The sequence below is a fragment of the Tyto alba genome, unplaced genomic scaffold (assembly GCF_018691265.1).
Source record: "Tyto alba isolate M040663 unplaced genomic scaffold, T.alba_DEE_v4.0 Super-Scaffold_9, whole genome shotgun sequence".
Lineage (NCBI taxonomy): Eukaryota > Metazoa > Chordata > Aves > Strigiformes > Tytonidae > Tyto > Tyto alba.
The window spans coordinates 20,237,032-20,525,389 of record NW_024881330.1 but is presented as its reverse complement, the minus strand read 5'-3'; the positions used below and the strand labels follow the sequence as shown (position 1 = coordinate 20,525,389).

The following is a 288,358-nucleotide window of genomic DNA, read 5'->3' as shown; positions in this document are numbered from 1 at the left end:
TATTTTAAAGTGTTGATGAGTTATTGCTTTGATACAGATGACAGAAAATCCCTTATAGTTTCAGACTAACTTGGAGATACTCTTGAAATCTGCCATTATTATACAGCAGAGTTTGTGAAAATATTTCAGATTGACCAATTCTCCATGAAAATTACAGTGTGTAAATCTGTACTTGTAGCCAAGGGGGAGAATGTTATAAATGAGCTACTACAATGTGACTTGAAAACTGAAATGTCCAGACATGAGTCTGCACATGTTATTTAATCCCTGAGTTTATAACGTTAGTCTTATCTAGTAATAAAAAAGTTGTCTAATATCCTTCTTGACTGATCAAGTCCTCGTGGTAAAGTACACAGATATGAGGTTATGCACAAGAACTTCTCAGAATCTTCATAAATCAAATACCCTGAAATTGGTTGGGAAGTAGGTAACATGAGCTTTTTTACTACCACACTTAATTCTGGTTATGTTTAATTCAGGAGCTCTACATGCCTATAACAGGCTTAATAAAAGATGCTGATCTTTGTGATCATTTGAAAGGAACAATTTTATTTTTATTGTGGATTGACAACCTAACAGGATAAATAGAAAAATAAATGGAAGGACTGACTTTCACAATGAAGCTGTATAATCACATGTAAATAATTTCTTTTAATTCTTTAGCTGGAGTAAATGTAATTCTAAAAGCCAAATGAGCTGTTTGTCAGAACTGGATGAAGTGACATAGTAAACTTAAGTAGTACAGGTTTTATAAAGTTGTTGCTAACAAAACTCTAAAAAATATGAAGTGATGTTTGTTTTTAAATGAAAAATATTTTTTTTATCTATACATTTTCATTTTTTATATTGATTTTTTTAGTGTTAGCAGACATTGAAATATTTTTTTTGCTGTAATCTTGGTACTTACTGCTTTATATTCACAGCCATGGGATATGCCGTTACCCATAGGAAGTTGTTAGCATGAGCTGCCCATATTAGAATTGACAGTGACCCCCCAAAGCCCATTAATCCACTTTCATATCTACTGCTGTTCCAGTTACTCCTATTATATAAAAGTTAAACTTGTTCACATGAGCAAATTAAGCAGGTTTTAATCATCCCATGGAAATTGCTTGGTGTCTCTGACAGAATTATTTCTGTACAGTAAAGTTTTCAGGGTAATGATTTCCGTGTGCCAGAGACTTCCAGTAAAGTCTGAGGAAAAGAGGCCACTGAAGTCAATAAGCCTTGAATTAGGCCTTTGGATTTGGTTCATCTCTTATCCCAAGGGTAAAATAACAGTACTTCAAAATAAATTAGTGGAAGTCATCTTTTAAATTAGAACAAAGGGTCAGGACAAATTATATTTTGTTCTCCTGTAATAAGTATATAAATATGCTCAGAGCTGTAGTGCAGGAATAAAGATCAAGAAACAAAAATTCTGCTTTATTTGTCCTAAGATACAAGCAAATGTGTGTAGCCATTGTGATCTCCTCCATGTCAGCTCTTTTTGTCTTAATCATTCTAAAATTTCCTGGTTTTATGACAGAAATTTTGTGTCTCTGCAGGCAAAAGAGAGAAAGGGGCACCAAAAATTCTGATATCTAGAACTGCCTTGCATTTTCTTATTTCTGCTGCTGTCCAGACAATATTGCTCTGTGCTCAAGAAAATAAATAAGGCCCTAAGGTTGAAGGAAATCAATTTGCCACAGTAAAATAAGAAAAAAAATCTAACCATTTATCTGCATATTAGTCTATCTTCTCTCTTCTGCCATCACATATGACCTATAGCGCGAGTTGGCAAACTGTGATAAGAGAAGCACCCTGCGAGCAGATCCAGCCTGGATGGGTGGGAGAAGGTTCTCCTGCCCTTTCCTCTCAGCACAGGCAGCAGCCTGTCTGCCTGCTCGTGGCGGGGGCTGCCTTCTCCCGTGCCCAACTGCAATAGGTTTTCTTCCTCTCCAGCCTTATCCTGGGGTTGAGAAAGGACTTTTCTTCAGACTTCCCTTCTCCAGCATTTTCCCTCCGCCTCTGGTAGATGAGGAAGCCCCTATGCCCACTTTAACTTGGCATAAGCATTGCCAGAGGATTTAAATTTATTGTGGAGCTGGGATGTGTGTGGAAGGACAAATACCTTGGTCTGGGGAGGTTGGTATACGAGACAGAGATGCACAAAACCAGACAAGGCAGGAGAGATGGTGGGCAGTGGAAATAGTATCTCAAGGGTTGGCACATGGGATTGGAAAGGGGTGCAGATCTGGAGGCTGTGCAGACTCGGGTGATGCTTTGTGGCTCAAAGAGCAAGCTGTGAGCCTGAAAGTTAGTCGCATAGCTGCATATATTGAGGATGCTGGTAGGTCTGGCCCCGGCGGCGGTGGCAGTTTAAATGGCAAACTTCATTTAACAGTGACCTTGTATACACAGAAATAGCTTGAGCTCATTCTCACAACCCACCCATTCTCATGGATTTCCCACTTGGAAATAGTGCTTTTGCCTGCATAGGTCAAGGCCTGACAGAAGTACCTGCCATACTACTAGCAGCCTCAAATGGAAACTTTTAATTTATATGGACATCTTAAAACAATAGAAGGCTTTTAAATTTGATAATTAAATGCAGCTGCATTGACCATGCAGGGAAACAATGAAGATGACTTGTCATCAACATGGATTCTCAGTATATTAGCAGTCTTAACGACAGAAACAGTGACTTCTGTAGCAAGAGGCCAAAAAAGTCGTGAATAACTATTCATACAGAACATTCCTGTAATTAACATGAGAAGTTACTTTTGTTCAGAGAATGCTTAGAAATATAATTTTTAAATATTTCTCCCAGAAAATCCCTATGAAAAGAGTTAATCTTAAATGTTTCCAGTTATCCATCTTGGAACAGTTGGCCTTAATTAACTTATAGAGGCCTTGGGCTTCATACAAGCCAGAAAATGTCTGGTGTTTGTGTGTTTAACCAGTCTTGAGAAACCTTGACTTGAATATTAAGATGGAAGAGAGAAAGGTCTGTGTTTGTTAAGTCATTAATTCTGAATGGCATTTCTATGTCTCTGATACCTTTTCTCCACTATGATGATGACTGAGCTTTGACACAATAGAACTCCCTTGGTGGGTCTTAGATCAAGCACTCTAGAAGGGAAAATAAAAGCCTAAATACATGTATTTTGTCTAATTTGATCTATTCTGTCCATGTCATTTTTTGTGTGAAATATTTATGTCCAGATACAACTTTTTCTCTGCAGGATGAGCATGCTTTTCAGTATTTTTGTGTTATATATACATGTGTAATACATATTATGTACATCTATATGATATTTATATATATGTATATATTTGTGTATCATTACTGATAATCTCTATTTAACAGTCAAATTAAAATGGTTCCCCAATTCTGTTCTGTTATCTGTGCAGCTTTTTGAAGAAATTGGTACCTATCATCTTGCTGCCTACAAATTTACCACGTGATTTTGATTCTTTTCTTGATTTCTTGTTCCCTAGATAGTCCATATTAACTAATGACATGTTTAACTTTAGCAAAATATAATGTACCAGAATAATCTGAATCCAAGCAACTCCAAATAAGTGAGTTCACTCCTCAACCATAAAGCTTCTGAATATCATCATGAAATGTACTATAAATGCTTGCTTTGCGTTTTCAAAGATTTTATTTTCTTCTGCAGCCATACAAAGTAAAGACTTCTCTCTTGAAAATGGAAGATGAACTAATAATGTAAAAGATGTAAGATAAATGTCAGGTGTCTCCATTTTTTTCCTTGTGCTTACCCCAATTTTTGGACAACATGGTTTTACTCCCAGAGAACCAACAAAAATTAAGAGAATATAGTCATATGCTACATCTTGGATTTACTGAGGGAGATTGTGGGAACAGATTGTGGAAGTAGGAGAGAGGCATTTGCTATAAGAAACACTGCTAAAAAATACAGGCAGTTGCAAAAACAGGTTTTGGGGATGGATTGAGAGTGGACTTTTTTCTCCTATCTGGCCATGGTATAGGCATATGAAACAGTAACATATGAAGATCAACCATTACTTTCAGATCAAAACTCTAGATTCTAATACCTACTTTAAATCCAGATCTTGTCCTTCTGGGTGAAGATTACAAAATATTGATAAGCATGACAAAGCTGAATAATACCTACTGCTTCAGTGAATCATTATGATGGGGAAAAAAAAATTAGGACATCTGTTTTTGAAAAAGGTAAAAAAAATTCAGAAACTTATAATTAAATTCAAAATAAAATATTACATTACACTATTGATCCTTTAAAATCCAGAGGCAGACATCAGTATGAACACCGTATGTTTGGCTAGTTATGTCTCGTCTCCCAATATCAATGAAAAAGAGGTTTTTGGAAAGGCTAACACAATTTGTTTTTTAACTACTGACTTCTTCATTTCTGTTTTTTTCTCTCTCCATCTTTTTTTTTTTTTTTTTTTTTTTTTTTTTTTTTTTTTTCCCTATCGTCTTATCAGAAAACATTCCATTTGGTTACAAGTTTTTCCTCAGATGATCATTCTCTTTGGAGGTCAGTTGGGTTCTCAATGGCAAACAAAATGGCTGAACTTGTATTCTGACATATTTTCACCTTTCTATAAAGCAAATATCTTTATCATGACTTTTTGGATGATTCTGCCCCTTTCTGGGTAGTCCAACATAGGTATTTAAGTTCCTGTTCTTCCTCAGCTCCATATATCAAGGAACTCTGGCAATAATTGAGTGCTAGACTCCATACAGATGGAGGATTAATGCTCTTTTTTTTTTTTTTTTTTTTTTTTTTAAATTGAGATGGACTCTACTCATCCATTAACAACACAACTGATTCCTTGTTTCCAGTCACCTGGATGTGACGGAAGTCTCCCAAATGCCACCATCTTCAAACTATGTGAAAGGGCTACAGAAGTGCCTTTCAAGGTCTGAGGTGGACCATTAGTAATCTAACCATAATTTAATTGCCAGTTAGTAGTCAACTAGTTATAATTAACACAACATTAGCGCTGAGCTTCACAATACTCTTTAGAGGCATTTTTTCACAGAAGAGTACCACTTTGAGTCACATGTCTTTCTAAGACTTCTTAGCTCTATTTCTTTAATTCAAAGTTTTGAAGGTAATTGCTTTAGTAAAATTGCACATGAGGTGCTATATCTGGAAATGTAAAAGCTCAAGCAGACTTAATGTTGCAACAATAAGAGTTTTTTTCTTATGCATTAGTGGACACATTTCAAGATGTGGGTATTTTAAAGATGTCAGAATTTCAGAAGCTGAGTGCAGAATCCACAACTTCAAAATGAATTGCATAAATAGTGTTACTATATATTACGGTTATAATTCTAACTCTTGCAAAGCCTAAAGGTACCAAGAAAATATTTTATGAAATGTGGTGGTGATATAAAGATAATTGCCCTTGATTTTGCAATTCTTTGCTTTTGTATTTGATGTTTTTTCAGAAAGCTGTATTACCCAAACTGTTTTGTAAATATGAGGATCTCAGCTTTTTTCTAGCAAAAAGAACAGTTCCATGGTTTTGTCAAATACTATGAAAGAATGACCCAAGTGCTATCCAGAGCTTCAAAACAATTAAAATCAAATTTAAAAGATCTCAATTTGATGGGTATTTTTGTCTATCGAAGTCTGGGGACATTGTTAATTATATTTGAATGCCAGCCTGGGCTGGCACTACTAGAGATGGACTGAGGCAACATGTGGTTTTGAGGCACACTGAGGACTTTGTTGGGCAGAATTCTTACCTGATTTTGTTTCAATGTCAGTGTTTTTCAGATGGCTGAAAATGCCTTAAAAAACATGATATATAAGGTTTACAAAGTGAAAAATAAATAAGATATTCTGCAGATGTGAATGGTACTTTAAAGATTGCTTTTCAGCAATTTAAAAATGAGTTTGTTGGTCAGAGGGTGACAGAAGTTCCATTAGTGGTTGAGAAAATGGTATTATTCTATTTAATATATCAGCATTTTTCCTTCATTTACGATGTAATTATAGGGCACCGAGAGGTCAGAAAATATACATGATAAGAAAAGTATTTATTTTTGCTGATAATGCGTTAATTTGACAGAGCATACATTTTTTTCCTGCTCCTTCATTGCAGTGATTCATTTCCCTGGTGATTAAAAAAATATAACTTTCTATTTTAGTGGTACTGAAGATGATTCTATTCTAATAGACGGAGTGTCAAGAGTAAATAGCTTTGGCTGACGTGGAAAATAGATCACTTGCAAAGAATTCTAAGCAGAGGTGTTGATAAATATGTCACTGTTTGGCCTTCTTTCCAACACCTGTCCAGAGATTAAGTAGAATGTACTTTGTGCTTTGTCACTTACACTACAGATGAGTTTGGCCTTTGTGTGTAACTCAATAACCTTAAAATACACAGTAGATAAACACTAAATACCAGGCTATCAACAATTTTATTCTTAAATGGATTACAAGATGACAGGATGTCAATATGATAATCAAGCCGTCACTAAGACTGGTTATTTTATTTCCAAAGTAACAACTGGATGTAATTAAAAACTGTGATTCTCTCTTCTGTCATGTCTACTCAATTTTTTAGGTCTCAGTTGAGTAATAGCACTTCTCGCACCTCATCTCCTAGGTAGTTATTAGAAATACGCCACTTTCAATTGCCAGATGTTCCTGTCATCAGCCTGACCCTGCAAAAAAAAAATTAAACTGAAAGCTGTCTCTTGTGATTTCTTCATTTTCCTGTACAGTAGAAATGAGAGAGAGTGATGAGTGGTTTATGGGTCAGAACATATGAAGGCTGTCAATATATGACTAACATTTTCATTTGAAATTTGCAGCCTGTCCTGGAGTTGTTTGCTAAGTCTTTATCATTTTGTGAAACTATGCATAGACAAGTCTAAATTCTGCTCCAGCTCAGACTCTGTACAAAGGGCTTATGTTTTAGCACAGAACTCCAGCCCAGGATCCTCCGCTGGCAGCCAGAGCTCCTTACCCTGGCCGCACAGGGCAGTGATACAGAGCACTCAAGACAGCAGCCCAACTTACTGCTCCTATTATGAGTTATTCTGGACCAACTATCTTTTCATTAAAAACTTACATCAGTGAAGATGTGTAGAAGCAGCTGAGGTTAAAATCTAGCCGAATCTTCTGTTTCGCTGAGTGTTACTGAGGTCAGGCAAAAACCAATCAGTGATAACCAGAACGTTCATTTATGTTATCCAGAGGCTCTCACTGTCTCCCCCTCCCTCTTTTTCTTCCTATAGGTAACTCCCATATATATGTATATAAATTTGTATGTGTGTATAAAGGCAAATTTCTGTGTTTCTGCTTTTGCATATGGATTACTGCTTTATATATATCGCTATATATTTTTATGCATGTATAAAGGACTATTTTCATGTTTCTGCTTATGAAGAGTGTGTCTAGGTCCTTTGAAATCATCAGAAAGCCTGTCTTTAACTATGACGTGTCTGATCAGGTCTCACCTACAGTGTTCTCACTGTTCTAAACAAGGGAACATTTCATTTTGAATATCCTGATTCAATAATTTCTAAGAATGCATGCAGCAAACAGACACATTGTGTTGCTTTCTGGAGGGATTTTTTTGATGGTGTTATGAGATTTGCACCTATTTCTTGTCTAGCACTGAATAAATTGGCAGCTTTGGTTCATTAGACCTTCTGGTGGTTCAGTTCTTCTTTTGCCTTAGTCCAGATTGTAGCTCTCAGACATGTTAATATTCCACCTTAATTGGGGATAGTTTCTTCAGTGTAAATTGCAGTCAGTGGAGATCTAGCAGCAAAACATCTGCTCTCAGGTATTTTAGAAAATAGCTGTAAAAAAATAATTGCTTTGAAACATAAAATATGTCTGAAAAAATATTCAGAAAATAAGAGTTTTGAAGGATGACTTATTTTGTGCCATAAATACTGGATTTTGGAGTCTAGTTGTAAGAAGTCAGCTTATCTCATGGAGTAGCATAGACCAGGACTGGACATTGCCCAGAAACTTGGCTAACTTCCATAACTGTCAGAAATCTTGTGATGTTTTTAGAGGAAGCTTCAAGAAAACGGATAATGCCTGCTTTTAGTTACATAGCTTCACTCTTATCTGTGCAGCTTAATGCACACACATACAGACATTTAGATATTGGAAGATTTTAGTGATACAAAATGTACTTCTATTGAATGTATTATAAACCTTTAGGTGTAACATTTAAGCTAAAAAATTTGCAGGCTATAGTAGATACACTGGACTCAGGAACAAAACTTCTGTGTAATATGGATTTAAATATAGAAATTATAATAAAAAGATATATGCAGTGATCAAAATAGTAAAATATACATTATTGTTTATTCTTATTTTCTGATACAACAAACAATAATGAAAATGTTTGTAACTCAGCTTGTGACTTAGGACAAGTCTCTTCAAAAGATAATAAAATTCTCCCAGGTAATGTTTTTTAGTAGCCTCAGGACTTAATATGTAAGTTTCTATATTCTTAATTTTAAAATTAAGTACAAGGTAAAGAGATACTTTGCATCACAATTTTACTACAACATGCAGACACTTGCCTTGTTTAGCCCAACAAGTACAAAGTCACATAAAACTATTCCCTTTCTGGAAGAACAAAGTAATTTTAGGAAAGTGTTTTTAGGTTAAAAATACTGTTGCTTTTTCTTGAAATGAAAATAAGAAGAAAATGTAGTAGGCCTACTGCTGAAATGCTTATAAAGGATGGAGTCCAAAACATTCAGCTAGATCCATCACCGCTTCTCTGTACTCACAATTATGATATATCTGATACTGGTGAAATCTGCATAACAGTTGCAGGTTGCTTTGCATGATATTCCTGTAGCTAGGTATATGAAAAAATACAGACATACAGATATATAGACAAACTCTGAAAGCATTTTCTGCCATTACTGAATTAGAGGTCAGGAAGAATCAACATATATAGAAATCCCTTATAATCTGTATACATAGCTGGTATAGAGATAAAGGGATGTTTTATACCCTGGCACTGCATGTTGTTCCAGTGGTTATGGTTATTTGCATGCGCAAGGTCCTGAATATTTCTTAGACATCTTGAAAAGTGAAGAGCTCCTTTTAAAAGTTTAGAACTGGAACCAACATTGAACATGGACTTTTCAAAAATATTTACATATCAGTGCCAGTGCTTAAGAAATGAACAAATAATTTATCATCTTATTGCAAAAGATTCTGTATTTGTGTGAAAGCATCCTACTTTCCTTCCATAAAAAAAGAGCAAACAAGGATCTCTTGTTTTTTGGAGCAATGGGCAAAGAGTGACTTAATAGGGCAGTGATGGAATTAACATCTCATGGAACACAGTGGACATGAGGGGGGTTGTGGGCTATATAAAAGACAGTGGATATTCTATTGTATGTAGGAATTTATTCTTTTCTTTCCTCACTGTAGTATTTATTTACTGTCTGATCATTGTCTTCAGGGCACCTAGCATATTATGTGCAAACAACAGTACATGGCACTTTTGAAGAAACAGATATAAAAATTGCTCAAGACTATATGTCTCGGAAAGGAGACCTCCATGAAACCTGAAAAGCAGACAGCCATCTTTCCTGGCATCCATAGCCCTTTTCCCAATATAAAGACACTTCTTTTCAACATGTAAATCTTCAGTATAAAACTAGCTTCAAAACTGCTAAATTCCTACCATCAATTAACATATTACTTTCCTTTTTTTAGTGGCTACTGCCCGATCAACAACTTAATTCTTTTTTCTCCTACAGTTGTGCTGTTCTGGCTAGTTTCTGCAGTGATTTTTTTTTTTTTTTCTTTTTGGCATCTGCATACTTATGACTGTCAATCTGGCCTTTTCTTAGGACATACATGATAGGACATATTCTACAGCTGAATAATGCATTAGTATAGATGTAGCTGACAATTACATTATTGCTTTCTTTGTAATTTTAAGTGCAACATTATCTGACTTGGGATTTCTATTCAAAAGATTCAAGACGTGATTGAAATGATCAACAATGAAGTCTTTTGAACATCTCCAGTTCAGGTTATCATCATCTCTCAGGATGATTTTGTACAGATAAAACACAGATGAATTTAGCTGATCATGTGATTTAATGTACATTATTTATATGTTGCCATTACTGCTTTTGTAGCTATTTAATCCTGCCTCTTAATCCTCACTTTATCTGTTTTTTTATTATTACTATTTGATGTTTTCCATGCATAGCCACTTTACAAAAGATTTTCTTAAAAAGAAAATCAAATACTCTCAACATGCGCAAGAATGTTAATACAAGTATTGCTACATCTATGTAAAAAACAGGAAAGTGAAATACCTTTTCATACCCACATTCTTGTTTGCAAAGAAACTTGGTTGTGCCATGTTCTACCAATGTCTATTACCAACTTTTTGCAATTTACACAACATACTAGACATAAATTGGACAGATGAGGAAAAGGAATTAAAATAGATATTATCCTGCCCTCAGTGTTCTGATGCTGATGAGGCTGATGCAGTTGATAGCACTGCTAGTGACTGTTTTCGATGGTGAAGTAACATGATTTTTGGCATTTGTGCTCTCTCTGAGATTAACATTGAGTGCATTTGAGCATGCATGTTCATGTCACTGCAGGAGATCACCAGCCTGTGGCATGTCCTGCTCCTGCGGCACAGGAGGGCAGCTTGTATCTTGCCCTCCTCTCTCCTGCATGTCCTGCACCCCCTCTGCATGAGCAGTGGTCGAGCATTCAGCTGTACATGATAAGGAGGTGCCAGGCTGCATGATGGGGCATGTTATGTTGGTTATACAACTGTGAAGTCCTTCCTCTCATCTCCCTCCCACATCTATGTTTAGTAGGTATTTCTACACTTCTCTTAAGTACCAGTCTCAGAATGGAGTCCTTTTACAGGTGGTTTAAAACCACTAAAAATGACAGAAGACATAATTTCTGTACACTGAAACATAATGATACCTTCCAGACTCACATTTTGAGATAGCACTTTGTGGCAAAATTTCAATCATGTAATATGTCCTTGTTTCTAGCACTACAAGTCACTGGATAACAGATGTTTAAATCCACAATGTCTTCATGGCTATGAAAGTGGTCACTACAGCAGGACAGATTCTCCTAATCCAATGTCTAACACTAAGACAACTTTGAAGAGCAGTTTTCACACCTGAAAGGAAGTGAGGGATATAAATTGTCTCTGGCAAACAGGGAATAGTCAACATATTTTAAAGGTGAGGGCTGTAGCATGACATATAAAAAAAAAACCCTGCATGGGTCTGTCATAGAAACTGTCATTCTCTGTCAGTTACAGTTATTTTCAGGGTTATACAAGTGTTGATCCTGAAAATACATTATGAGAGGTAAAAGTGTCAACAGCTTCTTGTGTTTGGTCCTAGATATCACATGGACTTGCGCTGGCTATTTCTTCACTCCTTCAAGTACTGATGTTTGTATCTATGTGCTCAGCAAGACATGAAGAGAAGTCAGATCCCAAAAGGGAAAGGGTCATGACTGTCAACTTCAGAAATATTCCTGCAGTGAATTCAGCTCTCATGCCTTCTCACCAAAGCATGCTGCATTTCTCTTTGTCATGCTTTAGCTGTTCATAGATGCTAAGCAGCAAAACTTTATAATCTGAAATACAGTGAAGTGATTCAGTGGTTCTTGAGATTACTCATACTGTAACTAGAGGAACTTGTCACATCCTTATTTTTTTTTTTTTTTAATCAGGATTTTTTTGTCATTGTTCTCCTTATTTTTCCAATTATCTAGAATCATCCTAATGTTCAAAGGCTTTGTCATGAATAAGACTATAATGTGATGAATACTGTACAGGCACAGAATAATCTGTGTATCTGACTATTTACATGATCTTAATGCCCCTTCCTGAAGACTGAATTCCTGATCCAGAGCACTTCATTTCTGAAAAGAAATGTTAAAGCCTAAGTAAATGTTAAATCCTAGGTCTTCTAGTGTCAAAGATCTAAATTTCAAGTTCTTGAAATTGTAAAATTTTATTGTGTGTCTTCTTTAGAATACTGGGAGTGCATTTTACATGCTCAAGGTATTTGTATGTTTTCCCTATCTACTTTATTTCCAAAACAAAAAATGTTTATTTTTTCTTTTGTTTTTTTGAACTTTTCAGATTATGTAAAATCTTATTTTTATGTTCTCAACACAACAACTGTTGAGTAAAGATTAAAGGCCTATTTGTCGGATGTATGGTATGTCCTCCGTTTCTACTAGGCCAGGGAGAGGTATTCAAAGAAATGTCAGTATGGAGGAGGGGGCTTGCTTGCTGCAGGGTGATCTACAGGTTTCAAATCATCTTAGGTGTTTAGTTGGGATGGAGGATCAAAATATCTTAAAGTGAGATTCACAGTGGCTGTCACCTCAAATTAAAATGGAGAGGTGGTATCTTGAAACTGTGAAATACTAGAGAAGGCCATGCTGTCACCAAATATCATGGTGTAGGACAAGAGTTGATAGAGATCGTTGCAATCCAACATTTTGGTGTCATGACTTGAAAAAGAAGCAGAACATTTCCTACATGCAAATTTGAAATTCTATTCTGTCACCTGTCTTTATGTGAAGTAATGCTACAGGCCTTGATTTTGCAACTTTCAGAACAGCTGCCCATATATGTGGAAGAGCAGTTGCTGCTGAAACTCCAGAGAGGTGGAGATAGTTCTTTGTATGGATCAGCTGGGGCTCAAAATGGTATTTGACCAGCAGCATCATCCTTTTCAGTGAGATGCTCAAGAGTGACTCAGCTGGAAATGCAGCATACATATTGATATTTCTTTAGAGTCACTTTATGTTCTAAAATATTGGATTTTCAAGAGCTCTTATTGACATAATTCCACCATGTTAATGAAAAATGGCAAGATAAATTACTGTGAACCTCATTTATGTTTGTTTTTTTCCAAACCAAATTAGCTTTATTTTTTTATTTAGAATTTCATTTAATTCTTTTTTCCTTTTTTGTCTTACATATGTGTCTTTGATTTATTGCTTTTCCTCTTAAAGAAGAATTTCCTTGATCACATTTAAGTCTCCATTTATCAATAAAAAATAAATATTCTTGACATTTTTATTTTATTTTTAGTGGGATATAGTTTATGGCTTTTAATTTATTCTTCTTGATCTTTTTCCTCCTTCTTAATCAACATGGTTTCATAGTGAATTTCAGTGTCTTTGTTGTCATATAGCTTAATGTGCTTGATTTTTCACGTTATCTATTTTTTTGCTTCTCAAATGTTTTATAGGCACTACAACAATGCTGATACTGTATTTGTGTTGGCTTTGAAGTTCTTTGTAATTTAAAATCCCATTGGTAGATCACTGGGAGGAGACTGCCTCGGGCTTTCACATCCAAGAAATGTAATCCATACTGTCTTTCTGCAGTTTTACTATCTCAATGATGTATGGCATTTGACAGAACTGTTTTGAAGAGTCTCTGAGAAATTTCTTGGCTTTGAATACGTGATGTAATTCTAGTTTTGGTTCATATGTTTGCCAGCATTTCTTTTTTCACTCTACCTCCAGTAGCTAAGACATCTTACCTGAAGCCATTATCCATTGCTTAGTTTGGAATCAGTCCATATATAAGCTCAGGGTCACTTGAATGTTGGCCCAGACTCAGCCTGGGTTTTCCAAAAGTGCAAGTGAGCAAAGTGCACTGTTTAGAGAAACTGACTTAAGCTGTGAATCTTATATTTTCCCAGAATCCAGAAGTCTTGTAAAGTCTAGGATTGTCTAGCTGTTTCTTCTTTTGCTTGATACATTATAGTTTAACAACAGAAAGGGAGTTGTTAATCACTGTCATGCTCCTGGCCCACCTTGAGACTTTTTCCATTGAGTGGCCTGATTAGACAAACAACCTTTTTTGTCAAGCATTTGCAAATGTGGATTTCTTGTATGTTCAGTTACATCCAGTACACCATAGCACCTCCGTAAGTGCACGAATATGGGTGAAATACCTGAAACTCACTGCTAGTCCTAAACTTTTGATTTTAATATATTTTGGGTACTTAATCTTCAGAAGTCTATGAGAAGAACAGATGACCGCTACCTCTGAAAAACAGCCATTTAATTTCAGATTTGAATCATTGACCTTCAGCAGACATGAAATCCTTAATTTTGGTAGAAGAAAATGATACAAATGAGATGTGGAGTAGTTCATTCTTATTTTTATGTTTATTTACTTCTATTTTTTCTGTCCACTCTATAGGATTTATTTTCTTGCTTTTCTTTCAGAATAGAGATAAAATTGTTGAGACCACAAAAAGTTCCATAAATAACCAGAGCAATCAGATTATCAAATGTATTTCTAGTTTAGGCTTTGGTAAAATAAGAGAAATTATCTCTGTACTCTCCCATATTTTTCTTCCTGATTTTTCCCATTAATTAAAACTAAAGTAATTATTTTTTTTTGTCTCTCTGCAAAGAATTTTCACAGAGATATGTGCTTGATATACAAAACATGCAGAGGGTATCTATTTCTCTAGTTTTGAAGGTGTTTTAAAAGATGTTACAGCCTGGAAGTAGTTCTTAGGTCTACATCTGCACTAGTGAATAAGATGTTGCCAGATACTGTTCCCAGGCACTGAAACTCCACCATCCATACACTAAATTGCTGGAGTGGTCTCCATCACATTCACAGCTATGACCAGCAAGTCCCAGGCATAGTCTAAGTCTCAGCACAGGTCAGGAACTCTTCTCACTGGGCAGTTTGAATATGGTCAGCCATGTTTTGGAGGGAAACTGAGTTTAGTATGGACAGGGGTTACTCCATGCCAGTTGGTCCAGAGTACGTTTACTCCGCAGAGACAGCTGTATTAGGAAAGTACCAAAATATACCAGAGGTTGTTTCTAATGAAAATCAGGCTTTTTCACAAGTTGCATATTTCATTCCTATTTTAGAGATATTAATATTTTGCAAATATTGCTTTCTGTTACCTGATACCTGATTTATGGTCTCTGTTATCATGGAGCAATTGTCTGCAAGTAAAGAAAGAGCACATATTCATATATGAATGCCAGTTAACCGTAGGTGAAGTGTCACAACACTCACAGGATGAGAAATTTGTCTCATGTTTACAGAAATAGTTAAACAAATGATGGAGAGAAAGGCTGGAGGCCTCAGTCCTTCTGTAGTTATAAAGGAGCCCAATAAAGCTGTGATAATCAATAGCTGCACTTCCACCTCTTGCAGCTGTATTTGTGACACAGGGTTGTTTTAGTCTTTTTGGACTGTGGAGTATATTTCACCATGTAATGATATATGAGAACTGATTTTTTTCATTATATTTTTTTACTGTGACTTTTCAAATAGGAACAGATTTGAGTCAGTATGCATTGCTTTTTGAAGAATGGTGTTATTGATCTTCATTACCGTCTGAGAAACAAGCATTACATGGATGATAATTTGGTCAGATAGTTGATTCACTAGTAAAATCCTGCTGATTATATTCCTGTATGCCGATATGTCAAAGTTAAAACTGAATTTTAATTAATTTTTTGAACAGCAGCTTCGATATTTTATACTTAATATTTAGTATATATTAAACATGAAATTATTGTGTATTAAATATATAATATTAAATCTTATATTAAGCAAATTTATATTGAAGTCTGAAATTCAACAGAATCCTAAAGCTACACCATTGCAGTTCCAAAAGCACTGACACTATAAAAACTTCAAAGTTCAACTCCTATTTAGTAATACATAACACTTACTGTGAACTAGCTTTAACTGCAGAATCGTTTAAAGCACCTTCATGAAACTGCAGGCTTCTCCTGGTTCACTGCTGGCAAATGGTTTTATGATTGTGAAAGCTTTGATTGTAGAAAGTCAATGAAGTCATATTACATTGTCTGGTATTACCCACAGTTGTCACTGATCATGTCTCAGGTTACATATTTGGAATATCATAGATGTAAATAATCCGTGAAGACAAAACAGGAGATGATCATATTTGCTTCAGAAACACCTATAAAAATTGAGAGCCGCATCTTTTGCAGAGAAAGAAGTGTTTGTGTTGTATGAGCCATGCAATGCAGGTTTTCATCTGTGGCCCAGGACTCAACCTGCACGCTCACCCCAAATCTGTAACGGTTCTCAAGAAAGCAGAGAATCTGAGCCAGAGAAAAAAGTGTAGTCCTTCATGGCCTGTGACATTACTGTTATTTATATTACATGAACCCTAAAAATTTGATTGTTTTGATTTTTCAATCTTAATCTGATACCGAAATAGGGGATGAATAAGAAGTTAATAACTTATTATTTCATGAAAATTAAAGGCAAAATTGAGACATTGTCCATGATATGGCATCAAGGAGTTGCCAGAACAAGTTTATAATACTGGCTAGGATTCATACTAAGTTGAAACTTTTCTGAATGTTATTTTCTACTCATCATATTATAACAGTGATTGATGCACTGCCATTGTTACCTCTCTCTTTTCACTTATTCTCATGAGCAGAGCTACAGCTGACACTGTCAGTGACATCAGATCAAGCACCAAGACCACCATTGCTCGCCTGTCACTTTTCGACACAACTGTGGTCAGTAATGAGAAATAACATATATACCAAAGCCATTTCTGCTGCAATAATCATGTTCATGTCAACTGTTCTCATCTGAGAAAGAAACCAAAAAGAAATACTATTTGACAACAGGTCACATTTCACCTTCTTAAAAAGGGAAATCTTCCTGATAAAGAGAAACAACTGACATAGCAGATTGCCAGGGAATTATCCTTAAGGGAATGGGGAAATTGAATTCTTCAGCAAGTATTTAAAAATGTAGTTATTAATAGGTAAGATGGGAGATGAACAGTTATAACTTTACTGCACACTTCCTCTAAAATTGTAGAGGTAAGTACCATAGACCAGTTCCAAATCCGATTTTTGAATTAATGAACAGTAAAGAGAAATAAATAACTAAATGATGCCAGTGTATAGATGCCTACACTGCCAAGATGACAGGTGCCAACATGACTGAATGGAAACCCAACAGCCAAACAGGAAAAGGGAAAAAAAAGATGTTAAGCATAAAATAATAGACTAAAACCACTCAATGTTCTGAAATGTTACTTGTGGCTCATTAGGAGAATCTGAAAACCTGGAATTCTGTGGAAAGGGGAATCAGTGTTGGAATTAAGTTTTAAGATAGATGATGAAAAGCTGCTGTACAGACCGGTTAAGTAATGATCTGGTCTTAGGGTCTCCAAAAGTGGAATGGAATACTTTTAGGACACTCACAGCAGTGAAAACATTCACCTCATCTTCTTGACTACAAGTTACCCAACAGCAGTTTGGTTTAACAGATCTGACAAAATACCATCTGAATGGATTAGCAATTGTTATATATAATACTGTATTTACACAAAATTTTTTAGTTCTTAGTTCTTCATAGTTGCTTGTCCCCTTACTACAGACTAGATGCTTCCTGATTTGAAAACAGAAGAGTTTTGTTAACATGGGCAATGCATTCAGAGTATGTGCTCGACAGTGGATGACATTGCTGATATTTCATCATGCTTAACACAAAGGAGTCCCATTTCTGGATGTAGTGAGTGTTAGTGAGTATTTTTCCTTACTGTTGTTAGCACCTTTTGCTACCCTGTCATTTTAACCTGAGGGATGGACTTGAGCTTAATTTAGTTTTACTTTCTTAACTGCACAGCGCCATACTTTCTCAGCTGTTCCTTCATGATGGTACTAGACATATAGGAGTGAAAGGGAATATCTTTTCTCCCTTATCCCCTAGCAAATATTTGTCTTTGGTCCTATTGCTGTGGGCAGTACATGAAGGGAAGTAGGGTGTGGGATTTTCTGGTACAATGTAAACACCAACTCAAATTCAGTGCAAGACATTAATACATTGTTCCTTCAGAGCTTTCTTTAGCCATAACTGTAATAAACTCCCATATGTTCTTCTAGAAGGAAACCTAATTTTATATATTAGTTATTTCTATTCTATTTATATATTTCATTATTTCTAACATTCATCTTTAAATGACAAGAAAAATTTCAGGCAAATGACCTAATTATCTCCTTAAATATTTTTTTTTTAATGAAATGAAACAAAAAATGGGACTTCTTTGTGCCCAGATATATTGCAGAAGTTTTAAATGGTAACTTTATTGAAAACACACTTAGAAAGATAAATCCATTGGCTTTTAACCCTTGAAACCTAAATGAGCTAGTAATTTTGTTTTAACACAAGGCTGCATTCAGAATCTGAAGCTAATTTCACTCTCTCAGGTTTGGAAAGCAGCTAAGCACTTCATAAAATGTTTCTGTTGGACAGGCCAGGTTGAGGGTAATTCCACCCTGTGATAGCACAGAATTCTGAAGTAATTATCTAACTTTAACAACTAGAAACTAAAGCAGTTTTCAGTAGTGTTTGTGTATTATGTAATATTTTCTAAGTTTTATTTTCTTATAATTAAATAATTTGACACTTGTTTGAATCCAACATAAAAAAAGAATGCTTACTTCAAATGAAGGCACCAGTAATTTTGTTGCCATACAGACATACAAATTATAAAAATGAGTTACCTTTCCTAGATTTCAGATTTCATGTTGTGCTTTCTTATTTCGTCCTCAGTGGTAATGCAGGATGTTTGCTAATATGTCCTAGAGTCCCATTTATTTTGACTCTTCCTCTGGTAATTTTTCCCAATATAGCCTAGTCTACACCTTCATTCTTTCTCTTATGCCATATTAACTTTGTCCTTTTGACCTTTATAATCCAGCAATACATAACTTAATATTTCAAAAACCACTGAGATGTCTTAACTCTGTTTGCACTTACCTTCAAGAGTCTGTAGTCTTAAGGCAATAATGTCCCAGCATGGATCCAGCTTGCTTCTGAGTTCTCCAGTGATCTGAATATTTCCCATGTCAGAAACACTGTTTTCTAATTCTGATTGACATGACATTTTTTTGATTGACAAGACATTGCTTTATATCCTGATAAACAGTAACTTGTATTCAAGTATATATATACTTTGTCACTTCCACTCTGGATGAACCAAAACATCTAGGATCCCAGTAATTCTGTTGCTTAAAAAGACTTGGTGCATAAAAATATGCATTGGAGAGTAAGAGTTGCTCTCTTACATACTGTAGAAGGGATGTAGGTGTAAACAATAACTGTGAGAATTTTTAAATAGGAAAGCAGTGGTTTGTGAAAGAGCCAAATACAATAAATGTTGAGGTACAAATGTCAAGGTACAAAATCTGTGTAATGAAAAAGGTATTTGGATGATATTATAGTTGAAGACCTTGTGGGAAAGACATAGTTAGATAGTTTTGTCCTCCAAACTTCTCAGAGGAAATCTTGACAAATATTTCAGATGAAAGTTTTAAGATAGTCTGCAGCTATTCCCCAAAGTCTTATATGAGCCTTAGTAGGTTAGGTGAAGAACTAAGAGCTATACAACTGTTAATAGCTATCATCTTGGTATAATTGATTCAGTGTGCAAACCAAGCTCATACCACATCTTATCAATAGCTGAAGTAAGTCCAAGCTGTTTAGCCTTTCAAGTATCTCAAGAACACATTTAACAGCTCTTACAACAGCTATCCCTTTCTGAATAACCTTTTTCTCCTTAACAACAGAGATTATGGAAAATGATGCCATTGAACAGAAAGTTAATTTTTAAGGCATGTAAACTTTTAATTGTTTAGAAAAAAATTACAAATTGGTATAACAGCTGCAATTTTTGCAAAGGTAGATTCAGATCTGTCGAAAAATGTAAGAAAAACTGTGTTGATACATTTTTGCTATGTACAAATACTTTAATATTTTGTCATTCATTTATTATCATAATACCCTTAAGAGGAAATTAATAACTTCTATTGCTGAAGCTGCTTACTACGGACAGTAGATCAGAAGAACAAAATTTTTAAATTATAAATATACAAAAAAGATGTCTGGTTACAAACACATACAATTTTATTAGACATGTAATAGCTGTAAAATGTCACCTTTATGTATGGGATGAAACTGACCGTAATAGACATTTTATGTATTTTTTTCATTCTCTCATGATATGTGATCTATGCAATGATTGCTATTTTGAAAGGAATTTGCATGTGTCTTGTGAGATGACTCTGGAATAAGCTGTTAAATATTTTGGTTTTATGAAATCAGGCATAGAGTATATTTGATACTTGCTTCTATTGTAAGACAGTCTATATCCATTTGGGTTTAGTATTTTATCCAGACTAATTTCAGGACTTTATATAAGAGATATGAACTAGTAACAGTGCTTCTGTCACTGAATCTTGTACAATGTGTTTTTCTCAATTTTAATTTAGTAGTTCTGATTTTTTATTAATTATTTATTTTTATAACCAACTCCCTTGTGCAAATCTCAGTGTTCTGTCCTCTCTTGGAATTCACACCTCATGCTGAGTTTCTGTGTCGCAGTTTTTTGTTAGCGGGGGGGTGTGGGGGGGTGTGGGGGTGTTACAGCAGTGCCCCCTGTGAGAAGCTTCTCAAAAGCTCCCCCAGCTCCAAGTCAGCCCCACCTCTGGCCAGGGCCGAGGCAGTCAGCTGCACCTCTGCAATAACGTATTTAACAAGGGGAACCTAAGAGTGGTTTGGGACTTGTGAGGAGGATTTGGGAGAAGGACGAACACCGAGGTCAGTGGAAGGAAGGAGAAGGACATGGAGGATGTGCGCCAGAGCAGAGACCCCATACAAGCGTTCATGTAGTCTACAAATCAAATCCTGCTGATCTAAACACTAGACATCTTTGAAAATTTTAGACACAATTCATAGAAGATAAGCAGTAAGGCATGAAAGATGAGAGAGAAATAAATAAACTTTGACAGAAACTTTGAATGCTTAATAAAGTGTCTCCTAATCACCATCTGCAGACATAGACAAGTCAGCCCAGAGGATCAGTAATTTTCATACAGAATTTGCTGTCTGCCAATGCCTATAATTCCCCAGGTGAGTTTAAATTAGGAAGCAGGGATCTAGTACTTGTTCATGTTTTGAATAAAGACATTGCTGAGTAATAAAATCTTTATAAACATCACATAATCACCCATAAAATAGACTAATAGTCATACTATTATAATTTATATATTAAATGAAAAAAATTGATCAAAATATAGTTTTTAATTTAACATATGTTTATTTTGGGTGGGCAGGTAGGGTCCAATCTTGCTAAACCAAAATTCTATACCTTTGGGATTCCTCAATAGAAAAAAATTAGAGCAGAGTATTAAAGGACTGATTGATGAATGTAGTTGACATGAATTCATGCGGTATAATAATTACTCATATCTTGGCAATGTGCACTTCTCCAAAGGGATGTATAATGGTATTATATGAGTGAGATTATAAATTGAGAGTGAAATTGGTGCATTGGCTTTGCATTGGCTAACTGCACATGGGTGGATTTCATCATGCTTAACAGATACATGTGGGCTAAGGCCATTTACATGTAGTAAATGGACACAGCTGGATGATCCTGGAGAGTAATTTGCTTCTCAGTGTCTCAGTCACTCTCTAGAGGTGCTCCTCTTGCTTCCCTTCCTCTTCTCATTGTCCAAGAACAAGAGGTTCTTGCCTCTAACTTTTGTGCCTCAGGTACCTCAAGTTAAATGGAGTTAATACAAGGTGACAGTAATTAAAATTCCACTACCGAGTTAAAAAAAAAAATAGTAATTTGTAATAATGTATTTCTTTTAGTTTAGATCGAACTATTTAACCTTATAACGTTACAGACAGTTTCTTATAATTTATAAACCAAATTCCTGGTTTATTTAAATTGATGCAAAGCAAGAGAGGGAAAAATATTAATTATGTGAGTAGGTCTTTTGTCAACAAAATGGAAAAATCATCTTTTTTTCAGAGACCTTCTGTCATTATAATTAGGTGGAAGAAGAGATAGCCATCTGACAAGCAAACAACACTTTACCAAAACTTCCCCTCATTTTAGGAGCCTGTCAGTTTCCCTCTTTCCCAACAAATAGAAGCTAAAACTTCACTCTACCTCTTTTTTTTTTTTTTTTTTTTTTGGGGGGGGGGGTGTGTGGAGGGGAAAGTGAACAATAAAGGAAAGATTTGTTTTCCTAAATCTCAGATCAACTGAAATAGTGATTGAAGACAAAAGTAAGTTAAAGTGCCCTTCATGTTTTCAGAGTTTTGACTCTGAAAGAAAGGACACATAATCTTCAGTTAAATGGGAAATTTTCCTAACATCAAAAGATGTGTTAGGAAATTTGCAAGAGCTGTTTAAGATCTTAAATTTCCCATGTGTAGGGACATTTTAGTATCAAAACCAAGTGCTTCAGCATGGAAGAGTTGGATCTATCCATCTTTACAAAATATAAATAGATAGGTAACATTTCCTTTGAAAGAACTTCTTAAAATATTTCATACCAGAAAAAAATGAACTGAATTTTTCAAAAATATCTTGCTGGATCTTCCTAAACTTTCCAGCTGCAGGGCTCCAACAGAATAAGACAGCTTGGAGAATCTTTACAACTGCAGCCTGAAAGTTGTGGCAAAAGCAAAGATATAGCCTTGGAAAATTTGGAAGCTTATCAATAATCCCTCAAAATATTTTCAAATCTTCCTTCACAGTCCAGTAGAACTGCTATATTCCTATTCCAATACATATTTTCCAACAGGAATGTCTTCAATTCGATATTTAAGTAGAATTTATTGGAAGTCAAGTACACTTCAGACATTTTCTTCACAATCAGAAAGACATCGTCCAGATTTTAATATTTTTAAAATAGATACAATTTCACAAACAAATTCTCTTACCTCTACATCTTTGCCTTCCTATCTTATTTTCTATATATCAAAAAAAGTACACGACATATATCAATGTTTATTATCAATTTAGTGTTGGTCAGAAAAAAAAATATATTTTATGACCTATCACACTCTAGCAGTTACAATGGCTGTGTTTTTATGTTAAAATTCACAGGCTTAAGCAGAAGTTTATTGTGAAGTGCTGGCAAAATCTTGACACTTTTAAAAAAAATATTTGCTAAATTCACTTAAGCCTTTGCATGACAGTAGCATCTGGAGAGTTTTTCTATTTGTTAAGTAGCTAGGATGACTAGTTTTCCACTTCTGGAAAATGTTATTTTCAGGGAGGTAAACGATTTACAATTAGGGGAAAAAAAGCCAAGAATTACAGTGTTATGAGATGACATCTCTGTCTGAGAGTCCTAATTGCCAGACACAGAAATGCTGGCTCACATGCCACATCAATACAAATGAGAAAATATCATTAAATGTAAGCTTGGAACCCTGATTTTCCTCTACAATTTTGTATATTCCTACTAATCTGACAATGTGAGGGTGTCACGGAGTGTGATACTTGACAGAATATGAGCAGGTGGCCCTAAATTCAACAGAAAAACAATAAATCATCTGTCTAACTAAATATGTATGAATTTAACAAATGCTAAGGGAAAGAAGAAACAATTAAAAGGAAAATGCAATAAAAAATATGTCTGCCAAATGTTCAGTGTCTGGTCTTGGACCCAGGCCCACTAGGACATACCCTCTGCAGTCTGGGGCACTCAGCAGTGAGGTTCTTTGCTCTCTGGATTTTATCCAGCAATTTTTTAATACCAAATTTGTAAAAATTCCAGGAAATCTTAAGCCAACCATTTCTGAATAATATATTTTTTCATTAAAACATAAAGTGGCTAGCTTTAGGCAAATGGGAAGATAAATGTCTGAATATAAAACAATGCTCTGTGCTGCAGCAAGATGGGATACCGCAAACCAGGCATTTTCAGTGCTGTTGCACAAAACCCCACAGTAGATATTTAAGAATATGAAAGCAAAACAAACAAAATAGTAGAAGCAAATGCTGAAGTTATTTTCAAGGCATAGGATTTTAAAAATAATAATAAATTGATAAGAGAAATATAAATAATGTAAATTTCTCCACTGTTCTGCAAAAGCAGGTCCACCTGATGCTCCAGACATCCTCTGCCAGAGCAATGTAGAAGAACTATCACAAAAATAAAAATCCTAGAATAATCCCCACTCCCCAAAGTAGGAAGGATTTTCTTGCTCTCCTAGGCCTTGGTTCAGTTCCACAGGTTGTTTTCCTTATGAAACTTACACATAAGACACAAGAGCTAAGAAAAACTCTCACCTTTCTGAAAGTGAGAATGAAGACCACCTCAGATACTGAGGACATCTCAGATGGAATTCTGTACCTCTGCTTAGACAACTAAATTGCATCTTTACTGAAGAAAGCAAATCCAGATGAAGGACCTTGAGTAGCTATAATCTGTAGGTAGCTGTGTATCCTCTGTGTAACTCAGAATTATGGTCTGTGGACATCTAGTCAATAGATTCAGCAGTGCCTAGAGAGGGACTCAGCCAGTCAACCAGTGGTTTTCTGCCTTCAAGTGCCTTGACTTCTTCAGGATCAAAGGACTCTTGCTCCATCCTCAGCAGTCATCTGTCTCTTGTGGAAATGTTTACGTGTAAACACCTGAGGATATCCCTCGATCTTGTACAGAATCTACCCTTATTCTCAGACCCTACTGGATTCCTTTATTCTTGTCTTTCATGCATAATTCAAAGACTTGTGTATAGCTTTCTAGCCAGTGAGATCCTTGGCAATGGGCTGCTGTTCAAATCTACACTTACCAAGAGAAAATGAGGACAGTAGTGCCAGTTTTGAAGGCAAAAGGATTTGACTGCACGGTGGTATAATTCTTCTATTGTACAGGCTATATTAAACAGACCTATTGCTGTTATGTTTTAGGCAGTGATTAGCTGATGAGACTGACTGTGATAGCAAAGGACTGGCCCTGAGCACCTGGCTAATTTTATGGCCTAGATGCAATAAATGCTCTCACTAATTCCACCAAACTTTCCCAAAATACAGCCAGGCAAAATTTACAAATGTAGTCTTGAATTTTATTATTTGATAATAAAATCTGGTAAAACAGTTCACCTCCTCTTCCTGGACAACTAATTTCAGAAGCTGAAACTGCCCTGAAAAATTCAATTTAGAGGTTGGACATTAATTGCAAACATGAGATCAGGACTGAACCAGGTAATTTGAAGCACTTGTTTACAGACCAGTTAATAATTTTCACGCACTTTTCATTGAAAACAACCATCTTGTGGCTGCACAGGTGGGTTCAGTAATTCTGCTGCCATGAGTAAAATTATAAAATAAACACAAGGGACTGAACGAGAGAGTGAGAGAATGAATTTGCCAGCTGGAAGCCTTAGCAAAACGATATTCCATGACCTCAGGAACAATTCAGTACAATTGAACCTTGTCTATCCTTGGCAATATATTCACAATAAATGTAACTGACTTCCTCTCTGAACTTTGGGACTATATGGAACTGATCTTGTCTATGAAGATTAGATGTTCAGTATTGTCTTTGCTTATGTGAGGTCTTTATTACCCTGTGGTAAGTGTGTAGGCAGCAGTATGGTTTAGAAATATTTTACATATGTTAATTATAAAGGTTTTAGCTGGTATGGCTATTGTGGTGATATTGGCTCTCTCTGTGCCCTCTCTTTTTTCTCCTTTTTCTTCCATCTAATTCTTTTATGCACATGCCTCTAAATGTACATGATTTTCTCATGCTTTTTTAAATACTTGTGTTTTTAAAAATTCATGTATTCTGATGTTAATTGGATGCTTTTTGCTACCAGTGACTTTACAAAGTACAGGCCACTCCCCCTGGAAAAGGGTTCTTTTTCAAGTTTCCTTTGGATTAAGACATTTTCAAATCAGAAACTAGGTGATAGGCAAAAGCAATAAGAAAATAAAAGTTTTCCACATATCATCCCCTTCCAACTATTACAAAATATATACAAAATATTCCCTAAAGCAATCTTGAAGATCAAGCCAACAGAGTGTCAGTTTTCCTTCAGGTGTCGGATATCTCTCTGTCAGCAAGCAGAAGAAACTGATAGCAACGGTTATGCATAAATAGGGAAATATTTCTGGAGATGCACACTCACTACCTCCATTTGGGGAGGAGGGAGGGCAAATCAGTGTGAACCAGCACATAGTCCAAGGCCCACCCATCTGTGAATGGAGCAGTCCTGGCTCTGTTTTTTCTGAAAGGAGTCCAGTTCAGGTGATTCAAAATCAGTCTGAGACATGAAACAGAAAATACAATTAAGTGAGTACAATCAGGAGATTATCTTCCTGAGTGCAATCATAAAGCAGATGCACTATGGGTGTCCATGTACCTCTATTCATTGTTTGTTTTTCCTATGGTACAGGGTACCACAATCCATTCACTGCAGTGGGTCTAGCTATGGTATGCAACAGAGTGTAGCACTGCAAACCGAGATGGTGTGCTTTTAAAACAGAGAATACACAAGCTGTATGGAAGCATCCACGTGGGTAAGGGAACAAGTAGACACAAATAGCTACCATAGCAGACACAAATAGCTACCATAGCGGAGTTATCCTAAAATGTTTATTTTTATATGGGTCCTTCAACAAAATGCAGTTGATGTAAACACACTGGAAAGAAAACATTAATTTATAGTATCAAAATGCTCAAACTTTGACATATTTAAAAAGTTCAATTTTTCAGCACTGCTGATCACTCCCAAATTCATGAATACTAATTACAATTCCATTTGTTTCACAAGTTTCGCTTTTTGCATACAAATCTAAAAATAACAACAGTTCTTTAATACACATTCATTATATTGAGGTAGATAAAGATGGATGTATGTATATAAACCATGGACTTTTTAGAAAAAGATACAGTCTACATCCATCCTCCAGCCTTTATATTATAAATATATGTAAAACTCCATTTATATATTACTGAGAGGTTTCAATTAAAGTCCTATCAAAATTTACATTTAGATACAATTTTCATTTATAGTGTAACTCAAAGACTTAGTAATATTTAAAATAGATTCATTAAAATTAACAATAAGATACGTTACAATAAATTTTGTGTGATACGCTAAAGATGGACATTTGATTATTTAGATAAATCAATGAATTCAGTATCTGTACTTGCCTCCATATCCAGGAACTTCCTCCATCCCATAAGTGAAACAACTCTTACTATATTTCACTTAGATGCAAAACCAACTTGTTTTATTTTGGCTTCCCAAATAGTAAAACAAATTTTAAAACAGTAATTTGCTATCCAAGGAAGAAGGTACAGGAAGGGACTGAAGTGTGCCTCCCATGAAGCAAAATGGTGTAGTAACCACAGTCTCACTTAGGCCTGAGTTCGTTCCACCAACTGCATGGCCTTAACTGAATGTCCCAAGCATGCATCACACAGACCCATGGAACTTTATTTAATTGATGAGAAGATAGAGTTCACCTCTAGAGGCCAATTTAGATGGTGTGTGGGCTGCAAGTGCAAAGCAAAGGGTTTTTTGACTGATGGGTCTGAGGAAGTGAACTGCTTCTGCATCTACACCAGCTGCAACTTTCCCAGGGCTGATGCTTTCCAGCTTAAGTAAATTGCATTGCTGTAACCAAAACGGGACATGATGAAGGAATGAGTTATCATAGCTGGCATTGGATCAGAGAAGACAGGATGCAATCCTGAGGCCAGTGGGAGATAGTAGCAAGCATTTCTTGCAAACCCTGAAATATAAGAACATTATTACTGTCATAAATCATCTACAATATTTCTCAGCACTTTGTCAGCTAAATATCTACAAAGTAGGTCACACAAAACCAAAGAAAACTTAGAATCATTAATGATCTAGCTAGTAACCTATTCATTTGGTTCTTAAACTTTTTCCCAAGAGTTTACTGATTTTGAGATGTTTATATACATCAGTTTTTGTATTTAATAAAAGAATTTCCCAAAACTGTTGACTTCCATTTTTGTCATGTTAAAACTGCTCTATTTCTCCAAAGTTACTTTCAACTTTAACTCAATATAAAATACAAATGCTAGGATGAATTACAATCTTCTTTTCAGAGCTAGTGATATCCACAGGATGTGCTCATTTTGTCATCTTTTCTATTATTTGATGCCTTAATATTAAAATAAATGTTAATATCAGGCCTCCTTTCAGCTGCCTAAATGGAGGCAATAAGTCACATAGACCACCTGGCCTTCAGCTGCTGCTCCAGAACAACACAGCTCTCCTGTAGGACCTGTCTCCTGTTCACCAGTGACACCTCGTTTAGTGACCTTAGAATGTCTCAAATTGAGTCTTTTCTGATACAGTCATAGTGTGTCAGGGAGAGAAATTAAGAAATGTTTGTCATTCTATGAATCATTTTTGATCGACCTTAAAATATATCCTGAGAATTAGTCTTTTTTACTGAGGATTATTTTGTCAGTGGTGATGTGTCCTCTTGTAAGGTTATGCAGCCTTTGAGAACTGCAGCCTTGGTGAGGGTTAATTTTTTAGACTACGTAACAGCAGGAGGGAAGTTGATTTTTTATTTTTTTTATCAGAGTAGTAATAATGACCTGATTTGGATGGCACTGAGGAGTAAGACAGTCTTTGTGTGACATTTTTTTAGAAACTTTCTTAAACTTGCCAATGTATGACTTCTTTAAAAATGGCCAACCACGAGATGCACATTTCCTCAAGTAATTTGTATACAGTTTTACATACCACAGCTATCAAAACATATTGGCATTGGGACTGACTCCAGCCGTTTTCACATCTTTTAAAAGAATGTAAAGTCTTTAAACAAATCTATTTTTCATGTTAGGTCAGATCCCAGATGTAAGCTGTCCTTTTACATTAATGTAACTTCAGTGATGCCAATGGAGATGCCCTAACTCCTGCATAATGCTGACCTAGTTCCCCCAGATGATGTTGGTGTATGTCTCTGTGTTCCAGGTTCTTTACAGCTACTGCATTGCATTGCTTCTAAAGAATTTGGGCTTATTTCAGGGCTTCTAAAATTCATGGATTTTTATAAATCCTACAAAGCCCTTCAAAACTGGAAAGATTCCCAGATTGTTTGGACTTGTTGCTTAATCAGTGTCAGTCCTCTGTGTTGAGTTTAACATGGCAGGTGACATGCTGGTTTTCTATTTACTCCATTACTGCTTTATGTTGGAATGAAATCAGTACATGACAAATCTGGAGATGATACTATAGTATAATATAATAATCTTGATGATTATATAATTTAATTTAAAATATATGTGAACTTTTCTAGTGACACTTCAAATTATTCTTGCTATATTTTCTCTGCATTTTTGGTAAAGGTACAAGATGGTTCTTCTAAATTTATTCATAAAACTTTGCCAATCTGTACTTGAGTGTCCAAAAATTATTTGGCTCTTGTGTCAGTTGAATATCTTGGTCCTAATGATGAGGGTATTCTCAAAACACTTCAACTCTCCCAGCTGATGTCAGCCAACAGGCACATAGGTCAGCCAGAAAGCCGTTTAAGGATGTACACAGAAAAAGCAACAACGGGAAAAAAATAAACAAAAAGAATATCGTGGGCCATATGCCTTCCAGTTAAAGGAAGATTCCCCTATGGGAAAAGAAAGAAGGTTTTAAGTATAAAAAGAATTATGCTGTCCCTTTTGAGATCACTTTCATACCAACATATGTAACAAAGAGATGTTGTGACATTGGATTAAAAAGCTTTTGTCACCAGAGTAGTGGTTACCTCAACCAGTTCAAGCAATTATCCCAGTTTATCGAGTGGCTCCATGGCAAGAAAGAGATCATTTAATGCTTTTACTTATACCAGCCTGCCTACAACTCTTATAGCTTCAGTGCTGAGAGAGATTTAAAGGAAATGAAAACCAAAGGAGTCCTTCTTCAGTATGTTGGTTATTGTCTTGCCAAATCAGCCGTCTGTGTACAGAGCCAGTCTCTGTATCACTTGTGGCCTTTCCTTGGCTTCCGCTCAGAGAGCTTAGGAATTGTTTGTTGTTTAATAGAGCCCTCAGAGGTTATTCTTGGAGACAGTTATTTCTGTAAACCAGAATACATTGACTAAAAATTCTTTTACAAAGCCTTCAAAGGACCAATTGGATTCACTCTTACCCTACTAAATATTCACTGGGAAACGGCAAACCAAATTTGAGGTCTACACCCCCAATTTTTTTTTTGTCATTCAGCAATTTACCACGCTCAGGGACATTGTCTGGTGTATATGCAAAGAAATTTCAAGTGAATTGATGCTGTCATCACAATACGAAGGTTACTCACTGTCTTGCAGAATTAGGCCAATGATAGGGAGCAAATTTCTGTGTCAAAAATAGTAGCACTGTCAACTCAACAAGAATTCATGTTTGAGACACTACATGGACATACATATAAACATGCATGTTCATAATTGCTATATATTTCTCTGGGAGGCATGCATTAGAAATTTTTCTTTTTTGTCTATGTAAGATAAAAAATTAAAGGAAACAATTTTTAAAAACCACACACACAGAAATCTCTTTTTTCTTTATTTGGTAAAAAAACCTCAAACCCTGAAGTATATTGCACAGAATGGAAAATAATTTGTCTGAGCTGAAATTAAGCATGTTTGGTGATTTATCTTTGGAATATAATTTTTAAATAATTGTCATTTTCAAAATGCAAATACTTGAAAATTAAAAACTTAAATGTTTTCCCAAATATCAATGTGAAAATTTCTAAATTTCTCCCTTTTTGGCTGAATTTATTCTCCCAGAATTAACACCAAATTAAATAATGTTTTACATCTTTCCAGTTGCATCTTTATGACAAGAAACTTGGCACTGAAGAAAAATTAAATGCCAGTATTCCTAATCTACATTTACTGAAACAATAGCAAAGTTTTTTGGCTTACTGTCTTGCTCTCAAAGAATAAATGTAGACAACTTATTCAGATTACATTAATATTTATATCAATAATTTGATTATTGAATTCTTATTAATGCTTGGCATTTTAGTAAGCTGACAGCTGAAGAAAGAGCCTTATTTCCATATCTACAACAGGACATAGCTGCAGAGCTGGCCCCAAGTGAACTATTGGGGGTATTGAAACCAGCATAGCTGCATTAATTACTCAATTATGCTCACCTCTGAGTACGTGTAGTACTACTTTGTGCATATAAACACAACCTAGTGTCTAAAATAGAAATTTTCTAAACCCTGGTCAATTGTTTCCCACTGTGAATATGCCAGCGGAATGCCTATGAGTCAAACATTTCAGTCTTAAGCCTTTCACTTTGTAGATTCATCCCATTAAATTGTCATCCCTTTAAGTTGCCCTAAAGTTATGGTAAATTACCATAAAGAGTTCAGGGTGAGTGATGGGGGGGGATACCCCAGTGAGTAAAATGATCAGAGCTGATGTATCAGACCACTGGACAAGATAAAGTTTTTGTGTTCCTGATGTTTTTCTCTTGAAAGATGATGAGACACACATGGAATAAAACATGACTTATCAGAAACACCGGTAGCATAATCAAAACTTAAAATTAGCTAAAATTGTGAGTCAAACCAGACTTCAGTAAAGCAGCTTTGTCTGAACTCTCAGACTAGGAAATAAAGTATTATTTAGATATAATTTTGTGGCTGTTTTTTTTTTTTTGTTTGTTTTAGTAGAAATTAAACACTCATTGGTAAAAATCAATATTAATTATTTTTTTTAAGTGGAGTTCAAAACCATATATTCAGCAAATTTATGGTCCATTGATCTTTAGTTGAATAATGTTCCAGCAAATGAGTTTAAATAAATTTCACAATTTCAGAAGTAAACCCTCTAAGTTTAGCTAAATGAGGTTGGATTTTCACATCATATTTTCACTCTCAGAACACTCATCTGATCATTGTCAAATATCTCCAGAACACACTTTAGTCACAGACTTCTTTTGTGAATGTAAATCCAAAACATACTACAATGTCTGACAGGACTTTCTGATGGTATTTGATTCTCAGTTTCATTTATAATGCTTAAAAATTATATTAACCAGCTTTATAATTCAGAAATGTTTTTGCTGATCCATTCTATTTAATTTTCTAAAATATACTGCATGAAATATTAACTTAATTATTTTGACCCAGCCTGAATTTGTCCTTAGTCCTGGAAAATGTTCAGCTGAAGCTACCAGGACACCACAGAACACTCTGGAAAAAGAAAACTTATTTTCCCATAAATGTCAGTAGAGGCATTTCAGAATAACAAAACAAACATGATTTAAGTATTCTGAGGTCTTATTTGTTCATATCGTTCAAAAGATTCCTCAGTTGTTCTGTCTATTCGTGAACAACTATCATGAAAATATACTGAAACCACTGGGAAAATAGGCATAAATGCCTTCAGAGGCCATGCAACAGATGGAGTGTTGCTGGATCAAAGGAATATGAACACTTTCCCTCAATTTCTCACCAGCTGAGACTCTTTCAGTTTCAATGGGACTTATGTCTTTTGGGCAGAGTATTGACTTCTTGCCCTTACTGTTTAGGGATCCACAGAATGGGTCCTAGTCCATTTTATTTACTAGTGTAGACATAGCTATAAAATCTAGGATTTGATGTCAGAGTAGTGGGGACTGGATCTGGCAGGAGCGGGGAAACCAAGCAGTGTGAAGGAACAAAGAACCTGAGTGCCCAAGGCCACTGTAGCTGAAATCCCAACAGATCTGCTTCAGGAAGCAAAGAAACATGAGGCCAGTGAAATTACAGCTTGTGGGAAGAAAAGAAATCTGTAGTAGTTACAGAGTGAGGTACTCTCTTATTCCTTCCTCTCTTTTCCTCATTGAATCTTGTGTTCCCTTTGGGGAAGAAAAAGGATATGAAAGCTGGAGAGGGACCTATAATTTGATCTATGGATTATTTGACCAACAGCCCCTTTCCATGCCCAAGCCTGAATTGATGAGAAGCCATATATGGTAACTGCAACTTGAGATCTACCATCAAAAGCAACCTCTGAGACCCCATCATTGTTACCTATCATGCAGTCTGCATGGAGAAACTTCAACAAGAGCACAGTAGTCCTGTTGGTGGCAAATGCTGAATAAACACAATCCTCTGCCAATATAATCATTCCCAGTTTTCTTACTTCATGGGCCCCACCTCCTTTCAGCACCAGCAGTTCCTCTTGCCTCACTGGCACAAGCAAGCTCCTTGCACCATCTCAAGCTCATTTCTCATTTTCCCATGGGCCTCTTAGGTGGGACTCCCAGGAGAGTTAAAACCAATGCTTTTTTCACATAGATGACAATATAAACCCTGAGTTAGACCATGCCTCTGTGGCTTCAGTGTAGTATAAATATATTCTAATGATTTATCAAGTATTTTCTTCTCCATTTCACATAAATAAAGCAGAACATTTGCGAAGCACACTCTGTCAATGTTAATATAAAATCCAGATGTCCATTTTGTCAGTCTACTGTCTCAAACTGGATGTTTAATTACTGTAATTTGCTCCTGATTGGTGAATTATTTAAGAGAACAACATGTATGTGCATGAGAGTGTATGCTGCATTGCAGCTGCTGAAGCTAGTGCCCCAGGTTCAAGATACGCATCGGTGAATGATTTTAAGTCTCAAGAACAAAAAATAACCAGCTGTTTTCATTTGTATTTCACGGAACGGTGAACATATCAACTTGAAATATTCAAACAGGTGATCATAGATGAATATGTTACTGTTATTTATTCTTTAAACAGCCACATGGGGATTTACTCTCATGTTTCATGAAGTACTGTTGCTATGAGATAAAGAAGTGTAATCTTCCCAACCTTTGTCTCTTCTGACAGCCATCTCCAGGCCTTGGAGCAACTCCTGTTGCTGCACATGTTTGCAGGATGATTAAGGTTTTATCAAAGTGGCACATAGCCTAAATTAAACCTATCTAAGCAAGAGCAAATTTGCCCTAAATCTCCTGTGCTGATGTTAAGCTGTACATTTTGTGAGTAAATTATGTTACTAATTTTTCATGTAATGGTCCAGTTCTGATGACTCTTCCTTGGAGAGGCTAATGTTGTTGACATTTTAAATGACAATTTTCTTGTTGGGTAGAAATGAAAACTATTTACCATACAGTTTCTGAATGATTCATTCTCAAGACTGAAGAATTGGTCTCAAGGGTGCTGGCTGCACAGTAGCCACCAAGGCCAGTGCCAATAAGTACAACTTCTCTACTGAATTGGAGGTGTCAACTTCAAATTAACTTTACATAGCAGTTATGCAAGGTGGCTGCTCTGTCATGCTCTGTTCTTACAACAAACACATGACCTTCGCAGAGTGTGCTAGGCAAAAGCTGGTCAAATATTCCTCCATTGCTATTTGGAAGTAATGCTGGAGCAACTTGATCTTAGTCTCAGAGAAAATATTTATTCAGCAGTACACCATATGAGGAAAGTTATGCAAAATCTTATATCTTAAGATACATTGTTAATGCTCTACTAAATTCTGATCTTAGATACGTGTGGAAAAACTCATATTGCATCAACTGAATTAGTCAAAACTAATTTGTAGAAATGATGGTAAGCTTTAGAACATCAATGTCAAATAGATTTGCACACATATATCTGAAGAGAGGAATGAATTTGCAAATACAGAGCCAAATTGACATTTTCCCACTGATATTTCTGGGCTTTGTTTCACACCAGAGATTAATTACAGGGTCAAATGACATATACTTAGCAACATCTGCAGAAGGGAGAATATGTGCTCTCCCTTAACAAACTTTTTCCAAAGTTGTTAACAATTTTTTGCCTTCTGTCACATAAAAAGTTTTGTTGAAAGAATTTTGCCAAAGTGCTACATCCAAAGCTATATCTGCTCAAATTAGCCAATATTTTTACCCTGGATTTAAGTCAGTACTAGTGAGTGCAGATTATGCCTTAAAAAAGGCTACTCACGTGAGTGAAGGAGCAGGATTTTTCTCTTTTCTTTAGAAACAGAATTGAAATTTTGCTTTTAAAAAATAAATAAATTTCTGTAAAATTATTCTGGTAATTTTCTAGAAAAGTGTTGCATAAGCCACCTGAAATAATTTACAAGAAGAGAATATAAATTTAATTTCTAATAAAATTAGAAATATTTTTCATAGATCTATTTTTCCTGGTTTTGCAAATTTATATTTAAATTTCTGATTAACAACATTTGAAAAAGTCTGGCCTATGACTGGATGTACAAAATTTTTAGTGCATATGCATGTGTGGGAGACAGCTCATATTAGAGAAGCTTAGAGCTTACCTTTCTATTTAATCAGCTCCCTGTTCAACAGTAGTCAGAAAAGAAAACTGAATGTTGGAAAGGAACAGAAAAAGAAAACAGGATTTAAAAACTCCGCCACTGTACAATGCTATGGGGCTTTTACATCTTGAATTCTGAATGCATTTATGTTGCCTTCATTACAAAGAGAATACAATAGCAGAGGAAAGAGAAGGAGGAGGTTGAAAAGAGGAGGGCAAAAAGAACAGTTAAGGGTTTGGAGCAGTTTCTATACAACAAAGAAGGAACCTCTACTGCTAATCAAGAGATAAAGGAAGGAATATGTAGTCCATTAAAATAATGAGTGCTGTAGATCAGGGAAAGGTTGTTCACTGTCTTTCATTTTCCTGCACAAGATGATGTAAAAATAAGAATCTCTTTAGCTTGGAACTCTGGAAATATTAAAAATTCAAAAGGTTTAAAATACATGGTTGGAAAAAATATTGGGAGAAAAAATCTAGTCATTAAATAAAAGACATCGCCTCTGAATGAAGTTCTTGAACAATATTCGTCAAAATCATCCCTACTGTCTGGGCCTGTTTTTATGCTTTATTGTAGATTTCAACTGCTAGATATGGTTTCTTCTATAGAAAAACAGAATTAGGGAGGAGTTTGGTTTTACCTGATAAAAGCTTTCTTGTGTTCTCATTTGGAAGCTGTGATTCAGCTGAAGTCATGGCCTGTACATGTCAACTGTCCAGAGGAGGGAGAAGGGCTGCAGTCTTCATAGGAAATGACACAAACTGCTAAGTCACCATTGCCATGTCAGTTTGATTTATAATGAAAAGTTTAAAGCACAAAAGAAAGACAAGAAGAAAATAACACAGAAAGCTTGATAAGACAGACATAGAAATCTTTATTTAAAAAATGGTATTTTAAAAGGATAAAACTTTATCATGTTACTCCTCATTTTTCAGTCTCTGCAATAGGATTAAACAGTGCATGTGGGATTATTGCATGTTTGATTTTACTCATAATTCACCAAGCAATAATGCTATGTCCTGAGTTTGCAACGCTTGCTGATCTCAGGAAAGATTACTTGTGAGGACTGTCTGCACAATGTTTTGGTCAATGTGGCTGGATACCCCCTTCTGTGCTGAGAAACAAACCATGAGCGAGGTACCAACCACAGCTGCTTATAAATGCCTTTTGATAAACCCCGTGGACTGGAGGTCTGTGTTTCTCCACTCAGTGCACTGAACAGGACAGCTGTGATCACTTGAGTGGAAATTCATGTGGGATTTAAATTGTTGTGGGCTTCCAGCTCTTAGTTTCTTTTTTCCCAGCAGAGGCTGTAAGTCTCTGTCCCTTGCTGGAATGATCTTCAGAGGCCCAGAGGCCATTTCAGCTTCAGCGGGACTGCATGAAATAGTGATGTGCATCATTTGAGGCAATGTGTGAGCAATGCATCTGCTCGAAGCAGAACGGCTGCCAATCTGTCAGGTTTGACCCTTTTTAATATCTGATTACCTACACCCCTGAATGAATACCTTTGAGAAGCGTTAGTTGAGATACATTTGCAAAAGCAACACTAACGTGGTTTTTCCAGCTGTAGTGATTCAAAGTACCACACAAGAGAGTACAGCATGATTTTGAGACACTGAAGAAATAATCCATTTATATTTTCTTTTTATATTGTTCCTTAATTTTTCCAAATATAGTTGAATCAGTCCTTTCATATTCCAGCATAACAATACTAGTGCCAACATGATATCTATTAGGCAAAGTTGTTCTCTCAATTTTGAATAAAAACCAGTGTTAGTGAAGTTCTCTCTCATCCCTTCATTGGTTATAAGCTCAGAATAAATTCACCCTTTTGACTCCAATTAGAGGTTTAAGATTTCTTGGAAACAGATGACATATTTATAACCTGATATGTTTGTCTCATCCATCTGTTCTCTGTTGGCAGATTGTAAATTATTAGGACACATACTGTCTTGCCTATATCTTTGTATGCACAGAAGAGAACAGGGTGGGAACAGTTTCCTGCTCTAATTGGTATTTAGGTTCTTCCATTGTGTGAAAGCTATATAAAAATAATCCATGGATGGCCTTTTGATCTTCTCTAAACACATTTATTTCTGTCCTCACTGAAGGTCACTTCTTCAGTGAAGAGGCATAGTAAAAGGACAGCAAGCACTTCTGCAGACTAGACCAGTGTCAGACATAAAGTATCAGACTCTGAAAACTGGCAGGTTCCAAAATCAGCTGCTTGTAAAAACAAGGGAAAGCACAGAACCTGATTGGTCCTGACATACATTTAGGGACAGTAATATCCTCAGTAAGTGATTTAGTGGGAAAATAAATTGTTAAACTTGTACAGATAATTCCAATCACAGACTCAATCCCTATAGGAATAGCCATCAAGCCAAAATATGTATTTTTTTCATCAAACCAGAATTTGTTTCTGTGTAATATATGTCACTTTTAACTGCTGTAGTTTATGTGAACTCACTGCTGGAATCAATTTTCTTTGAGAATTCTCCATTTATCAAGTTACTTTTACAAACTATAGTTATGTGGCTAGCTTTGGTGATGTGGACAGTCTGAAGTTTAAAAGCCAACCTGTGGGAATAGCAAAGGTGTAGAATGATTGTGCTGCAAATTCTGGTCTCATTGTAAAGGCTGAGAAAGCCAAAATAGCAATACAGCTTTTATGGAAATCAAACAAATAATTAAAGAACACACTAACCACCCTAGGAAAGACTATTAAGGAGTCAAGTGATGATATTGTTGACAAGGCATCAAGCCAAACAATATTTGTTCAAAGCTGATAAGAAAAGAGGGGTTAGAAATTGGAGAAGCTTAGGCAGATATTTTTACGACTTTGCTTAGTACAAGCAAGATCTCCAAGGACTGGGCCATGGTTAGCATAACCCCATTATTAAAAAAGTGGTCTAGGGATTTACTTAGAAATTATATATCAATGCATTTAGCCCCATATGGGACAAAAGTGTTTCACAAGATCAAATAAAGATACCCTTGGAAAAACTGACAGCCTGAGAACAGCCACATGTTCTCAGGAAGTGGAGATCATGCTTGAGCTGGTTGGAATTCCTGGTGGATATTATTACTGCAGAGGTGCGGGGTGATTTGCTAGAGTAGCAAACAAAAAATACAAAATTTGTACTGTGATTATTTAGATATTTCAATCATATAAACATCTTGGAACTTTAAACTGATGTGGATGAATGTTTTTTGCTTCAAGGATGAGTAAATCTGGTTAATGAAATTAAAGATGTTTCTTAAACTCTTTTGGCTTAAGATTTTTAAGCCATTATCAACTTAAACTTTGTTTTTAGGTATCCTGGGATCTTATAGGATAGGACATGATGAAAAAAATATAAAAGCATTTGTAAATACTCCTGTTTCTGTGCAATTAAGACCAATAGAAGTGCGAAAGAAACAGGAAGAAAAAAGTACTTTAAAACATTTCAGAGTTTTTTCAAACTGTATTCTGTCACCTAGAAGAGGCAGCAGAACAGCAGAGGGGTAGTATAGTTCACTAGAGTAAGTGGAGTTCTGGTTTGGTTTGCTTGGTTTGTGAACACAAGCAGTGCTCCATACAAGCTTAGTAATGTTTATCAATGCTCTTGTGTAAGTATGTTTAAGGCTAGAATCACCTCAAGATTAACGGTTTTCTTTCCTCTTAGTGCACCAGACTGCAGCTGACCTACTGAGATCAAATGATTTCTTATTGGCTGCCAGTGCTGAAATATATTCGGCAAACTTTTCTTGGAAAAATGGGGTATTAGGTGAGCACACAGAGAGGACCCAGCTTCAATGAATACCAAAGTTATGGTTCCAAGAAGAACTTCTTCAGGAACAGTAAGCTTTTCAACTTGGATGACTGCTGAGATTTCATTATCACTGTAAAGTTCCAAAATTACATGGATTAGACAGAAGAGTTAGCAAAATGAACAGCTGTCAAATGAAAGATTTCCAACAGACCTTAAGAAAAGAGCTTTAACCATCAAAACAGATCAAGAGTAAATTATATTATGAGTGACATGGGATTACAATGTCAAAGTAATAATTGGATCCTCAAAATAAATATATCCGAAGTTATTCTAGAAAGGTCAAAAACTCCTTATGTAGGGAAAATATTAGAGACTGTTACTCTAGAAGTGACAAATAAATGAAATGTGAAGATTTTAACCTGTACATCCTAATTAATTTCAGTTTTGAAATGAAAAAATAATATGTAAAGGCAATCTACAAAAAGTGGTTGCCTGTTCAATATTTAAACTCTCACAATGAAGCCTTTACTCATGACTGAAAATTAAGTTGCTGTTCTCACTTAAAATGGGACAAGAGACCATGAAATTTCCCTTGCCTATATATATATATGAGATCTTCAGCAAAATTAATCCTATCTCTGTCTCTCTGTTGTTTTAGGTTTCTTTGAATTAAATGTCTCCCACACCTCTCTGTCAAATGGCTGCTAGTTTTACCAGGGAAAACAAGTGACTGTGAGAAGTAAGGAGCATTTCTGCTCTCTTCTTGATGGAGCAGGCTGGGATCAGTGTGTGCCAGTAGTGGGGAATGGGAGCAGCACTATCCCTGAGGCTTTGGTGAAGGTTTCAAACGCTGCAGCTGCTGTGGAAAATTTCCTACTCCTCATCAGGCTTAATCTTAGTCATTGTGAAATCTCACTAAGGGTCACTGTCCTTGAAGAAGCCACAAAATCTAGGGGTGCACTCCTATGTCCAATAGCTATTTTGCTAACTTCTTAGAGATTAATTTTTCACTGTTAGTGATTCTTATTTTCGATTGAGTCACTGAAATGTTCCCCAGATTTTTGATTTAGCACTAGACTTGGTTTTTTTGGCCTTGGATATACTGAAACAGTTAAGCTTATTAGAAGTAGATGCTAGTCCAGATAGAATTGAAACCAGATTTCTGAGCCAAGAAGTCTAAAGTAACAAATTATTGACACATTTCGTTACTTCCACTGCAGTCTAAAATATTGGACAAATAAGTAATATAAATTCACAGCTTAGCTAGCTTTTGGAGCAAAGGAAGGCCATGAATTCTTTATGGTCAAACATGGTATTTAATCACTCAAGTAACACCACTTTGCTTAAAACTGCAGATGTCATTTTTTGGATTAGATTTTATATTAGGGATTTTTTGATAAGAAAAATTCGGATTATATGAATTATCCTGTGTTACAATCTGACATCTATTTTTGTGGGGTGGAAATATACAGAAAACTTGGCTTCAATCATACTTCTCTAATGGCTTAATTGTTATTTAGAACAGAAAATGGCAACGTCGACATATCAAAGCCTTCTCAAAACTGAAATGAATTCCTTGGATACTCCAGAGATTCGTATTCATATTGGATCATATTATCTACAAGTCTTGCAATAATCATTTTATGTCTGTCTATAAACACAGAGCAGATGCAGGTTCCCCCTTCTCTTAACACCCTCATGTATCCAGCATGAGGATAGGCTGGCTTAGCATGCAGTCCATTTACATAACTTTCCGTGTCCAGCAGATTTCATATTGCTTTATTAACCCATTCAAGAGTTGGCCTTATGTTCAACCAAAAGTGGTAAGAAATTCAATGCTTTGTCTAGTCAATATGGAACACCAGAACTTTGTTTTGTGGAATGGATCTTTTTTTTTCTGTTGTTGAACAAAGTGGTAGACATCAGGAGACTACGGTGAGACTCGTATTTTCCTTAATTATGACAAATTTCATTTCTGTGTGGGCTTCTTGATTGAAGATGTGTTTGGAATCAGTCCAGAGGCAAAAGCAAAAGGGGTTATACAGCAAGAAAGACCTTGCACCATCTGGAAGTAGAATAGGATTCCTGCCAATTTTCACAGTATTACATGCCATCTTGAGAGCTTCAGGATGCAGAGTAGGAAGTTGTCTGCACCTTTATTTTTTGCACAAATTGTAATCACTTTCGAGTCATGTGTTATTTTTGGAGGGGCTTGAGGAAAATAGTATTTTTCTTTTGGATGTTGCTGAAAAAGATATACAACAAAGAATACTATTTTTTTTCTATGAAATTCTGTACAAGATACTTGATCATAGTAAGGAGTACTTCCTCTGCTCAGCTTATGGATTCTAGCTTTATGCAGTTATGACTCTAGTAGGGTTGAATCAGTTGTTAGTCTTGAATTACAGTCATTAAAACAGGAATACACTTTCAGACACTTAATCATGCCCTTATGTTACCTAAAATATAGAGGAAAGTGGCAGGAAATGCAAATTTTCCCACAATTTTTTCAGAAACCCAATAATTATCGTTTGCTATTTATAGTTAATTGTTGATTTCCTTAGTGGAATTTAGAGCTAGTAAAGGAGAAAAAAAAAAAAAAAAAAAAAAAAAAAAAGCAGAATTCTTCCACCATAATACTAAAATATGCAGACCTTTTATTGGAAACCCAAACACTTCATTCTGAGGTTTTGAGTGAAACCACAAATATTTCCAAAAAGAAATCCCCCTGCGCTGAATATTTCTGTTTAATGGCAAGTCTTCTGTGAAAATCCTTGTTTTCAGAAATAGACCAGCATGTTTTTGATGTCTGGTTGTAGTGGAAAGAATTTTCACTTCTAATTTTTTAAAGCATCTTGGTTAATCACATCATTCACCTTTTTTAGACTTGGGAACTTTATAAATCAAATCCAAAATAAGTGTCAGATACATCAATCCTTTATAAGGTAATATAGTTCATTATATCATAGAAATTTTATATACATTTGACCAAGCCCTGTGAAGTATGAAAATATAAATGGCCTCCAAAAAATACTTTGGAGAAAGCTTATTATGTAGACTAGGAACATTCCAGGTGTTATCATCAACCAAACTAAAGAACAATTTAGCTACTATAACAAAGAATAATGAATAGGAAGAAATATTCTTCAAAACTTGGTACAAAACTACATTTAAACATAAAAATTGCCCACGGATTCTGCAGCCATACTCTTCACAGAAATTATTTGCAATACAAATTAGTGGAGATGGAAAAAATAACATGTAATTTTCAACTGTGGCATATGAATCCATTTCTATTTTATGTCCTACTTTATGTATATATGTTGAGTATTGCCAAACCAATAGACAATCAGTCCACAAAAGTTTAATTCCCTTTTCTTCTATAAGTGATAAGCTGCCCAGAAAAAAGGTTAAGCAAATAAGAAAATGCAGCCTGACACAATGAAACAGAATTCTGCCGATATGAGTTCTGACACTCAGGAATTAAAGCAAGATAATTGCTATTGTTTCATTTTGTCCTATTAGAAAGGAAATAATTTTGAAGAGTCAAGACAAAAATAAAAGTTATTCAGCTAAATGATGAAGCAGTTAAGAAATAACTGAAGTTAGAATTATTTTGCACTGTCTCCTGAGAGATAGTTTGTATGTACTGTCATATATTTTCTATACACAAAGACATGCATGGGAAATACGTTTGCATGTAGGAGATCGCTGCCCAAATATGGTATTACTTATTGTAGGCCACCCACAACAACACTGCATTGAAGTAACTCTTCACCACCATCAATGATTCAGTTAACCTTTGATTAAACACAGGAATTTAAACTATGGAAAGGTCTGAAACCTGACACAGTCTTTTGACACCTTGGTGTCTGTCGTTAAAGATAATCCTGCATTAGGTACTGCTTTCTGAAAATAGAATTAAACTACTTTGGTTTTCAATCTTAACCCTTCCATATTACAAATGTAACCCTGCTGTGTTAGGAGGCTTCCTGAATTACTGATTCTCCTTTCAAGTCGGTGTGTTTGTGAAGGAGCGTTGCAGGGAGCACAGGGGCCAGTAAACACAAACTGGGCAACTCTATCACCAGCAAATGAAGTGACTGTTTGGGTAGTAGCGATCGGTGGACCACAAAAAAATCCTAAGACTTCAAAGTCTGATCATGCCCCATCCTTCATTTTTTTTTCATATTTCATATAGAGTGAGACATCAAATCAGAAAGACAAACAGCATGTTGGTTGGTGTTTTGGTTTTTTTTTTTAATATTTTCTTTGTCTGAGCATTGTCAATGCCATGCTGCTATTTTTAACTTTGTCTCTACGGCAGTTGTGCTCCATTTTTTGCCAGAGTTCCTGGCAAAACCTCCCTGTGATGGAGGCCCTGGGATGATCTGAGATGCTTGCACTCTCAAACATGCTTTTACTCCATTTTAACTACTACATTTTTTCTCCTCTTCCTCAAGGCCGTCTATCTAAGTTGCTAAAAAACCCTTATTGAGAATCTCCTGATATTTCATCAGCCTGCTGTTCTTTTCCTCTGTGTAACATTAAACACTGGCAAACAGTGACATGGTTTCATTTTGCAGCGGTTGTGGCTCACCTGGATATATAAAATAAAGAAATAGTAGCACAACTCAGCAGCAGATTTTCACTGGAAAATAATGTGTGAAGATCCAAAGTTCATAGCCAATGGGTTAAGAGAAAGTCTTTGGATTTATACTGCTCTTGAGAGATTGCCTATCATTTTTTTTGGTTGTGCACTGCAGCTGAACTGGAATAAGCAGGGTCCTGGCTGAGACTAGCCCAGGCACTGGCTGTCCTGCAGAGACAGCTCTTACACCCCTAATCACCAGCAGTGCTGTTGGGGAGCAGGACATTACCCCACAAAGGAGCTGATCTTGGAAGTACAGCAATAGTCTGACCTGAGCAAAGCAAACCCTGGCTGACAACAGAAGACTTCTCTTGAAGTTGAACATGAACACTGACCAGACTCTACAGGTGACAGTGCCCTCTCCAGCCCTCTCCAGACCACCCCAATGCCCCTGGATGCTGGAGTACCCACCAGTCTTTGCAAGACACTGGCAAACAGTTACGTGACTTTTAAAGAAAAAACTTTTGTCTTTTTTTTTTTTTTCCCCAGAAGCAGCTTGTCAGTGTGCCTTGTCAGCCTGTACCTTCTCAGCAGTGCACACAGGATGTTCCTATCTCCCAGCTACTCACAGCAAACTGAAAAAGGGAAAGAAGTAGCTTTATGCTGTTTTATTTCTGTGATGCATGGGCATGGAGCCCATGAAGGACATCTTGGACCTTGACAAGTCTCCAAGTAGCACCTACTTAACTTTAGTCCAAGGGGCTGTAGTACAGCTGCAGTTTCATAAAATTAAAGCCCATCTTGCATGACTCTCTCCAGCTAAATTTCTGGTTCCTTTTCACAGGTGTCATATGAAGAAACAGTCAAAAATTTTCAGAATTATTAGTTGCAACAGGGATGTTGAAAGTTTCAGTATGAATGGAGCTGTGTTAGGATCATGCCCACATTAACATTTTTAAAGCATTTCCACATGCAGTTTCTAAAAGGGGGAAAAAAAAAAAAAAAAAAGCAAGACATCCTAAAGAAGCTTCAGTTTAAAGATGAACAGTGCAAACAAGGAAAGACTGCAAAGGTTGAAAAGACTCCCTCAGGGATGTGCCCTTTACAGAAAGAGGAAGGTGAAATCTTACTCTTGTCAGTGAAGCTCATTTCACAGTACTGAAGAGGGCTTTGCATCTTGGCAAGGTCCTGCTGGCTGAGTATTAGTGCTGTTTATTGTGCAATCATTGTTTCTGATAACAATGTGCAGAGCACTAACTGGAGATAAATACTTTAGGATGCATAGGGTAACCTGGTATTTCCTGGTGAAATACCAAGTTTATCCCTTTCATGACACTAATCTCATAATTCATTCGCTGAACACTGAAGATTTGTCTTACAAATTAGGTCTGTTTGATAATCCATTCAGTGTTTTGACATACTTAGTATATTGCTGTTGATGTTCCTTCCTGGATAACAGTTTAATATGGTGATTTGCAGATGCCAGCAGGAGAGTAAGGCAGGTGCATGCATAAATGGAGTTTCTCCATGTTCCCATTGATGATGCAGGAAGTTGGTGGACTCCAAAATCTTTGTTTTCCCTGCCTTGTTATTTTGTGTAAAAGTCCCATTGAATGTTGTTTGTGACAAAGAAAATACAGAAAGAAATAATGCCAACTAGCCTAGAAGAATGTTTCATTTTGTTTTGTTTTATTTTACATTATGCTCCAGATAAAAGGCCACAAATTCAGTATCCATTTTGATAGATACTGAACTTGCCCTGAAGTTCTAGGAGATGAAGGCATCAAGAGACACAGTGTTAAAAGTTACAGGAAAGGTATGGCCAGGGTGATAATTCAGTTCCTATTGAAGCAGCTTGACTGTTGATGCAATCACAAATGTTAGCACTTCAAAAGGCCTTACATTGACTCTATTATCAGGATTCCCCTGCCTTTAGTAGGAGTAAGATTGCTGTGCATTAGGACACTAATTTTCTCTTATTCACTAGGTGTGACATGCTCTGAAAGTACTGGTTGCTGGATGTGCTCTTAAAGGGTAGACAATTGGAAAACATCTCATTTCAGAAATCTGTGACATTAGGTACAAAGCTGGACTCTCCACAATGGGGTGACACTAAGGTTTTTTATAAGTCAACAGGCATGTAGAATGACATCCTCAAAACATTTCAGTGTCTAACTCATAAGTGGAAATGTCTAACTAGAAACAAACGTGAAATAACAATGCTGATTTGGGCCCCTTCAGGTATATTTTAGTGATTCTGAGAAGAGTTGTGTGAATTAATGTGGGGTGTGGTACCTGAGCTCCTTTGTGGTGAGGGCTTCGTCTCACCCAAAGAAGATAAAGAGCAGGAGGAAGGACATTATTCTCATTTTCACCATGGGGCCTCAAGCTCCCTGTTCATGCGCAGAGCAGTTGAGAACTGAACCACAGTCCCAGGGCACAACTGCTGGTTTTCATGGCTGTTTCAACCATTAAACCTTAATTCAAAATACTGTGTTTTCTCATTGCAGATACTCCGTAAGCCTACATTTGCCTACAGCCAAGGTGCTCAGACTGAAATCTTCAGTGCATGTGTAGCACACCAGCTGTACCACAGGCACCATGTAAACCTGGATGTGGAGCTGGAGCACCTCCTAGCAGCCATGAGCAGAATGATGTTTGTCTGTCGCTCTTGTGGCCCATGGATAACTAAATTGCTTCTGGTTTTGTTTCATCTGCATTCATTTTTATTTGTTCAGAGCCACTAAGTTCACAGCTTTTGAAACACAAAGTGGACAAAAGGGCAAAAACAACTGGATTTCTCCAGCTTTCTAAATATTGATTTACTTCTGGTTTCTGTAAGAAAATGACATGGAGTCCTACTAATATCTAAGGTTATCTGTGGCCTTGTGACCTGTGAATCATAACCTCAGTGTGACTCTGGTTTGAACACTGGAAAGTGAAAGGTCAGAGAAACAAGATAGCTTATGTATGGCAACAGGATTAGCAGTTTGGGCTGCTCTGAAAATATTAATTTGAACCATCTTATGGCCAATATCACTCAGGTGCAGTTAAGAGAAAAAAGGGAATTCTTGACCTCTTGAAAAGACACAGAGGTTTTTGTATTGCTAAATATGATTCCAGAGTAAATATAGGCACCAAACTGAGCTGATTAGTTGGAGAGTAAAAGATATAAAATTATAAAGATATATTTTCATTTCCCAATGAATTATTCCTCATGAGTCAAAAACCCTATTGCAATGTGATTCTTGGACCATGCGATAAAACCAGTGTGTGAGAGAGTAATTAAAGACTTTCAGAATAATGCATTATGTATAAGTTGGCTAAATTTAGGTTGGAAGAACAAACTGAATTCTTGCATTTACAACTACTGAGCATTTGTCTTGAAGACTATTTTAATGGGTTTGTTTTGTTTTATTTATTTAAATATAGTTCAGTTCCCATCTCAAATTATAGCTTTCTTTTCTTTGCTTCTTTCTTAGGCTTCCTGATAAGAGCTCCATATACATATCTCTGGTCTAGTCAAATTGTAGTAAATTCAAAATGACTTTTCAGAATAGTTTTGTGTGATTCCCATTTCTCCATCACCTATGTTTTATGGAGCAACTTTTTATGCTGTAAATACCATTATTTTCCTTAGGGAAGGTCTACACTGATATAAAACCTATGTATTTTTTAATCCATCTGGGATAAACTGAAATCAGTGGGAGTTTATTACTTTTAAAACTGAAAGCATGTACTTAAGTATAGACTTAACTTTGACTATCCATGCTGGATGTCCTAAGCTTTTTTTCCCTTCAGTTTCTGTTTTTTTTAGAATTGTCATTTCATGTTTAATTGATTCTGGTGACGAACGGAACTTCGGAAAAGCTTCTTTTTGAACCATAGGTGGCAGCAGACAGCAGAAACTTCAGAAATAAGGGCTCCTCTGCATCCCCCAGTGAGCTGAGATGGCAGGGACAGCTTGCTTTGTTGTGTGGATGAGTTCTCTATTGTTTTTCCCCATACATCCAGTGACTATTTAAACTAAATGTTTTATATAAATTTTATTATATCTAATTTTACGGAAATTATAAGCAGGTTTGCTTTTTGTTTTGGTTTTGAGTGTTTGTTTTTTTTTTTTTCCTCTGAGTACTTACATGTATAAAATGTTAACCTGAACAGGTTAGTCACTTTCTAAATCTCCTTTGATTTCCTGCATTATACACTGACTTGCAGCATCATCATTTAATCTATTTTAGATTATATCAAACTGAGTCAGTTTTTCTGATCTAGTCTTTGGGCTGTGGGGCAGCTCACTGTGGCCTGAAAGGGGATTCAGGAGATGCTGTTGTTGTGCGAATTTGCACAAGTCACACAATGGAAAAGGAGTGACAGAGCAGGTGGCTCCTGCCTAAACCTTTGTTAATAAACCCATAGTCACAGTTACAGGAGTAAATTTTCCATATCTTCATTTTATATTGTTGGCTACTCAAAACTGCTCTTGCTTAAAAATTTATTTTTCCAGCACAAAGTCCAATGTATTTATTATTGTCTTTCCCCAAAGCTTTGAAAGCTCTAAACAAACACCAAAGCTTTTGTAACATGCTGAAGGCAAGTGAGTGTATCAGTCCTCTGAGTGACATTAAACGCATCTCCACGTATGTGTTTAAAGAACTGCCTGTCTCCTTCTGTGGTAAAACTAGGATTAGTTTCTTAATCAAATAAACAAAATAAATTACTGGAAGACCCTTTGGCTAATGAGGTTGTACTTCTAAAAAAATACTGACATGTAGTGGTATCATCTTTGGCTTGTGACCAGGCAGTCTAAAGCCAGCACTTTCACTCGTTGGGGGCTGCTTTACTCTGTGCACAGCCTGGAGGTGTGTAGGGCCATCAGCTCCTGAGAAAGTGCTGCCACCCTGGCTCCTGGGCTGTGCTTCCCTCTGCTCTTGGGCCAGGGAGCTATTCCAGGAGAAATGGGTAGGAGGGAAGCAGGGGGGCTTGATGACTCCCCCGTTGGCTGGGCCAGGGTACAGAAACCCTGATGTGGCTTTAAACCAGAAAGATTTGGGCAGCTGCTGATCAGTGTGCAGGGATGGGCCAGGGTTTGTGGAACCCAGGACCTTCATCAAAGTTGCTCCAGGGAGTTGTTTGGGTTTTTTTTGTTTGTTTGTTTGTTGATTTATTGTTTTGGGGTTTTTTGTTTGTTTGTTTGTTTGTTTTTCTGGAGAGACATTCCCTGCAAAGATTGAAAGAAACCTTTTAAAAGGACAGTATTGCTGCCAGGCAGTGCAGTACTAGATCAACATGATGACAGAACAGAGGTTTGGCGACAAGAACCACTGCATGAGTCTGGAGGAGAATTTTGCCTGGGGATTTTACAGAACAAGTGGCAGTAACTGAAGCTATCAAAGAGAGATTAAAGAATCATCTCTGGTAGATGAAAGATGAACTTCAAAGCAGAAACTTTTAAATGATTAAAAAAAAAAAAAAAATGAAAAGAAAAAAAGAAAAAAGAAAGGTTTGCTTCAAAAGAAGAATAAAACATATCGAGGAGTTCTGCTTCATTACTCAAAAGAAAACAAACCAGTGGTTCGACAGTGCAGCTGAATGAGATCAGGTCTGAGATTTGTAGTTTCCTTTAGAGCAGACAATGATTCTAATATAAGTATGAGAGAGCTGCAAAAGGATGGAGATCCACATCTTTTAGGGGAAGAATAAATATTATTCAAAGCTGATTTATCTACTGGTGGATTCTTGTCTCACGCTAAAAACATGAACAGTTTCTCATACAGCATGTTACCAAAAATTTCTCCAAGAAGGAATTGCTTTTTAAGTATTACTTTAGATTTTACCAGATGTCAATATATCTCCATTGCATTGTAAATATTAAATAAAAGCAGAAAGTTAAATGGCCACACTGTTCCTTTTTGACTTTGGGGAATTAAGTGGATACTAATTATCCTCTAACAAATATTTCAACAGATTCTTCTGCCTAATTCTTCTTAATTTTCTTGTGCTTTCAGTTTTGTTATTTCTCCATGTTCTTTTTGTCAGACTGACTTCTTTCTTTTGCTGTCGTTGCCTTCAGTTTACTAACCTGATTCCTTTGCATGCATAGATATATTACCATATAACAGCCATTTCCTCACTTCCTCAACTTTTTCTTATCCATCTCAGTGTATCAAGATTCTCCAATTTTCCTTGTCCTTGTTTCAGAGTTTTTTCCCCTCCACCTCCTACTGGGCTGAAGCAGATGTCTATGAGTTACTCTTCTGGGGTACCATTAGGACTCCTAAGGTTGACCTGACAAAGCCATTTTCTGTTTAAGTAGAAAGAAGATCTCTTGTGTGCATGTGTGCCTATTTTTCCCTCCATGGCCTTGCAGAGCAAATGACCATCAGGAAAGGTTCCTCCCCCATGGTTTGGCAGGGACTGACTTTGCTGTCCGCATAGGTGATGTGGTTCTGAACACAAGCATCTGTGGGTCTTTGGTCTTCTGTTAATGTGGTGCTTGCCTTCCTGTGGCTACTTTCAGGCAGCAGAAGGCAAGCACTGCCAGCAGTTTAAAAGGAGGCAAGGGGCATTGTTAAAGTAAGAGAAAGGTGAGAAGCATAATGAGAGAATGAAAATTTATGGTAACAATTTGGGGCTCAAGATTATCTGTACCTAAACACAGGAGTGGTGTCTAGGCCTTCATGTACTTTAATATATCAGTGTTTTTTTGGGTCATATTTACAGTATACATCCATTCTTTATTTTTCTGTAACTGAACTCACTGGTTCAGAAAACTGCACAGACCATTTTTATGGAGAATAAGGTCTGCTCCCAGCAGAAATTTTAGCTAGTGGAATAATAAAGGTTCTAATTTCACAATATTTTGGATGTGCATAGTTTCTATTTCATTATCAGCACTTAATATTTACACGTTTCCTTAATATTCTAAAGGAACTTTTCCATTATTAAAGAACTTGCTACAGAGCTATCTTGACATACCCATAAGCAGCATATTTTCTCAAAGATCCATATAAATTTGTCCCTGTGCAAAAATTTAAAAAGCACACAGACAAACCAACACAGACACTGCACCCTCACACGCCCAAAGCATACAAAAGCATAGATTCCTGCTCATATGAACAGGAGCCATGGAGAGTGGGGGTTGGACACGCCTGGGGGAGAAGGGAGTTCCTGCACTGTGTGGCAGACATGGCACAGGAAATATGGTGCTGCTATGTCTCACAAGTAATCCCTTCCCTTCAACTCTTCCCTACCTGTCTGTCTTTTCCCTCTTCACTATAGTCCCATATCCCTATTTTCTCTCTTTCCTGCTCTTGCTCCTCTACCTTCTACCTGCTATCACTTAATCCTGCCTCCCTACTGGCATTTGAACTTTTTATTTATTTCAGTTTTGGTACTTTTTGGATTTTTTTTTTTGTTTGTTTTTTTTTGGGGCCTGAGATTACAGTTCCTCTAGATGAAATTTAGAAAGTTCATTTTGACTGGCTGTGTCAAATTTTCTTCAGACATATGGACTTGTGTGTATGTGTGTGCATGTGCACATGTGTGTGTATGCACACGACAGGTCACAGTCAGGTAAAACCTTCAGTATCAGCTGTTTTCAGAGGTTACTGCCTTTCTCCTCAAGCTGCCCAACTCATGTGAGAGCTGGTAGGTAGGAATGCCTTTTGCATAACTGCAGAACAGTCTGGTTGCAAATTAAACTTGAACCTACCTAGAGAGTTAAACTCTTGTGATTGCTGTTTCAGTTTTGCTCTTCCCAAAGGAGAAATGAGTGCTGTGTCAACCCCAAACAAGGTTGTTTGAGGTATGGTCAGAGCTGTGGTTTGAGCTGCAGAGAATAAAGTTGTTATAGCTGGAAGGATTTTTTAAGGAACTGTGTCTTGGGAACCTGTTGTACAGATGATTATAAATGTAGATGACTTGCCTACTTAATAGGCCAGTACTGGATGCTAAAGCACTTAGAAAAGCGTGGATTTAAATTACATCCACAGCCTTGGAAGATATTAAAAATTAAGGGTCTATATGCTATGGAAAATACATCTATTAATTTGTGAAAATTTTGTGTATTCTTGTTTTATAAAATAGGAAGAAATTTATCTGTGAAGGGTAAATAATACACTTACAATCACCATGGACCACAGACTATTTTTTTTATTATCTTTCAAGGCAAGAAACATTTTAATATAAATCAAATTTAGAAAGACCATTTTTACTAATTGTAACTCTTCAATTCATGCAGTACATACATGTTTAATTAAGGGGCAAAATGTGCTTTAATGTATGTAATTCCTCACAGCTTTAGTGTTGATTTAAAGAGCTAGGTTAGTCCGAATGAACACAATGAACAAGTCCAATTAAGCAAAAATTCCTGAGAAAATGAGGACAAATTGACTACAAAAAGATGTTAAAACTGATCCCTGCAGTTTTAAAAGGCATACAAATGGAGCAAGAGGCATTTCTGGCTAAGAGATCAATGGAGATTTGTCACTGCCATGCAACATGATTGAATGGATGATAGAAGAACATGTCATAAGGCAAGAGAAACAGGCATCATAATTCAATTTTTATCTTTGCCTGTGGAATTCAAGAAACATTTTATTTTAAAGATTGATAGAGTTTTTATGATTTGAACTTAAAATAAGAAATATAATTCCATGATTTTAGTCAAGGAACTTAAGTAAAAAGTACTGAAATATGGATTTGAAAGGTTAAAAATACTAATTTCTGGACAAACTCTAATTAGACTCACTTCCTAAGCTTTGTGTAAATTTATCAATATTTCTTACAAGGAGAGATGGTGGCTTGTAAAATGTTGTCAGTCTATCACAGAGGTGTACTTAAAGCAAAAAAAATCACGGACTTTGCAATTTTTTAAAATGTTTTATTATAAAGGTTAGGAAACCAAATCCACATTTTTTTCAAACCCAGATAAATAAACAGTAAATATCATGATTTTAAATGTGTTTGGCTTTTTGCAATATGATTTGCAAAAATCTCATTCCTAACTTGGAGACCTGCAAAAATATATCTTTTGAGAATATGGAGGAAGACAGACCACACATTTTTTTACACATAAATGAAGACTATTTGAAAAAACTGCTGGAAACTGAGACAAAACAGCTCTGTGAAGAAACTGCTGAGTAAGTTGTAGTTTAGTAACTTATTCAGCAGAAAACAGCAAATTAACCCTTAGGCAAGATTATTTCAAATATATATATAAATATATACAAATACACAAAACCAAAGATCTTCCCACTTAAAACCAAACAAACATCAAATTGTAACAAAAACAGAGAACCCTGTGGGGCCTTATGATCTTCAAGAAGGGATCTTTAAAAAAATCCAAGCAGTTTTTTTCTGTTCCATAGAAATAAACTGCTAAAGGGAAAAAAAAAAAAAAAAAAAAGATACTATTATCGTCATCCTTTAAAAAAGAATCATATCTTTGTTGTGCCTGATCTCAGGAGTAGTTTAATGAATGAAACAAAGCAACAGTCAAGCAAAACACTCACCACATGCAGATTTTGTGTGTCATGTTGGTCCCAATTTAATCGATGAGTATGTTACTTTTGAGTTCAGTGGGAACAGGGTAAACTTTTAAATTTTATATATAGCAGAAGTGAAATGACTGCAAGATACTTTGCCAAATGGACTTTATTTATATGACTAAATAAGGAGGGGCTGTAAATGGAAAATACTGTCTCTATACCCCCATGGGACACCCAGCTACTTGGTTGCTTGTTACTACAGGAACTTTATCTTTTCCAGTAGTTGAATTGTACATCTTGTCCCACACTTCTGCAACATTTTGATAGAACAAAATTATTGTTAGCAACTTGTAAGCAGTCTTCTAAAGTTCATTTAATATTTATATCCTTTTGAGGCTTTGCACCCTTTGAGTAGGGTCAGGGCTGCCTGTACAAATTAAATGACTGTTACAAGAAATATAAACATGCTATTTACAACTTCACAATTCTTTATTCCTATACAGTTCTGATGAGTATTGTTTATAGTTGTAGCCTAAGCACTGTGTAGAACTGGCATGCTTCTGATATTCACAAAAATGTAATAAAAAAGCAAAGTAATTAATGATAAATTGCGCACATGCAAGGGTACTGTAAAATGAATCCACTGCCTTAAGCTATGCATTTATGCAATTCTTATATACCCTAACAGTTTGCCTTCCTGTGTACTTTTGATGGAAATATTCCATGCAAAATCCTGTATTTTCTTTAGGATAATATTTCACATTCTTTAAAACTTCCATTAATTTTTCTACATGACATTTAGACTGACTTTAATGAAAGAAGAGAAAAACCTCAAAACACAGCTACTTTTGTTATCACACTATAAATCCTAGCTCAGGGATTATGCCAATTACCTGATTTACCTCTACAGAGCAACTGAAGAATTTATTCTCATTACCTTATCATTCTTCATATGTTTGACTCGGTTTATTTATGAGAAACATATCCTTGGAGGATTTAATGAAAAATAATCTTCACACAAATTATTTGACTCTGGGATTAACATATACCCATCCACCATTCAAATTCAGTTCATTTAAGAAAAATAATACTTGGAGTGGTAACCTTGAGTGCTTTATGATGAGTTTTAATAAAGGTGTCTCTGTGATTCTTTTTCATGGAGTTGAAAAATGTTGTCATTTCACTGCTGAATAACATTCTACTCGATAGACCATGGTTGATACATTTCAGGTCTTCAGATTCTGATGCTGTTGCTGAATAATCTAGTATGCATCTTTTATTAAAAAAAGACATCCACTGACAAGCACCGGGTTTGGGCAGAATAATCAGATCCAGTTGTTCCCCTATGGAAAATCATTGCAGCCACCTTCTTCTAAACAAAGCCTCCCTCAGTCATCAAAACGTGGGGTGACTGTTGGGGAGTTTTTTGCAGGTTATGGAGTGATCATGAAGTGACTTTGCATCATCCCTACATGTTTCTTTCAAGAAGCCCTTCACCTTTTACCTTCAGACTGTGACAGTGGTGCCGCTGAGGGCAGTGTTGTCCTGGTTTGTTCTGGGATCCACTGCTGAATGCCTTTAAAAGTCCAAGGGCCGAATCATCATGGTGGTGGAACGCAAGGAGTAGCTGGGTCCTTTAAAGTAATGCCATTTGATGCCATTGAGCTTTCCATGGTTTTGCCCAGCTGTGTAGAACATCCCATTAAGATTGGAGGGGCCGCACGCATCAAACCACCACCCTGAAATCATTAAGACAAACAATTGGAATGCAAGTGCACTAACCATTTTTATTTTGTTTTATAGGCTTAGCTGATTAGACCAGGCTCATAAGTACTCCTGGTGTGCGTGTGAAGAGGTATTTTCACATTTTCCTTTTTTGCTCTTTTGTGCCATTCTATAGCCAGCAGTGCTGGAGAACGCATGCTTGTATTTACAGAACTGGAAAAGTATTTAAGTCCTAACTCATTCTGCTTTTATACATAGTATGTGAATCAAGAGCAAGAACAACAAAGACAAATAAACTGTTTTCTGTATTTAGACAGTATCACAGTTCACTCATCTCATGTAAACCACAGAAAAAGACTACAATTCATAAGTATTTTGCATAAATTCACTTGTTGGGTTATTCTGAGTATAAGCATGATTTAATTTTAGTTATTGGTACTTCTCTGTTGTTTTAACTGTAATTGATTGCTCAGTTTGCTTTTGTCTCAGGTTAGATGTTCTTAGCAAACATGGGTTATGAGTATGATGGTTCTGCCCTGTTATAGTAGTTGCAATATTATAATAATCAGTATTCAGAATGGTGTGCAAGGAGACAGGCGAACTCTTTCTTTAAGACTTACATTAAATTTATAAACAAGACTCAGCAAATGAATGGAAGGACTAAGTGAAGAAGACAGTTATAGCACTGTAGGACAGTGACAATTAGTCAGAATACATGTGTGCATGGATAGATGATTTAGATGATTACTTGGGTGTTCATGCATTTAGATGACAGCAAGGCCAGAACAGTGACATTCAATCCTTAATCTTATTGTTTTGAATGTGAAAACCTGTATTAAATCTTGAGCTTCCTAAGTTTGAGCTTGAAATGTGCCAAATGCTTTTGGGTCAGCAATGTCAAGAGGGTCCTCACTCAGATCCATTTGAGATTTGTTCATTTCTCTGCAAAGCCTCTAAGCAAGTTCCCACCTGGCACTTTGACAAATGTCTATTTGATTATTTTTGGAGAAAAAGGGGTTTGTAGACACTTTATTTATATATCTATAGGTAGTGGAAAATTACTACTTATTCATTGACTACAAAATATAATAAAAATATTACTGATTGATATCAAAGTTAGGCTTAGAAAGTTGCTAACTGCCTTTTCTGTCCACCAACCCTGCCTCCTCTTTTCCTGCAAGATGCAGCTTCCTACTCATTAACCCTTTGAACTCTGTATGCAATTGTATATATTTCATTCTACTGGAAGGAGGGGCAAGAAATGTCTTGCCCAGATGCTTGTGATTCCAGTTCAGTGCTCCAGCAGCTGCATTGTAAGACTCTTCTGAAAAGTGAGGTGACAGATTTAAAAAAAAACAAAACCAAAAACAAAACCAGAACTTTGCTTTCTGATGCTGAACCAGGAATTTGGTTTACAGAATGGTCTTGTGAACAGTTGTGCTGGTATAACTGAAGGAGTAGTAAACTGAGAAGTTAGGATAAAAAGAAAAAAAGTGTAACACCTCAGGAACTTTTCAACCTGAGTTCTCTGCCAAAGAAAATGCATGTAGAGCCATGCCTCCACCTTTGTGAGTGCTCTGTTAACACAGCACTGAAAATAAAACAAAAAAAAAAAATATTTATCAACTACTTGTGAATATTACTAACAATGACAGAGGTTTTACTGCCATTTTTATGACTGAATACAGAAAAATCAAAATTGCTAAAAGCATAGGTTTTGTTGAAAACCGTGTGCAAAAAAATTACCTCATCTTTAGACTTCTTCAGTGAAGTTATGTATATAAATCTTTAACCAATGAAGAAAAGGGAGTCAGTGGTGAAAACTAGTGTGAATCTTCAGTTCTATTTTAAATTGTTGCTTTAAGATGAAATGAATCAGTCAACTCTCTTGTCTGCATCCCCAAGATCTTTTCTTGTTAAGGTGAATTTTAGATTGCCATGGGAGTTCAAGTTTTAAGGAAAACTCCAAATAACGTAAAACTTGGCAACACCAAGATTACAGAACACAAACTGACAAAGATAAACTAGGTGACATGCTGACTCCACTGAAAGTAGTGGGAGTTTTGCAGTATATCATGATGGGAATAGAATTTTCTCTCCAATACCTTATAGGATATATTATAACAGAAAGATGCTTAGTTCAGACTGAGGAAGGCAGAATGAATCCCCAGGCTGCAAAGAGCTAATATTCCCAATGTCAAAAACGTATTAACCTCAGTGGTTAAGAGCTCTATTTGCCAGAAAGATTTCTGCTGGGTTTTGGCTTTTTTTCTTTTTTTTTTTTTTTTTTTTTCATGGTAAGACTTATTTCTTTATGAATCTTTAGCACAGCATTTATGCATCTTTCTATGTAATATAGTTGTAAATGAAGGTCACATATGAAAGTAAATGAGATCATAAAGATCAGGTGGTGGCTTTTGCTTTTAGTGGTTAAATTTCAATATTTTTTTAAATGTTATTTCAGTCTGCACATCACAGCATTGTAAACTTCCCAGGACTCCCTGCAAACCTTTTTCAAGCACCCTGGTAGTGGCAAACTGATCATCTAGCAAGTGGCTACTGAATTTGCATGTGTCACTGTGGACCAAAATGTAACATTTTAAATTTTCAAAGTGTTTCCCACTCTGACTTCTGAAAATGGAATTAAACTGTGAGAAGCTCCTTCTAGACAATGTGCACTGCTTTAGTGAATCCTCCAATTTCATAATATTCAGTGGTTAACCTTTTATCTATCTATAATGAACGCATTGTATGAAGGTATTTTAAACTATGCCTTACTACTACTGATAGAATATTGACCATGATTAGTCATCAGATCCAGTGCTTACTCCGGTATTCAGATCCATGTAATTTATGTTTCTAGTCTTGTAAAGTAATTTCTTAGATTTTGGATAATACTTAGTGGTCTTTTTTCAGAAGTAACACTTCATAATGAAATCTTGAGGGAAGAATTTATGCCAGATAAATTCTGGCAAACTTCTATTTTGATACAATTGACCTCCCTTTGATTACAGTGCAATACCTAAGGGGGCAATAACCAAAGAAAGAGAAAGCCATAGAGCTGATGTTTTACTGTAACCATAGTATAATCTTGTAGAAACTTAAGACAAAGTTAAACAGAGAAAATATAATCCTCATTTTTCAAAGCTGGAACACAGATGCAGCTGGATTCTCTTTATGGTGTTGGGATGAAGACATAGCAAGTTGTGCTAGTTACCATTTCATCTTAAAGGAACAGCAATACATGTGTAAATGGCCTTTTTAGGGAGAAAGTTTTCAGCCGTGCCCTACAAAATCTATGTTAAAAATTGAACGAGTCCAAGAAACACAAAATTTTATATAACTTTTGTGAGGACCTGCTCAAAGCTCTCATCACAGATTTCTTCTAAATAAATACTTCTTTCAAAATATGTTTTAATGAGCAACTCTTTTTTTTTTTTTTTTTTTTCTGCTATACTGTTCTTGTTACTGAGACTGGATGAATTTTTTAAAAGATTTTTCCTAATACTACATTAAAATGTTGGGCCTACTTTCTCTCTGTCTTTCTTTTTTAATTTTTTTTTTTTTTCATACGGTTCTTTCTCTTCATCCTCCCTTGCAGTCCTCTAAAAGCTCTTCATTTACCATAGGGCCTCAGATTATCACAAGACTTCCTACTGCATGTTTCAACACCAAAATCCACAATTTGAATGGATGAAAATGTTTTTTCAGACATCTTGTATAGTGTAGGAAAGAGGAATGGAAGAAGTGACTTTCTTGGTAGCTATGATGAAGTGGGGGAATGTAAAACAGAGATTTCTGAAAGAGATACCTGCAGCACTGCCATTGCAGAAAACACCAAATAAAGCTGTGAGACAGTTTGACCCGAGGAAAGACTCCCAGTAGCTAGATGTTGATTTACTCCTGGAGTTCACAGGATTTTAATACATTGATAATATATTGATAAATTGTTTCAAAATTCAGCTATATAAATAAACATGAATCCTCACTGTAGACAGCTGTTCTTCTGGAGCAGTTAAAGCACGCTTATGCTTTGTGGCCTCTTATGCTTTGGTCTTTAATTAGTGTTGCTATTAGCTCTGGGAAGTTGTTAAATTTCATGTCAACACTTTCCATTAAATAAATGTATTTTGAATGCTTCAGTCTACATCAGCCATCTATCACCTGATAATCCAGCTCCACAGACCTGCTTGTAGTATATCTTTGGCCAAATATGAATGTATATTGAGATAATTTCTACATATTCCTGCAAAAAAACTAATAAAGGAGCATTAATGTGTATTAATGATATTAAAAGAAAAAAACCCATGGCCATCTTTTATAATGTTTTTCTGAAGTCACAAGTATAATTTTTATATGATAGAATCTTCTTTGTTAAAAGTAAGATAAAAAAGGCTTTTGTATGCTAAGCTAGAATCTTTCCTTTTTCACCTTGTATAAATTGTAATTAAGCATGTATGTATGTAAAAATATTTGTTAGTAACCTATTACTCATCAATTCGTGAGTGCACTGTAAATCTAGCATGCATGAGGAACTTGCTAATGATCACTCAGGTTTGATGAGAGGTTCTTAATTACCTTTTACATACTAAAAGAATAGGTGTCTAAACCCTGCACAGTTGGTGGCAGACCCTTTCCTCACACATCTGTCTCTGCTCTCCCTCCTGAGTACACTGAATGCCTCCAAATGCAGTAAGATAAATACAATCCATTCAATAAGATCCAAAATATGTCTGAATGGTATATTTGTATGGTTTATGGGATAAATGGATCCTATGAAAAAGCAATATTTATTTCTAGCTCTCTGGGTTTGTACATAAAATTTACTGCATTTGTCAACAAAGCCCCTTAGAACAACTTCTAATGCAAAAATACTGAAATTGTCTTAATTGTTCAAAAGACATAACTATTTATTTTATGAAAGATTTCAATGTTTCTGACATTCAGTACTTTAAAGAAGTTAGATGGTAATACTTGAGCTCTGTTTGACACTGTATTGGTAACTTCTCAGCTAGAAGTCTGGGTGCAGTTTTGGATGACACCTCAAGCTATATGTGGATCCACTGGACAAAGTCAAGAAAAGTGAATCTAAGAGGAAAGATTTAAGATTGTTTAGTCCACTTCAAAAGACAGATTTCCAACAATCTCAAATTCATAAAAAAGTTGCTGAAAAAAGCGATTTTCAAAGGAGTGAAAAGGAATGGTCTATTCTTTCCAGTGATGGAGGGTAGGAAAAGTTAGAACATACTTAAGCTATCATAGAATTAGTTTAGTCAACAAGTAATGATAATAGCGTAACCAAACTCAGTAATGTATTATAAGAATGAATCTCTGTCACTAAAAATCTTGAAGATAAACAGTAAGAAATAAATAGGTAGAAAAGAGTCTGTCTTAGAAAGGGACTAAATCATCTCTGGAATTAATTTCCAGGACTGTGTTCTTTTATGTGTTAAGAATATTGGATTGACTAAACTACCACTTAGCAATTGGTACTTGACATTCTGAAGGTAAAATCAGAATTTAGCTGTCAGGATATGAGACAAAAAGACATTAGCTTTTCATATCAACTGCATAACATGGTCCTTTTTATAAGGACCTTATTATGACGTAAAAATAACACGAAACTTGCAGACTGGCAACCATGTTCTGATCTTCTAAATATATCAACAGAATAATTTTTAAGTTAGTCACTTCGTGGCGTTCTCCTAATACTTTATGAATATTGTCCATACTTAACCCTGATAAACATAGCAATACAGTAATGATTTTGTTAAAAGTGCTGAGCAGTCATATATCAAATTAAATATTTATAATATTTCTATCATAAATCAAATAATATTCCAATCACTTCTTATCTGCGTGGTGGTTATATTTTTCTATCAAAATGTTAGGTAATATAAATAATTTTTCATGAATAGTGTTTTATAAGTAACTTCTTTATGAAAGAAACAATATGCATAAAGCCTAAAAATTTATACTTTCCTGTGTACTAGATGTATATTCAGGGGTTCCAGTTAGATATTTTTAAGTGTGCTGAGGTTGATACTTTCAAAATTTCAGTTTCAAACAAAATATAAGAGGAACTCTTGTCTTTTTCTAATTGGATAAAGTTCATGCTGTTTCTCACCTAATAGTTGACAAATACATTCGGGATTACTAAATACATGACTAGGGAAGCCCCTGAGAGACAAAAGATACTGGGAAAACACTCAGGGGAAATATAATTTATTTGCATTGTTTTTATGTCCATACCAATGCATCTGCTTCTGACTGTTATCAGAGACATGAGACTGCAGCTGGATGGACCTCAGCTTCCAGTAAAATAAAAAAAGTTACTTCAATAATTCTATGCTGTTTCAATGCTAGAAAGACATGTAGAAAGTCTCCCTGTCACTTTGACAAACTATTTCAGAAATCAGAAGTTTAACAACATTCTCACTTATCACCTGAAGCAAGGTAAATGCCTGCGTGAACATCTCAGATGGCAGCCAATGCAAGACAAAGCAAATCACCTTAAGATCTTTCACTATGGGACAAGTTATCATAAGTCACTTTCCAGTGACTGAAAACAATTGCACAAACAATTCCTGGGGCTCAGCTGACAGATGGTATCCTGGCAGGATGGTCTACCTTGGCCTTGTGTCTGCAGATCTGATCCAGAGATGTTAAGTGCTCTTCTATGGAAATCTACCTCAAGCGCCCTAGGCAGTGCTTCATTCTGGTGACTGTTATATTTTAAGTGCTGTTTCCTGCAAAAAGCTATGTATATAACTCACTGGGGTACTCTTCAGAATAATGATTTAAATCATATGGGGATACAACCTTTTGTTCAGTTCACTGGCCTGAGATATTGTACCAGGTCCTAATAGGTATTTTCACGATATAAAAATTGTTTACTATTTTGTCAAACGTTAAGTTTATAAGAAGACATTATTTGAATAACCATGTGTTGTCTCCTTTTAAAAGTAAACCATGCATATTTAGTTTAAATTTTCCAATGCACAAAAAACCAGCTAAAACATTTAACTACCACGTAAAGCTCACAGTGGCTAAGAATCCAGTTTGTTCATGTACTTTTGAAGCCATTCCCTAAAATCAATGTTAAGATAGGGTCAGGTAGCATAGCATGGCTCTTGAAAGGACAAGAAACACACACAGAAAGCTCTGTTGATGCTACTGTATTATTCTCCCACTAGTTAATATCTTCTTCTGAAGAAGAGGGAGAGAAGGGAGAAGAGAGAATAATAGTTTTGGTATAAACCAAATAAAACTGACAACTAGTAAGATCACAGAGAGAAATGTGTGTTTTCCTTACATTTATATTTTCAGCCTTGACTATAACCATATCAGTCTTGAGCTTCAGCTTATCTCAGCCTTTATTCCTGACATAAATATATTCAGTTCACCTCATAGAGATAACAGGCTCACCCAAAATGTCAAGATAGCTAGAAACCTGCCTGTAGATTTCATATCATTCATCATTAAAGAGCTCTCTGTGATGCTGCCAAAACTAACAGTCTGATATCTTTTGAAAAAAATAGAGGTTTTCCAAAACATGTTATCATTGCTACTTTTCTTAATTAGTCTTTGTCTGTGGTACAAAACTGAAATCTATTCACTAAACAAATATTTTTCTGTTTAATTCAATTTCTGATATTTCTTGAGAAATGAGAAAGGAATTTTAAAGAGTAAAGCATAGCAGAGTGTTTGAGGAGAACTCTAACATGATTAAAGTCTTTCCCTTCTTGAAGAAATACAAATTACTCAGTGCTGTACAGCCTATCTCCAAAAGACTAGACTCTTCTGTCTCCAAAGGCTAGCTGCATCTCTTCTTACTCCACAGTGATTTGTTCTATTTGTGGTTTCCTCAGCCTTTGGTAATTCTCCCCCTTCCTCCTTATTCCTTTCATTTGCTACCCATATATTTCAGTGTGTGGTTTTCCTGTTGATTTACAGGATGGCTGCGGCAAAATATATGTGAACCTTGTGCAATGGTTGTTCAAGAGCAGGCTGACCTTAGCAGGGCATTGGCCTGCCTTAGAAGTCAGGGCAGAAAAATAAATAGAACCCTCAGCATCCAGAATTAGCTGTCTGGGAGTAGAGGTATTTCCAGGCAGGTTGGATACATGAATAAGTCTGTACTTCAGCACAGACACAACTCACATTTAGGAGCTTCTCACTAGACTCTAGCCAGTCCCACTGTTAGCTTCTTTTTTTTTTTTTTTTTTTTAATAGAAATTGACAGGTAATGTCTGATCACCTGTCTACTGGAAGAAGTTTCCCATGCTGACTTTTAATAAGATATTATTAGAACAAGTTACGAAAGTTTGAAAAACTGGGTCCTTAAAGACTTTCCCAACTGGATCATTTCCAACTGGCAAGAGAATGAGAAGCTAGGTTGTGCATTTGATATAATTTCCAGTTATGGGAACCCATCTTCTATTAGCAGATGATAGCTTTAGAGGCTCATGTATGCCTGAATGTGGCCTGAGCTGGATTCAGTCTGAGTGCCAGTAACCACAAATAATATCAGTTTAACAGTCTGATCCAAAATACTGAATAATTTATACGCTATAGAATTTTTTCCAGGAAAGTTAGAAATCACTGAGGGAGAGTCTCTGAAGATCAGATGAGAAGATAAGGGCCTTTCTAGGTCATACAGTCAATGAACCAAAGAATCCCAATTTAAACTTTCTGCTTTAATGTGGTGTCCTAGAGATAAAAATGAATTTGCCCATATAGGGACTAAGAATAAGTATCATTTGCCAGAGGAAGTTCTCATTCCTCTGCAGAGCTTTAGGTGTCAGCATGGGGAGGTAATCTCAGATATTCCTCCTCTGCATTGGAGGGAACAAATATCAGTCATATACATTGTACTTGCGGGCAGTCTGACTTGGTGCTGTCCCAGTATAATGTCTCTGTGCTCTCCTCCACGTTGACACTTGTTTCTTTCTTTTTACAGCTCAACTCATCTTCCTGATACTGTTTTAAATCTTCCAGAACAGCTAAGTGCCACAATTTGAACAGGGGGCTGCATGTATAGTATTTCACAGGTGAGTAAATTAGATATTGCATTAACTATGTCTATATGTGTATATGTTCATATATTAGCCAGAAAGTGAATCATTACAATTATTTAAATAACAGAATCACACCCCTAAGTGAAATAGATAAAATATTGCAAGTCCAGATTCTGACTGGTTTTGAACTTTTCCTTCTATTATCTATCTACCTGAATTTTTTCCCTTTTCTTTCTGCCACTTATCACAAAGTTCTTCTCCCCTTCTCCATCTCTTACCTTCTTTGCTCTTACTTCATGTTTCTTGCCTCAACAATAACAGTACCTTATGCTTTTTCTCTTGACATTGTTGCAACAGCTTTGGTGCAGAAGTATACTGACTGCATCTCTGAATAATCCCTTCCCTGCTGATAGGAATCTTGAGTCATTGGCACTACGACAGTGTATATATACAGAAAAGAGTAGGAGTAATAATAATAAAAGGAATTTTCACACAGTAGTTACATATCCATGAATGCAACTTCATTCATGGTTGCTTTAGGACAACAGAGTATATTTCTATCAATATACCACATATTTTCAGAGTTATTGTACTCACCTCCAGTCAACATTAGAGCACATTTACACATGCAGTTGTCATTGTCAGCATCTTTGGTACTGAATTCAGCACCATGTAAGATCAGGCTACTCTGTTTTCCAGCTGTTCCACTGTGACCTTTTAAATAAAGCCTGAAACAGCAAAAGAAAACAATCAGTGTCACCAAAAAGAAAAATAAAAGATCCAGATCACTTTCCACATCAGGTTTGCCTTGCGTGAAGTGTACTCAGAAAATTCAGAAATGTCTAGTGTTTTGGCTCAATCCCTTTGTTGTTTCAGGTGTAAAATGGGGACAGTCAGTGTTTTTCAATATGTCTGTAGCAGCACATTGTCCCTGCCCCAGAGTAGAACTGAGCACAAGGAATCTGCGCTGGAATATGCACCAAAGTGGAGGTAGTCAGAAACAGAAAAGAAAATGCGGAGAGGTGCCCAGAGATCTGGAATACATTGACAGAATAATTGAGTATTTGAGTAGCTGGTCTCTTTATTGTGGCACAGAAACAGCACTCCCAGTTAACAGCAGCCACATTATTAATCCCTGAGCTCGAAAGAGGATTTCAGCAGTTTCAGAATTTTTAATTCTACCAGTCACAGCACAAGCCAGCAATCCAGTTCTGCCAAGCTGTCTCTGAGTGATGAATGGAGAATAACTTAGAGTGCAAGCCACAAAAGTCTTAATGTTTGAAATGCTAAATATCCCTTTTCTTAAGAAGCCTTGTCAACTACTTGAAACCACAACCATGAGCTAGGAGCCTGAGCCCAGCTCCAGCAAGTAACAGAGTGCTTGTGACACTCAGTGCTGTAATGCCCAAAGCCAAGCATGCAAGCTGCAGGGATGCTGAACGGATAAACTGTGTCCCAGCAAGGAAACACTGGGGACATGGGCATGTCTGACCTGAGTTCACAATTGCAGGGACATGCACAAGAAAATGCTGGGAAGGAAAGGGGAAGGGGAAGGGGAAGAGTGAGGGGGAAGGGGAAGGGGAAGAGTGAGGGGGAAGGGGGAGGGTGAGCGGGAGGGGAAGGGCAAGGGCAAGGGCAAGGGCAAGGGCAAGGGCAAGGGCAAGGGCAAGGTTGCACACAATTGTTTCCCTTGCCTCTGCTTAAGCATCTCTGTGAGACAGACACCATTGAGATGGATGCTCACAGAAAAAGCTGTACTCCCTGTACATCACTGTACTCCCTGTACATAGCTACCTACATCAGACATCTGACCAGTATGTTCTTGTTTTTTTACATAAAACATTGCTGGAGGAGGAAGGTATCCTTTAGCATAATAGCTTCATGTGCTGAAAGGAGGAGACAGGATCTCAGTGTCTACCGGAGAAATATTGAAGCCATAATACTGACATCCCAGGACCAAGACCTAGCTACTGGAGCAAGAGAGAGGGGAAGAAGCATCCCTCACCTGTCTCACTGAAGCTCTACAGGCAGGAATAAATGAGCCACAGGGCTAACCAAGAATATAATTTGGTATCTAGTAGGATAGACTTCTCCACTGAAGAGAAGGTGAGAAACATCAGTTCTGTTTCTACAGGGGTTATTGAAGAGGGGCAAGTATATCTTTTAAATATTGAATGTAAACTGCATAAAGAGCCACAGGAGTAAAAGCAGGACTTAAGGGGGTGAAGCAGGAGAGATGCCTCTTTCTCTCTGGGATTTACAGTGGAGAGTGTTATCCTGGAAAATGTCTTTTCATCTTCTCCCACAAACACAGTGAACAAGGAGAGCAGTTATGAGTCACTGATTGTTGTCACTGCCTCTTTGTTTTATTTTTATCCAATGACTCTGAATGAGTAATAAAATAAATAAATAACCTTTACCAGAGTGTGATTCCTCCATTTATTTAGATGGCAGATAGAAACTTCACTGCAAAGTGATCACAGTCTTAACAGCAGGAGTAGAACCCATTCTAGCCTACACAGTAATAGGTAAGCCACTGGTATTTTTCTGAGGTGAGGAGGAGAGTCAGTCTCCCAGACTGAGATTTAAACAAAACCCAACTGCCCCACAGGACTCTGGGTCTGGAGCTCTGCTTATGAGAGGGAGGGAAAGGGGCACATAGGCATCATATGGCAGCTTTCCTTAATCAAGTGCATGGCTGCTGATTTTTTTTTTTTTTTTTTTTTCATATCTGTGGGTGGATATTAGATCCAAACAAAGCCAATCTCATTAAACTTGTGATGGAAACTCATTACAGAAAAGCCTCTTCTGGATATCCCAGTGAGGTTACTAAACCCTCTCAAGATGTGAAGGCACAGAACCAACACTTGGAGGTCTAGAGAGTGAGATTCACACTTTCAGACTGACTTAAACTTCACCTAATTTTCAGCTAAATTATTCCTGTATGTCCTTTCTCCATCTTTAAAAATAGAGACAATAGATGTTAAGCATGAACATGTTAAAATAAACAATAATTAAGAAAAGAACTGTCAGGGCTATCCTTTCCAAGTATTTACATCTTCAGTTTATTTTAATGTTGCATGTCACCTGGTCTGAGCCTGATGATTAAATACCTTTGGACTTAATTCTTAGAGTAAATTTTATATATACATAAGTACACACACATATACATATAAAAATTCTTGCATTAAATATAAATATCATGGATAGTCAAATACCTTTGGATAGCACAAAAATAGATAAGGCAAAGTGTGAGCCTAAATAAAAGATCATGAAGATATTTAGAAATTTAACAAGGAACAACGTAGGAACAGGAATCCAGGAAGGTCATTACATTATGTTATTGTCTAATCACAGTGGCAATTAGTCCATAATTACCATATTACTCTACCAAAGGATGCTTGGTTTAGATAAGATTGCTCTAAGATCTGTCTTTGCTCATGTTAATTTCTTTGTTTCATACAAATAAAAGGCTGGAATTAATCCCATCCTCATTCATTGGACTTTTGCCTTGTTTTGCAAGGTGCACCTAATTTTTTGCAGAACAGAATAAACTTCCCTGATGTTGTATTGATAGAAAAATTACTTTGTCACATGATCTCTACAATCTGATTTTAAATGGTCATACATCCTCGTTACATTAGCAACACCAAAGCTCACAAAAGTCTCATAGTCAGTATAAAAATCAAATGCTGTTTACTTAAATCAGAATGACAATGCTAGCCATATCTTTTTATTAACAATCAACACTATAAAACCCACTTAGTCCAATAAAAAAATCATATAAAGAAAACAATAAAGAAATTAATAACACTTGGTGTACAGTGTTTTCCCCAAAGGGGTAGGGCATTAGGATTATTTACAAGCTCATACTTTTGCCCCAATATTTTATAAACATTCCACTCAGCTCAGATTTAGATCTTGCCAGTTATGCTTGACTTTCTCTCAACACCATTTGTCTAGTAGGTTTCCAGTGACTTTAAAAGGATTAAGCTTAGCTTAGCTCTAAACTCTAGTAAGCTTATCATATTGCAGCAGTGTACGGAAGAACCATAGGGTGAAACAGTAATTCTCCCTGAATTGGCATTTCCCAACAGCTAGAAAAAAATGATACTGCAAAGTTGGCACTACTTTAGACCAAAATCAGGTGTCAAACAAAAAATAAAACCGGTCCTGAAGCAGTCAGTTCTCTTTCTGAGCTTCAGTTCAAGCCATATGGGTCTGAACTAGCCTGGCTTGAGATAGCAAGTCTGCATAGTACTAGGGCAACTGATGAGCCTGATAGCTCCCAGGCAGTGGTAGATATTTACCATTTATACTTAGATAATTTTTTAGTATTCTCAGATATTCAGAATGGTAGGATTGAACCTTTATAATAAACTCTGAATAACTACCTGGACAAAATTTCTCTCCCTTAGAAAAGATGGTGATGGAGGGTAGAGATCCTCTTGGTTGTTCTTGACGGAAACAAAGGAAAGGAAGTTAAAAATAAAAAGCAAGTAATTCCAGTCAGAAGCCAAGGAGTAGTTTCAGGACTACATCTCATGTTCACAGCAGGAAAATTCTGAAGATCAAGGAAAGTGGTGAAAACACTGCTCAGATTTACAAATTAGGCAGAAAAAGCAGATTAATGCTCAAATAAGCAAGAAGAACAAGTCTACTTTGTCTGTATACAGTGGAATTAAAATAACAACAAATAAACATTACCAAGTAAATCATAAGTAAGTAGGAATAAGAGAAATAATACATGTGTATATCAAGTTTTGAGAACTTCTGATGACATTTTTATGAAATTATAAAATAACTATGAGGACCATAGCAGTTGATAGCATTCATTTAGAGACTAGAAGCTTTCCTAGTTGATGTACTTAAGAAGAAAGCGCACATTTAAAAAAAAAAAAACAAAAAACAAAAAAAACCAAAAATTACAAGTGTTACCTCTTATCTAGCATGAATGTTAGAAACTGCCTCTGCATTGTTTCCGTGTGATACTATAGAAATGGCAGCTTGGGATTTATACAGACAGATGGTGAGGAAGAACTCTTTTAAACATGTCTTACTTTTCACCATTCCTACTGTGTGACACAACTTGACTATCTGCAGTCCCTTGAAACCAAAGCAAGGTATATTGTGTGAAAAAAAAACAGTTCTAAAAAATATTACACAAACAACTGGAGGATAGCCTGAAAATCCATTTCAAATTTACACCAGAAATTTTTCCTTTTGAAGTCACATGATCACCTGGAACTCTTCTTTCAAATATATACAGCTTAGCTGTGTTCACACCATGTTTGATGAGTTTAACAGATGAACATGAGATAATTCCAAATAAATTACAAAAATGTATATTTCTGCAACATGCAGTTACAAAGATTGCAACATCCTGAATGAGGTATTAAAAAAAATCTAATAAATAAATGCAATCATAAATCCATGTGAAAAAGTTGTGTGCTAGATACTATTAAAACTGTAGGAAATGGTTTCTACTTCAGTGCTTGCATATAGAGCATCTGACCTTAAAATTGCTAAATTGCTGTTTATTTATTTATTTTTACTAGAACTAGTGAGAGGTCTGTAGGCATCCCAGAATTTAATGTTAGCTACTTCTTTCTCTAATTTTTTTCTGTTAGAGTCACTAGAGATCACTCAGTCCTTCACTGAAAGAAATTAGTAATGCATACTTTGACAATAGTGTTTCAGCTTATTGCAAACATTAACAACCTTCATTAAGAGATGTAGAGTACCATCTCAACTACCTCCATGTGCATGGTGTTAAGTATTATAATGAGTTAAGATAAGATCAAATTTCGTCATTGCCACACTACTAAAAAGTTTTGCACGAATGTCCATGACTGGAATTCATAAATGTGAGTAATGGCCTAAGATTCTTAATCATTAAATTGAGAGAAACAGGAGTCTTGAAGTAGGATTTAAAAGATTCATCATGATGAATGGAGAGGGACACATCAAAGCTTGAATTTGGGAAATACTGTAGAGGGGTGCCTCCAAATTCCCAACTGGCTTTTGTCTCTCCCTTAAGGCTAAAATGTCTCTCTCTGCTACCTGCTCATTCCACATGGCTGGCAGGAAGGAATTCCAAATTCTGATCCTTCCTCAAGGGAGGGGTTGTTAATTTTGATGGAAAGGGTCATTGAATAAAATGGATGCATGGGGATCAGAATCCTATACCCAGAATTTCCTATTCTGAACCCTCTCATCACTGGGTTTCCTTTTTTTTCCTAACTTCAATAGAAGTGGGGGACACCTACATTTCAGCCCTTCTTCTAAGCTGCTGGTCACCACTTACACCTGATGCATAAGAATACATCTACACAGATTGTGTAGTGTGGACAAATATAAGTTCACACTGACTGACCTCCATGTTAGGCATGTGAAAGGCACCTTTGGTTTTAAAACCCATATGACTGCCATTATTTTGTACTCTAGTTTTGAAATGTCTGAAGTTGAGGAAGGATTTATCTTGCATCTTCTATCTTATTCACACTTGCATCTACATTTTAGATAGCTTCAGTTTGTGAAATGAAATGCACTACTACAGATGCCGAATTTGGTAGAGTTTTATGAATTGCTGTGTTAGGCAACTAAATTCCATTTATAATGATATTTAGGTGATTAAGTCCCTTTGTGAATCAAAGCCCACTGGTCTGCAACTACTTAGGAGGACCCGGTAAGAGATTATCTTCAGGTTACACTTTTAATTCTAGACATTAATTGTAATGATACTACGTAACCCCACCCCATCTCACCTTCCCCTGCCCCCCCCTCCAAAAAAAATAACATAAAAACACCCTAAAAACCAGATAGCAGCTTAAGCTCATATTTTTTATTAAATATGCTTTAACTATTTGTGATATTAATTGTACCACAAAAAAAATGTTTATCAATTAATAAAACATTGATTACTGAAGTAAAATTAAAGGTTGTTGGCTCCTTGTAAAGTTTCCCCATGTGCCTTTTCCTGAACATATTACAAAATTGCATGAAGTCTTCCAACAGTAACAGTTGTCTCTGAATAGCAAAAGCACATCTGTAATAAAGACACCTTCCAAATATTTAATGATAGATAATGTGTTGTGAAAAGGAGACAAAATCTAAATAATCAGAGAAAATATGCTGTCGCTGAGGTTGAAGCTAAAATGTTTGCCAAAATCCTATTAAACATGGAACTAAATACAATGTGGTAACTATTTGGGAAGCTTAACCTTGGTATTCAACTTTTCATCATTTAATATTCCCACTAAAGGACAAAGAGTAACATCCCTTGTGTGTGCTAATTTGTAAATTCAGTGGCAAGACCATCTCCTTGTTGGAGCTAGCGCATGAGCTACCTGTGATGATCAAAGAGATCCCTGTGAGTTTGAACTGATCTGGGTTGTAGAGTAGAAGGCATCATAGTCAGTGCTTTTGTCCTTCAGATTACAGCTAGATTTCCTGGGAACCCATCTGCACCCTTTTTCTTTGTTACAAAATAAAGCTTCTTCTTAAACATTACATAATTTTTCAGAGAAAAATGTTTAAGTTTTATTAGGGCAGTGCATGTTCTTCTTATGAAAACAAACAAAATTAAACTAAACCCCAATGTTTCATCATAAATTAAGTTTAGTTAACTAAGAAGAACTTAACACCAGATGAGGTAAGTGATCATTACAAGTAAATTAAAAGTCAGTCTCAAATAAATGAAAATACTTTGGAGAAATTGAAGAAACTAGATAGAGTGGAAGAGAACAAAAACTTCTTCAGTCACCACCACTCTCACAAAATTTTGAGCTGTTGCTAACCTATTTATCCAAGTTGCAAGAACAATTTGCCACCTTTTATTGCTGCTGGTCCTTGAAGACCTGCCATGAAAGCACCAAAAAGAAGAAAGGGAATGTCACAGCTAGTGTCTGACTGGAGAAAACTAGCAGTATTAAATGCAAAAACCTAACAATACTAAATTTTTCCCACTCCTAACTTTAGTCCAAACTTGAGAAACAATATACGTGGTAAATTTATGGACATTTATTTAACTTTATTGTATTCCTAATAGAGTTTGTAATTCCGCAAACAGTAGGCATGATGGTTCTGCAAACTGTCAAAAACCTGAATAATGCAGTAAGTAGCTCTGACAACTTGAATAGGTTTTCAATTTGGCTCTTAATATTCTTGCTGCCAGCATATGACTATAATTTCCTCCCACAATTCCTTAAGAAAAGTGTAAGACAAGATGACCTCTATATTTCTCCTCTGCTGCTCCGTAGCCATGACTCAGTACTGTAATTATTAAGTTTGACATTACTGCAACTCCTTGACCATTCTCCTGTTGAGACAAGTTAAATGTGCCAGCCAACAAAATGTTCATTCAATATACCCAGAGTAGCTTCTAATTTTAAACATAGAGTGGTAACATAAAATACAACAATAAATGGAAATGCTGTTTTCCTTTAGAATTGTTTCAGTACAGTCTGTCCATGGGACAACAAACACTACAGGGTAGAGAGATCCTTCCCTGGGACTTCACACTGCTAACAGAAAAGCCTGTTTTCTCTCAGAAGAGCTCATGCTAATTTTATCTTGTGTTTGAATCATGCACACCTGACAGGTCAAAGCAGAAAAATATGTTTATTCTGGACAGTGAATAAGAAAACATAACCTAGGCTTGAATAAGAAACACAGCTACACATTATAGCAAACCATACAATAGTCCAGTGAGCCTTGCTGTTGTACTGAATGGGAATTTATAAAAATAATACAACAGCTATGTTTTCTCTATATTAAACTTCTGTAATAATTGACTAAAGAGCTGTACTCATTAGGAACAGGTATACTGAGCAGGGATAATTTAAAGACATCCTGATTTACTGTCAGAGAAAATTTTCCTACCATAAGGCAAATGACCTGTCATACCACTGTACGCAGACAAATGGTGCTTTGTCACAGCTTACAAAAAATATTTCAAAATATGTTTATTCTGGACAGTGAACAAGCAAACATATGCTTCTACTACTTGAAATACATGCTACAGAAGCCACAGAAAGAGTCACTGGCAGTGTGAGCTGCTAGGTTTGCAGCTGATGTCAGTAACATAGTGGTGATGGAGAGGTAACATATGGCAACACTGGTATTTACTGCTAACAGGGACAGAAACATATTTAAAGGCTACTATCACGATGATGTGTTGAACTGAAACAATTCCCTCTTCTCTAATCTCTCACCAAACACGGCACAAAAGAGATATATTAATCTGATACTACCATTTTCTGTTAAAATAGTTTTTCAACACAGTACTTATTAAAACAAAATTATCCACCATTTCACTTTCTCACAGACATTTGAAATGAAACTTTTCAGTTATTAGATTTATTCCTTTTTTTTTTTTTTATTAATGAAAAGTTAAAATCTTGCTACAGAAATACAAAACAAAGCAAAACTTCACTCTCTCACCAGACATATAAATGCTAAGATTTCCTGTTGCTACAGAAACAACCACTTCTGTCCTGATTCCTGGTTCTATAGTACATAATATCTTAATTTAGAAAGTATAGGGATGTATTAATTTCAAACTTGAAATAACCAGAGGTGATCAATGTTTTAGAGAGTCATATAAACACTGAACATATACTAAGATGACAATGCAAATTTTTTTGGTAATACTGAAGATGGATAAACTTTTAAAAAGTAAAATACAAAATTAGAACTTATCTGAACATTTGCCAATGATACAGGCAAATCCAAGGCTAGAGAAATTTGGTTAATTTAAAAAGTAAGTTAAAATATAAAAATATTTTTCTCCATACTCAACTACACTTCCTGGGTTTGGCTGAAGCAAACAGCAGAAATGCCAAAATTGATTCTCAGGAGATTTTTCAGCACAGAAATACAGGGACCCTCCAGAGAAACTCAGATTTTCAAAGTTTCTAAGGTTTATATAAGTAATCAGACCTTCTGCTGCTTATCTCTACTGAATTGCTGAACCTTGTGATGTTTGTGTATTTTTATTTAAAAATCTGGTTTACAGTCATTGAGGCTAGTGGAAAAGTTCAGTGAACACTGGTTTGAAATTTTATTTATCTGTAAATTGATTAATCCTCTTTGAAAATCCAGTAAAAGAGACCTACACAGCTCCAGTTAAATTTAAACTTAATAATTCTTCCAAAACATGCCTTAAGTTCCAAAAGTCTCATAAATATAGTTTGTTGAAATCCATGTAGATATATTTTAATAGTGGATTTCATAAATCTATTCTTTAGTTGTACTGAGGGTGACATTAATTACCCACTGCCATCCACATAGGTTGTACATTATCCTAATTAACTGCTTTAGATAAAATAAAAATGGAAAACTTCATGTATCAGCATGCTGTTAGTGCTAACTTTTACTCTGATGACTACTGTAGAGATACTAGCTTCTTGTTACCCTGTAGTGTCATTGAAAAATATCATTTACAGGCCACAGTAAAATATTTATATTTTACTTAATTGAAAATAATTAATCATAAGTAACTGTAAACGCTACAAATATCATAGATAGAGCTATGTTAAAAATTTACATAAATCTTACTGAGAGATGTTGGTGTTTGGAAATCAATGTGTTTAAACAGTATATAATCAATGTGGTTTTAGGAGAGGTGTTAGGGTTTGGATTTGTTATCTTTTGTGGGGGCTTTGGTTGTTTTTTCTCTTTGTAAGAAGTGTGCTGGATTTATGGCTGAAATTAGCTATAGTTGTGCTATAAGAAGGTTAAATACTACAAGTCCATCTCTACTGTTGAATTATGCTAAATAAAACTTTGTTATGTTGTATGTTATTGTTTGCAATTAGAAGAAATCTGTGAAGATGCTGCTCAAATATGTAATTTCTTTTTCATTTACAGAAATGCAAAAGAAAATATAGTTAATTGCATTTTCTTTCTTCCCCAGCATTTGCCTGAAGCTATGATATCAGTAAAACCTATTTAAGGATGCCTGTTATTAATCCATAAATAAGCTTTTTACAAAATAGAGTTTGAAAGTCCTAAAACCCTAATATTTTCAGAAAAAAAAAATGCATTATCTGTGCACTCAGCAATTACATAGTCTCACTATTTTCAGATTCACTGGAATAAAAAACTACTATGCTTACATGCAAGAAAATTCAGAAGTTTATTCATATGTAAGCTTTTATCTCATTAGAAAGTCACTGTCATTGAACTGGATGAAACTTGCATATGTCTAATTCTTGAGGTTCCATAGATTACATAGGTATTTTATTTTATCTTTTTAAATTAACAAACAATATAAATAACTTTCTCGGTGGAGATAGCTTTTATTTTTTTTTTTTACCTGGATATTGCACACTCGTTTTCTTAATTGTGGAGGTTCAATCAAATGTTTATACAGCTTAGCAGAAAACTGCAGGCTACCTGAAACAAATTACTATCCCAAGGATTTGGACTACCTTTCAGAGCAGAAACTGATGTGATATTTTAATTGATATTGGCCCCTTCCTTAATATTAGACTCTTTCTCTGAAGTTCCATGGTCATGATAACATCTCAGGTCACAAATCAGGCAGTGAGATAACTAATGCTTAAGCAGACCTGCCCTGCAGGAAAAACAGATCAAGAGTAGTACATAGTACCACAAACTATTGAGTTTGCTATGAGAGCAAGTGACAAGAATCAGATAAGAGAGGAACAGGAAAATAAGAGCGAAACAAAGGACCAGCACCAAGATGGTATCTTTAGATTCTAAAAAATTTGCATAAAACAAAATGGGATAATGTCCTTGAAATAAACTATTCCAAAAATGTCACTAATGCTCAAGTACACCCTATAAGGAGATAGTTCTTGTGATTTACTTTATGGAAACATTTACACTTCTACACAGTGAAAATAAAATGCTGTCGTGTTCAAGAACCATGCCTGCTTCACAAAGGCTTGTATTGCTTGAAGTTGTGTGTAATGGCTGAGGCTGTTGGCTAAAAAAGCAATGAGAGGCACACTAGCTCATAGAATTCCTGACTTGAAATATGAGTACTGAACTTTGTTTTTCTCAAATTGAATGTTGAATAAGGTGTAACCTGTAAACACCATTAAGAAATGATTTAAATACTGAATTGGACATAACATCTAGATTGAATAACCATATTCCCCATGTTTCCACTGGCACAATAGTTAACTGAAACTCTGTAAGGTATCTTTAAATTATCTATCACTTTTTTGTTGTTCTTGTGAAGAGTGTGAATGTAATGAAATGAATCATTATTGATAGAAGTGGAAACAGTCTGCAATTATTTTTTCATCAATTTTTTCATTGTTTATACTTTTTTCTGTGCTAGCAGTGCAATCTTCTTTTACAATAGTGCTCCTTTGGGCATTTGTAGATTCTGGTTTTGAATTTTTTCCAGTGTTAATGACCTAATGACCCTCTCAAATCATACTACAGCATTGCTATAATGTGGCTGGAATGGAATGAGTTTGCAGCTGCCAACAGACTACGATTTAAAGAAATAACTTAATGAATAACACATTAAAATAAATATTTTGGGTTCTGCATGAGATTTTCAAGATTTATGATGGGATTTGTGTCAAAAGATGTGTGCTTCCCACTGGGTGAATCCCAGAGGAAAACGCAGGGATGTTTTTGGAGGATACTATTTTCAGAGCAAATGTTAATCAGGATTCCCACTCACTTACCTGTGTTTGAACCTGTTCAGTCTTGGTCAATAAGCCAGCTCACAATTTATGATTTTATATTAATTGGATTAACGGATTTAATATGGTGGCTGTGTACTCAGACTTGTGACATCAGTACACAGTAAGTGATGTTGAAGAATCACTTTGTGGAGTTGAAAAGAAATGCAATCATTTCCAAATACGGAAACAATATAAGGTAGTATTAATGACAATGTGACAATGTAATTGTCATGATCTCTTTCTGACCATAATTTTTTTTTTTTTTTTTTTTTTTTTTTACATTTTGATGTCATTTAAAGAATGTGCAATTGTAATGAAACAAGAGTGACTTGACCTCCAGTGACAACTCTGGTGGCCCTGCCTCAGCAAAGTACTTAGTATGTCCTTAAAATAAAAATAAATTGCCTAAGTGCATTGCTGAATCAGGGCCTAAGTACACTTCAGAAAAAAAAAATTAAAAATTAAAGGAGGGGAAAGAGAAGAAAAAAGTGAGGAAGAGAAAGGAAAGGCTTCTCTTATTCATATAGTATCATTCACATGAGCAGTATGACAACAGTTTTTTTGATTAAAAGTTTATGGTATTGAAAACAGGATGTAGAATGAAAATACTTATAGACTCAAGCATGTCCCACATCCAGCCTGAATAATATGAAAAAGGCCTGGTTTGAACCCTTTATTCTTTAATGTCTGTATTGTACAACATGCTATGCTCATCCTCTGGTTTTTATCTCTATTATCATACAAAGGTTGTGCTTGAATAAGGGCAAGTATCTAGGAAAAGGTAAAAAAATTTAAAAGTGATTGATGCACAGAGAGTTTCTGTGAAATGTTTATAGTTATCTGAAAAATAAATATTGGCTTCACTGTTTGCTTGGTTTTCTTAATGCAAAATTAAGTTTAAAAAATGCCAAAATGAGTTATGTGGCACTAAGACCTCTGTAGAAAAATATAAACAGACTGTTAAAACATATTTCAACTCCCTTGGCGTCATTTGTGGCCGATAAAGAGTCATATATGAGTGAAAGGTTCACTGACTGTCACACATTTATGATCCAAGTTCTTTTCTGGTGCCACACTGACCAGGCTAACAGGGATCAGCATGTCTTACATGCTTTTTTCCCCCTAAAAACCCAGGTCATGACCTTATAAGAGCTGTGATTCACAATAATGACTTCTTTGGTTCAAATGGCATTGAGATGGGTACAAAGAGGTTTTACTTCAGTGCAACTGAATTATAATGTTAAATAAAAGAAAATAGAACACAAATAGTGCACGTGCACTTGGGTCAAGTGTGGTGAGCTGTTCCAGCACAGATTTAAATTGAAAACATATCAGTCCCTAGTAACTGATGAAACAGAAAACTGGACACTAGACTCTGTATGGCACCAGGCACTCATTTGTACTTCTATAGTTAGGCTTCCACTGTTACTGAGCACCTCCTCCTTCCATAATAATAAAGAAGGTTTATTTAAACTTTGCAGACCAACCAAACAATAAAAAGTACAGTGCATCAGATACTAAAATGTTTCTGTGCTCTCACGTTCAAAGTTGTAATCCGTTTGTAGGTTTATGTAAATTAGTAGGTCTTTAGACATGGTGTATACCTTTGATTTGTGCTTTAACTCATTTGCTGCATTGTTGTTGTGGACCAAATAATGAACGATATCACTTTTATTACCATTACTTTGGACAGAGACAAGCAAATTGAAGTATGTTTCTATTTGATAGGAAAAAAAACAAAAAACACAACAAAACATCAACATACTCTTAAAGATTGATGCAGTGAATTACTTTGGAAAAATCTGGCATGATCCCTTTCTCAAATTATTTCCAAGCCTCACTGGTTCACTTGACTTTTTGACTCATGAAAGAAGCAAAGTCACAGAAAATATCACACCACTTTGCTGGTATTATCCTGAAAATATAGTGAATCAGTGCAAAAATTGTTCTCAGAATCAGGCTCTAGAAACACTCACCGGCAGAGCTGTTAATGATAAAAGGGGAAAATAACCCTGGAGTTGCTTGGCTGGGCAGTTGGTAACAGACTTCAGAGACTTTAACCACGAGCATACTAGATTAAATAAGGGTCACTCTAAGAATTTCTGCATGTTTTTTTGCAGGCAGATGAAAGCTTGCTCTGTCAGGTCGCTGAGCAGACATGAGCTCATTCTGCCCACACTCCATCCTGGCTGGAAGCTGTACTGTCGCAATAAGCACGACACTGAGCCTACTCAAAGGCAGGATATATTAGCTTGGGCTTGATGCCACATTGACAGGTCTACCAAGCTTCTGTTTAGCTCAAAGAGTGGGCAGAGAATCAACAGCTGTATGTGGGCACAGACAGTTCACACCTCTTTGTTAGAAACTGTACAGAGGGCAACTCAAGGTCCCATTCTTCTTTGCTTCTGCATTGTGGAGAATTTAAGTTTCAATTTTTGGCTAATAGTGAAAACTTTGGACATTTTGGAAAAGTTTCCAGGCAGCATTATCTTTTTTATTTGGAGATATTGTCACCAATGCTAAATAAGTTCATCGTAATCTTGTAAACACTTAGTGGACAAGTTCACTCTGATAGAGACCTTGGTCAACCAAGGAAGAATATAATTTATCTAATTGAAATCAGAGACACATCTCATACTTTGTATCCACATTTCAACCTTCCCTGGACTGGTATTTGCAAATGTCATTTTCTTCAGTTTTGATCAAAGTTATGACAAAAATAATGTCTAGATTAAATATTTTTAGCTAGACCTGAATTTGGATACTTAAAATGTAGTGCACTTCCCAACATTCAAAGATAATAGTGAGGGGAATGTTACCATCATGGAATCTGCAATAAAGAAACTCTTCTAATACAGAGATATTTTGTAGTCTTGAATTTTATTGAGATATTTTTTCTCATTCTGAATCTTACTTTTGCATTAGTCTCTCACAGTCCTTTACTGTTTGCACTCTTAAATTTATAGATTCATTATGAAGCAATCCTAAATAATCAAAATATCAGTGATTAGCAAACATTAATGGAAGTCTAAATGTTCATACTATGATGCTGTATCCATCTATAACTTTTGACATGTCCTTACACATATCCCTTACACTTCGTACACAAATTTTCACTATGCTAATATACATTCTCATAACCATTATAAATTGTAGACAGCTTTAACACTTATGTTACACAAGAATTAAATAAATTTAAATAGTGAAAACTTGAGAACAAGAATACTCAACTGCTGATTAAGAAAATTATTGTAACATTTAAAATTAGTTAGTGTGTTATTTAATTTTTTATAGAAATAGAACCAAATATCACATTACTTTTGTCCCTGTGATGGATAGCCTGAATTTAAATGCCATCTGACCTTGAAGAAGTCTGGATATCTTGCACACAATAGTTTTGATATAAAAAAATTCCTCATGTGTGGCACATATGCAGAAGTGTCTCAGCTTCATAAGGTTCTTTTATTCAGGAACTCTTTCATGTCAAAGCCCAGCAGAGATGAAGGAACAATGTTACTGGTTTCTATACTAAATGCTACACTAAGACAAACATAAGTAGGTTTAAGTTCTTTGTAAATGCTTTGACAGAAGTAAATTAAAGAAATGTAGATCTTCTTGTTGTTGTTACTGGCAAAGGTGGGAGCTCTTACCTTGGGGACAGTGAGGTCTATTCACACCAGGATTTTATAAACTTTGTTAAAGTACTTGTTTGACATGCTTTCTTAATACAAATATGTAGAGGTGGCATAAAGCAAAAAAGGCTTAAAAGAGCAATAGTGTGTAAGAATAATAACAATATAGATTACTCACAAAGATAACACCAACAAGATGAGAGTAGACATTTTACATTGGAGAAGCAAAAAAATGGCCATTACCTTATAAAATCCTCTGAAGCTTTCTGTTACATGCCCTGTCATGCTCTGCCTGTCGCTGATAGCTGGGGAATAGCTGGTGAAATCCCCACTGAGCTACAATACATAACAAGTAAGTTCACTCCCAAGTTTCCACAGATATTTTTTCTGCCAATACTTACATTCATTAAAGAGTTATCTTGGATTTGTGTGCCTGTGCAGTAACCCTCATCAGGGATTTCACTATAGTGTTCTTGCTTTGTATGGTATTGCTCTCACAAAACTCAATTTTTTTCTGTACAGATCCTCACCAGGTAATAAGTATTTGAGCTACCAGTAGTTGTTATTCTCCACTTTTCCTGTAACAACTTACTGATCTGAGCGATTACCCACCATGTAAAATTACGGTTTCTATTCACTCAGCAAGAGAAAGGTTTAAAACCACAAAGCTTCCCTCACAAAGGTGCCATAACCAGCAACATGTATCCCACAGCAAAAAAATGTTCAAGATTCCATGGTTCTTAGAGGGAGTAAAAGTGTGAGTCTATAGAAGGGCTGTTTGGACAGTGTGCAGAGTTCAGCGATAGTCCTCACTGCTTCATAACATATTTACATCATTTAATCAAAGCTTAATTAAAAATGAAACATAATCCATGGAGCAGGTTGCGTAATCTTAGAATTCCCTCTCCCACCTCATTGACAGATGACTCAGTACCTACTCATTCACTGAGCAGTGAATTCTTCCCTGCACAATATCAGAGCATCATCAATGAGCCTGTTCCCTTCTAGGACAAATTGCACGCTTTGTCTTGGGAAGCAGTAACTATGGCCTGGATCCCCTCTGGCAAATGAATGCACCAACCCAGGGTCTTTCGTTTCTCTCCTAAGACAGGACATTGCCTTCTACCTTCAGGCTATGGGCTGTGAACCGTCAGTAGATATAAATGGATGCCTTGCTATTTTCAGAATTTCCTAATTGTTAATTCTAGGCAGCTCTCTGCTCTGCATGTTGCCTGATTTGGCTTCCGTCTAAGTAGCTTATCTCTCCCCAGGCATGCACTGAGAATCAAGTGTCTCAGCTAGGGTCCTGCAGTCTGTTCCTAGGGCCCAACAGCTTTAATGTTAGCACTGAAAATCTTTATCTCACCTACCTGTAGGAAACCACGTCTGATTTGTGAAAAAGCACTTAAATTCATTAAATCCAGGATGATGTTTTAAACTAGCAAACTGTTATAAATCCTATTTTTTCTTGCCTCAAGCAATCAGTAGTTTGAATTGATGTGTTTATTCTATTGTAGATAAGCTTTATGGGAAAATAAGATTCTTTTGTTCTTACTCATATATTTTCCTTTTCTTAAAAAATGAGTCTAGGAGCCTGGAGGAGATAATGACATGCCCACTATGTCCCATAGAGATAGTTGTGGTGCAACATATTGGAAAACAAGCTTTTCTCCAGCTGTGTGGTTGAAAAGTCCTGAAACACCAAAGGAAATAGAAGTTTCTAGAAACGTAAGAGTGCAATCAAACTTAGTTATTGGAAGTTTCTTATCAGTGGCCTATCAAAAGCCCGTGGAAGGTGGGTTCTGCAGGTATATGAAAATGAATATATGGGTAAGACTTATCCAGTTTTGATGAAGGTAATATAACAATCTAGAGAAGACAATTGGAAATTAACCATTTGAGGGAAAAGGGCAGAGAGAAGCAAGAATTAAAACAGCAACAATTTAGAGATGGCTTGAAAGATCTAATAATGAAAATAAACTAACAGATATCTACCATTTATTGATGGGTAAGTGGATACACAAAAATGGTTAGGTCATTATATCAGACATATGCTGAGTAACTCACACTGGAGGCTTTGCTTTCCTCCCAGAAAGCAAGGCTGCTGTACAACCAACAATATATACCTTGTAAAGCTTGTATACCAGTACTTCTCTAAACTCCTACGTAAAGAATTTCCCAGAGTTTAACAAACAGCACATGTTACAACTCTAAATTAAATTGCTCACTTTTTAAGATATTTAAGTTGTAAACTAAGAAAAGTTATCATCAATGCCTTTCTAGTCATGTGAAAGGGACAGTTCAGTGAACGTAGTACAAGATCTCATTGATAGTTCTGTAACAGTTTGTAGCTCTTGGAAAATCAATTATTATACTTCATATGGACAGATATAGTTTGGTGTTGAATGTCTGTTATAGTTGGGTCTAAGTACAACTGTGCTTTCATGGCTGCAGCCTGTGTTCTTTCTTCACTTAGACATGGCAGACAGTCACTACATTTTGCAGAGCTGACAGTTACCAAGTTTCAGGGGGATAACAAAGAATTACATACCCCTTCATGGAAGGCCTATCTTGCTGAAGTGAACCTGTTTTCTTGACTCTTGAAGGGAGTAAAAATGAAAAATGCTTTGGTGCTGGCAACTGCCCCCCTTCTCCCCAGCCAACTTCCCACCAAAATGGGCATGTCCTGCAGGGAAGAGCTCTGCTATTCCCTAACCTGCTATCCAACAGAGCCCTCTCCTCTCCCCTTAGGAGCTGCACAACATCCCTCTTCTACCTACTCCCATCATTCTCTCTCATGATTCAATTCCCCTTCTCTACTCAGTTACTCCTTTACAGTATTCAGTATATATACTTTCTCATTATATTCCATAACACAGAAGAAGAAAATCTCTGTTCAGGATAGTCATGGCTATTATATAGTGAATGACAAATGAGATTTATGTAGTTAGAGGTGGGAAATGATCAGCTGTGGATGGATAGTATACATAGGGATTTATGTGGATTAAGTTTCATTTTATTATTCATAAACTCCACAAGTATATTTGCATTAACTTTCACTTACTCAGAGAAAATGTTATACTTCATTTCTGCTTACATTTGGAGATAGTACATGGACTGCCAGTGAGCTTTAGTCACTGATATAATATAGAAACACTGGCCTGGTTCCAGAAAGACTCTGGTTAATGGGCATCAGACTGAATCTCTGCATTTCCAGTATTTAGACTTCATGGAATATTATTGGACCAACAGTGTTCTTAAATAGAATAAAGTTATTTCCAGGTATTTATATATACATAGAGCCATTAATATTTTTTTTCATATTATCCATTTTATACTGTTATTTGGTGAAAAAATATGAAATATATTTTCAAATCATGTAAAGTATGCATAGCACAGATATCATTCTGTCTGTTAATAGGATTTTACATGGATCTTTCCTCTGAAGTAGACTTGCAAATTGAATTTCAAGCTTCCAAAGAAAAGTGAATTACTATGGGTGTAAATTTTTGTACCGTATCTATTTTCTGAATTATTCTGTAGTCTTCATATTTGGCAAGAAAAGTACTGGGGTTTGGGCACAAGACTCATCTGGGCATCTCAGATGGTCTGTGTTTATCTTCTTGCTTTGCAACAGATTTCCTAGGTGTCCTCCACTGCTTTTTCTTCCCCATCTGAGGATGGTCCCTTTGAAGGTTTACTGTAGTATAAACAATGCCGAAGCTGCTAAGTAAATGTCTCAGAAAAACCTACAAGTCAGGCTGATTCCATGTTATACCAAAACTACTAAAGTGACACAGGATGGAAATATGTTTCTTATGGCAAATGCATCACTGAAAAGCCTGGGTAATAACAAAGAACCACATCAGTGTTAAAAAATGAGGTTTTGTACATTGAGGAAAGTGACAATGGCCTGTTAATGTCCTGTTGCTGAAAGAACAATAGTCTATGGAATATGTTTTTAAATTAAAGCTACACAAAACAAACTGTCCCCATAAAAGTCACACTCTCACATAATACTTCCTTTTATATATTACAGCATTTTCAGTGGTATATTTTAATTACTGTAAAAAAAAAATATCCCTATTTTACAGAAAGAAAAGTGAGAATTTTTTTGTAACAAATTCCAGCATTAGTTCAACAATGGTGATGAAATAAATCAATAGCCTCCACCTTAAAAAAAACAAAGATTAATGTTACATCAAGGCCTCTGGCTCCAGGCTACCTATCTAGTTTGCCTAAGAAAACAGAGAGAAATAATTCTATTGCTGAGATAAATATACAAACTCTTAAACAAGCAAGAGCTAAAAAATCCAATACTCTAGGGATACCTTATTGCGGCCTTTCAATACTTAATGGGGGCTTATAAGAAAGATGGGGACAGACTTTTTAGCAGGGCCTGTTGAGTTAGGGCAAGGCGTAATAATTTTACATTAAAAGAGATACACACTAGACATAAGGAAGAAATTTTTTACAATGAGGATGGTTACACACTGGAACATGTTGTCCAGAGAGGTGGTAGATGCCCCATCTCTGGAAACATTCAAGGTCAGGTTGGATGAGGTGCTGAGGAACCTGATACAGTTGATGATGTCCCAGATCATTGCAGGGGGGTTAGACTATATGATCTTTAAAGGTCCCTTCCAACCTAAAATATTCTATGATTCTATGACTCTACTCAGTGAATTAAAAGCTCTCTGATACCAGGTCCCATATGGTCTAGCAATTTTTAGTTTATATTCAACAACTGATCTGGTTTCCCAAAGTAAAGCCCAGAGATAAACAGTATATTGTAGTGCTTGGAAACTGTACTACCTAGATTTGTAAGAATCACAGGACCACGTCAGTGATTTGAAGTGATTTGAATCATTTCAATGACTCTCCCTCTTGTATGCAACAAATTTCATTAACTTCTTGCCTCTGAGCACCCATACATCTAATTCTTCTCTACATAACTGATATTCTCCAGTCAACTTGGCTCTTGCTTGTTGCACTTATAATTTATCTATGCTCTCTTTCATTTTCTCATAAGATTTCCTAATCTCTTTATCATGCTGGTTCCCATATAAAGACTGTTCTCCTTAATTTTAATTATCATACATCAGCCATTACCTTAAGTACAAGATTCACTCAGAATTTAGGATGCTCTCTGTACATCATCAGTTTTCACCTATACCTACAACAACCCCAGTCTTGCTCACCTCAGCAGCACTGACTCATCATTTAATAATATTCCTCCATGGATAGGACCAAAGGTCGTGAGTTATTGCAGCAATGGAAAGCTTTTCTAAATAAAAGAATGACTAAATACTGGAATATTTGTAATAGGCAGGTGAGGGTACATTCAACCTCTCTAAGGGTTCTGAGGTACAAATATATCAGCCAATTAAAATCTGTATTTCACCCATTCTGTATCCTATGCTTTGCTTGGAAGTGCTGCTTCTGTATCATGATAAGCAAAACCAGATCTGTGTGCAGGCTGAAATTACTGCTATTCAAAATCCAGCATCAGCAAATCTGCTTTCATTAACTAGTATGTGGGATTATGGAGTGTGGTGCCTGAAATCCCAACTCGTGGTTACTTTTCCTGTTTAATTCTGGAGTGTCTGAGGACACAGGTCAGAGCAGCAGTGTGTCATATCTGTACAGCTCCTAAGAACATCGAACAACGTCAACAGATGATCGAGAATGGTCTAGGTAAAGTTTGCACAGGAAAAGAGGAGAGGCTATGTGTCTTCTGTGAGTCTCTTTCATCTTATGTTTTTATAGTTGTATGAATAATTCATTTGACTTAAATTAAGAAACACTCTGCTCAATGGGGCTTGCAAAATCTGATTCTTACTCTGTGGAGATTTTACTTGCCACAGTGTAAGACTTGCAAAGAGACTGGCAGAGATAGTTTTCATTATATTTACAGACAGCCCTCTGTGTAATCATTTTGTGTAGATAAGAAGGCTAAGGCTGTTCTTATGGAAATTAATCACTTAGATACTTCCATGCTATTGAAGGTTTCACATGTGGTGCAACATTGATCTTCCTGTTTCAGTTATTTATTATTATATATTTTCTGCTTCAATATCCACCTTCTCATCTCAACTTTCATCTATGCAGTTATCATCTGGGATAAACAGATTTTATTCTGCATTCCCAGAAACCCTTTTGGAGCTGTCTCATTTTGAAAGAGAAACAAGTATATTTTTAACATACATGTGTTCGGCATTACTCTTTTTAATCATAGATTCTTTAGGCTAATAAAAAGTAGTAAAGAGAATACAAACAGCCCAGAGAAAAAACAGAACCCTTCTGAAATAACCTATTGGGAATTATCCAGACTAAATCAAACTTTGCATAATGCTGGGGCTAGATTTTGGAAGAACAGGCTGAAAATGATTCTCCATATTTTTTCATACATGTTTTATCACTTCATAGTATTTGTTCTCTTTTTTTTTTTTTTTTCTTTCCCCTTTAATTTACTATATTCAAACATGAGACTAGGAACCTTTTTTTTTTTTTTTTTCATGTTTTCCAAATGTACAAAGTACTACCATAGCATAAATGAAAGATGGTCCACTTCCTGAGCTTTTCCTTTCATTTCAATACCCTTTCTCTATTTCAGATCTCCTTGATCTACTGCCCAGACCAGCTTGGAACTTGTCTCATTACTGGTTATTATTTCTTAGTGAACTTGTATTATTTGAAACTAATGTAGAGTGCAGCCAGCCTACAATTACTTATTTTTGCAATAAAAGTTGAAGAAGCAACAATTAATTTTGCTAGAAAAGCAAAAAATCCTAATAGTTTCCATAATAAGGGAGTATTGAATTTGTTTGAAAAAATTATTTCAAATGAACAGCAACTAAAGTTTTGAAAAGGTATGTTGTTCTGTCTTTGAGGTAAAACATGTCAAATGCCTGACAACTGTCAGAGAACAGTACGGGGAGCAGGAGGTTGGGAACTAGGGTTTTCAACTTCAGAGGAATCATTTAAATTCTTAATGGCAGCTCCTCAGATAAAGAGAAAATAGCATTCTCTGAAGGGTGGCCAGCTGTTTAGGACTCAATAATCAGGCTTTTATTTACCCTGACTTCTGGAGTTGCTTCTATCACAGATAGTGATGCTGGCAAGCAAAATAAAGAGGTTTTATGTCATAGGATGCATTCTTGTAATAATTGCTAAAAGAGCCCAACACAATTCTGGTTTGCGAAATGTCTGTTGGACATATAACTGCATGGACTAGGTACTAGTGCATTTGTCAAGCATGAAAAACAATTTAGATTTGCATGTGGCTTACACTTCATTATTTCCAGAACTGTCACCGTGTTACTCAGTTATTTTCTTTAAATATTCAGATACGTTTGAGTAAAAATGATTTAGGAATTCATCTGAAACCCAAAGGGCCAACAGAGAAGGACTGAGTCTTTTTATCTCTTCATGGTTCCCTCTCTGTTTATTCCAGAATAATGTGAATGGAACTCATTCGCCATTCCCTAGACAGAGGAACTTCAGTTGTACTGTAAAGAGGCCACACAGAGAGCATGAGTAGAGCACACTCTGGCCTTTATTTGGACTATGGAGTAGAACGGGAACCAAAACTGCAGTTATTAGTCACAAGTGAAATTCCTTCTGATTTTTGTGCAAAAGTGACTTGAACATGGATAGCAGAATTTATCCCTGTTACTCAACACTATACTTTTTGAGGCCTGTACACCCTTTCTGACTTAATTTCTACACTTTTGAAATACATCTCTTGTTTTTCTTGTTCAGCAAGAAGAATTTTCATGGATCAGTTTTCACAGTTGTTTCCATGTTCAGAAAATATGGTTTATTGCCAAAAGATCTCCCTTTCTTCTGATGAAAGTGGGTTTCCTTTCCTTTCCTAAATATTTTCCTGTTCATATAGACATCCTGGAGACCTAGACTGGTTCAGGATGATTTTCCAGGGCTACTCTGCTGTCCATCAACATATTAAACCTTATCTATTTAAGAAATCTCCAAGTGCCTGTGTTATCAGCCAAGGCAGAGAAGCAAATCCTATGACCAAGTCCTGTAAAGTAGCTCTCTTTGCGGCAAAGTTTATTACAGATAACAAGGGACATATTAAAATCTGAATAAAGTTTAAATCTTAGGCTAGGGCTTGCTCTTTGGCCCTCAAAGGTAGTGGCACAGCACTATGCATGTCTGTATGGCTAGACTTTCTTCCCCAGCAAACTAACACATACTTGCTCACAGTATGTATTGGAAAAAGTCCCTGCTCCATGGGATCCCACAGTTGTGTTCAGGAATTGTCTGGGAAAGCGCTGCTTGGATCAGGTTAAAACTGGGTCATGAAAAAAGCAATCAATTGAATATGCATGGGAAAATGTACATAATTTCTGAAGCCAGTGTCCTGGTTCTGGTTGGTACTTAGCACCTGAGCCATTCTCAGGTCACAGTCACCAGCAGACTTCCGAGACTGTTGGAGGGAAAACAGTGCAGCCTTTCCCCAAAACTCCTTGCCTCCTCTTCTACTTTAGACACATTACATGGATTTATGACAGGCAGAAATCCCTTAAGCATTTCCAAGTTGATCTACTATCTTACTACAAATGCAGCCTAGCATTTTGATACCAAACAAGAAATTCTCTCGCTATTTTGCCATGAATGAACCCTGAAAAGAAATCTTCCTTTAACATAATCTTTAACATAAGTTAAATTTTCAACATCCTTCCCATTCCTCAACAATACATGTTGTCTCTATTCAGTACTGAGTAAATATGGGTAAAAAGGACACTGTTTTAGTTAGCAAATTCAACCATCTTCATTTACTCTCTGAGTAATACTCCTGGCATCTTCTCTGACTTTCATTGTAATTTTTAGATCTATGAGTAACTCTGCCCTTTGACATTTTTCCTCATTTGACAAGTATATGTCCCATCTTTTCCTTACATTTTTGAACATCATCTTCTAATGTTTAAGGACCCACATTACCCACTTTTACAGTGCTGGTTTTATATCTTATATAAATACTTCTAGCCTCTGCTTTGAGAAATTTCCTTCACTTATACTTACTCTTTGCCTAAGAGCACCTCAGAATGAGTGCTCCACATTCCCAAATCTGGGGAAACCACATGCAATGGGTAGTGCCAGCCATGGCATTGCTGGAGGCAATGCCAGACAGAGCTGTCCTTTGTATGCCATGGGATAGTCTTTGCTATATGCAGGAGCTAAACTCCTACAGATTGATTCTAACTGTACCTTTTGTGCTTCTACACCATGCAGTAGTGCCCTCTAACAAACCCCAGAGGACAGAGGCACTACATTGTGTCCCACCTGGGCAGAGTCCTGTCAGCAGAAAGAGCAAATTGCTCTCACTTACATTTCTCTGGAGGCCTGGGGGGAGGGAGGTGATCAGCATTTCTGAGAATCAAGTTACTGTAATTTAAAAATCTGAATACCAACCTAGTTTCACATGCTAAGACTTGAATGCTTGGTTTTACAAAATATTTGTTTCTCTCCTAAGTCCTATGGTAATTAGATGTGCTGTAATAAATAATTTAGGATCTTTTTCTGGGTTTCATATTATTTCTCCAGAGTTGTACTGTCTGTTCAGATGAAGCAATGATTTTAAGAAAATTAAAATTAAACCACTTAGGTCATCCATATTTCTTGTGTCTCCAAGGCTTTTTTTTTTTTTCTTTTTTTAATAAGCAGATTTAATGTTTTCTACTTTTTTATCTTAACAGGAAAAAAAAAAAAAAGGAAAAAATATTATTGGAAGTTTTGATTTCATATGTCTTTTTTGAACTATAATAAATGACATGCTGCTGATGATGATAAATCAAGGCTATCCAATACCTGACATTTTGTTTTGTAGTTTATCTCCTCACAATAAGATCCAGCATTCTGTTTCTCCTCTTCATCTACACTGAATATTTAGTATGGAAATAGATGTCTTAACAGCATTTTTGGTCTTTTCTTTCCATGTTGATTGTTTCAATTTTATGCTTTTAAGGTAGAAATCCTTCAAGTTGTAATGAAGAATCTATATCCTTTTTCTGTTCAATCAGTTTTGATTTCTGATGGTCTCAGGTATGCCAAAAGTTATACAACCTTTAGTAGTTCTACCAGTCAGCACAATTAATAGATCATTCCTTGTTCTCAGATATGCTAGGTTTACTTTAACTTTCCATCACTGAGAAAACAGATTTCTATTTTATTTTTACCTTCTTTATTCACTTTCAATGGAAATTAGTATCATATTATTGTCCTTTCTCATACTTAACAAGTGAACAATGAACAATATTTATCACTCAGTAGAGTCAAAAGAATTTCAGTAGGTTCTTACCTGTAATTCTGTTTTTCATTTCCTATGTGAAATCTGTCATACTGTGAATATGCTCGGTTTCCTTCCCAGTCCATTAATTCAATTCTTAGTGAATATTGCCTCTGACTTGTTATTGCAAAGATAAATTCATTTCCCAGCCAATGTTCACCTGATGGGCTACCAAAACCCTAGAAAAAAGTTGGCAAAATAACTAGATGTAATTATTGTAATTGGTAGAATCTTTATACAATAATAAAACCGTCATTATATTTTACCTATACATTCTAATTACTGGTCATAGCTTTCTGTGCTCCAGTTTGACTATCTCTAAAATGAGTCTACCAATACATACCATGTAGGAGTGTCGTGCAGTTCAACTGACATTTGAAAGGGCAGCTGAGGTTATCAGTTGAAAATTACTTTCAATTTACAATATATTAATAGTATGATGCTGTATTTGCACATGCTTCAATGGGAATGCTGGACATAGTCATATTCAATAATAACCTAGTTATCATTAAGACAAATCAAAACAGAATTCTGCTATACATTAGAAAAGGTTACAAAGAGTTTAAATTAGCCTAGATTATACACTGAATTCAAGTTAGCTATGGATGATAGCTCATGTCTTAATCCCTAAAGAATGGACCATTCCTTTGCTGTCAAATGTCTGTCACAACTGAAGGAGGGAGGGTTTTAGTTTCAAATCCTCTTCTGTATATAAGACCTGTTGGACAGGACAGTGTCTGTGAGTGATCCTCAGTTGTAACATTTATTTACTTCATTATTGGTCCACTAAAGCTCATATTGGCTAAGATTTTGGCTACTAACAAACTTATCTTTTTCTCATCCTGCTGAGGTGAAATAAGATATCTATATATGTTTTGATGCTTTAAATCTTTAACTTAAAGAGTTAGGAGTTTTCCTATAGGCTATCCAAAGCACAGAAGAGGGTACTATAACTTTATTTTCTAAGAAAGAAAAATAAACAGCAGTAGAATATTCAAGATACCTAACTGTCCTATTTAAGGAACCTAACTCTCCTCACATTTTGTGTATTTAGATGAATTTATTTCCAGTTAAGCAAACTATACAATTTTCCAATATGGAAACGTAGTAACAAAAGAAAAAAGCATAACCAGTTTTCAAAATGCATACTTAGACCTATATTTTTGTGCATCTTCCATGTTTTAAAGTTGTTTAAATTTTAGTGAATATTTTATTACATGAAGTGTAATGTTTTATTTGATGAAATGAATTTCATTTACTATATATTAAAATTCGTTTTCTTTATAAACTATTAGTTCATACCTGAGAACTCTTAGCTCAATTTTTGTTCTCTTTAAACAATAAAAAATATTTTAAACTGTAATCTTTACTTGTGAAGAACTATTTCAACATGACTATGTTTATTTGTGTTTCTTAAAATAGGAAGAATGGGAACTGGAAGTCTCCTGATTTGCTTACAGTGATGTGGTGGGACTGTTTTAGAAGACCCTTGTGAAAATTTCCAGATCAAATGAAATGAAAATTTGGATGACTTTCTTGCTTGTGATACAAATTCACCCTCTGTTACTAAGTTGTGACTGCCAGATATAGGAAAGAAACAATAAAGCAATCCTGGTTTTGAAATAGATTAGACTGTATCCAATCTCAAATATTTTCCTTTATCATTCATTATAGGAAGTTACTTTCCCTCAGCACTCCCCATCATGGTATTTAATAGAAAACATTTGTTCTCAGTTTCAGATCATGAATTAAACCATGTGATCTACCATTGATTCAGTCACTGTAATTTTCATCAATAAGTTTGAAAATTTTCAGAAGGCATATATTTTTAAAAAGGGGGGTTAAAATCAAGAAAATTTCTTGAGACTAGAAGTTAGGTAATAGGAGGTGTGTCCATGAGACACGTGAGTGAAACACTGAAAGTACAGCCCTCTCTCTCTTTTGTTTATTGCATTGCCCTGGCTCCAGCCGTGACTAGCTGAGTCTACTGAAGATGAAATCCTGCCTCCCCAGAGGCCAAGCAGCAGCTGAATGAAGCTGAAGTGCAGCTAATACTTCACTCAAACAATGAATAGGTATACCACACTCAGGCAATGCATAGGTATACCAGTTACAAACATCTAAAGAAAATGAATTTAAAAAAATTAGAAGCTTAAGAATTTATGACTAGACCAAAAAAATATAAACTGGAGGGGGTTTTTTGTTGTTCCTACAGGGAACTACATAAGAAAGCACTCTACTCAGGAGATATTTTTGTTTTAACTAGGCTACCTGAGCAGATATTTGGTACTCACTGATACTAGAGGCTGAGAAGACATGCCACATTTGGCTACACTGAGCTGAGTATACTATTTTATGCATCAAACAAGCATGTTTGCCTTTTGGCTCAGAGATCATCTAGTGATACCCATGGACAAAGTGTTTAGTCTGCTAGAACTGAAATTCAGTAGTCTGTGGCAAGTCTCAGAGAAGACTCAGACTGAAATATGGGAGGATACTATTAGTTGACTTTTCCTTTCCCGCACATTTCATTATATCCTCTTTCTCAAGTATATTACTTCCTACATAAATTCCTGCAAATAATGTTTGTAGCCAATACTGGTGGTATCTTGCTTTGACCACATCAGTCTTCCAGTGAGAGGTCCTGCTCCTCAACCTGATCCATGATGAAATTTCTGTATCTCTCACCCACTGCTTCAATCACATTCATATGCATATTTGGTTTCATAAGTAGTTCCTAAAATACAAAAGCTTTTTTCTCACCTGAATAAACCCTGTCTACAGCTGACATACCCTTCTGTAATTTTCACTGTTTCCTATTTGTTCTTTTGATCTTTTCCATCTCCTTACCTTGTATCTTGGCCCTATGACTGTCATACATGGTGTCCCCTGTTCTAGCAGCTTTGGCAGTGTCACACCAGCACAGTCAGTGGTTTGTCTCTGACATCCTCTTTCACCACTGGCCATTTCCACTTGTCTCAGAGGAAGGGAAAATATGCTCTGCAGTGACTGTCTAACAGGCCATTTGTATCTCTAAAATCCAGAAGGCAGAAGTTGGAGCATAGGTGATTATATACCAGCCAAAGTAGGTTTCTTTGTAGTCTACATGGTTTGTTATTCACAGAAGATATATTATTATTCTTATCATCTGTCTCCCTTTAAAAGAAGATTTTCAGAAAATCTTTTCTCCCTTTTTCCCAGTGCTGGCAAGCTGAGGGGACTCCCCTTTGAACTGCAGCTCTACTGAATTATATTTGTCTTATCTTATTTAGATTACAGCCTATTCAGGATGTAATACATGTGGCTATTTTAACATTATGTGTTCCCATATGTGCTCTATACAAACTCCAGACACCATATATAATTATTCTGAAATAATAATTTTTCTTCTTCACATTTACACTTCCCTCTCCCTTTTCACACATGTTATTACACTAAGATGAAAATCTATCACTAAGTGGTTTGCTCTCCTGGCCAGAGGAAATGAAGTTGCAGAAAAAGGGAACAGAAGGAATATTAAAATGAATATAAAAAATTATGAGGAAAGCCACCGCATTGGTTACAAAAAACTGAATCCTATTATAAGAAGCTACAATATTGAAACTCAGATTAGAAATGTCTAGACTAAGAATGACTTTTTTTCTTGTCAGGAGCAACTTCTTTTCAAACAAACTCTTTGCTCTTGTGACAAGAAAACTAAGAAAGTAAGTGGAATATAAAATACATCTCTGAAGCAAGGAATGTTCCTAAGAAGTAGTGTATTTTATTAAACACCTAATATGGCTGGAAAAAGAAATAAACAAATGGGCACTGAAAGCTTTCATAGATCTAAAACTGAGAGGAGCAGTACACTTCTGTTAAGCACAGAGTTGGGAACAATTTCTTCAAGTATAATTTTATTGTGCCAAACAACTGTTTCCAACCTGTATTTAGTCTGTAGTTTACTGCCTCTATTTCAGACTCGAAGAAAGACTTGCATGCTTGCTGTTTTTTTCCAGATACTTTGGCTGAATTAATAACTACACAGCTTTACTTGTTTATATCTTAGTTAGACTCACTGCTACAAGAACACTACTACTTTGACAAGATATGTAAGCTTTTGTGTGCAGAAAATAATGCATATTATTCACCAAAAAATCCTGAAAAAGATGATTTAACATTTCATTTCCATTCCCAACCCTGAGGCTGGCAAAGAAAATGATTGTGCCAGGTTCTTTTGATTTGCCTTCAGGATCTTTAGCCTTCAAAGTACATTTCAGAATTTTATCTTTGTATACAAAATCTTTTTTTTTTTTTTTCTTCAGCCAGAAAACTTAAGGAAACAAGCTTGTGCAATTGCTATGCCCAGCTGTCCTTTATTTTTGTGCAATACTTTCTGAACACGTTTGAGGTTGGGATAGAAATCACAGAAACTGGAAGTTCAACAAGGTTTCTGAACTGGTATCTGGGTTGCGTTGCTGCTGGGAGAAATGCTGAAGCAAAAGCTCAGCGGTTGCCTATTCCAATCAGCAGGCACAGACCCACCAGTCAAGAGCAGGCTCTGAGCATGTATTGTTTCAGAGGACCCTTAGACATATGTGAGAGATTTGAGAGACATAAAAGGGGAACTCAAGCTATTGTCACAGAGAATCTTAGAAAATAATAGCGATTCAGGAGATTATTAGTAATGAGAATAGGACTTCTATGTGGGACACAGGACAAGGATCCACAGAAAAGCAGACCAAATAAATTTTGCTGTTCATAAGACAATTCATTAATGACAATTCATTAATGAAATTAAAGCATTTTAGTGAATGGAACATTTATGTTTATACTGGTGCTCAAATCTGTGTGGTCCCAAGTGCTTCAGCCTTGACTAAGACCATGCTTATCATCTTCTATGGACAAGGACTTTGGTTTTGAGAACGCCTTAGGGCACAGTGTTAAATCTTAAAGTTAACATTAGGAGTCACCTATTCCAGACCCATAGCTGTCATTCAATGTGTTTGTTTCCCAGTATATATATACTCCATCAACATACTCACTGGGTTTTGCACTCATATTGCTATAGCAAATACTTCCAGAATTATCTGTGTTACAGTTTTGTACTTAAACTCAAGGAAGTACATGAGGTGATCCAAGTCATCCTCAGCTATCAATCTAATAAGAAAAGGAACATCTGTATTTCATGAATGTGTTTGTAGTTAACTACATTTTAAATCCCTCTGAAACCCAGTGGGTCATAAGCTCTGTTCCAAAATTGCATTTTAAATGACTAAGAGACACTATTTTGTCATTTTGTCAGCTTTCTATATTTTGTTCATTATGTTTCGAAGTAGAGGGATTGGTTCTTTAAACATTAGATTTTATTCCAAAAATACTCATTTTGCTTTTCCTCTGAAATTTACATAACATTTTGGGATGACTGGCAAATCAGAGGCTTTAAGTTCCCAAAAGAGTGTTTAATGGAATAGGCAAAGGTCAGAATTTTCCAAAGGTTTTCAGAGTTCTCCTACATTTTCCTCATTATCTCTCTATGGAATTTGGGAGAACATAGCACGGAAATATGCTTACATTTCATAATATGTTTTCTTAACTGTCCACTACTACCCACAGATAGGATACACAAATCTTTGGACTGACCCAGCATAGATTATTTTAATGTTTCACATTATTGTTCACAAATGGAAAATATTTATATTTTGCTGATGAAAATTGCATTAAGATCATATTTTGGCAAAGTTTGATCTGAAGTAAGTCAGTAAAAAAGACATAAAAATCATGGCCAATTAGAAAAATAGTTTTTTTATCAAGGAATAGTCAGGTGATGTTTTGTACTACATCTAGAATAGATTGTTCTCGTAGACGTGGTAACACTTGTTTTCAGTGTAAAGAAATGACACAATATAGAACCTTACTGACAGTTTTAATCCCATCTATGTACTAGGATGAAGCAAAGCAGTTTTCTGGTTTTTTATGCCTACCACTATATAGTAAGTTGTGTAAATTCTAACATAGATAAATAAATAGCAATTTGTTACTCTTTTGTATGCATTAAAGTACTTAGAACCAGGAATCAGAGACAAAAGTACATGATTTTATAATATTTACTCTAGATGACATCCAGGTTCTACATCAGCTCATTTCCAATTGCATGGTGATTAACAGAATCAAAACTACTAAAGCAGTCATGAGTACAAAGAAATGCAATTTAATACAGGTTTTAAAAATGACCTTAAGTATTTACAAAGTTGATACTTATTCAAAAATAATAAGTAGGGTGCAAAAGAGTTTTATTAGCTTTGGCAAAATCTGTGAGGGTATTCTGCTTGAATCATGTTACTCTAAGTTCATTAAACAATTATCTCTCTTACTTTATTTATTTTGTCTGATAATGCTCATAGGAAGCTTTGACTTTTTATAGACAAAACAAAATTGAAACCAGACACAGTCAATATATCCTATGGGTTCATCTCCTGTCAGACAATTCACTGAATAAAGCAGATAATAATTCAGGCTTTACAGCAGCAGTGTCTTCTTAGAAGCCATAAAGAATATTCAGCTCCTTTTGCCTTAGCTGAAAATGTGGCATGGATTTTGTTTGAGAAGATCATTTATAAAAAGGTCAGTATACTTCTTTATTTCTATTACATTGAATTATTCATGGCATTCTTTAAAATAAAGATGCGGTCTATAGAAATTATTCCAATTTCCCCAGAAAACAAATACATTTCTTAATTTGAACAGAATATGGGAAAATAATGCTGAATATTCAGAACTGTTTCTATTACATGCTAATAAATATTTGGTGTCAAGTTTTAAAAATATGTTTTGAATGATGCCAGAGGTAGCTTCTCAATAGACTAAACCAAAAACTAAGTTATTGTCAATTTAAATAAAGAACTAAACGTCTGTATAATCATTCCAAGTTTGAAAAGTGTGTCTCAAAATCTTGTTCATCTATTCAGGCTGTTACACTTCACTCTAGACTGAATGTATAAGTAGATATACAGAAGTTAGGCTCGCTTTTTCCTTTTTCCTTGTCAAACACACAAAGTATCAGTAGTAGCAGACTTCTGATGAGGGAAAATCATAGTGAGAGTCCAAGTTTGAGGTGCAAACCTTACACAAATGTTACCTTTGGCTAGGCAATGGGCCCCACACAGCTGTTTCCTACAGTGACCTATATACAACAGCCAGTGCATCTTCCTCAGGCCTAGATTTCAATCTAACTTCCTTACTGTTTAACTAAAAACAGGAGAGCATTTTCTACTGAGACAAATTATGCTAAAAGACTCTCTCAAACCACCTTCTTCACTCTATGACAAGTGGATCCTGGGAATATACAGACACTTATTGCGGCCCCTAGTAAATGCATTGCAGGGAGATGTGTATGTTTTAAAGAAAAGAAAACTCAGTTTTTGTAGTCTAAGAAAGAGGAATTCAGAAGTTAAAAGAACTTTCTGGTTTGTTCTTTGCAAATAAATAAATTGTATGGCTTAGGGCTAAAAATTTTTAATTAAAAGAAAAAAATAGAAAAAACCAGTAACCTTTGTTTCACTTCAGGCAAAAGGAAGAACTTTTGGAGGTAGAACAATTATCTTTTCTTTTCAAAAGAAACTGATTCTTCCCAAATAACAAATATGTGCATGGCTAGGACCATAGATGCTACAGGAAAGACCAACACCCAAACCATCTATATGTGAGTTTGAGCAGAGACTTGAATCTCAGCCCCATAACCTGTATAAATACCCCAAGCATCAAATTTATGAGTTGCTTTATTCTCTCTTGCTTGGATTAAGTTGCTACACTAAATAGTTGAACAAGAATAGAAAATGACTGACACCAGAGTCAAAAAGTTGTAGTGCTAATTTGACATACGAGCTCCAAAGTGAAGGGCTACTCAAGTTTAGTCCCAAATAGAAAAGATCAGGCAGGAAATGCTCCTCCCTGAAGAGAAAGCTATTCCATGATGGCAGCTCACAACTATCATTTGGGAGGACTTCTGCTACAATTTTACTAAATATTCAAATTAGTATTTTAAAAAACAACGTCTCAGAATCTCACCTGGCTCTTATAAAATAGCATTTACATCTTTTGGATAGAAAATTTCTTTAATAAAGTTAATCTATGTCATGGTGCTCTGCTACAAGCTATTAACATAATTAAGCTGAATTACGATATCATTAAATAACATTTATTAAGTTCCACATGTAAGGAATACATATTATATTAACAGCCTTTGGAAGACCACGAGTCTTGTCAGTATACATTAGTGGTGTTAAACTGAAGCACTGGTGGAAGAGTAGGCTCAAGTATATAGCCATGTGTCAACACAACACTTGAAACTGATGTTATCCAGTAATGTTTGCATAGAGAAGACTGTGCTGAGTATAACACATTTAAAACACAACTGTGCACCAACATAAAACTGTGTTTAATTTTACATCCAAAAATATTCCCCAGAATAAAGATGATATGTGGTAACATCTTCTCTGGTGCCCAATCTAGTGATCCAAAGCTCTCTGAATCAAATATTGTTTCATTCTTGCTCCCTCAGATCATACTGTTGAAATGTACTCTGTAGATTAAGCCTTGGTCAGGACCAGAATAGTTTCATGAGCATGCTTTCATAAAACTGAATATGGTCTCTCACCACTTTGATATCATGCCTGTTTCCACTGGACATGCTGGATTTAAACCTCAGAAGAAGCAGAGAACATGCTGGCTCTTTTTATAACACTGATGAAAGTGACAATTATCTGAGTAACTGTTGCAGTCAGAAGTGACTTTTTATTAAACTAGTGTGACATGTCATTCTTTATCACAGAAGGGTGGGTCTCCATGAAAGGCGTTACTCACACAGTATCTTAATACACATTCCAGTCACCAAAAATCATTTCCTTATATCCAAATTACTTGGTAAATGTTTGAAAGAAACAAATTACTTCCATGTCCCAGTCCCCTGACGTATATTATTTTTTTCAGATGTAAGCAACTTATAACTCATGACTTTGAAGTGTCCTATCATAAGAAATGTATTTATGACTATATGTTACAAAATTATTCATGTCTGAAGTGTGCCTTTTTTATACCCTTGTACTCATAACTCATTGTCATAAGCTTATTCATGAAACATAATAATTCAACACTACCACCACACCCAACCTTTCTTGTTTGTTTACAGTACAGAAGCAACATGTCTTCTGTCTTTTCCAAGGACATGTATTCCCTAGTTTTTACCTTTCTTGCAGGTCCATCTTGTCCTCTAATCCTTAATTTTTGCAGGAAGGACCATGCAGATATTGCAATGCACTTCATGCTATTGGTAGGGAAAGAACATGAAGCTGTTTCTGCAGAAGAAATTATGGGATATACCTCCAGATAGCTAGCTGGATGGATGTAGTACAGATAGTGTTATGAAGGCTCTCCTCCTTCCATAAAACTTTCTGTATTCCTCTCCTATTCACAGGTTATCTTCAAAATACCTACCCATGTTCTTTGAACCAACAATTCTTTCCCTCAGAACTGATTCACTAAGACACAGCAGGAATGAGAAGCTGTGAAAAGTGCTCTGAACAGCTCCTACTGCTCTGCTAAGCAGAAGAAAGCAAACCAAAATAACCCATGTGTTAACAGTAAAACCTTCTCAGCTCTGAAAACAAGGCAGCCTGACATAAACTGTCATTTGAGAATGGCCTATTACCCCTAACTGCTTGGGTATTTTTTGTGAAATGTTATTTGAGTCAGATCAAAACTCCACTAAAATTTAGTGATGAAGATCTTGTGTCACATGGCCCTGTTCAGTGTGCTGGTACAGCTATTGCCTAGGAGCTGAGAAAGAAGGAATCAAGTCAAACAGGAGTAGGATCCCCATCCACTGGATCCTTCCTGTGCAACAACAGGGAAACACAAACACTCTTATTGTAAGGAAGACTCAGGTTCTTAATATAAAATACAGTTAGCTAATTATCAGGAGCAGCTGTATATCTTTGCCCTTGGGGGTGATCCTTCACAGCCAAACAATTTGGGGGTAATAACAGTGAAGATGAAAATTTATGTCCGTATGAGATTAATAAACAAACATACTTTTAAGGTTTACATATCCGACCATACATACATTAAGATTAATATTTTGTTGCTTTACTTATATTTCTTCAAGTTACTGTGTGTGACCAAAGAATAGATGACATGAACACAGCTCAAGCCAAAATCAATGGAGGAAACCTCTTACTGTCATAAAACCACAGGCTTCTTGGTAGCTAGGAATCTCTAGCTGGTATGTGTATGTACACTTTCCACTTGACGATAAAGGTTTCCTAATTCTAAATTCCTGTCAAAACTACAAATCATTATCTGAAAACTCGATGAGTGTTTTAATTCCTCTGTACAACAGCAGCATCCTTCTAAATCTCCCTAACAGAAGTTAGGTGAAGCTAGTTTAAACGGCCATTTCAGTACTTGACATCCTGTGAATTCAGGGAGCTGCATCATATTCTTGCAGTAGAATATAATTTTTAGCTCCCAGTAATCTCTTTTTTTTAGTCTAAAGGGAAAAATTTAGCATGAATGAAGATCCAAAAAATGAGCTTTTGACAAAATCCTTTAATGTGGAATAGTCACAGAAAGAGCAATGTTATCATCTTCAGAGCTGTTTGATAGTACTTGAGTTCTCTTCTAAAGAACACAGTAATATGGCAAATGTATCAATAATATCAGACTACTGTGAATGTAGGAAGTGTGAATATTTTGTGCCCATGTGAATGCATAACATATCTTAAATACTTATAATCCTGAAAATTATTTAAAATTAATTCAGAATAGCTAGTTTTAACAAAACCAAGAATTATTAAAGAAATTGTTTCGAAAATATGAGCATTCAAATTATAAGTAAGTTTATTTTTTTTTATCAAGAACATTCTCCTCTGCCAAGCCATATGGTTTATGTAATTTTTGGGTTTTTTTGTTTTGTTTTGGTTTTTTTTGTTTGTTTGGTTTTTTTAAAAAAAAAACAAACCAAAACAAAACAAAACAACCCACATTTGAAGCTGTTTTCCACTAAAATAGTGGAACAACAATCACGAAGCTTACACAATTTAAAAATGCATCCTGTGCATTTTTAAGCAATCAGACCTTTGTTTGAAAAAGAAAGTGATGAACATAATAATCTAACATGACTGGAAGGGGTTGGGCTCTGTCTGTAGTTCTTTGATTATTCAAGTGTTTGGGGAGAAAAAAGAATCTTCACACTCTTTGTAAATGACAAAACTACAACAGAGAATTTTCCATCATCAATGTTCCAAAAGGGAACAGTACAACAGCTTGAGATTTTGCCTCTTTGCTCAGGTCAAGCACAATGCTAACTGTGGCAAGGAGCTATTTTGGGGAAAAAAAAATGTGCAAGTTATTATTGCTATTGAAACAATATGGAACAAAAATAATGTCAGAGTGTAGAGATGGGAAAGGTGGGCAGAAAGAATAATAAAAAACTTGAAAACTGGAACCGAAACTTTCACAAGAGAAATTAAAATAAGACTTAAAACAAATGGAGACAATAAAAAGAATTAGGAGACCACATTCTAAATCAGCAGCTGGATACTTTGCAAGTAAAAATTAAATGTAAGTAACATCTGGAAGTGTTCAGAATGAACTGAAAAATGGTAATAAGAAATAAAATCTTTGTTGGAATGGTAGCTCTTGTTATGAATAATTCAGGAAGATCTAGATGCCCAAATACACAATTTGTAGTCTGTAGGACTTGTAGGGACTGATGAGGTGAAAACATGAGGTGACCGTCAACCTGATTGTTACAAACCAGAGGTCCTCCAAGAAATGGGTGGGGCCTAAATCCAAACTAGAGTTTACAGAGATGAACTATAGGAAGTATATCAAAAAGGGTAAGAAACATCTTGCCTAGAAGGAAATCAAAGACTTGCAGTTCAAAGAGGTGTTTAGCTGTCTTTTAGGTAAGCAGAAGACATGAATCACCACACTTGTCATACTAGTTAAAATTTACTGATGCTCTGAGAAAAGTCAGATTATTCCAGATAACATAATATAAATGCCCACTAGAACTGCATCCAGAAATACTTCCTGAGAAAGTTCTGGTAACCATCTCTGTGGTCTGGCTCTCAGTGTGCTGCAGAATTTAAGCCATGGAAGATCATAAATTATCCTGCTCTGGTATCGTACCATACTGGCACTATGGATCTAGCCATCAATTTGACACAACAGCTTTAAGAAGAAAAAGAAGGAACTCCAACAGAAATGGAAGGGGGATTATAGATGTGCTTTTCAGGCACACACAAATGCTAATGATGACTTCCAAGACAAGTTGGCAGCAGACTTGTTTTAAGCACTGAACTGTTGTTGTACTCTTAGATGTTAATCAGGAACATGAGAGTAAAAGGGTGCGGAACTCATCACTGAACATTATCCTTGCCTCAAAGAACAATAAGAAAATACAGCTGCTGGTCAGGAAGATAGGAGGTGGTTGCCATAAAGCTTGGAAATTTAGCTGTGAGACTAATATGTACAAGTGATCCTAATCTAGTTCATGACATTATGAATACTAAAAAAAAGATAGCTTACTTTCATCAAAGAAAATCAGGAATACTGTAGCAATAAAGACATGCAGTACAATTAAATACTGATATACAGGGGAAAAAAAAAAACTGCCTAGAAACAGGGTTGTTGTGGGCTGGACAAGGCACATGATTTCAAATACTTCCTGAGAGTTTTTCTCCAATGACAGAAAACACGAAAATAATTTTAAAGCTCCAAGGAAGCCCCCAATAGACTTGACTCCCAAGAAGGCCCTCTAGGAAACTGATAGTGAATGTTGGGCTATTAACTGTGGAATAAGCTCTGTGAAATTCATGGTAATTATTAAACTAGACATGCTAAAAGACTAGACAATAGGGAATCCACTACTCCATCACCAAATTTGGCAAAAATGGAGACAATAACTGGGAAAGGTGAGTTCATCCAAGAACTGAAAGCTGGAAATTGAGCAAGAAGTCTTGATAGCCAAGTTAGCACATTAGCTAATAATTTGTTTGGATTTGACTATTGCTAAGGACTGCCTAATAAATGCCAGAAACTGTGTCTTGGAAAGTAAGCTTATGGAAACCCCCCTTTCTAAAAGTGCCTCAGGTTTGCGGATGGTTAAGCAATAGGTTGTTTAATGATATTTTCCTTGTAGAGATCAAAACTCTAGTAGTGTTTTACATTCCCTCTTTGGGCAAGGAAATATGAAAAATGGTTTAAATCTACTTCAGGGTGATCTTAGCTGCTGTTCCTGAAGAACTGATTCGTTGCTCCACTTCAAATTCTTCTGATAAGCAACAAATAGTATAATGGAAAATCCATTGCAAAATGTGAAGGAACAGATGTAGTAGATACTAATAAGAAAAAGATGGGAGGATGAACTCACAGGGTTTCCTCCGATTTTTTTCCAATTAGTGTTGAACATACAAAAGTGAAATGGCCCATGAGATTTCATAGTCAGAAATGAGTTCTTAGAAGCAAAGGCACAAATTATACCACACGGCATAAGACTAATAACAAAACTGAATACTAGTGGTAAGCACACATGCCACTAAGGAAGAAGATGGCATAACTAATCCTGCATAACAATAAATCTGCATAAAAGGTTTTGTATTCAATAGCTATTGCTTTAGATACCAAAGAAAGTGCAACTTTATTTTCCAGAGAGGAGATTGGAGGCCAGTGGGAATGGAGCCAAAAGAACAAGAAGAAAAAGTTAGTTCTGCTATTACTGTAGTATCACTACTTTGTGGCAATTTATGTATGGATGGATTTGTATATTCCTGACTTTCAAAAGATTTATGGCTACTTTGTCTCTCTCTTAAGCAGTTTCCTGTGTTGGTGTCTGGAAAATATATTGAACAAGAATTTAAGTACATCCATGTAAACTGAAGGCACCAGCATGAAACTGAATCAAAGACAATGACTCCCTCATTGTTGCCAGATGACTCCTGTAACCCAGCAGTGCTGCAACTCACCTTTGCAGAGAATACTCCATGTGTACCCTTTCCAAGTTACCTGCTGTAAGGATCTCAGCTATGAGTCAAGAGAAAATGTGCAATGGCTTCCTAAAACTGGAATAGACAATAACTTGTGAGAGCACTAGCAGTACTGCAGGTTGGTGGTCTGAGTCCCCGTCCAGCTCAGAATCTAGTCATCAGTACTTGCTTGTAACAGAATAACTTCAACAGTTTTCCAGATTCCTTTCCAATAAGAGCTAAATGCACTGAAACTAAAAGAAGCCCCATTGACTTACTTATTATTACTGTTATTCCGCTATTATGATATTGTTTATTTCTGTTAGATTTGGGGTCCTAGGGAGATACAATCACAACAATAATGTCTTAGCAAATCTGGAAAGCTGTATCTGAACTATGGGCTGAGAGAACACATATTAAGTTCAACCACTCCAAGTAAGTCCAAGTACCATTGTGTCCTCCACCACACTACCCAGTTCCCACTGGAAGAAACGCCAAGTAGATATGTCAGGATGGAGAGGGGATATGATTCAATAGACCCTGCACACCCTCTCTGAACAGTGAGGGAATTAATTCAGTGGTGTCATTGCCTTGAAGCTCAGACACTGTCACGTACTCCATTAATCCACAGGTACCCATTAGCCTCTGCTATTCAACGTTTGGTGATACAAGATAATCACAAAAGGGGGGCTCAGATAGTTATTTTGGTGAAATGGTTTGTAGAAGCAGAGAGATGACTAAATCGCATCTTTTCTCATGACTTGCTTATAGGATAGCTATCAGTAAAAGTCCAAAACAGATTCTTTTTTTTCTGGTAGAAATAAATGATCTCTTAGAAGACTATGGCATTCCTAGAGAGAAGTAAAATTAATTCAGACTGCATGAACTAGACAAAATCAACATAATCTAATCCTGAACAGGCTCACACTGTTGTAAAGGAAAATTTAAGGAAAATGTTTGACAAAGTGAAGGGAGATATATATATAGATATATATATATATATAGATATATATATATATTTATAAAAATATGAAAAAAGGCCACGTGGGAAAACTTTAAAAACAAGGGGAGTTTTTATTAAATGGCCAAAAAAAAAGCACAGGAGAAAAAAACTGAGGAAATCTCAATAATTCATACGGTATGTATAAATTAAAACAGCCTATATGTGGAGAACAATTTAGGTTGCATATACAAATTCTAATTTCCTCATAAGTGGAACTGGTATAATCTTCCAATTTTGGTTCCTCCAAAATAAACTGATGTTTTATATTTTATTTGACTCTAAACCACATTAGAGTCAAACAGTTTTCGGGTTTCCTGCTAAGCTAAAACTTTATGAATTCTTTAAAAAATTTCTAATTTTGCAAATCTATTTGAAAATATCTATTTATCATTTAATACTATTTTAGCTTCACATATATTATGAAACAGATTATATCCTCTGGTTATCCATAGTAGCAGAGGTCTGACCCAAATAGTTAGTTTTTACCCCTATCATTTATATTTTCATGTAATATAAAAATATCAAAAAAAAAGCATCCATAAAATCCAAAATGACATTTAGTTCTCAATAATCTGATATTACATTTATTTCTGAAATGGTAAATTCTGTAACAGAAGTTTTTCCCATAGAAATTTTTACTGAACTGAACTTTCTTTCATTTTTAAACATTTGAAATGCTCTCTTCATTTAGTGCTTTTTGAAAACTGTTGGGAAAAAGATTTTCCTCTTCCACGCTGATGACATAGTTCTGAAAACTTTACTGGGAATGTCCTTGAAATCCAAGCTAGTCCTCAGGAATTCAGAGAAAGGAGTCCATCAGAAAGTTTGATCAGGCAGCAAATTAAAAATCTCAGAAGTTATTTAGATTGGAGTAATTTTTTTTTAGTTGGCAAAGGGAAAATAGCCTGCTGAAGTCATGTCATCTCTAATTTGTTAAGTTATTTATTTTCTTTTAATCCTATTTGAAATATCAACATTTCCAGTACATTAGCTTGATTGGCAGGGGTATTGTATGACTTGGGATAAAACCCAGTAAAACTTTTCATTCCTATCTGAGATGCTGCTCCAAGTTCTGAAGGAGTTCCCCTCAGCTGAAAATATCCATGCATTAGGAACATCATCACATGGCTGTTATCCCTTAACAGCACAACAAGTCAAAACTGCAGAGGGACAGACAGAAACATTCTGTGGTGCATATGCCTGGGCATAACCTCATTTTAATCTCAGTAACCAATCTGAAAGAAATCTTAAATCATGGGGAATAATACTCAGCTAACTGAGTAAAAAGAGTATTACAATTTTTGCAAGTGACAGACATGACAAAAGGTAGCTCATAGAAGACTGCAGGACCACAACACATCACTACAGGCAGAACTATCTGCTGAAGATAATAGCAAGTACTATTTGAAATCTAACATTTTTATGAACTGTGCATGCATTCCACATTTTTCACCTTACCATTTTGTATTCTTTCCAGCTTTTTTGAAAATCCAGACTCCCATCTTCTCGGTGCTGTATAACCGTCCATCCTCCTCCAGCAATTTCCATATTGCAAAAGACCTATGCAGTAATAAAATTTAAAAAAAAAAACAAAACAAACCAAAACAAACCAAAACAAAAAAAAAAAAAAAAAAACAAAAACAAAACAAAAACAAAAAAAAAAAAAAAAAAAAAAAAAAAAACAGAAACAGATCACAATAAAACAAACTTGCATCGTTATCCTGTCATCCTAGGGGGAAAAAAAGTTTTTGTGAATAAATGGAACTAAGGAAGCCTGTTTTCCTATGGATACATGCCCTATGCCCTCAACGGTATTCTCAATCACTTGATTACAGCTGGAGCTCTCCTTATATTCAGCGTAATTCTCCCAGCAATGTCTCCTTTCAGCACATTACCCAAAAACATCTCCCCTCATTGTCCTCTGCATCCTCAGCTTTCCTCTTTATATTCTCTCCATGCTCCTTTTCTACTTTCTCAGCAGTGCCCCTGAAACCACTCCCTTCCTCTTAACAAACAAGTATTTCTTTAAGTGATAATAATGTTTTCTATAGCTTTTAACAGAGTGTCATTCTGTCTAAGAAAGAATCTTCAGGAATTCTTACAGAAAATACCCATTCAAAGAGTTCAAAATGTAGCACAGATGAGATTATTCTGCTTTGCTTTATATTGTAATGTTACCTACAGTGTGCCAGGCAGTGTCCCAACACAGAAACAGCCGATGTCAGTCTAAGCTGTCTTATATTTGACAGAGGACAGATATGAACAGGCTCAAGAACAAAGGTCTGTGGGACAAGCTCAGAAGTTAAGGCCTATAATGAACATGTACGATCATATCCTGCCATAATTGCACTAATAAATTCTAACATAGATACTGAGATTCTGTATATTAAGGATAATTTAACTTGACAATTTTGCTGAAGCTCGATGTTGGAATATTGTGTCACCTGAAATCTATTAACAATCTGAAATAATCCATATAAAAATCAAAATGGATATTTAGTTTTCATTAAGTTTTCACTCATATCCTTACAACAATATAGAAGATAAATTATGAAAAAATGCAAATACTGCTTTATCCATTCCCTTTTCTTGGTATGTGGCAAGTGATAAAATTCATTTTTGTTCCTATTTTTATATGACACATGATTTTAAGATCTAAGTTCCTCAGTTCTACTCATCCAAGCAAATTTTCCTGAATTTCATTCCCACGTAGTCATCTGTGCTGTACTGGCACTGCAACTATCCTAAAATTAATTTGTTTGTGTTCTTTAATTGTTATATCCCTCTTTTTAAGTAAGATGTCATATGTAAGAGGATTGAAGAGGTGTCACCCATCAGTTTAGCTTTTGGCATTCACATCAACAAGAGTCAATCCATTCATCACTGGTCAGTAATTTAAAGCTTTGAGTTGCTTTGCCAAAGTGAAGGTTACTACTCAATTCAGTTAAATAAAAATTTGTCCATCAGTTGACTAAGAGAACTGTATTCTACCCTCAGGAAAAGCAATTCCAAATCTTTCCTGCTCATAAGCATTGTCATAGTAATCCCGTGCAAGTGCTTTTGTTTTAATTTGCTCCAGGCATGCTGAGTGAAGTCCCTGTGTAGGTATAGGAAGGAAACAAAGTACTGAACAGTACAAACATGTGAACTTGATTTAAGGTAACCACAAGAAACCCCACAATTTGCTACACAAATATTTTGGCCCTATTCCTCCTTCAGGGAAGACACTGTGAGTCAAAACATTTATCTACAGGATTTAATTTCTTTAGTCTGATTTACAGTGAGAATTTCTAAATGATGGATTTACTCTCCTTATAAGTCATTTCAAGCTCCCATGAATCCACTGCCAATTTTTAAAGCATTAAATCCTCGACTGTATTAAGACTACTCATTTTAAAGACATGCATAAACAAATGGAGTATATAATAAAATACCTATAAAAAGACTTTGATGTTTTGTGAATAATATAGCAAATTAAAAGAGAAAACTGCACAATGACAGAAAGAATTACTAGCAGCACAATATTCACTAGTCATCATTGTGTGGTCTGGCACTTTCCACTGTGGTAGACACAAACACCTGCCATATGAACAGGAGTGCCAAGCTGATTATAGATGTTCACTGTGCATAGCTCTAGCCAACGAATGTCCTGGACTGGCTCCAGTCTCAGACAAGGTCAAGGCACTCAGCCATTAAACACCTTTTAATGTGTTCTGATATTTAACCCTCTACCAGAAAAAAAAATTATGGATAAAAGTGATTTTGAATTTGTATGCATCTCTAGATTCTGCGTTTATCATCAATAAAACAACCTGATTTAGATTAAAAGATCATCCAAAGCATTGCACTCTTGCCCTTCGTTAAATGCATGGGTAAAAATACTCAAGCTCCTAAAAGGCATGTATAGGATTACTTATACATATTTTAGCTTTATGGACAAAATTATTACAAACTTCATAATAATCATTTATAGATAAGCCCAATTTTAAAGTAAACAAAAGGAGGGGCATTACCACATACCGGATTTTAAATGCATGCATACTAAGACACAAATCTACATTGCTGGCATGGAGCAACAAGCACAAGAGCGGCCATTTGAGATTCAGGCAATGTGTCTCTACTATGCAGAAACCAAGCCTGAAGGCAACCATGTCGGGAGACAGTTTCCGCTGTATATGGTGCTAGCATAGATTTAGTGGGTTAAAATTCTGGCAGATATCCTCAGAGGTACTATCAGCACCAACTTGGTAGGAAGGCCACAGGCAGAACATAAAGGAGGGAGTGAGGACTGCATTCATGGCAAAGGTGGCAACTGCTTTTCCGGAGACATAAAGACCCAGATATATAGGCTCCACTAGCAATTAATAACATTACATTTTCAGTGCAGTGCATGCAGAAGTTGACAGAAGTCGTGCTTGTGAGGGCATTAGAGGAGACAGTAAAAGAGTCAAATATAATGATGCAAGGGGAGATACAGAGGTTCTGTGTGCACCCAGACCAGTCCTCTCCTGGCCTACTCCAGCTCCTGAAGGTGACATGGTTCCTTCAGTTCCAAAATGGTGACAACCTCACTCCCACTGCTCTTCTGCTCCTCAGCAGCCTCTGCTTCCTACGGTGCTGACCCCACTTCTGCAGGGGACTGAGAGGACTCTTGTTGCCTTTGCTTACACTATGGCCTAGGGACAATCATTTGTCAACACCATTGGGCACTGCACAAACACACACATATCAAATCAAGCCAATTAATTAGCTTAATACTTTACATTTTTTTTTTTTTTCAATTCCCATCTCAAAAATATGTAATGCTATTAAGATACAGAATGATTCACTAATTTTTGATGCAGGAATGGAAGACTAATGAACTGAACAAATGAGCTGCTGAAGCTGGTAACATGAAAGAAAATTTGCAATCTAAATTTGTAAGCATATAAAAATGAGGCATATCAATGGTATGGAGCTGTAAGCATGGAGGATACTTTTCCATGAATATATGAAGGTAAAACCAGCAAAGAACTAGAAGTGACAGTATGATTTGTATACATGACAAAGGGATATTTTCTATTAAATGTCAGGATTCTAGTAAGTATCCCTTAGGAAATATAAAATTAAATGAAGGCATATTTTTGTGAGCTGAAGTATAAAATTACTATAAATGAGACAGTTGCCGGTGGCTGTGAGTATTACAGAAGGTAACAATAGATCAGTTCTCTTAAAACATGTCAGAGTTGTGCATTGCATTGTGGCAATCCAGATAACTAAGCTTGCTTTAAACAAGTGGGCATGTATCCATGGAGTACCTATCAGGATATTAGCTTGAGTCCCAGAGCAATCTAACTGTGTCAGCGTGGTGCTACCTCTGGGCTAATTAGTCCTGGCACAGTGCTGTATTGAAGTGATTTTGAAGCTATCTCAGGTAGAGTTAGTTCAGCTATCTCTGCACAACACTACCTTGCATACTGCTAATACAACCTTAATGTCTGATAAAACATCTGTTAAAGCAATCACACTCCTCACTTGACTAACGTGAACATGCCTGGGATCCGCTCTTGCTGTGTTATTGCTATGGCAAGACAGAAACAGGTAGTAGCAGAAATGCCCTCAACACAAACACACACAGACACATACATACACATTTTCTTGTTAAAACAGGAGCCTCCAGGAAAAATTAATGCAGTGATATCAGCAGAGTTGTGCTGCCTTTACTGATTGATAGCAGTGTCTATAAACAGGGATACAGTGGAAACACAGCGTGGCTTCCACACTGTCACTGTCCTTATGTTACCAGTGAAACAGATTTAAGGTAAATATACCAGAAGCATCAGTACCATGGTGCTTTCAGATAACCACTGTTTTTCATTGCAACCAGCTTCTGGGGATGGTTTATGAACTTAATAAGGCTAAGAAAAGCCACTGCCAATTTGTACATGCAGTTTGGACTTTGATGTTACATCTCTGTTTTCAGTGGAAAAGCTTCTACAGAACTGCTTTTATTGTTTTAGTTCTGCTCAGTAATGCTTAAAGGGATCTCTGTATTTTATGTCACATCAATTATTTTTCCAATCACATTCACCAGAGTTATATTACTTTTTGCCCATAGCACTCTCTCACCCCAATTCCACTCATGGTTTACTGAACTCTATAAAGTGTAACATCTTGACATTTACATACTTCCAAAGGACTCCAATAAAACCAAATTTGGTTTAAAAATAAGTTTTACATATCTTAATATCATCATAAAATGACTATAGATGGTAACATCGGTAATATTTGTTAATGCCTTTTTCTGTTTGCAGGGCCATCATTTTACTGCAGTCAGAATAAATTCACCAGACAGATGTGGTTCCCTCCCTCCTGTTTGGCCCATTTTCTGGACACCACTTGATTTTCCTCTCCCAGGTAATCAGCCTTTAGGCTGATTAGTTGGGGGCTGCTCCCAACAGTGCCCCATCAGAGGGTCAGCCAGCATTCCTTCATATATAAGTTAGGCTTAGGTTATTTTCTCATGTTCCTAGCTTCAGCTGACCCAGGTACCTTAGAAATAAAAGCCTTCCATAAAACCAGCCTTCTTTCAGACTAACGTTTCATTTTCATAAAAAAAAATCCTTCCCAAGGATCTTTTTTGAGAAAGACAGGATTATACATGCTTCATCATCTCAAACAGTGATAATATTCAGCATGTTGTGTTCTTTACAGCCAAAAAACCTCTTCCCTGCTACAATAGAAGAAAGATTTTTGTAAATCTATATCTTTAAAAACTACTAATTCTGCTACTTCGTTCCCTAAGTTACCAGACAATCCCCTCCCCCCATCAGCTTCCTCATTATAGCACTTTAGTAATTCTCTTCTAAACTTTATTGCAGATTTATTTGCAGCCATAGTCTGATTCAACTGAATTTGCCAAGTGGGAGGAAGTGAGTCATCTATTGAGTGTATGTTGGAACTCAGGAAGGGCTCTCTGTCAGTGAGAAAGAAGAACGCCTGGAATAATACGGTTTATTGCTTTCTTCACTCTATTGTAATTTTTTCAAGACTAAATGTAGCCCAGGTTATTTATATCAGTACTTCAAGAAAGGCTCCAAATGCTCCTTTAATGCGAGAGCAACATCATATCAACAACCAAAAAAAACCAAAAAAAGTATTCACCTTTTTAGGATCTGACACGTTGTTAATATAAATAGTGTAAACCCCACTTCTGTTAAAACCAGATTGGTATACATCTGCACAGTCTCTGAAAGGCTTCTCTTCTTCCTTCTTTGCATTCTTTAGTAAAACTGCAAAACAAAAAGAGAACGTGATAAGTTACAACAACAATCTTAAGCATTTCTGTATCAAGGAAGTCCACTTTTGCACACTGTATTAATTTTAAACATACACAGTAATAACTGTACTATGGTCCTTACACAGCACATTTGGTAAATTGTTAGAGAAGTAGTGTGAAACTTTCAGACAGATGGGAGAGAAGGCACCAGCAGAAGTAAGTCATGATGCACATAGCTAAACAGAGCATCCTGTCTACTGAGAGGTGAACACTGCGCATTCCTTCTGAGTGCAAAGGTGTGTCCAGCTGCAGGTGCTGCCTCTGTCTCAAGCTGTATCTGAGAGGTTGCCAAAGAATGCCCTAGCAATGGCACATGGAGGTTGAAAACTTGTTCTCTGTTGTGATCTGACACAGATGCTCACCTAAGACAACACTGAACCCTGGAAGGAGAGAGATTGTGACCTTCCTCTGTGAGGTGCTACCTTTTAAGCAGCCTAGGAGCCTGGGGCAAGGGAGCTGTTTGCTTAAGTTTATTTTTTTGGCAGGGAATTATTTAATGATGTCCATATCTACATACATTGCTAGGTACAACTAGTGGGAAAAAGAAGACAAATCAGTGCTACTGAAATCAGTTGTTCAGAGTTATGATGTATTGAATTTATTTTTGGCTCAGAACAGGAAAACAATTAATGTTAGAACACCAGATCTTGATCCTGTATATTGCAGACAGATCACATTCATGAGTCTGGGCTAAAAATCAGGAGGACAAGATGTCTGAGGATCCCGGTCTTGAACAACCAGGAGATTCCCTGTAGAAAGAATAACATCTGAGAGTGTTCCTTCACTTTCACAAACAAAAGTAGTGTGATCCCACACAATACTGAAGGATATGTCTTCATTCTAACAACACATACTTTAAGCACATCAGGATTCCCATGGAAATCCATCAGTCTACTCAGATTCTTAAAGTTAAACATGTCCTTAAGTACTGTGCAGAGCCCAGGACATCACTTCATCAATCCCTACAATAAGGAAACAGTATTTAAGTACTCCAGATACACTGATTGTCTGGTGACAGACACATCTTTTTTGGTTTTAGCTTGAAAGTGTGTTATAGGTTCAAAAGGCACTATGACTTATTCACTCTCAATGAAGTGGCCTGTGCTGCAAAACTGGTGCTTAACATTAGTGTACAAAAAGGCAACAGCCTTGCACAGCATGTGGGACTTTCCAGGTGATAAGATGGTATGCAACAATGCAAAGGCTTGATATACTATTTCCTCTCTGAACACCTCAAATGAGTATTTTAGTATGGCAAATTCCTGCCAGATCAATTGTCATTAATACCATTTCACAGATGGGAAAACTGAGGAAGAGAAAGGTTAAATGTTTTACATCAGTGATTTTGTGAAAAGGTGAAATTAGAAAATCAGGGAGAAATCCAATCTTGAACTGTAAGATTATCTTGCTCTCAAGGTAAGCATTTTATACATATTATATTCTTTTTTCCCTTTTATATGTTTTATTTTGTTGTTTTTTTTTTTTTTTTTTAATTTGACTTTAACAAACAAAAACCCCTTACTTGTCCCTTCCCATGTATTTGCTGGGTATTTATTATCTAACACCTTCAATAAAAGTAAACCTGTTTCATATACTTGCATATGAACTTCAATTGGAAAATCAGTTGCTTTGAAACTTGGCCATGTTTGGAAAAGGTAGTGCTGGCAGAGCAACAGATGACACACCTCCCTGTGAGTTAGCAGGGAATGAGGTCCTCAGCAAGGTGTGCATTTACAGTGCATTCTCAAAGGTGCTTTTTTTTAGATAAGACATAGAACTGAGGCCTTCACAATTTGTGTTCGTCAGAGGTTTCATGGTACTTTCCTGTAAGCAGATGGTGTTAGTATCAGTGGACAAAGTCCAAGCTGAATAATTACTTGGGGCTGGAGCCAAAGCCTAGAGGAGTTAAAGCAAAGCCTCTCATTGATTTCAGGGGGCTTTAGATTAGATCAGTTCTTCCTGGTCTGAATTTCTCTAATGCTGTTGTTTCAACTGCAGACATCAGTCTTCCTTCTCTAAAAAATGTATTTAGTTATGCAGATGCAGAGGGTTCATTTCCTTGAGTCTTAAAGTACTTATATTTTAATATCTATATTTATATCATACCTCTATTTAACAATTATACACACATTGAAAACCACATGGAAATAACTAATTAAGAGTTAACCGAGGAAATTTGAATTTGGTTCCTTTTTAACTAAAAGACAAAAATAATCATTAGTATATCCTAAAGTTCATATTACTTAAATTTTAAAGAAGGTGAGATCTTAATTTCAGAGTAATTAGAAATAGATTTGAAAATAATTTTATAAGGAAATTGATCTCTAGGAAGCACACTTAGAAATAAATTTTTTCCTCATGCTTAAAGACTAGAAAAAAAAACACAATAGAACTGCTGTTTTAAGATCTGAAGGTGACAAGGACAGACAGATGTCATACATATGCCCAGTTCCTTCTATCCTTCCTCTCAGTATCAGACAGCTGAAATACCTGGCTGAGATCACAGACAACAGATGTGTTAGTTTCCTATAGACTAAGCAACCCAATATCCTTTTTTGGCAGCAGTGGGTTTTATTCAGTAAAGCAATGTAGACAGGAGAAGATGTCTTTCCTTGGGTGCCTCTTATTCATCTCTCAGGAGTTGGTGCTCCCACTGGAAGAAAAGCACAGCTCCTTGTGAAGGACCTGAACTATTACAGATTGCAGTACAGTATATTAAGCATGACCAGCACAAAGTTTAGTTTGTCTTAATACATCAGACTGTAATTTGCAACAGCCTAAAGTTATCAGAAAATTAATACTCAGGAATGTTACTGGTAATGTTCTTTTAGGGTAGAATATGTTTTTTCTAAGGTGTGCTGTTGTTTTTTTAACTTAATATTCCATACAATTTCCAAACCACTTCTATATACTATGGCTCCAGACTGTTTTTTTCTAACATTACATAGACCTTGAATCCCTTATATATTAAGTGAACTTCCTGAATGATGCATTAGCTCACATATAGTAGATGTGTAAATAAATTTTTTAAAAAGTAACAAGACTCAAATAAAGTAGTTCCAACACAAAATACGTAGCCATTACATTTTCTTGTTCAGCTTCAAGAACTTAATTGACTTTAAACAGATTTCTAATGTTAGCTTAGCTATTTTTCAAATACAATGCTTATGCCAAAGTTTTATGTATCTGAAGTAAAAGATAAGTCTATGTCAAGCAAAATAATATTATAATTTTTTTTTAAACCTGAATGCCTAGCCAAAATTTGGACCCTTGGAGGGGTTTTTTTGATTGCCTTTTATGGATGAGTAAACTGGTAATGAAGTCATGCTCCTCTGAAACTTATGATGCTTATGTGAAAAATCCTGCTTTCCTGAACAGAAGGAGAATGAACAAGAGAAATAAATTCTTTCATTGCACTTCTGAAAGTCTTTTGATTAATTTTTAGCCCAATACTTTCTCCTTGGGCTACACTACCTGTGTTTCCCTACTTGATGAATTATTTCTTTTAGTTATCAGTCATTCATCTGTTTCTTTTCCTTGATGCCCTGGGTGATGATTTGAGTCCAGGCAGTACACCAGGTTCCATCCATAACTGCCCAGAGATCCTTCAGATGGTTGCTCCCATGTAGAGGCAGCAACCCTAACAGGGCAACCACTCTGCAGCCCCATGGAGGAACAGGAACCCAAATCAATGAGGTTTATGCTCACTCACAGCTGTTCTGGTGCTCCTAGTAGATGGGTATTAACTTTCAGTAGAAAGATGGGGTTGGCACCTGAGGTTGTAGCATCTTCAGTTTTCTTAGAAAGGGTTACTGGTGCTTGCAAGTGAGAGAGCTCAGATACGTGGGGCCTTTTCCCAAAACAATAGCCAGGGAAATCCCTTAACTGATTGCTAGGTGCATGTGCCTCTGTGTAGGGTGAGACTATTTTTCTGCTATCAGTTAGGAAAATAAGTCAATAGTAAATGAGCTTTTTAGTTTCTAACAGCTATCACAAATGAAAGACACCTGCTTTTCTCCACAGGTTTAAAGAAATACAAACTGACTACTAAGAATAAATATCTCAGAAATATTTAGTAGTTTAAAGTTCTCCTCTAGGAATATGAAATTTAAACCATATAATATCTATCTTTTATTCTAGCTGCATGAAAATTATATAATATCATCTCTACTAGAAAAAAATATTTAAAAATTATTATGGTTGTTTTTTAAAATTAATAATTCTGAATGTTTTTGAGAAAATTAAGTGGTTATCCCACTGCTTTTTAAGTCTCCATCAGACATTTGGTGAATGAATAGTACAGTTTGTCTGTAAGCAATAAAGAATGTTAAAATGCAGTTCATTATGCTGACTGAATCAATAAAATCACATTCGTATTTACTAAATTATTTAAGATCCGAACTGCCATGTTTGTGAAATCAGTTGAGACTGAGTTAATCACTAGAGTCTTATGTCCTTTAGTGATACTACCAGCAAATGAAAGGCAGCTGTTGGTTTTTTGCATGACAGTGACTTATTTGGAAAGATATGCAGAGTAATGTCTGTAGTGTCTTAGTGAATGATTATATTTTCATTGTTTTAATGTTTTATTTACATGAATCTAATTTTCTTATAGGACTTAATAATCACTATACATACCAAAAGGCACTTAAAAAATTCTTCATGCTTTTGAGGCCAGAAAGGAAAAATCTCTTTCCATATCTTACTGGAAAATATAATTGACCTAAATTTTAGCTGTTCTATCAAAAGCATGTGAGGTGAACATTTCTGTCCCCAGATTAGCAGCTTCTAAAAAATAAAAAAGGAGAAGTTTGAAAATTGATGTTTTTTTTTGCCTACAGCTGTAGGATTCCAGGATAAGGTCATTCAAGGACTACCAAATGGCAGATTCTGTCTAGATCCAAAATGCTAATAAATTTTGCCTCATTCTTGTCATGGTTCCAGACACACAGTGGGAAATCCTACATTTCTATAGCAGACCCTGTATCTCTGACCTCTTTCCCAGCCATTTATTTGGGTGCAGCTGCTGTGCACCACCACAGTTCCAGTTATGATGGCAAATAGTGCCTGGCTCAGAAAGAATCAAATCAGGAACAGTTTGCTGATGTTATCAAAAGGTTCTCAGTCAAATATTTCCAGTGAGAAGGCCTGGAACATGACCCACACGTGTATGTATGTTCTCAGACTTAGCAGCAGGAACCACAAACAGATCTGACAGAGAAAGGGTGAAGATTATTTTTATTTTGAAGAGGAAAAATATGCAGAGTTACAGTCACTCAGTTTTTGCTGACTTACAGCCAGAGGTATAGTCTGTTGTTTCAGTGGCCTACTCTTGCATATACCAACCTCCACTGGAGAACAAACATTAAACTGAAACCTAATAGCTGGCTGTGACATCCAACTATTCCCTGCAACAAGACAACCCTGTGACAACACAGTTGTGCCGCAGATGTTACACAAACCACAGGCAAAGGCACAAACCTGAAGGCTGACTTCAAGTCAGATATGCTCTCCAGATAACCACAGTGTTGCCTACAAACTAAAATGATAGCCATATAAAAGCACATTTGTGCCCCTGTCAAGGACTTGGAAAGTGCATTTTCTGGATTCTAGTTGGTCCAGGTACATAAGGCATACTATGTGTTTTTCCTCTCCAAAAAGTATTTCTGGATTATTAAAGTTACCACCATCACCCAATATAGCCAATGTAAAAAAGAATTAGAAAGTCAGAATCCACTGATATGTATGAAATTAAAAAAATATTCCAGTTACTTATTATTGATAAAACTACAGGAACTTTTTATGCACCTAGCTAGTTCAGTAAAAGTTTTAAATGTGAATTTATATGCACTTAGCACCCAATTCTAAATTATGATGAAGACAATCTGTTCAAAACTTTCTCCAAAGTCAAGTTTATTTCCTCCTGTACTAATACTATGTTTTATTTTCATCTCCACAAAGTCTGTATATTATCTTTTTTTTTTTTTTAAAAAAAAGAGAGGGGTGGATATTAATACGAAAGCTGCTTCTGGATGTCTTGGAGTCCAGCAGTCTTCTCAGATAAGTCATTGTTGTACATGCTTGTGTACTCATGTTTGTTTATTAGGGAGGTGAGAGAAAGTTTAGGAATGGAGTTTTGACATATATTTTCCTTCCAACAAAGTATATATTCACCAAAATGCTTTTCAAAGTAATATTTCTTTGTGAGATTGCTCTGAATCTGACAAAAAGATCTGGCCAAAGGCAAATTGGCAAAAATAAAAAGTTCATTTTGACATACTGGAATAAAATATTTTGTTCTGGGACCTATTACTCAATAACCAAGTTTCTGTATTATAAATTTGTGGATTCTAGTTTATAAAACTTTATTGTCAAGACTCCCATTAATCCCAAATGAAGTTAAGAGAGTGGCTACATTGCCACTTCAGCCTCTCTAGTATCCTGTCTCCATCATCAGAGGCCCTAGAAGCCATGGGGCTTCTTCACGTGACTTGATCTTTTAACCCTCATTGCTCTTCTGTTTTCTTCTTTGTTCGCACCCCCATAATTACTTATTTTCTTTTTCTTTTAGTCCTCCCTCCTCAGGAGGAGCCTAAGGTTTTGCAAGGGCTGGGTTAACACCTGGCCCCCCAAAAAAGTCTGTAATTGGAACAGATGTCCAAAGCAGATGACTGGAGAACAGCATAACAGCGGGCAAGCATATCCGGGAATTTACAGCATAGGTGCTTCCTCTGATAGATATAATATCTGTATATTTAATAGGCTTTGAAATAATTTTCTTCTATGAATTTCTCCAATTGCTTTTTTGAAGCCACATGAATTTCAATCGTTCAGAGTGTCCAATACCACGGAACTCCATACAGGTACCATGTGAAGGAAAATCTCCTACTGTCAATTTTTAACCAGTGTATTTCAGGTGATGACCCTTCATTCTTAGTTGGAAGTGTCAGTAATTCTGCATCCATTCTCTACAAGCCACCTATGATTTCTACTGCATCCTCCTACTATCTTTTATACTGTCTGAAGTATCTCTGATATGCTTAATGAATGCTATTTCACATCTTTGATCACCTGTCTTTGTAGCTTTTTTCATATTTTGTTTGGTTTTTTTTTTTTTGTTTGTTTGTTTTTACACTTGGGGTCCAATATTTTATACAGTATTTGAGTACATCATGACTTATACATGGTACAATTTTTTCTGATTTCCTTTCTGTTCAATAATTTATAAAATACTATTTTCATTTTGACCACTAATAGGCAAGTAGTCCCTCCTGTGTCTTTCATTCAAGAGTTTCTTGGGAGCTCACCTTGAACTTACATGGGTATTTTAGAAGGTGGAAGAAAACAGAATTCTAGAATTCCTTCCTCAAACACACTCACCTGCTGAATGATTAGAATGGAAAATACTGGCCTCAATTAAGTGTTCAGAGTTTATGACATATAAGTAAATGTCTATATACACACACATTTTCAATGTTTAAGGGAGCATTTAGACATAACCCAAAACCCCATGTAATGGCAGGGTGTCATCTAAAGGAGCACTACTGTTCTTCCCACTTCTGTTGGTTGTAGACTGCCTCTATAGCCACAGAATGAATCAGCTAATAGGATATCTGGCAGAAAGTGTTTTGGTTTGGTGTAGGAGGGCAAGGGGGTATGCAGGCATGGGGTATTTGTTTGCTTGCTTGGTTGTTTTGTTGTTGTTTTGTTTCTTTGTTATACAGTTTTATTATTCCACCAGAGCAGCTCAACAATCTGATCCATCTTGCGATTCTACAACCACCAGACTGGAAGAAGAAGTGGAAAGATTTTGTTTCCAAGAAGCAATAACAAGAGCATAAATAGCTCCTTGGCCATCAACCTCTAACCCTTCATGGCTGCATGCATGCCACTTACTGCATGTGGGAAGCCCAAAAGGATGTGCAAATCTCCTTTAAGCACAGTCCTGCATAATTACAAGGCCATGCTGAAACACAGTTAGTAGGGCTACAATGATTCTACCAGCCGAGGAACCAGTCCAGTCTTAGATTAATTAGGAACACTAAGGTTCATTAAATACAAGAATTTCAGATCCATATTTTTAAGGTGGGGAGGAAAGAGAAAATGTGTAGCCAATTAGATTCCTCACATTAACATTTACAGAAATGTTTTAGCTGCTAGCAGAATATTACTTTTCCCTCTCACACACCCTCTAAGAGTCTGAAGAAAGAAAGGCAAACAACTGCATAGCAAGAGCACTCAAGTTATCTAACTAGTTATTAAATAAATAATTTTAAACAGAATTTCCCTCCTGTAGTGCTGCAGGCATTGACACAGTCTTGGAAAATGTTGTTAACATAGTGAGCTTTCACCCTCTCCAGGGCATAATTATTTACTACCTAATAAATTATCAACAGTTATCAAGTTTGTTTCCCAATAAATCCAGCCTTAGTGACTGGTAACAACAATAATACTTTGATTCACTGTGTATTTGAAAGACATCACTTAGGAATACCATAAAATGGTCCTCATTAGTGAGCTGAAATAGAATGCCTTATGGCCCATTTACAAAGAGATAAAGACACTTAATTATCGAGCTGCAATAGAGTTTCTGCCTGAGACAGCAATTTTGTGAGTAACCAGCCATTCACTGAGATGAGAACTAAAGAAGTCTTTCATGAACTGCTTCAAGAGAGATTAAGCCACTGGCTTTGTTTAATATTTCTAGTGTCCATACTTCTTTAATTGATTTATATATTTCCACACAGGCACCCTAATGTGCATTTAGTGTTTCCAGATGAAGAATGGCATGCATAGAAAGAAACTTTTCACTAACAAGCCATTTGGGTGACACTGACAGCATTATTAGTTGGTTTATATATGCTGATATGCCCTGTAATATCTTTGGTGTGAGTGAATAATACCATTTCCACAAAGTGAAAAGGGATTTGGCACTGAGATATACTGTAGAAATGAGGGTGGGTAATTGATTTCAATATTAACAATCAAGAATTTAGATGTAAAAATATGTACTTATAGTATTATTTTTCAGTACTAATAAATATCAATCTCCTGCTGTGACCACCAACAACTTAATAGGAATAAAATATGGGAATCCCCAATTCTGTTTTGAAGAATTTAAATATTTTCCCACTGACATAAATTTCAAATGATGCACAATTCAAATTGACTTATTTCAGTACTGAATCTCTATTAAACCACAGCCTGGCTTGATCCTACCTAATATATTTTGTTGCATTTTATTATAGAGAGTAAATTGGAAATTAAGGTATCCTTGCTTGAGCAAGGTATGAAAATACTTTTATTTTTAAATCATGATGATTTAGATTTATTATTGTTATTTACTTAGTTCTAGAAAACAAGAATATAAAGTTAATCTGTCCTAAAGTAGATACTGATCATATAAACAGCAGCACTAATATAATCACCCTTTAACTGATAATATGGAGAAAAAAGGTACTTGCAGATGTGACTGACCTCATACTAAGGTAACTCACTTGACTAAAGTGCCTTTGTTGACTCTAAAGGAAGTCTAGACCAGAACTCTACATCTACACTGTAAATGTTAGTGACTCAGGTCATGTTGACCCCCAAAAACTCTTACTTGAGCTTTCTGAGCATCTCTGAAAAATGCATATCAATACAATAGAGAACGTCTCAAAGGGAAACAGGAAATCTATAGCACCTGAACAGAAAAAAAAAAAAAAAAGAAACACAAAATAAAGCTGGTGCTGATGTGTATGTGTAACTGAACATCTACACAACTGTCCAAAGACAACCCAGCCTCTGACTGCAGCCCTGTAGCGCTTTGCACCTCAGTGGGTCCATGTGCTCAATAGGATCCAGCTACAGTATGGATAAGGGGACCCCTCTTCTATGACATAAAGTGCAAAATTAAGATTCAATATTTCACCAGCTTTCAAAAGGCAAATAAAGGCAGATTAAAAAGTGGAATTCATCTTTATCATAGTGAGCTTTGTGAATTGCAGGTAGACATTTTCTGATAGCTTTCTTCTGATCTCTTTTTAAGGGTATCTGTTCCTGCTTTAAGATGTCTTAAAAAAATGAAATCACTTACCTATAAAATCACTAAAGCAGGAGGAAGTAGAGAGAAACTATTCAAATAGATGTTGTTTACATTCTTGAGCACACATACTGTCAACCTTAGATGAAGCTATTTTCTTTGACACCTTTGGCAATCAAATTAGGACTTCATGACAGAGTAAGTTAAGTGTGTAACACCAAATGGCTTCAGTGCACTAAATAAGGTTTTGTTTAAAGCTCTGGTGTGGTCACTCCAACTTTGTCAAGTCTGTGTTCTCTAATTCTTAATGAATATTAAGAAGAACAAACTTAATAAAAAAAATTGAATTAATGGATGAAAAGCATCATGTTTTGTTATTACATTGCAGTATGCTATAACACGTTGTGATAAAAACGCAATTTCAGGTATAAGGAAAAAAAAAACCCTGTCACTTTATTCATGCATTCTTTTCCTATAACTATGTTTTAATCACATTCCTGAACCACCTCCTACCTACAGCTTGCAGCCAAAGCTGGTCAGAAACTTCTGTACATCTAGCAAAAACTTTATTTTGTTTGCTTCTATGCTTCAGAAGAAAAATAATGAAGTGACTGATATGCCCTGCTCTGGGTTTCTGCCTCACTAGTTATGACTTGTCATGTTAAAAGAAACCTTTGCAATGTCATGGATGAAGTACAAAGAGGAAACAAGTGCTTAAGGAATTAAAAGATATTGTTAGGGAAACTGGTACCAGACAAAACATGCTGTCACCTCAAAAACATATGTCAGATGAGTACAAATATTATTCTATCCATGCACAGAAGAAAAATTACCAGAGAACTCTATTAAACCTTACTTTTCTACACTGCTGTCTAAAATCTATTAGATTTAAATATCCTCATTTTTTCATTCCAATATAAGGCTGATTCAATACAATATAGAAAATTTGTCTTGCTGAACACAGTCCAAATATTAAGATTTAAAATTACCTTTCAGAACACCTGGGATTCCCACTGGGATTTTATTTTTTTTTTTTTTCTTAAACCTAGCTTGTATTGTGTAAGATATATTTGCAGTCTTTCTGATGAAGTAGGCCAGCATCGCTGCTTGGGAAATTCTGACCTCTGACTGTAAACTTCAGGTCATTTCTTTGAAGTTCTCATTCTATTCTTACTCTTCACTTCACCATAAATTTTAACATAATAACTACTGTAGTCTAAGAAACAGAATAGACTACTTGCTGTTTAATGTTTTGAGTAGACTAATTGCTATGCCTTTTAAAAGCATGAATTCCATTCAAATAAATTTTTGGACATATTTACTTTTCCTGCATGATTTTCTAAAATATGAAAACTACCCATGAGCCAGGAGATTTGTACCTTTTCAGAAATGCCAGATCCACTAACCACATTATTTACTTCATGAATGCAATAGGCATTTCTGGGGAGTTAAATTCCTAGCATATGTGTGTATTATTTTGAGAATTAAGCTTAGGTTCTTGTAAGCATTCAAGAGGAAGCTAATGCTTCATTTCTCTCCCACTAGGAGGTCACAAAACCAGACATTCGAGACAAAACTTTCTGTACAGTTCCATTAGTTCTCTGTAGTATATAAGTTTAGACCAAACATTTTAACAAGGTATATTATTGTGCAGTCTGAAGGACAACATAAAAAACAGGAAAAGAAAAATAAGTTTATGGTTAAATATACTTTCCCACTGGATTTTTACTTTCCCTTATACTGTCAGTAGGAGTACTTGTGCAGCTATTCTAAATTATGCAAATTCATGTTAAAACAATAGACACTCTAGATCTATTTTCTTATACTGGAATAAAAAGAAAATGTATTCGAAAATATATGTGACTTTTGACTGGGCACATTTTGTGATGTTTGGCTTGAAACATAATTTCCCTCTAGACCAATACAATTTCTGAATTACTTGTTCTGAACTTGTATGTGCTTCTTTGATAATGATATTGCGTATTGCTTAACATAATCTGTAGTGTATTCCTTGTTTTGTTTTGTTTTCAGTAATATTTATGTGACTCTCTAGTTAGCACTATATTTCCTTTTCATAAGTAATTTTTCTGATGTGGAAACTTAAAATGTCTGTCACTAAATATTTCCGGTGTTATAGAGCCATTGTTTGCCAGTGACAGCAATGTGCCAAAATTCTTTATCCATCCTCAAAAAATAATACTCAGAGTAGTATGAGGAATGAACAGATTGAAGAAAATAATAATCACAAAATCTTCGATGACTTTTGCAAAGAGTGATGTGATCTCTATCCAGCTCACCTGCTGCAGGTGAAGGACTTCTACAGTCTTGGAGATAGTCGAGCAATATCTCTGTGGTGAATAATTAAGCCTTCACCTCAGTGTTTCTACTTCTCCATCTTTTGTTGGGGAAAAATAAAGTTTCAGGCATTTATCTGTATTTGAATTTGTAAATTACTCAGTCTTTATAAAATCACTTTAATTTTTCACCATTTTGAACAATTATTTAATTTGGAAGGTTAGTGTCTGAAAGTGCTGCTTTTTTAGAAATTTTATTGTAGAAATTTATTGGTAACCACTGCCAAGATTGTTGCCCCTGCCTAAAAAATATATTGACAATGTGATAAATCTATTTAGCCATAGACACAGGCCAAAATGGAGATGTCAGTCCCCATGGTATCTTGCATATATTTGACACTCTGTAGGATTTTTGACCTATTAGAGTGTCTATTTTAAGGATTAAATGCAACTGAAATCCTAGAATCACTCACACTGGGACAGAGGTGGGTGGTATTTTGGAAGCCAAACTCATAAACAATTCCAAGTTTTACAGGTGGCCCCGGTCCCAAAACTAGTCTGTACCAAAACTGACGCTGAAAGTGGGATCTGGATTTTGTATTTAGGTCCATCTATATTTTAAAAATTTATCTTTTGTGTGGCTTTTATTTTTTAGCTCTCTTCCTCATTTGTCTTTATATACTTCAGAAATTCTAAAGTTTGTCTAGCCTCTGTGGAAGTACCAAAGCAAATTTCTTAGGGCTGTCATCCAGTACTAGGGAATATTTTAGCTAAGCTTCTTAGAGTGTGAAACTAAAACAAAGCAGTTTCTGTTTAGCCCTGTATCTCTGCACTGTTCAGCTATACTATTCACAGGGTGTTAGCAGGCAAAATTCTGAAACTTTCCCAACTTATTTAGATTAATCTAAAAATAAATCTTCTGATATGATTATGTCATTATTGGAGGAAATCTGTCTCATGTTTTGTAATCAAAAAGAAATGGTTATTACCAGCTTGGTTTCAAATTAAGTTGTTTAGATGTATTATTATTATTTTATAAAAACATAGTTTTAAAAATACTAATTTCAGTTTTATAAATTGAAAAATCCTGAATACTATGATTTATGCAAGGAAGAAAATTTTCTGTCTGTGACTTATCTTGGGGGAGATTTTTAGGTTTCTTAATATGGATAACAGATTTTAAAATATAAGAATGTATACATGTAGTATAAAATATATTGACTTACATTTTTTAATTTATGGTTGAAAATCCAACACAGGTACTTAAAGCCATTCTCAAAATACCACAAGATTTAGACATTCTTTGCAATTTTTCATCATGGACAATCTGGCCTTCTAGACTTGATGTCTGGCCTAGGTTGTGCTTCCTTTCAAAGATAAATATCCCTAGTTAAAAGCCTGAAGTTTTTAAGGGGATCCACCCTTTGCTAGGTTTTCAGCTTTCTAATAATTCAAAACTCTTTCTCAATCTCAGTGATATCTAGCAACCTTTACTTAACTTGATCAAGTACTATCTTTTATCAGTGGAAAACATCTCTCAAAGTTACTGGCTGTTCCTCTTCTCCCTGTCATTAGTTATTTTGTATACTTCCATAACAGCATCTCCCACATACCTTTTTTCCCATCCAACAGTTCTCTATGTTAGAGCTCTCTCTCCTCATATGGAAATTGTTCCAGGTCTCTAATTATTTCCATTGTCCTATTCTTTTCGGGACTATTTCCATTTCTGCTATGTCCCTCACGAAATTAGATGACTGAGATTTACCAAAGTATAAGACAGAAGGGGTGTCACAGATTTAGGTATCACATTTTGTTATTCTCTATCTCCCAATAAACATCGGTTCTCACAGCATATTTTGTTTTGAATATTAGTGCACACATAAAGACTTGTGTAAGACTATCTAAACTTATTTTTGAGTGAATTTAGAGTACTTCCAGTGATATTTCCCAGCATTCCTTCTTTTCCATCTCCAATATATATTTGCACAAACTGAAGCTGGTATTAATTTTTGGTACAACTAAATACTTTAGTATTTAGCCTTTATTAGAGTGGTCTTGTGCTCCAGGATAATATTATTATTTTAACTTAAGCTGTCTGGCTCCTTTTTCAGCTGTGAATACACTTACCAAAAATGTTGGTCAGCTAGACTTAGGCAGTAAGTGGAAACATTTCTGCAATTATTTCTTTTTAAGTTATTCTCTTTAAATAAAAAAGTGATGCAAGGAAAATTCTGAACATGTTAATACACAAAATATAATGGAGTCCAAAATCAAGGGTTTGAGTTAGGCCATTAAAATTATATTTAGGCATTTAACTCTGCTGAGCATCTTTTGTTTCCACAGTTCACTGGAAGTAAAAAAACTGCTGAAATTTCAGGATTTCAGGTACCTGAATTTGTACCCAGGAGCCCAGTTTGAAACATCCACTTCCATAATCCTCACTGAAAGTTTTTATAGGAAGCAGCTGAGAAAACTGAGTTTAGGAAAATGTTAGTTTATTTGGGTTTTTTCTTTGAATCAAATTCAAAATTGTTAGAAAAATCTTTCTAACCTTAAAAAGACATTGCAATATATCTCTGTATGAGAATAATATCTTTCATTTTGATATTAATTTTAAAGTACTCCTGAGCTCTATTAGAACACTCTGAACACAGCTTTGCCAGGTTTCTTTGCCAAAAGACCATAAAACATAATAAAGGATTTGCATTGCATCACATTGTTTCTCTCCTGATATGAGAACAGCCTACTATGAAGGATGTAATTTAATTCAAAATGCTCGGGAACTATATAACAGAATAAGCAGAAGGGAATATTTAGAATGAACATGAGGGGGAAAAAGAAGTTTTTTTAAAAAAAGTAGTCTATCAACATGGGCCTAAGCATGCAACACTTCCAAAGGAAGAGATGTAATCCTCGTCACTGGAGCAGTTTAGATTTAAGCCACACAAGTTGCATGGGAATATAGAGTAGAGAGCAAACCCACACTGCCTTGAGCTGAATAGTTTGAATGATCTAATATGTCTTTTGCCTCTCAGAGTATTGCGTAATGATGCAGGTGACAAGGTTTTGATTGGTGGGATGGGTTTGTTGTTTGGGGGTTTTGTTTGTTTTTCTGCTTTTTAGCTTTTAGATAATTTATGGAATTTAGCACTCTAAAATTACAATGAGCAAATATACTGGGCTCTTTGGATCGCTGATACTTAACCTCACATAGACCTCTTTCATCCCTGCTTACACACTCACTGAATGACTAGCACAACTCACACATCTACAGTTTCTCTCTAAGTTTACTCTGTACCCCTTCTCAGATGGGTTTTGATGGATTCTTCCCAGATGGACATAATTTTATTTCCTCATCTTTCTTTTCCCCAGTATTTTTAACCCTCTGCATGCTATTCCACGTGCAGCTGTTAAACCCCTTTTAGCTGTTATTCTTATCATATGCCTTTTTTCTTTTATTCTTCCTTATGTTTCTTCTTTCCTCTCTTCTGTATGACTTTGCCTTGTTTTTTGTAGTTACTAATTTGTACTTTCCAGTGTCCCATTTCCATTCTTTACAGTGGTGTCCATTCACCCATCTCCCTCGGCCAGTTCTGATGAAAGGAATTTCTTTCCAGAGACATTCTGCAGTATCTTTAGCATCTGAAAATTAAAATCCTACCTGAATTTCTTTCTCAGGCGCTGTAAGAAATCTATTTACTAAGAAAGGCAGACTTGAGGAGAATTGTCCTTGAGTCTTTGTCAACCCCTTCTTTCAAAGGACGTTATTTCTATCTTTTGTGTTTGCAGTATGTCTAATGCATTCAGAAACAAACAAAATCCAGCAAGGCAGAAGGAAGAAAAATGATCCTTTACTATAAATAAAATCTCATGCAAGAGGAGATTCATCTTTCAGATGTCTACAACACCATAAGTGCATACATCCAGGTTCATCAACATTATAACCCATATATATGTATAAGGTTTTGGGCTACTTTCCTTCATTTAGTATCCTGTTCTTTCCATAGATTGTAAAGAAAGTCTAAAGTACATCAGATATAGGTATCTATTAAGTTAACATACATGTTTGGTTAGATTACTCCCAGCAGAAGGAGGCAGATGCTCAGAGGAACAAATCAGTATTGCTAATGTGAAGTCAGTAGAATTATGGCCTACATCAGCTATGGTCAAGGTATAACAACTCAGTGATATTAAATTCAAAAAATCAAGTACGGCTGTTAGCACAAGGGTCAGCCTCAGCACTGTACACACCTTATTTGATTTGTGGCTTCTTATCATCCTTTTTGTCCTCAATTACAATGTCGTTTTCTTTCTTGCAATTAGCTCATTACGTTCTGCCTTTCCAAAAATTCACGACTTACTTCAGAAGAAATTTCCTGGTGCTTCTAACATTTTATAATGTTACTTTCTTACCTCCTTCTTTGGAACAGAGGGTGATCAGAGTGTGAACTGTATCCATCAATTCAAGTTGCTGTTTCTGCAGGACACTGTTATTGCTTGTTGCCTTGTTTAACTGCTTCTCTAGTTCTTGGATTATGTAGCTTTGTCGTGTGACCAAGCTCTGTAGGTTCTCTTTTTCCTCCTTCAAAGTGTCCAGCTCCTCTTTATGCCTTTCTTCCATTTCTAAAATTCTGTGCTCAAGTAAACTAAAATGAAATAAAACAATTAGTAGATGTTATTTCATGACAACTTATTTATTAATAAACAGAACTGTTTTATTTTTTCACCATAGAATTCAGTACATAAATAATTTATTCTAAAAATGTCACATCTATTAATTCAGCCCACTGATTTTCTCTATCAAGTAGTCAAACATTATGGAGTTTGCCTGCTGTAGTGCTTAAAGTGCATGGAAGTGCACATCTAGCTGTTACACCCATCCAAGTGCATGAGCATAGGGCCATTAACACATTTGTATATAAAGTTCAGGCAGAAAAGTCTAAGGTAGGCAAAGGAGGGAGAAGAACAGGGCATTGAAGAGGACATCACTGGTAGTATGGATGGGTTAATATCATAAGAAACAAAAATCAGGGGTAAACTAAGGAAGAGTTTGTGAAGGGCCTTGCCACTGAATGGAAGATAAGCTATAAGGTACCATCAAGGGATGTGAAATCCATAACAGAAGTACCATTTGATGTGGTCTGTGAAGCCAGGAAAGGAATCGTGCACCAGATGAGTAGTATATGTTTTCACATTAAGAACAGTACTGTTCCCCCAAAAGATAAATCAGAAGTTTGTATTTTAAGGTAGGATTCCCTTGTTTTCCTTGAGTCCACATACATATTCCTCCCCTACCTCTTCTGGTTCCACAAAAGGCTCCTCAGACAGAAAACTGTTGGGTGTCTGTCATGGTTTGAACCCCACCACTCACTCAAACCCAGGACAGTGTCATACTATACAAGCTGCTTGCATCAATTTTTTATAAATAAATTTACACAGATATGGAAAGACTTTCTCCTGATTCATATTTTTTTCCAGTACCCATTTTATCCTGAGTTAGAAGTGTACAATTTACAAAGATCAAAGACACATCAGATTATATCTAGAAGAATAGAGGAGTTGTAGCCATAAAGGACAGCTAATATCTGTTAACAGTGAACAAAATTATTTTCAGGCCAGTGCTTTGATGCTGTGGTGGGAGTTCAGCAGAAATAATGTATTAATATTAGATAAAGAAATTAATTCAATCCCTCTGCTACTTTCTGTTCAGTAATTCTACTGTATATGCCAAAAGAGGTGTTGTTCATGCCCATAAACTAACTGGCGGTTACAAACTTGCCAACAAACTGCTTCCTGTTCAAGTCAGTCTTACGTTTTATTTATTTGCACTCTCCCCTCACCTTTGTTTTTACTTCTGGATAATAGATCAGTGGCAAAATGCCTGCATAATTTCAGGTCATTTCACCTAACTGAAAAATGTAATAAAATCCATATGGAGTTGTTTCTACTAGATATCACGGAGCCTTAATATGAGCTGTTACACATGATAACAATGCAAAGATTAAATTCAGGCCCTGGATTTGCTGTACAAGCTAGAGTAATATAAAACCTTTTTTTTTCTTTTTTTAAAAAGTAAGAGAAAGAAAACAGTAAATCTCTTTTTCTGAAATATTATAAATGTGGGACTTAAAGATACTGAAGAAAACATACTTTGTAACATCAACATATATAGTTCTGTGAAAACCAGAAGTATCTGGGTAAAGGGGGAAAAAAATAAAAGATGGGAAGGGAAAACACTTTTTTGTGGGGTCCCAAATGCAAAGGGGAACATGATATCTCATTCTAAAAGGCTCATTAATTAGTAATGAAAGCATAACAAGATTCAGTGGACTGGAATCAGATGATTGAAATTTTCTATCTGAAACAAAATATGGATTTTGAAGCCAAAGACAATAAATTATTTTAACACTTTATCAGCTCTGTAGATCATTTTTTTCATCACTTGAACTCTAACATTAAACATGATGCCTTTATCCTCTAGACTCACATGGGGGTTTTTTGAGAATATTTACGTGGAATCTTTGAGCTTTGTTAGAAGGTCAGACTAATTAGTTTAGATAGGCAGAAGTTGAAAATGTTCTGATGGAACTGGGTTTAGTCATACAATACTGTTCAAAAAATAGAAAAAAAAGTTCTATGTGAATTTTATCAGTTCTGTCCACTTTTTCACAGAAATTCTTGAAATCTTGAAATTCTCATTTTGACTCTAGATTTTAACTATTCTGATAGCCTACAAGTTATATCCATGTACTTTGGATAGGAACAAGGTGGGCCCTGGGCACAGTCTGTGACAGAATGGGTGTTAGGTGTGGCCACATGTCTGTCTGACATCTTACAGTCCATCAAAAATGTTGTGCATTGTCAACATAAGAGAAGATGACATTCTTCAATCCAGAATATTGCTTTATAGTTAAATGGTAAGTAAAGATAAAAAAGTTCCCTTTATCTTTGTCCATATCTTAGTACAGTACAGGACATTTCCTTAATTCCACAAGATTCTATCTGCATGTCCACATCTAAATGATTTCTATATCTGAATGACTGCATGTAAAAGAAGGAGCCTTTGACAGCCACAATTTGTGTATTGCATTATTTGTTTCCCACTGTAGCCTTCCTAAGACCGTAGTAAATGAACCCATAGTGATGACAGACTTATTTGTAGCAACACTGGCCATGTCAGGCAAGAAGAAAGAAGCTGACAATGTTTAGAGCTTCCCGGTTTGGCATCTACAAAGACAGACAGCAAGCATACATTTTATAGCTTTAGTAATAATACATCCTAATATTTATGAGTGGTGTGTCAACAACATGTGGTGGAAAGATGGGAGTGTCACAGCACTTGGTTCCGTTACAGTTTTCTATGTAGATTAAAAGTCCTGTTGTTATAAACTGCAAAACTAAGCTCTTTTAAGGAATGCAGATGCATTTATGCAATGATCTTTCCATATCCATAAATCTACAACAGATAAGAATAAGTTCTGAGGATAGAACTACTCCCTGTATTCCTGGGAGAAATCCAAGACATTGTGTTTTACTAAGAATCAATGAGAAACTTTAGGTCAAAGCTCCAAATGAACAAAAGCAAGAATTTCACACAGATTGGGGATTTTTGCACTGGTCTGTTCCAAAAGGAAGAAATCCTTCAGCAGCATGAGAAAAGCTACTCTCATGGTCTTTGACTCCAATGTGGCCAGAATTTTTCATTTGTATTGTTACATTTAAATTTAAAATAAGTAAATAAAGAAATAATAATAATAAAAAAGTCTTAGAAATTGCATTTAAAAATGCTGAGACAGTTTGAAACCAATTACAAAGATATTTAGATTTTTTTTCACAGTTGCAGGACTGCCTGGTTCTCTCTTTTTTTCTTGTGACATCAGACAATTTCTAATAGACAAATACCATACCAATAGAAATAACTTTGATGAGTGCTTGGTAAAAATACTTTCTCAGTTCTGTAAAGAGACATTATGAAGACAGAGTTAAATTGAAAATATTTCTACTAGTTTTCATTAATCAACCCAGGACACTATCACTGACATAAAATATTAAAGAAAACAAAAAAAAGGCTGTCTCTATACCAATGAATGCAACAATCTGTAAAGGTTGACTGGAATTGTTATATAAAATTCTTTTATAACACTTTCCAGTAAAATTTTATGGGCGTGGTGTAATGGCTGGCTATTTTTTACAGTAAGCTTACTGTATACATTTCTTATACCTTTCCTGTATGTTTGAAGTTCGTGTATGTTTGAAAACATGAATGACCTAGACAGATGAAGCAGCAGCAGGAACTACGATGTTCACAAGAAAAATAAATTACTATTCACTAGAAACATCATATGTATATACACATATATATGTGTGGTTTTTATAACTGTAGCCTTTAATTTGGGGAAACAAATCAGACTTTTGGGGAACAGAATGAAGTTGTGAAGAAACAAATGTTGTTGTTAATATGGATAAATACCAATAGTATCCACCAGACAGTAACTCTTTGGAGTCATTACCTAGAAGACAATTACATTAAAAAAGAAACACATACACGCACCCCCTCAAACCCAGACAAACTTAATTTTCCTAAAGGTTAACCATGTCTCAGTGTCTAATATACTGATCTTGGTAAGGCTAGGAATCTAATTTCAACCATACAAATGATGTGCTAACTTTGACAGGATACAAGCTACTGGGATGCCTCAGTGCAACAGTGCTGTGTTCAGCTGATTCAGAAAAAGCTCTCTGATTATGCTGGAGAGGGTAGAAGGCTCATACAGAAGTCAAAGAACAACTTCCAGTGAAAGCTCTTGTCATTCTGAAAGGTGATGAAGTAGAACATATAGAAAGTAGTCTGGTAGCTCTCTGGGGAGGAAGGAAAGTCCAGTTTAGACCCTTACAGGGTAGGTAGTTTATTCACTAATCCATTCCAGACCACAGTGTTTAAGAGATTTTTTTTATCTTTGTTTTCAGAGGACTCAGTTTAGACATGTGAGAACAGGACATAGACCAGATCTTAGAGATGGACATCTTTTGCATTAAAATAATCTTTAAAAAAAATAATCTGGATTTATTAAAAACAAACATAAAAACATTTACTTTGTTGAGCTATTCAATAAATAAAAATAAGTAACATCACACTAGAAAAAAATTCTTTTGCTGTATACATGCAGTTTTCTTGTATTATATATGTATGGGAAGACAAACAGAGGATCTGAATGTTTACTTTTGAGTGCAAGAACAGTATTTTCTCATTGAGACAGATTCTCTGTACTCACTTTTACATGAGTAAAATTTTCCCTATATTGTTAGGTGCTGACCACTCATACTTACTTTGGTGGTCTGATATTGTCTGATCAGGTTAAGGAAATATAAAAACATGTGTTCCCATACTTCTCAAGGCCAGTAAAGTAACTGGTCGCTTAGCATCAGTAAGCTTATTGTTTTATACCAGTGACAAGAAAATTCCACTGAAATCACAAAAGTGAAATGAAAAATCTGGATTTATCTTTTTAGTGTATGCAAAATCTGCAAATAAAACTCATCAGACATGGTTTCTCCATGTTTCATACAGTAAGATAACAATTGAAGAAACATTCTTGAGTCCTCGCTTTTCATAGGATACAAGAGTTCTTTTACTGTATGTGCTAATCTAGTTTGACTGTCTGCAAATTCAGGTTGGATTTTATATTTAAATTTCACTTCCACTATTTATTGCTCAGGATCCAGAATTCCATTATATTTTTCCTCATTTGTTTCATTTGATTAAATAAAATGTTGTTTTCACACTTGCATATTGAAATACATGTCACACAATAAGTTAAATGCAGCTGGTATATTCTGGGAAAAAAAAAAAAAAAAAGGAGCTCATAAAGGCACTTAAGCAGGGAAATCTTTCAAGAATAAATCAAAATAGTTCTTAGAAAGCTCTTGTGGGAAAAAAAATGGCACTGAAAGAAACTACCATTTTTATTATAGTGGGTGGGAGCCCACAAAATTAAATTATTTATGGCATAAGAGCACTCAATAGAAACATGATTCTGGGGCAAATGTGACTCTACTTACGCCATAGAATATCTTTCACTTCAGTGGGATAAAAAGAAAAAAATTGGCCACTCTTCCCAGAAGAGGCAGGAAGTAAAGACAAAGGCCAAGAATAGATATATTTCTAGTCTAAAGAACATGCATTGGTCCCCTGTTGACTTGCAGTGTTTATTTTATTTAAGGATAATATACAAGTTACTGTAGTATATCAACAATCAGTTATTATTACTATAAGTGTTTGCATTACTTTCATGCAAAATCCAGTTCTTTGAAAATTATTAAGATCATTATTTTTATTTTATATAGAGGAAATGTTAGTACGGAGAGAGAAATGATTCACCCACAGCACACCATCTGTTTTGATTATTTTTGTGATGATAAGAGTTCCTACACTCGTTCCCACTATAGGGTACACCTACTGCAAAAGGCCCTTTCCAAAAAGGCTTACGGTCCATGTAGGAAACTTGGATAAAAAGGGTTTTCTCTAATTTATTGATGCGAAAGTGATATGGACGTTTTAACTGCAAATAACTACCGAACATAGCCTGATGGTTAATCTATAAGTACTGTTTAAAGTTAAGTAAGCTAAAATCACTGGCATGTCCAGAAATCTAGTACTTGCTGAGGTCAGCAAGATTTGTACCATAGTAAACTTGACACACACATAGCTGATTGCAGGATCAGGACCTACAAGGCTGAGACTACACAGTTATTTGTTAGGAGTAGATGATGATACAGGAGTTGATGATACATATTTTAGTGTAATCACAACACTGCCCTCTCCCTAATTTTGTCACTCCCAAGGAGAGAGTAACAGAACCTGGACAGTGTACAACAGGTTCTTGCTTCATTACAGGCTGAAACTCCATGTGGTTTTTCATTTATCCACATACAACTATACTTCTGAGAGAAACAACTGGGTATAAAGTGTGCTTTTTAACATACCTCTCCTTTCTTCTAAAAAAACAAGGCAGACTATATTGTCATGTCACAGACCATTTCATCATAATGTCAGCCAAGTCAATGGTCATTTAAGTAAATCTTACTTGTTTACTGACATGAAGGCTTTACACCCTGACACATTGCAAAGATAAATAAATAAATTCAGATTATTAAGTACATAAGACTGAGTCTCTTGAGCAGCCAATAAAATTTTGTTGCTAACCATGCATGTATTTATATACTTAACTAATGCTTAGATTAATTCCAAATTGAAATATGTTTGCAAAACACGTAGAATGAAGTGCCTCCTGCACATGCTTGCTCTCTCTGTAGACTACAGGGAGAGCCCACATCTTCAGTTTAGGTGAACTACTTAATTTAGGTATGGCTGAAGTCAAAGTTAACCCCACACTAATTTATTCATATTTCCAATTGGTCAAGGGAAATCTGTTGCATTCAAGAGTTTTCAATGTAATCCAACTTCTCCAGAATAATATCTGCTGGAATTACTGGCTATAAACAGTTTTTAGATTAAATACATTAAACTGGTTTTCCTAATAAGTAGCAATGATCATATATTATTTGACCAACTTTGCAACTAGGCACATTTAGCAAACACACTTCTTTGTAACAATGTTTTCTATTCCTTATCATTATCTGGTTCTTTGCCTTCTTAGTAGCTCCTTGCCCACTGTGGTGTTAGACTTCCTTACATATAATCCTGGGCAAGGTCTTTCCACCTCAGTTGCTGATTCCTGTTCATCAGAACTAGACCCACGCTGCCTTTTTTGGCATGCTATCTGATCTCAATTTAAATGGTCCTCTAAAGCCTGTACAGGACACTTCAGTAACTACTTCGCTTTTAAAGCTGCTTGACTTATTTCGGTGTCAAATGTCGATACAGAAAATAGAAACCTTAGTCTTAGTCAGACTTTCCTCACAGTTGTTTTTTCTAGAAGGAAGCTGAGAGTGAAGCTGCAGAGTGAAAGCACTGTCTGTCATCCCTGCTTAAATCTGGACATTACAGAGGCAGGAATATGAGCCTTAGGTCTCTAGAAGGGCAGCCAAGAAGGAAAATGGCTTTACCCACTGTAATGAGTGCAGGTACCCGGGTGCTGGCACTGGGGGCTGCAGGGCAGCCTCTGTGAAGAGAGGCCAGGGCTGCCCGTGCCGGGCACGGCCAGTTCCAATGGGCCCACTGTTGAGCCCGTAAGCCAAGATGGTTGCACTCTAGGGAAAATATATTTTAAAAGGGTAAAAACACCATGTGACAGTGTGAGGAGTGAGGAAAAAAAGCAAGAGAAACAATGCTGCAGACACCAAGGTCAGGGAAGGAGACACCGGAGCAGAGATTCCCCCTGTAGCCCATGGGAAGAGACCACGGTGAAGCACGTATTTCCCATGGAGGACCCCATGTTGGAGCAATGTTATCCTGAAGGACTGCAGCCCATGGGAAAGAACCACTCTGGAGAAAGGAAAGAACATGAGGAAGAAGGAGAGGCAAAGTGTTGTGAACTGAGCACAACCCCCATTCCTCATCCCCCTGCACTGCTTGAGGGAGAAGGGGGAGGCAGAAGAGTCAGGAGTGAAGTTCGGCCTGGGAAGAAGGGCAGGTAGGGGGGAAAGCTCTTCTTGGTTTCAGTTTTATTTCTCACTATCCTACATTGATATTAATTGGCAATAAATAATGCTGTTTTGCCCATGACAGTAACTAGAAAGCGATCTCCCTGTCTTTCAATCACAAGCTTTTTCATCAGATTCTCTCCCTTTGTCCTGTTGATGAGAGGGAGTGAGAGAGCAGCTGGATGGTCACCTGGCAGCCAGACAAGGCCACCTCACCACACATGTTCTCTGAGATAATGAATTGCTAAATCCAGGAACTCCAGGTATCGAATCCCTGTGTAGCACAGAAAGTAAGAACACTGGAACTTCTTAACTCTCACTACACTGCTTAAAAGTTATGAGCTGATAAACTGCTTTTTCTTCAATTTCAACATAAAATACAAATGTTTACCATTCACTTATCCTTTAAATGGAACATGGCTCCAAGAATGTTATATACAATCAAGTCCAAATGGAGAGAGAGATCCTTCTACATGTTAGATCTTTAAAATTAGAAATATGAACTACTGAAGATCTTCTATTTCATATGCACTTTAAGATAGTTGATAATCTCATCATTTATTATTCATATTTTTCTACTTGAAAGTGCTCATGTAAGTTACCCCTATGCTTTTCAGTAGCAGGAACTGTGGTCATATGACTAAGTTATCATGAAGCAAACTGAGATGTAAACTCACAGTGCACATGAAAAGTGGTAGAAATCAACTTACATTTATCATACAGGAGCTAACACAGTGAAAGTTCATACCCTAGCTCTTTTAGCCATTTCATACATATTACCTATACTTTGCACTTGCCATATTTGCTTCTTCCATTTCATCTGTTCTTTAGAAAAAAGTATGCACAGACCACTTTGTGATGAACAGAAAATAGTGTAAGGGACCAACTATTCATTCTTACCTGTTCTTCTCATGAATTTTTAGGATTTCGTGTGTCTGTTGTAGCAGCTGTTTTTCTAGCTTGTATGTTGACAGTGAATTTTCCAGTAGCTGAATTTCAAGTCTGGATGTTTGATTTAGCACCTTAAGGATAAATTAAAAACATTAAAGTTTATATTGTCCTGGTTATGTTTTTATAGCAACCTAGTGCAACTATTTCATTCTGATTTGATGATTCATCAAAAATCGTTTCTAAATCCCTTTTTTAACCTCTGCTACTCAGCTGGTGCAAATGAACTCAATCAAGCTACACTGATATGTACCAGCTGATATTCTGGCACCCTGTTTACTGTAGAATAATACTAGGTCAGCAGAAAAAGCAAAGGTGACTGCCAAGTAAGCTTCATTTCAATGGAAAGAACAAGAGGTATGCCTCAAACGTGCATTCTTACGAAGCATGCTTAAACCAGAAGACTGTAAGAGTACTTGGACTGAAGCCAAAGTGTTGCATCCGCTGTTTTGTAAATAGAGCTCCTACTTTAGTTTTCCCCTGAGTTCCCTCTTTTGCAGTGTTGGCAGAAGTCTGGTGTCTGCTTATGTTATCACTACTTGCACTCTTACACAGATTTTTAAGATGAAGGCTGTAATCCTAAAAATTACTTTGTGCAATTGTCTTTCACTCTAGTGGTGGTCTGTATCAATAGCACAAGTTTTACTAGGTACATCAGACTGAAATAAGCCTTTTAACTAAATGAAATAGAATAGATTCTAACAAAAAATAATTCAGAATTGGAAATAACAGAATGTTTTAAATAATTAAAACAATAATATTAATTAATATTAGTTGATTTTGTTGGGATATCATTGTTCATTACATAGCATCTGGAGTGTGTGTAAATAGTTTTTGTAGGTATGTGTGCATGCAGTAGTTGAGATGCAATCACTTCTGGAACTGAAAATGATACCTCTAATGGAATCTATCAGACCTTTCTTGGAAGGACATTTATCAGTATCATCATAGGATTACATGGTAACTTTTTCTCATGCATGCCTGATGTGATTTTGTTACAGAACATAAAGCAAAGAGAATGGCTCTCAAACTCAATTCAGTGCTTTATTTTTATTTTAAATTGTTGACATTCACAGAACAACTTGAGTTGTCCTATTTTAAAGGGTACAGAGGTTGAAAAAATTGAAAATTATTAGTATGTAGCTCTTATGTTGTTCAAGATGGACAGACTTGGAAGTGCCAGGAGACATCACCACAGTTTCAGAATGTCCTGGCAGAAATTGAAGGTGTATTACAAAGGCTGGCAAGGGGTAGGAAGACAGTAAAGCACCAAAAGATTTCTGAGGAGGATACATTTGTGGAGCAACTTACAAAACATCAATAAAGCTTCAAGTATAGAAGAAATCCTAAAGGGAATCACTGTGACTTTAAATGTCAGATCAGTGAGATTTTAAGGAGGTGGATGCTCTATCTTCAGTCATTCAGACTCCTTAGTCTGCTATGAGTATTTATTAGAAGCATGGGATCCTGGCCTGCCTTTCTCCTTGTATCCTACAGACCTTCACCTCTCTGCCATGCAGCTGGCTACCTCCATCACTGACAAGATCAGACTCTTTTCACTTATTTGAAACACCTGCACCATTCAGACCTTCATCTCTCTGCCATGCAGCTGGCTACCTCCATCACTGGCAAGATCAGACTCTTTTCACTTATTTGAACCACCTGCACCATTCTTTTCTGACTGATGGTAGAGCCAGAGGCTACAGGGACTTTCTCATAATGATGAAAGAGAGGAGGTAGCAAATGCCATCACTGAGTTGGAAGTCAGAACAAGTACTACATCAAGAAAGAGCCACTCCAACTGATAGTTTGAACATCCCTTAAATTCTTCAGCAATAGGTGTAGAAGGAGGAAGTCATCCACTCCTTCATACAGTTGCCATTGACACATCTATCTTGAAGTGGTTTCTCAAAGAAGTGAGACAGAGGCGATGTACATTTTGTTCCTTACCTGCTTAGAGGAGGAAACCGTGAATGAATATTCAACACTTACACCTAGGTAGGTCTTTTGGGATATAAGAAGAGTTCCTATACCTCCTTTTTCTTTACTGAACATATATTACTGACCATAGGTCTTCACATCTTATGTTTCCATTTAGATATTCTGTTGGTACTAAATTAAAGATTTTCCCCAACATTTTCATAAGTCAATATACTATGTTTTAGAAACTGCAGTCATATGAGATCACAACATTTGTAAGTGAATGTTGATTTATTAACCAAGATGTAGAAAAAAAGGTGCAGGGAACCTGTGTAAGACAGTGTATATGTCTTTCATAATTACTGTTGTTTCCCAGTGTACTGTAATGTGATTATGTAAAAACTTGGTAATGATATTGTAAACATGAGTGAGGACATTAGAACAGAATATACAATCTTTCAAGAAGTAGATATGCTACTAGAACAAACAAACAAAATAAATGCAGTATTTTAATTCCCCTGTTCTAAATGAACAGCAAATGCAGTGCAGCTGATAGTATACCACATGCTACAAATGCCAAAAGGAAGTCAGCAAAAATAAGGACAACAAATATGCCTCTTAAACCAATAAAAGAATTCCAAAGACAAAAAGTAGTACGTATCTTAGCAGTAAGCCCGGTATGAAAGTCTACTCTCGGTTAGGACAGTGATACTCTTGTCATTTCAGTCACAAAAGTAATTTTAGTGCTAGGAATCATATGGAAATGGATCTTTAAATTCATGTGATATCATACAATTTTACAGTAATAAAAAATTCACTGTGTTTTATAAAGAAGATGCTTGTCCCTCTCTCTTTACAGTGTAAAAGCTGCAGACATATACACTACTTTTCAAATAGCTGGGAATATCTTGCAGAAAAAAATAAAATTTCTTCTGATAGTAAAGAGGCAAACAACAATGGAGATCAAAAGGCTCCATTTTAGCCTGAAACTTGTTATTTAACTTGACACTTGTGTCATTCACAGTTGGTAGCTGGGCTGTTTATTTGAAGTCAAATGCTGATTTAGTTTCCTGGACAGTCCTGCCTGCCTTACACACACAGAGCTAAACATACTAGCCAAATGAAATCAAGACAGACACATAACAAAGGTCAGTCATCACCACTGTTGGTACCAAGAAACAAAGTGTGTATGTTTCTTGGAGCCCTGTGTTGAAATGTTTTCTGTGGTGATGCACTGAAAAAGAAAGAGGATGGGAAAAGTTCTCTGCAATTAACAGCTTTTAGAAAACCACTCTGGGAACATACCTGGGTTTCAACATCCGTGAGTTTTCTTGTCTGCTCTGCTGTCTGGCTGAGGAGGCTGGTCCCTATCTCGAGCATCGTGGCAGTGTGGTTCTGCACAGCGTTCTGCTGCAGCTGCACCATCTCAGATTTCATGTTTTCCACAATGTAGTTCTCAAGCTGTAAAAGAGAAAAGGTTGTAGCTGTGGTATTTTCACCTGTTTAGACATTCTGGTGACATAAGGGTACATAGCTGGCATTCTTGTCAAAAGCGGAAATTTCAATGTTTTCAGGGGGGCCCTAAGTCTCACTTGACCCTATGACTGTTGGGGTAGGGACCTGACTATCTGAGTAGTCCCTTCCAGTCACAGATTCCCAATGTTTTTCTAAGTATCATGGCCTGCTTGCATGAGCTGGAGCAGGACCTGCCTGTCTCCATCTATGTCAAGGTTGGAGGAAGCGTTTGTGGTAGAGATGTCATGGCAGCTCCAAAATGAACTCCTAAAAGAACAAAACACACCACAGGGAAATACCAGCTCCTACATGTACATCACAACTCACATGTGAGTCCTTCCTCGAAGAGATCCTACCATATCCTACCATATCCCTGGATTGTTCCTATCTCAGTCATTTGGCAATATGACTTTTTACTGGGTTAGATCCCCACAAAGAGTTTCACAAACTCAGTAATGAATACAGCTTAGTTTAGATGTGACCAAAAAATTGTAAAGGAATAGAAACACCATCATGGCAATAAAAGGAGGAAGTTGTTGACCAAAAAATGTAGAAAGCTGGTTTGCTCCTTTATTTTTGTTGTCTTGATATTGTTTGGATTGCATTTTCAGTCTCTTGAACAGAATCTGAATTAGGACCCTCTAAATAAACTGGGCACCCCATAGAGAGGGACACTTTTTGTTTTGGTTTGTTTTAGTTAACATAGGCAGGGTCATTCCCCTCTAACTAGCTAGATCCTCACCCTGCCACAGCAGACCAGAAACCCAGGACTAGTCTACAATATGATGAGATATTGTTCCTTTCTTACACAAGCATTATTCTGGCATCTTGCTTGATATGCTCCATAAAGTATTAACATAGAGAAAAGTAGCCGAGAACACTGTTTTCAGTACCTTCCACTGAAATCATCTGGAGTCCAGCCAATCTACATCCAGTGAAGAATTGGTTCTCAGTTTCGTCTTGGGGCTGATCATGTTTTTTATGGTTAGCTCATTCCAGACTTAAGTAACGACTGTTTTACATAATATTTTTAATCACAATGGACCTGCTTCTGCAGCAGTAAGCATGTTTCATTGTGAGAGGTAAACTGCACAGCTAAATAGTAAGAACCAGATAGAGTTTATTTAAAGATTGAAGAAAGGAGGAGGAGTCTGATATACAGTGTGATTAATAAGAAGGGCTGCTTTCATCCTATCTATAAGCACACCTGTGCTTACAGGTAACTGCTGTTAAATGTTCTGATGAGCCACATCAGCTGAGCTTACAAAAGATTTATTACAGATCTGATCATTTATGTGCACCTCCTACTAGTTTTATAAACATTTTTACAGAGAAAGAACACTGACACACTGTAAAATATTTTCTACGTAAGACAGTTGTTGGTGTTTTGTTTGTTTGTTTACCCCAGTTTGGAGAAGCACTTAATACCTATGATGGTCAAAACCAAAGTGAATGTCCTACAGTTTCAGACAACAAAAGCATTTGTTTGAATTGACAGGTAACCACTCTGGGCTGGAAACACGCAGAGTGTTTTAAGTGGTGGGGAATATTTCTCATTGAATACTCTGAGTATTAAAATGAGATTTAAAAGCCAAGGAAAATTGCGTATTACAAAACAATGTCTGTAATGGATGTCACTATTTTCCACTTCCAGTGTAAGTTTACTTCTCTGTTTTAGTTTATTACTGTGAGATAAGTGTTACAGATATTTAGTTCAAGGGAGATTTTACAGATCCATCACATTTCTACACTGTGCTTTTATGTTCCGAATTATTTTGCCTGCATATCTCTTTCACATCAGATAATACATTTTTAGTGACCCTTTGCTTCTTGTTGTTTTTTAACCAGTAATTTTATTTTTTTCCAAACTGTCCCATGGTTGCAAATAATCTCTACGAAAGAGCCCCACAAGCTGGATGGTTGTCCTTCTCCATATTTTGGTGTAGCTACTGTAACACCTGAACAAGAAGTTCAAATTTCTCTCACAGCTTTCACTTCCTAATGAAACACAGGCCTCTCAAGTCATGGCACTGCCCATGATGGGGGTATCAACACATACATTTCCTCACATCCAATCTCTTTCGTTTTCAGATAAGCCCACAGCACGTCTGTGGTGTGGCTGTACGGTGCCTGATTTATTAGTCCGCAGCTCTCTGAAACTGCCTTGTTGTACACGGACCATGTGGCAGATGTGTGTAAAGGATATCTGGGAAAAAAACCATGCAGAAATATGGTGGCTACACTTATTACACATCAGAAATAAGAAATTAGATATTTTCACAAAATAAATAATAATAAAAAAAAAAACTGATAAGGATATAAATATAAAAAGACAAAAAACTTGCCTGTTATTTTACTCATATTACAGAAAGGATTATGTTTGAAAGATCGAATTGCATCTGTGTGGAGCTAGAGCAGATTTTGACCAGCAAGAACACAGGCAGAGATTGAGGCATATTGAATAACTTGTACTTTTAATTATTGGAGTCTAACACACTCCCTATGATATCCAGTCTTAGGCAATTGCCCTTGGTTACTCACCCCTAAAATAGCCTGTGGTTGAATCTGAGACTGACTCATTATAACAACAAAGCTGATTTTCCTGTTTCAGAATTACTCATTAAATGCTTTTGTAAATATTTTGTGTTCTGTACACTGCCACAAGTTTCTGTGAGCACATCTCAGGAGCATCAGGAGCTATTCACTCAGGCAAAGGAGGGTAGAACAAGGACTGAAATAACATAAAGATTCTGTTACATTAATTCCCCTTCCTTCCTTCACTAACGTCTTTTAGTTTGCTCAGTAGATCTACTGGTTGCAATACTGGCTCTGCTAAAATCAATGGCACAATTCCCATTGACTTCAATAGGCCAAGATTTCACCTATTATTTTTATTGCAGGAAACTAACATTTACCAGGTTCATTATGGTCAAGCACTGAGTTTTATCTGAAGCCTCCCGTTCTTTGGAGGCATTGTATTAAGTGTACTGAACCTTAGACTGAGCTTTCTTTGTGGTTAGTTGAGAGGAATAACATCTATTTAACAGGTGATAAAAGGATCCTTGCAGGGTGGCCTCACAGAAAATGTGACATGCAGAAACCTATTCACAGAAGTAAATTCAGGAACATTTAGGGTTTTAATTCATTTCTTAGAACCCCTTCATCTTATAATTAAGTTAAGTTCAATTTGTCCAGAGATTCTGCAGTAAATATATAATGTGTGGTGAAATACCCTTTTCAGTGAATCTACTTTTTACATTGGGATTTTCAAATATTTTTATTAGTGTTTCAACTTATTTCAGTTACTTTTTGTTGCGAAAGTGAAACAGAATTATTTTCTGCATTTCTTTACCCCCCATCCCACCCCTCCCACTATATGGCTTTCTATACTGCATTGATGTTCTTGTTATTAATGTGGCTGCATCTGCTTTCAGTAAGACTCATTACATTGCACAAGAGTTTTCAGTAATGAAGAATTACCAGTGGGATGCATAATAAGTTATAACATTATCAGAAATAAAACTGTCAGAAGGTTCAGTGTTATTGTTTAATAAGCATTACAGAGGATTATGCATTAAAAGTATCTAGCTTTTTCTGGACAATGTTTATTGAATAATCTTCACAGAAACCACCCAAACACTAATAGAACTATTAAAGTGGATACTGTAACTTATAGCCTAAATAAATGATAATGATTTGTGGCAGATGGCTTATAAATAAAATAAGAGCTTTTTCTTTTACTTTGATCAAGTAATGTTGGTCCCATGTAATTATATGTTAAGGACTGCTATGATAACAAGATGACATTAAGTTTTCATATAGTGCCTTAGAAAAATAATGCAAGTTAAAGTAACAATAGACTGCTCTCCCTCTCCTACCATACATTGCACACCATTTGGAACAATAGAAAGACAACACACCAGTGATGTTTTGTAAGAGTTTTTTTGTCTTGTCTTGCTTTGCATACCTGAAGATATTCTAATAATAGTATACCACAGCAATCAACGAGAATTCAGTTCTTCTTTCTTTGTTTTTCTGTCTGAGAGAGGGCCATAGTTCCCAGCACTGACAGATATAAAAGTGATGACATTTGATGTAATTTGTATTTTATAAATAAAATTTAAAAATATAAATAAAATAATAAAAAATAATAAAAACAAGCAACCTTAGTGGAAATAAGCTGTAAGAAGGTGAAATATATAGAATATCATAGAATTTATTTGATTTTTTTCAGAAGCAGGTAAGGGTTAGGAAGGAGTTTAACACCAAGAAAAGTGATTTTATTTGTGTATTGAAAAAGCCAACATTACATTTATTTAAAAAAAATAACATCTTCTATGAACTATTTGTCAGTGAGAAAAGATGGATAAAATGACAAATTTACAAAGATGCAGCTTTCTCGTATTACAAATGCAAGGAGTAGAGACCAACCACAATATATCCTTCCACTATATCTGACTGTATGTGATCAGCGAGAATCAGGGAAAATGAACATGGATGGCATATAAAGGCAATAAATAATGCTCAAATGTTAACATGCTAATCTGAATCTGATTTGGAATAACTTTACCTCGGCTTTAAGCATGTCAAGGAAAGCACACATCAGCCAGAAAAAGAATTGTAGATATACCATCAAATAAGACAATGAAGATGACTCCTTTTCCAAATCTATCCTCAATTAGACTTAGTAAGATTGCAGTAATGATTGCACCAAGGGAGACAAGAAGTGATCTATTTGAGGAAGAAACTTCCTCAGATCTTTGGTAACTGATTACCTACATTAAGATGATATAGGATGCAAACTCATAATTTCAGTGAATTTATGAAATCAACCTTTCTGAGATAAAGCAAGAGCTTTAAATGATTGGTATGCAAACTGGACTCACAGAAAGGCCTGTTGGGATATGTAGTATATGAAGCTTTCACAACAAAATCAGTGGTTATGAAATATACATAAATATTTGTGGATTTCAGTTGTAAAAGGAATCAGAAAAGTAATCCAGAAACTCTATACGGAGCCAAACAAATATTTTTGAGGAAAGCTGGTTGTAGAAACTCTGTTTTATCTTTTTTTTTTTTTTTTTTTTAATGCAATATACCCAGACTTCTAGCCTTAAGGCAACAAAAACATAAGCCTGTTAGTTTTTCAGTTGTAGGTTGATGATAGTAATTATTTGCATAATACTTATGCAATTCATTATTCTGTAATTATTTTTGTAGTTTTGTTGATTTCTGTAGTATTGCAACTCATCATTTTGATTTCTTACTTAGATATTCTTTATATCTTAACCTTAAATCACAGTATTGTGGTTTTCCTTATTCTATTCCTGACAGAGAAACAATGACTTACAGAGTGTGAATATCCTCCTAAACTACCTCAAGCTGAAATTACTATCTGCCTTTCTGAACTGAAACATTTGGCTATTTTTTACAAACCAAATGTTTCAAACATCCAAGATATTTTTCCTTAAATCCTTGAGTCCTTGAATGTCTGAATCTTTGACATTTCATATGTTTACTATCTAGCTATAAAGCATAATTAATAGACACAATTAAATTGCCATCAGGAGAAACTGGTGGTTGACTATGTATGTTTAATTTATAGCCTGCATAAGACATACACATATGTATATGTAAAATGTGACCATATCCTCATATATGCGGAGGTTCACGGATACAAATAACCACTATTTGTTTCTTTAGCACGTGACCAGTGAAACCACAGCTGCATCCTCAGCACACAGCGACCAAACTCTGTCTGATTCAGTCCCAGCTGACTGATACTGAGATTTCTAATCCAGGTGACTTCCAATATACTAATGACACTCATCCTCATGGTGATTGAGCTGGGTTTTATAGCAACCTTCAGTTAAATAAAAGTTTGCTATGAACAAAAAAGAAACTTCTAGCTAGTTAAGAAAAAAATAAAATTAAAAAACCCCAGGTTTTCCTCTTCAGACAAACAAAAAGATGACCAGCCATCTTTTTGTCAGAAGAAATAAAGGATAACACATGTAAGAGATTATTCCACAACACAGGAAATAATCTTTCTGCTGCATCCAGCATCAGTATAGTGTCTGCAGGAGTTTTGTTTTCAGTTCTGAATGTTGCAATTCAAGAAAGATGTACATTATTTTGGGAGCATGTACAGAAGATGAACAGTGGTAATAAATCTAGAAAATGGAAAAATTTAGGGAAGTTTAGATTAATAAGAGGGTTAACAAGAAAATAGCTGACTAGATAACTGACTAGAAGGACATAAAACTGCAAAGAGAAAGAGAATAATCTGTTTTCCACATCCATCAAGCTGCAGTAAGTAAAGTTTAACTTTTACACATTAGGGGAAAAGTTTTCTAACAGTACAGGTAATAAAATATTAATAGGGAATCTGTGGGAAAACTGTGAAAATTCCATCACTGGGGATCTTAAAAGAATAATTTAGCTAAAAATCAGGCAGATTATATGGTATTTTATAGTTCTTTCTAGTTCTATTTTTTCATCCTTCTCAGGTTTTTTATTACTTTACTTCAGACCTAAGCTCACAGACTCAATATTTGGAATCAAACTCTATAGCAAAATCTCCATTGGACTAAGAAGGGGTTTGGAAAACTCATCTCCTAATGAAACTTTTAGAAGGAATTCAATAAAAAAGAGGAGTCTCATGAATTAAAAGGACAATGACTAAAAAAAAAAAAAAAAAAGACAAAACAAACAAAAAAATCATATAATGATATAATTAAGAGGAACTGTTCTGTACAGACCAAATCAGCAAAATAAGGAAAGTCACTGAGGATGTTTCTGAACATATGAATATACCTCAGTAGGGATGCAGACTATAGAACCACCTGAGAAACTATTCTGTGAACCAGTGCTGCAATTATAAAATGGCAGCACTTTATTGTACTCAACTAAGCATTTGGCTGCTTTAGAAAGTACAATCTCTGAAAATCAATCAATTTGTGGATATTCAAGCTTGTGTCAGTGGTGGCTTGGCATCTCTGTATCATGTCATCTTATGCATTAAAGTACATAAAATGTAATAGGCAATAATATATAAAGATGGTGGAAGAGTAGACTGTATAGCATCCCACTAGAATCTTGAGAAACTGGAAGCAAAAGTATTTTTATTAATCACTGTACTTTAATATTGATAAAAATAATCTTTGCTGCACCAGTCAAGACAAGATATGGGGAACACGGAGTTCTTTGTTTCAAGATATCAAAAGACTTTCCGAGTTATGCTTACCCAATAGCATCATATATGGGTAATTTATGAGAAGGTTGAGTTTCAGTTCCTCATGAAGTATCTGGCATATCAAAGACACTGTATTGATTTAGGCCAAGTATTGATTGTACTGGCTTGCTAACTCAATCTGAGTTTTCTACTAAGGCATCTTCAAGAGATTTTTCCAATTTGCTTTCAAAGTTTTATATCCCTCAAAAAACTTACCCACTTCTAAACCAAACCCCAAAAATCTACATAAATGAAAACTGTCTTTTCAAATGTAATTAATTACAGTTATTACAAAATCATACAAAATACTTATAAGAGTTATTTTCAATTACTTCTGTTTGAAAAATAGATCTCTCAGTTTTTTAACCTTAAGGCTTAATAAAGTCAGTAAGCAGCATAACTGAGAATCATATCAAAAGTGGTCCCATAAGGAAGCTACTTATAACAAGTAAATCATAACAATATGTTCTCATTTTCTACTGATTAGTAATATTTCTGGTTCAAAGAATTATCCAGTTTAATGTTAACCTTTACAAATTTTATTACAGCATCAACCATATTTTTCTTTCTTGATCTAACTTTCCAAACCACTTAATTCTATAAACTAAATTAATCTGATTATACAGTTGACTGCAAACATGAACCAGCCCCAGTATACACTGAAGGGGAAGTCATAATTATAGAAAAGGCAACATCTGCAATGTTACCCTAAACAAATTAACATCTGTGGGGATTTTTTAAAAAATATTTTCCTACTAAAGTGTGGAACTAATTACTTTTTTTTTCTCAAAGATACTTTTGGTGAGGAGTATTTTTCAGAATAACTGATTTTGGAACAACTTCTGTGTAGAATATTTAGACACCTCATGGCTCATTCCTAGAGTATGGACATACGATTTACAATCAAAATTAGCTCCACTGAAATATCTCCTCACTACTTTACATATGGTTCTTGAAAAATGTAATCTTAAACTGCATAAATAGTTCTAGTTGCTATATTGCACTGCCAGCTCATATCTAAACTTTTAGTGAACCTGGGAAGCTGTAGTATAGTTTGGAATCTATATATAACTTTTTATATGTGTTATAGGAGGTAGTATAATGCTTTAACATTGTATTACTTAATCTATTTTTAATTCTGCTTGGTTTCTTATACTCATCACTATGACATATGAGTATATTGTTGGTATTCTGTGTATGAAAACACTTTTCCAAGAAAGTCTGTGAAATTAAGACTCAACTGCATTACCTTCTAGTCTTTGCACAAGTTTCTTCTTTCTGTAGTGCCTTATATAAATATCATAGAAGGGGAATCTCTTTATTCACTTCCATTAGCTCTGCTTTCAGCTCTTAGGTTCTATATTTTAGGTCGGCCCTGGTGAAGAAATCACAAATCCTTTTTATTACCATTTGTCTATCTTTCCTGTGTAGGTTGCAACATCCTTGGAGATTACTCTTCTGCCTTTCATCAGCACCTGATACAAAGTCTCAGTCAGCTGAAGACCCAGGAGATTACATTGTGATGGCGACTGCCAAAAATCTACAGTCTTAATTTCGTGTCTTTTTTGAAAGCATAAATGGGAAGTTTAGATGCACTGAAACCGGTAAGTACTGCAATTTTAGTACATATGGGGCTACAGGAATGCAAGGGCATCCCCTGGGCCATCAAACAACTTCCCCACCTCTTCCAGGCAACTACTTATTTTTTGCCTTTAACCTGGAGAAACCCACAAAACATCCACTCCTTGCATCCCCTCAGTCTTAAAACACTCAGTGGAATTCATGATCTGTGCATTATGTATTAACATCATCTGTGTGTGTACTCCTATCATAAATAAACTAGTGGTGAGGAAAACAGAAAGTGATCTTATATCTTTTGCTAGGTGACAAGGAATAACGAAAGCTTTCTAAAGTTTCAGTGTTACCAGAAATGTAAATCTTACTCTGTACTCCCAGTCTGTGATGCCTATGATGTTTCACAGATACCTGGTAAGGACTGAACCATGGTAGGGCTTTGACTTGTTCAAAAACAGATGAAGAAGTGCAGGGTCAGTGATCTTTGTGGTCATGATTGTCATTTATGCAGCTAACTTTACCTCAAAACAGGGAAAAATGGAAGCAGAATGTATCTGCAATGACAGCGTGGTTCGTGGTCTGCTCAAAGCCAGAGCATACTGCTTCCAACTTCTGACTCTCAGTGAAGCCTTTGACAAGCTAGCGCACCTGAGCAGCCAAGGTGTTTTGCAAGCAGATGAGATCCCTTACCTCAGCAAGTCTTACTTAGTGAAAAATGTTTAAAAGAATCCTAGATACACTACACAGAATGATAATATTTTTATCAAGAGCCCTGTTCTTTTTTCCTCCTTTCCTTTGCCTAATAATAGCAAATATTATTTTAATTTGCTTTACGTCTTGTGTTCAGCATTTGGCTTCAACACTGGTTTATACTGAACACTGGTTTATATTGAAGACTGATATTCTCGTTCATTTGCACCTAATGTAGCAAAGAGTAAAGCCACTATGTTCTGTAAAATCCATTCCCTTGCAGAACCGGGGGAGGTAGAGGCCTGAAATCTGCTGAACTACTTCAGTCTATCAGCAATTAATATCTAGACAAGGGTCTCTATATTATCACACATAGTATTTATGTGCATAGATTTACATGAGTGTATAGATATTAAGTCCTTTAAATTATGGGTTATAAATGTAGGTAGGCAGCAATGTTCATTTGTGTACTATAAAGTTTGGCTATATTTACGGTTCTTAACTTTTATTACAATAATCTGGGCATAAGTGGTTTAATGTAAGATGTTCTGGATACATGAAAATGTTTACCTTAGTGTTACTACAGACATTAAAAAATTATATTGATACATCTCTGCTGGAAACACTTTATAATTTTATGACACAAATAAATTAAATTTCCAGAAATAAATGTAGCAGTAAACGAAGAACTTCAGTTTCCCACAGCACTATAAAAAAGTTAACAACTAATACAAACTCTAACACCTTTTACTTCCATTCTTGTAATTCTATATATACCCATTAATCTGTAAGTGCCTCCAGACATACCTATAATTCTCAGCATTATAATGAATATGTAAGTCTTCATACTGGGGAGATGGTCCTGCCAAAATATGTGCAGTCCCAGAAAATTTGGTTTCTTCTGTGCTGATGGATCTGATTGCTTTAATACATGTCAAACAGTGAATTAAAATATATAAATAAAAATGTTGCCAAATACTCCCTCCACATAATTATTAAAATGAGAAAAATGCATAAAAATCTCAGATTGAAACTCACATATTCAGTATACATGTACATATATTTACATATGCACATACATGTATGGATATACAAATTAAGAATGAGTTCATTCCACTAAATAGATTATAAACCCCCTATTTTAGAAGCAGCAGTGGAAAGATCTGAAGTTCACTAGACTATGTAATGAAATATCAGGTATTCAAATTAGCTTGCAGAAAAGAGTATGAAACTTAATAAGATAAAAGTGCCTTGGATTATCTGAAATGGTGTAGTTCAAGATATATATCCTTTTATGACTTTAATAATTGTGTAGAAAGATAAGACCTTTTTTGTATAGGAAATATGAGAGCAGCCAAAGCATATAAAGACAATTCTGGTCCCTCTTTTCATTACATTCCTCTGGAGGTTTTGAAAGGGATCAATCACAGGTTTCCTTTAAGTAAACGTGTACTAATATAGTCTCCTTCATCCCCAGTTGTTGAAGTGAGATTCAGAATATGATTATGGGGATCAATTCCTTGCCCCGAGTTTACTTCTTGAATGCCACAGCCTCTGAGTGAGAAATGTAAAACTGCAGGTTTCTCTAGAGAGCTCATATACTGGGAATAAGTATTATCATTTCCATCAGCTGCTAAAGGAATAACCATACTGGAGTTGCAGTGATGAGGACTAGAATCAGGCTGTTCTCTACTTAGCACTGAGCACAAACTCAGTAGTAGTGACAAGGAAATTAGGTTGAAAAATCTTTTCTTTAATTCTATAGAACAAAAACCAGTCCAAGCATGCTTACATTTAGGGAAAATCTGAAAATTTAAATCTTTTGGAGATATTCCTGCACTCAAGTCACTGTAAAGAGGAGTCAAATGAAAACGAATGATGGAAGAGTCTCCCTCATAAAACATTTTTTCCATGGTTTTTTTTTCCAGAACCTGGCAAGAATATGCCCTCCTACTTCAGTTTATCATAATTACAGCTCTTCCTGGTAGTCAGTGTTATTGCGAGGCATTCCTTTATACATCATGAAATAGTGAGCTAAAGTGGGGAAGCTTTCAGCCTTCAGTTTCATATCTGCTAACTCATTGTCGGTAGTTTCTCTGGCTGATACAGGGTTCCTATAGCTGTTGTTAACAAAGGTAGGACAAATAAATGTATAGATGAACAACTACTATGTGTGTGCATAAGCACACATGCAGAACAGCAGATGTAGCAAATGACAGAGGAAAAGGGGCACATATTAGAAATTGCTAGACAAAGAGATGGGCAGTTTGTATGCAGCAATTTGGATATATATCTGGTTTTACAGGGGAAAACAGAAGTCAACAGACATGTATTCACAAATGGTTTAAGATTCATGCATGCTCAATACAGATTCAAACAATTGTACTAAAAGTGAAGTGGAATGGTTTTAATTATTTTTTAATAGTAAGAAATTGTTCAGATGTCTTTGATGTATCCTTTGGAGAATCTAAATATTAATATATTCCCACTGATCCCAGGTGTAGTGGCACCCGTGGCTGCTCCTACATTCCCAGCGAGGAGGCAGGGTGGCTGTCAGACTCTCACTGATTAAGTTGTTACTTTTGTTTGCAAATTTCCACACAGTGTCCCTGTGCCCGAAGTGATAACGATCACAGTCATTTCCGATTTGTAATCCAGGAACATGTACTGGCCCTTGCCCTGACGGAGCTTCACAGTTCACAAATATAAAGTGACAGTCCTTCAGGCATGATTAATGTAGTGAAAACACAGAGCAATGAGTCAAAGATGAGACACAGCAGTTATTTCAAGTCCATCCGTCACTCAGATCTTATATGAATTCTTAGAATTTATCATTGGTTTTGCTTTCTTGATCTTCCTTCTACAATAACTTTAATTTTACAATAAATCCTGAGTAGGTCATGTATAACAATAAGACTAATGTTTTCTTGCCAAGTTAAACCACATTCAGAAGGGTGGTTTTGTAATAACACTGAAGCATTTACAATGTAATCAAAAATACATTGAATAAACCAACATATCAGAATAACAGGACTATTAAATAAAAGGAAAATATCCCAGGCCTTTAAAACATGCTGTAACTCTTCAGAATCAGAGATGACCAGGGCTGAAAATCAAATACAGATATTCTTAAACTTACAAGTATTCAGATTCAGGATTTTAGTTCAATCTCATTTTCATAATGATAGCCATGTGGTACTGTTTTACTCCCTCAGGGGTAAGCAAAAATATCTGTTGTACTGACTTTGTAGTTGCTGTACATAAATGCAGACTTTCAGGTCATTAGTTTAACCACATGTACCCTATGAATTAGGGCAACATTTCTCAAGACTAGAGCTATTTGGTCTAAAGAAGAATTGACATCAATAATGCTCATATCTATCACACTTTGTACTATAATAGTAGAGAACAAAGTGTTCATGAATCCTTAGGAAAGTTTGGCAGCTATTTTGCTGAGATGTAGGTCACAATCATGTTAATAGTTATACATGCTGCCCATTAACTGACAATAACGTTCATGCCCTGTAGTCAGAACATTATAGCATGGCAATTTCTTCAGTACTGACAACAGATGAAAAATCTTGTCAGGCATTAAAAGAATGCTGTGACTGTGGCTCTAGTCATATCTGTTGCTCCCAAAGGACCCAAGGAAACTGTATTTGTTACTGCAAAGTACATCTGAACCCCACCCCTACCTGCAAACCCCTGTGCCTGGAGCACAGAAAACAAATATAAACCATGCAAAAGTCAGGAATAAATGTTCTGGGATAGGAATTCTCTTCTTCAGGACACAGGTTTTCCATCCTTGGAATTGATGCTGATGGAAACAACATTAATTCTATGTGATGCTGGAAGGTCTGATCAGGTGGTGGGGAGACCAGAGTACTATAGCAAGCAGAGCCATACAGGAGAACTGTGGGGTAACAGGCCAAGAAACCCCTCATTCCCCACTGCTTCCCTGTCTCATCTGGATCCAATTCTTTTCATTCATGTAATGCTGTAGTTTCATTTCCTTGAGGTCAAATAATGTGGAGTTAGGATACATACAGATTCATCTGTGGAAAAAAACCCATATGATCCTCTACTGGGGTGATATCAGAAGGTTAGATAAAGTCTTGAATCCTGACACATTAAAGTCAGTGGAGGTTTTGCAGGTAAAAATATCTTCCCAAAGCCAACAAGAATGCTATTATTTTATCATTAATTAGCTGTCTGCAATTCTAATCTGCTCTGAAACCAACATTGGGGCTTGTCAGCTTACTGTAAACCTATTAACATGCTATCCAACATTATTTCCTTCTGAAAAGTATGTTGTTAACATCAGTGCAAGTGTGCACATATGGATTATTACCCATTATTACATTTGGACTAAACTGCTAGCTTCTAGACATGAAAAGAAAGCCAAAACTCAAGCACTTACATTCCCCCTGAAATAAATAACCATGCTACCACAAATTCCCAGCAGGAAAAGGGAACGGGAGACATAAATTTCTGCACAATGTGTAGAATGTCTAATGGATTTCTGTGTGGTAACAGTGGAAGTAGTGGCACCGTTCATTTTGTCAGTGTGATGACGAAGAAGCAGGAAAACAGGACTTAATTCCTTTCTTTGCAAGTGGACTGCAAGGCCATCACAAAGGTGTTTTCTTTAAAAGGAAGAATACAGGAAGGATTATGTTAAATGAGCAAAAGCTGCAGAGTTCCAGTTGAGAACTGAACTTCCTGAAAGGTCAGGGTGTTGGGGGTTTGTTTGAAGCTTATCTTTCTGTCTCTCTGAAGTTCCAGTAGCAGATCTTTCCCAGCCGGGCAGCAGCAATAGCTCTGCTTTCACAGCACCCCAAAGGAGGGGACATTCCAAGCAGACCTGCAGTCCACTGCTGCCACATGAGAGTAGATCATGGCATGAAAGCGTTGTCTTCATCATCATCCACAAACCTGTAGCATGTGGGACTACAGGCTCAGCTGGAATGCTGCAATAGCCTGGCTGATCAGAACAACTTTTCCATGTAGGACTTCCACTTGCCAAACAAAACTCAAGAACAAATCTCAAAGATACTACTCTGCTCTAGTTGAAGGTTCCTTATCCAAAGCAACAGATGAGTGTTTCAAAAACATGATTCTCTCCCTTCTCCTTCTCACTCTTGTAAACATCTGTGTTAAGTCTCAGTTACTGCAAGGTTCCCTTTCATCTGGGATGGTTACACAGCTTTTAACTGACACGTGGGTGAACCAGCCTGCTTTCACAAATGGAAGCAGATTTTTGCAAGAAGTAGAAGGAAATTCCTCTACCCATATTACCAAAATTCCCTGCAGATTTCTTTTTGGACATTACAAAAATGTAAGAGAAGAGTAGACTAGCTTTTTTCCCTTTTCCTAGCTTGCAGAAACTCAGTGCAAATGAGGGATTCGCCCAGCCATACTTGAATGCAATGCTTTCATAATCCTGCTTCTGTTTTTGTTAGGCAGAAGGGGTATGGACTCTGGATCACTGGTGGTTGGAGCTGATTAGTCTTGAGACAGGTCAATGCAAAGGTTCAGGCTATTCCCCACTTTCCTAGTGGTGACAGTGTACTCGTGTATGTGACAGTCGATTCTGTAATATGTAAAAAGTAGCTTCTGTTCCCATTCTGCCAGAAAAGATTGTGTTCAAGAGATGAGTCAGTGAATTTATCAGGTAAAAAGGAAGTTGATGCTGATAACTCATCTGCTGCTAAAATTAACAGTGTGAGTTCCTGTTTAATAGTCACAACTACAAAACATACCGAAACACAAGCAGCAACTAAAAAACAAGTGACATTTGAACTTATGGCTTCCTGGCTTCCATGAACTTTCCACAAGGCTGCTAGTTTGTCTGACAAGAAATCTCTACACACCTGTAAAATAATAAACTAAAACATGGGTTGTCCCAGTAATTTTCCTTCATATGGTAGCTATAATGTCCTTTTGTAAATATAAGATAAAGACTGCCTTTCTGAAGGTAAGCTCTGGGTGAACTACCAAAATCACAAAGCTGCGATTATATGTCACATAAATGTTGTTAGAAAAAAGTTTTTTTACCATTTGTTTCTTATTCCAGGGCTGTTTTGTATTGATTAGTAAACAATTATCCTCATTAACATGAATGGAACTCTTCTATGTATGATTCAAACATGACTCCAGCCCTATATTCCTTCTTATTACCAAGATGCTTCAGACAAACAATTTAAAAGAACAAAGTTACCAGTCACAAATGTGAAAAATGGCTCAGTGATGGATATGTTTCACCACTATGTTTAAGAAAGGTGGAGGGTCTTGGCACAGACCACACTGTAGATCAGCTGAACCAGCACAAAGAAGAATGCTCAAATCCTTTACTGCAATGGATCTTCATAATCCCCTTCTTTTAACAGATGGTTCGCAAAGCCAGAGTAGTAAGAAGTTGGTTTTTTTTTAATATAAGCTGGCTTTCTGAGTCCTGAAATGTTAATCAGGTTGGTATTTAATTTTATTCCTTTTATACTTAAAGCCTATTCTAATCTTGCATGAACTGTAAAGCTTTTATTGAGAAGAGTGAGATAAATGCTAAGACCAAAATATACAGTATATAATTAGCTCCAGTGGACTTAATAGTTGGAGGAATAAACTTTACAAAATAATCCTGATTTTTCAAGGAAGGAAATAGAGGGGCAAATAGTTTTATTCAATCTGTAATTCCTAGGATACTGAGAATAGCTGCCTCTTGGTACATCAGCAGAATGATTGCTTAATAATAAATGATTGCTTAATAATAAATAGAGTGACTTTTAATTACTGTAAATATCTTTCCAGAATAATTTTATGTATAATAAGATATAAACAGAAAAAGACATTGGTTTATTGCCTCTTATAAACAGCTACAGGTTATTTAAAAATAAACCAGTATAGTTTCTGCACACAAAATTGTGTGAGAGAAATATATTGGAATTCAAAGTGCAAGCCAGTCTTTCTGCTAGAAATAGTTTATCTGATTTAAAAAGAACATTTAACAGAACATCAGAATTGCTGAAAAAAAGTGACAGCTATACTTCATTATATTTATGTTAACTTCCAAAATCAGATTAAATTAGTTATTTCAACTGTCCCATAATTTTGTTTAAAACTGCATTTGCTTCTCAAATTTAGTGAAACTTTGATACCATTAAAGGACAAGTTAGCTCATTAAATTAAATTTAAATTCATACAGTTTTTCCAACATAAATAAATAATCCAAATATTTTCATCCAGACAAATCAAATGTGATCTTCAGTTAAGGGAACAGAACATTCTGTAAGAATTTAAATCCACACAGTGACTTGAAATATTTTTATAAGACAATGCCAACTTACAGTCAACCTTATATTTAGCCCTTTTTTACCTTACTTACACTCTTTCCAAGTAATACCAACAGTGATATGTAAAATGAGTGCTGAAAGAAAGAAGGTCTTTCTGGTCATTTTGTTTGTTTTTCATAGTTAATAACATTTTGTCTCCATTTAATTTCTACTCACTTAACTGTGCCCAAGAAGGGCCATAAATAAAGCCAAAATGACAATCTCAGTCTACACATAAGCCCAACACTTGCCATATCCAGTCAAGTTGCAGACAAAGACACAAATTGATATAATTTATGATGGCTTTTCTTTGAGAAAGGGGCAGGACTTCTCAGTCCCAACCTCTGCATGCATGTATAAACAACTGTTATCAAGTGTGTATATGAGTGTATTGGTACGTTTGTACATGGCTGAAATTGTAAGCATAGGTTATTATACAGTCTCCTCCCATGGAGATCTCAGTACAAGATCAGGACATACGAACTGAACCAAAACCCGCAAATTATTTCATTAAAGCCCTCTGAAAGCTAGTAAATTAAAATGCCTTTGACTGTTATTGACCTGAGCTGTATTTTACAAGTGAGCTGTTTGCGATGAGATCTCTAGACCATTAATAATTTTCTGAGTCATGCAGTTAAATCATAGACATCTTTCGCTTTTTTTCTTCTTAGTTAACTACATAAAAGGTCTCATCATGATCTCATTAAAGACAATGGCTCAAGCAGGGTTTTTGTTGTGGTTTTTTTCCTATTGGTGATCTCCCCTTTTAGAAGGCAGTTAATAGATATTTTTTGACTGTAGGAATCCACATCAATTATCTCTTCAAATTGGCCCTCAACTTACTTAAAATCAGCTCCTGAAAGATTTATATTTACTTGAAAAATCTTAGCATCTGTTTTGAAAGAAGCCTTATTCTGGCTGAGTTTCCACTGCTGGGTTTTTACTGGACTTGTTATTACCACTGCAAGTCAGTACTAACTTTGTTAGCTTCAGCCACAGAAAAGTTGTATCATCATGGATACACAGAATTAAGCACACTGGATATCGTACAGGGAAAGGCTGGACATTCAGCAAAGGATGAGGCCAGCACAGGCCTCATTTTAAACATGAAGTGTTTCCACAGTTCCTGGGATGATTCACAGTCAGACACACATATGTACGTTATCTAGGGGATGAGGAGTAGAGTGTTCAGAAGTTTGACAAATCCAGCCTCTGGGGTTCATCTTACATGACCCCTTTGCTTCAGAACTGTTCTCAATGTGTTTAATAGTCCATAGATTTCCCCTCCTCACATGTTCAGCTTTTTTCCAGTTTCATTATTCACTTGGAAAATGGAAAGTTAAAGTTTAAAGCTTTACTTTGATCTGAGATGTCATAACATAAACAACAGATGAAAATACTTCTTTGGTGACCACTAATCTGTCTGTAAATCTCCTGTTGAATCAGAGCTAAAAATAATTACATTTTGTGTTGTTTGGCATAATTCACCTCTTCACTTTTATATTCTGGGAAATCAGAAAAATATTGCTAACTTTAAGGAATTTTTGATTTTAAGATGTGTCATAGCTATTTTGTTATATACCTTAGTGCTATAGGGAGGTGTGGAGGAGGGGGTCTAAACTCTGTTTTACTATATTTATAAAGGATAGAATTTTGTTTGCTTTGTTTGCTTTCCTCATCAAGGAAAGAGTGTGAGTCACTTGATAAATTTGCCAGGATTAGCCCACTCAGTTCACCTCTTTTACAAGGATATTCATATAGGTTTGTGAGATGAGAGTACAGCTTAACTGTTGTCTTTTACTATTTCCTTTATCCTGGGCACTAGAACAATTCAGCATTAATACTGTAATTTCACCAATACAGCCCAATAGTCCGTGTCCGGACCAGCTCCAACATTAATGGTTTTAGAGATGATTCTTGAAATCCTAAATAACTATTAAAGTAGACAACCTAAAACCAAAAAATTACTACTGTTCAGCCAAATGTTGCCAAATTCACACAGATTTAACAGTGCCAAACTAAACTGTATACGTAGTGTTGAACTATAGAGTATACACCTTGCTTTTCTATCGTTTGTATTAGTCAAGTTAGAAAATGTTCACCATCTTGTTCATAAAAGATATCCCTCTACAGTATAATCATATAATCATAGACTCATAGAATCATAGCATGGGTTGAGTTGGAAGAGACCTTAAAGTTCATCTATTTCCAATCCACTTGCCATGGGCAGGGACACCTTCCACTAGACCAGGTTGCTCGAAGCCCCGTCCAACCTGGCCTTGAACCCTTCCAGGGAGGGGGCAGCCACAGCTTCTCTAGGCAACCTGTTCCAGGGCCTCATCTAATCTAAATCTATCCTCTTTCAGTTTAAAAACATTACCCCTCATCCTATTACTACATGCACATGTAAAAAGTCCCTCTCTGGCTTTCTTGTAGGCCCCCTTTAAGTACTGGAAGGCCGCTATAATGTCTCCCCGGAGCCTTCTCTTCTCCAGGCTGAACAACGCAAACTCTCTCAGCCTGTCCTCATACAGGAGGTGCTCCAGCACCCTGATCATCTTCATCACCCTTCTCTGGAGCTGCTCAAGCATGTCCATGTCCTTCTTATGTTGGGGGCACCAGAGCTGGACACAGTACTCCAGGTGGGGTCTCATGAGAGCAGAGTAGAGCGGGAGGATCACCTCCCTTGACCTGCTGGCCATGCTTCTGTTGATGCAGACCAGGATACAGTTGGATTTCTGGGCTGCAAATGCACATCGCTGGGTCCTGTTGGGCTTCTTGTCAACCAACACCCCCAAGTCCTTCTCCTCATGGCTGCTCTTGATTCATTCTCTGGCCAGCCTATACTGATACAGTGGGTTGCCCCGATTCATGTGCAGGACCTTGCACTTGGACTTGTTGAACTTCATGAGGTTTGCATGGGCCTACCTCTCAAGCCTGTCAAGGTTCCTCTGGATGACATCCCTTCCCTCCAGCCTGTCAGCTGCACCACACAGCTTGGTGTTGTCAGAAAAATTGCTGAAGGTGCATTCTGTCCCATTGTCTGTGTCACTGACAAAGATGTTAAACAGCGCTGGTCCCAACATCAACCCCTGAGGAACGCCACTCATCACTGTTCTCCACTTGGACATCGAGCTGTTGACTTCAACTCTTTGAGTGTGACCATCCAGCCAATTCCTTACCCACTGAATTGTCCATCTGCCAAATCCATGTTTCTCCAAAATAGAGACAAAGATGTCATGTGGGACAGTGTCAAATGCTTTGCACAGGTCCAGGTAGATCAGTTGCTCTTCCCTTATCCACTATTCAGTATGACTCAAGATTGTATCTCTTATATAAATGAAAAAGCATAGGAAAATCTTTAAGAATAATCTTTTAGGACAAGAATCTCAAAAGTGTTAAAGTTTAGATCTATAAGGAGAGCTTTGGAGCAAAGATAAATACCTGAATTCCTCATACATTGGAAGTAGGTCATAAATCCCTTAAGAACGTGATTTGTAGTCACACAGTGAGCAGAAGTTCACTCAAGCCAACTGGCAGGTGTGTCTTGCTGGGATTAGGCTGACAATACTCTGTTAGATATTTCCTCCCAGATTACCTCTCAGATACTGTCTTGGTTTGGGCTGAAATAGAGTTAATATTCCTTTTCAGGGACTAGATGAGTGCTGTGTTTTGGATTTAGCTTTGGGTTTGGTATGAGAAGAATGCTGATAGCACACTGATGTTTTCAGCTGCTACTGAGACTTCAAGGACTCTCCGACTCCCCATGTCCTGCCCGTGCACAGGAAACAGGGAGGGAGCATGGACAGAGCACCAGACCCAAATTGGCCAGTGAAATATTCCATATCATGGAACGTCATGCTCACTATATAGAGGAGGGGTGGTTGGGAAGGAGCTTTCTCGCTTCCGGGATCGCGATTGTGGGATCTTGGTATCTCGGGGTCGCTGGCCAGGAACGGGCTGGATATTGGTTAGCGGGTGGTGAGCAATTACGCTGTACATTGCCTGTTTATATATTTCTTTTTGTTTTCCCCCTATCATCGTTATTGTTCTCGTTTTATTGCCATTATTAAACTGTTCTTATCTCAGCCTGCGAGTCTCCCTTCACCCCTCTAATCCCCTCCCCCATTCTCAGGTGGGGAGGGGGAAGGGAGGGTGATTAGCTGCAGTGGTTGGTTGCTGATCAGGCCCAAACCACAACAGTTTTTGGCGTCCAACGTGGGGCGCCAAAAACTGTCGTGGTTTAGGCCTGGTTGGCAGCCAACCACAATGCATCAGCTCTCTCTCCCTTCCCCTCCAGCAATGAGAAGGGACAGAGAGCCAGGCTTGGGGTTTGAGATAGGACTGGGATGGGGAAAAATCCCCCTTTATGATCACAAGCAAAAGGCAGACTCGTTAGGGGAAGAAAAAAAAGAACATACATTTATTACAGACACTAACAACACATAACAGAGTAGGACAGTGAGAAACATTGCCACATCTTGGGAACACCTTCCCCCCACCCCTCCCTTCTTCCCGGGCTCAGTTCTGCTCCCGATATCTCTACCTCCTCCCCCAGTGGTGCAGGGGCAGGGAATGGGGGGGTGCAGTCAGTGCTGTCACTTCCTTTATCTTTGGTGAGGGGAGTGTTCGGAACTTGTTCCCCCTGCTCCATCGTGGTCCCCCTCTCACAGGAGACAGTCCTCCACAAACTTTCTCCGACATGAGTCCCTCCCATGGGCCACAGTGTTCCCCACACTGCTCTGTCATGGGTCACTAACTTTCTCCGACTGGATTCCCTCCCATGGCTGCAGCCCTTCCCGAGCTGCTCCGGCGTGGGACTCCCCTGCATGCTGCAATCCTCCCAGCACTGAATTACAGCAGTGGGGCTACCTTTTCCCACAAGACCCCGGCCTTCTTCGGGCACAGCACCTTGATTATACCAAGCAGAAGCCACAGGCCATAAATCAATGTCTGCTCCACCGTAGATCTTCATGGGTGGCGGGGGGGGCCGCCCTGCCATCTCACCACAGGATACAGGGGGGTCTCTTCTCAGGCACACCTCCCCCCTCCTTTCTTCCTCTGTTCCTCCACTGACCTTGGTGTTCATGCAGCTGCAGCAATTCCTCCTCACAAGTCTGACTGCATGTCACCACGTCCCTTCTTAAATACGTTATCGCAGAGGCGCAGCTGATTGGCTCAATTTCCCAAACAGAAGTGGAGCTGACTTGGAGCTGGGGGAGCTTCGAGAAGCTTCTCACAGGGGGCCGCCCCGATAGTCCCCTCCCCTGCCACCAAAAAACTCCACCACTCACTCAACCCAGAACATTAGGTACAGCAAATTGAATCATCAGGTTTTATTTTTCTTTAAAATACCATCACATGAGAGATTTAGAAAACAGGACTTCTATTTCCTTCTCAGTCTGAGGAGTTACAGGTCTACACATTCTCCTCCAGGCCAGAGTTTAGTCTATAGAAATATAGACTAGGATGGGTCAAATGTGTTCCCTAACCTCCCTGCTGAAGCAGGACCATTATGCCATCAAGAGCACAAGGTTCATAATGCTAAAGAGAAAGTACTCAGGTAGGATTGTGATGTGGCAGCCCAATGATATAGATGTCTAGTGTCCTAAGAACTTGTCTTTTTCCAATATCATTTATGAATTTTGCAAGAATCATTGAATAAATATACAATTTAGCTTCTTTTCCCAGCAATTAAGCAGTTAAATTATAGAAAGGATGTAACTGTACTTCATGGTGAGCTTACAATTTCAGGTATGCATTAGGCTGTCTCTGAAGACAGTTTTTGAACATAATCATGAAAACCTACTGTCCTGAGTGTTCTCAGGTTGAGTGATCCCATGCCAAATCCATCACGGATTTGTAAAATGCTTAAATATAAGTGCCTACATACCACCAAAATTCCACTGTAGGCATCAGACTTTTCTGAATCTGTGGTTTAGGGCCATACTGTGTATCTGTACCTAATTCCCACAGATGTCGTATTTGGGCACAGTTCAAAGTGGGAAGATATTCAGAAAATTGCTCCACAAATTTTCTGCATAAATAAACTTTTGGCTGGAAATGTTGTGATTCCAGGAGTTCTCACACCCCCCATATGCATCAGTTGCAGAGCATTCAACTCTGGCAAGCCTGTCTTCCAAAGAAATCAGACTAGACAGCTACACACACAAATTGGACACCAAGCTTGTGATTCTTTTTTACAGACAGAGCTAGATATCCTTACAAAAAAATAAAGATTTAACAGGATTTGGACCTGATAGGATTTTTCTGAAACTGTCTACCTATTATACAGATGTCTACACACAACAATCTGAGACCAGAAATGCTCACCAAAACCACTCAATACTGAGTCATGGACATGTTCAACACTAGAAGAAATCCAGCACCTACTTTTAACAAAATACTTTTTTTTTTTATACAAAAGAGGCATTGAAAGGCATAGCAAGACACAGCCAATACAAACAGGCTTCAAATGAACTGCTTTTTATCAGTCATCACTTAAATGAAATAGAGCTTCTTGCTTTCCTTTTTCCAAATAATGTGGTTTCTGATGTTGTGTCCACTTGAAAGTGGTATTATCAGTTTGTGATTACCTACATGGGTTATGACTGTGGAAACAAAACTGACAACAGAGTCTAGATTTCACATGTAAAAGATTTCATTATTTTTCAGAAAATCCATTTAGTTCTTTCAAATGTTTTTTGGTCATTGTGTAAGAGAGCTTTTGTTTCCTGTGATTCAGATAAGGAACATGGGAAATAAAAATATCAAACTATTGTATTTCAGTGATGCAATTAAAGCCTTCACAAGTGACAGCATGATTACTGATGAATATACTCATCTAAGCAGGTCTTTAAAGCATGGCTGTTATGATTTGGAGATAGAGGACCATATCCTCAAGTGGTATATTGCATCACTGAGCTCTATGAACTTTCTGTCAAGGATCTGGGACAGAATTAATAAATTGGGGAGCTACAGGTTTCAAAAAAGTCCATAAATTTATCACTACCTCCTTCTAAAAAATACACAGATTTTCATAGATGAGGTAATTTATAGATGTCAGATAATCACCTGTCATTAAGGCAATTGTGGAAATTTTCACTCCCCTTTCCCTTCCTTTTACTTTTCTCCCTTCCCCTTCCTCTTCTCATTCTCTTTTCCCTTTCACCTTCCCTTCATAATATAAAGCAGGGCTAGACATTTCTTCTCCCGTCTTTCCTTCCAAATGAAGATATTCGCAGAAGTATCAACTTCTTCCAGCTATCAGAGTAGTATGTAAACATATTGATCAGTCTTTTTTAGTGCAAGGACAATGTTAAAAAAACAACAAACAAAGCCTCTGGCACAATATATGTTAGGCTGCAGGAAAAAAAATATCAAAAACTCGGCAGGCATGATCAAATCCCTCAAACTAACAATTGAAATGCTGCAAGAGTAACTCAGGAATTGGAAATGTGTCATGCATTACCATAGTCTTTAATGTCAGCATATTTAATGTAAAAGTTTTACGTACTGGCTTCTTAATCTGTTTTTCATTGTGGAATTTATAGTATTCATCTTATTAACTTGTTCATTCATTGCATTTCCTTTATGAAGACGTGATTCCAAATACAGTAACTTTCTGTTTTCCCTTGCAAAAATTTCAGGTTCCCAAGAAGTTTTAAAAGATAAGGGATGCTAGACAATGATGATACTTAGCCTTTTAGCTGGTACTTAGTTGATATTTAACCTTTTAGGATATTTAGGAATGTGCACAACCAAGCTGTGAGAGCAAATGTACTTCTTTACTCATCACTTGGTGGGTTTTACCTGTAGCAGATCCTAGAACAGCTCAAGCACTTCAATGAATGTGACATTGGCAGACTTTGGGTTGAGGCAGTCTGCTTCAGCACATGACATTCAAAATATTTTAAAAAAATTGTTTGTTTGAAAGAGGAGGAAGGCATCAATAAGCTGATGTGGAGGTTGCCTCTCCTCTGCTGTTGGCTGCCAAGACATTTTGTTAACAAGTTACAATGACAGAATATACAGGATTAACACAGTTGTGGATATTTTCACAAAAAATGTCCAACCTCATTGATTCCAGTATTTTTCAATATCTATGATGAAACAAATCCTACATAGTTTGCATTCCGTTATTGGCATCATAGAATTTCCTTTCCTGCCACATTTCCTTTCTTTTCTTTCCTTCTCATATTCTAAAGCTTTCCTCTTCTCTGTGGCTATCTGACTAACTGTGTATCCTATATCAACATGTTTAAGCAAAAGCATTTAGCACCATCTTTCAGCACCTCACTATCTCTTTTTACATAGGAAACTTCTGTCCCTATTTTAGCAAAAACAGAATTTATTTCCTTCAAAACTAGTTTACTTTAATGCTGTGAAATTGAGACCGAGATTGTATTTAATGGAAGAATGAATTTAAATTGAGAAACTTTTATTGAGTATATAGTCTTTACTGTATCTGCCTCCTGGGGGTGTTTTGAATTAGGTGTTTTCAATTTGAATTAAATACTTAACAAAAGAACTAATCTCCCATCTGTTATGCAGCTCTAAAGTGTAAATACCATTGCTAACACCTGAAATTACATAGTTAGTATCCATAAATCACAGACACAATTCCTGCTGATGTTAGTGGGAACATTATATGGAAAGAGACCCTTAAATTTGGGGGGAGGGTGGGAAAAAGACAAAGATTCAAATCCAGCAGAAGAATGAAACTACAGGCCTGATTCGCTTCTGATAGAGTAATTTCAATTTGTGTGTCTTTGTCCCAGCTTACTTCACAAGCAGTTAAGTTAATAAGAAATTCCAAGATCAAGAGGGGTAGTTTATTTCAGGGGGGAAAATATGACCTTTAAAACTAAGCAACTGATGAAGAAGAAACCTTTAAAATACATTATTTCAGTGTTCAACCTAGTTTTCTTCACATTATGCTTTTGTGCAAATCTTTATTTTATTTTTCTAAACAACTCTTGTCATACAGTTATTCAAATTTCAGATCTTATGCTCAGCTCTCTGACTCAGTCGCAGATGGTGGAGCTGATTTGTGTCCGATAAGGATCTGCACTTTTAACAATACCTGATATTCATAAATCTGTAGGAAATTGCACTCTGGACAACCTTCCCAGGGCAGTCTGTGCAAACAGATCCCAGATCAGTTCCTGTAGATTCTTGCTGGGATGCAGTTGTGTAACTATAATCCAGTTCAATATTTAGCAATTTAAATTTTTTTTTTTTTTTTCCTAAAGAGCAAGAAAGCATTTTTTCTGGTTAAACTGTTGTGTTGCAAACTGTATTCTTGTTACATAGGATTAGAGACTGGTTCAGCAAGATGGTTTCCATCATCTGTTAAGAGGAAAAAAATCCACTGTGGAAATCTGAGGATAATTTTATGAAACAAGTTGACATTTTAGTAACATTTTCTATTGCTTCATTGCCTTGGGAAATAAGTTAGTGGGTTAAAGAATAAGATAAATAAGAAAACATACTGGGGAACTTTAGCACTAGTAATAATTAAATTATTTTCTTAAGAAATTAAAAAAGACAAGAACAGAAAGACATCAAATGGCTATACTGATTTATGCCAAAGTTTTATCTTGTTCAGAATCCTATTTCTGACAGTGGTCAAGAGTAGAAGCCCTGTAAGAACAGAGCATGTGTAAATTCTCCAGGACAGTATATTCTCCAAGATATCCACAGTTTAGGAACTTTCTGAGTTAAGTTCATATGTAGACAATGGTACTTTATAGTCACTGCTGGACCCAACCCTCATTCATTTATCTAATATCATTTAAAAAACATTTGTATTTTTGGCCTCCACAGCATCCTGTGGCAATGAGTTCCGTAATTTTATTATGCATCATGAGAAAACAGTACTTCCTTTTGTTTGTTTGTCCCTAAGGGAAATGGGGACAAATGAAAAGGCACTGTATTTACCCAGTAATGGGTAACGCTGATGTGGGAGATACTTGCAGAGCTTCACAAGGAAGATACAGATTCTGACCACATCTGTGCAGCTAGGAGAGTGAGTGGGCAGTCACAGCACAGTCCAAAGACTGAGCTGACATTTTGCAGTAGGGGAAAGCCAAGAAGTCCATGCTCATAACGTGTTTTAAAGTTTCTCCTTTTTTCAGTGCTCTCTTTTCAGCCCTGGATATCTGTGTGTCACAAACCAATGCCAGATGTTTATCCACATGTATCCAGGGAGAAATTTAAGTAACTGAAAAGAAAGGCTTTATCTCATGTACACTCTACTGAAGAGCCCCAGCCTGCTATGGAAATACATGAACAGGAAATTGTATGGATTCTAAAGGCAGACCAGAATACAGCCTGCGGTGTGGTGAGCAGCATGTTTTCATACGCTGTGGTTTGTCCTTTTTGAAGTGGTCATGTAATGAGCTGAAAATATCCACATGTTTAGATAGTAAACATGCATGTAGGACTGCCATTAGTGAACTCTCACTTTGAAGAGTGGGACTTGCTAAATGAATAGCTACAACCTGACATGCTCACACCTTCCCTTTCTAGAAACTAAAAGCAAAAAACCCAATGGTTCTCAACATATTCCCATATTTCTTCTATTTAGTAAATACAAAGCTAATGTGTTGTACTCACTTTTACAATGCCCAAATGATTAAAACTTCACACTATAAAACTGCTAACCACAGAATTTGAAATTTGTCATTGCTTAACTGGGAAGTATTCTAAGTGCTTTCAGACAGAAAACATGTCTTCATAGCCAAACTCTAAGGAATGAAGGCAATGGCAGCAAATTGAAATATAAGCTATATTCTATAAGCATTGATTTTCAGTAAAAATAACTGGCATTCACCAAATCACTTAGTGCTTCTGTGGGTCAGATTCTCAAGGCTTTTCCCAAGGTTGAAAAGGAGGACTACATTACATGGTACCAGGAAGAAAATACTGGCTTTACAGCTTTTGGCTGCATGTAAAACTTCTGGTAAGTAATAGATAAAACATGAGCACTGCAAGTAATTGATGGAGAGAGGGAGAGGGAGATAGAAATATTGCTCTGAGTTTCCTATGAATGGCTACTGCTTAGACTCATTCTAGGAACCTGAGTGCCTGGAAAGCATAATATAATGGTAAATAAATGCAGCTGAAGATCTCTGGTGCTTAGGAATGTGCATTAGCCAGCTGCACATTGTAATTCTTTTATTTTTTGCAGTGCTTAAGCACTTCAGATCAGGTCTGGATTCCAGTGTCTTAGCTTCTATAGAAACAAGTATTACCAGACATGCCCTGTACTAAGCAGATAGCAGGGGGAAAGGGAAGAGGAAAGCAACAAACGTAGGTGGTTAGATAGACTTAGTATCATATCTGTCTTTGTTTTTTCTTCATATTTGATGAATAAGGTTATAATAATGACAGCAACAATTCACAAAAACTACTTGTCAAATCAGAGTGAACTCTTCCATAGTCGTGACAGCAGAAAAGAATCCAGAGAAATATATGGAAGAAACCAAAGTACACCGAAGTTCAGTATACTTATATATACCCCAAGAAAGTAAGGGATGCTAAAAGCTTTTTCACTGAAGCTTCTTACTCCTTATTTTATTATTCTATATAGACTTTAAACAAACTATTACTATGCCATGTATCTATATACAAATAAACTTAATTAATTCAGTGGGCATTGTCCCCAAATATGATGCACGAAAGTGAACAGAAAATTTTCATCTTACCTAATTCAAAAAGGTAATTCACTAGTGTGGCTTGGCAAATACAAGGTCCAATGAAAGACAAAAATATCACATTGAAATATGCCAATGAATCACCAATGAGAAGAAAAAAAAAAAAGTTTAGTCCTTGCAGATGCAAGGAGATATTTATTACTTAGCCAAAACCAAGTGGTAACACGTAATCAAAGAAGACACCTTCAAGGAAACCAAGGAATTCTTATTTAATTGGGAGGAATAGTGATGGTAATTCTTGTAGTTAGAAAGGCAAGAAATTAGTTTGAAGGTGAGGGATCAAAACCTGGAATTTAAAGAAGACTTCAAGAGGACATCACTGCAAAATTAACTTGCATCACCAGTGCACAGTAAATATTCAATGGACATGCTCCTGAAAGGCCCCTCTAATGGAAAGTTCTCAAGGTTTTCAGAGGCCCCCAGCTGACATTTCTCCAGGTTATGTCTTCTGGATAAAGACTTATGCCATGATCACCACCTTCTTGGAAGCTGAGGGCAAGTTAGCTAGGCAGAGGGAGATAGCCCTGACCGATACAGCCTTAAAACACACAGGTTAGTGTACTTTCTTTTTCAATTCAACAAACTTCTATAACTTTATTATCTCTTTTGCATACAATGCCTCTTTTTTAACTGCTACCTTGAGCTGAATTAAAGGAGGTATTTTAAGGTCTTTTTAGGTGGTGTGGAATATTTATAAATGGGGGAAGTGAGGCACCTTTTAACTTCCCTATGTCCACAGTGTTTCCTCTGCTGTATTCAAAGAATAACAGAAGACATCTCAGCTTGGTGAGCCGGTAGCAAGTTATTAGCATGCAGCAGGATATTGGTATATATACTTGAACCTAAAGGTCAAAAGGAACATGTGGCACATGCGACAGACTCTCAAAGAGCACAGATCTAAATATTATTCAGACCATCTGTCCTAGGCATCCCACACTGATGTCTGTAAAGGCAGGCACACAGTGTTGCTGATCTGCATTATTGTTCACAGATCCCTCCTCTCTTCACTGCCTGTATGAGGCTTCCACACTCCTAATATACCCATACAGCTCAAGTGCCTGGAGCTGGACAGTACACATAGTACATTTCCCTTTCCCATTCTAGATGTCCTATCAAACAATAATGGAACTGGGGTAATTACAGCTTGTTTTGGCTTGCTTTGCTAACTCCTTTGTCATTTTAAATAGACATGATTTTAACTAGCTTCTAATTTATATAGCTGTTAGAAAACGTGATCATATGCTGTTAACTTTGACATGGGGCTGCCCGTGTCAATAGCAATCGCTGCATAAGAGTGTTTGGCACACTGATCCTTGAAAGGAAACTGAAAAATAGTATGTGATTATCTATCTGAGATAAACTGGCATGATGGAAATGCTCATTTTATAGTGACAAGCTGAATAGACACAGAACAAAATAGAAACTCCTGTGGTCTAGAGCTTACTGTGCCACTATCTCCATTTGGCATCTCCATGCCTTAGTTTACTTTAGGAAAAATGGGGATTAATTCACGTTTACAATTGAATAAAATAAATACCGAGCTTTTAAAGAAAACATGTATTTGTGTCCTTTCCTGGCACAGTTCATAAAAAGGCATTAGAATAAACATGATCTATTATAATATACCATCATCCTCTGGGACCTCTATAAACTAAATACCTGGTATTTTTAGTTTACTGACATGGGTGCCTAATGAATATTTTCAACCAATAATCCATTCCTTATGATAATTCCTATCTTTTCAGTAATGTCACTGATACCTATTGATATTAATGAAATCTAAACTGCAGTCTTCTGTGCAATATTATATAATCAGGTAAAATCTAAGCTAATCAGTCAAACTCATGGGAGAAATATATTTAAATGTTAAACTTCTATTGATTAAAAATATTTATTGAAAACCATTTCCTACTGCTTGGGTTAGAAAGGATTGTGAAAGAAAGCCGAAATCAGTCCAGGTGTGGAAAACTGATTTTTAGTTTTTGGGGGTTCCTTCATTTCAAATTCACCTATTTAAAGTTTTGGGTTTTCTTTTTACAATTATCAAGCAAATAATTCAGTTTCAGTGAGAGAAAGTTAGAGGGTTTAGCCACTGAATATTCTGGGTGCAGAGCTATACTGCTTAGACACTTGAAGGTGTGAAGGTAGCTTAAACCCTTCCTTTGATGCAGACAAAGCTGATTTTTCAATATAGGCCTTCTATTATTCAGATAAGTGGCATTACCTATACATTTTTGGAAGGTGCAATGACTCTGCTGGTACTAGGGAGTGTGTATAAATGTTTTTGCAAATCCAACCACCCTCAAATCTGTGTGGTTCTTTTTTGGAAAACTGAAGCAAACCGAATTGTTTTAAAAAACTTTTATTTCATAATTTATTTGTCAGTTTCAGTCAAACTGTTCTGTATTATTTAAATAAAAGTGTATCCAATGTTTGTTCAGGTCCAAGTGGATCTATCAGATCTATTTCTGTGCCATCAGCTTAGCTTCCTCTGACTACAGCCCCATTATTTTCTTATCTCATGTTCTTTAATGTATTTATCTATGCCATACCTTTTGGAAGTAAGAAAATTCCATTATTCTCATTTTGCAGAGGAGAAAATTGAATCATCAGGTCTCTGGTTCATACAGTAAGTCAGTTAAATAAATGTAGGTTGGACCCTGTCTGGCTCATCACATGCAGCTAAGACAGGTCCACCTTTTCAGAATGCAGAGATGACAGCAGTAGGTTAATGGTCCCATACTGATGAGAGTGCACTAATAATGTGCCAATCTAAATATGATCCCTGAATACAAAGTATGGAATATTAACACAATGGCTGGCAAGGAAATCTGACTGGTGCACTGGGTTGATGAAATGTATTCTTTCATCACTTGTCAGTTCTATGAAATCAATGCAATTGAATAACAACAACAGCAAAAAAAAAAAAATTGGGATGCATAGCACTGTTTTACAAAGATAATTATCAGAGGATCGAACAACTGGGCTCCAAACTCCCAGATGGCACAGACTTATCTCAACATTTTGCCATAAGATTCAAACTATCCAAATAGCTAAAACTAAATGTTGTTGAAATAATATTGGCATTAATATGTAAGAAATTAACACGGAGACATAGAAAATTAGTATTTGAGAGAGTCTTATAGCTCCATACTATAAATATGTTGCAGAGAGCTAGACAGTCAGAAAGAAGAAAGACACTAACTAGGACAGACAAACCAAGACATTCCTAATCCCCACGGGATTCCACAATGCTTGAGTGAATTTTGTTCCTTGCCTGCACAGTGTACTGGAACTCCTAGAGTGTCGAAATACCATGAGGTAAACACAGAGAATTGCTAAACCTAACAAAGTCAGTCCATTAAAGAAAAGTTAACTGTGCTTCTGTAACAAATTAGATGTTGTAACAAGCTAAACACTAAGAAAATGATCCATGAAATACCTTTCACTTAAATTCAATAACAGTTTCATGACAATTTACACACTAATGTTTGATAAATATGTATGAAAAACAGCAGAAATGAATTTACAGACCTAACTTATCTATTCCATCAAGCTAAAATGAAAAGTCCAGCAAGATCTAAAACTTAAAAAATTGTTAATTTTGGAATTTAAATATGCACATATTAACCTCTGACATTAAGACAAAACATTATTAACTATGACAAATCAAGACATATCCTAAAGGCCTTAATAACAAGGTTTTCTTAATAAAGCATAATCTTTCTCAAGGTCAACAAATGCAAAGACATGTATTTATGTATGAGAATATATATAAGAATATTTTATACATATGTGTATAAGAATCCCAGCTATGTCTATGTGTTCAGTCCCTTGGAAACTTTAAATGTGCACCAGCTTTTCTCCATCAGTGTATGAGGAAGACCTAGCACTATCTCGTGATTACTCTGATGGGATCAGAGCTGGCAGGCAGTGATGCAGGTCGGCAGTTCTGGCAGCAGAGCTCACACGTGGCTCACCGAGCCTGCCAGAATTGGCTCAGACAAATTTCCCAGCTTGTGCTGATGGAGCTGTCTGAAGGAGGATTGATACACAGAAATCTTTAAGAAATGTAGAAATGTTTATTGAGAAAAACCTGTCTGTAGATGAAAAGATGTGAAGTGCTGCTTTCTGTTGAACTGCCATTTGAGGGGTGGGGAGGGACCACTGCAGAGCCCAGCAGGAGGAACCTGAGGATGGGTGTCTGCAGCAGCATGCGTTTGCATGTGCTGTGCAATCCTCTCCAGCAATGTTCAGTCCAAGTGAGAAGAAAAAGGTTGGGACACATTATGGGAGTTTGAGAGGACCATAAATGCTTAATTTGTGCTACTGTGCTAGTGAAATGATGAGAAGGGAAAGCCTTCTGACCCTCTGCTTTGCACGCATATGCAGCCATTGCTAGGGTCAAATCTTTACAATAATTCTACTCTCACTGGAATGTAAATAAAGGATATTACACTGTCCTTGCCCTGCTTCCTCTTCTGAATAATGCATCTTGTCTCCTATGGACACATATGGCCAAAATATCATTCTTTTTTTTTTTTAAAAAAAGCAAAATGTATACCCCAGCTAGTCCAGATGAGGGGTAAGACACCTGAAGAGTACCCTTCAGAGCAGGATCATTGCACATGCACCATGCACTTATTATAGTGGGGGGCAGCCTGAACAGGGTGGGGGGTGGGGGGGAAGATGCAGAGAAATGCAAGGAACTCTGCTTTCTACACCTCTCCTGAGAAAGGAAAATTCAAGGTGAAAATTCAAAGTATAAATAAGGATCCCGATACTACAAAAATCCTCCCCCTCGCTTTCTGTGGAATGGACAAATATGACCCTGGCAGAGCTATCTTGGGATCAGGAAGCTGAGATTTCCCACTCAAATATGTCTGTCTAACATCCAAGCCAGTTCCCAAGGCCAGGCACTGAGCAGACGACTGGCTCCCAGCAGCACCATCCTTAATTCTTTACTCTTTACATGGGTTCCACTGGCAATTCTGCCTACATGCATACATAAGGTCAATCCAGAAAGCAATGAATAGCCGGGCACTCTAGGTACTCTGAATCACTTTGGCATTCACTTTCGTGCTTCCAGATGACATAGCAACCTTCCTAGGAGTAGTCAAAAGGTGACTGGTTTTGGCTGAAATGCTAATAGCCATCGTAAAGTGATCTCTACTTGTTTCCATAGCGATATGACACTGAAGAAAAGGTGGACTGACAAGAAGAAATATGCAAATTGTTTACTTTTTCAGTCCATTGATGTCATTTTGTGTATTCTTTCATTCTAGCCATTAAAAATCTATTGCCTCTCTGCAGTCATTGGGCTGTGTGGAAAGGTAAACACTGAAGTCTTTATTCTTTTGGTAGCTGACAGCTTCTCTCCTTGAGGAAAGAAAAAAATTGTCTTTTTTTAGCTCTTGTCAAAAAACAATAGAGGTTGTATTAGTCACAGTGAATATGGAAATCTGCCAGGAAAAGAAAGTAGTACCCCTGTAGAAACCTAATAAAAATGTCCATTAGGCTTTTGGAAATGACCCTGAACTACCAGCCAAAGCATAATGAAATTGGCAAAACACGAAAAGCAAAGTCTCACTTTGCTTTGCAGCTTTCAAATGACCCACAAACCTCGTTAAAAGGGATCAGCAGTGGCAAATACAGACTCTGCCAAAGTTCTTTGGCAACATGTCCCAAAACTCTGAAAGAGAACAGGTTTACATAGAAGCAACAAGCTTGCTGGTAAGGTTAGCTGCTGTCAACATCTCTCACACTACAAACAGAAAAATCCCTTTTGATTTGTTTTCTTAATGCGTTATCCTGTTAAATTTATTTCATCTACAATCCATGGGAGCAGATAGTTCAGTTATTTATGCAGATAAAATCCAGATGAAACTAACGAATGTGGGTGCTGACTGAGAAAGGAGGACAGCATTGGACTTTCTGGAGCAACTGTTGTATGTTAGTTGTAAGAATTTTTTTTTTTTTTCTTAAAGTACAGTGCTGTACAGAATTTACCATTTTATTGTACACATTAGTGTTCATAAACTATAATTAAGGGTAGATTTTACCCTAAATTAAACAAAACAAATTTTGTAACTCAATTCTCCACTTCCCACAAGCTGTTTATGTCTGTGAGAAGGCAGGATCAGAATTTCACCTTAAATATTCTTCTAGAAAATATGGTCCAACTCAAGTGCAGACTATGGGTTTGTACAGGAGTTATTTATGTTATGAAAAGTTCTGGCTAACTGTACCTCTCAAGTCTTAAAATATGTTAACTTTTGAAAAATTCAGTGTTTTACTGTCAAGTTGTGAGAAAAAAAAAACCCTACCCTATATCTTTACACAGAAATGCAAATAATATAATGTAAAAGCATCCTCACATGCCATTTCATATTTTCAATAAAAAAGAAAAAAACAGGAGAAGAGAACAACACATATGCTTAGCCATACTGAGGCAACAGGGTGAAGGAGGAGTGAATATATGTTGTATATTTAGACTGGTGGGGTTTTTTGATGAGTCTCTAGAGCTGATTTTTCTTTAGAGAGTCCTCAGGACTCCATCATGCCATTGAATCCAATAGGAATAGTACTGAGAATATGGTTTTCAAGGCTGAACCATCAGATTATAACAAAGCAATCTGATTTTCCCTGAAACTCCATGTGTGTACAGACCTTTATTCTTTGTGTGTCCCGCTCTGTTTGTGGACCATGACTGTAGAATTTTAATGAGCCCCATGCAGAGCTCTTTTCAGAGGCAGCTTTGCAAGGAGGCATGTCACACTGAGAAATTCCTTGTGTGTCACCGCTTTATTGTTTGGTGCACAAGTTTAAGTCTATCTTGATTTCACTCCATACATTTCCTTGTTCTGAATGTATAGAGCTGATAAACTGTCCACCCATAAAGAAGTTCAGATTCACGTTACTCATTCTCACCCACCTTCCCAGTTTTCTTTTCCTGCTGAGGCAGGTAAAACTGCTTTAGCAATCTGCCAATCCACACAATTCAAAGATGACACCAGAGTTTGAGTGCTTTTGTCCTTGTTTAAGACCGACGTTCCAAAACACAAAATATTTAGTTATAAAATTCAATCTGAGATCAGTGAGAAGCCAGTGGAAATGTCTTTCTAAGTAAAAACTAAATAATGGGGCTGTCTGTTAGTCATTGTCTACTATAGAGACAAAGAGGCATGCTAAGTACCTTAGTTTTACTGTTTGTGTTTTCCTTTATCTATTTCATGGTCATACATGGTTAAATATGGGGCAGTATGGTGCTTAAAAATAATTGTTGTCTACAAAGCGCCTTTCTTGTCTCTGCACTTTATAGCTAGCAAAAGCAGCAGGGACTGGGAATATGGGACCACGATGGGCACAGAAAAAAGAGAAGATGACAAGAGTCAGTGTATGTGCTGTGGTTTGGGTGTCTAATCTAGCACACTGGGGAGTTCGGAGATTGGCTGTGTCTCCGAAGCCCAGCTTCTCAGGTGGTCCTCTCAGTGCACAATAAATCCACATGACATTTCCATGGTGTACAGACCATAAAAGCAGAAAATATTAGGAGTCATGTTCTCATTACAGGGGAGGGCTTTGTGGCAACCTTAAGATGTGACCAAAGCACCACAATAACATCATCTGCTCATAGGCATTACACGCATAATTAAAAAAGAAAAAGAAGAATGCATACACTTGATTTCACTCCAGATTCAGTTTTAACTTTATACAAATATTTTGGTATTATTCTAGCTTTCCTGTTGCCCTGAACTTCCTGTTCAGGCTGGAAATGGAAGGGCCAGACAGTTCTCCTCTTCTCAAGGGATTTTCAGAACAATTCTGAAGAAAAGAACATTCATGTTTTCAAAGTCGGCACTGACATTCAACTATAAATTATAGATTATCAGTGATTCTTAACATTGAGACGTACTGGCCAAAGTCTGTAAGAATGATCATCAAAGTCTAAAAAATAGTTGTAATCAACAGAGGAAAAATTGGGATCAGGGTGCCTGCTTAAGATCTGTACAAGAAATTCTACAAACTTCCATTATTTTCTTTGATCAGGAACATTTGTTAATAGGAATAGCTTATTTTATCATTGATAAATTGAGTCAAACTCTACACAGTACAGATGAATACAGGGGAAACCTAGAAAACAAATTTGCCAAAGTATAACTTGATTGTATTTTACTCTGATCCACTTTTGTCTTCTACAATGTTTAACCACCATTTTATCTGGTTTGAATATATTTTTGGTTCAGAATATACTTCTGGCAGTATTTTTAAGGTATATTCAGCTGATTTTTCAGTTCATAGCCTTTGACTAAGGAATTGGTAAAAAGTATCAAAGAAAAATAAGTTAGCTTCATATCAGTATACAAAGGTCTTCATCCACTGGAAAGCACTGGAAAACACCATGGTTTTCAAATCCCAAAAGCTTTAAATCCCGTTAGGTAAATGAAAGAAAAGAATGGATTTACAAATGCTTACTCAATTATAAAGTTGCTCAGCTCAGCTCATTACCAGTTAATTATTAAATATACATTACAGTCATTCTTTAGCTGAGAAATTTGGGAAGCAGATGGCTCCTATCAACAGAGTTAAAAATAAATAAAGACTGTCTTCAGAAACATCTGGTACTGGCAACTGTCAGAAACAGTGCCAAGCTTTAAAATTCAAATACAGCCACAGAGTTTGAGTGCTTCTGTCCCTACATTTTGACTGAAAAGGACCAAAGGAAATATATAGCTATGAAATTTGATCTGAAATCAGATGCCAAACTCTTTCTTCAAGGTATTTGCCTGTGTTGAGACCAAAGCATTTTTTTTCCTTGGCTTTTACCTACCACAGCTAAATACCAAAGTACAGGTAAATCTGTCACTTCATATTTTCTCTTGAGACTGAAATGAAGACATGTAACTTGGGGATTTTATTCTGTTACATTTTAGCAATTGCACTCCACAAAAGCTGTTTAATATTTGTCAGGTGACAGTGTTACATGAGTGAGCCTGATCTCACTAAACCTTTAAATAATCTCTCACTGCAACTTCATCAAACTTTTCTGATGAGAAGGAAAGAGTATTATTTAGGTTGATGATATTTGGATTAGTCTCCAATTCATTTTCTGGTAAGGGAGTAAAAACACCCAACAAAACGTAATTTAAGTGTTTCAGTATTCCCTTATTCTTTATTTCCAAAAGGACAGTCCAGTTTCACCCCAAAATATGTCAGCCTGACCACCTATGGATATATTCCTCTCTTTCCAAAGAGCATTCTCCAATTTAACCACTCAATTTCCTGCTGAATCAGAGTCTCCACTTTGGAAGTTTATTTTCAAAGAAAATAGAATGGAGGTGGGGGGGTTGCTGATCAGGGTCCATCTGGAAACATTCTTGCACTAAAACATCAGTTAGACAAATGATTTCCAGAATGATGCTGCATATATAGGGGACAAGTCTTCCAAGAAACTGGTGCACTGATGAGGAACTCCACAGCATATTTTCCAATTCCTATTATGACTTTTTCCCAAATCCATGTTAAGAGTTTGTAATAGTGTTGTCCTGGAGATGCTATGGAAGAAAACTTTCTAGGGACACAGACCCTGTAATTTGTACTACAACATTTATGACAATGTGGCTTGTGAAGTATTAGAGTATATGCCAAATTTGGCATTAGAAAATTTCATATATTTCTGATAATTCTGTGGAGGAAAACAAGATATTTCAATGGTTCCTTTTGTATTTTCTGGCAAACTCAGCTGTTTATAGGTTTACAAGTGTCCTTGAAACTTTATGATTTCTTATCTGAAAAAAAAAAAAAATATGAGACTTTAGGAGGGTCAATTTTCAGTGTTTGATTTTTAGACTTTTCTTCTTGTTCTCTAGTAAATGCAGGTAACATTGCCATACACTTTTTTCCCCTGAAAATATAAATGACTACTCCATTAATGTTGTTGCTACATTAAAGGAAATATTTTTCCATAATATGGTAATTCCAAGAAATTATGCTTTCTGGTGGAAAACTAAAGACAATGAAAAGAGATTTGTACCCTTAGACTAGAACAAGTAGCACCAAAAAGTGCAAACCTCTACATGCAAATTCTTATCCATTAATTATGAAGCAACACTGTGAGATAAAAGAACTCTCCTTTTTATCAGTTCTAGAATTTCCTAGCATATTATTAAGAGTGAGTTAACTATTCATTCACCTCAAGCTTTCTGACAGTTGGATTTAAACCACTTATTTGCAGCATTTCTTAAATAAAAAAAAAGACCAACCACAAAACCCTGACCAAAATAACCCCACACAACCCCCATGCTTATTTTAACCATATCCAACATTCTTCCTAACAGTAACAAATTAGCTGCTGTGACAATTATGAATATAGATTAAGTTTCACAGATTTTAAAGCTAAGCATTAATTCTATAACTAATTGGTCAACAAAAGAGTGTAAGATGGACTAACTTTGCCCTGTAAAAGAAACTCTGGACACCCTCTTGCTGTTTCTCAGGAGTCCCTACCTTCTTGCCTCCCCCCCAGATAACTAGCAATTTGTCTGTCCTACCCAACCGTCCATCTCTGGTGAGAGGCTGCAAGGTGTGGTACCCAGCCACTGTCCCTGCTAAGTATTGTATTTGGGTGACTCTGTGACTACTGCACTTGTCACTGCTAGAAACTGCCCAAGAGCCACTGGTCTCCCCTCTGCCACCTGATCCACAATTGCAAGCTGTTGAGAAAGGTCTTTGTAGAATTTCAGGTTCATTTTTTGGTTTTGTTTCCCCTGGTGTGGTCTGCAAATATCAAGTGCAACTCTGATTTGAGGGGTTTGCCACTTTTTTTTTTTTTTAATGTTCTCTTACTGACACAGAAACTGTGCTGACAGCACACCTGAAAGCTGGCACAACATGCAGTGCTGTCCAGAAAGTCCTCTCCATGCTGTCCCAGCTCACACGAGGGGCTCCCCTGTGACACCCCTTACTGTGCATCCTTCAGAGGTTTTGTTTTTAAAGTCAGCTGATGCACAAAGTCCCATGCAGCTCTGCTGGGGAGTAACTGTGGAAGGGATTGGAAGTCCCACCAGTTTCAATTTGAAACGTTTAGCCACACATTTTTTCCCTCAGCAGAGTGTGCCTCAGGCCTGAGCTTTGGTGGTCTGGTGGTTAACACTGCTGTCTAGAGTTTCATGATACTGGGATTCCTTTTTCTGCTTTACCACAGATTTCCTGTGTCCTTGAGAAAGTCACTTAATCTATTATTCCCTCAATACCACAGAGAAAATGATGCTGTTCTTCCTGAGCAAGGGTGTTGTGTGGACAGTTCTGCTCCCTCTCAGAGGAAAATATATGGCACTGTGACATTTAGATAGGTAGAAAAATGGAACTTTTTAAACTCATTGAAAAAGTGGGGACATTCATTTTAACACAAAATAAATTGTAAAAGCCAGAAAGGACCATTTTGTCTGCTCATAGAGGAGATTAAATGATTAGAGCATTTATTTGTATGTGGATATTTCATTTCATATTAACTTTTTTATGAAGATTTCTTAAAAGTTCTGAATATTTCCTTCACCATAGAATAAATCTCCAATAAAAATATAACACAGTTGCAATTGTACATGTGCAATTATCTGTGGAAAGTTCAATCAAATCTGTAAGCACCCTTCAGCCAATGACCTCAACGGCTTTAGTTGTGAAAGGATTTTTTAAGGCAGCTTTGCCTTACCCTGCTTCATCATAATCTGCCATATATTGTACCTAAAAAGTATCCTGGCACAGAAGAAGATCTCAGATGGTGGGACACACAAGTTCTGGCCTGGTACCCTGTGAAAGTTGCATTCTTGTCTTCCTGGATCTCCTGACTACTGGCAGTTTGATTTAGATAAAAAAAAAAAAAAAAAAAAAAAGGCTTAATTTTTATTCAGTCCCATGATTTTAAAGCATGAGATCTTTGGACACACAAATAATGCAGCACTGAGTTTGGACTTTGTTCCAAGAAGAGATGTTGGATTTTCAGAATTAGGGACTGAAGTGACCTAAGTGCTGGGGGGTTTTGACCCAGAACTTTATCAAAGTCCAAGGAACTGTTTGAATGAAGCAAAGTCATATTAGTGGATTGTTTTGGATGCTGGTGTGTATCCAATGTTTTCCTAAAGCTGAATATTTGCAAACTGTGTAACACCCAAAATTTGATTTTTTAAATTAGTACCTTATTTTAATATTTTAAAATTATTAGTAGCATGCTACAGATGTTTACATACTAAAGAAGAAACAGAAAATAAAATAGATAATACACAGTTTACAGATCACTGTAATGACGCCTCAGTCAGTTCAGCTGACTCCAACTTATCTCTTCTGCTTGCCTCTCATGATGGCATGGCTGGCTGTGGGGACAAGGGGACAGTAGTGGGTACCACACACCTTGACTTAGCAGGACTGTCAGCCAGTCCTCCCAGCAGCCATACTGGGGAGGAGGAGACTGGATAAGTGGACTAAGAGGTGGGTGAAAAACTGGCTGGTCTGCTTCAGCTAAAATTGAGCTGGTGGGTGGCTGCAAGTGCTGTTCCTCAGGGTCTACACTGGAGGCCAATACTGATCAATGTCTTAATTATCAGCTAGTATAAAGAAATGCATCCTTAGAAAATTTTCAGATGACACCAAACTGCAGGGAGCGGTTGATATGTGGGAGGGGAGGGCTGCTCTTCAGAGGGACCCCAGCAGGTCAGAGGCTGATGGAAACCTAATAACCTTCAACATCAGTGGGTACAAAACCATTCACCCTAGAGGGGACATCCCAGTCCATTAGTGCAGGGGGGGTGTCAACTGGATGTGGAGCAGCTCTGCAGAGGAGGCCCTGGGGGTCCTGGTGGAGCTGAGTGAGAGGGTGCCCTTGCAGCAATGAAGGCCAGCCATAAGCACATTAAAAGATCGTAGTCTGCAGGCTGATAGGCTTCCTCCCTGTTTGGCACTTAACTGCAGGAGGCCCTGAACTATTTGGAACTCACAAGACCACATCTGGAGCCCTGCATCCCAATTTTGGTTCCTCAGTACAAGAAAGCCATTGACAAACTACAGCAGTAGTCTTCAAGCAGATACATGGTAGCAGTGAAAATACTATGTAACCTGTGCATTTACTGCAAAGTAGTTGAAACTCTATTAAACTACCTCTTAATTCAACCTTTTCATTTTTTCCTGAGATGTCTTCAAAGTTATAACCTAAATTTTTCCTGTTTCTGCAGTTTAGCCACATACTCGTTTTTAGATATGGTAGGATTTCTAATACATCTTTAGGTGCCTGTTTAATGTTATCATACATACCTACAACATATGTTCACATATGCTCAGGAGAGAGGAGATGAGAAATAAAAGGAAAACAAAGCAAACTAACAACAACAAAAAAAAAAATACAGAGAGAATGAAGGAAAGAGTATCCTGAAAATCGGTACTTAGACCATATCAGGTAAATTTCCAGACTAAGATATTACTTGCTATCTTAACTGGATAAGTCTACCTTTCTTCTCCAGAGTAATTAGCTCTCTTCAAAATAAAACAAGACACTTTCAATACATCCTTCTCACAGAAGGATAACATTTCCTTCTGAAATCTCCCCTTCTATATCTGATATTCATTCTCATGTTCTTGAACTCTAAATAGTATGTAATTAAATATACTTTTAAATCTGTTATCAAAGTAAGTTTATTAGCTGAGCTGTTATGTGACGTGAATCTATCTGTTAAAATTTCCTTTTCCTGTAATGCTTTAGTTTCTTCTGTTGGGTGAATAGCATGGTTGTGCTACTCATATTTGGGGTAGTTGTAGTGCTGTGTTGTCTTCAAGCAAATGCACTGCATCATTGCACAGCTATGAAATTGCAACATTTAATGTGTTTTTTAATTGAGGTAGTCAATTAAAACACTCATATTTTTTTTAACAATGCAGTACTTCCATTTGCTAATGTAATATAAATTGTAACAATTGCCTGGAAGTATTGTGACATGATTTCAACCAAATGCATACAGGCTTATGAAATATGAGAACTTTTCCTCACCTGGTTTTAAGTTTTGTGAATGGTTATTGCATGCTTAAGCAAACCTCAAATTTAGTATTTCATTATTTCATGTATATTAAAGAACTTTGCCTAAAATAGCAATCTTATTGCTTGGAATTCAAAACAAGCACTCACTGCTTGCCAGTGGCTTGGTCAAACATGTCACAAATATAATCAGTATGAATTCATACAATTATCTGTATTTTAAATAGTTGATTTCTCATTCATGCACATATGGCTATCTTGTATTTTCAATTCCAGTATAAAGCATGGGAACTTTTCAAATCTGAAAAGGTTACACAGGACACAAAACCTCTAGTCACCATCTAATAATATAACTATTAATTTTTACTTTTTATCATTTATTAAGCATATGAACATGCTCAAAATTTCACAGGCTCAGAGGAGCAGTGGAGGGAAAATGAAACAGACATGGAAAGTGGAACAGGCTGTAAACATAAAAACTGGAACTTATATTCAAGCTAAAGCTAAATTTGGAAGGGAGCAACTTTAGCAATCTTCAGAACTTCCTTCTACTTTATTTTTTTGACCATATTTCTCAGCAATTGGTAGAAAAAATATATCCTCACTCTATACAATGAGTCTGAAAATTGAATTTTCAACAGTGATAAAGACAGTATGTGAGTAATTTTTATGGAAAAAACAGTCACGCACAGATGACAGATAGATGCTGTTGCAACCTTGCAGATATTCCAGAAGCATGTAGCCACAGATATTCCATTTATACACACCCACTTCCAACCCCAAATTTCCTCAAGGTTTAGGGATAGACAAACCTGGGGTTTTGAATCTAATGCAACTTAACTAAATACCCCGGTTATATAGATATAATCCCACTTGTCAAACACACACCTTGGAAAAGTTGAGTTATTTAGGATATGATCTGCAGTCCACATTTCAAGACTACAGATTCGCTACATGATCAGCAGCAAATTTACCTTGGATTCCTTTAGAGGCTCATGCAAACTCTGTCTGTGCAAATGGTTGTTCAAAATCTTGGCCAGCATTCCTTCTTACAGTCAGCAGTCATGAAAAATGAGAATCTGTAATTCTTCATGTTCTACACACCACTTTTTTTTTTTTCTTTCTTTTTTAACATTGTGTTATCATTTGTCTTTGTATCCTGTTTCCTCATTATGGTTCAAAGTTTATCATTAATTTATTTTATAGACATTACATTGTCTATATATTGGGCTTGATACAAATTTACCCTAAGGATTTTATACATAATTTTAGCAGTTTAAAATATTTTAGATTTGGAAGAATTCAATTAATGTAACTTTTACAATTTATATATTTCTACTATAAATAATTTTTTTTTAAAAAAAAAGTTGCATTGATTTTAATGCATAAATTACTCTGCCTAAAAGATTTTTCTTAAATATTCGTATCCCCCAAATATAATTGAGTGTAAAGCTTTTCAGTGATATATTTTTGAAACACCCAGCTGTTAAGGGCTGTTTTCTTGGGTGTGACAGATATCTGTCACTTAAATATAATAGCTTTTATCTATCTTGATATAAAATCACAGATGAAAGTCTACCTTTCCAGTAAAGCTGGTACCACCGGGAGTGACAGAGGCATTGGATCCTTCCATGTTGTACCCCTGAAAATTTGTTCTATTGGCAGAAAGAAATCAGTATCAAAGCTCTTACATGGCTAGTTTGTTGACAGAGCTCTTCTTCAGACTCAGCTTTTGGTTCTTTGAAACAAATTCTATGTATGATATAAACTGAAAAATCAAATATTTCAAATATGTAAATACCCTGGAATACTTAAATGGCTATAGTTTCATAACAACTACAGTAGTTACACAAAGCGTTTTTTTTATGGCTATGCTTAGGACATGGTAAAGTGCTAAATGTGCAAGTAATTATGAATTTGGCACAGTAGCAGTATTTATTTTAAGCTCTACTTGTGCTGCCTTGGTAGAGGATGTTTACTTAACCGGACTCTATTAAACAGGCTGAAGACTTTGTACTCTAAAACATTTTTAATTGATGAAACACAGAAGCAATCAATCATCACAAATGGTAAAGAAAGGCAGACAGGCCCAGGCAAACAGAATAAGATCTGTAGGTGTCTTTTTATCTTTTAAGGAAAAAAAAAAAAAGTGTGCCTATTTGGGCTGCTGAATTAAGTGTTTGTGAAAAGAGGACTTGATAGTGGTGGAGACTGAAGTCTTCTATTTATTTACAAGTAGGGCCTAGTGGTGGGAACTCTTGCATGGTCTCTTGCCTTTCCTATTCAACCTCTGACCTAATGGACCTGATGAGCTTATCCTCTTTCGTGACAGGAAAAATCCATGCTGAGTATACAACCTGTGGGTCTACCTTACCCAAACAATGCTGAATGGTGATGCTTTTCATGCACCATTTGTAAACATATGAAAACCATTGCACTGCCTCACATTCCTGCTCCAGGAAGAAAATTCAATATAACCCTGAGCACCAGTAGATGGGAAATGTTTCTCCAGCCACCTTACTCTCAAACTGTATCTGTTCTGAGCTTCCAGATGTTAATTTCTAATTTATGTGCTCATAAATGTGTTTTATAGATGTAAGTTTAAAACCAATAAATTAGAGGAATACAACGCTGAAGCTGTGTCAAAGCATAATCTTTCTTTGAAAAGAGGATTATTGACAGCAATTTGTCAATAAAAAGCTTAAATCTAAAACACTTGCTCAAACTAAACTTGTGATTTCAGTGGGAACTTAGCCTGGAAGAGAACGGCAGGACTATATCCACAGTAGAAAAAGATTAAATACTTAGCTTAAATCATACAGGGAGGTATTCCAAAGTGGTGTAGTCACTTGTGCATCTCATAACTGTGATGTTGAAAGGAAATATATTTGTAGTAGCTGTATATATAATGATGTATTTCCTTTCAACTTCACATGAATATATTTGCATTGACTGTAACAAGTGCTTTGACTTTTTTTTTCTGTACAGACCACAGATTGAAACATAGCAAGGGCTAGGCTATATAAAATCTTGTGGCATCCCTCAGCTAAGAAAAAATCAGCCCTGTACATTATTTTGATTATTTCATATCTGAAATATAAGTATTGTTCTCACAAGATTTAGTGTTTATGTTATTTTATAACTATAAATTTCCACTTTTTGGCCTAAACTAACAACTGCTTTTTTTCTAACCACACAAAGAAGAGGTGTGATCTCAACTCAACTGACGCATATAAGAATCTAATATGAAATGAATTATTACTTTGTATTTCCATGATACATTTCAGACTTAGAGAGAGCTACAATTTTATAGGGATTAATTCATTTAATTTCACAATTTTTTTCTGGGAATGAGTCACATAAGAGCCTGTGACACTGTTAGTCAGAAAGCAAGGGATAGTGACCTTTAAACCTCTGTCCTCAGGGAAAAGCTACCCTCTTCCAATTTTTTCTCCAAGCAAAAGTCGAACAAACATCTCCAAAACTCACCATCTTTCATAAATCTTGATCTTACCAAATGGAAGGAGAATCACAGGTCAATGAGTCTAGTTTCTGCATTTGCAAGTGACAGTGTAATAGTGTGCAACTTCATTATAATATTATTTACATTTATTTCCTATTTTGTCAGAAACAAGCAAACAAAGCCAATCCCTTCTGAGCCACTATAATGGTTTCTTGGCTTTTGATCCATTTATCCTGCCAAAAAAAGTAAATTATTTGAACCATTCTATTTCTTGGACTAACCCATCATCTGTGGTTTGTGCCTATCGCTCTTCCCGTACCACAGCAGCAGGAATAAGTGGAGCAAGAAGACACACACTGACTACATCTGCCCTTGAGCAGAGATCCCCCCTGCCAGGGGGTAGTACCCTTTGCTCTGCTGCCCTCCCTCTGAACACACCAGTGGCTCCCTGCGTCCAACAGGCTCCCCCAGTGGGGACACCAGTGGGAGGTTGGGACGGTGGGGCACGCGTGGAGCGCACACCCATCTCACCGCCAAGACACAACCCAGGACTGAGTGGCCTGGTGCTTTAGGTGGGGTGTCAGGAGGAGGCAACCCCAAGAATGAATCTTCTTTTTAGGCAAATGTACCAGGGGCACATGAGCAACACACTTTTCACTGCAAATGATTTATAATATTTTTCGAATGTCATCTAAAATAAAATCTGTATATTTCAAAAGTGTTCATGGATCTGTATAAACATCTGTGATACATGTGGATTAGTTTATGAATGACAAAAAAGGAAAAAGTAACTTCAAGGGAGGTTTATAATGGAAAATATTGTGACTCCTTAACTGACAGGTCATGACCAGTGCCCTGTAAATTAATATGAGCCAATATGTGTGACCTACAGTGTTATATTCTTCCATTATATCATTTTAAATGTGTTTCCTGTGTTCAAATCCTGTAAGAGTGATACAAAATAAATTTTAAGAGACAGAGTTTTTGTATAAGGACATGACCAGTTTATGTTTAAGGAAAGGGATAGACATTTATTAGCTTTTAAGAAAGATTCAGCTAGAGTCTAGTTCTTTGTGGCAGAGTATTTCCCACTGAAGAGAAAAAGGAAATACACTTTATCTATGTCATTCTGAAAAACATAATTTTATTATTGCTGTTTATTTATATACCACACCACAACAAGCTTCCACCAAACCCCTGAGTTTATTTTCCTTAGCAGTAATGTCTGTTCATGGTTACTCATGTCATTATCTGACTTAGTTGCTTATGTGTCATCTATATTTAAAAAATCTCAATTTCCATTCATATCAACATGATATAAAAATAAAAGCTGATAGAGAATTCTTTTTTTCTAATATGGTCAGAGCAAAAATCAGATTTAACTGTCAAACTTTGGTGACTTACTGAACAAAATTTATTAAGGAGTCTCCTCAAATGAATGCTCTCCTTCTAATGTTCCTTAACATAATACAGAAAATGGCTGCAGAGAAACACATTTTCTGGCTGTTTATTTCAACTGACAGAAAGCAGAACACAAACTTTGTCAATAATGCAAAGAATTCCTAACCAGGTCTGCTGAAATTGTAAACTTTTCTAAAATACTATTAATGATAATCAAATACTTTGACATCTATTAATGTAGACATTCAGCACAAAGTAAACTCTCAGTAATATTTGGGATTGCTATTTTTCTTGTATAACTTTTGCTGATTACGTGTTTTGCAACATTCTGTAAAGCAGGCTGAAGTGAGACCTGAATTGAATAAAATAATATTTTTGTAAGGAAGAACAAATGAACACAGAGTTTTAAAAGAATTTTTACAAAAATGTTATCATTTGTAATTATTTCAAGTTTTTACTTGATGCTGCCTATAATTTCTTTATCTTCCACTCAGTATTTTATTTTTTCTTCTCTAACTTCCCAATTAGCTATGTAAACATGAGCACATTATTATTTAGATTCATATCTAATAAGACATTTAGGTAACTGCATCCTAAGCTCTGAAGGTATAAGGACATAGCTTTAAGAATAATGCCTGAACTCAGAGTCTGATCCAGTGTTCTAGCACTTGAGACATGGTGCTTTTTATTTATCAGGAAACAGTACAGTACAGAAATGTTTCACTTCTTTATGTTTTTCAGACAGTTTGAATCATGAGATGTACCTTTATAAACATGGCAACAGGAGCCCAAATATATATGTTATTTTCAAAAAAGACATCCAGAAATATTCTTTAAAAGCTGTGATTAAGCTTTATATATTCTATTATATGCCAAAGCTGTGTTGACACCTTTCTGATATTTATAAATTGGCCCAGTGAACACAACACTCAACATGAAGCATGAGATCCCCAGTACCTTCTCAGCAGGAGAACATTTGGTCCTCCATCTTCTACCTATCTCACCCCATAACAGCATAGATGTCAGACTGAGTAAGGTTCTTAAATAGGTCTTTTTAAATCATTAGAAAAATTACAAAGTTAGATGTTTTTGATTAGTAAATTGTGAGCGATATTTTTTGTTACCAATATTGTTAGAAATATTTTTTGTTTTGAACGTAGTTCCATATTAAAGAGTCAGAACAATGAGAACCTGTTTAAAAGGAGGACCTCAGTACTACCACTGAGTCTTCTGTTTACTTTTGTCTGCAATCCTGACTTAACTACATGTTTAGCTGTAGCTTTCACTAAATATGCCCTGTATGTTAATCTATAGTTTAAGAAGTCCTATAATCACTTGACTGATTTTAAAGCAAACAACTAACATCCATTGGTGCTTTTGTTTCAGAGATGACTGTAATGAGTCTTAAACATATTCTTAACATTAAACTTTAATGTTGTTGAACAGAATCTTGGCCAAAAAAAGAGAAAGTAATAAACATAAGAGTTTGTGCTTTATCTGAGACAATTCATTTAGCTATTTATAATATCCTCTCTTTTGCAAAAAGCATTATTTTGATGTTCCTTTTCATATCCATCTTAGTAACTGCATACTGTGACATGCAATCCTGGAGGTCTCTATTGAGCAACAAATATATCTCTATTCTTGGTAATCCAAACATGGACAGTATTGTTGCTTTGACAGCTAAAAAAGTTTACGATCGAAACTCAACCACATCACTTTTTTTCTCTACCTTTAAGTGTCAGGTAAGGCCTCTGAATTGGTGCCTCACAATATTTTTACCTGCTTTCCTGATCACTGAATTTTAATCATATGCCTGCAAATAAAAATTTGGGTTCTAAACCTTTGTTTCAAAGACTGTTTTTCCACTGCACTGTTCTATCCCAAGAAGCTTTATTTCACTTAACAAGGGTTAACTGACACAGTTTAAAAACAAAGGGTCTAGCAGAGCCCTGTCCCACTGCAGTGCATGCTTTTAAAGCACAGACGCCTCTGGTCTCCTCTCCAGGAGTGTTCCCTCCTTCACAGAGGATGGCTTGAGTGACCAGGACTGTGGTTTACCTCTCATTACTGGATCAAGAGAGAAAACAGCAGAGTGGGATGAACGAGTTTTTCCTAAATAACGTGTGGAAGTGCCAATACTTGCTGGGAGACTGCCATGTGCTAGGACAGCGATAGGAAGTCAGGACATGCAGTTTTATACAAACAGCCACTGCCTGGATGATCAGAAGACCCAAGAGTCCAAACAGGCTGGACTAAGCAGGACAATACCTAGCCTTTTTTTCCCCCCTCATATTAGATCATTCACTGGAAAGTTCAGAAAATTCAGAGCTTGGTAAAATGGCAACCAAGTCTGAGAGAAAGACTGTTTCACAAGCTTCATGGCTCCTCAGGCAGAAAGTATTAGAAATCTTTAGGATAAAATGCTCTTCCCGTAGGACTCATAACCCAGCTTTTGCATAGTAAAGAAGATGACACAGTTCTTACCCAATAAACATTCAAATATTAAGATAGAGTAAACATCTGCATGTTTGGAGTCTAATCCAAATTGAACTTGAACTCTGATCTTGTCACTAAGTGTGACTTAGAGTGACTTTCACCCACATAAAGTTCTGGTAATCCAAAATGCTAAGGAAGGGTAATATTCTGCATCTGTATCCAGAAACTAAAGATGTATTTTATTCCCTAGGAAAAAAAAAACAAAACAAAACAAAACAAAAACAAAAACCAAAAAACTAAACCAGTAAGTACCCACATTACTGGAATCCTAACAACGTTGCCACTTTTTTTCTGGAATTCTTTTTCATTCTAGTTTATGTCCATAAATTACACAAACCACATTCCAGTTTTCAAAAGCAACGAGACTCATAACCATTATGAAAAGGCACACTCAACATGCCAAAAGAGTCTGTTTATTTCTGAATGAACATGTAATTTGTTTTAACTGAAATCGGTTGCCAAACTCTAGCTGATTTTAGGGGAAGTACAATTATGATCACTGTGGAATTCCAATGTAAACACATACTGTACACACATCTGCATATACCCTTATGTGAAAATAACTTTGGGGCCATCAAAAATCAAGGACATGTCTTGGTCTCTAGAGCAAATCTGGATCAAGAGTTGAAATCAAACTCTTGGAGCCATTGCAAGATACCTCAAATGCTCTCCTTCCACATATCAGTGTGTCCAAGAGCAAAACATCCAGAAAATTGCAGACATCCTTCAAGCTAACACGCTTAACAGTGCTTCAAAACTGTTCCTCCTTAAAAACAATTCCAAATTATTGTTGTAAGAATGTTTCACGAAAGGAGTTCAAATACAAAGTTGCAATGGAAATCTACTTTCCAGGCAGGATTTGTCACCTCTACTTCCAGGCTCCTGTGTGACCCAACACAAAGACATTTCCAGGCTCCCAGTTCTACAAAGAGCCACTGAATGAGTTTGCAAGGACCTGTGACCCAGAGAGTCCTGGGGTTGCCAGCTGCAAATGTCCAGACTCCCAGGTCCTCCAAGGTTAGCAAGCTCTTGGCTCAATTTCAGCCTGGACAGACATGAAGCCAGGAGTTTCAAAGCTCGTGGGAACCATAGCATCCAAGTGCCAAGGTTTCTGGGTCAGCTTTGACTCTTAGGCACTCCAGTTCCTCTGCACCTCTGGGATCTCAGGGAATCCAAGACCTGCGGCACAGAGCCAGCTGATCAGACTGGCTGTTTCTGAGCCAGGATTACATTTCCTTTCACATATAATAATAAATAATAATTCCTGATCAAACTGAAACCTAATTATAAAATTTTGGAAAATTCTTGAAACTACCTGAGTAATAGAGTGAGAACTGGAAAGTTACCTACAGTTAATGATCAAAGGAAAAAACATACTAATGAGGAAATAAAACTATGCCATAAAGAACAGAGGCGCTTGAATAGATCATCTAATGCCAAGTTATAATAAATAAAAAGAGAACAAGGAATAAAGAAACAAGGCAAATAGGTAGTGAAGAAAAGGTTGAAAATTAAAGGTAATCCCTGTATGGACCTACAACTGAATAAACTTTTTGCTTCAGTTTTCCATAAAAATATTTATATGGAGATTGGGGAGGCAGATGATTATTTAACAGCTAGAAATTAAAGCTTCTGCCAACAAATGTCATCTTTATTAGTTGAAGCTTTCTAGAGAAAAAAAAATGTAAAGACAGGACTAATTTGTACAATTCTGGACATCTACACTCAGATTATATAAAGAAGTGCTGAAAAGTCCTATTGTGATGACTGGAAGTACGGACAACTAATCTGACAAAAAGTTAAAAGTGATCAGCTTATTTTACTTTAGAAAAAAAAAAAAAAAAAAAAAAAAAAAAAGCAAGATTTTTTCTCTATAAAATGACCTCCCTTCCAATCTTTAAAATCCTATTCATCTTCCAGTTGTTCAGGATATTCAGCAGAGGTGATGAAGCTCAGTGTGTATTCATCTCTTACAATTATATAACCTCTTGATATGAAGAACAGGAAATTCAAAATTTAAATCACTCTATTAATTCCACCAAACCTGATAGATTGAGAATAACATTTAATGACATGAGAAAAATATGCTAAACTTGAACTAAAACTGTGTTACTAAGAACTAACCTTGCCCTCAAAGCAACAGAGGTCAGTATTAGTATGACGAATGCATATAAAATTGTCAGTGCTTACATCAGAATTATTATATGTCTCAATTTTCACTATCACCAGGTAAAAAATATGTATTTTGTAACAGGATATTTAAACAGCACACTCTGCAACATTATTTTTTATGACTTTAACATTATGCCAACTTTCAACCAAATCAGCCTGTGCTGAAGAGACATTCCTTTTCACATTTGTAATGCAGTTAGCTAATGTTATTTCTGAAGTCAGTATAAGTGGATTCAGTGACAGTAAATAATAAACAAAATGTGATAAAAAGATTCTTCCAAAACATATATTCTGTCATTCAAAGTTGCAGATGTTTTGAGTTTCATTCAATATCCTTCTTTTAAAGCACTCATGAATTCCTAGATGGGACATAATCCTTTTTTGCATCTTACTCTTCAAGACAGTATGCTCAACTAACACAATTTAGGTATTTCTGAATCATAACTGGAAGGCAAAAAAGATTATATATATCTTAAAGGTTCTCTTCTGCCAAAGGAATACCAAAGTCTGCCAAAGTGTACTTGGATCATGTGATGAAATAAGAGGAAAATACAACTTTTTCAGTGTCTCCCTGGTGTGGTGAGTATCTGGAGGAAAAGTTGGCCTCACCAGAAGTTAGACTACCTCCAGATGAAAGCTGATCTGTAGTAACTCTCAAAATCTCCTATGCTAGTAGCAATTGTTAATTCAGAGTGTATTCACTACTCCCAGTCTCACTTGTCTTCATAGTTCCTTGTACCAGGCAACCTAATTATCTTTGGATGCCTTCATACAATGGAGTTTTCTAGCTGCCTTCATTTAAATCCTTTTGGGTGTTGCCCAAAGAAGGAGCCTTGTTGCTGGCTATGAATCTCTTGGGTAACAAATGCAAAACATAGAAGTAGAACAAAAATAAAAACCAAGCATACATTGAAGTTAGTGACAATTTAAATCAAGAATATGCTTGGAACCATATGTTGAAAATTATGTGTACACATGCAAAAGAAAACAATGCCTGTTCTGCTTGTAGTTACAATTTGCTGAACTCAAGAGATGCTATACTGATCTACAGCCAACATAAGCAGAAACAGAAGCAAGGCCAGTGGATATTCCAGTAAGTATAACAAGAAAGAGAAAATATCTTATGTCAGTGAGAGAAATTAATCAAAATCAAATTAGTATTAACATTCTCTAGCCTTAATAACATAAAAAAGGGTATTAAAATACAGATAATCCTACAAGTTCACATAAAACTTTCTTTTTCTGTTGCAAGGAGTGTTTGAGGTAGTGATAAAAGACTGGATCATTTATCTTCAGTTGAAAATTCTTCTACAGTTTTTCAGATATAATAATATTGTTTCTTGGAATTTTCCTATCATTTCTTCTTCCTACAGAAAATCTGATGTGTTTTCTACTCAACAGTGAAATAACGTCTTTACTGCTGATATTCCTTACATTTTTACCAAATTTGTTTGTGCTTATGTATTTTAATAGTTCATTCCCTTACATGCTATGTAACAGAGATAACAGTGGCTTGACCTAACAAGCTAGCTCTTCCAAACTAGAAGACATTTGAAAAAATTATAAATCAAACAAAAGTATGCTATTCTAAATATTTATATGAACAAAGATTTTCTAAGACCTACAGTAAAAAACCATGCAGAAACATATGAAGAGTCAGCTAAAATTGTACACAGTATAGCAAACGTGTTAAATTTGGAAAGATGGATATAATAGCAATATATAAAACCACAATGCTTTCCTTTCTGTATCTGAAAATTCACACAATGTGGGTTTAGGAAAATATGTAGCAACATCAGATTCATTCATAAAAAATCAATTAAATATAGTTACTCGTTCTGCAATGAATGACATTTTGCCTGGGAACCAAGTCAAAAATATGTATGAAACAACACAAGAGTGTTGAGGAATTTGGTCCAAAACTCTGGGTAGAGGCAAATCCCTTTAAAATGTTCATATTTTGTAACCATTTTACAACAAACTCATCTCTGTTATTCATAGAATCATAGAATCGTTTAAGTTGGAAAAGACCTTTAAGATCATTGAGTCCAACCATTAACATAACGCTGCCAAGCCCACCACTAAGCCATCTCCCTAAGCACATCTACACAGTCTTTCAAATACCTCCAGGGATGGTGAATCAACCACTTCCCTGGGCAGCCTGTTCCAGTGTTTGATAACCTTTTTGGTGAAGAAATTTTTCCTAATATCCAATCCAAATCTCCCCTAGTACAACTTAGGACCATTTTCTCTTGTTACTTGGGAAAACAGACCAACACCCACCTCGCTACAACCTCCCTTCAGGTAGCTGTAGAAAGCAATAATGTTTCCCCTGAGCCTCTTTTTCTCCAGGCTAAACAACTCCAGTTTCCTCAGCCACTCCTCATAAGACTTGTGCTTTGGACCCTTCACCAGCTTTGTTGCCCTTCTCTGGACACGCTCCATCAGCCCAATGTCTTTCTTGTAGTGAGGGGCCCAACACTGAACATGGTATTCGATGTGTGGCATCACCAGTGCTGAGTACAGGGGGACAATCACTTCCTTGGTTCTGCTGACCACGCTATTTCTGATACAAGCCAGAATGTTATTGGCCTTCTTGGCCACCTGGGCACCATGCTGGATCATATGCAGCCAGCTGTCGACCAACACCCCCAGGTCTTTTTCCACTAGGCAGCTTTCCAGCCAATCTTCCCAAAGCCTGTAGTGTTGCAGGGGGGTTGATGTGACCCAAGTGCAGGACGCGGCCCTGAGCCTTGTTGAACCTCACACAATTGGCCTCTCACCACCAATCCAGCCTGTCCAGATCCCCTTGTAGAGCCTTCCCGCCCTCAAGCAGATCAACACTCCTGCCCGACTTGGTGTTGTCTGCAATCTTACTGAATGTGCACTCAATCCCCTCATCCAGATCACTGATAAAGATATTAAACAGATCTGGCCCCAATACTGAGCCCTGGGGAACATCACTTGTGATTGGCCACCAGCTCGATTTAACTCCTTTCACCACAACTCTTTGGGCCCAGCCATCCAGCCAGTTTTTTATCCAGCAAAGAGTACACCCATCCAAGCCATGAGCAGCCGGTTTCTCCAGGAGAATGCTGTGGGAAACTACATCACAGGCTTTACTAAAGTCTAGATAGACAACATTCACAGCCTTTACCTCATCCACTAAGGGGGTCATCTTGCCATAGACAGAGATCAGGAAAAAAAAAAAAAAAGACTATAAGGAAACTCCATCATTTTCAACCTGGATAACAATGTGGAATTTTGTTACCTCTGTTGACTTAATGGTCACAAGACTGCCCTATATACTATCTGATCTGGACTTCTCTCATTTTGGAGGACTTCAGAGTTTCTTAAGAGGTCTAATTTTCAACAGATTTTGATTCTGTAGCTCCTAAGAGATGAGCATTGCAGCTTGTGCACCCTGATTACTAGTCATCTTTGAAAATGTAATCTATGTATGGATTTTCAATAACACTAAACAGCCAGCTATCCTGCTGATGTCAGGGGTAGCTCCCACAGCCCCTGTGAAGGTCAGATTTTACATTTTTCTCCTAACACACTTCTAGGCTCTGAATTTGCAGGAGCCTCTAAACTTCAAATGACATATATTAAAAGGAAAACAAGGAATTGCTTTAAAACTACTGTTAAACTGTGTGATTTTCCTGATGGTGATTAAACAAATGGTTTTAACATACATTCTTTATGTAAAATACTATTGGGTCTATAAATTTCATAAATCATTTGGACGGGTTTTTAGCATGATTCATATGATACAGCACATGCTCTGTATTTTACCTGTCATCACTTTTAACCCCAGTGGAGAGAGGTTTTGTTGATAATAAATTCTGCGGGACATTGTAAGGCATTTTCAGTAAATTTCAGATTTTATTTTTCATTTTAAAAGTTAGTTCTGTTAGATGTTTCCATACCTTCTCTGCAGCAATGGGAAGCAATGGGCTGTAACATAACGAAATCTCTTCAGTTTAGGAAAGGTTTTTACTTGCTAAGAAGCGGAAATGGCTCTCTTCATTTGACCACCAGAAGTAGGTTTCAAATGGTTTGGCTTTTTCACAGGTAGTGCTGAGGATACACTGTTGCACAGTATCACTGCCCCTTCGCACATCAGGTTGTATGTCCAGGGCTGGTCTCTCAAGAAAGCAAAAAAAAAGGCCACTTTGGAAATTGATTGAGAAAATGAAATAGCATGGATATGCACAGGAGCTCTAGGAAGTTTAGTTTTCATTCCAATAAAGTGAGGAAATCCATCAAAGAAGCGTGGGTTTTGACGCATTGAGAATGAGGTTTTGATGCATGCATGAGCATCCAGATGCCTAGCTAATTTAAATCAACACCATTCCACTAATCTAGGATAAGCAGTGTCAATTTACAGCAGCCGTGAAATCAGTAACTGCCACACAACAAAAAATTTCCAGACAGCAATGGGATGAGTAACCTGAGAGGCAGCTGGATACTCCTATCTGTATTACTGTGAAGTATTCTGATAGCTGTCATACAAACAACTGAGCTGCCTCAAGTCTTCATTTTACTGTTGGCTGTACTTAGATTTCCCAAGAGTCTAAAGGTACATCAGCTACCGCATGTGTACCTTGGGTTTTCCCCTGGATAATGAGAACAAAATTAATGCTATCACCAAGCCTTCTGACTGCTGTGAAGCTTTATTCACTGATGTCTGTAAAATGTGTTGAGATCCTGAATACAAAAGGTTATGGAAGTATGATCAGTTGTTGCAATTATTTAAAAAATTAGTGCAAGACTCACTCTGCCAATATTAAATAGATCTATAATAGATATATGCATGGCACTTAAGACATGAACACTACTTCTTTCACAATGCCAGAAATTAAACCAGCAGAGTTTGATATGCAGTCTTGACTGCACTAAAATTACTTGAAGTTCTGTTTCTGACATCGCTATAGCTAAGATCTCTTCTTAGATGCTTTATTTATATCAGAAAACGTAAGCAAACTGTTGTTCATAATTTGAAACATAATCATGATAACATTTTCTTCTCAAGCTCGTCCGTAGTTCTGTAAACTTTGTTCCAAGCTAAAAATCCTGTAAATATTTACTGAAATTGCATTTCACCTGTACTAACAACAGATGTGTTCCTGCTCCACTCCATATTTCATTTAATGTGCATTATTCAGTTGTGATGAATAGTGAAGGACAAGTTGTTTAATTCTGACCTTTTTATCTGTGCTCTATAATTAAAATAAGTATCAAAAACCTTCATTACTTGCTTCTAGGTAGTTATACTATAAAATAACTTCTGGATTTAAGAATTGGGCAAACTATTTTTCCTCCATATACAAAATATATCCCAAAGGAAGGCAATAAAAGTCAAATATTATTTGGAAAATACATCTTTAATAAACAATCATTTTGCAAAAAGAACTATACAAAAGAATCACAGACACCTGAAGTTCCTCACTGGTTAGCAAAGATAGCACAAGCTGAAAAATATGAACAGGTTAAAAATTCAAGCAACCAGAGATGGTTTATGGGGAAAGACACTGAAGTAGTTCTTATAATTTTTAAAATTTTATCTGGTCACATTCTCAGTAAGATTTTTTTCTCAGCATGTTGCAGTGCAGAAACACAGAAGTAAAATGTACGTGGGCTTTATGACTGGCATATGATATTAAAAGGCATCATCATCATCAGATGCCAGAGGAATGACAATATAGCCCTATCAACCAAGTCATGCAGGCTCCACCAAGTTCCAAAAAAAAAGACCCTCTAGTTTTCAGATCATGTCTACAACATCCAGAGATGTATTTCTGGTATATCACTAAATAAAACAGTGGAATTTTATCATGTGTTCAGCATGGATCTAATTTTTTGTTTTGCAACATAATTGCTGTAAGAGCTTTTTCTTATTCAGATTGATGATTTTCTTTCCTTTAGCATGAACTAAATCAGGCAGCTAAAAAATATTTTCTTAATTAATCCAAAAACCAGTGCAGTAGAAAAAAAGTTACAAATGGTTCTCTTTGAACTCAGACGCCTCTAGTTCAGTGAGGACAGTTTGCATGATTTTTTTCTATATCAACAACATTCCACATGCATATTCTCTCTATCTTTTTCAGGAAAAAAAAAAAAAAAAAAAAAAAAGGAACTGCAGAAGCAACTGTTCCCAGATAAACAGGACACCAATACAGTGCACTCTTTTCTAACATCTCCACTCTGCCTGTACATGGATATTACTCTTAGACTTCTCCTTCATATCCCAAGATAATACTGGAACTTGATTCTACTTTCACTCAAGTCAGACCTAAGACAGTCAATTTGTAGTAGTCTGTTGATTTTATCAGCAGAAAAATGTTTTCTGGTGACATTTCTTTCAGTTTATGAAAAACTCATTTTTTAAAAAGAAAATAAAGATTAATTTATAAATAAATAAATAGATAAAAATGGGACAGAATACATTGTTTAACCAAGAATTTTAACCTTTTGGATGAAAACCACAACACTTTGGTTTACAGTTGTTGCCCTCTGCCACATAGCTACTTTTACCTGAGGTCTCAAGCCCTCAGGTTGGAAGGTCTCTGACTGGATTATATCTGCTATTTAGCAATTCTGTCACACAAATCTCTCATGGAAATGTCCAAATAATCTGCAGAAAATGTCAACAAAAAATATTTTTTCTATTTTAAAACATTGTAGAACAAACAAAAACATTTCCTGACTAGCTTCAGCAAAAGAAACACAAAAATCTCAAATGTCCCCTGAAAATACATTCCAGATAGAATCCAAAACTAGGTTTAAATTAAGATAATCTGTCTGATCAATTTGAGTGTTTCTGTTTCAACAGGTATCTCAGTTCTTCTTTGATGTTTTAAGGGACTGGAAAGAGGAATAAAAACCCGATAGGCAAAGTTGTGTTTATGGTTTTTTGACGTGAACAAAAATGAAATATAGAAATTTTCTTTATAAAACTGTTCTCAAGGTGTACATCCCACTTTCAGGCCTGAGGAGTGCTGGGAGAAGGCTGTGCACATAATAAAAGCTGTACACAGAATCCTGTCCTCAGATGTACAAAAAAACCTGAGTTTGTCTGCTTCTCACAGACTGGTCTTGAGCCTTCTTTCAGCTGCAGCAAATTGACATTGGCATCATTCCACTGATGCCATTGACGTGATTTCTGACATGCTGTTGTTCCAGGGTTTTCTAAAAGTGGTCTTTTTTGTATTATAAAACTGCCACTGCACATGGTATTAGCTGGTATCTTTCTAGGCACACAGAGGAAAGAACTGGCTGGGCATAGAGACCGTACTATCATAGTTCTTGATGTGGTACCCCACAGATTTATTCTGACACAATGCAGCAATTGTAGAGCATATTGTGAGGAAGCACACCATCTGTTTTCTGCCTCTGCTTTTCCATAAATAACAGACTTCAGCCTCTGTGGGTGCCAGGCTAGCATTTTGCAACATACCCCTTCAGCCCTTTAAAATTCTTCCTGACCATCTGGAAATTTCCTATTCTGCCAAATAGGTTTGTCCAGACAAAGCTGAGGTCTGTCTCTTACCATTAAGAAATGTCCCTACATTAGGGCAGAGGTGTTTTGAATTAGGTGAATCCAGAGAGTCAGTGCCCAAAAGTGGACCTGGAACTTCTGCCCCTCCTGAAAGGCAAGGAGAAGGGCAAGGGGTTGGCATCAGCTGGGTGGGCCTGAGGTTGGGAAATGCCCTTTCCTGGACAGGAACTGAGCTCAGATTTTTACCGCTGATTCATTGTGAGCAGCACCAGGCCAAGCGCCACAGGAATTCATTAACAACACACTCTGGGTGAGAGTCCAGACTTTTTTTTTTTCCCGTTTCTAATCCTCTTGCGAGTATTTAATGATAATGGTTTGAGTTTGTGGAATGTATTCAAAACCTCCTTTGGCTTCATGTTCCCATAGGAAATTCCTGTTTTTTTCTAGCCATACTTTTTGGTAAGGGCTCATTCTAGAAACACCTGGAAAATGTGATAGCAATACCAGACTAAGCCTGATAGAAGCAAACCCAAAATTAATATCTACTCTGATAGAAAAAACACTGAGAAACTCTGACTTAGGATGTGAAGCTGTCTCACAATATAAAGCTTGTACTGTTTTATGAGTAGTACTCTAAAAATAATCTTGCTGCAGCTTGCTTATAGCCTTTCAGAAGGATTTTTACTATGTAAGCGAAAACATGACAGCATTCAAAACCACACTGACATAACTAACACTGAGGTGTCATCTTGAAACTTAAGAAGAATGAAAATGGGAAATTTACCCTAGAACACATTTCCAGTGTTCCATCATGGTGAGTTATAGCCTGGAGAAAAAAAAAAAAAAAAAAGGCTAATTCTAATGGCAAAGGACCAAAGAGTTTTGATCATCATTTCAGGAGCTCTGCATTATTTCAACAGCAAAATAATGAATGAAAATGTTTAAGTAGACTTTAAAAATGCATAAAAAGGAAAAGGATGTCACACTTGGTTCATATTTTACAAATCAAGAATTCATGTCATATCTTCATGTCTATAACAGCGCAGCAAAAAAATTTTCAGTCTTGCTCAATTCTGCTTCTAGGAAATACCCCAGGGGGTCAGTGGCCAAATTACTAGATGTTTCCAAGATGTGTAGGAGTGTTAAATCCTGGATCAAGGAAACTTCTTTTTTTTTTCTTTTTATTTCTAGGGTCCTTAATGCATGTTTTTTGCAGGCAGCACCAGGAGGCATTAAGGTAGAAGGTAACTGCTGCATTTTTTTGGCTTATTGGTTAAGCATTAAAGAAATACAATCAGTAATCCTAGCTTTAAGATCCTGAATACCAGACAAATTATTTTATTTCTGTGTTTAATTTTATATCTCTTTTTAATGTTTCTATATCCATCACAGTTTAAAAGTCAACATATTCATATGATATATAAACACTTAAATACTTAATTCACTCACTGTATACATAACAAGAATGAAGTATTTTTTTGTTTTTAAGACTTATTGGTGGCCAGTAAAGCATGGGCCACAATGATTATCATGCACTGGAAAAAACAGGTCTCTAAGTCATGTGATCCCCTAGATTAACTGTGCAAAGAATTATAATTCACCTTTTCTGATGCTTTGAATTTCTGTGACACTGTTCTCTATAGCAAGGTTCCTACAGGAAGTATCTGGACTTCCCATTCTCATCCACTTATCCAAAAGTATAAAATAGATGTGTGCTTGTTTAGAGTAACAGGGCAATTCCCACTTGGTTCTACCTCCTGTTAAAGTATACCGAAAAGTAGCTATGTGCTTGTGATAACACTTTCCAATGGTGAAATGAAAACAACTTACTTTATAGTGGTAAATCTTGTAATGTGCTAGATGTTTCCTGGAAAGTTCTGAGTACCATCATCTCAAAAGAGGATCCTTGGCACTTTTGGGGTCAAGTCATTAGATCTTGCAAAATCTAAAGTTAGCAAGTTTGGGCAAATGCCTTTCTAATATTTCTGACTTCTAGCTCATCACAGACTCTCCATGGTGCTTGCTTGATGCTAGTAAATTGTTTCGTCACTCAATGGTCAAGTATATCCAGCAAACACAAACAATACCATTGAGGCTGTAACTGACAGATGCGAGAGCATTCCTGGTAAGAGTGTGACATGTTGGTGACCACCTGTACTGCCACATATGGCATTATGGTTCTACTCAACATTTCAGCTGGGTGTCGTCTGCATTTCAGATACTTTAATAACCAGCAAAATTTGGACAATTCACAGTTTCCTCATTAAAACATGCTGACAAACATTTTGCCTCACGTCTGTATTCTTCTTAAATTTTTAAAAAAATAATTTTTCTGTTTTTTTTTTTTAATGAAAAGTCTTACTTTAAATAAAATCTTTCTCAACTATGATGAGTTTTTCTTCAGCAGACTGTAGTACTATTGAAATACATATTATTATGATCTTTGTAGGGCCACACAGACAGTAAAGTTTACAGCTACGTTGTTTCAGGGCATTTTACTGAACATAGTGCTGTATACCAGAGTAATTTTTCAGACTTTTCTGTCACTGCAGGACAAGTTATCTTATTGTATGTGCTTTAGTGACATGTTGATACCTTGGGCAGCACACAAATTTAGGAATTACAACAGCAACCTTCACTCTGCCTGTCAACTTTTGATGAAGATCCTCTATCAACTTCAAATAGGCACACTTCTAGCTCTGAAGCACCACCCCTACCTTCCACCTTATATATAGCCTTTCCAATCTTTTTTCAGGTTCCTTACGCTTTCTCTGAGATGACCCTTTCCAAGAGGCAATAGCCTGTAGTTACAAACTCGTCTTCACCTTCTTTGGGAGTTACCTGTCACGTAACTATTTTATGGAATTCAAAAATCGTAAAAAAGCACTTGAAAAAGCTACATATATTCTTACTGCATTTACAGTTTATCCAACCCAAAAAATTATCACATATATCTCACATAGTTTACCCAAGCATTACATTGTGTCCTTAGAACAGTGTATGTAAGCATGTAATAACCTACAAGCATTTTGCCAGTGAGGTAAGAAGCAGAAACTCAACAAATACCCTGGTTTCAGGTAGGTTAGTGGAGTGTGAAACAAAGCCAGCTTTCTCAGTAAAACTCAGCTAATGAGGATCTGAAATCACTCATTCAGCAGGATAGTTCTCAGTTGCAGACAGAGCTATGTATTATATCTTTGTACAGTGACTGGCACAATGGCTCATCTAGCAGATTAAACTATAAAAATTTATCTTTTACCAACAGTTATTGAATTTATTCTGCTGTAATCATCATTCACCTTTAACGATAACCCTTTGGTACTTGGCAAACTCCTCTTGCCTTGTGTGCCTCTGCAAATAGTTATCTTGCTTACGCTTCGCTGCATAACTCTGGTATTATAACAGGTACAAATAATTAACAGCTGACATGAAGGCAGAAGCCATAACGGTTGAGCTGTACGATGTCATGGAAGTAAACTGTGTCAGAGAAATATACAAAAGGATATTTATTGCATCAACCAGAATTCTTGCAAAAGCCAAGAGATCAAACTGGATCATTCAAGAAAAATGCGAAGAGAAACAACCTTAATCATCGCCTCTGTAGTTAACAGGCTAAAGTGATAAAGAATTTTGCAGTCCATATCTCCTCTGCACAAAAATAGTAACACAGAAAAACTTTGTAGCAAAGCATTGATGGCCTTTCCCATTAACAGGATAGAAGTGACGCAGGAAAGATAGGTGGCCCTTGACCATTTATCTCTACTATGGTAAGTCACACAGAGTGAAGTATGAAGTTTTAGCCAAGGAACAAAGGGGAATAGTTCATTCAGGAAGAGATTAGGTCATCTCTTTGAGCAAGTCTCCCTCTAAGCAGATTGTCAAAATTCCAGGCACAGCACCAAAGGCATCATGGTTCGGCAGCTGCCTGTTACTGCGTTGACTTGCTGATGTGGCCTAGAAGGCCACAGGAATTTCCCGATGAGTTAAGACTGTAGAGGGTGAACATTTAACTATGACACAAATACATATACTTAATACTTAAATGATAATGGCAGTGACCCTAAATCCTCATTTCAACTACTGTCTACATAGGAACACCTGGTTTTCCAAGGCTGTAGCAGTCTTCATTGAGTCCTTTGGTGTTGGAGGAGACTTCAGAGAATGAGGTTGTATGTAAAGCATTTCTGTGAGCTTTCAGAAATATCAAGTCGTTTATACACAGGTTTTTCATAGAAAATATTAGATTTTTAGGCTGGAGAGCCTTCAAAGGCTCTGGAGGGATGAGGAAAATGACTGAAAGCTTGCTGTAACATTTAAAATAGTGGGCAGGAGCACTCAAACAACACCAGTGCTTTTCTCTTTGAAACCTTGCAAGTTCCCTCTTTAGGTTTAGGCTGATGCAGATCATGGATGAGGAAACTAAAAGCCTAGCCTGATCAACAGTGTTATCCCTAAAACAGAAGTTTTGTAACATAGATAGTATCTTTCAAGAAAATCCTCTTGCACACAGAAAGCCTTTAAAGGAAGTTTAGATGTGAAAGAAGGCAAGATCAGTCTATAAATGGCATATCAGCCTGCAGCAGAAATAGTTTTCAGATTCAAAATTGATTAGCACCAATCTGATCATCTATGCTCTAGTGCAAAAGAAGTCATGTTGTCACAAAGAGACAAATTACCTTCTAAGGTCATCTGCTCATACTCCCAGTCTTCTCCCACAGTTCTCCAGTCTTTCCTTAATTTCCTGGCAGGGATGCTCAGAGCTTATCCTATCTCTAGGGTAATCTCTCAAGCCTATTTGCCTACTTCGTACGGAGGGAGAAAAAGAGTGCCAGGACCCAAATCCTCGGGCACAACAGAGTCAGAAGGGAATTCTGCTAACTGGAACAAGTGGATTTTGGTTGTTCCCATACATTCCTATTGCAGAAGGAACGCCTGGTATATTACTTGCAACAAGACAACTAGACAAAACATGACAAATGGCAAGAATTTACTCCAACAAATAAAAATTCCCAGAAGACCTGATGAAAAATTATAACTGTAAAGTTATGACAAATCCTATTTAAGAAGCAGATGTCATGCATGCACAAAGCACAGTCAGGTTTGTCTTGCAACATATGCACATGTAAGGATAAAAACAAGTCTGGGAAGGGGAGTACAAAGGTCCAATATTTTTTCCAGAATATACGAAAATTCTTGCTTCAAATACATTCTGGAAAGGACAAAAGCAAAAGCATACTTATAATTTATCAGCAACCCAGTATAGGGACTCGTTCACACAGAATTAATGCACGTACAATACACAAGGTTTCATCTTGCTACCAACTCTTCTATTTTTTTTTTGAGCCAATAGGTCAATTCCAGAAGAACAGATTAACAGCAGGCAAGGTAAGTAGGTATAAAACATAAGAATGGATTTAATACACAACACTTATAAGCAGATTTCCATGTACCTTAACACCAAACACTCCAAAAATCTAAATGCATATATGTATGTATGTGTATGCATATGTGTGCGCAAGGTTTCCAAGGGAAAGGAATTCTCCAGACTTCTTACAGAATTTTTGATCAGCCACTTTTTTACTCATGGCTCTTCAACCCATATTTTCCAACTGCAAGATCATATCTGCACTTTCAGCCTATTTCTTTCTCTTGTAAGACAGGAGTAGTAACACAGATCATATGATTGACCACGTACTACCATATAACAGACATTTAAAGTACCTTTGCTAAAGGCACAGCTATCACTAGCATAGTTCTCTAACTATTATCCTTTTCTTAATGATTTTTTTTTTTTAATTTCTGCTCCTAGAAGCTAGTCAAGGGAGTAAGAAGTAGGAAATTTCTTTCAATCATGTAACTCCATAGCCTAGAATACTGATTTTCTATACAACTTCCTCAGAGGATTATCAAATGATCTTAAACCTTTTTTTTTTGTTTGGCTGATTGGCTTGTTTATTTTAATGCTGAAAGTAACTAAGTTTTAGAAATATAGAATAGTGCAACTTAAGCATCTTTCCAGCTGACCCTATGCCTGTCTGTACTCATATACTTGTTCAACGCTGAACACAGCCTCACTGTTAGATCTTGTTTAGACAAGGAAGTTGCACTAGTTTGACTTGCATTACTTTTAAACAGGGGTAGTTAAACTGGTGTAAGCCCCTGGATAGACTTCTTATCCCAGTTTAGGAGTGATTTACACTGCTTTAGATTAACCCAATTCCTAACTAAGGTAACAAAAAGCTAAGCTTGATCTTTGTGCAGGAACATTAATGAGAATGTAGTGCAAATAATGTGCAACAATTTATGGCATTTCAAAGTTGCCCTTCCAAGTGAATATTCATCACCCTGGTGTTTCATAACACCATCTAAAATTTGCACATGTGGTTACACAAGAGTAATCTTCTGCTAAAGTACAGCTTGTTTCATAAGGAAAAGAACCCTTCCTATGAAATATGAAACTATTTCAATTTCCTTTTCCTAATCAAACTTCAACCCTTTAACAAGAGAGGAAATCCTTATGCTACTGGGAAGACTTTTACACCAGGGCTGTTTATGCAAGGCATTTGAGCTGCTGGTGCTGAAGATGAGGTTTGCAGCACAGCTAAAAATGTGATACTGGTTCTAGAAGATCTGCCATCTACTTGCTCTTCTTTGTTTGCATCTTATTGCAAATACATAGAAGAGGACTGAACTAAGCTGGACCGTAAAATGAGATGAATATGAGCAGGTTGTTAAGTAGCTTCACCTTTCAGGATATGCTTGCAATAAATTATATTGATAATGACAAGATTATTAAAAATTGCTGGTAACAAAAGCTCTGAAGAACTAGCTGTTCCTCACTAGTCTTCCTGAAAATCCATACAAGACTAAGCTACAATCTTATTCATCTTAGATGAATACAGGTTGGAACAGCAGCTGCTTGACAGGATTTAAGAATGCTGCAAGAATGAGGACCATTCTCACTGTTAGCAGGACAAATATAATCTATTTACTCACCTGCAACCCGCAAGACATGCTTAGCATTATAGATTCATATTCATTGTATTTATCTGCTTGGTTTTTATACATTATTTTAGTTAATAATTTTAAAACCAATTTCCTTCTGAAAGATTTTTTAATCTCACATCTTTTTCTGTAAACATTGAAAGTATGATTAACATACATAAACTGTTAACAGCACAAAATACCTTCCACCAGAAAGACTCCAAAAGAAACACAGAAAATAACATATTAAGCCTCCCAACAGCCTTGTGAAATTGAGTAGTAGCACTATATCTCTGTTAGAAAAGGGCAACAGGAATACTTAAAGTTTATGATTTTCTTGGAGTCACAAGGGAATTCTATGCTACAGCCATGGACATAAGTAAAGCTTAAATCCATTGCACTTATGTGAGTCATTTAAATCAGGAAGTGAGCTGCTTGGGATTTCCCTGGAGTAAATGAAGAGAAGCAGGGACTTCCACAGGACAGTTCAAATAGCTTGCTCTTCCTCTGGGCTTGCTACTGTCTCTTGACACAGCACTAAGAGATTCCCCACAGCAAAGAAAAACCTATCTTGGGTATCTCTGGGTTTTGGCCAGAAATTTGGGTGGGATGATGCAGGCCTAAAATACCCAGCTTTATCATTTTCCCACATAGGCTGTCCTTTTTTTTTTTTTTTTTTCCAAGGCACCCAGCACTGTGAAGTAGAGTTTGCTTCCAAACCACAGAAGGGAATGGGAACGATGAGTTCTCAGCACCCTCAAAATGACACGCCATTTACTTTATATCAGTTTCATTTATAAAAGCTCTCAGTGCTCCAAATGAGATCTCCCACTGGGCATCCCCGTTGGACAGTTCTGATGACTAATAAATGTAATATTTTATTGTTACCAGAAAGTTCCTAATTACAGCTGTCATCACTGAAAATAAACACATTCAGGTTCTACTGCACATTATGATAAATCCTTCTGTCCAAGCATGGGAAATATTTTTTTTAAGTCATTTCCTACCAAATGTGGCTACTCTTCATTCTACTTCTCTGATTCTTCTGCTTCTTAAAAAAAACATTGCCAAATAGGTTATCCCCCAATAATGTAAAGCTTTCAGGCATATCCACATTTGAAGACTTGCCTCTTTCTTGTGAGTACCTCAGAATATCCCAAGGACTTCAGTAATTTGATGAATAAAGTTTTGAAATGCAGGCATATTATTGGCCAAGCAGTTTTTTGGAGGTAAATAAATATTTTTGGTTTTACATTCAAATGTGAATTTTCTTAGAACAAATTTGTTTCCATGAACTTATCTTTGCTCCTTGGATTTGACTTTTATATATACTTACCTATTACGTAGTACATACTATATAAGTAATCTCCCTAATTTGAATCCCACCATTTGATTCTCAGCTTGTTTGTGGGAGCTGCACTTCAAATATCATTGGAATGAGGCTCTGCTTTGGATATGAGAATTCACTGACTGCAAAGCAAAAAAGGAGCATCTAGAACAGTAAATAGCCCCTTGGTCTAGACAAGAAATCCAGGTTCAAGCTGGATGCCAAACAGAAGTCTAGCGGCCAGTTTTGGATGAAGCTTTCTCACTGCTTCTTTTTAGCCTTTGTCCACCTTGAAAAATGAAAGATTTACTGGAAAGCCATCCCTTACACAGACCTGTTAGTAATGTTTATACAAGCAGAATGGCAGATTCCAAATCCAACAACCTGCTTTTATTTGTAAAAATTAACATGAGTTCATTACTGATCTCCTGGTTGTACAGAATATCCAAATATTACGTGGACTTTAAGTTCACATGTTACATTACAAAATGCCCAGTGAGACATAACCATAAATAAAATGGAACTTTTACTATCCTTGTAATAGTTCAACTAGGGAAAATTGGTTTCTTAATGTGACAAAATTTTACACACACTATGGCCACCTCCATCTTTATATTAATATAAATTTGCCTCATAGGATATTATGATAGCTCTTTAGATGTGCCCTATTCAGGGCAGGCTCTGTCAACACTTTTCCACAGTTTCACAGAAAGAGTTACATGTAAGGAATTTTCATATCTTCAGCAAACCATATAAAATCCAAGGCAAAATCCAGCCACTCCACATACATATGAATATTATTACTATTTCATTGCAGTGCTAGGCACTGCTGATAAAGACAGTAAAGAGGGGCAGACTTTCAATGGAGCGCCACAGAACACAGTGACAGACATCTGTCTTTCCAAAAGCCAGTTTCTTCTATACAATAACAGGTCCCCCTCAAAACCTACTTTCCTTACATTTTTAAAATGCAAGTGAGCACTTGCAATGTTACTTCTGCAAAATAAGGAAGTCAACAGAAAGCACAAAGAATGCCATAGACAAATAATTTATCAAAACCATGGTAAGAATAAACTTTAATGTAGACTATCAAATGACTACAGATACCCCAGAAAAATTACTCATAATTTATTTCTTCAATGATTGAATCCAGCTCATCATTTTATACTTCTGTTATAGCTGGTGACAGCACAGGCTCTTTGAAGGGAAAGAGAAGTGAACTGAAGCTTCTTTATTTGGTTTAAGTGTAGTGGTGCCATCAGTATTTGCAGAGAAAAAAAAAAAAAAAAAAGTTTGGATACTGGCTGACCAGAGTTATTGTGGTTCACTTACAACTCAAACTTGTACCTCTGTTTTAGCCTTTTATAGTATACTATCATTAAGCATTTGTTTTAAACTTTTATCATATTCTGCATAGGTAATGATGAGAAAAAAAAAAGAAAGAATGGATCATGTAAAACTCACTTATTACTGCAATAAAATTGTTAGTACTATTTGGACTGAGGGATAAGTATATGAAAAACTCATCTGTATAGCTATCCTGAATGTATACTGAGTCCATCAATACCAAGCTGACTAACAGAAAGTTCCCAAGAAAGACATGATGATAACATTTCATGTAACTCCTCTTTGGCAATACTTAGGCACTGCAATTAAATCCCAAACAGTATCACATGTGCCAGTTAGTTACTGCAAGAAAGAAAATGTGATGAACTGTTTGTTTTGAACTATTAGTATAAACATATTGCAGAAATGAAACCCAGGCTTAAACAATGGGGAAAGTTATCCGGTATTAAAATAAACAGTTCTAGGAAAATCTCTAAAAATGTTTACTAAGTCATCTTCCTCAGAGTAGTTTCTGCGCAGAGCTTTTTGCCATGTTCCTGGTTTGACAACCAATCCCAGTTATGCTGACTATAGATATGCAAATGCTAATGGACAAGGCTGGGACTTAATTGCCTGTAATTGGCTCCCCAAGCAAGTGCATTATTATCTACAGCCAAGCTTTTAGGTCATCAAAGAAGTACTTACAGTTTTAAGCATAAAAATATTGTCTTTTTAAAAAAAAATACTACTTGCTTTGCTTCTAGAAATCTGATCGTTTAGATATCAAGGAAAAACATTTTTAAATTAAATTACTACAGAGTTAAGCAAAACATAACTCTTACAACCCTTCTTAATAAATATTCTTTCAATATTGCAGGCTAGTATTTGTGCTGAGAAAATAATTCACCCTGTCAAACATTGCCTATGTACAATTTTAATTAAAGTTAGATGTATTACCTGAAGTAATAAACGTATTTCCTTTATGTAAAGTCAGAATATAACTCAAATTCTTAAGCATTATTTCTTACTATAACTATTCACTTTCAGTCACAGACCTATAACCATTAATTATTCTTCATTTTGTTCACAGCAGGTGCATTGTAAAATGCTGTTTAGTTTAGCAGCAGTTATATCTGATACTAAAAATCTAGAGGGAAAAATAAATGCAGAGTATAAAAATGAGATGCAAGATATCTACGTAATATATTCATTGCACTTAAGCATTATGCTTGTTTTGAAAGGAAATGAGTTATGGCTGAGACACTTTGTAATGGCAACAGCAACAAAGCAAATTCAGTATTCAGAGATGCTATAATGGAGCTGCATCAGCTTCATTTGTCTAGAATGAGCCATACTCCATCACACAGAGAAATGGGTCCTTTCATTCCAGGGAAAACTGACACATGGAGATACGTGCACAATCCCAGTTTTATGTAAACCCCTGGGAGTTGAGGGTTGGGGGCTGGGAAGGAAAGGAGAAGGGGGATGGATCTGCCCATAGCCAGTTTTACAATCACTGCAGAAGAAAACAGTCCTCAAAAATAAACCCCTTTCAATGGGCTTCCTACCTGTTTAATCACTTCCCTCCAAAGTGTGAGAGGACTAACCCTAACTCAGACATTCACACTCCAGAGACTCATATTTCTTCATGTTCAGTTCACAGTGAAACAGTGATCTTAGTTCAGTCTCTAGTGGACAAACACAGAATAAGTAAAGTCTTATAAGCATGATTCAGCAGGCAATTTGCTGAAGTAAAATCATGTGTGCATAAACACCGATAACAACTTTCCTCTTTTTAGTGTTTGCCTCAGCCTCACAAGGTACAGTAAAATAATTTCCTAAGAAATGCTTTCCTCTACAAAAGACATTCCCTCATTTCCAGCTTTATATTCCCCAAAGCAGACCAAGATATTAAAAAATGAGGAAAGTAGTCTAAAAAATAAATGCTTGGTTATATTTTGTTTCATAGTCACAGGTTTACTGGACAGAGTCCTTTCTCTCTTGCTAGAGCTAGATATGCAAAGAGCACAATTAATTTACCAAGAGATCAGGAAATCATCTCTAAAGATTTTAGTAGGTTTAGGGGGATGGTTGTATATGCTGTTTAACATATTTCTGTCTTTTATCCTGTCTGGATGAAACAAAACTTGCAAATGAGATAGGTAACAGTAACTATGCTAATATAAAGTTTTAGCTCAACTAGTAGAGTCTTCCCTAGATTTTTACTTATCTTCATTCTTAGTATGAACTTGTGTTAGAGTTAAATCATGTAACTCAAATGGGTACATACAGCAGTTTTCTTGTGCCATCTTACATGACTGGTTGCACCACTCAGTTGCTCAATTTTCTAAGTTTTGCCAGGTCAAAATGCCAGTGTGAGAATGGGAATATTACAAGTAATTATATAAAAAGACTATTTGTTTATTTATTTTTACCGGTCTTCTATCCCAAGGTATTTTCATTATCAAGGTATGGACAGGATCCTGCAAGGTATGTAATTTTACACAAGTGAGTAACCCTTTTAAAGTGAATGGGACTGCTCATATGAGTGAAATTATTCATGTATTTAAGTACTTTCAAGCCCAAACTTCAGCTCACACATAAAATACTGAAAAGTTCATTAGAAGTTCAGAGCTATTGCACAATTTCTTAAAAATAATTACTTCTGCTAAGTTACTGCAACACCTTCAAACTAATTTTTCCCTTTCCATGAAAGAATGCACATATACACACACAAATTAAAACAGGCTGTTCCAAGTCCAGTGTAATCTACACAGTTAAAAAATTTTACTGCAGTGTTTTAAGGATGTGAATGCCTATTTGCTTTCTTCTTTCTTTCCAGCAATTAGCTGGGCAGAATAGTATTACAGGATCTATTTATGGAGGAACAATGATATTCTTAACCCAGTGTCTTTAAATGCTGATTTTTTAAAATGCTCCCTTTTGCTGTCAGAATAGCAGGTATCCTGCATGGCATCTGATCTGACGCTGTGAACTATAAGTAGAGTTTATAGGAATACTTAGTAAGTTCTGTCATTAGAGTCTCTGGAGGATTGTGTTCTCTGGCTCACAAACATCCTTGGTCTCTTGAGATAAAGCTTTAAGAAGTTGCTTCTTTCAGTAATGTGAAGAAAATTCTTCACCCAAGAGCAATGTCACTAAGAAGGGTGCACTCTGGCTGAAACATTTCTCCCCTACACAGCCATGGACTAGATCAATCCTTACTACCTCAGTTCTCACAGAAACTAATGAAAACTTTGAACAGCATAAGCATCAGCAAAAAAATTCATTATTGTGAGAAATTAAAAAAAGAAACACTTACTTTTTGCAGCCACTGAGTGTAATTTTCCATCACATGTTCCAGATGTTGCAGTTTCTGGGAAGAGAAATCCTGTTCCACGTGAGGAGCATCTCTCTGAAGAGCATTTGTGTTGTACTGGTCTGTCGTGCTTTCACGACAGTTCCCGTCCTGTTCTGGCAGAATGAAAGTATAGGTGCATTGCCCATGCTGAATCCGGTTAAATCTTCTCCCACTGGCTTCTGGACCCCGACGCTGGTTATTACAGCCTATATGAGCAAGAACCGCTGCCAGGAAAGCAAAGGAAAGGAAAACTGACATGTTATTATTGCTTTCCTTTCCTACTTTAAGACAAACTTTTTCTTCCTCTTTCTTTAAATTTGTTCTTAATTTCCCTTAAAGTCTTTGGGAAAAGGACTGGAGAAGCGCACTTTAGTAATCAAGCTTGGATAAACCGTTACTTTTTTAATTTCACTCTGAGGATAGCTTCCTTAGTTAAAATTTGGAATATTTATTGCATAGTAGTTAAGATTTATTGTTTCCTCTCTGTTACAGTCCAGCATGTAGCCTGCTTTAGTCAGCTGCATATGCATATCCCAGTCTCTTTCCCCTACACTATCTGCTGCAGAACTGCTATTTTCTCTCAGACTTCAGTGAGTTTTATTAAGGTTGCACTTTCAAGCCAAGCTGGAAGCAAGCAGCCTTTCACAAGATGACTTGACAGGAATGCGTGTATGAGTGCGCCCCTATGCTAAGGATGGCTGATGGCTCGGTACAGAGGGATCATCTTACAAACTGGCTGGATGCATGACCTCAAATCATGCATGGCTTTCCAGCCCCTATTGCATACAACTGCTAAGGGCTTTTGATGAATTCACGTAAGTTTAATAAGTAAGGCAGTCCACCTTAATACACTTCATATGTTCACACTGACCTATTAAAATGTAGATAAAGTGTAGAAGTTTGTTGTAATCCCTCTGTAAATATACAAAGCACTGAAATTAAAGATACTTTCAGTTCTGCAGTGCTCAGTAACTATTGAAGAATTCTAAGTCAGGCGAATGACACTTACGGGAAAAAGTTATGTTTAACCCTCACATGCTTTAGCTACTTTTCTAAGAAAATTGTGTTTCTTTAGCAGAATTTCCAGAGAGATTTGTTACAGCATATAATGAAATTAAGGCTGCCAAATCGTAATGGGAAACGGCAGTTAAGAAGCATAATAATTTTCTATGTTTGGCATCTAAACTAAGGTAACTAATTATAAAACAGTGAGGGATGGTGGCTGAACTATTCCAGAATGTCTTCTGTACTACTGCATAGTTATCACATGCAAAACACTTCTTCCAATTTGCAAGTCTGCATGGGCTACATAGGCAGCCCTCATTATATGTAGAAAATTTCTCAGCGGCAACTTCCTCAGAAAAAGATTGTAGTAACTATTTAAGAAACTATTTTATACTTAAATAACGCCTTTGGTATTTCTAAGAGACAAATTAAAAATGCACAGATTAGAAACAGGATTGGAATATTCCTGAAATTCAGAGGAATTTGGATCAGAGTTCCTGCTCTAGAAGTAAGTAGTCTTCTAAATAGCAACAGCACAGCACTTTAAAAAACAACCTGCAAGGTTTTCACCAACAAGGAAACCTACTTGTAAGAATACTTAGTGCAAGCACTGTCAGTGCTCATGCAATTGCCACCTGTATCACAACTACAATTTCATTCTAAAAGAACTGCCTTGAATATATAGCTAAGGCATCTGACCTGCCCCTGAGGAAGTTATTCCTACTTAAAACCGGGGGTGGAGGCTTTTCATCTTGCATCTGGAAAGAAACCATTGCATTTGAACCAATAAGAAATATCCCCTACAATAATATAGAGAAATAAGAAAGTTTCATCTTGCTTTAAAATGTCTTTATGTCCATTATATATATAGAAAAAAAAAAAAAAAAAAAAAAAAAAAAGGAAATAATACAAAGCAAAGAGGAAACCATCAACGCTACCGTTACTTTTAGCAAAATCAGAATATCCTTCCACCTCTGTACTGTTCAGCCCATCTTTGCACACTGTTTTTCTGCTTCTGAAAACAAACTTCTAGCTTGCTTTCATGCTTTCATATAGCATTTCTCATAATTCTCCACCTATACCAGAACTAGTTCTACTGTGGTTTATTACACTGTCTTTGCAATTATTGTGAAATGTAATTGCAAAATATTTGCTCATATAAGATCAGAGAGCTTCAGTCAGGAAGAAAACTGTAGGATCAGACGTGGAGCTGAACGGTTAGCGTAAAAACAGCTATTCCCTATGAGGCAAAGCAAAAATACCAGAGCACAAACATGGTAACAATGCATGCTTTTTTTAAAAGTGAAAAAAGAACTTTATGAAAGGCCCTCAGAGCAACTAAAAGAGGAATAGCTGAAGTGGGTGTACAAAGACTTCCTGGATTTTTAGTTCATATTTTAAAATACTGTTGTTTACACAAATGCCTCATTCACTTTCTGCAGAGTATTTAAGCAACAGTCTTATTCACATGCAAACATGGAAAAATGATATTGTAAACTTACAACTGATGTTTTTCAGACGAGAACAGACTTCACAGAAGTGTAGGCTCATTTTGTTGCTATTGCTCAGCCCTTTCCCATTGGCTTGAAGTGACTTCTCCTTCCTTACCTATCACTCTCTTCCTGATGGGTAACAGCCACAAGCACCTTCAAGAAGCGCACAGAGTTATCAGACAAACATTCCCAGCATTCGTCTCCAGCTTAGTTCCCTGCCACAGCACCTGCCCCTCAAAGCCAGACCCCTGACCCCAGGCCCCAAACTGATGATTCAAGGGCAGCACATAATGGTCAGGTGCCACAGTGGGGCGATGCGGCAGAGCTATGCAGCAGCCAGAGCATCTCCTACCAGCACACTGCACTAAAGGTTGCCTTACTATGGAGAACCAAGCCCCCACCCCCCCCCCCCAAGTACTGCCCACATCTGTGTTGCAGGAGTAGCACACTGGAGACATCTTGTGCGTCCAAACACGTGGGGTCTCACACAGAGGCAAGGAAGGGATGGCTGGAGCCTGGAGAAAGCCCAGGAGCCATTCTGTCACTCCCAGTTTGCAGCCTTTCTAGCCAAAGGGCAGGTACGGAAAGGGACTTATGAATTATGCTGGGATGCACTTAAATCTTTGCAAAGACTCAGGACTGATGAAATGGCAGCAGCTCCATTAGCTACATAGAAATTCAGCAAGCTTTGGGGCTGCTATTGTTGATACCAGAGCTGGAGCTTGTCCCCAGGGTGCCTAACTAGAAGCACAGACACTCCTAATCCTGTAACACAGAGACCACCAGGGTCAGCTTGCTGTTCCCCAAAACACACGGCAAAGTCATTTTGATAAGGACATTGAACCAGCCAGGCCAGGTTCAGTTTACACTCCTCCCTGGCACACTCATGGTCCCACATATACACAGGCAGAAGTGCAACAACAAATACAGAAAAAGGCTTGTTTCCAGATCTACGGCCACTTAATTCCAGTGCAATTTTCTAAAGAATTTCACTTTATCTAAGGAAAACAGGTTCAGAAATAAGAAGAGTTTTTATTGTCTAAAATTCCGTATTCCTATTAAGGTATTTGCTTCTGTCTTTCCAAAAACAAACCAACCAACTAACCAAAGAAAGCATCTTGCCCCAAGAGTTTCAATGGTTTGGGGTATTCTACCCCATTTGATAAATATACAGTTTATTATCCCAGTACCACATGATCTATGTGACCTGTCTCAGCTTTTTAAGACCTAAAAATTTCAGTGAGGTGAAGAAAAAAAAGTTCTCAAAGTCACCGTGGGTATTTCTGCAGGATTGTACATTATACACTATAGATATAACCTAAATGATTTGTCCATGATTGCACAGAAAATCAGTGGCTCAGCCAGCAACTGAGTAGGGGCATGGATGTGTTTAAAAGACTCTTCATTTTCCTAAGACCACTTCCTCCAACACAATGACTAGTTTTGCATTCCTTAAGCTCTTCCTTCTGTGTAACAGGGAAGGGTGTATCCAGAGGCTTCCTTCCCAGAACATGCAAAGTCTCATACACATTGTTTATTTAGTAGCTATATAAAATACTATAGCTCACTGTGATCAACCCAACAACGCAAAATAAATGGGTATTCAACATCCAGATGAAGGTTACATTCATATGGTATCAGTTCCCACATACCTACCTAGCATTAATACAATTTAAAGGCTTTTGTCACGGAATCATATGGATGCTTAGAGTTCAAACACCAATTCTAGGACACAAAAATATATTTCTGTTTCTTCACATTTCTGCGGCAATACGTGTTATTGCTGCAGATGAGTTGCAATAAGGTTGCATCATATCACACACTGTAAGTGGAATTACTCCAACTCAACTTCCTTAGTATATAAGGGAAGTCACTGCAGAATGGCTCATAAGCATAGGTATAAGAAGCAGGCCTTTATCTCTAGGTAAACCAATGCTACACAGCAGGACAAAAAGTGTTTATTCTTAATGTAGCACATTCCAAAGAACTTCATTCTGAATATATAAATTCAAATGAATAAAATGGCATCTGAAATCCTGTAAGTCTGACTGGTTATGTGCTAATACTTTACCAGTGACTTCAGTGGAGATGGTCCCAATTTACCACAGTGCTGAGACAAGAACAATATGCAGGATATTTGCCTGACCCTACAGAATCCAGACAGTATTAAGGGCAGAGGAAGGGGAAGGCTTATTTACCATACATTGACACTTTCTCCTACTACCTGTATGCTTTCTTTTCTTACTCTCCAGGGAATAAGCAAGCAGTCATCTCAGATAAATTACTCCTCAGGACTGAAGTTTGTATATTTACATGTGCATATTTAAGGTATGAGCCCACATAGTGCATCTTGCCAGATCCTGCCTTCAAAGGAATATGGCAATGGGTTCTGAGTCACGCTGCAGTCCAGCCCAGCTCTCCCAGCATTTGATTTCCCACCTGGGAACAAGTAAACAGCTCGGAACACTAACTGAGTGGCAAAAAGCAGCAGCGCTTAGAAGAGCATGGTGGTTTACCACAGAAACATCTGACCTACTGGTTATGCCATACGACCTGTCTGAATTTTGTCTCATACAGAGGCTGTGAGGCTTCTCCAGGCAAAAGCTTTATTGGACTCTTTCCAAACATGTCAACAGCTGAGAAAGCTAGGTGTTTTCTGAAAAGTTATTTTCATGCTGTTGGGAACATGGGAAAACCAAATTATTCTTATATTCATAACAGATCTTTGAGTTTACAGATGTAGAGAAAAAGCATGTAGATTAATTCAGTTAAATTTACACTCATTCCCTGGGGAAGGAGGAATGCCCCCAGCATCCTCTTCTTATCTGTCTAGGGTAAGTTTTGTCTATAACTTTCACACTGTCAGGACATTTGAGGCATTTTCAAAGACCAAATTCCAACCCTATTGAATAGGAGTGATGCACAGTAACTGAACATGGTGAGCATGACATTTCTGTTTGAAAATAATAAAAACAGATGCCCTAATCTAAAATGGCTGATGAGAAGACAAACAACTGCAATCTTCCACTGTAAACCACAATCTTCCACTTTTAGACAAAACTAAACAACTGCCTGGTTTTAAAAGAGAGATATTTCATATGGCTACAAGCCTTTTAGCCCTATCACGTGAATGTGCCTTCTGTTGCAAATTACATTGAAAGTGCAATTTTGTGGAAATTATTTATCATCAACGTTGTCTGGTTGAACAGTTTACTTATTCTATGGACTATCCCCAGGTCTTATTGCTCACCAGGGAAAAGTACAGGAGAGAAACAACAACCCATTGGTGTGTTACTGCCAGTTTCTGAATTAATTTAATGTGTAGCCCCAAGTATTGTGCAATATGTGCACCTATTTTTGAGGTCACAAAGGCAGGAACTCTAATAGTATGATTTCCCTAAGGAAAAAATGCAGTTCTCCAGTCAAATCTAAATAAAAAAGATTATTCTGAATGCTGGTAGAAGTTGAATATCTAGCAACAAAAAATCAAATTTTCTTCAGACTCTATGGGTTAACAACTTAAGCTCTCTCCTTCGGAGTCTTAAATGTTGAGTCCTGTAAGGCTACAGCCGTCCTACCTAATGGAAACCAAAATCCTGCATCAGGTGCTTAAACTCCTTGTTCATGAGGAACACTAGACATATAATGGTTAAAGACACAAAAGCCAACATATTGGCAACAAAATCCCTTACATATTCATAGAAGACGTATGAGACCTACCCATCACTCCTGAGCACCATGCTCCAGTGAGTTTGATCTTTCTGCCCTTGTCAGAAAGTCTTGTCTTCATAGGCCTCTCTGTAGCTCATATCTTTTCAACTGAGGTACAACAATGAGGGAAGTGATGCCACTGCCAAATGATGGTCAAAGCATTTGGAGGTGAGTCCCAGGTTTAAAACATTCTGCTGTCTGATATGGAGAGAGACAGGAATCAGACTCTCATATTTTGAGCATATATATTCATAGCAAGGCATGAATGAGTATTCTGATTTTTTCTGCTTGTTGAGACACATCAGCCAGATTCCCCATCAATCTGAATGACACCCTAAAAAAACAGTTGTGAAAGTCAATCTTGGCTGCTCTCTGACCTAATTAAAAATTAGAATGTAAAATGTTCTCGTTCATTTTCTCTACATAGAAAAGGACATAAATCCAACTCAGTTCTCCGTATTTACGTCCTTCAAGAACTCGAGTATCTGGTTAAAGTATATGTATCAAGAATATAGCATTTATGAGGTAAGACTGTCCTACTTCCTTAAAGGTAGATACTTTTTTCCAATTAAGACTGATTTCCTAACAAACTTATTTTTTTCATATAATAAACATAGCTAAAATAATCTGCAGGAAATAAACTTTATTGGATATAATGCTGAGGTAGAAGATAAGAACATCAACTTTTCCTCTTGAGTTTCTATGGTGCTGTAATCAACTTCTACATACCTTTTGAAAAATATCAGCAAATCAAAGGGACTGGAAAAAATGTCCTGGATGATGTGTAATCTGTATACCAGTGGACAAAGGAAAAAGCTACAGAGCATGTACCGAATCTCCCTTTTACAAGTTTCTGTAAAAAGTCTGCTTTTCTAGGGCAAACATAAAACATCTGCTTTCAGTCAAAAGAAGATGAAACCCATCCTTCAACTGTACAAGCTAATAGTTAATTATGTGGGTGAAATACCTAGCTTTTGATGTAAACTGAGAAAACATGGGATTAAGAGTTTGAATTGCTATTCTTGTTTGAGTTCCCCTTCAAAGCCACAGCTTAAATTTTAGGTGCTTGGTTAAAAGTAGAATGTGGCAAAGGCCAGGATGTTTCTGAAATGTGTTTCATTCCAAATGAGAAATCAAATTAAAGTCCCAAGAGTGAGCAATCTCAATATTGTAGCTTTTCGAATTCTCACCTTTGCAGTGTTTTTCACAAATGGGCACACTCAAGTCCATAAGTATTCTCAGAGTTCATCCAATTTAGCTTAACTTTTTGGCTGGAGTTCAACTCTAGCAGGAGCAGAAGCAGCCAACAGTAATGATATTACACAACGCAATCAGCCCAGACTTCCAGCATTCAGGATCACCTTCCTGGTACTTGTTCTGGAGAAGATAAATAGTGATAAATGAAGCAGAGAGGAGAACATAAGTGATAATGCTATTTTTGACATTGACCAATACCAAGATTTATAGCACAGAGAACCTAGTTTGGAAGCTACAGAATCCCAGGTAAATGGAACACATTAACATAATTCAGTAAATGGAACAAAACAAAAAATACCTGGTACATTCTTCTAGAACTTGGGGAAAAACACCATAAAATTGCATTTCAATTCAAACTGCAGGAAATACAAGTTTACCATGACTATGTGAATGTATGATAGGTCGGATCAAGCCCAGCTTTCGCTAAAAAAATCCTTAAAATCCTACTTGTTTTCTCTGAAAGAGAGAGTCGGAATGTCGAGTGCTTTCTCTAGCCGTATTGAATAGATTATATATTCCTGTAACTACATGTATTTTCAGTAATTGAGTCAAATACAAAATGAATACTTTGATAGCAAGACCAGCATACTGGACTTCAGTCTACCTAAAACCTTGCAGTATCTAAGACTATGGTAGCTTCCTTACAGTCAGCCTATTTAGTAATTAATTCTCAGAATCTAAGAGTTAGGTTCTCGGTGAGAGATACAGAAGAGAAAAAAACAGGAATGAGCCACCAGGGATCTGAGGTATCAGAGGTAAATTAACAGCAATGTAGCCACTGAAAGGGAGAGGCGCAGGGAGACAGTCTGGAATTAAGAATTGCAACTATTTCTTATTTAAGAAGGTGGTTTATAAATAAAATATCTCTTATATTTTTATAGTGTAATTTTCTCCCCACACCTATTATTTATTTTTGCAGACAGCTTCTGGTTTCACGTTCCATATATGGGAACAAGGCAGAGGCTTGGCTTTCTGTGCTCTATTCCAGCAGTGTCCCCATAATACCAAAATTTGTGCTTAACTAATTAGAAAACTCAATCAACTGGTCAGAATTATTTTAAGAGGCCAATCAGCTTCTTCCCAACTGTATGTGTCACTTTTAATTAGGAAACAAGAAGTCAGACAACACAAATAAATAGCAGTGAGGCAAGAGGCTAGCTATGGTTTGCGAGCAGTGTCCCATGGAATCGCAGCAGCCAGGCACACCAGCTGTGCCGCACTAAATAGCCTCGCTACATCCATGTGTCACAATTCTCAGCTGAAGTATCCTATACTTAGACAGCAAGCTGTCATAATTTTATATGGGAGAAACATTTATCACAAGTTGGCTCTGATTAATTGGCCTGCTGCAACCAAATCATTAACAGTAGTCAGAGACAGTGTTTTTCAATGGGGTTGAAAAATAGAGATAGGAATCCATGTCCTGGGGACTAGTGTGTGCCTAGTACTGAGGCTCAGGCACTGTGCTGCACAGCTATAACTATCCCCGTAGCTCAGATACTTCCATGTCACAGTGCAATTGCAGGAAAGACATACTGCCTTCCCTTCAGAAATTCCCTCTGGCACATTTGTACAACCTGCTCTGGCACAGATGCCCAAAGAGGCATGTAAAACTCCCTTCAGTGGCACTGTGGACGCTGCCAGGTTGTGGTTCCCTGCAAAAAGCTGGCATAGCCACACTGTTTGACACTGGCACCTATAGCAGGCAGCCAGAGTACAGGGATCAGGCTTCTGATCACACTGAAGATCTCAAAATGCCTAATCACTAAACCATAAAAATGGAGATAATAAATGGGATTACAAATATCGTTATTTTCCTCTAATGCCAGTGATCATTTAAATAGTGTATCAACTGTGCTGAACCCAAACAACAAGTTTATAAGTATAATGAGTTTTGCAGCTGATTCTTCAGCCACTTCTGTGAACACAGTGCAGTGTAGAACCTGTGACATCCAAATACTTCTTCCAAGCATGGTGCTTTATCCCTTGAAAAAACAGTGCTGAAATATGAACACCAGAGCCTGGACTGTGACCTCAGGAGCATGTGTGCTCAGGCATCAGGTCACTGGAGCACCAGTAGCCTGAGAGCTTCATTTCTGAATGTAAATAGAACAGAAAATAGTCTGAAGTGCAATATTTCAAAATTAACATTTTCTTCTCTGTGTACACCAGCTACTGTACATCTCACATACATTAATCCAGGGTATTCAAATGACCCAGTGCCTCTAACAGCGTGTAACTCAAAGACAGACTCTTAATTCACTTTGATCATCATAAACCCATCAGCACACTGGTAGGTATTTAACTACTGTATGCCAATAAAAATGTTGTTTAAACTGTTAACTGCCTGTTTAAAGCAGCAATTAATCCCCAAGATCAACACCTTTGAAATTACTGCCATGGGGCATAGATAAATATTAACCTTGGCTCTCAGGGAAAGTGTTGGGCTCATGACCTGCAAAGGGATCACTCTTGGTAGTTTAGGGTTTTATCCCCTGCTCTGCCATTGAGATGTTTTATAATTCTTAGGGAAAAAAAAAAAAAAAACAAAACAAAAAAAAAACACCAAAACCACTGCTCTGTTTTTAGCATCTTTGATGTAAAATTCTAACACAGAATGCAGAGATAAAGTATATTCTAACTGCAACTTTCTCCACATTTCCTAGGTGAGGGTAAACTTGGTATAATGATAAAGACTGGGAGGAACATGACTTGTGAAAATACACATTCTTCCTTCTGAAAGGACCAGAGTCCCTCTCCTGTTTGGAGGCTGTGCTCAGCAGATGCCCACTGAACAGTTATCAGCTGTGTGTGACCAGGCAGGTCCCAGAGCAAGAGCCAGGTGTGTGGCACTGAGTTCATTTGAGCTGTAAGTGCTGGAACAGAAGAGCAAGAAACAGAGAGAAACCACAGAAAGCAGAAGACTAGGTAGGTCTGTATCCAACTATTACTGTTAGTAATGTACTTTACATGTCTTGTATAAAAGGTATAAAATTCTTGTGTTTATATAATCTCATGTATTCAGTCAGTGACTTGCAGTCATTTATAAAACACTGTTACTGTAATTTAGAAAAAGTACCATCTGGCCCGTATTTTTTCTTATAGAAAAACATTATTTTAAAACAAGTGGCAAAATGAGCACAACTTCAACTATCAAAATTCTAAGTACAGCTTTGAAGATGTAATCCAGATCTAAGCAAGCCAAGCTCTAGGGAGTTTTGTTGCATGGTATAACCCTGTTCCTTAGATTCTGAAGTGTATATAAGAAATATCCTGTATTCAGGTTTTTCATGTCCCCTAGCTGCACACACACCCAAGTCTGAAGTGCCATGAACTCATTACCTTCATTCCCTATCCCACATGACATTATATAGTGGGTGGGACCACACCATATGTCTGGAAATATTGGGGGGGTTGTGCAGTGGCTCTAAAAAAGCAGCAGTAACATGACAAGACCAAACACAGTGGTGTGGCTTTGGTAGATGACCCTTAAGGGATGACATGCAGAGTGCAGTGACATCTCATGGCTCTGCTTTCTATACCTTTAGTCAGTCTGCTTCTGTAAGTTCTCTACTGCTCATTTGGTATTTTTAAATAAATGTTTTGATAAATATGAATCCATTGCTCTAAATACTGTCATAGGCAATAATCAAGCATAAACTCACAGTTCCTAAAATACACATGAAGGTAGTTGGAGCGCAAAGCAAGGCTGTGCATCTGAAGGCACCCTCTGTTGTAGGAAGCAGGGGGGGTGGCAGGCTTTCCCCATTACTGTAGAAGCAGGAAGAAAGGTCTACAGGGACTGAGAAATGCTGAGGAAGTTGTAGCATCATTAGTATGTGTCCTGGGTTTGAGTGGCATGATGTTTTGACACTACCTATGACAGATGAGCTTTTATAAAGGTAAAGGAAAACTCCTAAAGATGTGAATAGAAACATGAGCAAGTGTAACACAGAGGAGAAGTGATATTAAATGCTCTAAAGCAAGCAATCACTGTATGAATAAAATGTGAAGGAAGTAGCATATCAGCATAGTTACTATTTTCCATTAAATTGTTAATTAAGATTATGCCATTCTCTCTGCTTCCACTGCACTTTCAATGTCTAATCTTCTTTTCCTCAGCCTTGCCCAATGTATATTTTTACCATATCGCTCACCCTTCACTCCACCAGAATGAGGTCCTACGAGGTGTATCACTGTTAAAAGTCCAGGACCTCAGAAGACAGGTGGAATCTAAAACCTGAAGAAGCACAGTATATGTTCTCACCTGCGGTTTGTCACAGAGACAGTGCGCTGAGTTTGGGAGGCACTGATGGAAACCAGACCTTTAATTTGAGAAGTCCCTGCTCTCGAGGCTTTTTGTATGCTCAAATTACTGGAGGATTTTTTTGGGGAATTTGAAAATGTTATGTATTAGATGAGAATGGAACAGGAACAAAGATGAGTAGCAGAACTATAAGAGTAGGGGAAAGTGGTTTCATTGTTCTTTTTGAAGGGTGGCACACTCTTGCAGAAACCTAGGCAATCCACACTGCTAACACAGAGGCTTAATGGAAACCATGGGCTGGAAATTGTCTTCTGTCCACCAGTACTCCCCAATGTCAGCACATTCACTCAGGTTCTCAACATTCTAACAATGCCTTGACGCATTTCCTGTTCAATTACTCAAACTCTTGCTGGTGCATGAGAGACTGACTAACAGCACCTATCATGGTATTACCAAAATAATCAGTGAATCATTCAGACAAGGCATCTCCTCTCCATACTCTCATCCAAGTACACTTTTGTTTGACTGACATGGTCAAGGTTAACCCTGGCTACATCATTCCTCAACACCCAGTAGCATACCTCTTATCCCCAACAGACCTTTAGAGAATCCAGATAAAGGGAAAACAACTCCACCTAGCAAAGACAGCTGACAGTATCAAGACAGGCTGGTTGATAAGATTTCAGGTTGGTTGGTAAGACTATACCAATGAGAAGAGTTGCCATCAGTATAATCAGTCACTAAAAATAATCATGCTTTTTTATCTTCCTGGGCTTCTCTTTAGCACTAGACACTGATGACCATGCATTACTGATGTCTCACTTGAGAAGTAGCAGAAATCCCTACCTTCTGAACAAGGAGCTAATCTAATGCAAGTTGTTTTTGAGGCGAATGCATCCCATCAGAAAAGGTAGGAGACATCATCTCCACTGCTACATCTATTCTCTTACAGACTCTAAAAAAACCCAGTTCTTCCTCTAATGCTTTTTAAAATCTGTTTTCAATTACTACATGATTGATCCATTCAGCTGGCAATATCATGAAAAGACATCAAGCAGCATCACTGTTACATCAGAAATTATACAAAACAAAGAATAGTTGAACCCAGGAGGAAGACGGATCAGTACTGATGGGAAGAGTTCAGCTGCATGGTGCATTCTCCTTTGCTGACATGTAAAAGACTCAATTCAGACTGTAATCCACATAATTTACAGAAAGACAACCATATGGCATCCAGACAGCTGGTGATCTGCTCTTAGTCACTTTTCAGCCAAACCATAGTGATGCAAGGTGCTTGAGCAGGAAGTTTGAAGTTCAGTCGTTACTAAATGCTGTAGAATGACTTGGCAACACAGGCTGCTGCAAGTGATCTGATCTTCCTCTGTACACTGACAAAATTTCATGCCAAGTTGGTGGTCTTGGTCCGTTTGACTAGTGCATTGCATGAACTTTGCTCAAGATATCTAACTGATGTTCTAAATCTCATGGCTGATAAATGTCTTCCCGCACAAGGGAGCTCAAAAGAATAAAGGCCATCTTTTCAGGGAAAGATGTTCTTTGATTGCTAGTTTTTTAGTTCAGTCAAAGACTTTGGATGTAGAGTATCTTCACAAGTTTATCATACTAGATGGAAGGCACATTTCTTTGCAAACTATTTAAACAAGGTAAATGCATGCATGCCCTTTTTTTGGTTATGCTTTGAAATCTACCTTTTTGTGAAAAGCCCTGTAGAAATGCTGCTTATACTTGCCAAAGATGGGAGATAAGTATTATAATTCCTCAACCTAGACAACACTCTGATAGCATTATGATGATCATCCCATAAGAAAGGAGAAAAACAAATATGAGAAAGGAAATATAACCAGGCTATAGTTTTTCAAAAGATTCAATTATAATTAACTAATATGTTTTCATATGCATAATCTGTAGCTCAAATGGATTGAATCACTTTAAAAATACTCCCTCAGATGAACTAAAAAACAAAAACAAAAAAAGTGTCAGAAAGGTAAAACTGGAGGTCAGGAGGCTACTGGGAAGTTGGACTGAGATCGATGTCTAAACCTCCCACTGGTGGGGGATTCATAAGTGGAGAAGAGGGTAATTGCAAGTATACTGCCTGTGTACTATCAGCACACCTATGTGCAGATGAATCTGATCGTAATGTAATTCTAATCAATGTTAAATCACTCCCATCTTTCTTTTTCAGAAAGGGAAGAAGGGAATTGAAGTGAGAATATGATTCTCATGGGTAGATGGGACTAGAATCAAAGCATATGCACTCCCTGTAGTATACGAGTCTACCTTAAAGCTTGTCTAAGCGTTAAAGATTTGAGCTACAGCAATTATGATGGGAAAATCACTGTCTGAATCTGTACAAAAAGAGAAATCCAGTAACAGAACACTGCAGTCCACTGTTTAGCACTTCAGCTTCATGCTGCTGCTCTACATTTACGCACTGCTGATTTAAGAAGTGATTTTGCTGTGGTAGCAAGATAAGAAAAGGACAACCTATGACTGTTTTAACCTACTATACAGCCACTGCTACTAGTTAAAAAAAGTAATTAGTTATGTTGCAAAAAATATAAAGGTAGGTAAACTGCATTTAAGCAGATACAAAATTGAACAAGTTACCCATACAGTATCTTTCATGTTCATTTAACATCTGATGCAGTGGAGGCTCATTTATATTTTGCCCTTGGAAATAACATAAATCCCCTTGAGAATGTTCATGCTTGTAGGAGGGGCTACTTCAAAACCTTTAGTTGAGAGAGTCTCAACTCATGCACTTATCAATACAGGCCTTTCCAATATGTTTCAAAACAAAGGAAGTATCAGTCACTGCAGTAGAGCAAAGACCACATTATCAGAAGTAAGCTTGATCTCAGCAGTACTGTCATTAGGATTACCACTATCTTTTTTGCTATGTATTTGAAGTAGACACGCTTTAAATGCAGGATTTTTTTTTTCCTGATTATATTTCGATCTAAAAGGGTTGGGCTTTTTTGTTTATTTTAGAGGTACCAGATAGGCAGTGACAAAACAGGGTTTTTTTCCCACCGGGTAGGTAGCTTCTACCGCGGACCGGCTGATGTACTTCTGGAGACAGTTTTTCTTTTCACTGCTGTGGCTGAGGTCCCCCCGCCCGTCTCTTGTGGCTGAGGAGCCCTCACCGAGCGCGGCCGGGCCGCGGGGCCGTGGGCCCGGGCTGTGGGTCCGGGCGGTGCCGCCGGCGGCCCGGCCCGGCCCGGCCCCTCCCGCTGCGGGCGTCGCGCGAGCGGCGCGGGGCGCAGCGCAGCGTGTGGCCGCCCCCTGCTGGCCGCCCGCCGCACCGCTCCCCCCGCCCCGCGCGCGGCCGGCGGGAACGTGAGGAAACGGAACCCCCAGAGCTGCTCCTGAGCACCCAGCGGGGAACGGCAGCGGCAAGAAAGTGGAAAGTAGACACCACTGGTGTGTGTGTGGGGGGGGAAAGCGCCACATTTAAAAGCGAAAATAATCAATGTAAACTAAAGTTTTAGTGATAGTGTTTTGAGACGTTCCATACAATCCGTGTTTTTGTAGTCAGGGTAACCGCTTCCTCTGTAAACGCAGGTGCTTTGGGGGATCGGCGACCGCAGCAAAAGAGAGCAGAGGGAGCACAGGGCAGGCCGGGCGGGGGGCAAGAGGGCAGAGCTGCGGCTCCGGGGTTTTCCCTCCCTTCCCAAATCAGTTCCGCAAGGGTATGCTGGGTTCCACGGGGCCGATTTCTGAGTATCGGCAGGTACCACTGGTAGATCGCTAGTAAAAATACGTCCTTGTTATGTCCTGCAGGGTTCATAAGAAATTAATCCCCTTCTTTTTCTGCATCTTTTCTCCAATTTTCTGTCATTGTCTAAACAAAGTTAAAAAAGGGATAGAGTCTTAAATTCAGTTTACCACTGGAACCTACGTGTTATCTTCTGGCTTGCTGATATTTTTACTAATGCATATGCAATTGCCAACTAAGAAATACCATTGATTGAGGTTTTAATTATGAAATTCTATAACAGGAAAGTTTCCCACTTGGAGATCAATTATTTTCATGCTACTGCTTGTTTCATTATCAAAAGTATTTCAGCTGCTGTTCCTTCCACAATGTTCAAAGCAGAAAATTGCCTAAAAGATCAACATAATCATTATACCAGAATGTGATTTCACTATTAGAGGCTCTCTTAACAGACATAATCTTCATAAATGAAAATAAAATTAAGCCTTTCACTCAGTCTAGGCAGTGTTGTATTTCTGGCGTTAACAATGGATTTTATTTTAAAAATGCCCTGTACAAAAGATTTATCAGCCTCACAGTAGGGGATAAATCTTGAAATCATGAATGTTAATGAAAATTTTGCATGGAGCCAGGTTTTTACCTAAAAATACTTTTGCTATTTTTCCAGCAACTCCCTGGCTACACAGTCTTAAAACACATTCTGGGGCAGCCTTGGTAAAAGGATCTGGGCTTGGACCCAAGCCTGGGTCCCTTATCAGACCAACCCAACTTCTTGTTTCAGTCAGCTGTAAACAACTGATACTATCACTGAAAAGTGCAAGAACTTTGTTATAAATAATATTATCTGTCCTTGGGGAAATGTTATTCTCCCCTTTACACATAACGCTGACCTATATGTAATATTAAACTATATGTAGCAGCATTAGCATTTCAGTGTGCTCAAAACTCAGAGCCTGTATTACTGTGGTGTGTGACAAACACACACATGCAGTGCTCTTCTTCCTAAAGAAAGATTTCAAGCTCTAGCTCTGCATTGCCGTACACCTACACAGCACACAAGGAGAGACACGAGGCGCAGGATGTCTGAAAACAAGAATGAATGGCATAAATGAACCAATTCCTTCAGACTCGTTTGAAGGGTTTGAACAACATCAACAGAAAACTTTTAATGCCCTGACAATTTTAGAAAGGTGGCGTTCATGCACATTTGTACAGGACTCTGCTGTGACTTCTTCATTATTGCAGCTTTTGTAAAGATACTAAAATCCTTTAACTGCAAAGGTTTATATTTTGTATTAGGTGAAAAATGCAACAAAAATAGTCACTGAGGGCAAAAGCAGAAATGAGGTGAACTACATTTAGATGTTTATGACCTGGTAGCTTTGAAACTAACTGAAATGCTTGAACAGACCATGGTGCCAGTGTAAATTTGCACCACCAAAAACTTCACAAACACAAGCAGAACTAGGATCAATCTATGCCAATATATTATGCAAAACATTCCAACTACCAAAATAGCTGTTTCTTATCAGTGTAGGGAACCAGGACCTATGACGCATGCAAGGTCCACTTATAATTTCTTCCACTGAAAAAATGGCATTAATGAAGATACTTTCAGCCATATTTTTTCAGTCAAAGTTTAAGTAATCCAGCCTGTCCCTCAATATCAGGCATCTAGTTTCTGTAAAAAAGTTTTCTATTTTTGCATAATTTCTGCTATATATTGTTATGTTCCATAGATTCTCTATTTTAATTACATGCAATATTGCTAAAGAGCAAATGTAAATGCTTTCCTATCCATTTTACTTCTGAAAAAATTTTTTAAGTTCTCTGATCACTTTTCCCACACTCATTCACTCTCTCAGTACTTTAATATAACTTAGAGGTTTTTCCCTTTCCCAGTAAGAAAGAGGACTAGAAGGACTGCTGCCTTTGCCACAAAGTCAGATATAAGTGATTTCAAAATTCTAGTAGTAATTTAGAAGATCAAATAGACAACAATTTGCTAGTGGAAAGGACCAGTAAAAAAGCGTAAAGTTCTACTGAGAGGACACATTATAAGCTACAAGTCTTCTGTCACTTAGTTCTGTGCATTTACTCTACTTTAGTGATCAAGTCACCCTATACAGAGTCTGAAAAGCAGAAAAAGGAGATATTTATATTTTCAATGTGTGTTTACTTCTTGCAGTCTAAAACAGCAGTCCATCATGCTGAGAAACATGAACAAATCTATTTTAGAAGTTCAATAAGTAATTCAAGCTATTTAAAAAATCCCATAAATCTGAAATACGGAAAGAAAAACTGAAAAACAGACAAGAATTATTTATAAAATGTTTTTTTCAATTCCACATAATTTTTGTGTTGTTTGTGGAATCCTCAATATTAACGTGTTTATGTTGTGTTGAGTAGCTCTCTATTATACATGACAATGCAAGAATGGATTCACTCAGGTTGCCATGTGTGCAGAATACAGCTGTCCCATCAAAAGAAATTACGGAGGGATTTTAAAATTGTATCTCCTTCTCATTAACTGTAAGCCTTGAAAAGCAAAAATATATAAATTTGCTACTTACATCTCACATTAAATCTTACTTAGATATTTATGATAGTCAGACTACTTTAAATGTTGGCAATATGTTTAACATACTAACATACTTAAAAATTTGATTCTTTAATATGCTATATGAAAAAAATATATAGGAAAACAAAATTATGAATATTTAACCTCTCTATAAAATTGGGTTTTAAAACAGGAAAGAAGACATGAAGTGTTTGAAGATATAAATTGTAAATTTCCAGTTTTCATATGCTTTTCTACGTTACAATGTTTACATGCAACATTCTGGCAGAAGACCGCAGACAAAAAAAACTTATTTGAAATAATTCTGTTAATTTATAGAGTAGTCCAGAGAAAGTACTTGACAAAAAAGAAATTCAGTGATAGTTTCATCTTAAATGCCACCTTTATGCCAGGGCATTTTGTATAATGAATGATTTAATTACTTGGGAAAGAGCTTTGATTATTTGCACGTGGCTGTAGTTGCTATGTGTTTTGGTTTCTCTGTTAGAAAGGTAGAAGTGAACACCTGGATCAACACAGAAGTTTCTTTATTTGAAAGGAAGGGAAGTAAATAGCATTTGTATTTTTGAAAACATCCAAAGACAAATGTTATACCTGTCTTCTCTAATTACATACTTGGAAACACATTTGATCTGAGAAGTTACTACTACATGATCTGGTTATACATAAATATATGTATGTGTGTGGTTAATGCACATATAAATATATATAAAAATATACACATAGATATGCAAGCATATATATAAATAAAATAGGCTAAGATATAAAATAGTTTATATACATAGTTATGTGTCTATACATATATAATGTAGGCATAGATAGAAGTGCTTTGGCTTTGCATCTTGGAGAAGGCATAGGTCATTGCGTGTGATTTTTGTGATGGGCAAATCCTTATTGAACACTTTGCTCAAGAGGCAGGAGAAGGCTTTCAGAAGCATTTAAAAAATGGCCTTCAGTGAAGATCACATTTTGAATGGTGCTACAAACCTCTTGTGACCCTCACCCACAAGTCATCTAGTAACATACAGATGGTACATCCTAAGTGAGCTGGCACCCAGTTTTGCATTTGCAATTCCTTCATTCTGGAACTGCCAGCAAACACTGTTTTCCCTTTGTGTGGTTCCATTAGAAACTAACAGTCCAGCTTTTTCTTACTTTCTTTCTTTACCAAGGCTTTTGGTAAAAGAAGGACATTCCTGGTGTTGGAATTCCAGAACTAATATTTAATACCCTGAGGGCAGAAACATTTTCTTCATATAAACAGTAATTTCTTTGTTTTATTCTTTTAAATTGTTTAAATTGTTAAAGATATAGTGTATATATAGTCAAAGAAGATTTTTCTGACTTTCCATTACTAACAGGGCCAGTAGCAATGACATCTTGGTATGTAATTTCAAATACCTATAGCATTATTTAAAATAATTACATTAAAAATTGAACTTCTGCTACTCTATAAACAATATGTTCTTTTACTGAACAGTAAAGAAGCTTTTTGAATAACACAGTAAGTGCTAAATACTTACTAGATTATTTTACATCAAAATAAATTAAGAAATTGATGTGTTAATTATTTTTAAGGAGTGAAATGTAGCAGTTGGAAAGAATTCCTTAAAGAGATACTTCTGTAAGAGCTTTGAGTGACTGAACAGTTTGAGAGGGTTACAGTCTGCCCACAAATACTGTGGGAATTAAAGGGAGGCTCTAATTGTTAGCTAAGATATCTGCTGCAAATTAGTTAAGCATCCAGTGATTAAAAGCTCTTCGAGGTCTACATATAAGTGCTCAGTATGACCATTGCTCCTGTGAGTTACACAGCTGTGATATATTTGTGATAACCCCTTACCATGGAGGTTTTCATTTTACTAAACCTGGAGACAAATCAATTGAAAACTTTCAAGGCCTGACATACAGTTTAGAAATACACCAGACCTCTGCCTAGTATCTCACTAAAAACATTTTCTTGTGACACAGTATTATGATCATCTGGCCATTCAACAATTGTAGCAGTGAAGACAAGCCTATGCTTTTCCTGACAGGGCCTCAAGAAAGTAAATAATCAGGAGAGGAAAGTAAATAATCAGAAGGCTTCTTCTTCACTTCTAAATGTTCCTTCTTAGAAGAAAACAATAAACCCTCTAATAAACCAAATAGCAATATTTAGAATAGATAACATAAACATTTTCAGAAACAAACTTTGTTATTACTGTGCAGCGAATGGCAGACATAAGCCATAGCAGCAACTTTAGTGGGAGATAATAGCTACATACAATTTCTCTCTCTACACTGGTAAGTGGCTGCACTTTGCTTAAAGGCTTTTGGGCTTGAAACAAAGGCAGGTCATGACAAGTTTGAAGTAAAAGAAACATAAGCTTATTTTTTAATTTGTGCATAGAAAAGCACAATTTCAATTTCTGTCCTTCTCAAATCAGGTCCTGCTCTAGGACTCTAGATAGAAGGACTCAGGAGGTTCGTAGCACTGAATAGGGCAATTTGTCTGTGCAGCAGTTCCAGGCAAGAGTGAAGTTTTAAGGACCGGAAGTCCTGTATCAGCATGAATAGAGAGACGACTTATCACATTCTTGGTGCCACAAGCAATTTAAAATCCAGTGTGGATTTACTGGGATGAGAAAGCTTTCTCTAGTCAAATGCTGGTAAACTGGGCAAGATAATCATAAACAGTATCTGCTGTTTATGTATTTACTTGTGTTAGATTATATGACAACAAAGACACAAAAAAACAGCAGTGTGATAATGATCAAAGTGCACGTTACCCCTCATTGTATACATGCTTTTAGGTTCTCATTCCCTGCCCACTCTAAGGAGGTAGCTTAAATTGAGAGATAAACCATCTTGCATCAGTTCTCACATGTGCAGAGCAGCAGATGTTCAGGAAGTTGGTATTCCCCCGCCCCACACAAATCCTACCTACCTCTTCATTTAGCCTCAACCACAGGTAAAGAACTGGTCTATATGACTGAAAAGCACAGTTGTCCACCTCTGTCCTGCAACTTCCCTCAACCTCTGAGCATGTCCTGAGATGGACCCAGAACAGAATAGTGAGAGAACCAAGTCAGCAACACCAGAGCGTGACCTCTTTTTAATCCTATAATGGATACTTTTTCCTCTGGTCCAATTACAAATTGAATCCTTTCCAGTAGGTTGTTTCCTTATTAATTTAGTTCACAAACTCCCTTAGCGGGGATAAGTTCACTATCATAAGGCTGAAGTTTACCACCTTACCCTCTGCTGCCTGTGGCTCTCCTTTCAGTGCTAATATTACAGGTTTTGGCATAACACTGTCTTGCGCAACTGTGTCCAACTTTTAAATTTAGCTTTCTCTGTGCTTTCAGGCTGACAGCCCATTCATCTTACTCTTTAAAATTTCCTTTTTTTTCATATTAAAACTTATGTGGAGTGCAACATCTTCAGAATTTTTGTAATGCAATTTTACAGCTAGCTTCCTCTGCCTACAGCAGCCGCAAACCATCAAGATCAAGTGCGTCAGAACAAAGCATTTGTTAGTAATAGAGCAAACCCTTATTGCTTGCAATATTGCTTTTGTCCTCAGAACAAAGCAGTGTTTTCTCCACTCACCATCTGCATTTGTACAGTTTCTGGACACTTCATTTGGATGAATCTTTAGTATAAGTTGAAGAGCTCATTTTTGTTAGATCATTTATTGCAGTATCAGTTATCATTCAGTAAATACACAAAAACAAGGAAGCTAATAAATATTTGCTTCAATCAGTGTCAGATTTTTAACTGATCATTATCACACAAGGATTTCAAGTATAGAATACAACACCTTGTTCCAGTTGTCTCATATCAGACAGTTTTTGATATTTCCTTTTTCAGCCCTCTTAAGCTTCTTTTCGATTCAGTTCTTTACTGAGAGAGTCACGCCCATGCCTCTTCCTGCAGTCTTTTGAAAGAACTTTAAGAAAATAGAAAAATGACTGCATCCTGACTTCAGATTATTCCAGAAATCTTACTGTTTTTTCCAGGATCCCTGTATTCTACCACAAAAAGTGCCAACCTTCCAGGGCTGCTTTTCTGGAGATCTGGACCAATGCCAACTATCAAAAAAAAAAAAAAAAAAAAAAAAAAAAACAAAAAAACCAGCTAATCCTTCTTCTGTCATTTACTCATAGTTACCTTTCCTAAAAAGAAAAAAGGATATTTTTTTTTTTCAAACTTGCAGTTCTCTTCAGAAGAAATAACAAAATCATATGCTTCACCCCAGACCACTAAATTATTTTCATGCTGGTACTCAGCTGCTTCCACCTGTATTTCAGAGTAAACCAACTGCTCCCTGTGCTTCGGGTGCATGTGGATAACTGTCTTCTGCGGGCTATGGGAAGGTGACTATGCATTCTTGTGAGCAAGAGAGCTGTTCCTTATAGAGAACCCTAGGTAAGAACACAAACTCACTGTAACAGTTTTTCATATTCTATCTTGCTGCAGGAGAGGGGGAAGAATGAAGGATCACTTGCTACTGCTGCCAGGTATGCTCTCAGAGCCAGCCGAACCAAGGGTACTGAGGCCACAGCCTGGCCACAGCCTCTTCCCCCCTGCCCAAACACAGTTCAGGAAGCACACAGCTGCACCACAAGATTTGGGGAGGTCTGATTCCTGATATTGTCAGCTGCAACTATTATGTTTAATATTAAAAGTGTAATTTTATGAGTTTAGAACTCCAGTAAACTCAGATAACCATGTGGGCATGTTTGAAACTAAAATTATTACCTTACATATTTTGCAATGTGATATTGCAAAAAGATCTGAACCCTGTTTCAAACTCTGTTCTGACATGCAATGTGGGAACTATATACACAGAATAGACCTTTCCTAATGGAAAGCATTATTTAATGCCTTCTTTCTGCAACAGATGTATAGCTTTCCTTTCCACACAATCCCGGGAAATCTGTTAAGTACATAACACAAGTATTTTCTTAACTCTGATACTAAGTACCATTTATAACTGTCTGTCTCTGGAGTATGGTTCACTAATAGCATTCTCTAGTCCTCTACATTACCAGTGCACTGTCAGATGTGATAGGTTCTAGGCAATGGGATCCAAAGAGGCTAGTTACAACTCTTGTCATCGTGCCAGATGTAAATATAAATCTCTTTAATTATAAGTGTTTGAAATGTAGATGGATCAAATGGCTTTATGGTAATTTAAAACTTAGAAACTGAAACTCTTTAGAAATCTGAGTATAATGTATGGCTTTTTGCCTTCATTTCTTTTACGAAAGTCAGAGGAAAAAAGAATAAATTTCCTGGTGGAAAAGTAGTCTTTAGAATGAAATAATTTTCCATTATTTTGAAAAACATTAGACATACACACTGGCTAGCAATATTTCTGGAAAAATATATATTTTTAAATATTTAAAGCTTTCTGCTGAAGGGATACATAGACTTTTTATTGTGCTTGAAGACATATTTATGATTTCAGGCAAGTTCAAGTACAGAGGGAAATTAAATGAAATGAATGATGATTTTGTATACACATTGGAATTATGAATGTATAAATGTACATACATGTGTGCATATGTCCATCATAATATTAGCAGTGATATACTACCTGAATTCTGAAGACAGAGGCCTGTCCTTCCCCTGTATGACCTCAGTTTACAGTGATGAATCAAGTGAGGTCACTGTATGCCTAAAATTGTTGTATTGGCTAGTCTGGATGCAAAATAATAAAAACTCTTAATTATTCTGATGTAATGCACACTTTAAAGGGAATAACTTTTCTTATTATCTCAAGAGTGTAGTCTCGGGTGGGATTTTTTGCACTAATAAACATCAGGCAAGCTAGGGATCAAATAATAATCAGTGGGTCATTAGAAGATAGGTTCTTCTCACCAATCAGTAAAGATTACTGGTTTTAAACATCATATGTGGACTTGTAGCTCACTTATGTAGCTCAGTAACAGCTTGTTACAAGGATACTACAAAGCCTACCTCTGAGTTTCTTTCTAAGGAACTTTTTTTCTAAGAAACCAAGAAGTTCCCCATGGAACTAAAGAAAAAAGAATAAGCAGTCAGAGATGAGGGCACTTAGTAAGTTACAGGTAAGGGTGGTGGCATTCATTCAGCCCTGAACATTACTGCAGTTCTGTTTTCCACTTTTCTCACACCATAATGTTGATAGTACCGTTGGCTTTATCTGGAGACATCACAGAGCCCAAGGCTGTCCCACCCAGTTTTAATTTCACTGTACATCTACAGGTAGTTTAAGACACAAATATTATATAATTATCATATTATGATAAGTATTTTTACGTGTGCTTATCGGTCTGGATGCAGTTGTGATGTTGACTGGACAAGCATACTTTAGCTTCTCCAACAGTCACAAGTGGTGTTCAGCTTATTCCTCTGATCCTCTCTGTAAATCCACTCGAGATTTTAAATAGTTAGGTGGCAACAAGCAGGTGCTGTCATTCTACCAGTGTTAACACTGGTCATCTACATCCAGTGCAGCATGGCGAGCATGCCGTGCTTGCCGCAGTCCTGCCGAAGCACCCGAGCTTGTTGCTGGCCACCATCTCAATGGCCTTTGTAGCCAGGAATTCAAAATGGACTAAAACACTACAACTGTACAGTTGCCATCTGCATATTATTGTTAGTGTCATGGCTCCTGTCGCTTTTATCTGACGCTACAGAGGTTAGACATGAGATAAATTCTGTCTGATTTACACTCAGGGAAACAGACAGGTTGGAAATGTTTGGATCAGACAGTTCATGTAGACAAAGTCATTTGATGCTCGTGTCAATAAACATGCCAATAACTGAATTAAATTTGGTACTGTTTATGAGGCAATTTCATCAGGAAAACGTCAGTATACTCTTGAGTATTGACATCACAACTGAAAATAATTATGAAAAGTTTCATCTATTAGCTCATGGAGTCCTGCAACAGCAGGTGATTTTCATAGCTGTTTCTATGACAGGAAAAATGAAATATTATTTTTCCAGTGCCTAGTTTCACCCTTTTACTGTTTTATTTTCATGTAATGAAATCTGAATCAGATTTCTCTAATTAAGTTAATAACTCTTGATTCCCATTTCTAATCTGAAACACTTTTGTCTTCATATAATTATAAGTCACATTATACAAAAATGTGGCTTAGCATGGATGTTTTCAGATGTAACATAAGAAAACAAACTATGAAAAATGTTTGTTTGCAGGTTTATATTTAGCACATACAATCCCCGTTAAAGAAAGTACAAAAAAAATATATGTTTCTAAAAGTCTTCTTTATGATTATCTTGATTGTCTCCTCTTTCTTTCCCTACACTCAGTAATCTCTCTGGTATCCTTTGTTTAGTCTTTTATTTTGGCTTTTTTATCAGTCATTCAACTATCTGCTTTTAATCTTATATAGCATAGAAAATATGCACGTTTTCAGGCACATAAACATTTCTTATGTCTGAGGAAAAGCAGTCTATCTGAAGATTTACTTGCTTTTTCCAACTCTGCCAGTTGATCTGGCAGTAGACATTATGTCTTCCTCCAAACTTTGCCTTGCTTATCTCTTTAAATCATGGCAACTATAATATTTAATATGTCTCTATTAGAGTTTGCAAAATACTATTATTTAAGATAACATTATACCCTAGGAAAAAAAAAAATATTGCATTAAACAATCTAAAAACTTAAATCAGTTATCATCTTGCAACTAGACAGATGAATCAGTGATATCAGTACTGCATAATCTTCCATATGACCGTATTTTAATTTATTTTTCAAGAAATGTTTTAACTGGCTTTTGTAGGCTAAATTCAGAAACAGTCATCTTGGTGAAACTTTCAGTCTTCAACCTCTGTTAAATTGCTGTTGATCACATTGTGTTATAGGTCTTTACCCCATTTCCATTACTTTAGTCCTTGAGTTTACAATATTATTCCTGTACAATATGCTGCTCCATGCTCATTTACTTTGCGCTATGAGCAAATTTCATGTTCTTCTCTATATTGTAATTGTAATATGTCATACACGTATATATTCTTAACTATTTGTCCATTGCATGAGTTGGTGCTCTAGAAACTGCTATTTCTAAATAGATAAGATCTATCAAAAGGTAGGTAAATTCCAGACTCCCTTCCTGTAGCTGCTTTGAAACATCTGTTAAATAAAACCAGAACTGCATCAATACTTGGATGGTGGTAACCTTCACCATACAACTGTCATCTTCAACATTACGAAGTCTGAGACTGTAGCTTACAAAACCTTTGAAATCAAGAATGTTTTCCAAAGAAATGTGGTAAATTCATTCTTCTCAGATGATCTGAATTTGTTATGACAGCAGGCTACTTGTAGAGGAATTGTCTAAAATGTGAAGAGAGGTCAATCAGTACAAAAGGACTATGCAGTTTATAAATTTTTACTTGTTCTTTCTTTACTGAAAAATTGTAGTATGATATACTTTGTCACTACATCCTTGTTTTTATCCATTTTACCTAAGTACCAATGGCAATCATCATAACCTCCTGTCCCATTCAAGCCTATAACTACCAACATACATTTATGCTAATTAGATGTTTATGGTATGTATTCTTTCTAAACCACAGAAATCTATATAGGAGAATAAGACATTTCACTTTGAAAAATGCCAGTGAGTTACCAGATAGGGAAAAGTTCTACCATAAAGAAACTGTGGACTGCTTTATTTTCCAGATTACCAGTAATCTAATAGTCCAAGAACATGAACCAATCCTATATTTAACAGAAAAGCACAATCAAACTAACTCACAAGTAAGAAAGGAACAGAATGAAAATTAGGATGAAAGATTTGTTTGAGTCCCTCTAGGAAATTAAAGGGAGTTTGTCTGCAAGGATTAACATACCCCACCCAGAAAAAATGCTGGTGCAATCTGAGGTTATCTGAAGATAAATCCTTCAGGGTGTGCCTGAATTCGGGAGCTGGTGGATGTTCCTGTAGGGAAGCTCTCTTACAAGTGAATTCTCTTCTGGAAGCTCCTGAAAGTGCCTTTCCAAGTGTCTTCTTGTCATCTATCTGGAATTCTGTAAGGCCTTTGAAATGTTCCCCCCCCCCAACTTCTCTCTAAACTGGAGGAATATGGATTTGGTGGATGAACTGTTCAGTGGATGAGGAATTGGTTGGATGGTCTCACCCAGAGGGTAGTGGTCAATGACTCAATGTCCACTGGAGATTGATGACAAATGTTGTCTCTCAGGGGTTCATACTGGGACCAGTACTGTTTAATATCTTCATCAATGACAATGACATAATGGGATTGAGTGCAGTCTCAGCAAGTTTGCAGATGACACCAAACTGAGTGGTGTGGTTGACATGCCTGAGGGACAGGATGCCACCCAGAGGGACCTGGATAAGTTTGCAGAGTGGGCCTGTATACCCCCATTATCAATACAGGCTGGAGGATGAAGGGATTGAGAGCAGCCCTGTGGAGAAGGACTTGGGGGTACTCGTGGCTGGAAAGCTGGACACGAGCTGTCAGTGTGCGCTCACAGCCCAGAAAGCCAATGGTATCCTGGGCTGCAGCAAAGGTGTGGCCAGCAGGACAAGGGATGTGATTTTGCCCCCCTACTCTGCTCTTGTGAGACCCCACCTGGAGTACTGTGTCCAGCTCTGGGGTCCTCAGCACAGGAAAGACATGGAGCTGTTGGAGATGGTCCAGAGGAATGCCACAAAAATGATCTGAGGGATAGAACACCTCTCCTGTGAAGAAAGGCTGAGAGTTGGGGTTGTTCAGCCTGGAGAAAAGAAAGCTCTGGGGAGACCTTATTGCAGTCTTTCAGTACTTAGAAACGGCTTATAAGAAGTATGGGGAAAAACTTTTTAGTAGGGCCTGTTGTTATAGAACAAGGGGTTTTAAACTAAAAGAGAGCAGATTCACACTAGATATAAGGAAGAATTGGTTTTATGGTAAGGGTGGTTAAACACTGGAACAGGTTGCCAAGAGAGCTTTTAGATGCCCCATCCCTGGAGACATTCAAGATCAGGTTGGATGGGGCTCTGAGCAACCTGATCTAGTTGAACATGCCCCTGCTCATTGCAGGGGGGGTTGGATAAGATGACCTTTAAAAGGCCCTTCCAATCCAAACTATTCTATGATTCTATAAAGTGATGTGTAACCGGTATCCAAGGGCCGGAACTGGTGCCTTCTCAGAACTGGGAGTCACCTGAATGAGACAGAGACAACTTCCTGACATAAATGTAGTACCAGTAGGTGAAATTGGTTTTTCTCTCGTTTCTTTGGCTACATCTTTATAAACACTAGTAACTGTGTTGTCTATCTGGAATGTTATGAATAGTGGTAATTTTTTCTTGTGCTTACCTGGTTTAAAAGTGTGGGCTAAGACATCCTAATAACAATAAGATGCTGCTTACCTAAAGGCAAAGGTGGATCTATAAACCAAGGAACGGGGTAGTTTTTCATGTACTTTAGTTCTCCAGAATATCCTTCCTTGAGAGGATTCAGATAGCATCAGTGGGTCCTCTGCTGAGTAGTAGTGAAGTGACACTAAAAGAAGGCAGGAGAAGCTTCCCGTAAAATTAACAAGACTGAAGTTTCTCTGGCCTGCAGGAAATTACTGGTGTGATACATGAACATTAAGGATCACAGGGAGCATGTCACAATCTCATTCACCATGTTTTTTACTTGTCTTTCCTACTGTGAAGGCTGTATATTTCAACTTCCACCAGGCCATTTGCAAAACATTTGTCACAGCATGCTCTGCACTCGATATCCATAGGAATTGTATATGCTGTGTATAACATCATGCCTCTATAATCACTTGGTATTTTGGATACTTTTCACTTCTCTGCTCAGCACTTACATTGGCCAGTTTGCTCCCCCATGCTGTAATAACTTATTTTTTTTTTCCTGAATTTTTACCATTAGTGCACTTACCCATTTTCTTGTTTGGTTACAGCTCTCACTGGCTCTGTCTATAGTTTGGCTGTAGATTAAATCCAGACTCCTCTGGAGTAAGAACACTCCCACTACATGATGCAGAGTGCTGATAAACTTACACTTGAGCCAGCAATGTAAGTTTATAGTACTCAAAAAATGTTGATGAGCTAACTTTGTGCCAGCTAACTTTATGCTAAGTCAGGACTGTCTGACCATGCCAGATCTCCCACGGCTAGTGAACCTCCTACAGATAGGCTGTGAGCCTTCTCACAGTCCCTTGCTTCGTTTCTGCCTGCTTACCCACAGAGTCATTGTCCTTGGAAGAAGCCTTGCGTCTTTTATATGCAGGCACAGGGCCCTATATTTCCCTTTGTCTTTAGTTTCCATCTGTAGTCACAGACCTAGCTTTGGACCTGCCATGCACTGTGTCTGCATGTTGGCCCATTGCCTCAGACTTTGCCACTGCCACATAACTGAATGTTAGCTACTACACCATGGTTATCATCACAGAGACAGGGACAGGATTTGAGCCAGATCAAGGCCATGTGTGCCTCATTTGCCTTATCCCAGATCCCACCGTGTTTATCTCAAGCCAGAATGAAGGTGGGTAGATCTAAAACAGCTGCTAAGGCTCAAGGGGGAAACTCTTCAACAGGTCTTCTCTTGCCAGCACGTGCAAAGGTACAGTGCGCTGCATTATGGCTGTGCATTAAGTTTATTTTGCCTTTGCAGGACCATAGCGGGGCATTGAGTCCTGCCCTGATGTTTAACTGTTAGCATTCCCCTTTGTGTAGTTTTGGCCTGAACCAGCTGAACTTCTCCCACAGGTTTGGAAAATACCATTGGCCAGAGACTGGCCCATGGGAACCACAGATGAGACCATCCTTTTTTTTGCCTGTAGAGGGAAAATTATAGCCATCCAAATCTTCTATGTTCAGGGACATTGGAGAGGCCCTGGTTTTGTTTAGTTTATTGGTATAGGACTAAAATGACCAGCTATGCTTGACCAAGGTGAAGGCTCTGAAGAAAGATTAATAAGGACTGAGGATAATAATGGCTGCATAGATGCTGGGAAGGCATTCTGCAAGTACTATGAAGAGCTTGGTAACTACCTGACTGCAATGTACTCAGATGCAGATGTTTGAGATTTTCGGCCTCCTATTTGCTGCCCTCTTCAAAGAAAAGAGGGTGCATCTGAGGACAAACTCTGGATCATTTTTGAAGGCCTTTGAAACCTATTTCTATTTTCTTATCGTTTTCTAAGCATATAGTCAGCTTCTAGGCATTTTGCCAGTAAAACAGCTTAGTGTTGCTGTCAATTCTGTCTCTGGTCTTCTGTCAGTGACTGGGAACTGCCCTTGTGCTACCTAAACCCTTCCCCTCTCATAATAAGCTTTCCTCGTCCAGGACCCAGTGTCTGTCACATCTGGAGTCTTTTACTTCTTGCTACACTTGTTTAACCCTAGGAAGTTGTGAATCACAGCCCCATACCTCTTTCTTTCCACAAAAAGCCCTCACTGGCTTATTTTACTGGAGTTGCACAATAGACCATATTAAATTTAAAATGTAGATACACACATACATAAACAGTAAGAATGATGAATTTTCCTGCTCAGAAAGAGTACTTGGAGAAGGGAAAAGAGATTAGACTGACATCCCTCCTGCACAATTATCATCACTTACTATTCTCATTTCAGCTAATGTATCAGTGGTTATATAGCTGTACTACAGCCTGAGATAGGTAGAAAGTACACCCAGATGTTTCCTGGGCTTCCCAAAGGAGGCCATTTTTTCTTCCCAATACATTCAGTATTTTGGTGCATTTTGTGCTGTTTAGGAAAGATGCATGCTTGTTGCAGAAGTTCTCAAATAATCAAATAACAACCAAAAAAAAATTATTTTCAACACAATTAATTGGCACTCTGCAAACATACAAATGGAAAGCTCAAGTGTCCATGAGAGGAGAACAAAACTATAACCACACAAATTCCAAGGGTTCAGCAACAACCCATAACGCTCACTCACCCACCTAAAAAAAATAGAGGGCTCTCAATCTCAATTTCTTAGGGAAGCATCCCAACCCATAGGAACCTCAAGGAGTTTCCTCAGGCAGCATCCCTACCCCAGGGGGAGAGTCCTCAACCGCACTGCACTGCTCCAGGACAAACTAGCTCCATATGGCTCCCCCAAGGGACTTGATTTATAGCTGAGCCAAATCTGATCTGTGGTCTGTATCAGCCCTTATTAACTGAGGACCCCAGTTACCATAAAGCCCTGAGAACAATGGCATGGAAAAAAATAAATCAATGACCTCTACCTTTCAGCAGCCAGAAAGACCCATTTTTATCAGGCAGGTGCACCTGCCACAATGCTGTTGAAAAAATATTTCTGTATCCCTGTAATTACACAGGTGACTGCCATCATGAAGCGTAAAGAATTGCTTGCCAGAGGTACCAGTGGAGCCATCTACACCTGATGGTCCCCATGATTCATCATGGACCCACCAAGGTCTTTGTCCTTCATGCACTGGACCCAGTCATGGAAGACCCTGGAGTGAGTGTACTGGATCCAGCAGTTACAAACTCTTCCCTCCTCCCTTCTCACTGGGACACCCTCCAGGCACAGGATCACACAGACAGAACCTACCATCACCCATGCTGACAGTCAGAAGATATGTCAGCTGGGATCCATGATAGCCTAGAACAAAGGTTGCGTATTTAGCTGGGGTATCTACAGTGACCATTTCTACTTTCTGTTTAAGTAGTTTGGGTATCTGTAGTCAAGGTCAGCACACGGGCACATGAGCCTGATCTTTGGCCAAGTAGATGGGTAATCTGTGAAATTAAAAGTATGGGATCAGGGGAGGGAGGACTCAAGCAAACATGGTCTGGCCCAGAGGAGGTGTTCTGTTCTGTTATTGTCCTGGGCCAGAGCCAAACGACAGCTACAGCTGTACTCAATTACTTGCATACTAGCTCTGAACAGGACAAAAGCCAGAAGATAGAAGCGGTAGGTTATGAGATGAGTTAGCATGATGTGTGGGAACATCCTTACTGTCACTGGGTTCTTACTCAAACACCTCTCACACTCTCAGTATTTAAATCACCTATTTCACTTTATGAGCACAGTTTCCCCAGTTCATGTCTTGCACACTTTTCTAAGCAAACAGCCCAGAGATCAAAACCCAGTAGAACAAAAACAGGCTGCAAGCAATGCCTACTGGGATCAAGTCTGGTTCTGTGATCCTGAGAGCTAAGCATACTACAAATTTTGCAGTTTCTGTTATGTGCTGTTTCCAGCATCTGTTTTCCAAAATCCTTTCTTTTAAAGTCTTTGTGCTTTTTCCCTTGACAAACTCTAAGCTGTATTGTTATTTCTGTACTTTGAGTCCCAGAGCCTTCAGGGTTGGGATGGAAAAGCCCACTCATCTGGGATTTAAATGATGGTAAGAACTGTACTGGTAGAACCTGCAGAACAAAAAGGACTGCAGGGAAGAGCAATAGAGACCAGAAAAATATGGGAAAAATTAATTTGTGTCCTTGTGTCTCATTATTATAGCTAACAGCTGTGGTGCTGTTTCTATCGTGAAACTGAGCTGCTACATGAGAGCATGCAGATATGTGAAAAGCAAATCTTGCAAGGATAAGGCTGAAGGAGTAAGGAGGCAAAACTGATGCTGTATCTTCCATACTGTTGGGATGGATTTCAGAAGCGATTTTTCCTCCAAGCAAAACCTAGATAGTTCATCCTAGAAGTCCACTCTGAAATGAACTGGTGTGTACGCAGAATGGATGATCATCACACATCCGATGGGATGTATACTAGGAGGATCTAAGTCTGCTAGACTAGGACTGAAGCATGCGTTCAGTAGCCAAAATTTTTAACAATTGCCAAATACCTAGGACTGATGGCTTAGAAGTTCTACTCCCAGTCCCCATTCTTCTCCCACTCTTACCTGCAAACACTTTACAGAGCAGTCTGACACCAGGGTCTTTCATCTTCACCCTTCAGATGGCCGGTATATTTAATACTGTGCTGCTCAAGAACTTCAGAATCACTGAAGAGTTGCTGAGAGTGACGACAGAGAAGTGGCTCGTTAATACTTTCCTTAACCAAAGCAGTAGATACAGCCATGATTACCAAGTAAGAGGGCTGGTAAGGTGACATCACTGATCTTCATGGGCCCAGCACAGAAGCATATTACCCAAGATGCGTAGCATCAGTAAGGCCAGAACTGGAAAAGATAAAAAACCTTGCATTTTTCTGGACCATTGAAGGGAATAAAGTGTCCACAGTAGTTTAGAACAGCTTGTAGCACAAACCTCCTGACAATGAGCAGCAGCACTTGTGAGGTAGGAGAGGTGAAAGCAGTGGATAAGGGCAGGAATAAGTGAAAGCAGTAGGGAAATTAGGAAAATACATTTGATCAGAGCCTGCTGTGATCTGTGTGCACCTCACCTGGATGTAATTGAAGCCAAGACCCTTTTCACAATCACAGTCATATGATAAATCAGGTACTGGTGGGTTATTACCCAATTTTGAAGTGATAATTAAGAGAAAAAAAAAAAGACTAGATGTTTTGAACTTCTTGATGACCAAGTTCCATTGGTTGACACACTAGATGAGGTACCACTTATGGGGAAAAATCAAGGCAAATCTGCTTGAGCAACATGTCTTCCATCCACTCTGAATCCTTGCATGTTTGCAGAATATCACTTTGCCACCAGCTACCATTCTTCTCAAGGGCACTGAAAGAGGAACAGCACAATCATAAATCTTAAGTGTTTCCAACCCAAACATCATGTGCTGCTTGCTGCTGAATGATGTTCACTGGGATGACAGTCAGAAGTAGTTAGAGGTTTGAAATATATTTATTTTTTTCCTTAATAAGTCAATGCCAAAAAATATGAACAGGGCTTTTAAAGACAAAAGTGAGGTTAGATTGGAACACGCACTAGTATGAATGTAAATTAGCTGCTATGAATAACAATTATCTTCCTTAAAAATAGAAAATTCAGCATGAGGTAGAATAGAAATAAAAACCTCTACACTGCATCCTCACGTATTCTTTTTTGTACACTTACTTTGAGTCTATGACTTTCAGTGTCCTCCTGGCCACAACAAATTCACAGAATCATCAAATCACAGAATGGTTGAAAGGGACCTCTGGAAGTCATCTGGTCAAGAACTTCACACAATGCCAAAGGTGAGGCCACACCAACACTAATCCAGGAGGATAATCACCTCTTTTGACCAGCTGGTCATGCTGTGTTTAATGCATCTCAGAATGCAATTTGGCCTCTTAGCTGCCAGGGCACACAGCTGACTCATATTGAGCTTACAATTAAGCAGCCCCCCCAGATACCCTTCTGCAGGGCTGCTCTCCAGCCACTCCTCTCTCAGTTTATACTTGTGTCTGGCATTACGCCATCCCAGGTTCCATTAATGATTGCCCAATGCTTCAATCTATCTGAATCCCTCTGCAAGGGCTCTTGAAGTTTATCAACTTGTTCAGGCATGACTTCCCCTTAACATAGTCCACCTCTTCTCCTTCTGAAACTTCCTTTCCATCACTGAAAGTTGTTCCCTGCTCTCCTTAGAAGTCTTTTTACCTCTCTTGCCTGTTCTTACTGACCATCCCACTTTTCCCATCTTCACTGCCAGTAATAAAGTGTAAACTTGACGAAGTGAGCTGTCCTTCTTTCCATTGGCTTCTACCTAACCAAGAGTGCAATGTCAAGGCAAACATGTAGCCTTTTTTACTCCTGGCCAACTACTCCCTTTCTAAAAGGGTGATAACAGAAATGCACAACAAACAGTGAATATAGTTATGATTGTGATCCTGCCAGTCCAGCTAGCTTGATAAATGCCTGTATGTCTGTGTGTATTATTATGATGAGGCAAGAGCCTTTCTACTGTTTCTGTGTAGTGGTTTAACCCCAGCCAGCAAGTTAACACCACACAGCTACTCACTCCCTGTTGGTGGGATGGGGGAGAGAATCACAAGGCTAAAAATGAGTAAAATTGTAGGTTGAGTTAAAGCCTGTTTAATAAGTAAAGCAAAAGCCGTGTATGCAAGCAAAGCAAAACAAGGGAGCAATTTAATAATTCCCATCAGCAGGCAGGTGTTCAGTCATCTCCAGGAAAGCAGGTCTCCATCACTCATAATGGTTACTTGGGAAGACAAACACCATCACTCCAAATGTCTCCTCCTTCCTTCTTCTTCCCCCCAGCTTTATATGTTGAGCATGATGTCATATGGTATGGAATATGCCTTTGGGCAGTTGGGGCCAGCTGTCCCAGCTGTGTCCCCTCCCAGCTTCTTGTTCACCCCCAGTTTACTCGCTGGTGGGGTGATGTGAGGCACTGAAAGGGCCTTGATTCTGTGTAAGTACTGCTCAGTAATAAGAAAAACATCCCTGTATTATCAACACTGTTTTCAGCACAAATCCAAAGCATAGCCTCATACTAGCTACTGTGAAGAAAATTAACTCTATCCCAGCCAAAAGCAGCACATTCTGTTTTATCAGTTCACTAGGCAGATAGATGACTAAGATGTTAAGTTAGTCTTGCAAGGATAGGTATAAATGAAGTCTGGTTCAGCAGGACCTCCTAGTGAGATCATTCCCAAAAAAGGTGTCTGATTTTGCAAACAGGAGTTACCGCAAAGAAGTTCCCAAGAATTTACAATGTTGTACTCAGGTTGTCATCCCACAACCCATAAAATGGGCAAGTGGATGCACTACATGATGTGATCCTCAGGTAGTTAACCCTGATCTCTTACTAGTATAGAATCACTGTTGTGTGGTCTTCCTAAATGAAATGTGTATTGCTGTGCCTTCAACTGGATCACATCTGTATTCCAAAATATAGTTGTACATGCAAAACCACATGCTTTCAGAAAATAGACAACAGTCTCTTTGAGTGAAATTCTCAGCTATCATGTGACCCAAATATATTGTGGCAATTTTTTTAAACAAGGAAATAAAAAGGCTACTGACTTTTGATTTTTAAGAGCCATCTACAAGATTTTAAACTGTTCTAATTCTTGGAGTTTGTGCTGCCTTTTCAGTCTTACCTCCTTTGCCTTTCCTCTCATCTTGAAGACAGGGCCATGCTCTTCCACTGCCAGTTACCCTTCATCTGCTGCTAGTTCTTCACTACTTGGGCTTCTGATACATCTACCTAGGTCAACCCTACTCTGCCACAGAGGTTTGGCAGCTAACAAACTGTTAACACTGTTGGCAGTGATTAAAAGCAGAAAGGCTTTTTCACCCCTCAACTGCAAGATGTTTTTCCTACTCACAACAGACAGCCCCAAACAGACTCTGCAAACACGAAATTGCAGCCAAACCACAGATCTGACAAACAGCAATCAAACAAACCATTACTCAACAGATAAGTAAACAAATTAATTTACTCTCAGGGAACAAGGACTTATTCCTTCCACACTAGCAGTCACACAAGAAGCTTGGTTTTTCATACACTCTGCCTTCTGAATTTGCTGAGAAAGAGAAATTGAAAATTAAAAAAGCCCTAAAGATATGTGCATTTTTTTCTACCCCTATGCTGCTGAGGGCTTAATTGCTCCTTGAAATAGAAAAAGCTTCAAGAGATACCTTCTCTGCTCATCAATTTCCTGAGCAACAAAAAGTTCAACATTGGGAGGCTATTTGATGAAATACTTTTACAATTCCTATCTGAATATCTGCTTTTGACTTCTATCAGCTACTAAAACAGATGGGTCCAGTGTGGCTGCTGATGTTAATAAGTCCCAGCAAGGCATGAACAATCCCTCCCCATCCCATGTACCTGCTAGCTATGGGATAATGACTTTTTCCCATGAAGCAGGAGATGAGGTTTCAAAACAGCTTAGGAAGCACATGAACCTGTAGCCAAGTGTCCTCATGGCAGGTGAATGTTATAACATGGGGCTATGTGGAAACAGTCAGCTACAACCTCAGTCCTCCTTTGACCTTGACCCCCCCACTCATTCCTTAAGCAAGGGTCTCCATAGCAAGAATGGCTATGAGTCATATATAAAGTGGAATCTCTTGCTGTGGCAAAGGTAAAATGGCTAAATCCTGGCAAGGGATTATGCGCAACATTTCCTGTTGGTTTGCCTAGGTTATTATCTAGTCAGAGTGCTGGCACTCATCTCTTTCTATACAATATATGGACAGACTATACCTAATTCATAAATTGTGACCTCCCAAGAGATCGCAGGAGCCTAAAGCTGTACACTGCAATGCCAGGGAACATAAACATTGCATGACACACCACAGTATGTTACACATTATCAGAAACATGATAGCTGTGTTAGTGGGGTGCTCCACACAGGCTAATTTGCCCAAGTCCTCAGCAGCTGGATTGCTTGTGGTAGCCAAGCTGCAATGTGCAGTACAGATGTATCCTAATCACAAGGTTGCAGTATTCTTAGCCCCAAAAAATTAGCTGAAAGCCCTGTAATTTTAATTGAACTGAAATATATGTTGGCAACATCTCTAACAGTCAAGTCACATTTTAAATCTTTAACTATGTACGTAGGGATGTATTATTTTAGTATCATTCTGGTAAACTTAATATTACTAGCTCAGAATTGAATAATCCAGATCATTTGGGAAACCAAGATTTTTCATATCTCCCTCTGCTTTATCACTTTCTTTTTAGACTGATACCAGCCATCAGCACACAGGCATGGCCATGGCCCAACCTGTTCAATAATAATTGGGCGAAAAGGGCACTCTCTTTAAGATGCAGAAAAGGAAAAATCAGATTTTGGCATAATTTTTGTGCCATGAGCATCAGAGGGGTGTTGGATAAAATATTAGTTGTGGGACAGAAATGAAGAACAGAAACAAAGATTTATATTTCGAATTTATATTTCAACAACAATTCATCATCATTTACTCATACAGAAATCTGTAACTGAAAGGTGAAACTTTGCATCTCAATATTAAAAAAAAAAGAATAATGGGTGCTGAAAATAGAACTGAATGCTCTAAGAAGTGACACAGAGAAGATCAGTGGTTTGGCAGTTTTAATAACACGTATTTGAAGACCTTATATTTCTTATAGATGTCAAATCAAACCTTAGTAATCAGATGCCTGTTTAGATGCAACAACATACATAAAACAACAAAGATATCACAAGATGTCTTACATATTTATAGAGAGATATCTGGAAATAAGATTTCTTTTTATCATTGTATCAATTAAAGTGTTAAAAAGTATTCTCCATAATTTAAAGTATTTGATTAAAGCTGAACACCATTGCAGGGATTCTTGGTCTCAGTAAAGGAATTACCAAGAGCTTTATGCTCTTTTCTGGCCTCAAAAATATCTTCTTTTTTATTTTTTTTTTTTTTATCCAGAAACCACTTTTGTTACTTATTTCTATATCATTCTTAGCTTTAAGTAAGTTTCTGTTGTGAAGTAAAAATAATTAATAAATAAATAGCAATTAGATGCTTCAGGGATTAAGTACTACGTAGCCAGTATTGGCTATTCATTCTTTAGTGCTCCTGAAATTTTTTCCCTGTTCAGTCTGTTGTCAAAAGTGTTTGCTTGTTCTTAAGGACATAAATTATTCCCTGCACTATTCTTGCTGCTGCTTTTTGGATTTCTTTCCACATTTCTGAAAATAGACTTTTATTATGACTGCTTCTTTTATACTGAAAGTGTTATGCAGGCATAGTCCCCACATAAAGAGCCTACAATCTGTAAAAACAGATAAGAAATACAAGCTCAGAGAAGACATCTGAACTAAAGTAGTTTTACATTGAATGCATATAGTCACATGTTAAAATATTGGGGTGGATGTTTATTAAACTGAGACCAAGCACAAATTTTGACTCTCCTTGGGTCTTAGTCATGACATATGCATATGAGCATACGTTGACAGGTATGACAGTTTGGGGCTGACAGGTGCACTATAATGCATACTGAAAAAAAAAAAATACTTGAACTAAGTAAAATTTACTCTATTAACTGTGTTAATTCGGGAGGTGAACATAGGTATTCAGGAGATACTCTGGCAATGTGGAGGAAAAGTTATACATACAGCTGAGATGATAAAATGTTAAAAAGACAACACTGGATAATACTAAAAAAAGTTACTGTAACTTTCAGAAGTTGGCTGGTTTACCTTGCTGATGAGATGTGCTGAATAGTTCACACCATCACCAAGAAGATATTGCAGAAGTGCCCAGTTCTGAGAAAGACTGAGGCCATGAAAAACTTGTGTGGAGGGAGACTGAAGAGTTCGGAGTTGTTTACTTTAGAAAAGAGTCAGATAAGATGAGACATGATAAAAACATGAAATGGAATCAATGTAATAGAGTCTCAGTCTCATAACACAAAAACAAATGCATCTCTGGAAAATGTCAACTTTTTGACAAAACTTAAAAAGCTATCGGCTGAAAAAAGAATTATTAGGGGTTGGCAACAAAGGTTTCGGTTTGGGTTTTGGCAAAAGATCAGGTTTTCCATGGAAAACAGACACTTGCAATATGAAAATGTTTCTTAGAAAATTCAATTTTCTGCTAAAAACAAATTTGATAGAAAACATTTGATCATCCCTAATTTGGTTACATAAAGTCCTTAGAGGACGTGATGCAGGTATTTGACACATCTGCTAATCAAGGTTAACAATTTCATACAAGGTATGAAGTATTTCACCAGGGCTCTGTACAAATTCTGCTGCCACTTTTTTCTCTAGAAAGATGCCTCCTTTTTTAGACTGACTTTTCTCTGAATTGCAGCTAACTCAGTTCTGATGACCTGCAAGGGACACTGTAAAATCACATCTTTGAGAACTCAATGTTCTTTTAACAATTATTGAGTGAAAATTTTCAATCAACTCTAATTTTACGAATGACTAAGTGCTTTATCCAGACATATTGCTGTTTGTTCTGGCTTTTGTCAAAAAGAGAGCTGCAGGAGGTCTCCTATTTTGTCTTAAAGGAACAAAAAAGTTTGCAATTGCTAAATTTCAACATAGAAAATGAAGGTATGCAGCCATATCCATGATTGTTTCTAGTTTAGATGTAAAAAATGCCTACAGCAAAGTATGGATGCTCTAGTATTTATGTACACAAATTAAGTGATAATGAATTTGCTTTTAATGTAATTTGTAATGCTAAGTTTGCAGTCTGCCAAAACAGCAATCTGTTCCTCTGCAAGATAAACCACGCCAGTTTTCAAATACTCCTTTTTTTTTTTTTTTTTTTTTAATAATGTGAAAATGCATATTTAGATAGCAAAACATGTACTTTGCACTATAGCCACTGCATAATCTTTTTCACCAAGAAACAAATACTCCATCACTTTTTGTAGAATCTTGGCAGGGAGGGGGGTGTCTGCTACTAGTGTTTCCTTGCTTTCTTCGGCATTGTGAAAAAGATCTTATAGAACAGCTTTGAATCCAGATGTTTCTTTTCCCTGATGTGTTGACATACTAGGCCAGATTCTCATCTCACATCTGCTGAGTGTAAATCTGGAATATTTCTACAGCAGTCAAAGAAGGAACAGAGTATAATTTTTGTATAGAAAATGCCAAGAGTCCAGATGAAATTTTTAATATCCACTAAGAGATAAAATATTTGTTTAAATGCCTTGACTATCTATGATTGGAAAAAACAGACTATATCAGACTTACCCTACCTTTTAGAGCAGCTTCTATGTTCATTATTTGATGGGGCAACATTTCAGGGGAGAACAGGATAGTCCTGTGGGTAGAAGGTAGGACGAGAGAAAGAAGAAAAAGTGAAGATCTGGTCAATGTTATTAATGCCTCTCTTATCATACATTATTATAACCTTCAACAATGTGCAATTTCAGCTTAATGTCATTAGGCACAGTTTTACTGTCCTAATAATAACTCTGTCTGAACTGGAATGAAAGAAGGTAAATGCCTGTCTTCTCTTTCTTTCATCATCCTGAAGAGTTTTGACAGCAAAAAAGAAGAGATATATGTAGCACCAGTCATGTATGCAGGAATATTCAGAGGGGCTGGGCCAGACTATTTGTTAATCTTGGTTAGCAAGCTCATACAAGGTATAGTTGTCCCAGCATTCCAGAAAAAAGTTCTTCTGTCAGCATTTTCTCTTCAGAGATCCCTCCTTTTTTTTTGACTGCCTTTTCTATTAGTCATATATAATTGTATTCAGATCTACTTGAAGTTATTGATCTAGTCCAGATGAAAATCAACAAATCTAAAATTTATTTCACTCTCATGTCTCCCTGTAGTCCGCACCCAGATGAGGTCTGCTTCATGACACTTCTTCAGATGCAGTCTGATGAGAAACACTTTTTGAAATTTGCTTTTGAAACCTGATATATCCTAGGAGTCAGCAAATGGCCTTATTGTAGAACCTAATTTTAATTTATCATTTTATAAAGATCTAGTGAAAATGACAGTTTAGTGTCTGAACAAAATAACTTATAAATTTTTAAGCCAGCTTTAGCAACATTAATAAAAAAACCCTGTATTTTTACTTGCTGTCCAATCAATTTGAAATAACTAGCCATTTCTGTCTAGTGGTTGTATTGTTTTGTTACTCCTTGTTTCTCTTAATTCCCTTTAGGAATTGGTGTTGATACCAACAGGATAGCAGTTACAGCCCATGGAACAAATGCAGCCTGACGGGGCTAAACAAGTGGCCACTCTTCTACGCAGGTGATATTCTGCAAGAGCAACTATGTGAGAACGGAGTCTGAAAAGCCAGTTCCCAGCCAGCCAGCTGGGATCTGCGCAACCCAGGTCAAAGGGAGTCAGAAGAGTGAGGACAAGAATCAGGCTTCAGATCATCATCCCCCTCAAGTCCTCCCCAAATGCTCCTCTCTTCTTGCCCCATCAAGGGCTTACACTCAGGGGAGGATTCTGGGTTCTGGATCTCAAGTGAAACTCTAGGTTTTAAGAGAGTTTAGGAACTGTTTAGTATTTCCTGTTGCCTAGATTCAAGATTTGCTGTTCTTTGCAGGCTGAGTGCCCTAAACAGATGTTATGAATTTTATACTTAAATTCTGCCAAGACATGTTATTACTTCTATATACTCATGCAATCTGTAATCCGCCTTTACCCTTACACACCACCTTTGAGTGTAGCAATACTTCAGCTCGGAGAGATCAAATGTAAAGAAATAAGACGGGCATGATAACATACAAGTTTAAGATGATACATATTCATTCATCTAACCTTCTTATAGCTCTGAAATGTGTTAATTACTCCAATTTACCTACCTTGTTCTAAAGGAATAATATTAGTATCTTATTATATGGGCCACTGTGTTGATATTTTTCTCTTCCTCCCTGAGATTATTAATGTTTTTATTCAGTTTTATTCTGTGAAATGCCCTGAAAAGCACAATCTCACAAAACACACTAATGGAATCTGTAATTTTTTAACCTCTCAGGCCCGACATTTCATATTCTAACTGTGAAAGGCCTACCTGCTTCAACACAACTCTAATGCACAAATACTGAGGGAAGATACGATATAATTGCAATTGTGATTATACATTACTGTGTAATGAGATATGTAACAGCATATACGTAAATGAAATTTGGAAATAGTATCACTTTTATCTGTATTGCACATTATCTCATCCATTTCCATTCTCAAAGAACAATCTCAGTTTCAAGTTTGACTTGTTTATGGACCACACCAGTTAGGGATACCGACAAGTCTGCTGTATCTGATGCTACATTACAAGAATTTAACAGGCCTGGAAGGCAGGCATTGTCTTGACAAACTCATGCAAAAGCTTCATAACCAGAAGCATCAAACAGTCATATACTTGTGAAAATATGCTTACATGATAATTTATTGGGATTGAAGTCTCTGTTGTACACTGGTCAACAACTCTGAAAGTCTCAGTTATTTTGAAACAATGACTCACACATGCTGCTCCTCTCCTATGTCTGGCTTCTCTTGCATGATGAGCATTTCTAGTAACAGACCAGCACAGAAACTTCAGTGAAATGTAAATTTCTCATTTCTGCTTTTTTAAGAGCTCATTTCTTAAATGACCAATGCCCTGTTTACCTGGGTGGTGTACAAGGACAGTAATCTATGTCTTTTTTTTCTGACCATTTCTTTCTGACGAAAGGAAATACATTTATTAAATATGTAAATGAAGTTTAGGTTGGCTTGCTTGATGCTGTTTGTTCCCCAAATTAGTAAATATATTATTTTTCATTTCCTTTCTATGAAATCACCATGAATTAGTAAAGTCTTCAAATTTATGTGACACATAGAAGAAAAGATATTACACAGAATATTTTGAAGAAAGTTCCACACATTAATATATTCATACCTAGTAGTTTTTAAATCTATCATTCTCCTAACAGAATCAGAATAGTAATGCTAGAAAACAACAGGAAAAAGAAAAGGATTTACCTGAAGTACTGCTCTTACTGCTCCTCAGTGAAGTAAAACAGTCCATGCACAGATAAACTAAATAGACAAACCAAGAAATTTCCTGAACAGGAAGTAGGAAGAGGCTGGAATAATTTTAGAGGGAAGTATTTATGCCGATATGTATCTTTTCTTTCCCAGATGTTCACTTATGGGCATTGCTGGAGGCAGAATACTGGTTTAGATGGAGCTTTCATGAGAACTAGTATGACCATTCTTGTGTTCTTAAACAGTTTTAAGGTCTAGTTAAATGAAAATGCAATTCTGCCTCCAGCAGATAATAGATTATCTATTGTGCTATTTTTCAAATAAAGAGATTCTTTTTAGGCTTACAGATGACAGTGATGGCATGCTTGGTTGTCGTGGTTTGAGCCTGGTTGGCAGCCAACAACCATGCAGACATTCTCTCTCCCTTCTCTTCTGACAATAAGAAGGGACAGAGATCCAGGCTTGGGGTTCAAGATAGGACTGGGATGGGGAAAAAATCACCCTTTATGGGCACGAGCAAAAGGCAGACTTGTTAGGGGGAGAAAAAAAGAACATACATTTATTACAGATACTAACAACACTTAACAGAGTAGGACAGTGAGAAACATTGCCACATCTTGAGAACACCTTCCCCCCACCCCTCCCTTCTTCCCAGGCTCAGTTCTGCTCCCGATATCTCTACCTCCTCCCCACAGTGGCGCAGGGGCAGGGAATGGGGGGTGCAGTCAGTGCTACCGCTTCCTTTATCTTCAGTGGGAGGAGCTTCTGGAACTTGTTCCCCCTGCTCCATCGTGGTCCCCCTCTCACAGCAGACAGTCCTCCACAAACTTTCTCCAACATGAGTTCCTCCCATGGGCCGCAGCGTTCCCCACACTGCTCCATCACGGGTCACTAACTTCCTCCGACTGGATTCCCTCCCACGGCTCCAGCCCTTCCGGAGCTGCTCCGGCGTGGGACTCCCCCGCATGCTGCAATCCTCCCAGCACTGAACTACAACAGCGGGGCTACCTTTTCCCACAAGACCCCGGCCTTCTTCAGGCACAGCACCTTGACTATACCAAACAGAAGCCACAGGCCATAAATCAATGTCTGCTCCACTGTAAATCTTCATGGGTGGCGGGGGGGGGGCGCCCTGCTGTCTCACCACAGGATACAGGGGGGTCTCTGCTCCAGCACACCTCCCCCCTCCTTTCTTCCTCTGTTCCTCCACTGACCTTGGTGTTCATGCAGCTGCAGCAACTCCTCCTGGCAAGTCCCCCTGCTCGTCACCACGTCCCTTCTTAAATACGTTATTGCAGAGGCGCAGCCGATTGGCTCAATTTCCCAAACAGAAGTGGAGCTGACTTGGAGCTGGGGGAGCTTCGAGAAGCTTCTCACAGGGGGCCGCCCCAATAGCCCCCTCCCCTGCCACCAAAAAAACTCCACCACTCACTCAACCCAGGACATTGGTCTTCAAAGCACAAGAAATATTTTGACTTAAAAAAAAAAAAAAAAAAAAAAAGAAAGATGGAAATGGGGTAAAACAGTAATGCTCAAAAAACTGCAAAGAAACTCTAATGTATTTATAAAATCAAGTAAAAAATCATACTTTTTTTTTTAATATGGCATTTATCATTAGTAAAACAAAGCATTTATAATAGTCTTATAACATTATTTGTATAAGTTACATTTTATGGTTTACAGCACTATTTTTATGTCAGTTACAACAGTGTTTTCATGTGCAATTCCACAAAAACTGAGTTTTCTGTCTTTAATTTTTTTAGTCATAGCTCTATTGCTCTATGTTTTTAATTAGGGAAGTCATATGTTTTACAGTACTTGGCTTGTAAGAATAATAGTTGCTTCCATATTCCCATTAAGTTCTAAAAGATTATCTAACTAACTTATTTACAGAGTTATTTTGTTCTGTGTCCCTATAAAGAAGTAGAGCTGTTTATCTATTTCTCTTCTAAAAGGACTCTTTTTCCCATAGAAGGAAAACAAGACATTTCAAGCTGGATATTTAAGATAGTTCTAATTATCTCTGCTTGTCACAGTGAAAAACATTACTGTTAAAATTTAATAATGTCCTAAACTATAAATGATCCCTACCAAATACAAAGCAATATTTTCCTCTTTAAAACAAACAAAATATAACTGTGGAGATTGTTTTAAAACTATTCTGCCTATTCTGCAGCCATAATCTTTGCTAGCATAATTTAGTACAGGCTCACTGAATTAAAGGGAGCTAAACATATTCACTCCAACCGATGATTTGCTGCTATCTGCACATAAAAAAAAAAGTTACTTTTAATTTGTCAAAAAAACCCTATGTAATCCTGAAAGTTTGAATTGCTTTTTTATTACGAGGAATTTAACAGCTCACATCTGGAGGATAATTTGATCCCACCAATGGTTGTAATACGTGACAAGACATGGGGGACTATTGTAACCTTCCATCAAATTGGCAGTAATGAAAAATGGTTCAATCTGGAAAGCCCAGTCCATCCATTGTTCTTGAACATTATAAATATCAAACTCTTGCTACACATTGGTGAACTCTACCAGTATGGACGGCAAAGGAGCATGGCTGGTTGAGTCAGGGTGTAGACAAGATGCATCTAGAAGGAACGCAAAAAATACCTTATTGGTCATATTTCTATTGACCAGTGAGATACGTGGAGTGCCCAACTGTGCTCTCAGTGGCAGTGACTGCCATTTTTGGGAGCTGTTGTATTGTTCCAGTGCCCTTCGATGTGGACATCAGTAAGAGCTTTATCTACATCTTCATGGTGGAGAATTCTCCAGTAAACCTACTTTGAATAAAATAGTTATGAATGATCATGTGCTAGTAAAGACATTCAGCTAAGGGCCACCTCACATGGCAGTTTATATACATACACCCAAACTCTCTTACGCCTCAAAACACGGTGGTTGCATCCAAATTTTCCCCTGCAATGATCCCTGGCCTGTGTTATGGGTCAAAGTCAGGGGTTTTTGAGAGGGTGTTACCAGGCCCAGGGCCAGGACAGAAGTGTGACAGTTGCTAACTGCTAACAACCAAACAGTGTAAATGATCACATGCCTGTACTTAGGTCCACACATTGGCCATCTTTATTTTACTAATGGAGTGGATTCTTGTGCAGCCAGCATAGAAAGAGTGCCTCTTTGAAGAGGAAATGTAAAGCTTTTATAGTGCTTCTACATTATCACAGTCTTGGCTGCTAGTGTAGGAGGTGCCATCAAAGAGGGGATGCTGCACTGTGTCCTTACAACCTCAGCTGTTCAAAGAGTTGCAGCGTTATAGCTCATACTGATTAGCACTCAGCACCATGTGGCCCCATGGCCAATGACACTGACCCTATCCACTGTCTCCAAAACTTTTGCAGGGCCAACCTCTGCATCCAATATTTTCAGTATTACAATATCACTTGGCAACATATCACGTAATATTATATGGATTCCTGCAGAATTGAAAACCTCAGCACATGATTTGCTAATAGATGCAGATTAATGAGGAGTATTGTGTTATGGGAATGTAGGTAGAAAAGGACATAGATTTTAGAGTCTCAAAGAAAAAAGGTTGCATAGGACATAAAAAAAATCAATTATTTCTTCAACAACAGAACATTTAACAAATATTTTTGCTAAAGGGTTCTGCAAGGGCTGATTTAGATTTATTCATGGCATGAGAAAGGAGGATAACCTTTGATCTTTTTGAGTTTTCTTGCTGAACAAACTGTTCTTAAACATTCTTTTCTGCCTCATGCAGCTATTAGAGCAAAGAAGCAGCAGTTATCTCTTTGCAAAACCAGAATAATAATATTCAAGGATACATTTGAAAGACTAGAACATTTCCAACAAGAGAATTCCAATAAAATCAACCAGCTTCTCTTTAATTAAACCCTTTGTAGTGTAAGTCATAAAACAGGTATTCCTCTAATGTGAAGTCAGAGATTTTAGAATGGTGTTTGGCCAATCAAATTTCTAATTAAAATATTAAGTTGATCATAATTCTGGGAATCTTAATGTTTTATAATAAATAAGCATTTGTGGATCCTAGCAACAGGAATTTCATGCCCTTCTGAAAAGTGACCTTGTAGATTTGTGTTATTTCCAAGACTCCTGGGGTCTTAACAAAGACATTTCTTATGGTACAAAATCTCAACTCTCCTAGAGAGTTCTTCGCTTCCTCAAATGAAATTTTAGAGGAAGGACTGAAATGATATAAACAAGTAATACACAGTAAGGAAAATCACACTGGAAATACTGAAACAGATGTTAGCAAAACTACTGTCAGAATGGAATTTCAGTGCAAGAGTCAAAAAAAGCCCAGTGGCCTCAGTGACCTTTAAATGAAAGGCAGTGATGCTCAAATGTGCCTCCAAACGATGAAGACGGGTACCTTCATCCAAAGCTAAAACCTCTGGTGCTCTGGCCTGGCTGAATACCAATCTCTGAGACTCATGAGTTTTGCTAGTAATGTCTTCTGGTCCAGATAGTCAACTTAAAATGAGTAGGATTCATGCAGATGCTGAATGGGTTGGCTGATGTAATTGTGTGTCTGTTCTGAATGATCAATGTAATTCATGGCGCATGGAAAAATACTAATAACTGGGAAAACATTAATGTTGCTTCTGTCTTAAGAAAGATCTGAGAGAGAACTTGGGATGAATGTCTGTCAGCTTTACCTCTATTCCTAGAAAGACAGTGGAACAAGCCCCAGGTAATTCAATGTCAACATGGATGACAAAGTTGTTAGGACCAGTCAGTGTGCATCTACCAGGGACAAATCAAGTTTGATCAACTTGACTACCTTCTGCGATGAAATGACCATATAAAAAAACAGAGGAAAACCAGTGGCTGTATCATATCTTGACTTTAATATGGCCTTTGACACCCCCTCCCATAGCATTCTCATTTGGAAGTTGAGGAATTCTGGGCTGGGTGGATACACTGCCAGACGTGTTGAAAACTGACTGGAACTATTGGGCTCAGAAGATAGAAATCTTGATATCCAGTCTGTGGCTGGTCAGGAGTGCAGTATTCCAGAAGCTGATGTTTAGGCTAATATTGTTCAGCATCTTCTTCACTGGGATGAGTCAAAGTGCACCCTCAGCAATGTTGTAGACTTTATTAAATTAAGAGGACAGAGTGATATGCCAAACAATAGACCTCCAACCCAGAGTGTATTGAGAACTTGAGAACTAGACCAACAGAAACTTCATGAAGTTCAAGACAGACAGGTCAGGTTTTGATACTGACCCTGACCTGATGTTCTGTCCCAACCTCTCCTGGTTTGGGCTGAAATAGAGTTAATATTCTTTTTCAGGAACTAGAAAAGTGCTATGTTTTAGATTTAGATTTGGGTTTGGTATGAGAAGAATGCTGATAGCACACTGACGTTTTCAGCTGTTACTGAGACTTCAAGGACTCTCCGACTCCCCATGTTCTGCCCATGTGCAAGGGCACAGGGAGCAGGGAGGGAGCACGGCCACAGCACCAGACCTAAATTGGCCAAAGAAATATTCCATATCATGGAATGTCATGCTCACTATATAGAGGAGGGGTGGTTGGGAAGAGGCTCTCTCTCTCTCGCTTCCAGGATTGCGACTGTGGGATCTTGGTATTTCAGGATCGCTAGCTGGGAATGGGCTGGGTATTGGTCAGTGGGTGGTGAACGATTACATTGTGCCCATTTCTATTTTCTATTCCTGTCATTGTTCTCATTTTATTACCATTATTAAACTGCTCCTATCTCAACCCGCAAGACTCCCTTTATGCCTTCCAATTCCCTCCCCCATTCCCAGGTGGCGGGGGGGAAGGGAGGGTGATCAGCTGCAGAATGGTTGGCTGCTGACCAGGCTCCAACCATGACACAACCTCAACCTGTCCCTGTCCCCAGAGAGATGCCAGATGCTCAGCACTGTGGCTGTCCCCATGTCCCCTGGCTGCCCTGCTCCTGGCTGGGGGGGTGGGACAGTCCCAGGCTGCCAGACTCTGTCCTACCACCACTGCAGAGCCCCTGCAGCCCCTGGCCCATGCTGCACCCTGACAGTTTTGTACCCAAGATGGGGTAAGCCCACACATTAGTCCAGGGGTGCAAACCGTGGGGTGGCAGCTGGAAACCAGCAGTTCTTGAGCTGTCACTGTGCATCCTGCCTACACGTGACACTGGAGCTGGTTTCTCTACTGCTGCTATATTTGTCACAGAGCTTTTAATAATGCTCCTCCTGAATTTATGTATCAAATCTGACTGAAATGAGTGTGAAACTCAGTGCATTTGTTAAAAAAAGACTTCAGGAAAATTATCCAGGAAGCTACTATGAAAAGTCAAGTCATTATTATTACTTTGTCTGTTTGTATTTACGCACACCACCACCTATTTGTCCTTTTTTTTTTTTTTTTTTATCAGTCACGGTTTGACATAATTTGATCATCATGGACAACACTGGTGTTTTATAACCCCTCACACACTTTTTGCTAATGATGCCCACAAGTCCAATAGTGTTCTTAAAATGAGACACAGGCTTGACTGTCTACATCTGAAAGTATTACTTAGTAGGTTATTGGTGTCTCTGCAAGGTTATACACAGAGGCTAAAATTCATAACTCTTTTAGTGTTCATCAATATTTATTTCTAAGTATATGTGTGTGTATATATATACATATATATATGTAAGGAACTGCTGGAATCACCATGACAGTCAGTGAAATTAAATCATCTTCTATCCAACACACCTGTGTGCCACAGACAGGTCACTCAGACACACACGAAAGGTGATGGGCAGAACTTCCCATACGCTGCTGTTGAAAAGGAGCAGAGTTTTTTGATGCAGAGTGGAGGGATTGAGGAGGATGAGTCACAGCCCAGCACCCAGGGCAGCAGGAACAGCCCAGGCACCAGCTGCCTGTCTGCAGGCTGCCAGCGGAGCAACGCAAGCACAGATTAGGTTTGGTACGTGAAGTGCAGCAGACTCAGCGTGGACGTGGTGCTGACTGCAGGTCAACGTCACAGCAGTCAGGGTGGGCCACCTTACAGTCCCCAGTGCCAGGAACGCTGAGGTCAGTGTGTTAGCAAATGAGCAGGAAGAGATTAATAATCTGCTTTTATAACTTTAACATGAAAGTATTTGCCTACCTGCAAGAGGTGAAAGACTCCTGCTTTTTAACATGTATAAGTATTACAGGCTATTAGGGGTTTCTTTCATGATTTATGAGTAGCAGATGTTATTAAATGGAAACACTACAAGCAAAGCTAGAGAATTCTTAAAATGCCCCTTTTCTCATTTCACTTTCATTTCAGTGACTGGTTCTTAAAAGCTAACCACAACATATGCAAAGGCTTTTCTGTTCTGGGACATGATGAGAAGAAAGTGATGTTGAAATGAACAATTAAAGCATTCTGAAAGTCATTTAATTTCATAAAATTATGGGAGGATTTTCATTCTTGGCAACTGACACAAAAAATTCTGTTACTTTTTATGTATTTCATCTCAGGATTAACCCTTCTCTGATTTTTCACATGCTTCTAAGAGATCTATACGCAGCAATAAGGCAGGGGAGCAGCCTGCCTTCGATTGTGAAACAAATACTTCTCAGTACTTGGAGAAGGGCTTACCAGAATCGGGGCATTTTAAACTTTTACCATTCTTCTTATTAAAGACTGCAGACTGGCTACATTATTAATTGCCAGGTGCTACTCATCTCTAGTCTTGGTTCTACGGTTATCAAATCTGAGAGCAGGAGATACTTGCAGCTTACAAACCTAAAATAGCTCGAAAGTGTTGGTAAAGATATACTTGCTCTAAAGGTACCTAAAGTGCTCTTTGTCAATTTTACTCCACAGTGTTAACTGACATACTGCATGCAGTGCTTGACAGTCCTGTTAAAACTTAGTTTAAAAGTAACTAAAAGACTGAGAATTTGGCTGCTTGTTACGTGGCCACTTCAGCTTTCATAACATAAACAGAGGTGGCTTCCAGGGGTGCCAGATCAGACCTCTTCACAACAGAGGCAAAACTGATAAATGCATAGCTCTCATTTTAATTTAATATTAATTTACCCTCTTTACTGGTGACAGGTCTGGAATGCTGAGGGCCGGAAGAACAAATAAGTTTGGACCAGAGATGTGGAAATAAAGATGTTCACAGGGTGATCTCTGGCCTGCCAATCCAATAGGAGTGTGAAGAAATGCTGAAAAGCCTGAATTATTTCATATTATATGGACTAAGAAATTGTATATTTTCTGTACTGCTCTCAAGGGAAATGTTGGATGCTGTTTCTTAAAATCAGTTTTACCATTGTCTTTAATGAAAATAATTTTAAGCCCTTTGGATATATTTTGATCTTTCACAGTAATGGCTAAATACAGGTTTTGTACTGAAATTTTGAAATCTTGATTTCATTGAGATCAAGGGAGGAATTTCACTGATCACAGTGGGGCTATGGTTTCACCCAGCTCGCTCTGATCTCTTGCTGATCTCTTCTTCCTGGTATCCAGTGACAGGACACACAAGAAAGGTTCAAAACTGCTCCAAGGGAGGTTCAGACTGGACATTAGGAAGCATTTCTTTACCAAGAGGGTGGTCAGACACTGGAATAGGCTTCCTTAGATAGGTGGACAATGTTCCAAGGCTGTCAGTGTTTAACAGGCATTTGGACAAAGCCCTTAATAACATGCTTTAACTTTTGGTCAGCCCTGAATTGGTCAGGCTGTTGGACTAGATGATCTTATAGGTCCCTTCTAACTGATCTATTCTATTCTATAGTAAAGGAAACAGCCAAAAATTTCCCTTGGATTACATCAATCTGGATTGTTTACTGTACCACATTGTTTTGTTACCAGTCTTCATTTACTCTTAGATACATTGTTGAATATGGCACAACCTGGGAATAAATGAGCTGGGATGTACATCATGGATATATGATTTATTATTAAAAGCAACAGTACACTGTCCTGAACAACAAGCTTACTCAAAACCACATGTTTCTGGTAAGCCATTTTATCCTATAATCAGTTGAGCTATCTTACACTGAAGATGAAAGTCAGCCCAAATTCCTAAATTTGTTTGTTTGTTTGTTTGAACTACATTGTTTCAGGTAACTTGTATCAGATACTGCATGATGTAACCTGACATGATATAATGCAGCATTCCAGAATGCGGGGAAAGCTAAATGTTATTTCAGCTGTCAGGCATGTTTTTGGATAGTAAATTTTATAGTCAGTGTTTGTTCAAGAACAAATAGAGAACAGAAGACAACTACTTGTAGACTGTCAAATGTTATCAATTTCAGACAGAGCAGCTGTGGGCATTTCTATTGTACTGTGATCTGTAACACACATTCTGAAAGTACCTGTATTATCTACAGTTGCCAAAAATACAGCGGAATCAAAATAAAATACCTTAATGTTCAAAATAAAATAAAGACAACCGTATAAGGCAATATTAAAAGACCCTTATATGAATAGCTAGGTAGAGTAATGACAGAAGGAGGTGGGAAGAAACAGACATTGTCACCTGCAAGAACTGAAAGAGGGTGGAAGTCAAAGAGGACGTGATTATTTTGTGTGGTCAAAGAGGTTACCCTTAGACTGATTTCAGGGAGTATCCAGTGGCTATCTGGATATGTTTCCTAAAGCAAAGTCTGTTAAACTGGTATATATTCCTGAGGAAAGAGGGGGGTGCTTCTTAGTACTCAGGTCATTTAAAACTAGATTGTAAACTGAATGGAGCAATTTTAGACTGTCAGGAGTAACATGTGACCTAATACTCAGCTTTCCATCTCTAATTACTCTCTTTCTGTGACTGCACATTTCAGAAGACTCAAAACAAGACACCAGTCTCTCTCATCGAGGGCACTGGAGATTTATGTGTGGCTTGTTTACCATTGCTCTGACAGTAAGGTATTTTTTCAGTAGAGGTGTACTGACACTAACCAGACATGAGTTCAGGTTAAAACACCAGAAAATCCTGTTAAAATTTTGGCAGAGGAAAAAGACACGTGCATATGCACACCCCAGGATCCACTTTTAAGTATTAGCTAAAGTTTGGAGCACGGGATGGGACTGGGAAATTCTGAGACTGATTACGAGTTATGGCCCGCTTCCTGTTTCCATTGAAGTCAAAGGCAAAACTCCCATTGATCCCATGGGAACACATGCTATACTTTCCCACTCCATAGCCCTAATATTTTAATGGTTTTAAACATTTTTGCTTAAAAAAAAATCACACTCATGCTGACAGTTTAGACACCAAATTTCTTAAAGCTTGATGTAATTTGAAGTAACCCAGATGTGAAAACCTCTATAAATGAGATTTATAAAGGAAAGAAAATTTTAACCTTAATGTTGACAACTCTTGCAATACCACTAATATCAATAAAGGGAAGAAAAGTTATTTTTTCCAGCTCTGTGGGGCCAAAACCATTCTGCTACTCCCATCTGAAAAATGACTCCCACTAGGACTTCAAAAGATACTGATCACAACCTCACATACACGAAGATTCATAAGTGCTTCTCAGTAGTTCACTATAAGCTATTTTTATGCAAAGCTGTGAGTTCAGAGGTCACACTGTACATCACACAGAGCATATTGTGGAGCTTTTCAGAAGCATAGGTAGAGTTGAAGAGTTATGTCATGCCGTAGTATGTGACTCTTAACTATCTGTAAGGAAAACTGTGTGAACCCCTCTGTAAAACAGCCTTCCAGAGACCTAAGCCATTTGTGTTTTCCAGCAACTCTCACCCAAAGCTCAGTTTTTCTTTCAAATTTCAGTTTATTAAATTCCTGGCCCAAAATAAACTTCTCTCTGGACAGGTAGAGATGAATATAGTTCTTTCTTGCACTGAAGAGAGCCACTGAACTAACTAAAGGCCAGTCAGTCTTGACCTGTCACCCTTGAGATGAGAGTCTTGTCCTCTGCTCCTATTTAATGGGCCAATCTAAAGTCTTTATCACTGGTTTTTGTGTTATTCTTTACTCTTCCGTGGCCATTCAAAATTTACATTTTGAAATGCCTAACTGTTTTCACAGATTTTGCTTTTGTTGACAGTGAAATACCAGACAGATTCAGTAGCTGACATGTCCCTCTGCACTTTTAGCCAAGGAAAAAAGAGACCTATGCTGACAGACATCTCCATGTTAATCTTGTGGGTTTTTTCAGTTAAAAATTCCATACAAAACCTATCAGAAGTCTGATGAGAAGACACCAAGCAAGTCTTAATAAAATCCAGTCCTTCCAGTGTCTTTGAGCACATGCGGAGGTGAGGAGGGGCCCCTTGTTTTTCTGTTCTCACCTCTCAGAATTGGCCTTTCTTTCCTCATGTCTTTCCTTGATTCAAAAGGTCACTGGGTCAAGGAAAATAGCAGCCAAGGCAAGTGTTGATCTTGGGACAAGTATGCTCATTGGATTATTCTTTTATATTTTACCACCCTTTTCCTCCTGTGGTTACAATAGCCCTCTTGGCTCAGAAGATACAGCTTTCTCTAGTCTTTGTGGTAAAGACAGTCTTCCTTTGTGACACACCCAACTTGGAGAAATGGAGAGGGATGTGCTGATCTCTCCTCCCTGATACCTGGTGACAGAACATGTGGGAATGGTTCAAAGCTGCATCAGGAGAGGTTCAGACTGGACATTAGGAAACACTTCTTTACTGAGAGGGTAGTTAAACTCTGGAACAGGCTTCCCAGAGAGATAGTTGGTGCCCCAAGCCTGTCAGTGTTTAAGAGAGAATTGGACAATGCCCTTAATAACATGCTTTAACTTTTGGTCAACCTTGAATTGGTCAGGCTGTTGGAGTAGACGATCTTGTAGATCCCTTCCAAATGATCTATTCTATTCTATTCTATTCTATTCTATTCTATTCTATTCTATTCTATTCTATTCTAATTCTATTCTATTCTATGCTATGCTGTTTTATTCTGTTCTATTCTGTTCTGTTCTATATAGTTAATGGTTATAGAAATAGCTATCATACATAAAGAATAAAGAACCATAGTCATCAGGAGTAGGTGAAAATATAAGGCACAATTTTAAAACAAGCTTTTGTTCATATGGGCATAGCTTTGCCTGCAGGAATCAGGTTTTATCAATTAATTCTTTATATAATAATAATAATAAGTTGGACGCCTCTCTAAAATCTCTGTCCATAAAGAAAAAATGTCTGACATTTTTTAAAGTCTGCAGGAGTTAGATAATTAGCTCCCGCAACATTGTAATGACATTTGGACAACTAAATCCTTTAGATCTCTTAGAAAATGGCAGATAGCCATGGTAATAGAAGAGGAGGAAGAGACAATGATTAAAGCTGAACAAATGTTTTGGAAGAACTGAAATTTTGTTGAAGCAGATGTCTTCCAGAAATGTATCTGTTTCAACAACATTTTTGCAGATCCATGGCTTTCTGAGTATTCCAACCAACAAACAGGAGAAAGATCAAGATAATCCTCACATTTCATTACTTCAGATGTTGGGATGTCAATGACACAGGTTCAAACTCTTAGTCTGCCTCAGATCACAAGGGAGGGAATCAGATACAAACACACAGTGAAGTCAAAAGAACCTTCTCATATAAAACCATTTCTGGTTTTGACTTAAAACCTCATATTTCTTCATCATGTTATTTTGTAAAGTTTTCAGTGAGTTCGGGATTTGTTCCAAAATAGAATCAAAATTTCAAACCTTGGAATTTACTGAAAAACAGTGTTTGTCCTCCAGACAGCTTTGTATGCAATATGTGTCTACTATTATACGACTATGGTGTTACTCATGTCATACTTTCTTTATCCCATGTAAAATTCTATTATTTTGATTCTAGTAGACAAGCATGCTTCTGGTCTAGAAGAACAGAAATGTGAAACAGTCAACACTGCAACTTTTAACTAATTCCTACAGGGATATGTTAGGCAGGACTCCACATATTTAAAGGTACATAGAGTTACAAGCCCTTAAATGGCTATTGTTTCCTATCATTATCTTCTCTCATGAAAGCACGTGTTTTTCACACAGGCTGTCTCTGAAGTGCTGAACTGATTTTAGCTGGCTGCACTGGCACCGTTTGCTTGCAGGGATTCATTCATTGTCCTGGAAGTCCCCATAATACACTTTGCTGTGGCAGCTCTAAGTGGCTTTAACCGGTTAACTGTCTCAGCCAATTCCTACCCCAAACCTCATTTAGACAAATGTGTTAAAACAGATTTTTTTTCCAATATGTTCCATTATCTTTCCCCTTCTATCTTTCAGGTTTTTTGTACTAAAGTATTAAATACTTTCATGAGTGAAAATAATGAGATCCTGTGTTTTCAAAATGGGCATTTCTGCCAAGCGCTTCTCAATCTGTTAAAAGCTCAGAGGACTATTTTAAGTTTCTGTCTTTTTGGTAGAACCAGAAGCTGATTCAGATACTGCGACAATAAATATGTCTGAACAAATACACTCCTGACTCATACTGTATTTCTCAAGTGCTCTTCTCTCTTTCCTCACTTTGTCTTCAGGTTTTTCTAAACTTTTGGAAGCAACTGTAATGAAAAACATCACATTTTGGGCATGCTGATGCCATACAATCAATCACGCTGCAATGACCCTGAAACACAGAGACAATGTCTGTTCAGAAAACAGAAGCAGTATAGATGTCTCAGCCTGTCACTACATCATTAACTTTGGCTATACTGCTCTAAAGATAAGTGTAGCATCTCTGCATGGGCTGGGTGTAACAAATGGGAAAACATACTCACGGATCTTGTCTCCCATGCACCACCAGGCATAGCCACTATCTCCTTCCATTCTCCCTCACACCTCTGGTGTATCTCCTTTTAATAAGGTATTACTGAATATAAATTTATACAACTCTCATATAACTTTATAAGATACACTTATAGCTGATTTATTTTCTACATTGTTTTGAAAGGCAAATAATAAACAAACAACTGGACTAGCAATACTCCAATCTCAAGCAATATTGCAAACTAAGTAGGTTCCAAAAATACTGAGAGAAGTAAATGTACTAATTTCCCATAGGAAAGGACAGCAATTCTTTTTCAACTAATAAATTGAAACGGAGTAAAATAGTGTAACAGTTTCTGAGAGGGGAAAAAAAAAAAAAAAAAAGAGAATGGGTGACAAATAATCAGCTGTGAAGGAAAGAAACCCTTTTCCTAATAAACTGATTTTCAGATACTAAAAGACTACAGAATGATATGAATGTAGTGCGTTAGAATTAAATTTTAATAAAGGATTTGATATTCTATGTCACAAAATCTAGATTTACATATTTACCCATGCTAAACTGAATTATTAAAGATATAAATATAGATTTAAAACTGGTTAAAGGAGAAAATAGAGGATTATATTAAGGAAGAAATATCACATCAGAAGACACAGTGAGTGAGATTGTCCAATGACCTTACTGAATATTTCCATCTGGAAGTTGTAGTATAGAGAGCATGGATGAAATTCTGAGATGGCACTGAGTTGAAAGAGGTGTTAGTACTATCTGGAAAGTGAAGGGCTAGGGGAAGCAAATGTTTTTGTTTGAATAACTGTAAATCTGAGGGAAAAAAATCATTTCATGCAGTACAAAGGAAGAAATCTAGGAAAATTAGTGCAGCATATAAGCATTTTTAACAGCAAACTGGACATAATCCTACAAAATACTATGCAATCCTTCTGAAGCTGAATGAATGAATGAACAAGCGTTCTTTGGCTTGTACCTATGAAGAGGCACCAAGATGACATGGGCCTTCTGTAGGCAGCTGGGCTGCAGTAAATCTTCTGGAACTTTATGGCAACTAGAAGTTGCTGAAAAGAAAAATAAACATGACCCACATATAAGTTAAAATAATAGGCCTAAATGTATTTATCTTGGAGAAGAACTAAGTAGGGATGAGGCCTGGTAACAGTCCACATATACTTGACAGGTAAGGGTATGAACAGTAAAAAAGGAACTGTTTAGGGAGTTTGAAGATAAAATTAAGAATGAAGGATTTAGGTTGGGTATCTCAAAGCCTTCTCACAGGGAGGCATATTAGCCTGCAAAGGACTCAAAGATATATTAAATTGAAGGCTTTAAACATGACTGAATAAAACACTAAGACCTCAGAAAATGCATGCTCTAAGTCAGGTCTCGGCATACATATTTACCTGATAAACTACATTTACACATTTTTGTGTCTGTTAAAGGCTGCTCTGACTTCAGTCCAATCCTGTACACCTCACTGTGTTTTCTCACCTTCCTTCTGCTCCTTCCCTCCCCTCTCCCCGCATCTCTATCCATGAGAAAAAGAGACTAGTATTTCTAGCCCAGAAAATATTGTTATTGTCTTCTGATCTCAACTCTTGAAAAGCTTTAACCTGCACAGCAGAATGTGTGCCTGGACAAAGTCCCTCCTACAAACTGCTCCATGCAGTCAAGGCTGCCTTGACTCGAACACACACAACTGCAGCCTTCTGCAGGATTCTCCTCTTCCCCAGGTTGTTTTTAATGTTGGGCTTTTCATCATTTTCATGGCAGAATCTTTTTTATGGCTTATAAACCAAATTTATAATTTTATTCATATGCATGTTTTTCATATAATGAGGTCAACTGAATGGTTTTCTGAATTTTAAACAAGTTCATCACTTCAGCAAAGGTTGTCCTAAGTGCCTATTGGATAGATGTTAGAAGGGTTTAAAAGCTCAGCAAGGATTGGTGATTGCTCTCTCCATTAATTGATTTTAGCACCCCATTTACCATTTCATTTCATATCACTTAATATCATTGGTGATTCTTGCTCTGGCTTAAACAACAAAGATCAGCCACTATCTTGTCATAAAAAGTTCACGCTTATGAAAACTTCCAAGATGACATATTGCATCTTGTATAAAAGCACTGAATATTTATTTTTAAAATATTCAAATAATTAGTTTTTCTAAAGCTCATATGTATTTTTAAATGAATACATATCAGGTACTCCTTAAAAATTTTTTATTTCTGACTTATTATAGGCAAGTATAATCAATCACCCAAACCGTGCGTAGTCACAAATGACTGTGGTTTGCAATGAGATTTTGGAAATCTTTACATTTTCTAAAATAATATTTATTTTTAATATCCTGAACAACATGTATTTAAAGTGGCAGAAATAAAGTGCCTGGGATATATGCAGTAGAAAGAGTTGAATTTCAGGAAAAAGTGGCTGGAACAGATGAATGAAAATAGTACAGTGGAATTAAGTGCTGAGAGCTGCAGTAATGTGATGCTTCAGACTTTTCCTTCTGTAGACATATCTTGTAAAGTCTACAAAGCCCCTTCTAGACAGCCTTGTTTTCAGGCCCATACTCTCAGGCCTTTGTCATAATCCCAGGTAAAGGCAATGCCAGGCGTGGTCTTCTTGGCATACTGGTTTTCACCCATTCACATACACACACATGCACACACACATGAAATGGAGTCAGAGTCAGGATTAAGATGAGATCAAAAAGCAATTAGAATAACTGACGCACCAGTGGAGAAATAATTATAACAGATTTAGCTTCATTTGTCTCCCTAATGAGGAAGAAAACACATCCAAAACCCTAAAAAGGAAAAATTAACAGTTATTTGCAGCCTACAAAAGAATAATGCTGCATTATTTTATTTTTAGTCAACTATCTCATTCTGGGGAGGAGGGAAGGAAGGCTCCTGCAGCCGTGTTTCATCTGCTGCTTATTTTATTCTGCTTCCTGCTGAGTCTGAACAGACACAGCCTGACTGCTGGAGGGACTGTCTGTCCAAATTGGGTAGTCTCTGCTTTTTTAATGCACCTTCTGGAGATACTCTGTACTACTCAATGGACACTCTAATCCACCTTGAATATGGCTTGTATCCTCCAAGCGGCTCCTGTTATTTCAGGTATCTTTTCCTGAAACAAGCTCAGCTTCTTCCTGATGTTCACATTAAATGAAGGGCACCTATTTTGCCACTACATTCAGCCTCCTGTGTAGCAGTATTATACAGCCACTAGGCAGATGGCTTCCCTAAATTCTGATAAAATGTATGCAGCTACAGCCAGAAACTTGCTTTTCATATTTAATGATAATAAAGATACTCTCCAGTCTCTCCAATTCCAAGGCTACACTTCTCCCCTGTACTGAGAAATCACTCTGAAATGCCTTATGTATTTGAAATACCTTGCAATGGAAATAGTGTTTACTTCACAACTGAATAAACCCAGAAGTATTTGACAAATGCTAATACAATGTGAGCTGTGGAATATCCTGATACAGAGGTTTCACCATTGCTATTAAATACTGCACAGCCAACTGTCAGCTAAATGTAGTCTTACATAGGTAAATCTTGCCAGCAGTGAACAGCTCTACTAGAGGCATAATTATAAACAGAAGTGTGGGTATGCCTCAATCTATGGACAATGGAAAATAATCAAAGATCTCCTCTCATAAAAAGCCATGTGCATTGCAAACTACACAAAACTTTTAAAGTGCTGAAGACATTAAATGTCACCACCAGCAGTGTGTACATGTTAGCCCGATAAAAAGCATACGTTCACTTGCAGCCCAGTGAAGTGAACAATGCTGTGAATTTGGCAGGTACCCCTGTGCTGCTGACAAGGGTCACAGCCAACATCTCCCACAGCTGTTCCCACTGAGCAGTGAAATCAAGAAGAGATGAGCTGAGCCCACCTAGCACCAAACCCCAGGAGGCTGAGGGGTTGGTTTACCATTTCAAGAGCCCAAGTGTCCAATAGACCTGCCTGTGGTCTCTGAGCCACATCTCAGCAACTCCGTGTAAGTTTGGCTATACATCAACAACTCTGATATGAAGAATTTATTCCTGTAAACATTTGCTTTTAACCTCAAATAGAAATTAAGTGTTGGTGCCTCAATTAGTCCACTTCAGGCAATCTTACAGAGTTATACTCTCCTCTGAGTCATGGGCCTCAATGAAGCAGTCTTTCACAGATGCATCTTTTGACCAAATGTCTGAATAGACAGTGCTTTACATAGCAAAAGGACACTTGGGTCAAGTACAGTTATAAAAGGAGTAAAAATGTGATCATCTAACGCTGCCGAAAGAACCACTAGTAGAAAACAACACCTCAACCTTCTAGAAATAAATGTTCATTTTTATATGCTTGGTTTGCTGAAAACAATATATTGGAAGAGTAAATTTCTAGCTAAATCAGCAAGAAATCCAACATCAAATTTTCCTGCAGGTAGAAGAAAAAACAACTGCCACCTTTGTTATAATAGAATTAATGCCCAGTTTAACATATATCCATAATAAAAAGCAGATTTTCACATATACTTTCCCGGTGTCTGTGGCTTTCATGTTGGTCCACTATTTCTATGTTTCCACAAAAGTGATAAAAATAGGTGCTCTTTTTCTTCCTTATAGGAAACAAGTCTCAAAGTTGTCAAACTCAGGTCATACCTATGAGGCCCTACCTTAAAAAGCTTCAGCTTGGGGATAAGACACCACACCTTTCTTGTCAAACCTTATATTTTATTGCCAATAAGCCTGCTAGGATGCCATATTACAGCCTAAGGTTAATAATCCACTTACTTACCCTTTGTGCCTCTACAGTAGATTGGAGACAATTCTTCCTGGTTGTCTTTTGAAAGTAGAAGTGAACAAGCATATACAAAAGAGCAGTTCCTAAGGAAAAATGTATTGTACATGGATTAATGTGGTGTGAAATCACATTATGTGCAGAAACAGTTGCTCCCTGCTGGCCCTGAGTGATTTCAGTTTACAGCATTTTTTTAAAGGAGAAAAAGTGCGATTTGCTAGCACCTTAGTACACAGGTTTTAAGAAAGCAGCTTTTGGACTAATTGCCTTTCACAGGAACAAAATCCAATCAGCATTTGAGTTATAGATACTTTTTACACTCCTGCAGAAATCTTGGACTTGGAGGACTCGGGTCTGAAATGTTGAGTGTGTATTCCCATAGGGCACAAACTGAAGCATGAGATTCATGTTGAAAGAGAAGTAGTTTTTTTTTTTTTCCCTTGTAGATGAAGCAATTCTCCTGGAGTTGAAGCACTTTGACTCCAAGGCAAGCTCTGAGTTTTGCAAACAGCAGAGCATTCATTTCATATCACCTGGGAAATAGATTGAAACAAGGTTGTCTTTAAGTACCTTTTACTTATTGTTTATACCTAAATATTTTTAAAATTACTACTTAATATTTTGTTACAATGATTCATTGTCATACGCCCCACAGTGACCAAATGACTGGAGATCTCAGGCACCGTCTTCTGCAGCAATAAATGCATGACTTCAAACCCAACCTTCAAAGTATGCAGTTCCACAAGATGTGTTTTAGGAAGCCACATTAAGACCCTCAGCCAGCAATAAGGGAGGAAATACTTTACTCATCCTAGAGAAATCTGAGGTTTCATAAATGATTTTTGCTCTCCATTGGGAAGAACCCAAGATAATTGCAATAGCACTGGGGAGAAAACCAAAAAGCCACTGATTTCAGCGTTCTTGGCATTTGCCTGTACATGTGTGGTGGCTTCAGACACAGGCTCTGAACTGTGACAGCTTGGTGCAGGGCCAGCCTGCTCTGGGGTAACCTCACAGGCTGCCCCATGGGGGAAAACGCCAACCTCATCTTCAGCACACTCTGTAACATTTGATGTACTTCTTCCTGGAAAGTTCACTGGTATCTGCACATCGACATCTTGGAGGAAAAAGGGCTTGATTCAAAAATCAGCTGTACTCCCACTCTCGCTTTGGAAAGTAATCAATATCAAGCGCTATCATCACAGCACTACTCAGAGCACCAGCCTTGGGACCGAGGGGAAGGGTCAGCCAGACAGTCCAGATACAGCCCAGACCTCCATGGGACTCAGTGCATGCATGAGAAAGAGGGAGTGCATGCGTTTGTATACATCTTTGAGCCCTTCAAAGGAAAAATAAAGCCCAGCTGCATATTCTGGCTTATATCCATGACTGCCAGCATTTCAAAAATGTTTTGCAAGGGGTTTTTCAGTTTTCCCACACTGAGAGAAAAATTTTTCAATCATCTGGATGACTTATTTCATTAAAAAGGACAACTAGCAAACAGACAAATAAAGTGCATGTGTGTGTGTATGTGCTAAGTCTGTGTGACTGTGTGCACAAGAGAAACAAAATGGATACTTGGCCCCTTTGGGTTTGAATTAGCAGGTGGAGGAGCCAGTTCCTCACAGCTGGGCAGCAGGTAGAGTCATCTGCATTTCATCTGCGTTCAGAGTGACTACATAGAGAAAGAAAAACTGATTGCTTTTTGGTTTTGTTTTACTTTTTGCCTGGTAAAAACAACTATAGAGACAACAATTCATGTAATCAAAAGATCCGAATTTTTCTAGGTGGCTGAAGTTTCAAGTAGGAGATAGAGTTTGAGTTCTGTATTTTTTTTCAATATATCTTCATGTATACTTTATGCACTAGGCAGAAGATAAGTTATTACAGTGTCCCAGGCTCACCAGTCATACATAAAATATGACCATAATATTAAGATCATCTTATGATCAATGTGTTAATCTATTTAAGATACTTTCTTATCCCTTTAAGGCAGTTTAAAAGATACCAGCGCACTTCTTCATATTTCGCTTAGGTATAATATAAACTAAGTAAGATTAGGCAAGAAGACTGTTCTTCCTACCTTCCCTCTTATTGCTGAAGTTCTATCCTGTGTTCCTTAATCTTCATAATCGTTTCTTTTCCAGCTTATATTAACATGCTAACACTTTAAAACTAATAAAATATGACAACAACATTGCTATAAAAGTTTTCATGCTTTATGAACTTCTGGTTTCCTATAGTATAAATTGTTATAAACTTCGATTTTTAAACCAGGATAACAAAAGGGTACAATACATAAAATCTGAAAATATTCTCTTGAAACAAAGCTATTAAAAACTGAGCTGGAGTTGTTTGTGCAATTACATTTGCATAATAGCAATTACCATGTTTTTAGAGCTTGGATTCAAGTAAAAGAAGTAGCTATAGGCTTTAGTTAATTACCAATCTTTCATGCAAACAATCTGAATTACTTTTAACTTCAAAACTCGGAGAAACTCTCTTGAGAGTAGACTTTTTGAAATGCGTATGACTTGATTCTGATTATAGATGAAAAACAAAATTTCCACTCGCTTCCTCAAGCGAGCCTTCCAAAGACTCAAAACAAAACAGAAAAGCAGAAAAGAAGATAGATGTGATCTGAAAATTAAGATAATATTTGACCTGTGTGGTTAAGAGTCTACTCCGAGCAAAGCCATTTTGATAGCTTTGGGTGTAGATTCTGACTGCTACTTTGAGCAGGGCCGACTCCAGTATGATTCTTAGTCTGGCTGTTGGAAGGGTGCTACTGAGATCTTGAGCTCTCAGTACATCCAGTAATTTAGAGAAGGAATTTGTATGTCTGCAGATCCACTGCTCTTTCTGGTGAGATTTTCTTTTTAGCAGAACTGCATATTAAGTTCTTCTTATATGAAAATAAATCATGTCATTTCCCAATGCAGTCAGGGACATGCATCTTTGCTTGTAGAAGTAATGCCACTGCAGTTGAGGGAATTTCCTCTCCTGATCAAAGGTTTTGACCACAGTGAAGGAAGCTGAAATTTGAATATTTTATCGATCAGGTCCAAAGTAATCTGAAAATTGTTGCAGAAAATTTCCTAATATCTGAAAGATCAGACATTATCAGCCAAATGCACCACAATTCCCTGACTTGCATACCACAGTCAGGAGAGCAAATGGAGAATATGATAGGTCTTAGCTGATGAGGAAGCCTGACCTGATACAGGTGGATTCTGCTCAGTGTTAACCTGGGCTAATTCACCTTACAGAACCCAATTCAGGCTTAACCTAATGCAAAATAATTTTTTTTTCAGTTGACCTAATGAAGTCTTTTCAATTTCAACCAAAATTTAAAAATTTTGCCTTTTTTAATGAAAAATCACATGCTTTGTGGACAGATAACAATTTCATTAACTCCATAAATAAAACTGAGTATTTTCCAACAAGCTCTAGTCCATACATTTATGTGTAATGAAGTACATAACTTGTTCAAGATGGGATTTTTTTCTTTCCACTTCATCAACAACGACATTTTTTCTTTTTTTTTAGCACTTGCCATCTGTTCTTAATTAACAAAAACAAACAGTGATTGATAGATAGATACTGTGTCTGGTAATAGTCACAAGCTGTCAGTTTACAGGTGTGGTGAAAACTAAGAACAGAGAAAACAGATTCCCCAACTGGGAGAAAGTTCTTTATAACCTAGTTTATGTGACTTTAGACCTCCACTGGATTTGTAGGTTTCTTTTCATTTTTAAAGCTGAAAACATGATTCTACTTCTCCCCTTACATAAATAAACAAACTTATTGGAAAGAAAAGAAGTAAAACCCCTAAACTAAGATTAACACTATTAAAAAAAGAATGCTGATTAGAGACAGAGAGCTATGGAAAACAGTATGGATGAAGCACAGAGCAATGGAACAAATCAAGGAATTTTACTGAAAAAGTAGCCAGAATAGCAAAGCATCATAAGTTTGAGCATCTTCTCAAGGATGTGAGAAGCTCTTAATTGGAATGTACCTGTTCATGCAGAAGAGTACATGTAGTCTTAAAAATTGCACTATTGTAGTTTACAAACAAAAAACCAAAACAAAACAAAAAAAGAAACCTATTTGGTTAACCAGCATAGAAATTCAAAAAGCTGCAAAAAACCCCCCTGGCACGTTATGCAGAAGAGAAGGAATTACCATAGCGCTGTAAGCATGGTGCATATTATAGAACTGTAACTATAGGAAAAGCTTATATTGGCTGTGTACTTTTTAGGGGAACAATAGAGAAAAAAGTATCAGTGCTCTTCACTTTGAACTGGACTCTGACTCTTTATGTCACTTGTCACCCATCTAATCAATTACTCTATACAGGTGCAAGTCTTCAATTTGTTTCTACACTGCTAATAAAATATATACTAAAAAGGTGAGGAATTCAAGTATTTTCAAGGAAGAGATAAGGAATTTGGAGACAATCCTCTTTGCAGATACCCATAAAGTAAGCTTTCCTTTATAGATGAACAAATAAATTAAGCCTTTCATGATGAACTTCAAGGCTGTGAAATATGTGTTTGTTTTACACTTGTATGAAAACAAACAGTGACTTCGTATGTAAACAAACATTTAAAAATTTTTATCTTTCCAGGAAAAAGTTGGACCTAAAGAACTACCCCTGTTGAAACTTTTTTAATGTGATACATTCTTCAATGTGTTTTGGATTCAATAGCATAGCTTTTCTTAACGAAAAACGCTTTTTCTAAAGATTTTCTGACCAACTCATCCTTCCCAAGACCTTTCTATCAACAATTACACTAAAATAAAGAGGCACAACCTCATTTCTGTATAGTGGTTTGGTTTCTATGTTCACTGGAATCAGACATGGTATTTCACTGTAAAACATTTCTGCTTTGCTGAACACTTTGTCATGGCATGCCAGAAGAAGGAAAAGGGCAATTTTGAGAGGGGCAAGATAAGAAATCTTACTATGTAAATTATATAAAAATCTACCTTTGAATAATTTGACTATTTCCAGGATTTCATATGTAAAGAATAAATTCTGGTCTGTTTCATCAATATAAATTTAGTCTGAATACAGCCTAAATAAATTCAAAGGAAACACAGAAGTGTAACCAAGAAATTCTATTAAAAAGGGTTTTGTACTGAAAATTACAAATAATTACATTGAACTTTTTAAATAATTCTATTAAAAAAAAAAAAAAACCTACTTGCTTAATCCATAGTTAATCAATAAACTATTTTAATCTGCTTTAGGTATTAAAATCTCAAAAGAATTTCTAAAATTTTTGGAAAATACTGCACTCTCAAAAGAATTCTGAATATCATCCAAATGACATCACCTTTAATATTTTCAGAATTTCCATGAATCCTACCCCAGCTCTGTGGAACTTCAGTATATATGTCTAATTTCAGAGACTGAGGGACAAAGTGAGTCTGAAAATCCATCTATTTTTTCCAGCTAGCACTCTGTCTCTAACATTTTTTATTTTCTTATACCTTTAGACCACCATGAGTATAACAAAATGATCCCTGCTGTATGTTAGGCAAGTGAAAAACAACCCTGAAGTCAGTGGGACTAGATATGTCAGTAAAATTCACCATCTATACAGTTTGTAAAAAATAAGTGTCCCAGGGAGTAATGTAAAAAGCTGAAGCAAAAATTTCTGAACATATGCAATAGCTGTAGGTGGTGAAATACAGTGCTCCTGAATTATGCAAACATGTCTTGAAAAGTCTGGGGAATAGTGGCAATAATTCAAGGCATATATTACCACTGTTCACCTCCGATTAATGCCACTTTTTTGTAGCCCTCATCAAAATTTGGATTTATTTTCTGCTGGCAGGCCAAACCCTGTTCTTTGCCATCAGTGCAAATATCCTCACCGCTGTGCTGGGAATGGCAGTTCCCTTTCTGGCAAGTGTGCCCTCTGTTTTGTACAGGGAGCTAGCTGCAAAAACCGTGGGAGTAACATCAAACCTATAGTGGGATTTTGATGAGGCCTGGACAATTCTGACTTATTGATAATACACATTATTCACACTGACCCCTGCCTATCATGACCTCTGAGTATCCTTCATGTTTTGCATCTCAATAGTTCTTGCAGGATGGAGACCTGTGAGGGTCTAGGACTAAATCAACTGATGAAACTCCAAGGGAGGTAGTTCTACCCAGATACAGCTGGCTTTTTTCCACCTCTGTCAAAAGCATCAGGTACTGATGACAGTAGAATTCCTGCATTTGGAGAAATCAGGTGGAACACTGTGAGAATTCACATTATAAATCTCACAGACGTTTCCCCTCCAATATCCAACACCACAAGAAAGCACAGAGATGAACATATTCTCTAACTGATACAATAATTCTGTTCCTCACACTTCTCCATTACATAGCAGTAGCAATAAGAACAGAAAAAAAGCTGCTACATACATGTTATAACCATGAATACCTTGACATAATGAAACTAAATCATCATGATAAAATGACAAAACAAACAAGTAGATTAAAATAAGAAGTTCTTTAGCAATTTTGACTTCATTCAAAAATTTATTATATTCACTACAGGGCACAAAAATCTCTTTGGTAGATATTTTTATCAACATATTTCAAGAACAGCATATTCCCTAAATTTGCCAGTTGCCAGGAAGGACAATGTGGTCTCATTTAAATCACGAGACACTTTAATACAATTCATACGATGCCTATGATGCACCATTACAATTTGCTTGTTCAGAACAAATCCCTCTCTTTGAACACCTTGTTGTGATGAGAGCTGCCTGCCAAGCAAGCTCTCAACAGATGGATTGAAGCTCTGAAGAATGTCTTTCTTGACTTAGAGATGTCTTTGACACCACTTTCACAGTAAGACTTGTAAATCCTTCTGTAATTTTGGGGAGGGATAAGAGATGTGTCTGCAAATGCACCTGATCAAAATATAAGCCATTCCAGAGGTATTTCCTAATCTCCCTTCCACGTTCCTCAGAAGATAAAGTGTATTTCACTAATGCCTACTTTCTGCCTTAAAGGGTCAGCCACATTGCCCTAAAGCATGCAACATAGAAAAGAAATATCTGCATAAGAGGATATATCAGGGTTTGCACAGACACATGTGAAGGCAAATTAACAGCTAGGCTTTCATAATGACTGATTTTGTTTATCATATAGCAGCAAATCTTGGCCCCTTCCTGCCCTGTAGGCTCACAGGTTTTTTTTTAAATGGGTACTTTAACTGTAGAGTAGAGATTTCGTAGAGCCATGGTACAAATTTTATCATTATAATTTTTTTTGAAATCTTTGAGCACTTTAGCAAAATCTCTGTGCAGAAGATAAGATTGCAGAAGTGCAACAATAATTGGTCATGTAACAGAAGTTTTTTCCTGAACTCTTAAGTGACCCAAGGCTGGTTCTGGACAAACCTTAAGTGGCTTATCTAAACAATAAGATTCCCCTTGGGCCTGCAAAATTAAGCCAGCAATCTTAAGGATCGTCTATCTCACAATATTTCTAGTACTTCCTGCTCCCCAGCTGATATACTGCATCAAGGGCCTTGTTTGTAACACAAACTATTTATTTTTACATCATTCTAGCTGTAAATGGAAGGGCAATGCACATAAAAACTGAAAAAAAAAACCCACCTTTGAAAGGATGTGGTATTTCAAGAAATTATTTTTAAACTGATGTTTTTCACTAACAAAGCTGGTGGGAAAACTGTGCTTTCCTTAAAATGTTGTTTTGTCAAAACTGAAATTTTTTCTTAAATTGCATCACTTTTGATAGTATTTGATAGAAATGTTTCTGAAGTCCAGGGTACACTGTTTTTTTCCAACCAGAATGAGAGAGATAATAAAAATTGTACATTTGGTGAAAAATCACATATTCTGACTAAATTAATCTTTTATTTCACAAACCTTTGAAAGAGTTTTGTTTAAAGTTAGGTGTTGAATGTCGACAAAATGAAGAATGTAAACACCTAGGGAGACAGAGATCTCTTGTCTTTTAATACATTCTGTTTGTGAAGCCTAATTCATATTTTGCATTTATTTTGCCATAAAGGAATTGAAAAAAATATCAGAAATCTGGTCATAGAGTCGATCTGAACTAAATAAACCATTATGAGCCAATTGAAAACCCCACTGTGAAAGGAGTTGAAATAACTAAGTGAATCTCTACCTAACATGCCTCATTGGAAGCACTCCTAATAGCATAATAGAGAGGGATGTAGAGATGAAATGATACAGTTTGCAAAGTTTTAGCTCATTGATTTTTTTGCAATTATATATGTAATTATGCTTTGTTCACTTGAGATTAATCAAACAGAAAAATAAAGAAACTGGTGCACTGGAATTTCTCTTGTTCCCTCCAGTACAATTAAGAATCTAAAATTTCATTGTACTGTTATAATTCTGAGAATAGAACAGTTTTGTAACACCTAAATCTGGCTGAGGAAGATGTCACCACAATCAACACTATAGAAGTGAACAGAAATAAAGTTAGATTCCACAGACTGGACATGTGCTATGCAAATTTTACCTCATTCACTTCTGTTTTCAGTGTGCCAAATATTAAAGACATTAGAAGAAGAGTGAGTTCAATATTTCTTTAAATGATGACTTCATTGTTTAGTTGGTAGATTCTAAGAAAATCATGAGCAAATTTTCAGTAGTCTCAGGCAACTGAGTGATTGTGGCCTACAACGACCATAAAAGTGTTTAACTTTTGCTGGTATAAAAGTAAATCAAAATATTATATCTGAGGACAAAATTACAGTTTTTAAGGGAAAAGCCTAAGTAAGATGTTATATTTGATCATCTTGAGACTAATTTTATGCAACTTGCTGATACAGAAGAAATTAATTAGCACACACAAACCCACTTTTCCTGGTATTTCTAAGTGGAAATTTCACTTTGTTGCTTGTATTTTATTGAAATATTTTGATACATAGAGCCACTAAATCTGTATAAAGGTCAAACTTGTAAAGACTTCGGTCAGGATGTAATCTGGCAACCAGCAAATTATCCCATTGATTTAATGTGACTATGCAAAAATGAATGAACTTAGTCATGTATTTAAATCTTTCCAGACTGGTGTCAGAGAGAGAGTGCTTTAACACAAAAGAATCTTCCTGTACAAAAACATATAAACATCAACTTAATGCAAATATCATATGCCTGGCACAAATGCAACAAAAGATTTCAAGAGATTCTATTGTCTCATCTTCCAGAATGTAAAGCCCATATGGATGAGGCAGATTTCTGACAGCCTCAGAAATTAATTCTATTCACTTGGGTTCTGTACCAAAAACTATATTCCACAGTATCTTGCAGAGGTTATTCACAAGTGAAATGCAAAAAGCATCCCAGCGGTTCATGCAGGCAAAGACTTTGTATTTGTAAGGCTCATGTGGATCCTGGTGACCCAGAAATGTGCTTAAAACTCTGATGAGAGTGAGACAGTTTTTCTTTTGAGTATTCTAATATTTGCTCAGTTTTCAGATAACCTCACAATATTCAATCTTCCTACCAATAGTAAGCCATAAAGTTAAGAAAAAGACTAAAAGGAGTATATTTTTATGTACATTTTTTTTAATATTGTATTACGAATTGCTAAAAAATAAAAGCAATTCTAATTTCAAACAAATGCTCAGATCTACAAACTGGTTCACCCACTCCTAACTCAGATGAAAAATAATGGTATTTCATTCACAGGTGTGAAGAACTGATATAGACAATAACAAAATTACAATAACAACAATTCTATACAATCATTATAATTTAAAAAAAATCCAGAATCAAAATATTTCTCTAAACAGTACTTTTGTGTTGACATATCTTGCTTATAACTGATACTGTTAGTTGAGATTGTCAGTTCTTGGTCTTAGTGACTATAAACTATATTACATTGATTCTGAAAATTTTACATTTATCATTCATTTGGAATAAAATTACATTTGCTTTCTGTCAGAAGCGATCCATTAGAAGTCATACATTATTTGCCTCTAATGAAAGTTACTACCATTTTCAAATATTCATCTGTTCTTGTATGGCTATGTTTATGAATCAACTAAAAATGTAAAATAAATATCACCCTAAAATGCTCATCAAAACAAAATATTTCAAATCTTTGAATACTGTTTCAAAGACAGTTTTGTCCACATTTACTACTTGTGGGGAGGGTTGCAGTCAAAACAAAGGTAGTGTTATATATGTCAGCAATGTAACTGTTGCATAATACTCATTTATACTTGAGCATAAAAACTATTAAATCAAATGCTTGAACTATATAAAAAACCTATATTCTGCAAATAGTCAGGAAAATGTTCCAATTTGTCTTTTGCAACATCACATTTCTACTTCGATAACAGTTTTTCCTTTTCCATCTTATTTTCCATTCTGTGTACTTGTCCAGCTCAATGAAAAATAATTGCATGAAACACAAGGGAGCAAATATAAATTGACAGTGTTCTACTAAATTAATTTGCCTTACCTCAGAATTTATCTCACCAGCTCTAAAAGGCGCTAACATTCTCCCAGACAAAAGTGTCTCTATAATGCAGGTGCTTTAAGGTCAAAATCTAAAAAACCTTGAGATTTGAGTCCACTTAATTGTAGAAGCAATGCACAAAATACAAAAGAAATGAGAAAAAGAGATCAGGCTTCTACAATGCTGCTTTTAAAGAAGTGGCATTTTAAAGATCTTGCCATCTATCTGGGTATGCTATAGTTCAAACATTAAAGATATTCTATTTCTAATATAGTTAATAGTTACTCCTACAGGGTGAATTCCTTAAAAGCACAATGTAAACAAGTTAAATATAGGTATAACTAGCTGGATCTGCCCTAAGTATTAAAGCACTGTTTCACATCACAAAGTTGTAATATCAAGGTATGGTTGTTGCTTTTCAAGGAGCCATAGTATATCAAAGTCAGAGAGTGCTGCAGAGCTGGTAGTGCATTTTTATCCCAAATGATAAGACATGGCAAGATATGCAGAAAAAAACAAGAGAATCTTCCACTTCTTGTCACCAATCAGTGTTTTCTTTGTGGATGTGGCCGATTCAAAGTGCTGAAGATAGAAAATTTTAAATCTGTTTTCTCTAGGGTATCTTCTCTTTAGGTGATAATATTTAATACATTAATTAATATAGACAGAATTTCAGTACTTTTTGAAACTTTTTGCTCCTCATGTTTCTCTTCTATCAGGCAACAATACTATAAATAAAATCATGTTTGATTATTATGTCTTTACTTACAGCTTATTCAGATAGTAAAGAGAGAAAATATATCTTTAAATATCAGATGCAAATATTTACAGAAGGATAATTATCCTACCTGAAACTGTTTGACAATGCTTTGAATTGACTGTCATGCCAATCCTCGGATCCTATGTTGAGATGTAAATGCTATAAAACATATCTACTTGAAAAAAGAAAAATAAAAGTAGAACAAAAAAACAAAATAAAACAAAAAAAATCACAATGTTCTCTTGCCCCATGCCGCTGAAATGTACAGACCTGATTAGCAAGATTAATGCAGAGTCTTCATGTCAGGTTCAGTGTGATTTATGGGGATTAATGCATGTTTCGAAAATTGAGTTTAAATTCTCTCCTAGATTATGTCTGTTGTGTTCTTCATTTCTGAGGGCTGGACCTCAGGAGGAAAATCAAGTCCTGCAGGACATTTGAAAAATTTTAGCAATTGTCAAATAAGAAAAGCAGAGAACATTTAAGCTAGGGTGGCTTAAATTTCTATTATATTTCATTATTAATATATTTTCAGTACAATTACTTATATTACAGCTAATGCTAGTAACATTTTCTTTCCTTGTTATGACAAACATCAGAGAGAAGTCAATGTGTTTAAATTATTTATT

At 36.8% G+C, this 288,358-nt stretch overlaps 1 protein-coding gene across 1 annotated transcript; it reads right to left on the bottom strand.

The window, feature by feature from the left end:
* Positions 1-52,408: 52,408 nt before the first annotated feature.
* ANGPT1 (angiopoietin 1) lies at positions 52,409-215,144 on the bottom strand. The gene is made up of 9 exons (XM_033000156.2): positions 214,550-215,144; positions 141,781-141,936; positions 138,508-138,629; positions 129,418-129,650; positions 112,512-112,639; positions 106,827-106,928; positions 90,372-90,538; positions 64,339-64,469; positions 52,409-54,735 (listed from the first exon to the last, which is right to left on the bottom strand). Exons 1-9 carry the CDS (start codon positions 214,844-214,846, stop codon positions 54,575-54,577), a joined length of 1,497 nt encoding a protein of 498 aa, XP_032856047.1. The 5' UTR covers positions 214,847-215,144; the 3' UTR covers positions 52,409-54,574.
* Between the last annotated feature and the right edge of the window lie 73,214 nt (positions 215,145-288,358).

Excerpts from the sequence above, each read along its gene's own strand:
- ANGPT1 (XM_033000156.2), bottom strand. The coding sequence starts at position 214,846 with ATGTCAGTTTTCCTTTCCTTTGCTTTCCTGGCAGCGGTTCTTGCTCAT. Across the intron at positions 138,630-141,780 it reads TCACGGATGTTGAAACCCAG|GTGCTAAATCAAACATCCAG; the intron begins GTATGTTCCCAG and ends TTTATCCTTAAG. Across the intron at positions 90,539-106,826 it reads GCTGGAAAGAATACAAAATG|GGTTTTGGTAGCCCATCAGG; the intron begins GTAAGGTGAAAA and ends ACTTTTTTCTAG.